Here is a 244,756-nt window from a genome sequence, read left to right on the forward strand (position 1 = left end):
TAAAAATGGGACAATATTTATAAAATAACTGCAATTCCTTAACTGTTTTTTTTTCCTTTGTTTTTGTTTTTGTTTAAAAGAAAAAAAAAGTAACCTCCCCCAAATATGGGCACAACATCCAGTCTTTTTTTTTAATTCAAAATAGCCTAGCATAATCACAGTTATCAAGTAAAATCACATATAATTAAAGCCGCAAGCGGCGATGAGCGGGCCCTCGCACCCGGCGCGCGTCGACCCCTGGCGCGCTCCAGCCAAGCCGCGCGTCGACCCGTGGCACGCTCCAGCCGAACCGCGCTCGGAGGTTCTCGCAGACGAGAGAGTAGCTGGCTCACCCGGCTGCTGACGGCTCAGCAGGCTAGCCGTACTTCGCGTCGATCGTCTCCCGCTCCCACTAGGTGGCGTCGGTGAGTGCCCACTAATTAATATGTCACAATGCTCTATGTAATGCCTGCAGCCATCAATGAAACTGTAATGACCATAGGATGATGAGTATCAGTGTCCTACTGATTTCCTGTTGCCACTAGGTGGCGTTATGAGTGTGAAACAAAGCTGATAGAGGGGTGTGTCCAGTCTCCCTTACCCTCCCATTAAGCCTGTGAAGTTTGAGGCACATCGGACAATGTATGTCAGAGATGTAACAATTTGGTGCACTGTGGTATATGAGTAAAATCCCACATTTAGAGGGTTGCTACGGCAACACCGTTCAATATTCTACAAAACCATGAATATCTTTTGATGGGCTACTTGTGTAGATGATCTGGAGCCATTTTGGTGTGACTGGATGAAAAGCTGTAGTAGAAGATGATTCAAATAGCAGGCCTGAAAATGTGAGAAATGCTGCAAAAATGAAACCTTAATTAGAACATGTCAGGCTTCCTGTTGGATTTCGGCTATCGGTCCAAGAGACTTTTTTGTACGTCTTAGGATGTTACTTCAGCATGCACGATTTCAGGTACACAGACCAAGCACTGCCCTGGGGCTGATGTTTAGAACCTATCTGGGCCTGAAATGGAAAAAAAGTCCAAATTCAGAGGGTTGCTACGGCAACACCGTTCAATATTCTACAAAATCATGAATATCTTTTGATGGGCTACTTGTGTGGATGATCTGGAGCCATTTTGGTCTCACTGGGTCAAATGCCCTAGGAGGAGTTGAGGCAAAAAGGCCTGGAAAAGGCGAAAAATGCTGCAAAAATGACACTTTAAAGTGAACGTGGCTGACTTCCTGTTGTGTTTCGGCTATCGGTCCAAGAGACTTTTTTGTAGATGTTAGCATTTTACATCAGCAGGCACATTTTCAGGTACATAGAGAAAGCACAGCCCAGGGGCTGATGTTTAGAATGTCTGTGAATTTGAAATTGAAAAAAGTCCAAATTCAGAGGGTTGCCATGGCAACACCGTTCAATATTCTACAAAACCCTGAATAACTTTTGATGGGCTACTTGTGTAGATGATCTGGAGCCAATTTGGTGTCACTGGGTAAAATGCCCTAGGACAAGTTCGTTCAAATAGCAGGCGTGGAAATCGCAAAAATTGACACCTTCAATTGAAGATGGCCGACTTCCTGTAGGGTTTGGGGTATGGGTCCAAGAGACTTTTTTGTACGTCTTAGTATGTTACACGAGCATGTACATTTTCATACATGTAGAGAAAACGTAGCTCCGGGGCTACTCAAAAAACTTGCTATTTTAAGATATTCCGAGCTGCCACTAGGCGGCGCTCTAACGTTTATGGACTTTATGCATATGAGTGTGTTCAGGGCAGCATGCTTATCACACCACTGAAGTTTGAGCCAGATTGGGCAAGTTGGCTTTGAGTTACAGCCATTTTTGTGTTCATGGCGAATCATCGAACTTTGCCGTCCCATAAGGGTCACGCCCTTTTGTCAAAAACTCACAGTTTTGAAAATACAGTAAGTCCAACTTCTTAAGGCTTTCCAGGTGAAATTTGAGATGGTTCTGCTAAACCACCTTGGAGCTGGACCTCCAAGTGTAAAATATGACATTTCCTGTTCCCACTAGGTGGCGCTGCGACTGATATTAAATATTGTCATATGTATGTGTTCAGGGGGGCACCCTCATCCTACTGGAGAAGTTTGATGCACATTGGATCATGTAGGTATGAATGAGAGGCAATCAAATTTTCATGGCGAATGATCAAAGGTCAAAGGGGCATAAGGACCCCTCCCCCTTGGCAAAAACTCACCATTTTCGAGATTTAGATTCCCCTGGGGGTGTAGGTTAGACAAACCAAATATGAAGATGATAACGTCTAAAACCTCTGAGTTATTAGAGAAAGTGTGAGGGCTGCAAATCGCCAAATTTGCATAATTAATTCAAAATGGCGGACTTCCTGTTGGGTTTAGGGCATGGCTCCAAGAGGATTTTTTGTGCGCGTGGACATGATATACATGTGTATGAAGTTTCATTCATGTACGTGAAACACAGCGGTGGGGCTCCAGTTTAGGGGGCGCTAGCGAGCCATTTGGGCGCGCCCTTGCCCGAGCCCATTAAAATACTTAAATTTTCACCAGGTGTGACGCATGTGCAAAGTTTCATGAGTTTTTGAATATGATAAAGCCCCCAAAAAGCCAATTCATTTGCCTGAATAATAATAAAAATAATAAAAATTAAAGCCGCAAGCGGCGATGAGCGGGCCCTCGCACCCGGCGCGCGTCGACCCCTGGCACGCTCCAGCCGAACCGCGCTTGGAGGTTCTCGCAGACGAGAGAGTAGCTGGCTCACCCGGCTGCTGACGGCTCAGCAGGCTAGCCGTACTTCGCGTCGATCGTCTCCCGCTTCCACTAGGTGGCGTCGGTGAGTGCCCACTAATTAATATGTCACAATGCTCTATGTAATGCCTGCAGCCATCAATGAAACTGTAATGACCATAGGATGATGAGTATCAGTGTCCTACTGATTTCCTGTTGCCACTAGGTGGCGTTATGAGTGTGAAACAAAGCTGATAGAGGGGTGTGTCCGGTCTCCCTTACCCTCCCATTAAGCCTGTGAAGTTTGAGGCAGATCGGACAATGTATGTCAGAGATGTAACAATTTGGTGCACTGTGGTATATGAGTAAAATCCCACATTTAGAGGGTTGCTACGGCAACACCGTTCAATATTCTACAAAACCATGAATATCTTTTGATGGGCTACTTGTGTAGATGATCTGGAGCCATTTTGGTGTGACTGGATGAAAAGCTGTAGTAGAAGATGATTCAAATAGCAGGCCTGAAAAATGTGAAAAATGCTGCAAAAATGACACCTTAATTAGAACATGTCAGGCTTCCTGTTGGATTTCGGCTATCGGTCCAAGAGACTTTTTTGTACGTGTTAGGATGTTACTTCAGCATGCACGATTTCAGGTACACAGACCAAGCACTGCCCTGGGGCTGATGTTTAGAACCTATCTGGGCCTGAAATGGAAAAAAAGTCCAAATTCAGAGGGTTGCTACGGCAACACCGTTCAATATTCTACAAAACCATGAATATCTTTTGATGGGCTACTTGTGTGGATGATCTGGAGCCATTTTGGTCTCACTGGGTCAAATGCCCTAGGAGGAGTTGAGGCAAAAAGGCCTGAAAAAGGCGAAAAATGCTGCAAAAATGACACTTTAAAGTAAACGTGGCTGACTTCCTGTTGGGTTTGGGCTATCGGTCCAAGAGAGTTTTTTGTAGATGTTAGCATCTTACATCAGCAGGCACATTTTCAGGTACATAGAGAAAGCACAGCCCAGGGGCTGATGTTTAGAATCTCTGTGAATTTGAAATTGAAAAAAGTCCAAATGCAGAGGGTTGCCATGGCAACACCGTTCAATATTCTACAAAACCCTGAATAACTTTTGATGGGCTACTTGTGTAGATGATCTGGAGCCAATTTGGTGTCACTGGGTGAAATGCCCTAGGACAAGTTCGTTCAAATAGCAGGCGTGGAAATCGCAAAAATTGACACCTTCAATTGAAGATGGCCGACTTCCTGTAGGGTTTTGGGTATGGGTCCAAGAGACTTTTTTGTACGTCTTAGTATGTTACATGAGCATGTACATTTTCATACATGTAGATAAAACGTAGCTCCGGGGCTACTCAAAAAACTTGCTATTTTAAGATATTCCGAGCTGCCACTAGGCGGCGCTCTAACGTTTATGGACTTTATGCATATGAGTGTGTTCAGGGCAGCATGCTTATCACACCACTGAAGTTTGAGCCAGATTGGGCAAGTTGGCTTTGAGTTACAGCCATTTTTGTGTTCATGGCGAATCATCGAACTTTGCCGTCCCATAAGGGTCACGCCCTTTTGTCAAAAACTCACAGTTTTGAAAACACAGTAAGTCCAACTTCTTAAGGCTTTCCAGGTGAAATTTGAGATGGTTCTGCTAAACCACCTTGGAGCTGGACCTCCAAGTGTAAAATATGACATTTCCTGTTCCCACTAGGTGGCGCTGCGACTGATATTAAATATTGTCATATGTATGTGTTCAGGGGGGCACCCTCATCCTACTGGAGAAGTTTGATGCACATTGGATCATGTAGGTATGAATGAGAGGCAATCAAAATTTCATGGCGAATGATCAAAGTTCAAAGGGGCATAAGGACCCCTCCCCCTTGGCAAAAACTCACCATTTTCGAGATTTAGATTCCCCTGGGGGTGTAGGTTAGACAAACCAAATATGAAGATGATAACGTCTAAAACCTCTGAGTTATTAGAAAAAGTGTGAGGGCTGCAAATCGCCAAATTTGCATAATTAATTCAAAATGGCGGACTTCCTGTTGGGTTTAGGGCATGGCTCCAAGAGGATTTTTTGTGCGCCTGGACATGATATACATGTGTATGAAGTTTCATTCATGTACGTGAAACACAGCGGTGGGGCTCCAGTTTAGGGGGCGCTAGCGAGCCATTTGGGCGCGCCCTTGCCCGAGCCCATTAAAATACTTAAATTTTCACCAGGTGTGACGCATGTGCAAAGTTTCATGAGTTTTTGAATATGATAAAGCCCCCAAAAAGCCAATTCATTTGCCTGAATAATAATAAAAATAAAAATAATAATAATAAAAATAATAAACGAAGCAATTACAATAGGGCCTTCGCACAGTTCGTGCTCGGGCCCTAATTAAAGCCGCAAGCGGCGATGAGCGGGCCCTCGCACCCGGCGCGCGTCGACCCCTGGCGCGCTCCAGCCAAGCCGCGCGTCGACCCGTGGCACGCTCCAGCCGAACCGCGCTCGGAGGTTCTCGCAGACGAGAGAGTAGCTGGCTCACCCGGCTGCTGACGGCTCAGCAGGCTAGCCGTACTTCGCGTCGATCGTCTCCCGCTTCCACTAGGTGGCGTCGGTGAGTGCCCACTAATTAATATGTCACAATGCTCTATGTAATGCCTGCAGCCATCAATGAAACTGTAATGACCATAGGATGATGAGTATCAGTGTCCTACTGATTTCCTGTTGCCACTAGGTGGCGTTATGAGTGTGAAACAAAGCTGATAGAGGGGTGTGTCCGGTCTCCCTTACCCTCCCATTAAGCCTGTGAAGTTTGAGGCAGATCGGACAATGTATGTCAGAGATGTAACAATTTGGTGCACTGTGGTATATGAGTAAAATCCCACATTTAGAGGGTTGCTACGGCAACACCGTTCAATATTCTACAAAACCATGAATATCTTTTGATGGGCTACTTGTGTAGATGATCTGGAGCCATTTTGGTGTGACTGGATGAAAAGCTGTAGTAGAAGATGATTGAAATAGCAGGCCTGAAAAATGTGAAAAATGCTGCAAAAATGACACCTTAATTAGAACATGTCAGGCTTCCTGTTGGATTTCGGCTATCGGTCCAAGAGACTTTTTTGTACGTGTTAGGATGTTACTTCAGCATGCACGATTTCAGGTACACAGACCAAGCACTGCCCTGGGGCTGATGTTTAGAACCTATGTGGGCCTGAAATGGAAAAAAAGTCCAAATTCAGAGGGTTGCTACAGCAACACCGTTCAATATTCTACAAAACCATGAATATCTTTTGATGGGCTACTTGTGTGGATGATCTGGAGCCATTTTGGTCTCACTGGGTCAAATGCCCTAGGAGGAGTTGAGGCAAAAAGGCCTGAAAAAGGCGAAAAATGCTGCAAAAATGACACTTTAAAGTGAACGTGGCTGACTTCCTGTTGGGTTTCGGCTATCGGTCCAAGAGACTTTTTTGTAGATGTTAGGATTTTACATCAGCAGGCACATTTTCAGGTACATAGAGAAAGCGCAGCCCAGGGGCTGATGTGTAGAATCTCTGTGAATTTGAAATTGAAAAAAGTCCAAATTCAGAGGGTTGCCATGGCAACACCGTTCAATATTCTACAAAACCCTGAATAACTTTTGATGGGCTACTTGTGTAGATGATCTGGAGCCAATTTGGTGTCAGTGGGTGAAATGCCCTAGGACAAGTTCGTTCAAATAGCAGGCGTGGAAATCGCAAAAATTGACACCTTCAATTGAAGATGGCCGACTTCCTGTAGGGTTTGGGGTATGGGTCCAAGAGACTTTTTTGTACGTCTTAGTATGTTACATGAGCATGTACATTTTCATACATGTAGATAAAACGTAGCTCCGGGGCTACTCAAAAAACTTGCTATTTTAAGATATTCCGAGCTGCCACTAGGCGGCGCTCTAACGTTTATGGACTTTATGCATATCAGTGTGTTCAGGACAGGGTGCTTATCACACCACTGAAGTTTGAGCCAGATTGGGCAAGTTGGCTTTGAGTTACAGCCATTTTTGTGTTCATGGCGAATCATCGAACTTTGCCGTCCCATAAGGGTCACGCCCTTTTGTCAAAAAGTCACAGTTTTGAAAACACAGTAAGTCCAACTTCTTAAGGCTTTCCAGGTGAAATTTGAGATGGTTCTGCTAAACCACCTTGGAGCTGGACCTCCAAGTGTAAAATATGACATTTCCTGTTCCCACTAGGTGGCGCTGCGACTGATATTAAATATTGTCATATGTATGTGTTCAGGGGGGCACCCTCATCCTATTGGAGAAGTTTGATGCACATTGGATCATGTAGGTATGAATGAGAGGCAATCAAAATTTCATGGCGAATGATCAAAGTTCAAAGGGGCATAAGGACCCCTCCCCCTTGGCAAAAACTCACCATTTTCGAGATTTAGATTCCCCTGGGGGTGTAGGTTAGACAAACCAAATATGAAGATGATAACGTCTAAAACCTCTGAGTTATTAGAAAAAGTGTGAGGGCTGCAAATCGCCAAATTTGCATAATTAATTCAAAATGGCTGACTTCCTGTTGGGTTTAGGGCATGGCTCCAAGAGGATTTTTTGTGCGCCTGGACATGATATACATGTGTATGAAGTTTCATTCATGTACGTGAAACACAGCGGTGGGGCTCCAGTTTAGGGGGCGCTAGCGAGCCATTTGGGCGCGCCCTTGCCCGAGCCCATTAAAATACTTAAATTTTCACCAGGTGTGACGCATGTGCAAAGTTTCATGAGTTTTTGAATATGATAAAGCCCCCAAAAAGCCAATTCATTTGCCTGAATAATAATAAAAATAAAAATAAAAATAATAATAAACGAAGCAATTACAATAGGGCCTTCGCACAGTTCGTGCTCGGGCCCTAATAATTAAAACCGCAAGCGGTGATATCGGGCCCTCGCACTCCGCGCGCGTCGACCTGTGGCGCTCGTCGACCCGTGCCGCACTCGGAGGTTTTGTGATCGTTATGGGTCTCTAGAAAGTTGAATTCTTTTATAGGAAAAGGTATCTTTTGCTCTCGGCATAGACGCAATGGAATATTTGGGGGTGTGGTCACGGCTCCAGCATGCAAAATAGGGCATGGGTCTGATTGACTTTTTTGATGGGCTGTTTGTCTAGATGATGTGGAGCCAATTTGGTCTCACTGGGTGAAATGCCCTAGGAGGAGTTCATTCAAATAGCAGGCCTGAAAATGGCAAAAATTGACACTTTCAATTGAAGATGCTGGACTTCCTGTAGGGTTTGGAGTATGGCTCCAAGAGACTTTTTTGTATGTCTTAGGATGTTACATGAGTGTGCAAAATTTCAGAGCTGTAGATAAAATGTAACTCAGGGGCTAGCTAAAAAACATGGTATATTATGATATTTAAAGCTGCCAGTAGGGGGCGCTCTAACGTTTATGGACGTTATGCATATCAATGTGTTCAGGGCAGGAGGCTTATCAAATAGATGAGGATTTTGTAAGGAATGGTGAAAGATATTTCATGTATTTCAGAGCAAAACTAATTCTGTGGACGGTCATACAAATTTTCATTTGCTTCTGTAGGGGGCGCTATTGCGCCTACAGTCTTGAATCTGTAGTTATGGATTCAGCCTGGGTGTGTACATGAGTGATTAAATTTTCAGCCTGATCAGACAAAGCATGTGCGAACAAGTGCACAAACAATTTTGGTGGTGAGGGAGAAAAACAAAGGCCAAATTTAATGGCCTGGTGTGACAAGGCCGTTTAATATTTTGTAAAGATTTCCACAATATTTGATGGGCTACTTGTGTAGATGATCTGGAGCCAATTTGGTGTCAGTGGGTGAAATGCCCTAGGACGAGTTCGTTCAAATAGCAGGCGTGGAAATCGCAAAAATTGACACCTTCAATTGAAGATGGCCGACTTCCTGTAGGGTTTGGGGTATGGGTCCAAGAGACTTTTTTGTACGTGTTAGTATGCTACACGAGCCTGTACATTTTCATACATGTAGATAAAACGTAGCTCCGGGGCTACTCAAAAAACTTGCTATTTTAAGATATTCCGAGCTGCCACTAGGCGGCGCTCTAACGTTTATGGACTTTATGCATATCAGTGTGTCCAGGACAGGGTGCTTATCACACCACTGAAGTTTGAGCCAGATTGGGCAAGTTGGCTTTGAGTTACAGCCATTTTTGTGTTCATGGCGAATCATCGAACTTTGCCGTCCCATAAGGGTCACGCCCTTTTGTCAAAAAGTCACAGTTTTGAAAACACAGTAAGTCCAACTTCTTAAGGCTTTCCAGGTGAAATTTGAGATGGTTCTGCTAAACCACCTTGGAGCTGGACCTCCAAGTGTAAAATATGACATTTCCTGTTCCCACTAGGTGGCGCTGCGACTGATATTAAATATTGTCATATGTATGTGTTCAGGGGGGCACCCTCATCCTACTGGAGAAGTTTGATGCACATTGGATCATGTAGGTATGAATGAGAGGCAATCAAAATTTCATGGCGAATGATCAAAGTTCAAAGGGGCATAAGGACCCCTCCCCCTTGGCAAAAACTCACCATTTTCGAGATTTAGATTCCCCTGGGGGTGTAGGTTAGACAAACCAAATATGAAGATGATAACGTCTAAAACCTCTGAGTTATTAGAAAAAGTGTGAGGGCTGCAAATCGCCAAATTTGCATAATTAATTCAAAATGGCGGACTTCCTGTTGGGTTTAGGGCATGGCTCCAAGAGGATTTTTTGTGCGCCTGGACATGATATACATGTGTATGAAGTTTCATTCATGTACGTGAAACACAGCGGTGGGGCTCCAGTTTAGGGGGCGCTAGCGAGCCATTTGGGCGCGCCCTTGCCCGAGCCCATTAAAATACTTAAATTTTCACCAGGTGTGACGCATGTGCAAAGTTTCATGAGTTTTTGAATATGATAAAGCCCCCAAAAAGCCAATTCATTTGCCTGAATAATAAAAATAATAATAATAATAATAAACGAAGCAATTACAATAGGGCCTTCGCACAGTTCGTGCTCGGGCCCTAATAATAAACGAAGCAATTACAATAGGGCCTTCGCACAGTTCGTGCTCGGGCCCTAATTACTGTACAGTATGCATGCATAATCCTCTGTATCATGCACATGCTGCACATAAAAAACTTAGGACTCAAGATTTCTCAAGTCCCAGAACTATATTTTATTTCATTCATCACTGCCTGTTGGCTGGGCACCATGCATTATCTCCATGTGTGTTGATATGTGAAAAGTCAGAAGCTGCCAGGTTCCACTACAATGGCAGAGCTACTATATCACTAATGAATCATCCAAAATACCACAATCTTAGATTTCTCCCCCCAAAAATATCTTGAGTAGCACATGCAGCGATCTCTTCACAAGTGAAAAATTGTTTGCATCACCCATCAGCTTTGCAAAAGTTGTGTAAGGAGGGAAACTGACTCAGCGTGTTTGTTAAATCTCAGTGATACGCATACAATAGATTCAGATCCACTTTAAGTCTGCCAGGAAAAAATTGCAGTGCAACTATGAACATGCTTTGTCAACATCCACTGGCAAACTTATTTTTTTTTTTTTTCTCCTGGTTGCCCTAGATTGTTTTTTTCTTCCTTGTGATCTGTAGAAGAATTCGGGCCATTGGTGTGATTCAGTTATAATACACTTTCATTTAGGATAACGTTCAGCACTAATTACATTTTAGTGCTCATTAATCACACAACAGTGTAAAACCTCTGGTTGGTTGGATTTGTGATTAAATCTAAGCACACACCACAGGAGTTCAGTACTGCAGAGGGTTAAATGCAGCCAGCCAGCACTGTAGACTGTATATAAAAGATGAAAATCCCTTGGACATGATACTGTATTATAATACAGCACGTTCAGAACAGCCATAGGCTTAAGATTGTTAAAGCTTCTTTTGCAGACACATTATGTGGTACTTGTAAACTAAGCACACTTTCTTAAGTTTCAGATACACTATATTGCCAAGTCACTCACCCATCCAAATCATTGAATTCAGGTGTTCCAGTCACTTCCATGGCCACAGGTGTATAAAACCAACGCCTAGGCATGCAGACTACTTCTACAAATATTTGTGAAAGAATGGGTTGCTTCAGAAGCTCAGTGAACCTGGTACCGTGATAGGATGCCACCTGTGCAACAAAGTCCAGTCGTGAAGCTTCCTCACTACTAAATATTCCACAGTCAACTGTTAATGGTATTATAATTAAGTGGAACTGATTGGGAATGGCAGCAACTCAGCCACAAAGTGGTAGGCCATGTAAAATCACAGAAAGGGGTCAACTGAGGCTTACAGTGCACAGAGGTCACCAACATTCTGCAGTCAATCCCTACAGACTTCCAAACTTCATGTGGCCTTCAGATTAGCTCAAGAACAGAGAGAGCTTCATGGAATGAGTTTTCATGGCCAAGCAGCTGCATCCAAGCCTTACGTCACCAATGTAAAGCATTGGATGCAGTGGTGTAAAGCACGCCACTACTGGACTCTAGAACAGTGGAAACGTGTTCGCTGGAACGACGAATCACACTTCTCCATCTGGCAATCCGATGGATGAATCTGGGTTTGGCGGTTGCCAGGGGAACAGTACTTGTCTGACTACATTGTGCCAAGTGTAAAGTTTGGTGGAGGGTGGAATTATGGTGGGTTTTTTTTTGTTTTTGTTTTTTTTTTTTTAGGAGTTGGGCTTGGCTCCTTAGTTCCAGTGAAAGGAACACTTAATTCTTCAGCATACCAAGACATTTTGGACAATATCATGCTCCCAATTTTGTGGGAACAGTTTGGGGATGGCCCCTTCCTGTTCCAACATGACTGAACACCAGTGCACAAAGCAAAGTCCATAAAGACATGGATGAGTGACTTTGGTGTGGAAGAACTTGACTGGCCTGCACAGAGTCCTGACCTCAACCCGATAGAACACCTTTGGGCTGAATTAGAGCGGAGACTGCGAGCCAGGCCTTCTCATCCAACATCAGTGTCTGACCTCACAAATCCACTTCTGGAAGAATGGTCAAAAATTCCCATAAACACACTCCTAAACCTTGTGGAAAGCCTTCCCAGAAGAGTTAAAGAAGTTGGACTGACAGCATATTAAACCCTGTGGATTAAGAATGGGAAGTCACTCAAGTTCATATGCACATGAAGGCAAAGGAGTGAATATTTTGGCAATGTAGTGCATGTTTCTTTAGGCATGTTTGCCTAAATAATTACAGAAAAGACCCAACAGTCAAAACCCCTTATGAGCAGGGACTTGGTGACAGTGGGAAGGAAAAACTCCCTTTTAACAGGAAGAAACCTCAAGCAGAACCAGGCTCAGGGAGGGGCAGTCATCTGCTGTGTGTGACTGGGGCTGAGGGGGGAGAGAGACAGGACAAAAGACACACGGTGGAGGAAAGCCAAATGAGAACAAACAACTGTAGACAACCTGCAGTTTGGAGATATGCTGTGTGTACAGAATCTTAATGACCATTTTCCTGTCTGAATCCCTTCTAAATATAGTTTGGGTACTTATGTTAAATGCTCTATTCCTGATGCTGCCTCACAGTTAAACAAATTTGAATATAATGGTGTATCAGATTATAATAAATCAGTTACATTATGTCCCATGTATGCTCTAACAGTACATGAAGTAACACCAGTCTGGAGCATTATGTTGTTTTAACACAAGTCTGATTTTAGGTTGCATTTCCACTATTACTGAATGCACAAATGTTTGTTTACAAAAGGACTTTGCAGCCCCACACACAGCAACAAAGAAGATAAAGGAAATGGCCGAATGAAAGACCTCACAGACAAGACATAAACTGGAGTAAGTATATATTAGATGTACTCAGAGATACTGCAGTTCATTAGGTGTGTCTACAATGTTTATTAAATTCAGTAGTGTATATCACTGTTTCATAAGATTTTATATATACAGTATAGCTAAAAGTTGTGGCACAGAGCATATTTAAAAATAAAGGCCAGATGTGTAGCACTGCCATGCTATACATACAAGCGATTATGTTACATAATACATTTAGTTACAGTTAGCATTGTCAGCTTATAGAATAAAACATTTAATTTATCATCAAGGACGGCTGCAAAAAACATGTACAAAATATATACAAATGCACAGTAGTTTACAGTATTTACATCATTATATGACATTACGTAGATTTCATTTTTTGCAAAAGGTCCTTTAGTCTGTCCAAGAATATTGTAATATTTTGAAGGGTGTATGTTTCGCATGCTGGACAATGGCCAACCTAAAAGGAGATAAAATTAAAAGAGTTTTAAAAAATAAAATAAAATACAAGCAAAATGAGAGATATGATTTTTATTTTATTTTTTTTAATATTAGCTCCAGCAGTGGTTATGTAAAAATGAAAGGTGCAATCAAAAAGGAATAATTTTTCATATAAGCAGAGACCCTTACCAAACTTACGTTCACTTTCAAGTTATTATTGAAATCCAAGATGCAGTCTCTTTCACCAAGCCCGACTTCTTCCTCCCTGATGACCACAATCAGCTCCAACATATAACATTTCAGCACCATTTTTGTACAGTTGTCCTAGGAAAAAAGGACACATCTTAGCTATCTAGTGCAAATATTACATCCCATGAATTTAATGTTTTGTTTGTTTTTTATTTGTTTGTTTGTTTGTTTTTGGTGGGGGGGGGGGGGGGGGTCATTATTTTACATTTTATTTGAAAATGCTCTACATTCTGCAACCCTGAATTGTATGAAGAACAAAGGAAGGAAAGAAGAGAAGGAATTTTATCATTGAGAGGTTCCTGCATACAAGATCACTTGATCTTAATAAGATGTTTATGTTTTTTATAGTAAATGTAAAAGGCTCCCTTCTTAAGATGATGATACCAGTGAAAGCTGAACAAAACATTCCAAACAACAGCGATGATGCATTGAGCCTTTCTTCTTCACTCACCCCTTTTCACTATGTGTTTATGCACCACTGTGCATTTAATCATTATTATTCATGTCTGGCTCTATTCCACAGCTTGGCCTCCCTGAGCCTGGTTCTACTGGGGGTGTCTTTCTGTTAAAATGGCATTTTTCCCTTTTGATTGTTGTTGTTTTTTTTTTTGCTGTATTATTGTAGGGTCTTTACAATATAAAGCCCCTTGAAGTGACTGGTGTTGTGATTTGGCACTATATAAATTAAACTGACGACTTTAATTCAGTTCAATTGAAGTGAAGTGAACAAGAACCGTGTTGTATTCTACATGCTTTATAGATATGGTGGCTATCTCAATACAGGAAGAAAACACAGGCATGGATTCAATTCTTTTCTATTTATATAGTACCAAATCACAACAAACAGTTGCCTTAAGTCACTTTATATATTATAAGGTAAAGACCCTACAGTAATTACAGAGAAAATGCCAACAGTCAAAACAACCCCCTATGAGCAAGCACTTGGCAGCAGTGGGAAGGAAAAACTCACTTTTAACGGAAGAAACCTCCAGCTGAACCAGGCTCAGGGAGGGGCAGTCATCCTTGTAGGGTCTTTACCTTACAGTATAAAGCGCCTTGAGGTGACTGTTGTGATTTGGCACTATATAAATGAAACTGGATTGAATCTAATCTGCCACAACTGGTTGGGGCTGAGAGGAGAGAGACAGGACAAAAGACTCACTGTGGAAGAGATGCAGACATTAATAACTAGTGACTAAAGTGGAGTGCTATATAAATAAGAATTAAAAAGAGGTGAATGACATGAAATACTATAACTATGGGAACGCCCCAGCAGCCAAGGTCTATAGCAAGGGATGGTTCAGGGTCACCGGTCTGAGAAATCAGACAAACTGTGAGTAAGGGCCAGGTGGACAGATTTTAACAAATAAAACAGGTTTTTAAATTTTCCAATTGAGGTGGACGAGTTTAAGAGTCAGGTTTTCAAATGAGTTAAGTAATAAATTCAAACAGATTTCTAGAAATGAGAGCTGCTCCATCTAAAGTGGGATGAATGCCGTCTCTCCTAAAAAGACCAGCTTTTCCCCAGAAAGTTTCCTAATTATCTATATGTGGGATTGACTCAGGATAATCTATTGTGCCTCTGTTTATCGTGATTAGTAAACAGAGTTACAAAAAAAAATATTCAAGTTTGAACAGCTCTTGGAGAAGAACAGAAATGTATTTGGACACACATGCAACACACATGTTAGAAGAATCTATTCGTTTTGGAGGAGCAGCTGTGGCTCAGAAGGTAAAGCAGATCATCTGCCACAACTGGTTGGTAGTTGAATCCCTGGCTGCTTCAGCCTGCATGCCAAAGATGGCCAATATACTGAACCCCAAGTTGATCCTGATGCACTCAGAGTGGGAATGTTTGACAGAAAGCACTTAGATGTAGAAGTACAGGAAAAACGTGCTTGTATGAAAGTGAGTGTGAACTGGTAAATGAAGACACTCAAGTAGAGTAGAAAGGGGAGAAAAAAAACAAAAAAAACAAAATCGATATACAAGAAAATTTATTTACCATTTAGCCTTTTCATGAGATTTATGTACAATTAGAAGGCAAACTGTACTTTTAAAACTTACTGGAATGTCTTGAACTGCTGGAGCGTAAAGCATAGCATCAGATTTCTGAAAAGGTTTAAAAAAAAAAAAAACAAATTTAAAATTTCATTACTGTTTTACAATAGGAAACAAAAACAAAACTAGTTACCAATAACATTTCTAATCAGCTTTAAATTAATCATATGAGCCTCTATAATTAATAGAGATTGTAATAACAAAAATGCAAAAAAAAAAAAAAAAAACTAGTTGTGTTTTTCAATGACAGCCAGAGAAAAATAAGTGAAATAGTCATCTTCAAAAAGCCTTCATTCTTGACCTTTGGATATTTAAACACACAGACACACACACACACACACACACACACACACACACACACACACACTCGTGAGGTAAGAGGGATGTTCAACCACCAACTTCTAACCAGTTCAAGTGGACATCTGGGCCAAAGTTGAAGAAATTCCTTCTACACTCTGAAGTTGATTTGTTAGTGAGAATGGGTTGGTTGGTTGGTTTTTTGGTTGGTTGGTTTTTTGGTTGGTTGGTTTTTTGGTTGGTTGGTTGGTTGGTTGGTTGACCAAAAAAATGCAAACAGCAGCCACTTCAATAGACACTACTATTAATTAGCACAAATAACAGCCTATCACATGGCAGTAACTCCTTGCACTTACACATGCGGATATGGTCAAGATGACCTGCTAGAAAGTGAGCATCAGAATGGGGAAAGGAAGGCAATTTAAGTGACTTGAATGTGTCATGGTTGTTGGATGATTGACGATTTGGAAAACACAGTCAGTGTAATGTCAAAAGGCTCCAGACTAGAGTTACAATTTGCTGCTGTATGAATACAATTGATTTGGTTGAAAGAACCTTAAGTATCAGTGAACAAAAATATGTAGATCCTACACCATAAACAGAAGTGTTATTCAAACATATAAAAGCTCAGCATACAACAGAACACCACATTCCCAGTTGTTTGGCACCTACGCTCACCTCAACAGCAGGTTTCAGCTGCTTCAAACAAGCCTGCAGCATGTCTTCTTGTTGCACATAATTAGCACATGTAGATGTACTCAAGAGGCTTTAAGAAAAACAAAAAACAGATTATTAGAATGAGGATTTTTATGCATTTTGTTTCATTTCATTGACATTTATGAGCTACTGGGGGTTTCATTGATAAGAAATAACAATACATTAAAAGTAACTGATTAAAATGCAGTTTCAGATCAATATATTTCCAAATTGGCCTCTTTCCCACCAACAGGGTTCCGGTGCCTTAATTTGAACCGTTAGGCGAGTTTTCCACCGCCGAAGCACTCGGTGCTCAGCCGAAAAAACGGGTTCAACCCCGGCCCTGCAAACTAGCTGGTCTCGAACCAAGAACGCGTGACGAAAGCGGCAGAAGGGCGTGACTCTGCCATCTCAACATCAAGTTTTCTACCATATTACATGTGTATTACATGAGAAAAGCAAAGCGATTTTCACGGCTGTGAATTAGGTTCTGCTCTAAGGCTGAACTTGCTGCTTTGTATCAGTTCATATCACAGATAAAAGGACACAAAGTGCGTACTTGTCGTCTTTGCTCTAATCGCTATCTGTGTTTACCTCTGTGCTGCACACAGATGCTGCAGTAGTTTGGTTTGGACCGTAAAACGTATTTGCAGCACGAGAAAGGGGAGCGTGTTCTCCCACGTTTGTGCGCTTCGGCTTCCGTGTCCAGACGAGGACCCGCCCACACTCATACGTAAAGGAGCCGTTCACAGAAACGCGGTGGGAACGCGGGCCCGATCTTTAGCGTTTTCGCCGGTTCATTGGGAACAGCACGAGCACTGGCACGCGAACCGGCTCCTCGGCGGTGGGAAAGTAGCAATTATGTAACTGATGCAATAATGTATTAAAGTTCAGACATTCAAATATAAATGATGCAAAATTAATCTATTTCCACCCATACTGTTACTACATATTCCCTGCTCAGTAAAGGAGTGCATTTTGCAGAGATGTTCAGCACTGCAGTCATGCACTGACAGTAAAAACAAACCTCTGTCAGTCCTAAGGTTTTACATATCAGGACACTTAAAATTAGATTAGGGCTGCAACGATTCATCGATTAACTCGATTAAATCGATTCTAAAAATTTATCGACACAAATTTACTGTGTCGATGCTTCGTTTAAACTCTGCAGCGCTCAGCTGTCTCGGTGTAAGCGGCGCTCCTCACTAGCATTAGCAGCATTAGTGCTGACGTTTTTTTGTGGGTTTATTGGGGGCTGGCAAACCAACATAGAACTGCATTACCGCCACCTACTGGACTGGAGTGTGAATCACTCACGTATACACAAGCACACATTCTAAAAAGCTCTCCGTCGCTGCGATGGATTTCATTTAACACAGAGTGGATCATCTAGAGTTGCCACCTGTCTCGTAAAATACAGAACCCCGTATGTTACGGGACTCCGTGGAATACGGCTCCGTAACATGCCGTGTTCCGTACTTTACGGGACGGGTGGCAACTGTCGCTGACATGCATTTCCACGCCTCCACTGCTCTCTGTGTGTCTGTGTGTGTTGTGTTCGCTGAGAATTTCAGCTGCTATTTTTGTCTTTACTTCAGCTGTAGCTACCAGAACTGGTTTGCTAGCGAGCGCGGGCCATTAGCACTAGCGATGGTTCGGTACCGGAAGGCCCGCCCCCCCAGGACCGAGGGGCTCCTTCAAAATATTTTTTATACTTTAATCCCTTATTAGTGACTAAATATAGACCTGCAGTAGAAACGTATTTTCGAGAATGCTTGTGAATACAAAGCATTACACCATTACTCACACATGCGCCATGGCTCCCGCAGCCGCTAGTTTTTCAAAACACTCATAGCAGGCAGCGGTTTTAACTGCGCAAGCGCAAAGAGGCGAAGCTGTGACGGTGAGCTCAAGTAGTGAAAAAGGAAACGTTTTTCCAGCGTCCAAAACAGCAGCTTTTTCTTTTAGTAACCACCATTAAATCTGTGAAACAGCTGGAGGTCCTTCATCAAGCACCTGATCAGCAAGTGTTAAGGTGAAGAAAAGAGAACTTTGTAGCTGCTCCATTCACCGCTGTTTGTTCACAGGCGAAAAACTGCAGTACGGAAGTTAAAATATGCAGATAAACTGTTAAAAAAAAGTATTTCTTATCCGATTACTCGATTAATCGCTGGAATAATCGATAGAATACTCGATTACTAAAATAATCGTTTTATGCAGCCCTAAATTAGATAAATATAACTTGAGACAACAGATGACATATTACACTGTGTCAAAATTTATTTACCAAAAAAAAATAAAATAAAATAAAATAAAATATATATATATATATATATATATATATATATATATATATATATATATATATATATATATATATATATATATATATATATATATATATATATATATATATATATAAAAATAATACAGAAGCTTTACGTTTAAGTATATCCCATGATTCAGTAGAACCACCTTTAGGAGAAGTAACTAGAAGCGTCCTTTTTCTGTATGATATAATTTGGCACCAGCCAGGAAGCAGGTGTAGCTAGCAACTCTGAGTTTGTTAACCCAGAGATGAGAGAAACTCTGGGTTTTCTTCAACAAACTGAGTTTCTCTCTGACTCCTCCCCTCCTGCTGCACCTGAACCAGCTGAGTGGCATGCCGATTCATTTCCTCATTCATAAAATCTCTGTCAAAGCTCAGACCGGAGCAAATTAATGATACAAGTTTCTGTGCTCACAAGCACTGAAATCACAGATTTGCAACTCCTTATTTAAAAAGGTCTCATCCTTGCAAATCTATACTGAAATATCTCAGATCTATCTAAGATGTGGACAGATTTTTAAAAGTTGGGACATTTCTTATAAAATGTTTGCCTTTACTGATAAAACTTTACATCCAATAAAGACTTGGAAAGCTGCTCTGCATTTGTTCAGTTAAATGTGAAAGTTACTTTTACCATTCATGAGTTATTCCACTCAGAGTTTATTATCAAACTCAGATTGTTCAAGCTGCTTCGTGGGAAAGGCCCCAGAAAACTGAAAACGTTTGCTTTTATAGAGGTGCTCACACTTACTGATGATCAGTGAATCAAGTGCGTTCAACTTGCAGCACCTGCCTACTAATTACCCTCTTTGTATTGTATGTATTATCTCAGGTTATATTTACCCACTTGAAAAGACATAGTAAGGACTAGAATTTTATTATGTCCTGATATGTAAAACCTTAGAATTTAAAAGAGGATGTACTTTCTTTTTACCAGCACTGTAAATTTCTGTTCATTTGTTGGCATTTTAGAAAGTCAACCTTTCAAAAGTTATGGAGCTGTTTTGTTGTTTTCCCACATTAAGAAGCCATTTTTTTTGGTTGCAGTTGTGACACCTTGTTTTTACATTTAATACAACTATAAACATTTTTTTCCCTGGCATGAATTTTATTTTTCTTGTATGTTTAGTTTCTTTTGCAGCTACATGATTTTTTTTTTTTTTTTAGCACCTACAGTGCTAAGCAAATTTATTAAACCACCACCCCAGTGTAAGGTTTATGTCACAGGAGCCCTAAATTAACAGTATTGTAATTACTAATACTATTACTATTAGATTAAGGTGCCAAATTAGTTATTCACTTGCATTCCTGAGCAGAGGTTTTAGTGGTTGAATGTTATGCTTGATTCATTTCTGACTTCCCCGAGTGGTCCAGTGTGTCAGCTCATATTTGGGTATAAAAATGTGGATTCAGCTCATTATTTCCCTAATAAACAAGAACATAATCTTCAGTTTTAAACAAGATTGACAGATTTCTAAAATATTTGTCTGGTTTTATGACAAGTGGTCTAGTAAACTTGTTAAGCACTGTATATTCATTTTTAAACAAATCACACACTGTATGCCTACCTCAGAACTAAGAAACAAAGCCACACCTGAGTTTTGTGGCTCTCTCGGCACAGCTTGCAGGTCGGATGGAACTGGACACCTCTCTAGAAATTGCACAAGAAAATGTTAGTTCATCATCCTGTATGACAGTGTTCATAAATATGCAATGGAAGTCAATGAAATTGAAAAACAAACAAACAAAAAAAAAAAAAAAAAAAAAAACACACGTCCAGCTATTTTTGTGTAAAATTTTGTCTCAGACACTAAAAACATTTTGCATATTCTGGAAACAAACAAACGGAAATGCTGAGCAGCTAAAATGTTTGTGAGGTCCCAAACACACACAGGGCGTTGTGAAAGGAAGAGGTGATGTAACACTGGTAAATTCTTTATTTATTGCTGAATGGCCATAAGAGACACAATTCTGTATTTTCTCTGGAGTAGGCAAAATTTTCTTCCACATTTTTTGCATTCTGCCTTGAGTCAGTCCTTTGTGACTGCTCATCTGCTCGTCTCTGCGCTCCTTATATTTTAAAGCTAACGCTGTTCTCTTTTACCTATTTTCTGTGTCTACTATCCAGCAATAGAATGAGTATGAAATACTGAAACATTTCTCCTCGTATCCGCGTGGGTTTTCTCCCACAGCATGTAGTTAGTGGGGTTAGGTCAGGGGTCGGCAACCTGTAATCCGGAAAGAGGCATTTGAACCCGGTTTCCACGGAAAACAAAACAGTGAGAGTCGCAAATACTAGCGGAAGCCGGTAGCGGCTACCGCGAGTGACGCATATATTGAGAAACGAAAATAAATAAATAGATAAATAAAATAGATAGAATAGAATAGATTGTATTTTAATAAAATGATTGTATTTTAATATTTCAAGATCACAATAATGTTCCAGTTTAAAACTACAACAAAAACCGAACTGACAAAAATAAAATGCACTTCAATTGGATACTTTTAATTTACTTCCGCGAGCCGCACAGAGCCGCAGATTAAGCCTGGATGAGCTGCGGGTTGCCGACCCCTGGGTTAGGTTAATGGTGTTACCCCTGCGACAGACTGGTAACCTGTCCAGGGTGTAAGCTACCTCTTGTCCTTTGACAGATGGGATATGCTCCACCCACCCACCCCACGCGACCCCGAAAAGGATATGTGGAAGAGAATGGATGAATGGTTTCCAAGCTGTTGTTCTGCGGTGCTAAAAATCCTTATTTAAAATTTTAAAACTGACCATAAACACAGTATCAAACAAAGACTGAACTGTAATTTTGTCTATATTTACTTTAAATATCATTCAGAAAGGAAAGTTGTCTCGTTACTAATGAGGTGCAGTCACTCAAAATCAACAACTTGGTTTCACACAGCGGAACTCACAATTATGTTTAGTCCAAAAACAGCTACATTCATCAAGAGGAAAAGCTTTCTGCTAGTCTTCCTCACTGAGATATGATTAACTATTTTTAAAAGGTTTAAGTTACCAAGACCACAGTCTTTTCCTAAACCTAACCCTTTTTATTGCTATTCCCTCTGACGGAAGGTCAAAGTACCCAGGATGTGCCCTGACTCTCACAGCTGAGATAAACTCCAGCATTTACCAGGTCCTCCTGGAGGAAACCGAGACATTCCGAGGCCAAATATAATACAGTGCAATATAATCTCCCCGAGGTCCCAGCTGGGTGTGCCCAGAACAACCACCGATGGAAGGCACCCACCCCAACTAGAATCCCAAATCATTATAGCTGTACTCTGGTTTCATTCTGGATGTGCAAACTGAGGTCCTCATCCTACCTCTAACATGGGATTTATACAGTGCTTAGCAAATTTATTTGACACCACCCAATGTAAGCTGCTCTAAACTAACAGTACTAGTAATCACCAAAATAATTTTTATGTTTCTGTAACAGTTAATCCACCAGCATGCAAAAACTCACAGTTTGTGTGCAGGGAGGAGGTAAATTCTGGAGTTGTTTACAACTTTAACATCTTTGCACAAAAGGACAAGAGCGTGATGGCAGTGTAAACTGCATTCCAGGCAGAAACAACTGCACTGTATTGCTAACACAGCACCCCCTCGCTCTGCAAGCATCTGCAAAGACGGAACGCTCACACAAAGCTAGTGAAGAATCTGGAGTGATGTCAGAGCCGAGTCTATGCCAGTAGCCAGAGGCTCATCTTCCAACAAGTAACAAAGGCAGCGATGAGCAGTCAGGCTTGTAACCTTGTGGCCTTCATTTCTCCCTGTACATGTTTATAAAGTAGACTTGCTGTGGTGATCAATTTGAAGTCTCGCTGGGCTGCTTTGTGTTCAAACCTAAACACTAAAACAAAGATAGTATGTGTGAGCTCATTAGGATAGAGATTTGTGTCACTCTCTGAGCCTGTAGCCTAAGGTTTATATTGTTAAATGGTAATTATGTGACAATGCATAACGCAAATGTAACACTTTTTTTTCCCGGCAAGTAATTAAGTAATGCGCTGCATTACTTTAAGAAAAGTAAAGAGTAATGTGTGAGTTGCTTTTTTCTTTCTGAAACCCTGCGCTGTAACCTGATGTGCACCTCCCTAGAAATATAAACCAAACATGTCATCAGCACAGCCCACAACAAATGCGATTGGCCCTTTTGGTACCTGCGCATTGCCAGCTACTACTTTTTCTACTGCTGCCATACTTCAAACACACTGGAAGAGAACTGATCAACTTGGAGACAGAAATCCCACTCCCAGCTAGTGTAATGCTTGTAAAACTGCAAAGCAACAAAAGCCCACCATGCACAACTTTAAATACTGACAACAGCGTTGAGTAAGTATAAATTAAGCTTTAGGCTGAACCCAAACACCCCACAGGCAGAGCTTCACTTTGACCACTTGTGCCTGTGAATCTACTGAAAAATTGTTTGCGGGGGGAGGAAAAAAATAAAATAAAATAAAAATCAGGGGCATCGTGAAAGTCAAAGCAGAGTATGTCTGGGCATTTTCGCTAACGTGCTGAACTGAAGCGAATGCAACCATAACAATAAAATATAAAAGGAGCAATGAAATGTACATTTAGTTGAGTACAATTAACATGTACATGTACTTGAGTATTTTTATTTTATGCTGTTTTATATCTGTACTCTAGTACAAAGAGAAAAAATGAACTACATTATAGTTTTTGTTGGGTAACCTGGACTGGACCCCCACCCCATGCCTAGTTACTAAAACGATGTAAAGTACCCTGAGAATCTACTAGAAGATGGGATTGCAGCACTGCTGGGCCATCACTGAAACCAACCAGCTGGTGTATACAAGGGCAACAATGATCCATGAGATACTTGGGTATAAGATGAACAGCCACAAGGAGCAGTATCCTCCATGGAAATGAAGACCAGAGGCTCAGATTAAGACAGCACAGAGGGGAGTCAGCCATGTATCAGAGGTGCAGAAAGGTGTGATGAAGAAAGGGGTGCCTAAGAAGTACAACAAGCTGTCAATAGAGGGGGGAAATAAATCACCACTCGTTATTTCCTAGTACCCAAGCTTGAAAGTGAGATTCTGAGTGTTAGCTGTGTAGTAATAATGAGGCATTTCTTCTTTTTTCCTTGTCTCAGCGTCCCCCCCCCCCCCAGCGCACTGACACATACTATTGGAGCGAATCAAAATTTAATCCGTAAGAAAAGCAACTTTTTTTGCGCTATAAGCCTCGATCCTGACGATAAACAAGACCTACACACCCTCTCCCTCCAGTCTAATTGACTAAACAGCTGTGTAGAAGTTTCCCCCCCCCCTCAGCAGCCACTGCACAAACATCCAACCGGAAAGACGGGCTGTAGAACCAGCTCCCGTCTTCTGCATTAAAACGAAAGTGAAAGTAAACTAGTGAAAGCGAGAGCCTTACTTGTTTTTTAACCAAATTACCATGATGGCACATAGTTCACCGACAGCAGCTGAAATGTCTCTCGTGGACCCACGTGGATCACCCAGTTGACACACCTCCCATATTTGCGCATTTTAACCTTCCTAATTGGGGATGCAAGATTTTCCTTCTGCTCTTCCAGGGCCGCCCCGTAATTAGCCGACAGATTGGTAAACCGTGCGCCACTAAAGTCCTGAAATGTGTAACTTACAGCTCGCTGATTTCCGTGACATGTGAGTTGAAAGAGGATCACCAGGAGCGCCGTCATCTGCGCAGTGACTGCGGTTGCCGTTGTCCTAGCCAGCGGAGCACCAAGCAAAGATTACACTTTTGCATCTCATTTGTGATAATAAAGCTGGTTTGTCTCATTGGTCTGCAGCCAGTATTATTAACACTTGTGGTGAGAGTGAGTACGGGTAAGATTTCGCGGACTGATTTGCACACGCCCTGTTCTGGCCGTGTTAAGAAGTTCACTCCTCCTCCGAGTCGTCACTTTGTCGGTTTCTTTTTTCTTTTTGTTTTTTTTTGTTTTTCATAGCAGTGAGTTCAACAATGGTTTTATTTATTTAATTTCTGGAAATTTTTACACAAGCGTGTCAAAGCAATTGCAGTTTGTTCCGATGATCAGTACACCACTGTTGCACGAGGCATGGCAATGAGACACTGCCAAAAGCTCTCCAGCACATCAATACTCATTATACAGCGCAAAGAGGCCAGATACATTTTTTTTATTCATAACGAGTCGCAGAAGAACTGACTTTAATGGCTGCTAATTTGTTATCGATTTAGGGAAGTCATTCCATCTACTGCTTATAATTAGAAGATGTTTATTATTAGTTGCTTAACTTGAAGGAGAAAGACTTGTTTTGGATATACGCATACTGGTCAGTATGCTGAAGAATCTTTCCATAAACAGGAACATAAAACTCATCCAGCTGAAGCTTGAGGCAAATTCTAGTAAACAGCCAATCACTGAGGGCTTTTTTTTTTTTTTTTTTTTTTTAAACAAGCCCATGCTTTTAAACTTTTAACTTCTTGACAATTTACTGTATATTTTGCAATTTTGGATGGATTCACTTTTTCATTTCTGATCAATTCAGGTGGAATTCATCAATCATGGAAGTATATTCTTGTCCTAAATGCAACAATTAGACCCTGATTGTAAAGAAAAATCTGGGCAGATACTTAAGATCTGAATGAGTACTTGTCAGATAAGGATTTATATATTCATTGCCCCTTATGTTCCAAAGAAGTGAAGAAATCTTAAGAATTTAAAAATATGTTTGAGCATTAAGCAAACTGCCATCTTGTTTATGAGCCAGAACAGTTGGATCCACATATTTAGTTTGGCAATAATTTTATAACCGATACCCTTGCTGAAACAACCCTCTCATGTGTAAGAGCTTTGCACTACCAGCAGCAGTATGCCATCATCTTGTGTTTCCATCTTGTGTTTCCATCCAGTTGAAAACCAGTGACCTTTAACATGACAGTGTGACAACCTTTACAGTGTGGAAACACAAACACCAGCCCTTCATCCTGTGTAAAAAAATTAAAAAAAAAAAAAAAAAAAAAAAAATCAATGCAGACTCAGAATCGGTTTCATAACTTAATCCAGCCCTGACTATAAAAACAGGAGAAAGCTGGGTACTTAAATCCATGTATAACAACTGCAAAGTTTTCTTAGCACCAGCAAAAATTCTGTCGTCAGGTTCATCAGCTTAGCAGGTATTTAATTTAACTGGTCAGTTTAAACAAACTGATGATATTTGAGTCTTTTATTTTATTCCTCTAATCTCCACACAGCTCCTGTGGATACTGTTAAAAAAAAAAAAAACATACAGACTAAATTATCTTCTTCAGAGTAAGACATGGAAAGTTAAATACCACATCAGCTTTAGTATTGATATCCACTCTGACTTTTGCATCTAAATTCTCTAAATTCTTGAAGAGTTTTCTTGAGGATTCTTCAGGGTTACAGGACTGCGTGCTCCACCTGCACCAGCTCCGCAATCAGTTATGCAGCAGTCCCATCCAATTTAAGACCAGCCAGCGACTCAGACGCAGTTTCCTGTTCACCATCTTCATCATCTTCCTCCTCCTCCTCCTCTTCCTCGTCATCGTCGTCCTCATACTCATCTTCCTCATAGTCATCATCCTCTCCGTAGTCGTCTTGTTGGTCTCCTCCTCCAGATGCTGCATTCTTCCAGTAGGCATCGTACCCTGACGCTCCATCGTAGTAACCGTCGTCATCATCGGCACCGGCCTGTCGACCAAACTTCAAAGTGCGCGCTGCAGAGAATACACAGGTGTCACATTAGCTCCAGTGTCATTAAGTGGGGTCATGAAGTGACCAGTTAAAAGGTCCTGTAAGATACATTTGGTAAAATTCTCTGCAAGTCATTCTTATTTTAAAGGCATTTCAGACTAACTTCAGGTTGTAATTTCCCTAATTATTTATCACCCTATTACAGTCAGACACTATCTGACTGTGGGTCTATGATCCTTCCACACTTATTGCTTTTCTCTTGTGTTGAAAAAAGTTCATATTGTAAAAGCTCTTAGTGAGGAGTTACAAATATCAGATTCACTGAGCAGGGTTTTTGTTTCAAACCACATCTCACTCTCTGCTGCTTGCAAGTCCATACACATAGGAATCCCAGTGTAGTATCTAGAGAATGGCAACGTGACCAACATGTGTTTGGCACCATTTCCAAGGTCAAAGTTTAATTACATAACATCAGACTATAGTTGCACGACAAAACAGCAGCAAGTGTTGATAAATAAACCTGTAGAAAACAAGTGTCCACAACTGAATAAACTTCTGAGAAAAATATTTTTTTTCTTGGATCTGTTTCATTTTCAGAAAACTCTTTGCAGGGAAGTTGCAGCTGAGGCGACTTCCCCGAAGCAGCAGCATTTACAGGAAGAAAAACAACTTCCAGTCACTTAAAGGTTTGTGTAAGACTTACTTGACATGCTGAGGTCTTTGGTCTCCTGTGTCTCATGGCCACATTTGGGACATGGAGGACTTTTTCCTTTCTCCTGTTTGAACACCTTGCTCTTGGTGTGATCATCACAGTAACAAGCCTGCAAGTTAACAGAACAGTTAACATTTTAACTGTGGCATGGAAATGCTGCTGCACAAACACGACATCGATGCATACTTCTCGCTCGAGTTCAAATAAGAAAGCAATCAAGCAACAGTTCAGGCCTGTTTAGACAAGAGTAGTAAGCCTATTCATCCACATCCATCTATAAAAACTATCATATTCTATTGTTCCCATCTCACTAACCTTCATCAAGAGGTGCTAGCTATATTTTGCCTCTCTGATGCAGACTGTCCTCTTAAACAGGCTGAATGGCAAAAGTCATTGCAGATTTGGTATTCCAAATGCTTTCTGGTCAGATTGCCATGATGGCACAATGCCACGGCAGTAACACTTATGTAAATGTTGTGAGCCACTCAACATGGTTTGATTTTGTTCCCGATGAAGCCTGATAAACCTGAATGTCTGCTGTAGTATTTTCTATCTTCTAACATCCTCAGTAAACCTGACTTCTCTTTGTAAAAACTGGCTGAAATTCTTCAAAATTACCAGATTTTTAGTGCACAATTCCCAAATTAATACCACAAAAGAATACTGTAAAGTTTGTGATGCACAATAATTAGAGCCAGAATGATCCTGTGTTATTGGCAAATCAAAGACATATCATTATTGGTGTTACCAGAGGGACTTGGTTTTTCAGACTAAGGCTGTTGCATTATAATTAGCTCCAGCTAAACAGTACTATGTTGAGAAGGCATTCCTCTCAGCCAGTAGTACCAGCAGGATTGATTACAGGAAGCTGTAACTCCTTCAGTGTACTAATGGGGATGTGAGGGTAGTTTTTAAGTTATAGTTTCAAGTCAAAATGCTACAAAAAGGAGTACTGGCTGTCTATGTATTGTGTCTTTTAATATGCAGCTTTAATTCTATAATATTCTATGTTGCCTGATGTGTGGGTGAAAGGATTGTCAATTTCTTTTAAAAGACTGACAATTTTGATACTGTGGACTTCATAATTAGACTCAATTTGAAGCAATATGATTGAATTTTGCATTTTTATTGAATTTAATAACATCTGTTGTAATATGGGGCCAAAAAAATATAGTGAAACCATGCGGGGTGATTTTGGCCCCAGAGGACAATAGGTGTAAGGCAATCAGGAAGACATGACAAGGTTTAAGGTCAACATGGTTGACTGACCCAACTGAATGACCTCCTGTTGCTATTTTCAATAAGTCCATTGTTATCACACGGCAGCGATCTCTTGCGGTATTTTCATAAAAGGCTCTTTGATCTTTAGTTTCACTTACACGATTCCTGTTTGCGAAGAATATTTCCTGAGCAAGTGGAATAACCAAAAGCAAAACTGCATGAAAATTATCTCTATTTGTCTGTCTTATCAGATTTGCTGTGTTCTTCTTTCTTGTTTTGTAACGTGAGCTAACAACATACATTTATTTTTACAAAAGTGTGTGATCTTTCATATTTTCTCAGACGCTTTCCTCACCTTACAGCGGAGACAAGAATGTTGTCCAAGTTTATTACAGGAAACACCTTCAAATAAATTACATTAGAAAACATTCATTAGATCTCTAGTGCATATATGCCCTCTAGATATTATTCTCTCAAATGGATAAGATACACTTTAACTACCCCATTAAAAAAACCCACTAAACAACAACGTGACTCACATTTGAACGTTTCTGCTTGAAGAACCTGGCAGCTTGCCTGGTGCTCAAACTGATCATCCTCGCACAAGAAGTTTTGACAGAAGGAACAGCGGAAGATTCGCCCTCCTATTTAAGAAGTTAAAATCACCAGTGATACATACATTTTATATATATATATATACACACGCACACATTTTATATATATATACATACATATATATACATATATATATATTATATATATATATTTTATATATATATATATATATGTTATGTAATCTCTCTCTCTCTCTCTCTCTATATATATATATATATATATATATATATATATATATATATATATATATATATATATATATATATATATATATATATATATATATATATAGAGAGAGAGAGAGAGAGAGAGAGAGAGAGAGAGAGAGAGAGAGAGAGAGAGAGAGAGAGAGAGAGAGAGAGAGAGAGAGAGAGAGAGAGAGAGAGAGAGAGAGAGAGAGAGAGCCTCTGAGAGAACAAATGCACTGCAGCTTAAGAATTAAAACACAACAGAAACAGAAAAAACGCTGCAAAAGCTCTCAGTGCGATCCTTCGCATTTTTGGTTTCGGTTTCGTCACATTATTATCTCCCCAGAAACACTTCTGTTGTGTTTTGTGAGATTTTGGTTTTTTATACTTCTGTTTCTATTTCTATTTCCATTGGATTTTTTCCAACATCCATTGCGTTTTGTGCACTTTTGCAGCATTTATTTTTTTTTAATATTTGCTGGTGTCTTCTTAAGTTGCAGTGCATTTGGCCACTCAGGACCACTATAGTTAAATAAATGAACAAGGGTAGTCTCACCATGATCCCAGACACAGCGGTCACACTCAATGCAGTCAGCATCAGTCAAAGGACATGAACAGGCGTGAGTGCTCAGACATTTCCGACCATGGCACACCCAAGCTTCACAGAAGTCGCACACTGCACCCTTGTGATCAAGTCGGGGAATAACAAGAACCAAAATCAGAGTTTGTAACTTTTTTTAGTTTAAATATCCTGTTAATGCATTTGCTACCATGTAACAAAGACAAACACACTGCTCGCTGAACACCAGCTGGACTTTGAAACACCTTACACTATGCTACTTAGATTAATTATTAATTTTGTTCGTACTTGCGCAACACTGCAATACAACTGCAAAGTGTCAGAGTGATGGTGAAAACTAAAACATGGCACAAATTATTACAATTTTACAGCCCTGGTGTCTGCACATTATATTTGTAGCAAACACACAAGATGGCCACCAGTCCTGTTCACTGTTTGTGTGCCTGCCAAACTCACTCATCCATGTCTTTATGTCTTTATGGACTTCGCTTTGTGCACTGATGTGCAGTCATGTTGGAACACTAGGGAGTCATCCCCAAACTGTTCCCACAAGGTCAGGAGCTTGAAATTGTCCAAAATGTCTTGGTATGCTGAAGCATTAAGAGTTCCTTTGACTGGAACTAAGGAGCCTGAGTTCAACTCTTGAAAAACAACCCCACATCATAATCCCCCCCTCCACCAAACTTTAGACTTGGCACAATACAGTCAGACAAGTACCGTTCTCCTGGTAACCACCAAAGCTCTGAATGACATCCTTACTGTGTAAAAGGACTCCTCACTCACTATTGCCAAAGAGGCTGATTACAAAACTAATATACATGGAAATTAAAGTGTGTCAATGCTGCTGCTATTATCATCCAGGAATGTGCAACCAAACCATGGCCCCGCTGTCCCACCAGATGAATTTACTTGTGTGTGTACTTTTGTATTTTTTTTTTTTCCTGAAAAGGACTTGATAAAGCTCTGTGTTGCAACGATTGATATGGATAGAGTCCCAAATTCCTCTGCTGACAAGACTTCTTACAGAGTTTTAAGAAATGAGCTAACGTCTGTCACATGCACAGTTATACACAGTACACTGCACAGTGAAATATTTACATTGTGCAATAATAGTCCAGTTTAGGGCTCAGAGTTGAGCAGACAGATGGCTTGTGGATAAAAACTCTTCAACCTTTCCAACATACGTTGTCAGAGTTGTACATAATAAATATACAACTCTGACTAGAAATTCCAAATCACAGTACAGTGCTGTATTTGCCCCTTTCCTGATTTATGATTTTTTTTTTTTGCGTGTTTGTCACACATTTCAGATCATCAAGCAAATTTTAATATTAGACAAAGATAACCTGAGTAAATACAAAATGTAGTTTTAAAATGATGATTTCATTTATTAAGGAAAAATAATAATCCAAAACTACCTAGTTCTGAAAAAGTAACTGTCCCCTAAACCCAGCAACTGGTGCCACGCTTGGTAGCAACAACTGCAAGCGTTTGCGACATCTGGCAACAAGTCTTTAGCGTCACTGTAGAGGAATTTTGGTCCATTCTTCTGTACAGAATTATTTCTGCAATTAAACAAAATTGTTTGTTTAACTCAGCCACATTGGAGGATTTGAGGATGAACAGCCTGTTTAAGGTCATGCCAAAGGATCTCAATCAGATTTAAGCCCAGACTTTGACTAGGCAACTCCAAAATAAATTTACATTTTTTGAACCATTCAAAGGTGGACTTGCTGGTGTTTTTCAGATCACTATCCTATTGCATAACCCAAATGAGCCTGAGTTTCAGGGCACAAATTGAAGGCCAGACATTCAACTTCAGGATTTTCTGGTAGTAAGCAGAATTCATGGTTCCATCAATTACAGCAAGTTGTTCAGGTCCTGAAACAGCAAAGCAGCCCCAGACCATCACACTACCACCACCATGTTTGACTGTATGGTGTTCTTTTTATGAAATGCTGTGTTAGGCCAGATGAAACAAGACTCAGTTCTTCCAAAAAGTTATACTACTGTCTTGTCAGCACACAGAACACACTGGTCAACAATGATTTTACTACCTGGAGAAAAATACCTGATATAAGGTATTTCAGGTATGCTGATTCCAAATCTGTAATCAGAATTTCTCTAGCAAGTCAGGTTCTTGAGTTACACATGTCATTATTTAGCTAATGTATTGCTGTACTGGCACTTCTCACGCAAATGTAGAGTGTGCTAAGATTTTCTAATTTTGAAACTGAACAGAATTTAGCAATAATTTGGGTGATTTTGGGGTGCTGAATCCAGATATGGTCAGTCAACTAAAGTTTAACTGCCAATATTGAAGATCAACAATGCCAGAAATTTGCAATTTCTTATAGTGACTGCTTTGATCTGTCAATAGATTAAAAACAAAGTTTTAGTGCTACATCAAGTGATGGAATAGTGTTTCTGGGGCAGTCCAAAGTGATGCCAAGCTTAAAGCTGGGATCTTTGATGGACCCCAAGTTCGTGGGCTTATTAGAGACAAAGACTTTCCATCTAAGCTCAGACCCCTTGAACTAAGAGAATAGGAATCATTTGTTCATTTGTTCAGGTGGTACAGAATCTCTTGGGCAACCACAAAGGGCGGCAAATGGCGACAGGCCGGGACTCGAGCCTGCGCCGGCCGCACAGCCAAGCGGGCATGCATTGTTGCCTGCTCACGCCCTGAGCTATCCTGGCGCCCTATCTGTGTTTTTTTTCATCAGTTGTATGTTCATGGTGTACTTTTATAATAAAATCACTGACATCGAGTTTGGCAATTGGCATTTATTGGCATAGTTACGTAACTGAAGATTCTGACGTGCTAGAGAAATTCTGTTTGCATATTTGGAATAAGCATACCGAAATTAGTAAAAATCGGTTGTTTTTCCTCTGGTAGCAGACCAAAAGGTTTTTTTTGTTGTTGACCAGTGATATTTTCCCAAAAGTCTTGAGGATCATCAAGACGTTTTTTTTGACAAATGTGAGACGAGCCTTTGTGTTTGTTTTGGTCAGAAGTGGTTTTCTCCTTTGACCTCTCTCATGGATGCCATTTTTGCCCCGTCTCATTCTTATTGTTGAATCATGAACTCTGACCTGAACTGAGGTAAGTGGCAGTTCTTTAGATGTTGCTCTGGGTTCTTTTGTGACCTCCTGGATGAGACATCAATGCACTCAGAGTAATTTTGGTTTAGTTGGCTACTGGGAAGGTTCACCACTGTTCCAAGTTTTCTCCATTTCTCACTGTGATTTACTAGTCTCAAAGCCTTAGAAATGGCTTTGTAACCCTTTACAGACTGATAGATGTCAGTGTTGTTTCTCAGCTGTTTCTTTAAATTCCGGTATGATGTGTTGCTTTTTTAGATCTTTTAACCTACTTTACTTTATCAGGTTCTGTTTAAGTGATTTCTTGATTCAGGTGGTCTGACAGTAATCAGGCCTGGGTATGGCTTTTAAAATTGAACTCAAGGTTCCAAAAAATGTGATTAATCACAGGTAATTCATTATTTAACATGGGGGGCAATTACTTTTCACATAGAGTCAGATAGTTTGGATAGCTTTTTCCCCTTAATAAACAAAATCATTATTTAACAAGAGCACCGCCTAGCAGGGCATAATACACCTGTCGTACTGTATTAACTCTGTTCATTGTCACATGAAAAACAAAGATTTAATAATGTGACCTTGACCCCCAAGAGTTGATCTCTGCATAATGTCTTGATATGGAGAATAATCATCCAAAGTTTCATCAAAATCCTTCAAACTATTTCTCAGATATGAAGTGGACATGAAAAAACAAAGATTTAACCATATAACCCTGACCTTTGGCCTTGACCCCAACGACCCCATATACAATCCCAAGCATGCTTTGGTCGTAAGCTATCTACCCATGACGTTTGGCAAGTGTAGACCTAATGCTTGTTGAATTATTGAGCGCTTCAAGGGACACTACCCACCCACCATGGGTGTTCACATAAAATGTCCTGTCTTTTTATAGGCATATAAAAACTGCATTTTGTATTTAATCAGGTTACAGCAGGACAGAGGAAGGGCAGGAGTAGCAGCCTTAACCTGACATAACACAATATAAAAAAAAAATTTGTCTGTTTTATTATTTATTCATATGTTTGTTTATTGTGATTTCTGCTGTGTTTGTGTGCCTATTTTTGTTACCTGTAAAAGCTGCTACTGGAACTTTAATTTCCCTGAGAGAATCTTCCTAAAGGGATTAATAAAGTTGTATCTATTTATCTATCTATCTTTGGCTAACATTAAAATTTGTTTGATAATCTGAATCATGTAAGTGTTACAAATATTCCAAAAAAAAAAAAAAAAAGAAAGAAATCAGGAAAGGGTCAAATATTTTTTCATAACACTGTGCTTAAGCTCTCTCACACAACCTCAATAACCCTTCTAAATTCTGGAAACAGATAAAGCCACTGTCAATTCCACTTTAGTCCTGTTTTAACACATTTTAAGTGTTATAAGTCAGTTTCCATGAAGACTTTAAATGGAGTCACCCAAGGCTCAACTTTAGGCCCCATTTTAGTTTCAATTTTTATTAAAAATATAGAAGAATATGCCTACATCTAAAAAGCACCTTTATGCAGATGACACCACACTTTACTCAGTAGGCTCTACTCAGAGTCAGGCTGTTGACAGCAGCTGCAAGCATCATTGTCTGGTATTAAGTTAGTTCTTGATGCTAACAAAACCAAATGCACGCCGTTTTCTGGAAATCACTTCCAGATGTCGGCATTCGTACACTAAGAGGAGACTTTATTGAAAGAGTATCATCATCTGACTAGATGACAGACTTTCCTTTAGAGTACATATCGTGAAAAACCTGAAGGTTAGACTGGGTGGGTTTCTACTATCAATATAAGGCCCGTCTTAACGTATCGGTTAGGAAAAAAACTTGTACAGGCTACATTCTTAAATGTTTTTGAATACAGTGAAATTATTTATATGCATGCTGTCTTCTCTGCACTTCATTGTCTAGACTCTGTATCACAGTTTGCTATGTTTTTCTATGAAATTTGTTGTTCAGTACACATCACTGTGTACTTTATAATCTGGTTTCTTGGCTTTCAGTAAGCCTAAGGAGACATCGGCAATGGCATATTTTTATGTACAAAGCCATACTGGATAAACTTCCTTATTATTTGTGTAAACTCTTAACACCTTCAGACAGCTATGATGATTTGCAGTCCGTTAGTTAGCTCCTCTTTAGCGTATCCAACTTGGTAGAACAGCATTCTTTTATTTTGCACCTTGATCATGGAATACCTTTCAGAGCACACTAAAGCTTAACACTTGTATCTCCCTGGGAGAGTTAAATAAATAAAAATATTTGTTTATCCAACATGTATGTAAACAAACTCTACCAAGCCTTCAGGACTACTGCTACTAACTAATGTAAACTTAATATAATTTTTACAGTTATAAATTACATTGCTGCAGGAAAATAAAGGAAATAGATACGTCTCAGTAAACCCACACACAAGCACACCAATTCTGTATGAATACAAGAATACATCTACTCATATACTGCGAAATGCTCCCAACACAATTTAAAAGTGGGGTTGGATCACAGAACAGAAAACCTGTTGCAAACTTACCACCATGCCCATTCCAGTGCTGTGGATCCCCGGATGTTTGATGACACAATCTGATGACTTCATACATTTTGTTTTACCTAAAAACACGAACACTTTACAGATTACTAAAGTGAACACAAATAATTTCAATAATATTTTCCCAAAATTAACTAGACAACCAACTAATGAGCAATTTTATAGCCATGTATGAGGCATTCCTTTTTACTTTATGATAGATTAAAGAGATAAGCAATATGATTCAAAGTATTGAATTAATGTTGAAAGGTGTCAATGAAGGATGGCCGTAAAAATCTACATCTAAAACAATAGACGTGCATAAATCACCACTTTGGTACAATCATAAAAAGAAGTCGTGTTCCTCCGAGCTCACTGAAAGCACAGAAGACTGACAATGAAATGAATTAGAAAAACTCTCTCAGTGGTATATAAAATACCCTTCACAACATCTAGCCAAGTTAGGCTCACTCTCATGGAGATAGGTGTGTCATTGCCAATCAAGAAATTATTTTTATAAAGGGTACATAAAGGGTTTAACTCAAGATACAAATTACTGGCAACGTTCAAAGACAGAATCATATTGCTTATCTCCTTTGTTAGAAAATATTCAACCAGACTAAAGATTAACTTGTACCAGAATGATGGAGAAGGTAAAAAAAAAACAAACATCACAGAGTTTATGAGTTTAGTAGCGTGTGGGAAACTAAATGTGTTAACACAATGTCACAATATTTCCAAGAGTGGACATCTGAGCAAATTCACCCCAAGAGTAGACCGTGCAATGTTCAGAGAAATTTCAGCCAAGAGCACCACTGAGTAGGTGCCGATGCTTGGCTGTTTTGGATGTGTAATGGGGGAAAGTGGGGGTCAAAGTGCTGTTATTTGTCAGTGAACAAATACGTGAAGTTTGATGGGTCTGGCTTGACCAGTATGCATGTATGGTGTGAATTAGAACATTGTATGTGATATAAGAGCCATGTTCAGCTAATGGTGTTACGGTAGCCGTATGGCGTTGCATGTTTACTCCGGGGATTACGGTAGGCACGCATGTCACGTGAGAGGTGTTTTAATGAATGGTAGGAAATATAATCAACTGGCCACTGGTGTGGCGGCATGGAGAATCGGTGAGTAGGGAGAGTGTATTTTTTTGTTGACCGCTTTCTATGCGCCATTTATGTGCATGGCAATTGCCTTGACTTGTATGGAGTGCCATGGAGTAGCTTGCTTGTACTCGGGCTTGACTGCAGTGTGAATAGATTGAAACATGCAAATAAACAACCAAAAGTGCAATGTGTGGAACTCGGTCGTCTGTTGGTTAGTTCAAGAGCGAGTCAACAGTGCAGTACTCCCTACTTAAATTTCGTAGTGGCAAAATGTGTGGAGTCACTATATGTGACATCGTTCTTGAATTATCATGTTCACAAGATTTTCAGAAAACTTGGCCTCTGACCCTTAACCTTATGTAAGATGGTGGATTTGTGTCACAGGACCTGGGCACCTTGCAGTCATTCAGTCAACATTGAACTCCTCTTTACACCAAAGTATTTTTGACTCAAATGTAATGACATCTGTCCGACAGCTAAAGTTTGGCTCAAACTGACTTCATGCAACAGTACAATGATTCCAAGCAGATCAGCAAATTTACAACAGAATGGCTAAAAAAGAAAAGAATCAAGGTGCTGCAATGGTCCAGACCTGAACCTGACTGAAATGCTGTGGTGGGACCTTAAGAGTGCATAAAAGAATACCCACAAACGTCAATGCACTGAAGCAACATTTTAAAAATGAGTGGGCCAAAATTCCTTCAAAATGATGTGAGAGACTGAAAGTTATACATAAAATAATTTCTCCAATTTATTGCTGCCAACGGTGGTTCTACAAGCTACTGAATCACATGGGGTGTGCTTAGTTTTTCCACACAATGCTTCTGAATTTGGGCTTGGTAAGTTTTTCTAAAATAAATAATGACAGTATAATATGTCATGTGTTATTGTTTATCTCAAGATAAAAATATTTAATTTTAAGACCTTGCAGTCATTGAGTCCACTATGAAGCCTTCTGTATACCAAAGTCTTCTAGATACTTTTTGGCTTTCATAAGAATGAATGGGCTTGGATGAGAAGGCTACAAATAAGCAGGGTGTCTACAAAAAGATTTAAAATGAATGCCATTCCAACATTAATATAATAATATATGCAAGATACTCACCGCACTGTGCGCAGAGAGGCAGCTTCTGCACAGAGTTACAGAAGTAGCAGAAAGCTCTGTTCTTCTGTTTTCTAGCAGGTGGCATTACAAACGTCAAAACATGTTAATTATCTCAGAATTATAGTGAAATCTGCACCTGAGACTGTGAGTCGTTTAAGTCAGTGAAGCTACTTACCTCTGGCATTTGTCACATTCCTGCAAAAATGTAATACAAAAAATAAAACACATGAAGGCTTTGACGTTGCATTATTTGTGTAGCTATCGGCTACAGCAGCTACACACCATGTTGGTGTTGCAGGGGTGTTTGGCCACGTCGACATGTTCCCTGTTGGCTCGTATCTGCTTCTCTCGCTCCTTCCGATTTTCAGCCTTTTTTCGGGCACCAGTTTTCTTTTTGGGCATCTCTGGTTCTCCGCAAAGTTCCGAGACTGACGCGGTCACCTGCAAACGCGGACAAACAGGGTCAACCACGCCGGGAGGAAACGGAGCTACTTCATCTGCGATCAATTCAGCTAACAGCGGGCAACTTTAATTTACTCTAGCTCATTTCTTTGCTTCCTTTAACAAATACACATGCATTACAACCAGCGACACGAGGACAAACCACAACTGAAAAAAAGTTTGACATTTCTGTTACTGTAGGCTAGCAGCTCCAGCGTATGTTGGTGTCTTGTAAGCAAATTAAATTTATATTAAACTGTAACACATCCAAGCCGTCTGTATATGCCTTTTAGACTATGAAGCAACTTCCCCGGTGGTCCTGAATGTTACACGCCAGTGTCGTTAAAAAGAAAATCAAGTATATTTTGTAGTTTCCTTTACCAAAACGATCAGCACAGAGAGCGGTGCTAGGTCCGTCCTAAAAATGTGTTCGCTGAAACACTCGGCCAAAGCATTCGTGCCGTAGACGCAAAAGGATGCGTCTTTGAAGTAAGAAAAACACAGACAAATGAATGACAAAAATAATAAATTAAAAGACTCGTATTACAGATCCCTACGTTAGAGTTGCATAGACCTATGGGAAAAAAAATACAGGTAAGGGACAGCTGGATGGGCTCTGCTTGTAGAAATGATTTACTGGGAACACAAAAGTTGTTTTGGCAGCAAGTGGTGGACCAGTCTTGAAAAGTTTATGGTGTTTTTTGTCGCCCCTTTGTACATTTCAGACGTGGGTTTGGGTACACCTGACTATAATGTTCTCAGTTAAATAATTCACTTTGTAGGTCAGCAGTAATGCATACAAACTACTTTTAATAACACACAAAAAATTGCAACATTAATAATCTGGTAATAATCATCTGGTCCTAAGCATGACATATGCAGACGCAATGTGTGAAAAATGAAATGCACCCTTATTCATTTGATAAGATTTAAGAGGGTAAGTAGCAGCCAGGTGCTGCTAATGAAACAATTAATTAATGCACTTAATTAATTGAGTATCAGAAAGTCCGAGCACCTCTGTAATAGCACAGGGTTTGGCAGTTTGTTGGTCTGGAGCATTCAGGCCATCACTAATTTCCTGTCCCAGCATTAAAAAGAATGCACGCACAAAATACTAAAACATACATTATTTGTATAAATGGCACTTGTCCTGAGACAAAATGGAAACCTAATTGTTGAAAAGGTGATTCCAAAACATTATTTAAAATGCAGAACACCCCCAACGGCACTTTTTTCACTTTCTTGTCCCACGCTCTTGATAACCAAACTACATGTCAAATATAACAATTAAAATAAGTTATAAATCCACTTTTTTCTGTCTCTTATAAGTATTAAGCCGTTTATTTAATATCGAAACATTTTAAAGCGCAATAATTATGCGCTGTGTAAGTTGTGTCCCACAACCCTGTTACCGAAACCTATTAAGCCTGGAAAAGAGAGAGAAAAAACGTGAGGTGACGTGACAAAGAAGAAGTGGCATGATTAAGTCATGTGTCAGCACCGGGTGAACATATTTTTCCAGTCTTATCTGACTAGGTTCATTGTGTCACTCTAGCAAATGAAGCCCTATTATCTGTATTATGGAATTAGGGACTGGTACTTATATAGCACTTTAATATTTCTCACACTCCGACTGGGGCAACTCGGACGGGGAAGGGGGGGGTCAGCGTCTCGCCCCTCTTTATTTATAGAACTACATTTACTCTTGAATTTCACTGTCCATTGCATCTGTTTCTGAGAAAACACACAATACCAGTAGTGATTTAAAACCCTCCTGTTAGCATACATATAAAACAAACATATGTTAAAAAACATATAAAATATTACTAAACAACATTTTTCTGGTCCTGAGCATTTATCTGCCCCATTTAAGTCATAATCTACAAATAAAAACAATATGTCCATTCGGCCACGTTGACTTGTGCAGTCCTGTTACTCTAATTCCTGATATCCCGGCATGATTTCTGACAGCTGTGGTTTCTCAACATGACGTCGGCCTCAGAGGCACCTTGTCCACGCCCAGGGCACGTGCCGATGAGCAGCGAGCCAGTCCTGAGAGAGGAAGGAAAACAGCTGACGGTGAACAACAACACGGAGTCGTCTTCTCCTGCAGGTAGTGTACAGTGGACAAACTCTTTCCACGCTTCGCCTGTTAGGGCTGCTGCCCGGCCTGATGGTCGTTATGTCAGTTTAACGCATTTCTGAAGCGCGTTTACGGTTAAAAGATGAGAGCGGTGCACTGAGGAGGAAGAGGAAGACTACCGGAGCTCGTCATCCATCCCAAAGAAGCAGCCACCGCACAATGGCACCGTCCCTCATCCGAGCTTGCCGCAGTCTGGCTCTCTCGACGTGGCTGGTGTCGTTTTGCTTCGTCCACTTGCTGTGCTTGGACTTCACGGTTGCAGAGAAGGAGGAGTGGTACACAGCTTTTGTCAACATCACCTATCTGGACCCCGTTACATCGCAGGTCAGGACGGAGAAAACCGAGTGCGGTCGGTATGGTGAGCACTCGCCTAAGAAAGAAGCGAGAGGTCAGGTCCTGGTGCCGGCCCTCCTGCAGGACAGACAGGCGTGCGACCCAAACATTAGGTTCCCTCCTGCCCCTCCGAACACCCCGTGGGTGGCGTTGGTAGCTGCGGGGAATTGCACATACCGAGAGAAAATCCGTCATGTCGCTAACCACAACGCCTCTGCAGTTGTCATATACAACGTGGGCTCCAGCAGCGCGAATGACACCATAACAATGTCCCATTCAGGTAAGAGACTGGATGTCAACTCTTTTCCTGACATAGCCCCAGCTCCTTCAAGCAGACAAGTCACTGAGCCCCGAAAGCCCACATCCAACCAATTATTTGCTCATTAAGTGTTCTCCACTCAAGATCAATTTCATCCCTGCTGCTGAAGCCCCAGAGCTCTTCTGCATCACTGTAGTCACGTCACGCGCACCGTGTTATCAGTATATGACAGGCTCCTCAAGCAGATGTCCATATATTTGCCAAATTTGTTGTTAGGACGGTAAGTTGTAGATCTTTGCTGGGGTATGACTTTAAGGACAACTGTATGTAACAATACTATAAGATTGGCATATATAAAGACTATGATTTTTATCAGCTATACTTTTTCTGTATATTTACTTCTTTTTTTTTTTATTAATGCACAAAAGCATAAATAGATGAAGGAACGCTGCTACCTCAAACTGTGTGGCACAGAGCCACTGCAGGTGGAGCAGTTTAGAATCAGGCTAGAAATATGGAGTGAAGCGAAGTTGAATGAGTATGATTTTTGGCAGAGAAACCATAATGCTGAGCTTCACAAAAATTCAATTTGGAACCTTTTCATATTGTTGATGGTGTGGGGAGAGAAGCAGGAACTGTTTTCAGCTTCTAAAGTGTTGCATGCCAGAAAGGCTTTGAGAACCACGGCCACAGATTGTCCATTTGAACTTCTGCTTCTTCCCAGTGTTTGATATTTTGTTCCTTGGATAAATCTTGGTTGATACCTAAAACATACTAGCCCAGCTGGACTATTTAAGTTCCAATTAAGGAATAGAACACAAGCTATAATCAACTTCCAGTGCAGTTTCTCACATTTATTTCATCAAATATTTAAACTGAGAAAATGTAGAAGTTAAAGGAAAAAAAAGGTCATTTTGAACGTGATGGCAGCAAAGCACATAATCATCTGGGAACTGAGGAGACCAGCTGCGGGACTTTTGAGAGAGGAATGTTCTCCTGTTCTTGTCTGATATAAGATTCCAGCTGCTCAACAGTCCTGTGTCTGCTTTGGTATTTTTGGTTTCATGATGTGTTGGATGTTTTCAGTTGGTGAAAAGTTGGTGGGCTGCAGGCAGGCCACTTCAGCTCCCGGGCTCTTCTACTAGGAAGCCATGCTGTTGTAATAGCTGCAGTATGCAGTTTAACATTGTCTTGCTGAAATATGTGAGGCCTGCTCTGACAAAGACACCATCTGGATGGGAGCAGATGTTGCTCTAATACCTGCATAAACTTTTAGTATTGCTGGGGCCTTTCCAGATGTGCAAACTGAAGTTTCCATAGGCACTAATGCACCTGCATACACCTGCGTAGATGCAGGCTTTTGAACTAAGTGCTGATAACACACTGGATGGTGTCCTCTTTAGTCCAGAGGACATGTCGTCCATGTTTTCCCAAAATAATTTTAAAGTTCAGTTCCTCTGACCACAGAACAGTTTCCACTTCCCCTCAGTCCATTTTAAATGAGCTTTGGCTCAGAGAAGCCGGCGGTGTTTCTGGATCATGTTCACATATGGCTTCTTCTTCACATGACAGAGCTTTAACCTGCATTTATGGATGGCACAGTGATCTGTGTTAACAGACAATGATTTCTGGAAGAGTTCCTGAGCCCACACAGTAACCTCCATTACAGAATCATGTGTTTTTAATGCGGTGCTGCCTGAGGGCCCAATGCTCACGGGCATCCAGTATTGATTTTCAGCCTCGTCACTTGTGCACAGAGATTTCTCCAGTTTCTCTGAATCTTTTGATGATATTATGGACTGTAGATGATGAGATATTCAAAGTCTTCACAATTTTACGTTGAGGAACAACTCATAGGTGCAGTTCTGAAGTCCTCTACAGACTGGTGAACCTCTGCCCGGCTTTACTTCTGAGAAACCCCGCCTCTCTAAGATTCAATTCGATTCAATTTCAATTCAATTTTATTTATATAGCGCCAAATCACAACAAACTGTCGCCTCAAGGCGCTTTGTATTGTGGGTAAAGACCCTACAATAATACAGAGAAAACCCAACAGTCAAAACAACCCCCTATGAGCAAGCACTTGGCGACAGTGGAAAGGAAAAACTCCCTTTTAACAGGAAGAAACCTCCAGCAGAACCAGGCTCAGGGAGGGGCAGTCATCTGCCGCGACCGGTTGGGCTGAGGGGAGAGAAAAGACATGCTGTGGAAGAGAGCCAGAGATTAATATCAATTAATGATTAAATGCAGAGTGGAGTATAAACAAAGTAAATAAGGTGAATGAGAAACAGTGCATTATGTGAACCCCCCAGCAGACTAGGCCTATAGCAGCATAACTAAGGGATGGTTCAGGGTCACCTGATCCAGCCCTAACTATAAGCTTTATCATAAAGGAAAGTTTTAAGCCTAATCTTAAAAATAGAGAGGGTGTCTGTCTTCCGAATCCAAGCTGGAAGCTGGTTCCACAGAAGAGGCGCCTGAAAGCTGAAGGCTCTGCCTCCCATTCTACTCTTAAGTATCCGAGGAACCACAAGTAAGCCAGCAGTCTGAGAGCGAAGTGCTCTATTGGGGTGATATGGTACTATGAGGTCTTTGAGATAAGATGGTGCCTGATTATGCAAGACCTTGTATGTGAGGAGAAGAATTTTAAATTCTATTCTAGATTTAACAGGGAGCCAATGAAGAGAAGCCAATATGGGAGAAATATGCTCTCTCTTTCTAGTCCCTGTCAGTACTCTAGCTGCAGCATTTTGGATCAGCTGAAGGCTTTTCAGGGAGCTTTTAGGACAGCCTGATAATAATGAATTACAATAGTCCACCCTAGAAGTAATAAATGCATGAATTAGCTTTTCAGCATCACTCTGAGAAAGGCTGTTTCTAATTTTAGAAATATTGCGCAAATGCAAAAAAGCGGTCCTACATATTTGTTTAATATGTGCATTGAAGGACATATCCTGGTCAAAAATGACTCCAAGATTTCTCACAGTGTTACTGGAGGCCAAAGTAATGCCATCCAGAGTAAGTATCTGGTTAGACACCATGTTTCTAAGATTTGTGGGGCAGAGAACAAGAATTTCAGTTTTATCTGAATTTAGAAGCAGGAAATTAGAGGTCATCCAGGCCTTAATGTCTTTAAGACATTCCTGCAGTTTAACTAATTGATGTGTGTCATCTGGCTTCATTGATAGGTAAAGCTGAGTATCATCTGCATAACAATGAAAATTGATGCAGTGCTTTCTAATAATACTGCCTAAGGGAAGCATGTATAATGTAAATAAAATTGGTCCTAGCACAGAACCCTGCGGAACTCCATAATTAACCTTAGTGTGTGAAGAAGACTCCCCATTTACATGAACAAATTGGAGTCTATGAGATAAATATGATTCAAACCACTGCAGTGCAGTACCTTTAATACCTATAGCAAGCTCTAATCTCTGTAATAAAATGTTATGGTCAACAGTATCAAAAGCTGCACTGAGGTCCAACAGGACAAGAACAGAGATGAATCCACTGTCAGAGGCTCTAAGAAGATCATTTGTAACCTTTACTAATGCTGTTTCTGTACTGTGATGAATTCTGAAACCTGACTGAAACTCTTCAAATAAACCGTTCCTCTGCAGATGATCAGTTAGCTGTTTTACAACTACTCTTTCAAGAATCTTTGAGAGAAAAGGAAGGTTGGAGATTGGCCTATAATTAGCTAAGACAGCTGGGTCAAGTGATGGCTTTTTAAGTAGAGGTTTAATTACAGCCACCTTGAAGGTCTGTGGTACATAGCCAACTAATAAAGACTGAGTGATCATTTTTAAGATTGAAGCATCAATAATTGGAAAGACTTCTTTGAACAGTCTAGTAGGAATGGGATCTAACAAACATGTTGCTGGTTTGGAGGAAGTAACTATTGAAGTTAACTCTGAAAGATCAACTGGAGCAAAAGAATCTAAACAAATACCAGCAGTGCTGAAAGCAGCCGAACATGAAGAATAATCTTTGAGATGGTTATGAATAATTTTTTCTCTAATGTCTAAAATTTTATTTGTAAAGAAATCCATGAAGTCACTACTAGTTAAAGTGAAAGGAATACTCGGCTCTACAGAGCTCTGACTCTTTGTCAGCCTGGCTACAGTGCTGAAAAGAAACCTGGGGTTGTTCTTATTTTCTTCAATTAATGATGAATAGTAAGATGTCCTAGCTTTACGGAGGGCTTTTTTATAGAGCAACAAACTCTTTTTCCAGGCTAAATGAGCATCTTCTAATTTAGTGAGACGCCATTCCCTCTCCAGCTTTCGGGTTATCTGCTTTAAGCTGTGCGTTTGTGAATTATACCACGGAGTCAGGCACTTCTGATTTGAAGCTTTCCTTTTCAGAGGAACCACAGTATCCAAAGTTATACGCAGTGAGGATGTAAAACTATTGACGAGATAATCGACCTCACTGGGAGCAGAGTTTAGGTAGCTGCTCTGCACTGTGTTGGCACATGGCACTGAAGAGCATAACAATGAAGGAATTAGATCCTTAAACTTAGTTACAGCACTTTCAGAAAGACTTCTACTGTAATAAAACTTATTCCCCACTGCTGTGTAATCCATTAAAGTAAATGTAAATGTTACTAAGAAATGATCAGACAGGAGGGGGCTTTCAGGGAATACTGTTAGGTCTTCAGTTTCTATGCCATATGTTAGGACAAGATCCAGAGTATGATTAAAGTGGTGGGTGGGCTCCTTTACATTTTGAGAGAAGCCAATTGAATCTAACAATAGATTAAATGCAGTGTTGAGGCTGTCATTCTCAGCATCTACATGGATGTTAAAATCACCCACTATAATTATTTTATCTGAACTGAGCACTAAATCAGATAAAAAGTCTGAGAAATCAGACAGAAACTCTGAGTAAGGACCAGGTGGACGATAGATAATAACAAATAAAACAGGTTTTTGATTTTCCCAATTAGGATGGACAAGACTAAGAGTCAGGCTTTCAAAAGAATGAAAACTTTGTCTGGGTCTTTGATTAATTAATAAGCTGGAATTGAAGATTGCAGCTAATCCTCCTCCTCGACCTGTGCTTCGAGCATTCTGACAGTTACTGTGACTCGGGGGTGTTGATTCATTTAAACTAACATATTCATCCTGCTGTAACCAGGTTTCTGTAAGGCAGAATAAATCAATACGTTGATCAATTATTAAATCATTTACTAATAGGGACTTGGAAGAGAGAGACCTAATGTTTAACAATCCACATTTAATTGTTTTATTTTTTGGTGCAGTTGATGAAGCTGTATTATTTATTGTTTTTGAATTTTTATGCTTAAATAGCTTTTTGCTGATTTTAGCTTTGGTTTTTGGTGGTCTGGGAGCAGGCACCGACTCTATGGGGATGGGGTTTTGGGGGGATGGCAGGAGGAGAGAAGCTGCAGAGAGGCGTGTAAGACTGCAACTCTGCTTCCTGGTCTCAACCCTGGGTAGTCAGTTTTTAGGAGGGTTAATAAATTTGGCCAGATTTCTAGAACTGAGAGCTGCTCCATCCAAAGTGGGATGGATGCCATCTCTCCTAACAAGACCAGGTTTTCCCCAGAAACTTTGCCAATTATCTATGAAGCCCACGTCATTTTTTAGACACCACTCAGACAGACAGCGATTCAAGGAGAACATGCGGCTAAACATGTCGCTCCTGGTCTGATTGGGGAGGGGCCCAGAGAAAACTACAGAGTCCGACATTGTTTTTGCAAAGTTACACACCGAGTCAATATTAATTTTAGTGACCTCCGATTGGCGTAACCGGGTGTCATTACTGCCGACGTGAATAACGATCTTACCAAATCTACGATTAGCCTTAGCCAGCAGTTTCAAATTTCCATGAATGTCGCCTGCTCTGGCCCCTGGAAGACATTTGACTATGGTCGCCGGTGTCTCTAGCTTCACGTTTCTCAAAACAGAGTCGCCAATAACCAGAGTTTGTTCCTCGGCGGGTGTGTCGCCGAGTGGAGAAAAACGGTTAGAGACGTGAACAGGTTGGTGGTGTACCCGGGGCTTCTGCTTAGGACTACGCTTCCTCCTCACCGTCACCCAGCCGGCCTGTTTTCCCTGCTGCTCGGGATCTGCTGGGGGGGAGCTAACGGCGGCTAAGCTACCATGGTCCGCACCCGCTACAGGGGCCTGGCTAGATACAGGATTTTCCAGGGTGCGGAGCCGAGTCTCCAATTCAGAAAGCCTGGCCTCCAGAGCTACAAACAGACTACATTTATTACAAGTACCGTTACTGCTAAAGGAGGCCGAGGAGTAACTAAACATGTGACACCCAGAGCAGGAAAGTGCAGGAGAGACAGGAGAAGAAGCCATGCTGGTAGTGAGTCGGGCTAAGGGCTAAGCTACTAGCTGCGCTAAGCTAGCGAATTTCTAAAAACAAATAAAATGAGTAATGTGAATACAGGTGATTCAGCAAAGAGTATGCTATTTAAAGTAGGTGAAGATTACACTAAAATATGTTATTATCCAGATAAATCGAGTTATACAGATATAACAGCTAACAGACAGCAAAACACTGTGCTCCGAAACAGGAACAGGAAGTGATACAATACCGCAGTGAGAGCCAACACCATACTCTTTTTGTTCTATCATGTTCTATTGTTAGTAAAATATGAGTTTGTAACATTTGCAAATTGTTGCATTTGGTTTTCATTTACATTTTACACAGTGGCACACAATTTGTCTGGTCCTGGGCAAAGCACTTTATTTTTGCATGGAGAATCACCCCTTCTTAATGTATTTGCAGTTATTCGTTTAATGAAAGAAGAAAAGAGGCACTAGGTGCTCAGAAAATGTAAAGTTTTGAAGACAGTACAGTCTGACAGTTAAATGGCTCCTCAATTTAAAGCTTAAGAACTCCAAACCCATCTTTTGACTGCAGGCAATGCATCCAAAGCAAACACTTAAGGACTCAAATGAGTAAATACAACATTTTTAAATAAATAACACACTTTATTGACACAATCCATGAAAAATGTAATGAGTCAGGTTTTTCCTCACTGTTTTGCCAGAAGCGGCACAGGCTGATGAACAGTTAATTAGACAAACAGGGTTGTTTTAAATAGCACTGCATGTGGAATAATCTGTATGCCAGCTGTTTGTGGCAGCTTTGTAGAACAATTGTAGTGTTTGTTTTCATGTATTTAAATCTACACCACATAGGCACATTGAAAGAGAACCGTAGTTTACCCTCAATCCTTGAAAAGAAAAAAACAATCATGTAAGTCAAAGGGAAGATTCCCACTATCCTCACATTGCAGTTCTCTTCTCCGGTAGTTCTCATTTGGTTGCTGCAGACAACAACACAGTTCCTGAAGGCCGTTTGAGAAAATGATCTGTACAGAAACAGATGTTCAAGCAAAAAAAATGCAAATCACTGTCACGGGCACTGATCAGCCCACACAGACAGGCAACAGAGAAACGACTTGTCAGTAATGTTTGTGTATGAGACGTGCAATGTAAGTTTCATGAGACTTGTATGTCTCATGCTGCCACTTATTCATGAAATTGGTCCCATCCATATTTTTCTTTGTGCAAAGTAACGTTTACTTCTTTCATACTTAATCCTTTTATTTATAAGTTTTGTAATTAAACCTACAAATTACTGCATTACATAACCAAGTTTAACTGAAGCTTTCATACAGAAAGCATGAACATTTGAAACTGGAGAAGGAAAAAAAAAATTCTTGTGATTTTCTCTTTTTTCTCCCTCATATTTTTTTCCTGCTCTGATTCACTCTAACCACCATCATCAGACTTGTTTTCAGTCACTACAAAGTGTTTTTTTCCACCAGCAACAAAGCTTTAAGCTTTTGCTTTTTTTTTTGTTTTTTTGCTTTTTTCTGTCTGTGTGTATGTTGAGGTTATGTTTCGAACACAGACTCTAATGTGCTGGATTACCTGCAGCATCAGATAAAAGGTGCCAAGCTATTTTTAACACTTGCCCCGCTTCCAGCCATGCCATAAATATAAACTGAGACATATTTAAGAAACAAGAAAAGGTAGCCAGGAGCGGTACAGTGATAAAGTTGGTAGAGAATAAGGAAGGTAATGGAGAGGGCTGTGACAAAGAAACAGGTCCTGATGTGTAGAATGGGAGTGAAGCTGCTGCCAGAGAAAGAAGGGACTGCTGCCCTGTCCAGAGCCAACGCAGCTGGGCTGTAAAATCCACAGTTGCTAGAGCCAGAAACCCGGCGTGACACGTTCCAGTTTAACTCTTTCCTCCCGAGCCTGATTTCTCTAAATGAGTTGTTCAACCTTAAAGCCACAAAAGACGATTTGGGTTTATTGATTCCGAACAACCACATTATTTTCTTGATGCAGCGTTTTTTTAAAAAATGAAAAGCCTGTTACCAGATACCCCTCCTTTTTGTGTTTACTAAAACCAGTACTAAAAAAACTGTTAGAATAACTTTTTATAAGGGGGTTAAACTAAAGCCCCTGTCCCTCAGATTTTGTCTGCAACTCCCTAGCAACCCAAAATCCTTGCAACTTCCAGCAACCGCTAAAGAACAAAAACAAAATTTTATCTGCTAGGTAGGCTTGTGTGACTGCAGCTTTATGTTCTGGGGAATCTTCTGTTCCAGTAGCATGTTCAACTTTGTGCTATCTATTTTTTTTTTTCTTTTAGTGTTCTTTCCATATACTGAGACAGACTGGGATTAACTAGAGCTCCTGGTATGAAATAGTGAAACCTTCACAACTTTAAAAAAAAAAAAAAATGACCACACTCCCATAAAAAGGCAAATTTTTCAGTGTTGTCCTCTGTCCAGCTGTTATTCCAGATATCTACAAGCTTGCTTTGGGCCACTTGTTCATGGATGCATCACTTGTGTCAAGCCATAACCATTTACCCCACAGGCATGTAAGGCTTATGGCTTGTTTGTAGCCATTTCTCAAAAAAAAAAAGTACTATCATGTTTTTGATATATATGAAACAAGACACTTAAAAACTGTCGAGAAAGACTTTACTCCAAGGTGATTTACAGTATTTATTTCTGTATTTTTTTTTATGAAGATTTCTCACTTCTGGAAATTGAATGCTGTGGTTTCCAACCATTCAGATCATGGCACATGTTTAAAAAACAGTTAGTTGTTCCAAGGCACCCAATATCCAATATGTCATAGGTTCATATGTGCATAGTTACCTAGGTGTGAGCTTGAACCATGTCTTGATCTGTTGCTGTGTATCAGTCATCCACAAGCAGAATCTGAGTTTTGTTAGCTGGTTCAGATTCAGTCTTCACAGTCTGTGCTCTCATGTCAGCTCTCCCCATCACTGCTCTGGCAGCTTAGCCACTGAAGCACTTCCAAGCTGGCAAATGTGTTGCGTTACTATGACAGCTGGCTACCATATGTTGTCGTGTCAACAACATCATTTTTTTTTGGTCATTTTACACTTTGTGTGTGTGTGTTGAGATGTTTGAAAATTTAGGAAATGTTGTATCTAACACTGTCTACTTTGTGTTACAGTTAGCGTTCCTTCAGTCCACTGTTGTTAATAAAGATGTAATTCTGTGGTAATCAGTGCCTCAGGGATATCAACAGTAGCCCCAGATCCTTCTAAAGATATTAACACGCAGCCTAGACAGGCTGGTGCCAATGAAATTAACCCCATTTTGTATTAATCCCCTCTTTGCTTCCACATTTTGACCAAGTGGGTCTGAAAAGACAGATCTTTTCACTAGTTCAGCCCCAGTCTCTGACATTGCCCTCCTGTTTTTAGAAGCAGCTATTTTTATCTGCTCTGACTGCGTCACTGTGAAGGAGGAGAAGGAGAAGAAGGAGATAAGTGTCGAGGCTTAGAGAAAGCTGGCCATACATGGTGGTTTAAAGGTCTGAAGATTTGAGCAGTTTTATGTTTCAGGTTATTTAACTTTTAACCAGAAGTGCTGTGGTTTTATCTTGTGTTTGCAAAGGCAAGTGTGATATCGCTGTGACTATTCCCTTCTACCATATGGTCATGCTTAATAAAACCATAAATCTGCAGGCTGGGAGAGTGTCTCTAAGGTTACAGATTGGGGGGAAAAAAGAGGTGCACAAAACAGGGAGCATTAGTACACTTTTGCTGTCAGGCAGTCTTGAGAATTAACTTAGGGAATTTGTTTGGTCTGAGGTCCTTTTTAAACACTTTGAAACAACCTTATTAAAAATTTTATGCAAGTGAGAAAACCAATAGGGAAAAAGTCAGATGATGAAGTGGCCTGCAGAGTCTGAATAGAAAGTTGTGTGCAGCAGGCTAGAACCATCTGTTTTCAGTCCAAACAAAAGCTTTTGTTTTCTCATTTCTCTGTACTGTTTGCTTTAGAAGCTCTAACACGAATAAATTCATTATGAGGGAGCTGCCATCTAAGATCTATGTTTGTGTTGATATTGCCTGCCAGCTGGAATGATATTATACCCTGTTCTTTCAATGCACTTTAAACACTAAGTGGTGAATCCCGATAAATCAAAATCTTTTTCTTTTCCTTTTTTTTTTTTTCTTTAAACGTCCTGTCAACAAACTCAGAGTCAGACTCAAACAAACTTAGTCTCTTAGTCTTTGTCATGTAAAATATAGCAGCTGTGCAGGTTTTTGCTATAGGCTGGTTACATAAAAAGAGCATGACAGCAATAATATATCACAGCTACACCCTACAATTTAGCCAGTGTGATGGATTCATATATGAATATGAATCCATAGCCCTTAATGCACCGTCAGAATCGCCCCAGTCTGAGATATTAAAACAGTTTTGTGCAGTACTCTGTGTATTTGACATGCTTGTTAGCAGTTTGAATGAAGCCACTCTCTCGTGATAGAAGGTGTGAACCACCATGGAAAGCCGCTGTGACTCCGTTAGGGTTGCAACGGTATGAGATTTTCACGGTATGATAATCATCTCAGAAAATATCATGGTATCATGGTTATCGCAGTATCACCATATTTCATATATATTATTACAAGTTTACACTGATCATTAAAGAAATAACAAAAGTTTTTTGTTCATCAAATTATTTTATTGTGCTTGGAACCATTTTTAATGACAGTTTTGTTTAAAATGTCTCCTTTAAAAAAAAGCTATGTACCTCCTGCTTTTATTTGCAAATTTATTGATTTAATATTGCAGTATTAGAATGAGGAAAAAGCCAAATCTTTAAATAAAAATGAATCTGTCACTTTAGAAAGAAAAAATTCTCTGTCTTTGTAAACAAATGTGAGAAAAAGTGCAGGAGTTTTCCTGAGATTAGATTTTTATTGCAGCATTTTAATTTTCAAGCCAAGTTATCATGCAGCACACACACACACTTTATATGTAATCTTAGAATTAAACATCCTGCATTTAAAATGTTCAGTAAAATTATGTATCACCATAAAAACATATTTAATATCTGAGAAACTGAGCCTGGGTCAGTGTCTGATCAACTACTGTTGACTGGTTTATACTGCCGTTGTACTGCTAAGTTAGTGGGAAATAACCAGATACTGCAGGGAGAGGGGATTATTTCTGACATGATCCTCATAATACAGATTTCACTCTTAAGGCTTTCATGCTGAGCCTGATTTTAAGGGATGAAAAAAAAGTTTTAAAATGAACGCACGTAAATATGCCGTCTTTCACATTAAGTCCGGAAAGGCCTTTAACACGGACATGCGCATCCAGCACAGCACGCGCTTCACGGCCAGGGGCACCGGCGTGTCTATAGTTCAGATGACTCAGCACTTTTGCTGGTGGTTAACGTGTGGACCGAGCACGAGAAAACATAGACGGGGTCTATAGTCAACATTTCACACATTTGTTAGAGAGACAGGTATTAACGAGATAGCTACTTTAATCTGCACGCAGGGATGGTGTTGTAGTATTCGAAGTATTCCCTCCTTTAGCGGCCACTTTACTTCCACATTGTTTGCATACGGGATACCCATCGTCACGTACGTTTGGTGGGTATCTGAAGTAGTCCCATTGTTGAGTTCTAGTCATTTTGCCCCAGTTGTCATTCCCTCATCTCACAGGGCTGGATTTTCAAGACAGATACAAACGTCACTGTTTCAGAGTCAAAAAAAAACCTTGGTTTTAAGTCTAGAATAAGGTAAATATTTTTATTTAATTATTTAATATTGATCATTCAGAAGGTTTAGGCAGCATGGTAGTGCATTGGTAGCACAGCTGCCTCACAGCAAGTTGTTCCTGGGTTTGAATCCACCGGTCAGCTGGAGTTTTCCTGTGTGGAGTTTGCAGGTTTTCCCTGTGCTTGCATGGGTTCTCTCCAGGTACTCCGGTTTCCTCCCGTAATCCAAACACATGCGTGGGTTAGGTTGATTGGCAGTCCTAAAGTGGCCCAAGGTGTGAATATGAGTATATGACTATACCTTCTTGAGCCTGGCATAAATGGTAAATGTTGTAGAGCAGTATTACAGAATATGAGAGTATTTCCAGTTTGTAAACAAGTTTAAATTACAGTTGTATTAAGAACCATAAATGAAGCACAAAGTCATCCAATGCTAAAGACCATAAAAATCCTACACTGTAAATACAGCCTTTTTCCCAGGGATCTTTCATGATCAGGAGTAGAAATGATGAATCACTGTTTTAAAATACGCTCATATATAAAAAATAATGTGACAGTGTTTTAAAGTAGCAAAATAAAACATAGAAGACAAACCATACAGTCTGTGAAAAAAGATAAAGACAATAAAAGAGGTAGAGGAAATTTGAAAAACAAAACAAAATTTAAATCAAGCAAATCAGGAAAGGCTCTCCCATAACGACAGATCCCCGGAGGTTCTGTAATACAAAATCCTTCGTTGTGCACAGCAAGCAAATCAACAGATGGTTGCTGGCAGGAATCCTCTGATACTGAGAGTGAAGCTTTAGTTCATCTGTCCTGTCTAAGCTCCCAGCAACCTGCTCAAGATTACTCATTACTGTAGCATACAGCAGTCTGAGCCAGCCTGGTTTTAGCACCTTCTCTGCTTTAAAGCACCTTTTTTTTTTTTTTAAATGCTCGGGTTGTGGTTGGATGTGTGGCTATTTTCTCTGTAAAATGCAGATTTCTAAAGTAGCCTTATAATTTGTATTCTATGTATTACAAATTTCTGGTTGTGTGTTGTTTCTTTTATATTAATTTATTGGGCGTCTGTTGTTTTAGCCTGTTTTCTCAGTTGCAGCACTTGTTCATCCCCTGAATGTCTAAACATGCATGTGTTATGTGTTGTGCAGATACAGGTGATGTTGTGGCCATCATGATCCCAGAGCCTAAAGGTCGTGAAATTGTGGCCTTGCTCGAGCAGCGCATTTTAGTCATGTTGCAGATCACTATAGGAACCCGCAACCTGCAGAAGTACGTGAGCAGAACATCGGTAGTGTTTGTCTCCATCTCCTTCATCGTTCTCATGATCATCTCCCTCGCCTGGCTCGTCTTCTACTACATCCAGAGATTCCGCTACGCTAATGCAAGAGATCGCAACCAGGTATGGCCGTGCGCAGCTGATGTATTTCTGTCCAACAGCGTTACTGTTGCAGCAGAGCGGTGCAGTTTCCCATATGGCGCTGTAAGGAAAGTTCCAGAATTAGCCTGACATCTGACTGAACACAAGCATGGCAGCCCAGTGAACCATCAACCAATGCAAATACTTTTTTTTTTTTGGCTTCTCTTTATGAATGGGCTCCACTGACGTTCTAGTGACGTCTGTAATGGGGATCCATCACCATGGCTGTTATGATAGGGGCCGTAGCTGTGACAACCATGCATTTACACTTTGATTTATATTGATTTATGTTGTAAAAACAGTTCAGCCATAATGAACAAATCTGTTTTCAATTTTTTTTTTTTTCCCATGCAGCCCAATAAGGTAAAACAGACTTCAAGAAGTTAAAGAATGACCACCTGTTTGTTGGCTCTTATAATACAATTTACTGATGCTGCTTTGTCTTTGTTTTATGCAAATCCTCGAAATGTGGGTGAGCTGATTTATGTCGGCGTCTTAGAATATCTGCTGAAATACATTCACAAATAACCATTTTATTCACTTATTTGTCTTTTTTATTGCTTATGAGTCTTTTGAAAGCATTTCACATTCAGTTAATGTTTAATTAATGAAATCTTCTGGTTGGTTTGAGATCTTTACTGTAGCTTCTTTCCAGCAGCTTAAATGGTTGAAGATTTTCTGAATCAGCTTTATTGCCATACAACAAAACAAGTCAAGTTGAATCAAGTGTGTTTATACACTCACCCGCCACATTATTAGGTATGCCTTGCTAATATCAGGTTGGACTCCCTTTTGCCTTCAGGGCTGTATTCATCCTTCATGGCACAGATTCAAGAAGGCACTGGAAAAATTCCTCAGAGATTTTGGTCCATATTGACATGATAGCATCACACAGTTGCTGCAGACTTGTCAGCTGCACATCCCAAAGTGTGCCAAGAAAATATCCCCAATGCCATTATGCCACCACCACCAGCCATGAAGTGTTGATACAAGGCAGGATGGATCCATGCTTTCGTGTCATTTACGCCAAATTCTGACCCTCCCGTCTGAATGTTGCAGAAGAAATAGAAACTCATCAAACGACATTTGGTGAATCTTGATGAATGAGAAGGCAGCATTTTTCTAATCTTTCTAAAGTGTAAGCCTCAGTTTCCCATTCTTAGCTGACAGAAGTGGCACCCGGTGTAGTTTTCTGCTGCTGTATCCCATCTGCTTCAAGGTTCGGCGTGTTGTACGTATGTTCAGAGTATATTCTGTATATTTTGGTTGTAATCAATGGTTGTTTGAGTTGCTGTTGCCCTCCTATCAGCTCAAAGCAGTCTGACCATTCTCCTCTGCCATCAACAAGGCATTTTCACCCAGAGAGCTGCAGATCACTGGATATTTTTTCTTTTTCAAACCGTTGTATGTAATCCCTAGAGATTGTCATGCAGGAAAATCCCATTAAATCAACAGTTTGTGAAATAATCAGACCAGCCTATCTGGCACCAACAACCATGCCATGTTCAAAGTCACTGAAGTCACTTTACTTCCCCATTCATTCTGTTGCTCAGTTTTAACTTCAGCAGGTTGTCTAGACCATGTCTGCATGTCTAAATGCATTGCACCGCTGCCATGTGATTGGCTGATTGAACTGGCATACCCAGTGATGTGTGATGTGAGTGTATATTCCTGTATCACAAATGCACAAAGGCATACGATGGTGAGCCGATAATTCTAGTTAGTTTAAAATAAATCAATCTCTCTAAAAAGGAATTGTCTAATGACTGGATTTATAAGTAACAGCTTGGTCTACATTTGTACCTCGGATTTATTTTAGGACTTATACATAGCTGTTGTGCTTTATTGGTGTATGATTCAGTGCAGATGTTTTATTTGTTTAGCTAGTCACTTAAAGGGTCAATTTCATTGTAGCATGGTGGAAATGTCACTTCTGAAGGAGAAACAACACATGATGGTTGATCTTATATAATTTAATCAAGAAAAGATTAAACTTTTTCATCTTTTTATCATTTTAAGCCAACACACACCATTTACCTAGGTTACTGTGTAGTACCAGGCCAGTTTTTTTCTTTCTTTCTTATTTTATAACAATTATTTGTCTGTTATTGTCTAACATTATAAATAATAAAGTAATTTTTTATGTGTTTCTTTTTCATAAAGAGGCGTTTGGGAGATGCTGCCAAAAAGGCCATGAGTAAGCTTCAATTACGGACCATTAAGAGGGGCGACAAGGTAACTGAAGTTCCCAGTAGCGCTCATTATATATTTCACATCAGCATAAAGCATTATTAATTATACAGTGAGTCTAAAAGTACACAAATATTAACAAAAATATTTTTATTCATGTTTTAATGATGTTATATTTTATTTATTTATATAAATACATTTATTGGTCTCATATTTTCTGTCTTGTTTAAGGAAACAGAGTCAGACTCTGACAACTGTGCAGTTTGTATTGAAGGTTATAAGCCTAATGATGTTGTGAGGATATTACCATGCAGGTAATCTTTATTTATACATTACATGTTTTGTATTTTTGTGTGTTTGTGGGGAGAAAAAGCATGCACTGTGTTCATCAACATATACACAATGGCTGTTTGTTTTGAAAATATATATTTGTATGCTGCTGTCTTGTTCGGTCAGACATTTCTTCCATAAGCACTGTGTAGACCCCTGGCTCCAAGACCACCGAACATGTCCCATGTGCAAAATGAACATCCTCAAAGCCCTGGGAATCCCAGTGAGTTCTTTTGATTTATCACACAATGATAATAAAAGTGATAATGTAACGCATTACCTTAAATAAAGCTTAAAAAGTCCTGAAGACACGTGGTACACATTAAGATGTCTTTGATATGTTCCAGTTCAGTGCAGACTGCTCAGATGAGGTTCTGCCAGACTACGACATGTCTGTCGGGGGTCCACCCACCAACCCCATTAGTGGGGCAAGTGAAATCACAGTTAACGAGAGCTCGGTAGTGTTGGATCCAGTGGGAAGAGGAACAAACCTGTCGCCGCTCCATCCTGAGGCAGAGTCAACGCTTCAGGGAGGGGAGAGCCGTATCTTTGCCAGCAGTATGTACAGCCATTTGTTGTGCACTTAATAAACTGATAGCAATCTGACAGTGGTGGACAGTACAAACCCAGAAAAAGTTGGGTCGCCAGGTAAAATGCAATAATTGGCAACTCTCGTAAACCCATATTTTATTCACCAATAGAACACATGAAATGTTTAAACTGAGAAAATGTACAATTTTAAGAAAAATATTAGCTCATTTTGAATTTGACAGCAACATGTCTCAAAAAAGTTGGAGGAGTTAAAGGAACATTTTGCAACTTATTGGTTTATCTGGCAACAGGTTTGTAACATGACTGTTATAAAAAGAACATCTTAGAGAGGCAAAGTTTCTCAGAAGTAAAGCTGAGCAGAGGTTCACCAATCAGCAGAATAATGTTCTTCAACGTTAAAATTGTGACACATACATAGTACTTTTTATTTTAGCTTTGGTCTAATACTAAAGTGTTGATGTCTGAACATGTCATTTTTCCATGCACAGATATTTTAAACTGGAAAGTTGGGAAAATTTATTGCTAATTCACACTTTCTTTGCCACAGTTAAGAAAATCTCAGCTGGTGCTTTGTGACTTTTTTTTCAGCACAGGTTTGACTGTTTTAAAGCGAAGTACAAAGCAGATGAGCAGCCACTTGGTCAGTGGTTTCCAGTTCAGATCCTCCTGCACACAAGAGAAAAACTCAAAAAATTCACAAGCTTTACCTTTCTGCAGCTTATGTAATTTCCTTAGGGCTGTAGTCTTACCTATGTAATAATTGCAAGCAATTAGCACATTGCAGGGTGTGTTTATGGGTGCGAGTTTATGCAAAAGCTCTTATGTGGGTTTCCAAACATCACCTCAGAAGCAAAAGCATTTCACATTTTACAAGCACAGGGAGCGGAGAGTTTAAAGTTGTTTTTTGTTTTGTTTTTTAGCAACATGTTTTTAGCACCTACATTGCAGCTCTCATTTTATTATTGTTTCATTATATGATATTAAATCTATTAGCTTTTCAGAATTTTTGCCTATATGATGCAACATGTAGTATCATAAACCTGTTGATTTAAGTTTATGAGAAAAGACTTGTGTGTACCCGTGCATGACAAGTTATTTGACAGGTGGTAGATCAGTTCGCCAGAGGCACAGAGCTTACTTGAGTGTAAAGAGAATGTAAATTAGACGCGATAAATTGGATGTTACAGCCAGTGCATAAATGAGCAAATAGACGAATCCACTCACAGGCAGTTAGCACGAGATGAACAAGTGGATCTGCCAGGATTTCTGCTGTAGTGGATTTGGCAATGATGAAGTGCCAATTGTGTTGCCCTTTACCCTGAGTAATGAATGCTGTTATAATTAGTACTGTAACTATCACTCTTTCCTATTTTCTGGACTTTAGTACTTCTATCATAATATAATGCTCACATTCTCATATGAAGGCTGAAAGCAGTGTTAGTCGCTGTAATTATTCCTTTTAAAAAGATCCACAGTCTGTTTAAAAATGAAACAAGAGCTTGAGGGAGAGTTTCTAATCTACTTTTTCACATTCATATACCTGACACAGATGCCATTCGACCATCACATAAGCACTGAAGCATACCTTGGAACACAAAATTCCCTGTTTTGTTTTCTGAAACTTTTATATTAAGGTGAAACAGAGATAGACAAAAGGAGTACTAATTAGCTTCGAATTAGCTTTAGCATTTTGTTTAGTAAATGACAACAGTGAACGACAGCATTCCGAGGGAGGCTGAGGACATTGAGTTCAAATGGACCATGTTCCACACGTCCATTGTTGAGGCTGCTGCTCAGAGCTGTGGCTGCAAGGTGGTTGGTGCCTGTCGTGGTGTAACCCCTGAACCAGATGGTGGTCACCGGAGGTGAAGGGAGCCATCAAGCTGAAGAAGGAGTCTTATCGGGCTTGGTTAGCCTGTGGGGCTCCGCAGGCAGCTGACAGGTATCAGCAGACCAAGCAGAATGCAGCTTGGGCAGTGGATGAAGCAAAAACTCAGGTGTGGGAGGAGTTCCGTAAGGCTATGGAAAAAGACTTTCGGATGGCATCGAAACAGTTCTGGCAAACTGTCAGGCGACTCAGGAGGGGAAAGCGGTGCTCCACTCACACGGTTTATAGTGCGGCTGGGGTGCTGCTGACTTCAACTGAGGCTATAGTCGGATGGTGGAAGGAATACTTCGAGGACCTCCTGAATCCCACTGACACGCCTTCTGTAGTGGAAGCAGAGTCTGGGGACGAGGGGGATGACTTGCCCATCACCGGGGCTGAGGTCACCGAGGTGGTTAAACAACTCCTTGGTGGCAGGGCCCCTGGAGTGGACGAGATTCGCCCTGAGTTCCTGGAGGCTCTGGATGTTGTAGGGCTGTCTTGGTTGATACGCCTCTGCAACATCGCATGGAGATCTGGGGCAGTGCCACTGGATTGGCAGACCGGGGTGGTGGTCCCCATCTTTAAGAAGGGAGACCGGAGGGTGTGCTCCAATTTTTGGGGGATCCCACTCCTCAGCCTCCCCGATAATGTCTATGCCAGAGTGCTGGAAAGGAGGGTCCGCCCATTAGTCGAACCTCGGATCCCAGAGGAACAATGTAGTTTTTGTACTGGTCGTGGAACGCTGGACCAGCTCTTTATCCTCTCGAGGATATTCGAGTGTGCGTGGGAGTTTGCCCAACCAATCTACATGTGCTTTGTGGACTTGGAGAAGGCATTCAACTGCGTCCCTCGGGGTATCCTGTGGGAGGTCCTGCGGGAGTATGGGGTGTCTGGCCCGTTGTTGCAGGCCATTCAGTCTCTGTACAACCACAGTGAGAGCTTCGTCCATATAGCCGGCAATAAGTCAGACTCGTTTCCTGTGGGTGTTGGACTCCACCAGGGCTGCCCTTTGTCACCGATTCTGTTCATAATTTTTATGGACAGAATTTCTATGCGTAACCAGGTGGCGAGAGGCTTCTTCCTTGGTGGCCTCAGAATCTCGTCTCTGCTCTTTGCGGATGATGCGGTCCATTGGCTTCATCAGGTGGTGGCCTCCAGCTCACAGTGGAACGGTTCACAGCCGAGTGTGAAGCACCTGGCATGAGAATCAGCACCTCTAAGTCTGAGGCCATGGTCCTCAGCCGGAAAAGGGTGGCGTGCCCTCTCCGGCTCAGGGACGAGTTCCTGCCCCAGGTGGAGGAGTTCAAGTATCTCGGGGTCTTGTTCACGAGTGACGGGAGAAAGGAGCACGAGATTGACAGACAGATGATCCAAAAAAGAGAAAATGTCCCGTGAGCAGCAGTTCTCTGGGTGAAAATGCCAGAGGACAGACATCTGCAGTTATGCAGATGCTGCACTGGTCTGTCATGGTGAAGAGGGAGCTGAGTGTAAAAGCAAAGTTGTCAATTTACCAGTCGATCTACATTCCTACGCTCACCTATGGTCACGAGCTTTGGGTAGTGACCGAAAGAATAAGATCGCGAATACAAGCGGCAGAAATGAGTTTCCTTCGAAGGGTGGCTGGCCTCGCTCTTAGAGATAGGGTGAGGAGCGTGGCCATTCAGGAGGGGCTCAGAGTAGAGCCACTTTTCTTCCACATCTAGAGGAGCCAGTTGAGGTGACTGGGGCCTCACCTTTTGGGTGAGGTGTTCTGGGTATGTCCCACCACGAGTAGACCCAGGTCACGCTGGAGAGATTATATCTCTCGGCTAGCCTGGGAACGCCTTGGGGTCCCTCCGGTTGAGCTGGTGCTGGTGGCTGGGGAGAGGAAAGCCTGGGGTTCTCTGCTTAGGCTGCTGCCCCCGTGACCCGGCCCCAGATAAGTGGGAGAGAATGGATGGATGGATGGTGAAGTTGTAGTTTCATGATTAGAACAGACTGTAGGAAAGACTACAAGAACCAATAGCTCTCTTTCATTAACTCTACACAGCTGAGCGTTGTATCAAAGTGGTTGCATATATTCTGATTTTTCTTTTAAATCAGCTAAATTTTGCTCTTTGATGCAAACGTTTAAAGCACTTAATTGGAAGCCTCCCCACTGTTCAGTAGAAGAAAAGTAATAAAACATTTGCGAGCACCATTTGCCTGTTCTCTTCTGTATGCATGCACACAGTTTTTTAATGTAGGTGTTAGGAAGGCTGATCAGACTTCTTTGGGAACTTGACAAACTTCCTCTGTTCATTTAAGCAAATATCTAATAAGCCAATCATATGGAAGCAACACAATGCATTTAGACATGTAGACATGGTCAAAACAACCTGATGAAGTTCAAACTGAGCATCATAATGAGGAAGAAAGGTGATTTTAGTGACTTAGAATGTGGCGTCATTGTATAGATATTGGTGCCAGAAGACCTGATCTCAGTGTTTCAGAAACTGCTGATCTGCTGGGAGTTTCCCGCGCAACTGTCTCTAGGGTTTACAGAGAATGATCCAAAAAAGAGGAAATGTCCCGTGAGCAGCAGTTCTCTGTGTGAAAATGCCAGAGGTCAAAGAGGAGAATGTCCAGACTGCTTTGAGCTGATAGGAAGTCAACAGCAATTCAAATATAACCACTCAGTATATGCAGTAGAGCATCTCTGAACATACAACATGTCGAACCTTGAAGCAGATGGGCTTCAGCAGCAGAAGACCACACTGGGTACCACGCATGTCAGCTAAGAAAGGTGACTGAGACTATAATACACGCAGGCTCACCAAAATTGGACCGTAGAAGACTGAAAAAACATTGGCTGGTCTGATGTGTCACGATTTCTGCAGCAAAATTTGGATGGTAGGGTCAGAATTTGGTGTAAGCGACAAGAAACCGTGGATCCATTCGGCTTTGTATCGACTTTTCCATATTAATTCAAAAGTTCTATGTTAGTATGTTCACAATATGTTTCTGCTGCCTCCAAATGGTCAAAAAATCAGTTATTACAGGTTCAAGTGACGATAAGACTTGATTTTAACAATATTGCCCCTCTTTAGAAGCAGGGGGTTCAGCTGCATACAAGGTGACCTGTCAAGTAATGTATTTACTGCCTCTCTTGTCCCTCAGGTGAGCACCAGCCTCCACTCAGCAGTGATTCAGACACTTCGATCATCCTGGGCATGGAGGTAGGCATGTCCGAAGCAGACATGTCCACTGAGCAGGAATGCGACATCACCAAGTCCAGAGTCAGTCAGAGCTGAGACAAATAGCACAAAAATCATAGGACAAGGATGGCGGGAACAGGTCTGGGTGATCAGGTGACCCCCAGAGATCATCCAGTGAAGAAGTGGCCTGACTGAAGATGGGAAAATGAGCAATACAACTGATAGCAGCACAAAATACCTAGTTCTTTCTTCACCGACTAAAAAACGGATTCATCCATGCATCTATGGATATTTAGCTTGCTTATTTGATGATGCCAGGACATCTAGACAAACCTCTCACATGTGGTGACCAACTTTTTGTTGGTCACCACACTCCACACCATTTTTCAGCTTTAATTAATAGAAAAAAAATGTGTGTGGATTGTTTGACTTCATGGTACAAGATCACTGCCAACAAATCCAGAAGTTGTACTGATGTGACGTACACCTGTGTAGCGCATATAGAGAGTACCTGAGTGATTTTCTTCTGATTCTCCAGCAGTTGGTGGGAATTCCCCACCGGCAGTTCTTCAGTTTCAAACTTGAACGTTAGTTTTATTGTGGTCACACGACATTAAGAATTTGGATTATGAAAGCGCACGTGCTGTAATTTCAGAATTTCTAAGCGTAACTGTTGTTGTTACTATTTTGTGGATCGTGGTTTTTAAAACTTCAACTTTACCGACTGAATATTCCTGCTGCGGAGAGAAAACAAGCAAACACAGACTAGATGTTTCTGTCCTCACATTTGACAATCAGAGCTTGTCCTAAGCAGTTTGAAGTGATGTCACCCACTGCCCTGCTGAAACTGCTGCTAATTATTCACAACACGTGAAGTAAGGGATCATGTTCCTACCGCTGCTAAACACAGCTGTAGCCACACCAGTTGTCACTACCAATTTCTGGCACTGTGTTCACTTCCCTATACAAACCTACTTAGTTAATATGTCAACAAGTCTTTGTGCCAAGCTTGTCTCTTGCATATTAAACATAGTTATTTTTCATTATTGTTAATTGCTTTGGCTGACAGGCTGGAATTACACTAAATCTTTTCATGATTGCCAACCTGATGAATAACATAAGGGCAATGATTTATGTTAAAAGTACTGTGTTGAGTAATTAAGGAGGTGTGGCTTGGGTTCATTCAAGGATTTTCTGTTTTTTTTTTTGTTTTGTTTTTTTGTCCTGGCATGAACCGTTACCAGCATGGAAACATTTACAGTCTTCGGGTGAGTTTACACTAAACTGGCTAGTTTTGACAGACAGCATCGATGTACCTTTCTCACAGGGATTTAAGCACAGATCTGCAATAAATGCAAAGAAATAAAATGCACCACAGCCGACATTTGGAAAGGAATGTGTTGAGACAGCTCTCCATCTACAGTCTGGAAGCACATATACTGAAAGCTGTAATTTCTGAATTTAATTTAAAAAAAAAATTCTGTTGTCAGAGAACTGAACAAGTACTGACAAAGAGTCATGTGACAACTTAAACATTAATAGACATAAAACTTCAAAGCTTCAAAACCTTTTTAAAACCTATGAACACATTCTTTTATATTAGCAACAAATTTGTTGTTATAATGATAACCATACAGAGAAGAAATATCACCTGAACTGTTACATTCTTCAGTGTTTCAAAGCTTTACAATGAGTTTCAGCCAAAGTCTGTAGATAAAAGATGGACATGACCCCGATTTCTGAAAAGTGCAGATAGTGCCTTAAACCTGCATTCTCTCTGATGGGCAGCAGGGGGCAAAAAAAAAAAAGTCTGAATGTTTAGAAGTCTATGAGAAAATGACCCCTGCTTATTACTTGATCTGTGACTTAATACTTTTGTGATAAGTTTATGGTCTTAATTTCTAGATTTAAGTTTCATTGAATACAACACAATGTTAATTTTGTAAATGATGGCTCGATTAAGGATTAACGTAACCAATAAAGATTTGGGTTAAAGGGTATGTTTTAGGATATGTCTATTTTGTGATGGATGAGAGAGTGTGCAGTGTCCTCAGGTTCTCAGTCAGTTCCTTTCCTTTTCCTCCTTTCCTTCTTTCCTTCTGACTGTGACAGCCAAAATGTTCAGCCTGAGGCTTCAAAACAGGACTATGTCCATCATTTATATACAGTCTGTGGTTTGCTCCCACTGCTCTCAGAGCATCATTTGTTTTCAGAAAATCTCTACCCAGTCTAGACTACCTGCCCAGAGCCAAACAAGCAAGACAAATGATTATTCTATCCGGAGCAAGTAAAGACCAAAAATAGAGTTAAAAGGTGGGTAAAGTTTATTGTGTTGCACTTATTTGATTCTGCTGCCACCAAGTGGCCAAAATTCTCAAATTATTTTTAAATCAGCATTTTTGTCCATAAAGTCTTTTTCCTTACCCCAAATTCAATGCTGCTCTAAAAAGACTGTTTTTGAAAAAAGAATGTAGCTAACTCAGCACGGGCTCCAATGTTTCAGCAGACTGTTATATGCGTGTCACATTTTGTGATAGAAATTAATCTTCTAATTTTTATTGTTTAGTTTTATTTATGGTACTGTCAGTCACCCACTAATTGCTTTTTAAACAAGGTCTCATGTAATAGTACGAATAGCTGAATTTAGAGCTCATTTGGGTCCAGTTCCTCTCACATTCCTGCAGACATGCACACTGATGAAGCACAGACCCACTGATTTAGTCATTGGTGCCACCAGACTTTTACTGGTGGTCCTCTCTTTAGTCATTGTTTCCATTAGGTCCTGCAGTCGACTCTGTTATGCAAGGCATACGATCAAACTCCCTCTTGTTTTGGTCAGTCGTTAAGTGTATGTGCAAACATTTGAGTTTCAGAAATAATTGCTATGAAGAGGTTTACATTGTAATTCTGTATCTGATAGCTATAAACACTGCATTCTATTATTTCTAGTGCACAAAGTAAAAAGTTAAAATATTCAGGTTGTGTCTGCATTTTTTCGCTCTGATAGACTACCTGCAGGTGGACATTTGACAGTTTTTACATTGCCTCACTTAATTGGACAAATTCACAAATGCCCATTTTCATAAAGATTTATATAAAAGAGGTCAATCAGACTATTCAATCACCTGACTGACTGTATTTTTGTGTGTTTTGAGGTAATGAAGATTAACAAATATAGATGTAGATGCTTAAGTCTCAGCCTACCTAACTGGGACCTTTTAAGCCTCTGCGTGTTACATGAGCTCACACTGATATTCAGGCAGCACAATACAAAGGAATACCCAAAAATACCTGTTGTTTTCTTCACATTGCTTGTTCTTACTCTCTTATATTTTAAATTACTGTTTTTTTTTCCTTTCTGTCACCTTGTTTCTAAAATGTCTACATGATCGTTTGCTTGGTTGGTATAGCAGCAAAATAAAGCAAAGTGCATTTATTTCCAGTGCTACACGGCTGGGCTTTGGTTGTGCTGCCAAATTTAAAAACTAAAGTTTTCCACAGTTTAAGGCCTTCTTGTTACAGAGCAGCTTAAACTGTGTCATGAAAATCTCCCAGTTTTGTGTTTACAGTGTTTTAATAACAAGTTTCTCTTAGGAATAAATAGAATTGAAAGAGTTTTGAAGACCCAAGAAATGTGTGTGTACTTCATGTAATGACGATTAGTGTACTGATGAAGAGAACAAAATTGGTGTCCCTAATTGTAACTTCAACATTGTTTAACACAATCTTCAGACTTTTTTGATCATTTCCAACATGCTTTCTGCAAAGAAATATGTAGTTGCAACCAATTTTTGGGAAAAACATAAATGAATGTATTTTTCCTCTTCTTTGATTAGTTTATGTTGATAGGACACTGATCATTGATCAATAGAAATGAGTTATCCTGCCTAAAAGAGACATTTTCTTTGGTTTCCACCAGCCACATGTTAAAAATCAAAAACTAAATATTGTGTAAACTGTACTGACTGACCAGCTTCTATATTTTACATAAACAGTTTCATCAATAATGCATGTAGTATAAGTAGTATTTAGTTTAGTTGTATGCTTGCTTGTAGCCCGTTTCTTTCTGCACTTAACTGCAGTTATTAATTGAAATGAATGTATCATTAAAACTCAATTTTTCCCAATAATTGTTTGCAAAGCAACCCCTTAAAAAAAATAATAAATATTATGAAGTATTTGAATTGTAAAATAAAGCCTTATCCAGCATTGTTTTATTTTTGGTAATTTAATTCTTTTTGATCTGTGTGGCTCTTTCTGATTGTGCTAACCTTTCTATATTCACACCAGTGAATAAGGAAGGCTGAACTGAATAAAAGCCTTATTTTAAGGTACAGCTTTAAAGACAGAGGGCTACAGTAATGAGTATGGAAGATGAGTCAGTTGTTGCTTACTGTATAATGTTGTGATTTTTTTTTTTAATCTGTGCTCTGTGGATGTGAGGTTGAGGGTGCCAGTATATTGTAAACTATTTACCCAGCAGAAATAACAGCAGTGCTATTTTGTAATCTGAAAACATTGTAAGTACGATTACGAGTGTCTCTGTCCTTTTCTTGTTCCATACACGATGCATGTGTAGGAATGTCTTTGACTGTGTGTTATAATAACTTTGAATGAGGTTTTTTTCAACTTTTACAAACCTGTCTGTTTTATGTACAATAAAAAAATAATAAAAACAATCACAAGACATGATATTATAATGGCACAATAAATCAGAAGAACCAGAGTCTTTGAGTTAAGAAGTTAAGAACGCTCTCAGGGAGGTCTACAATCGAGCGATGCCTTCATGAATGTAAATACACAAGAAGGTGCAAACCACTGGTTGCACTATAGAACAAGAAGGCCAGATAACAAAAAAAAACACCTCTGAAACCAAGATTAACTTGTACCAGAATGATGGGAAGAGAAAAGTATGGGGAATGAGAGAAACAGCTCATGATCTCAAGCATGCCACATCATCTATCAAATATAGCAGAAGCAATGTTGAGGCATGGACGTGTATGGCTGCCAGTTAGAGCTGGGTCACTAGTGGTGATTGAGGATGTGACTGCTGACAGATGCAGCAGGAAGAATTTTGACATGCACAGAGCTATACTGTCTGCTAAGATTCAGCCAAATGCTGCAAAACTGATGAGCCAGCACTTCACAGAGCAAACCCAACTGAAGGTGGCTGCTGTAGCTATTAAAACGGAGGAAGAGGATGTGGATGGTGATAGTCCATCAGTTTGGGAGAATCGGATTCTGACGGAGGCATAATGAATAGAAATGTTGTCTTTTTCGTGGAAGAAAAAAATGTACGCACAGTACACAGTGCAGAACAGCTACCTAAACTGCACTCCCACAGAGGTAGCTTATCTCATCGATAGTTTTACATCCTCGCTTCGCACGACTTTGGATACTGTGGCTCCTCTGATGAAGAAAGACTCAAATCAGAAGTGCTTGACTAACCAATATCTCACAAACACGCAGCTTAAAGCTGATAACCTGCAAGCTGGAGAGGAAATGGTGTCTCACTAATTTAGAAGATCTTCATTTAGCCTGGAAACAGAGTTTGTTGCTCTATAAAAAAGCCCTTCGTATAGCTAGGACATCTTACTATTCATCACTGATTGAAGAAAATAAGAGCAACCCCAGGTTTCTTTTCAGCACTGTAGCCAGGCTGACAAAGAGTCAGAGCTCTGTAGAGCTGAGTATTCCTTTCATTTTAACTAGTAATGACTTCATACTTTTCAGGCTTTTAAGGTGGCAGTAATTAAACCATTACTTTTAAAGCCATCACTTGACCCAGCTGTCTTAGCTAATTATAGGCCAATCTCCAACCTTTCTTTTCTCTCAAAAATTCTTGAAAGAGTAGTTGTAAACCAGCTAACTGATTATCTGCAAAGGAGTGGTTTATTTGAAGAGTTTCAGTCAGGTTTCAGAATTCATCACAGTACAGAAACAGCATTAGTGAAGGTTAAAAATGATCTTTTCAGGGCCTCTGACAGTGGACTCATCTCTGTGCTTGACCTGCTAGACCTCAGTGCAGCTTTAGATACTGTTGACTATAGTATTTTATTACAGAGGTTGTTTTTAATCATAGATTACACTATTTTTATTCTTTATCCTGCCACTGTAACACATAATTTTATCCTATGGGATCGATAAAATATCTATCTATTACAAAGAGGTTGCAAGAGATTTTACTGGGCGTTTGTTTGCTTTGTGTTACCACACTTTTACACCATCCATATGAAACAAAATCCAGCTGCTAGTGCCAGTGAACTGCTGTTGTTCATCCTACGGGGGCAGTAATATGCCCGGCAGTGGTCGAGTTAAAATTGGCACTGTGAGCCAACCATAGAAGAAGAAAAGGGACCCGCTCCAAGGAGGAGAAAAAGGAGGAGGAGGAGGTGGGGATCGACGCAAAAGCAGTCTGCGAACATTTGCAACACAATGGGGCGCAGCGAGGAGCTCAGTGAGTTTCAGCGGGGCACTGTGGTAGGATGCTACCTGTGCAACAAATCAGTCCGTGAGATCTCCGCGCTGTTGAGCCTGCCCCGGTCCACTGTCAGCGCCGTGATTTTAAAGTGGAAACGTGGAGGAATAACGACGGCTCTGCCCCGGAGCGGCCGACCGCACAAGCTCAAAGAGGAGGATCGCCAAGTGCTGGAGAGAGTGGCGCTGGAGAAGTGTTTGCCCTCCATAAAAGCTCTCACCGCCGAGTTTCAGACCGCATCCGGAGCCAATGTCAGCTCCACCACTGTCCGCAGGGAGCTTCATGAGATGGGTTTCCGAGGCCGAGTGTCCTCATACGGCAAGCCCAAAGGTGCGTCCAGGAGGCCTGGGAATGAGGAATCCAGCGGTTGCATACACATATGGGTGCAGTGTTAGGGTGTCCTAATACTTTTGGCCTTCCTCTAATTATCCTCCTGCATGTGATGCCTGAACGTTCATGCAATTTATTTGTTTGTTTTATCTGGCTGCTGGATGCAGCGGTTTGCTGCAGAGCAGGAGTGATGATGGTGGTGTTTCAAAACTATATCTGTGTGATTAATAAACTTCCCAAAGTCACAACATTCACGCAGAATAGTTCATTAAAGTTAACTCTGATTCCAGTACGGCTTCGGGTTAATGTTGCTTCACATGGATGGAGTAGGGGACCTGAAGTAAAAGTACTCCCCGACCCCTGACATCCGTTTTCTGGGATCTGGAATAGTACTACATAGCCCAGTTAGTTTGTGGTTGTTGTGATGAAGAGGACTTTACAAATTGGAACTATTCTGGCTTACAATCTGTGTCATCTGCTAAATGGATCACATAGGAGAACGCTGTCAAAGGTGGGGAAGCTGAATGAAACCAAGGATTTTTTTATTTTTTTTTTTTAAATCCTTAATTGGTATTTAAACCTTCTGTTGAGTCTTTTTAGCAAATGAATTGACTTCAGCTCATTACTGTCACATGAACTGATTTTAGCAGCACATATTTTCTTTACTGAAGACCCACATCTGTCACTGTTATATTAGCACACACCACAGAGAAAATTAGTTGCAAAGAAAGTTTGTGTATCCTGCTGACACCGCAGTATTTCTTTCATGCCAGGAGGGCCAAAGGTGGCAAAGAAGCAGGTGGACGTGTCCCGTCTGGACCTGCGCATTGGACGTGTAGTCGCAGCGCAGCAGCTCCCAGACACTGATGGACTGTATGTGGAGCAGATTGATGTTGGAGAGGCTTTTCCCAGGACAGTGGTCAGTGAAGTGGCTCACCACATACCTCTGGAGCAGGTAACAGTGTTAATGCAATGTAATTTATTTGAAAATGAACTGATTACCTGTAGTAAATATTTTGGATTACTGAATAATCTTTATTTTTCTCGGAACTCTACATGACAGATTCAGACTGCTCATTTTATAGACGTAACAGCCCAAAACAAAAAAGATACTGACAGATATTATGTTATAAATTGTTACACCGTATACACTCACTTTGTTAGGTACACCTGCTTAACTGCTTGTTTACAAAAAATGTAATCAGCCAATTACATTACAGCACCTCGGTGCATATAGGCATGCAAACATGGTCAAGACAACCTGCTGAAGTTCAAACTGAGCATCAGAATGGGGATGAAAGGTGATTTCAATGATTTTGAAAGTGGTATGGTTTTTGGTGCCAGATGTGCTGGTCTGAATATTTCAGAAACTGCTGATCTACTGGGAATTGCCCACATAGCCATCTCTGGGGTTTACAGAAAATGGACCAAAAAAGAGAAAATAATCCAGCGAGCGGCATTCTCCTGGTAAAAATGCCAGACGTCAGAGGAGAATGGTCAGATTGCTTCACACTGATAGGAACACAACAGTAACCACTTGACAGTGAGTGCCTAACTTTGCAGCGCCAGTTCTGGGAAGGATGCTCCAGCTTTTCACAGCAGCATCCTCTGCACAAAGTGATGATATTATAATTCTTTAACACTGAGCATTTGTCATATCATGGAGAGTTTTTAATTAAAAACTTGTTTAAAATTGCTCTTGAATGAGAATTTGATTCGAAGAGCACAGACCTATTCCATTTAGGATACCATTCTTTTATTTATTTTCTTTTCAAATTTACCATCATTTGCTTTTTTTGCTTGAACATGTGGAATCTTCTGTCCCTCGTGCAGATGCAGAATCGTATGGTAGTCCTGCTGTGTAACGTGAAGCCAGTGGAGACAAGAGGAATTGTGAACCAAGCCATGCTCATGTGTGCCACCTCGCAAGACAAGCTGGAAATCCTTGATCCTCCGAGCGGAGCAGTACCAGGGGACAGAGTGACTTTCCAGGAATTCCCAGGTACTACAGACATATCTTAAATAAATAATTGGCTTTACTGTTGCAAAACATGACTTTAACTATGCACAAACAAAAGTTTTCTCTGACCCTGCGAGGCAACTTTGGTGTGAATTGGACTGCAGATGGAGAGCAGACCTTGTTCCCAAACCTCACTGCTGGCTTCTCTGAGCTTTTGTGGCTGGATGTGAGCAAATCCCTGCAGCCACTTTCCATAATCTTGTGGAAAAGCCTTTCTAGAAAACAGCAGCTGTGCGGTTTTAATGTTTGAGCAGGCTTGCAACAAATTTCCTGAAATCATAAACCCTGCAAGTGTTGAGGCTTACTAAAGTATGTAGCGGATTCTAATGTATCAAATTGATTTCTTTGTTGCAGGGGAGCCTGATAAAGAGCTGAACCCCAAACAGAAGGTGTGGGAACAGGTTCAGCCAGACCTGCGCACAGACGGCCAGTGCGTTGCAACCTACAAAGGAGCTGCCTTTGAAGTTGCTGGAAAGGGAATGTGCAAAGCTCAAACCATGTCTGACTGTGAAATTAAATAAATGATCAGAGCCCCGTGCAAGTTTCTGCAGCCGGACGAGATCTAATATTATTGTGGAAAGCATTCCCAGAATAGTGGAGACTGTTACAGATGCATTTCAATGCCCACTGTTTGGGAGGGACATATCCCCCAAAAAATCACACGGGTGCTATGCTGGATGGTCGTGCACTTTTGTGCTATAAACCAAGTAAAATCATCGCAAAGTGCCCTATGTTGGATGGACATGAGAATTACTTAAATGTTTTTTTTTTTAATGGAAAAAAAATTGTGTAGTTTTGAATTTGACCAATGGGGGGCACTAGCATTCCCCATGATCACATGCAGTATGTGTCTGCTGGTTAGTTCACATGGTAGCATGCACCACACTGGCCACCTCAGCCTGGTGAAAAGAAAAGGAAAATTCAGAGAGTCCTTTTTTTTTTTTTCCTCCCTTCGGTAAAATGTTGTTTTCCGTGAAGACTATAAAGGTCATTTCTTTTCTGCTAAAGAAGAGATGAAACAGTTCAGAAATTCCTTTGAAAAGGGTGGGGTTTTTGTTTTTTCAATGATGAAAATGAGCTGAAAATCAGTCCAGCATGAAAGAAACTTTCTACTGAGTCCTATGTGTTGTTTAGCAATCCACAAAGTCTGTGATTTTGTTTCTTGGCAAATCTGTTATCTTAAAAACAATTCAGCTTTTTTTTTTTATCAGTGGCTTCCTGAAGTTTAAAAACACTGTGGTACTTCTGAATCTTTGATTTGGACGTAAAAGTGTTTTTACAGTATCGTCAAATTTTGTATGTCACCACTTTGCTGTTGTGTTTCACTGGTGGATGCTCATATTAAAACACAGCCAAAGTTTCAGCTGAGGTCAACAAACATGCCCGTCAGGCTCGAGGCAGTTTCTGTTACTCTATGAAGTGTTTGTGTCCGTGAGAGCGGGTATCTGGGACAAACAGCTCAGGCTGCGAGCACATAAGCTCCACCCGCCCTGCTGTTTAAATGTTTTGTTTGCGAGGGGCAGCCAATCGGAAGAAAACTGGCTTAAAGGGAGGGGAAGGCGCTAAAATGGATTGTTTCACACAAAGGATGAACTCAGGGGCAGCACCAAGGCCCAACATGAGTGTAAGAAAAAGGATTTTGGACTGTGAATAATGCCTCAAATTATGTTTGCTGTCTTAGTTTTAAAACACACAGTATAGTAAGTCCTTAAGAAGGCCAAAAAAAAAAAAAAAGTGAAAGACAAACAAGCGGAGTTTTTCTTCCTTCATTTTAAAGGAAGAACTGAACAACTGTGTGCTAAGAATGGGGATGTGATTGATATGATTCAGGAACCAAGAAGTGGAACAAAATGTCCAAGACACCATGTCACAGGTATTTGTTTGACAGTGCAGAGCAGAAAGGGACTGATGTCATTCTTCAGACATGGAAAAAGTTTATTGCTTGAATGTCATTCAGTACTTTTGGTGACAAAAGAAACACTTTATAATGCGGTCGACAGCTTGGAGTTTGTGTGCTCACATGAAGGGGAGATTGTTCTCATTCTCTGGTGTGTGTTGACTAATACTAGAGAATGATATTAATAAAACCATTTTAATATGAAAAGGTCAGGGAGGGATATAAATGTCATTCTCCCCCACCCCAGCCAACATGCAATCTCTTCATGTCAAACCCACGGGGTAAACCAAAGTGGAGATACTGTACAGGTTCGTGACACAGATGACGCGGTCCTGCAACCATGCGAGCGGTTTGCTGGAGGGGAAAGTTCATAAACACGTACCTGAAACCAGGTCTAACCGAGCTGAGTGAACCTGTGAGTAAAGTGCGGCTCCCCCGCTTTCTGTATCCTGTTTTTGAGGCACTGAGCACAACAAAACTCTACTTAGCGAAAGTACCACAGTCTCATAGTGGTTGAGGGTTATTCCTATATCATCATTGTTGTTCTGTAACATCACTGTATTACATTTTCTGTCATAAAGATTGGGAAATTTGCTGAAGGCTGGATTAAACTTGGCAGCTGTCCCGAGGAGCAAAAGCTGTTTTAAGAAACAGGGCCTTTAATAAGGGCGCTTAGGCAACTCCTGAACTTTGAGTTAATCTTGAGGTCCTGATTTAAAAAAAGAAACCTTGTGATAAATCAAATCAAGTTAATTATTTTAATTAACACTATCTAGAAGCTTAAAGTCTGGAAAGATCTCTTGGGCTTCCTGCCAGAAATCTTTCTTTTCTTTGCAGCTTTAAATCACTAATTCGGTTCAGGAAAAGATCGTAGCTTTAGTTCAAGCGGGTGAACCACATGTTAGAGACTCTGTCAGACAATGAGTGCAAAGCTACACAGACAGAAAAATTTTTAAACCCTGCAGTCAGTGCAGCGTCTGAACCGGTTTATGCTCAATTAAAATGGCATTTTATACAACAACGCCATATTTGTGCTTTTCACATAGTGTTGTGGACGTGTTGTGACTTTTAAGTCAGTTGGCAAACCAAACACCGTGAACCAGATGCACATGTCTGAAGACGCTTCATCACATGGGGGGAAAAAACCTATTAAAGATGTCAAGTTGCCATAAAGGAGGCTTGCTCTCTGAATGGCAGGATTCTGTCGTTTTTTTCTTCTTTTTTTTTTTGCACACTGTTACTCCATGTACTTTTCCTGGAAATGATTTTGATATTACTTTAAATGTGAGTGTTGCCTTTGATCAGCTATCAGCAAACAAAACTCTTTTGCATTTAGGCTACAAAACAAAAGTTACAATAAATTTATATAATCTCAGTTTGTAAATACAATAACACGTTTTCTCGGTATTTCCTCGTGCGTCTCCACCTCCTTCCCGCTGACGTTGCGCGCTCGGTGACGCGCTTTATTTTGCGTGCAGCGGCGGAGCTTCAGCTGACAAGGAGGGGAGGACCGCAGCGTTATTGTCGTTTCATTCGTACGAGTGTCGTTTGGTCTCAGCACACGGACGTACATCGCAGCTGGTGGACCATAAAGACAATTTACTGGTGATTGTGATCGGCCGTTTCGCGGGTTTCTCTGCAAAGCCACGACGCGAACGAGCACTGAATGACTGAATCGCACCTGCCGCGGAGCATGGTCAACAAAGACTGATCCAGCACTGCGCTTGTGCGCCGACAAACCGAGCCAGGCTGCACACGATTCCTCAAAGAAATTAATTTATTTAAAAGCCCTCCGTGCACGTAAGAGGCTCCTGCTGCTGGAGGAGAAGGTTTGCGTGCACGAAATGTGAAGGTTGGACTTGGATGCTGCAGGCCGAACCCAACCGATCCGCGCCTGGCAGGTTTAATTATAGCAGGCTTGCTTGCGCGTCTTTGGCTCGGATATCCAATACTAGATATTGCAACTGCTCGGAGAATATCGGGCCTGAATTGGTGCTTTAGTAATAAAAAAGAAAAAAGCAAAAAACCTTTACAAACACAATCATACGTCCTGGTGAGACCAGTTTGATGGTCACCGTCAGCAGTCCCGTGTGGTCAATGTTCCCATAAAAAAAAAATAGCATTATGTGGGTCATTCCCGAAGATGTGTTACTTGCGGGTGCGTTATGGATCACCGAGAGAGCGAACCCATATTTTATCCTCCAGAAACGGAAGGGCCACGGGGATGGAGGCGGGGGACTGGCGGGTGAGTACCATATTTTGTAAGCGGGTGTCATGACTCTCTAAGAAAAAAAAAAAATCCAGTGTTTCATTTAAATCAGAAAAAAAAATCAGGTGACGGTCAGCTGCTCGGTGACAACTTGTCAGGCAAAGTGCTTGTCGATGCTGGACCTCAAAGACGCACAATGGAGGAGCACGTGACCGGCCAGCTGTCAGTCGGCTTTTCACTTGAACGCGGAGTTTAGGCTCATCTTGGTCATGCTGGTGACAGACTCTGCAGTGTATGATCTACTGTGTTGCTCCCCTATAAGCGAGGTCATAATACGGTATAAAACATTTTCTGAGGATGTTCCTGCCTGCAGTGGAAATTAGATTCCAGCCAAACAGCAGCATCAACAACAACACAAAACAATTGCATCTGTGGTTTCCGTTGTGCAGCTGCTAATGGCTGTGGAGCCTCAACAACAGTGAGTCTATTTGACCAGTCTGTTTGCTTGCTCATGCTGAATCATTCCCCTTCTTCCTTCTCTCACTACTCCTCCTCCCCTCTTGCTTGTTCCATCCAAAATGGGTCAAGCAGCAGCAGCAAGAGGTACAGGAGAGGGACAGGTTATGGGGATGGCAGGATGAGCTTTAATATTTGACAATGTTTGTGCTTTCTTTAATAGTTTAGACACAGTTGAACATAAAGAAGACTTTTACATATTCTGGTACAGGAGAGATATCGTAGATTAAATTGTACATTTACTATGTCTGGAACACACATGGATTAACATCTTGGCTCTTTAGAAATGCTGCCCACATCTGTATTTTGTGTGTTCATTTTGTCATGAAATATTAGATGGCTACAAAGGTAACTTGTTTAAATAGCATTCAAATGAGTTCAGGAATATGCTTCATGTAAAAGCATCTAAAACAAGGGCCCTGACTCTGATCCAGAACAGAAAGTGATGCCTCTGTCAATGAACCGTGTTCATCAGCTCTGTTTCTGTTCCCTGCTGAGAAGTTGTCGCTCTCTGTCAGTCAGTGTCACTGCCCACTGAGCTCTAACACCTTGAAATGTGACAAGACTAAAATCACTGGCGGGGAGGGTTAAAAAAAAAGTCTGTCTCGGCTGTTATACTGTAAAGGGCTGTGAGTTACATCCTGAAATGGTCTGTCCCGAATATACAACACAGATGTCTAACAGAGTGACAGGCAGCCACATCCGTTCACATTCACACCTTCAGCCAGATTAGAGTTGTGTATGGCAGTTAACACAGTAACTGTCCTGCACGAGCAGTTTAGTTCTAATGAGTGCACAGGATATAAATTCATACGTACCTCTAAATGATTTCAGAGGCACACAGTGCTCAGCTAATCACGTTTTATTTTCACCTAGGAGTGCAATACGATGAAATTCTTGCACTCTTTCATGTAGAAATCATTTGCTTCAAATACTGACACAGAGGCTGTGCGGATAATGATTCCTGTTGATGAGGCTCCCACAAAAGTAGTAAAAATGTAATTGTTTTGCTGTCCAAGGTGAAGCTAAAACTTAATTAGCTGAGTTTGTTCTTTCTTTTTTAATATGTTGGCTGCATGCATCTGAAGTTATGAGAACACATTTAGAGTATAATTGTCTTCCCTGGACAAATTATTGTCTTGTGAACTTATCCTCTTACAGGTCTTTAAATCGTTAGAGATTTACACAACAAAGTACAATTTGTGTGTGACATAGATTTTGGTGGAACAATGTTACAATAACTTTTCTGTAAATGTAATATAGACATGACTTACAGGCAGAATAATCAGAGAATTAATGCATTTTTAACCTAATCTAATAAATTAAATGCAAATAAAGTTCTTGCAAATGCTTTGCTAGTATAAAGAGTCATAGCCTAATAGTGCTATATTAAAATCTCTGATTGCAGACAGATTTCTTCCATCTCGACACTGTTTCCCAGCCCTATTCTGACTAATAAAGGAAGCCGGTAAACATTAAGGTTCTTCTTAATTCCAGAAAAAAGGCAAATGATTACAAATTTAGATGATAATATTGGTAATATGACCTGCTGTCTTATTGATAATTAGACCTGCTGCCTCCTCTTCTCAGTCTCTGGTGGGTCCTTGCTGTGGCAACACAAAGTGTGCTAAGTGGTGCTGGGAGATGATGTCATTTTTATGTAAAAAGCTGAGCTTGCTGACTTGCATTGTGTGCCAGTTGGCATACAGTACCCAGTGACACTGGCACTGCCCTCAATCCTTCCGAGGGGAGGAGAAGCCATCAGCTGCACCAGAATTACGCATTTTACAAAGCCGGGCATAAATCAGCATACTTGTCTTGACCGTGCTGCAGCTTCCATGTCTCAGCATGCGTTTGCCTTACAGAAAAACTGCGGGTCATGTAACGCTGTGGATGGCAGCAATGGTAAAGCATGAGTATCACAGCTGCATGAGCAGTTGCATAATTTCTGTACTGCATATAGAGAGACTGATACCTAAGACCTGTACTATTTGACAAGATAAGGATGTATATATCCAAAAGAAGATGTATCTACACAGTGAGAGGGATCACTATGATCCACAGAGTGAGACTCGTCCATAATTCCACATCCTTTTTTTTTTTGTTGTTGTTGTTGTATTCATCAACATTATAAAAGACACTGATAAATCAAAAATAAAATTGTATGAGCAGTATTGGAGCTAACAGTGCTGCAAATATTGCTCTGCAGTCTGGGATGAGTCTGCCCATTTCTGTGTTTTAAGTCCTTTAAGTGTTGAACTGTGTTAATAGTCACTTACTGTGTAATCAGCCTTTACATTAACAGGACAGAATATGTTGTTCAGAAAGGAAGTAAACTGAAGCGGTTCCTATGCCTATTGTGCAACATGTTACACAATTTCTTAATGCATATAAAATGACAGAATACAACACGCCATTTCACAATCTGATAATAAGTAAATGTTTGCCTAGTGTGTGTTGTGTCGAACAGATTTCCTTATCTTGTGCTTTAAGACGAGTCTTTAATGTCAGCAGGCAGAGAGATGTGGTGGGTGGAAAAGCAGAAAAACATATCTAATAAATGGATGCAGTGAAACCTGCATGTGGTGAAGATAAAGATCCAGCCTTGTCTCGGGTTTCTGTTATCTGAAACAGTATTGATTGTAAATCTGGGGAAGATTGTGGTCTTCTGTTTGCTTAATATAAAATCCCACACCCCGACTCTGCTTGCTCAAGCAGAAAGAGGATGTAAACAATGGAAAAATGTATTTTTACCAGTGCTATGAGGTTGGTTTCCTGTTCTTTCACTAACTGAGCTGCACTAATGTTTCAGAGTATGTGATTTGTTTTCCTCTAACAATGGGGATCTCTGATCGTGTCCTTGTTTCTGAGCAGAGGAGCACACAAAACATCACATGATTTTATTGCTTGCTCCATTCAGGGGACGATTGCTCCGTTTTCCAGCTACCGAGAAATTAGTGCAACATGTACCATTACAGCTGCTTTGTTTTTGTGTTGTCTTTATGCTGGCTGTACACCCCCACTCACTGAGTATGTGGAAGGAAATGTCACTGTAAAGGCAGAGGTTTGATTTGGAACAAGTAGTCACATGAACTTTGGCTTGATGAGTTAATTCTGCTGAGATGCGGTTTTTGGGGTTGCCTATCATGCACATGATAAAAGATGTATCGCGATAAAAGAGTGAACTGACTGCTGTCACATATACGTACAGTACTGTGAAAAAGTCTTGAGCCAGCCTTCGTTTCTTCATATTTTGCTTCCAAGGAGTCAGACTTTTGTGTAATTCTCCAGGCTTTCTGAAGGCCTTTCAGTTTTTCTTTGAACATCGGCTGCTTTCTACTTATTTTCAGTCCAGTCCTCGTACCTGAACATTTTCAGAGGAACTCTTTCCACTTGTATCATTCAAGCATTAAATAAAAAGGCACCTAACTCAAGGGATGAAACCAGTTTTGTATCTACATAAAACAGATATAAATATGTATGGAGGAGGCCAGGAGAAGGGAATAACATGGTGGAGCCTCTGTCATGGTTTGGGGCTGCATTTCTGCCAGTGGCGTTGGAGATTTTGTCAAAAGTGATGGAATTACTGTCAGATTTTGAGCCACCATTCAATACCTGGATAGGAAAAACACAAAGAAGAATGGATTGGCCTGCCCAGAGACTGGATGTCAACGTTACTGAAGCAGTGTGGGGATCATCTCGACAGAGAACAGAACAAAAGGCAGCCAACATCCAAAGAAGATCTTTGAATGTCCTTCAAGAAGCCTGGAAAACTTTTCCTGAAGACTGCTGAAAGAAACTAGAAGAAAGCTGCCTAAGAGAGTTCGAGCTGTGTTGAAGAATAAAGGTGATCACACCAAATATTGACCTTTTAAGCTTGTTAGAGTAGTACAAATTGTATCTCCATGTATGTTTGCACAATTCTCTGCTGCATCTGTATCCCATTTTCCTAGCAAAATATAAAAAAATGTGGGGTGGCTAAAGACTTTTGCACAGCACTGCGCAAACATTGACAAAATGTGGCCAAAAATAGCTGAATATGAAAAGACACAGTGAGTTTGTTTCTAGTTTCACTTTAACGGAGTCTGAACAGATCAAGGTGGTCATAGAAGTTCAGTGGTCTCACCTGAGTTTCCTGCGCTAAACCTCAAAGCATGCACGCACACACACACACGCCTCCTTAAGCTAAGCTATTCATACCATGCAGTACAACTGATTCTTTTCTTTTTTTTTTTCTCTCACAGACTGCAGCAGTTCATACTTGGCAACTGGCATTTCCCTCATAGCTATTTTTTTGAGACAAAATACAAAATGCTCATTAAAGGCTTTTGAGGTCAGCATGTGAGGGTTTAGTGTGGACTGTTTTTAATCCTTGTGATTGTTGTTGAGTCAGAGAGGAAGTTGTCTTCACACTCATAACAGTTTTGCTGTTTCTCTCAGAGGGGTAAACCAAAGTGTGGATTAGCTCATTGGTTTTGGTGTTTTTTTTTAGGACTCCAGTCGCCAGTGGGTGATTTACTGTTTTGTTCAGGTATTTCACAAGGTTTAAGGTGTTACAAGTGTGAGTCAGTATTTGTATTCATGAGTTCTCAGGAGTTAGTTATGATGCACGACCAGTAACATTTGGTATAGCGCTCACCACCTAAGTGTAAGTAAATGCAGATCAGTTAGTTTTTGGTGATGTCTGTCAACCAGCTGTTTGAGGCTTCTTGACCTGTTTGAGTGGTGAGAGGAACTGATGAGGACTGTAAAAAGGAAGGCAGAGATGAATTTACATCAGCACAGAGATTAGAAAGCAGAGGGGTCAGCGAGTCTAAGCCATGCAGATGTACTTTTATTTTTTCTCTTTCCACAGACTTCTTTTCCCCCATGAAAATGCACTTCAGCTTCCTTCGTTTGTCTCGTCTCCCTCCTCCCTCTCTCGTTTTCTGCGTGACTCATACTGTGTTTGCCCTGATGAGCCGCAGAACAAAAATAACTCATCTCTAACAGTGCTTGATTTTTTTTTTCTCCCCCATTTTAATATAGTGCAAAACCACAACAAAATACATCTCAAGACACTTTAGATTGGAATATAAAGACCTTAGAACAGATAGAAACCCAAGGATCCCCTATGAGCGAGCACTTTGTGATGCTGTGGGGTACCTCTGGCAGAACCAGGATCAGGGAGGGCAGATATCTCCATCATGGGTTGAGGAGGTGACTGTAGAAGAAAAAAGAGCAGAGAGAGACAACAAATGACAAACATGGGGGAAGGAAAATCACAAACTACAGGGAAGTGTGCAATAATGGCATATAAATGCATGAGTAGGTGAAGGGAGGAGATGACGAGTACTTGGTGCATCATGGGAAGTTCCCCGGCAGCCTGAGCCTACAGCAGCAAAACTAAAAGATGGTTCAGCATCAGTTGATCTAACCTGAAATATACGCTTTATCAAAAGGGAGCCTAATCTTAAAGGTAGAGAGGGTGTCTGTGTCCTGAACTTAAACTGGGAGCTGGTTCCACAGGAGAGGAGCCAGACGGCTGAAGGCTCTGCCTCGTATTGTACTTACAGAAAAGCCTTCAGTCTTGAGAGGCGAAGTGCTCTGATGGGATATCATGGTGCTACGATCTTCAAGATCTAGTGGGGCCTAATCATTCAGGAGTTTGTAATGTGAGGAGAAGAATTTAAAATTATTCTCTGGATCCAAGAGGGAAACAGGGAAGAAAAGCTAACAGTCCCTGTTGGGACTCTAGCTGCATCATTTTGGAACAGCTGAAGGCTTTTCAGACATCCTGATACTAACGAATTACAATAGTCCAACCTAGAAATAAGAACAGTGGATTAGTAGACAACCACCTGGGTGCCAGAAAGCCTGATTAATATAAGAATAGTCAAAAACAAAGCAGCAGGGACTTGAATATCTTACCTTTTTAGTTTTTGGATTGGTCTTCTTCCCGAACTTAAGGTTAAATAAAGCAAGCAGACTTTGGCATCCAGACCCACACAGAGTGGATTCTGATGAAATCACCAGTACTATTTTTCTAAGCTCCTCCAGAAAAAGGCATATGACTGTTTTTACACCCCACATCCTATTCTGTCCTCTCTTTAAAAGGTCTGTCCCTGTGAAGAGCACTCAAAGCTCAGAAAGCTAATTTAGAGGAGGATAAATGGCCTGTTTTGTACAACCTGGTAAACCAGATGGGGGGTCATACTAATGGGCTACAACTAATTTATAAATTATTAACTAATTTATTAACCACCGGTAAGGTCATTTGTTCATGAATATTCTATGTAGAATGACTCATATAGAAAATGTGGCTATATGCTGTCATTTCTCACCAGGCATAATCATAATTGTCAAATCCAGAGAGCCACACACAAAGATCACCGTTGAGTCAAAGGCTGAACAAGTGAAAGCATTTAATGCAGAGCAGAAATGTTTTTAGCCACAGGATGTTTTGAACCACAAGACCTCATGGTTTTCCCCTTTGCTTAAGCATAACAGCATAACAGCATGGTATAACAATTGTAAATGTGTGTAATTTGCGTATAAGTTCATATGTGCCATGAGTCAGGAAGGTTTTTTGTTTTGTTTTTTCTTTACAGTTTGATTAGTAAATTGCCTGATGCCAAAATTTATTTTTTCTTTCTGTAATAAAAGTTTTCTGGGCTCTTGCAGGTTTGCTTGTTGGGACCTTGGACGTTGTTCTGGACTCAAGCGCTCGGATGGCCCCATACAGGATCCTCTACCAGACTCCTGACTCTTTAGTTTACTGGATCATCGCTCATGGTATGTGGAGGAAAAACTATGAGAAAATAAAAGAGGCAGACTTACAGTGAAAATTCTTTGTTGCTCTGCACCAGTTTAGGTGCTACACATGTGGGCCACTCCACTCCACTATAGGCTCCTCTGTAATTCTACCCACAGCTTTCACTCAACTCCTAGGCCCAGTTTCCCGTACAGGGATTATGTCTAATCCTGGACTAAATACTTTTTCCTATTGTGGTCTTCATTGACTTTTTCCTTTTAGTCTAGAACCATGCTTAATCCATGACTGGGAAACAGGCTGATGATGTTCTGTCTTGCTGCCTTCTCCCATGTTAGCTGCTTAATGCCAAGTGTTACATCGTGCCCTGGTGGTTTTAACGGATCACGGGCTAAGGTGCAAGAATTGGTAGTTTTCACCCAATCGCTTGATGCAGTTTCATTATGATTCATATTATCAGCAGGTCCTCACAACTGTGTAATCTGCCTGTTCTCCTGTCTTCAAACTTTGATTTGAACCAAAGCTTTTTAGAAGCAGAACTCTTGTCAATTTTACCAATTTTGTACCATGCCATTAAGTATGTAAATATTCCAGCTTTGTGCTAAGAAATGCATAAAAACATCTTACTAGGGCTGAACAACTGCTGAGACAATTATTTTTAATTTTGGGTTAATTGCTTTAGTGATTGAAATTTCCTAAAAGTCTGGAAAACTGGTCAGTAATCCAAAACACAGAAGTTGGAGCAAAGGTCTGGCCAAGAATACCACAAACAAAAGTGTCTAGGCTAGGGACCTAAACACATACTCAGAACTGGAGTCTTTTCCAAGCAAACCTTATTACTTATTACACTCACCAGCCACTTTGTTAGGCACACCTGTTCAACTGCTTGTTAATGCAAATCTCTAATCAGCCAATCAAATGGCAGCAGCTCTGTGCATTTAGGCATGCATTGAGTTGCTGGTCAAGACGACCTGCTTAAGTTCAAGCTGAGGATCAGAATGGGGAATAAAGGGGATTCAAGTGACCTGAACGTGGCGTGGTTGCTGGTGCCAGACGGTCTGAGTATTTCGCGAAGTATGGTCCAAAAACTAGACAATATCCAGTAAGCAGCAGTTCTCTGACCTCAGAATTCATCCATCCTGCCTTTTGTCAACGATTCAGACTGCTGGTGGTGGTGTAATGGTGTAATGGTGTAGTGGAGATTTACTTGGCACACTTTGGGTCCCCTTGATACCAACTAAACATTGTTTAAATGCCACAGCCCACCTGAGTTGTTGCTGACCATTAAAACATACTAGTAGAAGTCTAGTTTTATCAGTTTTTGGCCTTTTTTGCTGTACTTTACACATAAACAGCTGCCCTACAGTATCTTTTAACAGGCTTTCTGTGTACTAATATTATTAGTCAAATTGTGTGTGTGTGTGTGTGTGTGTGTGTGTGTGTGTGTGTGTGTGTGTGTGTGTGTGTGTGTGTGTGTGTGTGTGTAAAGAGATCAATTATCAAAGCTTCAGGGAATTTATAGAAATTAGTCAAAAAGAAATTTGACAAGTAGGCTGCTGTGATAGCCAAGTTAACATCACACTTAATGAAGATGGGGCATGATTGGAACACTGGCAAACATTAATTTTGTTCTGAACATGTGCAACCATGTATTTAATTAGGTCGTTATCTACCAAATACAAATGTTAAAGTACCATTTGTCTGAAATGGAGGCCTACAGAGGACTAGCTTGGCTCTGAAATGGCATTGGCTCCCCTCGCCTCTCCCTCTCCTCCCCTCCCAGTTCTTAATTCCTCCTCCCAGAGATAGCAGGCGAGTGGAGCAGCCTGGCAGACATGGCTAATGCAGTCAATGTGCACTCACTGAAGGGCTGTTTTGTAGCAGTATCGAGGGATAATGGTCCACAGTAGCAGCCATTACTGCAATCAATTTCTCCCATGTCCAGAAAGATCAGTTTTAATCTCACTGCTCAGTTCTGACTAAGTTGTCATATTATCCTTTGCTGTTTAACAAAGGATGTGCATTTAATTGTCTGTTTTGTTTACTTGCACTGATACCTTTGTCCTCATTTACCTGTCTTACTAACTGAATGGTTGAAAATGTCTGCTGGGATGCCTTTAAGCTGTTTATTTTTCTCTGATAATCTAAATCTGAAATGCAGTTCCATGTTTTGTTTTGTTTTTAACATTTCAATAATTTAATGTTTGCATAAAATGCATGTGTGGCTTTGTAGCAAGGCCCACTATATCACTAGACATTGCACCTTCGTGCTCCTCCTGTGAACTGTGATTGACTCCTGTCTCCTCCCACCTTCACAGGAACCTCCCGTAAAGAGATCACAGAGCACTGGGAATGGCTGGAACATAACCTGCTGCAGACTCTCTCCATTTTTGAGAATGAGAATGACATTACAACCTTTGTCAAAGGAAAGGTCCAGGTAATTACTCTGTGCAATTATGATGTCTGACTTCAAGTTGTCACTAATGGCTAGCAAGGGGCGACTCCCATGGCTGCAAAAAGATGTCCTTCTTATTTTTATTTTATTTTTTGTAGACGTCTATGAGAAAATGAACATACTTCCCTCTTCTTTTATGACCTCAGCAAACACTTTTCTGTTGAGTTTATGGTCTCAATTGCTAGTTTCAAGCCCTATTTTATACACCATGGTGTATATTTTGTAAATTATTTTCACTTTCTTTTTTTACTACTTTTAAGAACAGCAATTTAAATCCTTTGGTTGTCTGCAAAAATCCATAACTGGCCATCAGAGGTTTTGGTTCAATTTGAGGTATCCATTAAAAATGAACTCTAAGCAGTTCACCTCATGCCCGTTGTGATGTCTCTTTATATTGTGCTGCAGGGCATCATTGCGGAGTACAGCAAGAACCACGATGTCAAAGAAGACGATGACACGGACAAGTTCAAGGAGGCTAGCGCTAAGTTTCGCAAACTGTTTGGGATGCCTGATGAAGAGAAGCTGGTCAACTATTATTCCTGCAGCTACTGGAAGGGAAAGGTGCCTCGACAGGGATGGCTCTACCTCAGCATCAACCACCTCTGCTTCTATTCCTACTTACTGGGAAAAGAAGGTTGGATATTATCCAACTATACTATCTTCAACACGTTTTATTTCTTTATCAAAGGGACCTTGATCTGTGGAGCTCTAAATAAGTCATTTCAAGATTATATTGATCTGAGACACTGCTGTGCATCAAACCATTATACCTTTCAGTATCAAACTGCATATTTTCTTGCATTCCTCTAAGATGTAGCCTTCCAGAAGACTTAAACCATATCTTTAGGGCTATTTTAGTCCATAATTTTAAAAATGTATCTTTTTTTTTTTTTTTTTTTTTTCTTACATCAGCCAAACTGGTGGTGCGTTGGGCAGATATCACCCAGCTGGAGAAGAGCGCCACCCTTCTTCTGCCTGATGTGATCAAGGTGAGCACACGCACCAACGAGCACGTCTTCTCCGTCTTCCTCAACATCAACGAGACTTTCAAACTGGCGGAGCAGCTGGCCAACATCGCCATGCGGCAACTGCTCGACAACAAAGGCTTTGAACAGGACCGCTCGCTGCCCAAGCTCAAGAAGAAGTCACCCAAGAAGGTGTCAGCACTCAAGAGGTAGGGACTCGTGCAAAGCGTTGCCGCTTCTCTGCTCAGCTGTAATAAATCTTGTGCATGCATGTTTACAACATTAATATACTATATACTAAATATCTGCATGTATAATCACATTTCTGTTACCTTACATGAGCATATTGCATCTTTTAGAGATCTGGATGCGAGAGCTAAAAGCGAACGCTACCGGGCGCTCTTCCGGCTGCCCAAAGATGAAAAACTAGACGGACACACAGACTGCACCCTGTGGACTCCCTTTAACAAGATGCACATTCTGGGACAGATGTTTGTTTCCACCAACTACATCTGCTTCACCAGCAAGGAAGAGTCTCTGTGTAGCCTCATCATCCCCCTACGCGAGGTGAGGTGGTCTGTTTATTAACAGCTTCATAAAACAAAAAGGAGCAGATTTTGAAAATCGGCCCCTCAAGTAGGAGCTCAAATAAAGCAGCCAGACATGTGAATGTGACTGATATTGGTAAACGGGTGGGGGGGCTGTCACTTCCCATCTGCTCTTTAAACACACTGTGTACAAAATGCAGCTGTCAAGCTGAATCACAATCATCCATTTAGTTTACGCAGAGCTCTAGACTGTGTTGTTCTGTTCATTTCTAAGTAATTTTCTGTATTTGTGTATGAATACATCAATATGTTCTAGCTAGTTTCAAGTGTCAGGACCTGACTGAGAAGCCCTGGCAAAAGGTGAAATGCAGAATGAAGGCCAATACCTGGAAAAACATGACATCAACATCAAACGAACCAAAAAGATTCCCGTGAGGTTGGCATTTGGCATCGTCAGTAGTTTTGGTCTGAGTGGATGGGTGGACATTGTGGTGTTGGTTATGTTGGAACAAATCAGATGCATGACTTCAGTTGAACTGAGGGTATTTGAGGAAACAGTAGACCCAGATTTCTTTCTCCAGTTGTCCTGATGGTCTGCTCCTCACACATACTGCAGTATTGAACTGGACCCTATTCATGTCAGTTCAATTCAATTTTATTTGTATAGCGCCAAATCACAACAGTCGCCTCAAGGCACTTGATATTTTAAGCTAAAGACCCTACAATAATACATAGAAGATGCCAACAATCAAACGACCCCCTATGAGCAAGCACTTGGTGACAGTGGGAAGGAAAAACTCCCTTTTAACAGGAGGAAATCTCCAGGGAGGGGCAGCCCTCTGCTGTGACCAGTTGGGGGTGAGGGGAAGGAGACAGGACAAAAGACACACTGTTGAAGAGAGCCAGAGATTAATATTAACTCATGATTAAATGCAGAGCGGTGTACAAACACAGAGAGAGTGAAAAGAGGTGAGTAAAGAAGAAGCACTCAGTGCATCATGGGAGCCCCCCAGCAGCCTAGGCCTATTGTAGCACAAATAACTAAGACGGTTTACAGTCACCCGATCCAGCCCTAACTATAAGCTTGATTAAAAAGGAAAGTTTTAAGCCTAATCTTAAAAATAGAGAGGGTGTCTGTCTCCTGAGTCCAAACTGGGAGCTGGAGTATAAGATGGGCAACTCTTGAGTTTTCAGTTCCAGAACAGCTGATCAGCGTAAGTTCAGTCAGTTAAGTGTATATGTATGTATGAGCAGACAAGAGTTGAGCTCTGATACCAGGATTCACCATGGCAACAGGTAAATAAAGAGCAGCACCTCCATTTTAAAGAATATGAATGCATGTGAGTGTGGATCATGACATTTACTAAAAACACAGAGTCATTTCACCCACTGGGGTCTCTCTATCAACATAGACAGAATAAAGTATTGAATATTTTTATCCTTTCTATGATCATCATTTGCCCAAATTGAATTTTGAAGCTGGAATCCTAATTTTATATTTGATATTTAAATCTAATTATCCAGCTGTAACCTGACAGGTGACAGAAACAGAAGATAAAAATACGGAGAAACAGATCAGACACAGTTTACTTATGGACCTGTGATATCAGTTACCCTCCAGGCAGATCTGCTCTCAAGTCAGTTTTCTGTTAAACTAGTTTTGCAACAGCTTTTTTTTTTTTTTTCCCAATTAATTATTCTGTGTACATTTAATCTGGTGAAGGGCTGTAACACTGTACTTTAATGTTCCCCTGTGTAAGAAGTTCTAATTGTATCAGATATCAGCTTTCACTGACAGATGATGGCTCTCTTACAGCCATAGCAGAGACGTTTTACTGTTAATACTAAGAGTTAAGTAACAGATTCACATTCAACTGAAAAAATGCAAAAAGTCTGTAAAGTTTTTTTTTTTTGTTTTTGTTTTTTTTTTTAATCAGTAAATACAAACATGTTGCAAGAAATGCTTCAGCGTTCATAGAGCTGCCTACATGTTAGTCAGCTAGATTTTAGATTTCGGAGCAGTTTTGGATGGATTTTAAAGCCCATGTCAAGAAAAAAATAAGCCGCTATGAACCGATCCATAATGGATCTGGATGGGATAAGATGGGAATGAACTGGATCCAGGCCTTATCCTTTTCGTGACCCTTTTCCATTCTGGATCCGTCTCATCATGCAAGTGGACTTTGATTCAGACCTGGTTTACTACAAAAGCTTTGATACCTTTGGGTGGATCTAATTCAGACTCACTTGCTATCCTGGTAGACCCACTGAAAATCACCTAAAGTGGAGGTTCAGACTTCAAATTTCAGACTTTTAAAATGTTGTTCAACATCATTTAATGACTGAAACTCAATCTGTAAACAATCTGCAAACTGTTGCATTTAAAAAGTCACTTTAAACTACATTTAATCCTGTTTTTTAGTTTGTCATTTCAGCCTCATCTTCACGCAGATATTCACAACACGATGACAAATGATTGATCAAAGCTCAGTGTGTTATGTGTCTAAAGCTTTATGCAGATTCTTTTATTTAAGTGGTAATGTACAGTAAATGTTTCAGAGAGCTGAGAGCTGCCTGACTGCACAGAATCACAGTTAGAAAAATATAGACTATAGATTTTATTCTGAGCTGATAATAAATCTGCAATGTAAACAATATCTGTGTCCTTACGTTAACAACAGTCAGCTGGTTCAGGTGCAGCAGTATCTAAGTATCTTAAATGCTAATCCCCTGTGAGTCTGGGTATGACTTCTTGTTATACATGCTTGCGTACTGCATACATAAAGAAATATGTTACTTAATAATAAAAATATTAATAACTTATATAGCACCTTTCAAGAAACCCAAGGATGCTGAACAAAGAGTGTAAATAAAAACAAATACCGAGGGGCCAGGACATTGAGGGATTTGTAAGTGAGAAAAAAGATCTTGCAGGTAATGCGTGACTTTACCAGGAGCCAGTTGGTCATTTAGTTCAGTTAGGTTTGCCCAGCAGAAATTAAAATGGATTTTCAGGACATTCATTCAAATTTCAAACCCGTTTTGCTTACTCTTGGTCTTTACAGCTCTCAAACAATTTTTCCTGGTGTCCTGCAGGTGACCATCGTGGAGAAGGCAGATAGCTCCAGTGTGCTGCCCAGCCCACTCTCCATCAGTACCAAGAATCGCATGACTTTCCTGTTTGCCAACCTCAAAGACCGAGACTTCCTAGTGCAGAGGCTGTCCGACTTCCTGCAGCAAACCACCTCCAAGATTTACCTGGAAAAGGAACTCACTGGCAGCCTAAACAGCTCAGATGACGAGGTAGGTATTTTCATTAGGAGACTTTGCTCCTGGTGCCTTGTTTACTCTGACTTTACACAAAAACAGTGGCATTGCCCAAGTAAAAGCTCCGAAACCTGAATCTGATTTATTTCCAGGTTTACTCCCAGCATGGATCCCTGCTCTCCAGCAGTCCTCAGCACAGTTTGAGTTCAGAAGGCGAGCGTAAATTTAACCTGAATGACAGCAGCGTGCCCACAGCCACACAAGCCCTCATGACCATGTATCGCCGCAATTCCCCCGAAGAGTTTAATCCTAAACTGGTGAGATGAACTGCATTTGCACTAAGACAGAGAAAGCTTTATCTTGTCAAATAACTCATACTACACTTAAGAGAAGTGTTTCCAGTTTTTAAAAAAGTATTTGCAAATTTTTGAGTAGTTGCTTTTTACTTTTTTTTTTTTTTCCCCCATAATTGGCATTTCCACACTATTGCACTGCATGGAAATTAAACCGCATGTAAATATCTGATGCTTTCCCAACCAGGCGAAGGAGTTCCTGAAGGAGCAGGCATGGAAGAACCACTTCACTGAGTATGGACAGGGAGTGTGTATGTACCGCACAGAGAAGACGAAGGAGCTCGTTCTCAAGGGGATTCCTGAGTGCATGAGAGGAGAGCTCTGGCTGCTTTTCTCTGGTGAGGAAATGTTCAGACTGGCTCAAATTAGACCCCAACCAATACTGGTATTTGGTGTTTTGCAAATCTGATATATCGGACAATACTTTTTATTTTTTCTTTCTTTTAGACACACAAAAGATAAACAAATACATATAACAAATGTTATATAAGTGCTCGTGTTGTTATATAAGATAAAATGACAATGCTGTTTAAGACAATCTTGCTTTATAGTCAAAAGTCATTGTGTGACTTTCCAAATGCGTGTTACCAAGAAGGAAGTTGAAGAGTGCCCTCTGGTGGAAAAACTATGCAAAATCAACACTTATAACATGCTTGAGGGGTGTTTCTTCCATCTGTTCTTTTGACTTTGTAATTTTGAATTTATAGGCCATCATGACTATTGGTAGAATATATCAGCAAATGGCTGATATCAGTCGGGCTTTAGGACAAACAACAAATGATTAAATTGTGCACTAGACCAGAGAGGCTACGCCCTGCTTACTAAGTTCTCACTTGAGCATAACATCACAAGATGCATGATGTCATGCAGGTGTGATTAATACTGTTGACAAATAGCCAAGATAAGAGCATCAAAGATTGTGACACAGTTTTCCTACCAACTCAGATTTTCAGTGTCTCACTTGGACTTCAAACATATGGTCATCGTCATTTTGACAGTTTTTCCACTGAACCTCAGGTATGAATGTACCACATGCCAAACATGCATTCATGGGCTGATGGCAGTGATTTAAATTTACGAATGAAACTTCTGTTAATGTTTATACAGTTATTTTCAGAAAATCACTTATTACAAATTACAGTTATATGTGTGCATTCCTGAACACAAAAATTAGTTTTAGTAGTTGAATGTTGTGCTTGAAGGCAACACTATATGTGACTGTTACAACATGTTACCCGGTCAGGTATGCACTTGCTCCAGACTTTCCTGTTTACAAGTACAGCTGCGTGTTTGTGCTCATCCTCACCTGCTCCGAGCCAGGTCACGAGCACCAGCTCCTCCTCCTCCTCCTCCTCCTCCTCCTCTCCCCGTGACCTACTTGTTACTCCTGAAAGGAGTTTTCCCTACAGCGATCTACCCCAAGACAGTAATTTAACATGCTCTACTGAATGATTCAGCTGCTGCCAAAGTGTGTCGCCTTTTAGAACAAATGGTTAAAAACCAGTTTAGCGAGCTTCTGTTTCTGGGGCAAATTCCAATAAGCACGTTTAATGAAGTATGTGCACAGGCACATTACGGGCCCTTGAGGACTTTGATGTGTGTAATTGTGCTGCAAATTTATTCAGATGACTTGGAGACCAATTGTAAACCTACAAATGGGTCTCTAAGCTACAGTATGTGCAAGCCAAATAAGAATAATTTGTGTTAGACATTTCTTTTTTTTAATTAATTTACTCAAATCAAGTTTAATATCAGGGCTGCCCTGGTTTACAGAGAGATGCTAAATTTGGAGGATGCTGGTGTAACAGTATGGTTTGTAAAGCAACTGTTAGAGAGGGCGTCTGCTGACAGTCGTGTACACTGATGCACACAATGTGCCATAATAGTATTTTAGCTTTATAGTGTTAGGTTACACAAATTTGAAACAGCTTAAAGTGAGTGCAGACAAACAAATTTGCTGAGGCATCTCAAAATTTACTGGCTGTATCTAGACAAGCAATAATGCAGAGTTATGGCAGCCTGAGAAAACTGGGAGTCAGAGAAACAAATATTGATTTGTGGTCTTTCTTTGTGTGTGTTTGTTAATCTTGCCTGCACATTTTTCCATCAACATATGTTCATTTTTGTTAAATAATGACTAAAGACGAGGGGTTCAAAATACCAAAATACAAAAAAAAAAAAAAATGCAGAAATATAGATATCTTCACATACTTAAATATAATAGATTATTTAAGTATGTGAAACCTTTCTGTGAGTGATCAATGAATCATAATAAATGCTGGCACAGATTTTATTGTTTTGCTTTTGCTTCCGATCTTTAAGTCTCACATTTATCATTCACAGGGGCGATCAACGAGATGACCACTCACCCTGGATATTATGAAGACCTGGTGGAGAAATCGATGGGCAAATACAACCTGGCAACAGAGGAGATTGAGAGGGACCTGCACCGCTCTTTGCCCGAGCACCCAGCCTTCCAGAACGAGATGGGCATCGCTGCCCTGCGCAGGGTCCTCACTGCCTACGCGTTCAGAAATCCCAACATCGGATACTGTCAGGTGCTCGCATGCGTGTTTTTATTTCCACGTTGAGTGGCAGAAAAATCAGCAGCCCTTGACAATACGTGATGTTTTTCTTCCTCTCTGCCTCAATTCCACAGGCCATGAATATTGTGACATCAGTGTTGCTGCTTTATGCCAAAGAAGAGGAGGCTTTTTGGCTGCTTGTGGCACTCTGTGAGAGGATGCTGCCTGACTACTACAATACCAGGGTTGTAGGTCAGTATGTGCATGTGGTGTTGTATCTATTTAACTTGTGTTTTCTGTTTATTTAACATTATCTTCTTGCACAGGAGCCCTCGTCGATCAGGGTGTGTTTGAGGAGCTGGCCCGTGAGTACATTCCTCAGCTGTATGACTGCATGCAGGACCTTGGCGTCATCTCCACTATTTCGCTCTCCTGGTTCCTCACCCTTTTCCTGTCCGTCATGCCATTCGAGAGCGCGGTGGTGGTGGTGGACTGTTTCTTCTATGACGGGATCAAAGTCATCTTTCAGTTGGCGCTCTCTGTGCTGCACGCCAACATCCATCAGTTGCTGGGCTGCAAGGATGACGGGGAGGCCATGACCGTACTGGGGAGGTAAGAAAAGACAAAACTCTTGGTGGTCATCACTGCTGTTTCCTTATCAGCCTTCAATCTTAGTTGTATTCTCTGTTAATCATGGCTGATTGACCTGTTGATCATTTTGGCACCATTTTTTTTTTTTAATTAATTAATTTTTTATTTGTCTATTGCAGGTATCTGGACAGTGTGACCAATAAGGACAGCACCCTCCCTCCCATCCCTCACTTGCACTCTTTACTCACAGATAATGGAGAACCACATCCAGAGGTGGACATCTTCAAACTGGTCCGCAGCTCCTATGAGGTATTGAACCTGGACTATGGAGCATGTTTCTAAACCCGTGTCCCTCTGAGTTTGGCTTGTTTTTTTAAATGTACTCTGAATATATGAAATTAGAATTTTTATGTGATTTGTTTGAACTTTTACCTGCTAATATATCATCCATTTGCCATTTGTTGTAATTATATTTTTTGTTTTGTTTTTTTTTAAGAATAGGGCTGAGTACTGTTTTTCAATTTTTATTTTTTTAACTTTAATTTACTTAAATGTCACTGTAATGCCCATCTGTCTACTCCCCAGTTAGCTGCGGTCATCCTAACTGTGTCCACTTTGATAACGTAGTTTTCCCACAGCCAAGCTGACCTACACTTGTTACTTTTTTCTTATCTATCAGAAATTTGGTTCTATTCGCGCCGACGTGATTGAACAGATGCGTTTCAAACAGAGACTGAGGGTCATCCAAACTATTGAGGATACAACTAAACGCAATGTGGTAAGGGCATAATCTTAGAGGATCTGGAATTAAGTACAGTAGATGTATTGAGAGGTTTTTAATTGTATCTGCCTGGCAGAATGCCAGTCTAGTAATTTGATCGTCTGCCCTACATTTACACTGAACTTTATTTTCGCTCTTCTATTTTTAATTTGATTATATAACGTTTCAGGTCAGAACTATTGTAACAGAGACTGACTTCAGTATCGATGAGTTGGAGGAGCTCTATGTGCTCTTCAAGGTGAGTTAAAGATGCAGCGAATGCAGATAATAGCCTATGAGCCTCGGCTTTAAGCTGAGCTTACAGTTTGCTTATGCCACAGGCCTGTGTACTTTATCAGTGGCACACTCTTCATAAAAATCCAGATTTCCACAAATTTCCAGACACAATGCCAAAGTCGCATTTAAATTTTTTTTTTTTTTTCCTCTTCATTTCTTTAGGCAGAGCACCTAACCAGCTGTTACTGGGGCGGCAGCAGCAACCCCACGGAGCGCCACGACCCCAGCCTGCCGTACCTGGAGCAGTACCGCATCGACGTGGAACAGTTCAAGGGTCTCTTCAACCTGCTGTTCCCTTGGGCTAATGGAGCCCATTCGGATCCCCTCGCTGTACGCTTTTTTCGTCTTCTTGACCAAAACGCAGATGCCCTCATCAACTTTCGGGAGTTCATCACCGGCTTGGGTAGGTAGAGGATGTTTTTAATTATTTTTGTTAACAGCTTGTAACATAACGGATGATGCTCAGTTGGCAAATGGATTTTTTTAGGCTGTCTTTGAAATTTGAAGGCAGTTGGTGTACTGTGTCAGATCTCTAAAGCTTTTGGTTGTTTTGTAGGTGTTCTGTGTCACAGGGACCTCACTGAGAAGCTAAAGCTGCTCTACAAGATGCATGTCCTGCCTGGTGAGTGTGTTTGGATTCAGTGCAGTGAGCGTGCAAAGTTAGAAAGAGAGAAAGAGAAATTGCCGTGCTTCTTGCGTTTTGTTTCACTTCACTGTGGAAATCATGTTTTGAGTACTCCCTTTAAGGAACCCCCTGCTGTTATAAATTATACCCTGAAAGTTTTCAATTTAATGCACACCTACGTCTGGATTTTCATAACATTTTGACATAGAAACCAAGAGTCCATTGTTAATATATTTAACTAGTCTGGAAAAGTTGTTTTTAACCTTTTATTGTCTGACGTTAAGAGAGTGCAATTGTTTTCCCCAGAAATGACTCATGAACAAGAAGAACCTGACTCTGCATTTGAAGCCACTCAGTACTTCTTTGAAGACATCACTCCAGAAACATCCATCGGTGAGGTTATTTATCGGGATTAGATTTGTTTTGCTTTTGCCTGAGGAATTACAGCGGAGAAATGTTAGTAATTATAGTGGAGATGACTTGGCACGGTTCTCATGATATTTGCACAAGTGAAACCTCTGTTGTGGTTGTGCTTAATCACATGATGTTCACTTCATGTGACTTACAGGTGACAGTGTGGCTGTATTAACTCAGAGGGCAGCCAGGTGCTGTTGATCAAATGCACTTGATTAACTGCTCATCAGCAAGTGTGAGCACCCCCTATAAAAGCAGAAGTTTTGGCAGTTTGCTGGCCTGGTGTTAATGCCACAATCATCCCTGGATGCTGGCTGTCCCAGCAAATTCTACACAATGCTCAGAGAAACGTCAGAAAACCCCAGAGCTACATCTCAGACTCTACAGGCCTCAGTTAGTATGTTAAAGTTCATAACAGCTCATTTAGAAAAAACACTGAACAAGTACGGCTTGTTTGGAAGAGTTGCCACGAGAAATCATCTTCTCTTTAAAAGGAACATGGCAGCACGGCTTAGGTTTGCAAAGTTGCATCTGAACAAACCACAAGACTCTTGGAACAAAGTCCTTCGGTGCTGTTTGGCCGTAGTGCGCAGCACCATGTTTGGTGAAAACCAAATGCCACAAACACCTCAGACCAAGCACGTGATGGTGGAGGGGTGATGATTTGGGTGTGTTTTGCAACCATCGGGGCCTGGGCCCTGATGGTTGCAAAACACACCCTGATTCTAGAGTCAGGTGTGAGGCCATCTCTCTGACCGCTAAAGCTTAGCTGAAATTACAACAGCACAGTGATCCCAAGCACAGCAGGACAGAATGGCTGAAAAAGAAAAGAATCAAGGTTGCAGTGGTGTAGTTAAAGTCCAGACTTTGAATGCTACTGTGCTTTTTTTTTTTTTTTTTTTTTCCCCTGTAGAATTAGAATTTCTAACCAAACATTTGACCTCAACCTCCCTGTCTTCTCAGGCCATGACTCGAAGTGCAGAAATGAGAAGGATGACGGCTTTGTCAGAGTGACATTCAAAACAGAAAAAGGTAAAGAGCAAAGTCACGTTGATTCAAAAACTCTGTCAGAGCCTAGATGTAGTTCTGAAATACTCCTTACTTCCATCACCACATTGAAAGGACTCATAATTCATGATTTTTAAAGAGTATGGTTTAAGTTTGTGACAAAAACACTCACATTCTTTTGCCCATTTTGCAGTCAAGAAACTGAACACTCCTGATTACCGCCATTACCTGAAGCTGTGGAGCCAGGAGACGAAACCTAAACGAGAAAACACAAAAGACCTCCCAAAGCTGAACCAGGTGAGACTTTATTTCCACAAATTACTCAGTGTAAAAATGCAGCCAAAGTGACCTTTTTTGTGTTCCTGTCCCGCAGAGCCAGTTCATCGAGCTTTGCAAGACCCTCTACAGCATGTTCAGTGAAGATGTTGCAGAGCAAGAGCTCTATCACGCTACAGCAACAGTCACCAGTCTGCTGCTGGAAATGGGAGAGGTGGGAAAGCTCTTCTCCTCCTCTTCCAGGAAGGACCACAATCAGGAGGGGACGTCCGAGTTGAGCATGTGCACGAGAGATGTGTCAGATCCTAAAAGCACACACGAGGTTCAGGATCTGGAGGACATTTTTGTCCCTCCAGGTCTTGAGAATAAGCCGAGCCCCTGTGAAGAGGGAAAAGGGGATGAAGGGAGCGAGCAGCTGCCCCCTATGCAAGACATCAAGCTTGAGGACTCGTCTCCTAAAGACACGGGAACTTCCTCTGCTATGCTCATTTCGGATGATGAAACCAAAGATGACACTTCAATGTCATCTTACTCGGTGCTCAGCGCGGGTTCCCACGAGATGGACGAGAAGCTGCAGTGTGAGGACATCGCGGACGACACAGTGCTGGTGCGCAGTGACAGCGGCTCCAATGGGGAGAGAAGTAACCGGCCTCTTGGTGGGGGGCTGCACGACAGAGGCCTGCCTCACAGCACGAGCATCGACAAAGACTGGGCCATCACGTTCGAGCAGTTCCTGGCTTCTGTCCTCACCGAGCAGGCCCTCGTACGTTACTTTGAGAAGCCAGTGGACGTGGCAGCTCGCATAACCAACGCCAAGAATGCCAAGAAAGTTGGGCGTCCCCTACTGTCAACAAGTGACTATGAGATCTCGCTGTCTGGGTGAGGCGTTATCACTAAAAGACTGTTCTAAAAGATTATAAGTCGTGTTTGTAAGAAGACTGAAGGTAAACGTGTGTGTGTGTGTGTGTGTGTGTGTGTGTGTGTGTGTGTGTGTGTGTGTGTGAGAGAGAGAGCGAGAGATAGCTGAATGAATGAGACCAAAACTTCTCTTAGCAATGTATTTTAAAATAAATTAAAGACTTTTACAACAATCACTAGTTTCTGTCCAGTGGAGAAGGAACAGAAAATGAATATTATGGTTTGCTCAGATGAAATCAATGTGTACGTCGTAGCTGTACTTTATAAAATATTATGCATAGGTGTTAATACTGTAATCTCTAGTACTCTTAGGCTATGTAGATGTAAATGTTAGTACAGTTCCAAACTGGGATATTGATAGTCTACAGTGCATACGATCACCTAACATTATATCAAACTGTTGCTTCCTTACTTTACAGTTCCACTGGCTGCTAATCATGACATTTGTTTATCAGTGGGTGAAACTATGGGGGGGGCATTGAAAATTCAATTTTCATGTTTTCATGTAAACTCTTCAGTACCTCATAAATTTAACTGTCACCGGCAAATTTCATATGCACATTTGTATCTTCCTTGATGTTCACTTTCAAAAAATAAGGTCCCCTTTAAACTTCCCAGTTCACTTTATCCAGTTATAATAACTAGTAGCAAAATCTGTATAATAATAGTAGTAATCATCCTAATGATATGAGGGGAAGAAAGGAAAAAAAAAAATAACCCACATCCAGTTTTTCTTTTTGATTAAGAAGAAAATCAGTCCTGCCTCTACAGTTACTACAGACACAAAAGTTGGTTGATGTTTCAGGAACTTGAAGGTGTGTTTAAAAAATGAGTACACTAAAATACCGTTAAGAGCCTGCACTCTTTGTTTACAGCAAAATCCACTAAGATTTGCTTGCCTTCAGCCTAGCTGTTGTCTGCACTCCAAACTTTTTTTTTTTTTTTTAACATTTTGATCTTTTATGCGCTGTACATTTTTACTTTGCTTTTTTTTTTTTTTTTTTTTTTAAATGAAGTCGTTTTTAATGTGAATACTTTCAATTATAAATGCCCATTGTTTGGTTTATTACTCTGGGTTCTGATGCATTGTATATCACTTCATCTTATTAAAATTACAGTTTGAATGGTTTAATGCTGCACAGTAAAATGCCTCCAGTCTTTATTTCACCGATTTCATCATACGGAGTTCAAAAAACAAGGAGTGATACTGCCATCTGGTGGAAGACTGAGCTCACACCCACCAATCTCCATTTCCTAGAGAGGTTTCCAAAAGTTTTTTAAAAAGTAAGTAAATTTGTTGTGATTCACAACACAAGCAAATTGCAGCTTCAGTTTCCTGTTCTTAGCTGACAGGAGAAGCATCCGGTGTGGTCTTCTGCTGCTCATCTTCTTCAAGGTTCTGTGTTCAGAGATGCTTCTTCTTACCTTGGTTGGAACTAGTAGTTATTTGTGTTACTGCTGCCTTTTCATCTGCTTAAAGCAGTCTGGCCATCCTCCTCCTGGCATTAGCAAAGCATTCTTGGCCAGAGAACTGCACTCAGTGGATATTTTCTCTTTTTTCAATCATAGAGATGGTTGTGTGGGAAAATTCCAGTACCTTAGCAGTTTCTGAAATACTCACAACATGCCTGGCACCAGAGTCACTTAAACCACCTTTCTTCCCCTCAGTTTGAACTTCAGCAGTTCAGTTGATAAAGTGGCTGGTGAGTGTATGTTAATAAGTATACACTTGTACAATGTGACACTTTTTCTCAAGTATCTGCATGCTATGCTGTTAGTACTAACATGATCACTATGAGAAAACCACACACATCTGTCAGAAATCACTAAACTCATTTCAGGGTCAGATAGTTGGTCAGGCACAGATTTTTATTTATTTCCGACTTACTACTTCTATATAGCCAGATTTTTTTTTTTTTTTTTTTAACTCTCCTTGGTTAAAGAGTACATGAATGTGTACCTTGTTAGTGTAACCATATTAAACCTCAGTTTGTTACACGGCCATTCTCTTTTTCACCCCTGGACCCCACACACTAGGGCTGTGGCCGAGGTTAACCAATCACAGCTTAGTGAGCTCATTTATAACAAGACTTTCAGATGATTGTGAGGACCGTCCCCTCTCAGACATACGATAGAGCTATAGATAATCTAGAAGCTGTGGACACTTTCCTTAGGGTCCACAGCTTCTCAGAAAGCACAGATTTAAAAAAAAAAGTCACAGTCAGCATCATATACAGCATAAGCATATACATACACATACAGTGATTTGTAAATGGTTATCCTTTTGATACTAGGCACAAAAAGTAAGAAAATTTGTGTTTGGTGGATTATTACTTTGTGCTTCTTGGCAACAAATCTCATATCATTGGAAAGCCTGTTTATTTCCCCTTAAGTGGAGCCACATTTGTAAGGAAAATGCATTTGTGGGTTGAGCAGCAGAGTTGATTATGTGAGTTGTGCCCATGAAAAATTTGCCAAATCTTCTCTGCAAATGCCAAACAGCTTATTCTATTGATTCTTTTTGGTTTCATTTACTGGATTGGATGATTGAAGTTTGAAGAAACTGGACATGCTGGCAATTCAACAACAGGGGCCTCAGCAGCATGTAGAAGAACCACACACAGCCACAACAGCCTGGCACCACCTCCTCATGCTGGTCACACACTGCTGTGGGATGGCATCCTATTCTCCAACCGGCATTTGTCGCAAGTCAGCCAATGTGGTTGTGTTGCTTACTCTGGCATGAACAGCATCCCCAAGCTGATACAACAAGTGTTCAGTGGTGCTGAGGTCAAGGCTGCAGGGAGGCCACAGCATCCTCTCTGCTCCCAAATTCTGGAGGTAGTCTCTGATAAACCCCACTCTGTGGTGGTGAGCATTTTCTTCTTGGAGTATACAATAGTGGGCTGAAAAGTTCGTAGGCTCACTAAGAAGGATTTATCATACAGTAATTAAATTTGGCATGCCTTAAATTCAACCTTTTCTGATTCTAACTGCATGTTTTCTTTGCAGATAAATCCATAGTGGATACAGAATTGAGGACTTGGAAAAGCAGTACTAGAGACAGTTTGTGAAAATGGATCAAATTTGGCACGGTGGTGTTATCAAATATCTGCAGAAAAAGGCATCAGCCCCCAAAGACATTCACGCTGACATGGTTGCTACATTAGAGGACGATGCTCCAGCTTTATCAACTGTGCAGAAGTGGGCAGCTGAATTCAAGAGGGGTGGGGAGAGCTTTGAAGATGACCCAACTTTTGACGCCTGATCAAAAGTGCACCAGACTGGTCATGTCACAAGTGAACTTGGCACTTTTTAAAGCAAATCCAGACAGTATTCTTGAACAGTTCCTCACCCATGATGAATGTTGGGTTCCCCACTTTGAGCCAGAGACCAAATGGCAGTCCATGCAATGGAAACACCCGTCTTCTCTCCCACCAAAGAAGGCCAGGGTGGTGTCATCGGCAGAGAAGGTGGTGGTCTCAGTCTTCTGGGATGCAATGAGCATCGTGTTCATTGACTACCTTCAAAAAGGCCATACTATCAGTGGAGAATACTACGCCAACTTGCTGAGGCAGCTGCAAAAGGCAATCAAATCAAAACAGCCTGGAAAACTGAAAAAAAAAAAAAAACTTAATATGAACATAATTAACTCAGGGCTGTTGAACTGGACTCGATTAGTTTTGTTTAAGTGAACTTTGTGCAGGAATAATTTTGTGTTTATTTGCTCTTTTTCTTAGAATCTACTTTTCCCACAAGGTGCATACACTGCATATGATGTTATGAATCTGGAACAACTGCTGAGGGGTCAGACATGGTGTGATGTCAAGTTCTTATCTGCGTCACTGTGAACTTCAGTCGCCAGCTGACGTCACCACACTCCCACCTGTGCCCCCCCCCAAAGCACTTCTTTAACATTAAATTAAAAGTTGTCTGACTGTGACATAATAGAAATCATAAATGAGGGGCTACAGAGGAAAAACAGCATGACACAATAATGCTGCTGATAACACAGAAGGGTAATTTGCAGTGAGGCTCGGCCATAAAGTCTATGGAACAGATCGTGATTTAGCCGGTCGGCTCCAACCACTGTTATTCACAAGCTTTTTGCTGTCATTGGCTGAGAGAGAGAGGACGAGCCTCCTGCGAACCCTGATACTGCTCTGTTATCACTGCTGTTTGTGGCACACGGTTCATCTGATCAATTAAATAATTCAGTATTAAGTCAGATCCAGAATAGAAATAAAATCGGTTGATATGCAAATTCTACCAACTGAAATGAATGAGAATACAAACTGTGCAGATTATATTTGAAGACAATAAGATAATGTTTAGAAATAACACCAATTAGTGACACTTTTGAAAAACTTGGTGAAAATAATTTTGAGTTTCAGTCACACAATGACGCAGTTATGCAGTTTGTTTTTCTGAAAAGTGCCCCCTGTGTGAGGCAACTTGAACATTGACTTTCTGACAGTCAGTGGACTTTGAGGTGTACTGGAGTACACAGTAACGCCTCTCTAAGGATGTCATAAAAAAAAAAAAAAAAAAGCTTGAAAATATATAAATCCAGCGCAAATGACGCGTCTTTCCTTTGTGCTGAACGGGGCCTTCTGTGGATTATAATCTGACCTATCGCAATTCTGCTTGATCCCAAAAAAAAGCCTGAAGAACAAAGGAAAATTTTAATTTTAGACCACAAACGTAAGTGTGTTTTTTATATCTTGAGCATCAGTCCACTTTGATTACTGATTAACCTGTCATTTAAAAAGACAAATGATTTGTGCATGAGGTTAATGTTTATGTAGTTGCAAAAAGTCTATATTGAATTTTATTTAAAATACGGTATGTCTGTGCCTGTGTGTGGACGCTTACCTGTCACCCCAGCAATAGGAAACATGGTCGGACTTAAACCTTCAGAAGTTCCTCCTCCTTTGGGGGTGAAGATGGCGAGTGCTGGAGCAGCAGCCTGTATAGCCGACATCGTCACATTTCCTCTGGACACAGCCAAAGTCAGACTACAGGTACTAACTGTATTGTGAATATGATCTTCAGCCACTCTTGTTTTGCTGTAGACCACTTAAGGTGATGTTTGTATTATTGACAGAGCAGTCACGTTTTTCCACTTCAGCACCTCTGAATCAACTGAACTTTACCTTTCTGCTGCCACAGGCTCTATAAAGTTTAATTTTGAGTACAATGTGTGACCCCAGATTCAAGGAGAGAAGAAGGCAGTGGGAGGCATCCGCTACAAAGGGGTGTTTGGGACCATCAGCACCATGATCCGAACAGAGGGGCCCAAGTCTCTGTATAATGGTCTGGTTGCTGGGCTGCAGAGACAGATGTGCTTCGCCTCTGTCAGAATCGGCCTCTATGACAATGTTAAACATTTCTACACTGGTGGTAAAGACAGTAAGTGGCTACTTTTCAAAAATTAATTCAACTTTCATAATTTGTCTAACTAGTGACAATCATGACTTCTAGTTCAATACCCAGCTGTCAAAATCAAAAAGATGTCTATCAGAGGGTTACAATCAGTCTCACACATCACACCCTGAGCTCTCAGATAATGAATTCAGATGAGGGAACTTTAAATTTTTTTTTTTTTTTTTTTTTAAAGAACAAAGGAGGGCTCCATCCTGCAGGACAGACAAACATAATTTAAGCAGAAAACAGAGAAAAAAAGACTATTAAAGTGTGATAAGAGATTTAGGGAAAGTGTTTGAACATTATCTCCCTTAAATCCGCTCTCTCGAAACTGATAAAGGATTCTTGCAGTCTGGGTAGCTGAATCTGTTTCTTATCTTCCTGTTAAAGGTGATGCTAAATTAGAAGTTCTCAAATCTGTAATTAAATGCAACAACTGAGTCTCTCCTCCTCTTTAGACCCTGGCGTAGTGGTACGTATCCTGGCTGGCTGCACTACAGGTGCTATGGCAGTGTCGTTTGCACAACCCACCGACGTGGTCAAGGTTCGATTCCAAGCCCAGATGAATCTGGATGGAGTGGCTCGTCGCTACAGCGGCACCATGCAGGCTTACAGACAAATTTTCCAACACGAGGGCCTGCGTGGACTCTGGAAAGGTACCCTTTTTGATTCTTGCACATTATAAAAAGACGACAGGAAATCCTTTATCAATAATGATCAAAGTATCTGTTTCCTTCAGGAACGTTACCTAACATCACAAGAAACGCACTGGTAAATTGCACAGAGTTGGTTACATACGACCTGATAAAGGAGGCCATCCTCAGACACAAGCTGATGTCAGGTAAGGTCAGCTCATGTGTGTTTGCCTGAGCTATGCAATTTCACAACACACATGATGGAGTCCCTGAGAGACAGCTGATTGGCAGAAATCCACACACCCTCTCATCTCTTTAACTGATAACACAACAGGCTACTACAGTACAGGACACAATGTATTTTCTCTTCACAGTGCAGTGAGTACAACAGTAATAAATTAGTACATATGTCAATCCTTTATATTGCCCCATTCACAGGATTACACAATCTACGGACACGCTTTTCTATACTGCACAACTAAGAGCAAAGATCCTCTTATTATTGCCATTCACCCAGATCTTTTCCGACTCTGTCCGCAGACAATCTGCCGTGCCACTTTGTGTCTGCGTTTGGCGCCGGCTTCGTTACTACAGTGATCGCCTCCCCGGTAGACGTGGTAAAAACGAGATACATGAACTCACCACCTGGCCAGTATAAGAGTGCCATCAACTGTGCATGGACCATGTTAACTAAAGAGGGGCCAACAGCATTCTACAAAGGGTAAGCCTCTTCATCTGTGCCTCCAGCAACAAACTCTTAAGAGATTTAAGCTTTCGCTCTTCACTTTTCCCTTTTTTTTTTTTTGATTTGTAGATTTGTGCCGTCATTCCTGAGGCTGGGATCGTGGAATATTGTGATGTTCGTCTCCTTCGAACAAATCAAAAGGGCCATGATGGTCACAAAGCGGAGGACTGAAGTGATAAATTGAGATTCCTCAGTCAAAGTTTGACTGTAAAGCCTGAACCACCACTGGATTGGAACCTGAATGAGGAAACCCTAGTATCAATTTCTTGTTTTAGCCTTATTCAACAGATCCCCGATCCTGTGGTGACAAAGGAGAAAATCCTTTGTTGAAAAAGGATTGCCTTCTGAAAAAGTATTGACTTTATGTGCATGAAGACACGCACACTTAACCTTTTATATTTATAATTTGCCACAATGAGCCCATTCCACGTGTTGTGGAAGGGAATATTACACAAACATGCCAAGTCTGCACTGAGCCCTGTATATCTAAATCTGCCAATTTTATATGCCAGCCAGCTTAAACCAGTGAGCCTTTACACAAAATGAATGGTACTCATAATAAAGTCTAAAAAAAATATTATATATTATATATATATATATATAAAAAAGACTTGCTTTACAGACTCAGATTTGCTTGTTTTTCCTGCCTGTTAACACAAGGACACAAAGCACTTTTCAAAACAATTTACTACCTTGGGAGTCAGACGTGAGTCCTTACATCCATTCCTCAAATGTAAACCACAGAATTAAAAGATTAGGTCATAAAAATTCAGTATCAGTCTGACAACATACAACATTATGAAAACAGGGGCTTATTAACATTTAGAGTTCCACATCACTAACATATTTTACAATACATATGAAATTAATGACATCAGCGGGGACATGTTAAACCATGCAAGACTTAAGATGACAGCACCACAAGGGAAAAATAAAGTGGAAATCATTCCTCACATTAATTTTTTGCCATTTTCTCTTAACGTAAACGTCAAATTCCTGAGCAGGACTACTGTCCTTTCTGTCTGTAAATGTAACAATTTGGCTGCATGCTCGTTCAAAGTGCTTAAAGCCTCACAAAACGACAGATCCATTACTTTCACTACAGTCGTCTTTATGAATGAAAACCTTATGGAATGGTCATTTTTGAGGTAACGGGTGTTGGATTTGTGCTCAGTTTGCCAAACATTAAATATCATTATAAGAATGATAAGTGCATTACGAATGAACCAGAAAACCAAACAAAAGAGAATTTATTTGTTTGGATCTTGTTTGGAGGGGCTGACCAGCTGCAGTCTGCTTTTAGAGTTTTAATACTCAGCTATGCTCATGAGAAACTTTCCTGCTTCCTTCTACCCAACCATACAGAGAATGCTCTTGAAATTATTTGGGTTTTTTTTAGTTTTTGGAGTTGACAGTCAGTGTGAGACACACACCGGGGTCCTGTAGATGTGTCCTGACTATGTTATGGAATTTCTCTCTGTATTGGTTGAACTGCATGATGCTCTCTGGTTCTTCTGCAATCCAGAACTTATCAAATTCATACGCCAGATAACCTGGAAGAAGGAAACACACATTTTTGAAAATTTTATTTAAAAAAAAAAAAAAAAAAAAAGAAAAAAAAAGAAGATGTTTTTGTGTGTATACATTCACCAACCACTGCCTTAGATACACGTGTTCAACTGCTCTTTAATGCAAACAGTTAATCACACAGCAGCAACTCAGTGCATTTAGTATGCAGAGGAGAATCTCTCAACACACAACACAATGAACCTTGAAGCAGCTGGGCTACAGTAGCTGAAGAGCACACTAAGTGCCACTCCTGTCAGCTAAGAACAGGAAATCGATGCTACAATTCACACAGGTTCACCAATATTGGGCAACAGAAGATTGGAAAAAATGTTGCCTGGTCTGATGAGTCTCGATTTCTGATGCAACATTTGGATAATAGGGTCAGAATTTTGGCCTAATCAACATGAAAGCCTGCCTTGTATCAATAATTTAGGCTGGTGGTGGTGTATTGGTGTGGGGAATAAGTTTCTCAGCACACTTTGGGCCACTTAGTGCCAACTGAGCATTGTTTAAATGCCACAACCTACCAGACTACTGTTGCTGACCACGTCCATCCCTTTATGACCACAGTGTACCCATCATCTGATGGCTGCTTCCAGCAGGATAACACACCATGTCACAAAGCTCAAATCATCTGAAACTGGTTTCTTGAACAGGATAATGAGTTCACTGTAGTCAAATGACCTCCACAGTCACCAGATCTCGATCCAATAGAGCACTTTTGAGATGCGGCAGAATGGGAGATTTGTATCATGGATCAACTGTGCAGCAACTCCAAGATGATATCATGACAAATATGGGCCAAAATCTCTGAGAAAGGTTTTCAGCACCTTGTGGAATCTAGGCCACAAAGAATTAAGGCAATTCTGACTGTAAACGAGGGTCCAACCCAGGACTAGCAACATGTACCTAACAAAGTCACTGGTGAGTGTATAATCAGAGGGATAGAAGAAAAAAAAAGTGATTTGACTACTCACAGTACAGCTGATGAAAGTGCTGGAGCACAGGCGTGCCCTGGACTGTATTGTAGAAATGTGGCTTCAAAGCACCACTCTTTAACAGGCTGTAGGCCATCTCTGTCAAGTTAATCCCAACTATAGCATATGAATACCTAAAAAAATAATCACAGCCCACAATGAGTACAGAATGAACCCTAGAAATGAGAGGTCATACTGTGCATATGGTTATAACATGCTGTACAACAAGAGCACTGCCTATCAGGGCAAAATATGCCTGTCGCACTGTATTAACCCTGTTTGTTGTCACCCAGCTTTTGATTGGACACCGTTTTTCTATTTTAAGTAACGGTGACCTTGATCTAGATCCAGTGACCCCATATACAAGCCCAACCTTGCTTTGGTCATAAGTTATCTACCCATGAAGTTCGGTAAGCATAGGCCAAACACTTCTCGAGTTATTGAGCGGACACTTCAATGGACTCCGCCCAACATGGATGTTGACATAATATGTCCCATCTTTCGACAGCTTATAAAAAATTAACAAAGTCTACATCATATGACACAAACACCAGAGGAAAATATATTAACTGAAAGTCTCTTACCCTAGTTTAGGATGGTTTGCATGAGACAACACCTGACGAGCCTCTGTTGTGTAGTTTTCACTGAAAAATCTGCAAACACATCAGTTTGATTATTGCCTCTCTTTAACTTAAAAAAAAAAAAAAAAAAAAAATTAAACATTTTAAGTCTTCATTAGTAAAAATGTTGAGATCACATCTTGTAAAGTGCAACTTGATTAAATAAAATTATTCATTTGTGTGAGTGGTACTGCTTTGATAAAATCTGACATATCATTTGTTATTTTGTGAACTCTTGTCAATCGAAGAGACTGATGTCAAACCAGAGCCTGAGGTGTTGGACGTTGTTTTTATATTCCTTCAACCTCAAAGTCAAGCACGTCTGACACACTGTCACGCTCTCTTTGAGGTGTTGAATATTGGTTATGCTTGCACATTATTCAACACTTAGAGGTGGAGGTGTTATGAGCACCTCGGTGCACTGACACATTTGCCTTCTGACAGTTTCTTTTTATAATCCTGATTAACTTTCGCTCTCTTTCTTGGAAATCTTCCTACAGACGATGTTTGTCTTTAGTTGCTTCCTGTAACGTTTAATTATTAGTTGAGTTGGGAGTTACCGACAGTCCCGTTTTCAGTCTTGGTTTCATTGTTTTTTTTTTGTTTTTTTTTTAACATTAGTTTATTGGAAAACCCTTTTAGTAATACATGTCTATTGAGAGTATAATTAAAAATATTCCATATCAAAACTTGAGTGGAATATGATATTAGTGGTTGTTGTTGCTCCTTGTACATGAGTCTGGCTTAATTTTTAGACAGAGAGCACATGCAATATAAAAATTCTGCAAATTCAGCCCAAAGAGCAAACTGATGCAAAAACAAGTTTCCAAGAATCCCCAAATTTCATTACAGGACCTGCAAGTAACTCTTGTGAGTTAGTGTGTGTCAAAGTTCATGCATCTACAATCAGTCAGAGATTGTACAAATATGACCTGCATAGCAGACGTTCCAGGAAAAACCCTTTGGTGTCCAATTAAAAAAAAAAAAAAAAAAAAAAAAAAACCATCACAGCATCATTACAGTTTGCCAATTAATACAGAGGCAAAGACAAGACCTTTTAGTGTGCTATGGACGCACGGATCGGGTGGCTTTGCAGTCTCAGGAAGTGGGCAGGTTGCAGCTTTTGATCTATGACAGAGATCTTAAAAGATACTGTGAGGCTAAAAGATGAAGTTGAACCAGAAGGGAGCCTTTCAAAATTATCATGAATCTAATTAAATGAGCAAATCCACCAAATAATGGCTCAAAAAGAAATGGAGCATTATGGGATGGCCTAGACAAAACCCAGATTTAATTCCCCTAAAATGTTGTGGGAGGAGGGCCTTTGAAACTAGCAGAACATGCAAGAAAACCCTAAAGCATTTAAACACTGAATGAAAGGAATTTTCCATGGAAGAGTGATCAAAAAAAATCTCAGCAAGCCGATTACTCTCGGAAGTCATTTCTGTTTAACAGAGCAATATAAGCTCCTAATGACAAAAGGAGTTCTTACTTTTTTCACAAAAGTATAACATATATTGATATTTGTGTTCATTTTCTTTGCAGCTGCAATCAAGTGAATCACCTTTAGGCATAGGCACTCCATCAAACAGGAGGCCTGCAGATGACTCTTCACACAATGGCACTAGTACTCACACGAGGTTGATCAGGCCCAGCAGGCCCATTCCTCTGAAGTCAGTCTTGGGGTCATCCCCTTGGAATCCGATGTCTCCCCACTGTTTGGTTATCCTGGACTCCAGTTTGACTGTTGGCATCAAAAGGTCCCACAGCTAAAAAAATACAAAAAAAAAAAAACATGCAGGAACAAACCTGTTCATTGCAATGACTTGCAAATACAACTATGCCCAATATGACCTTGTGCCAACATTACGGATTCATATTCAATACTTAATCTGTTAAACAGATTACAATTGACCTACCAATGCAAACAATATGTTGAACTGTGGTATATTCACAATGTTAATCAGTGTTTTAAAAATCCAAAGATTAATGCAAAATGCTACGTTTAGTAGAGTGCAGAAATAATAATAATAATAATAATAATAATAAGTATTTTGGCAGCTCACAAATCATGGCTCAAGTCTCATCTTAACAAAAAGCCTGGACATATGTGAACAACAACAGCTTCACTGCTTTGATCCAGAAGCAAAAATCCACACCTTCAAAAGCATGGCCTCGTGTTCAGGGTTGTCTGAGTTGAAGACTTCCTTTCTCAAGTCTTCTACAGATATATACAAGCTGCTGTACCCTGTTATCTGTAGCAGGCAGATGTGGAGGCTCTCTCTGAACCTGAAAAATAAGATAAATTCCATTTGTAGTTCATCTTTAAATCAATATCACTCTTAAATCAAAGAACTGCAGGTAACAAGAGAAATAACCTTACTTGGGATCTTTTGCAGGTTTGATGTTCTTCACTTTCATAATTTGATCCACACATTGCTCTAGGCTATCCTTACTGGTTTCTAGAGCTGCTCTTAAAACCTGGAGAGGAAGAGCGCACACTGAAGTTATAATACAAAGAGCCACCGGACAGAAATCTGGCACAAATGCTGCTGGACAATCTTCAACCACTGTGGAAATGAGCGTTTTTCAAAGTCAACCTCAGAAAAAGATGACACAGCAAATCTCTTTTTACACCAGACAGACTATCAATCAGAAGATGCTTACTAAGCTACATATGCAGACATGACATCTTGAGTTAGTTCATTCAAACTTGGCAAGTGCGGTGAAAGATAAACATTGATTAATCTGAGAGGATATGTTGCGCAATGAAAGATAAAGAGGTCAAAAGTGAATGAAAGGGTGATTCCTTTCCATATCTGTGGACTTACAAAGTTTTCAGATAACCTGAAAATCCACAATACACCCGCCCTGATGACTTTATACTGGCTCCCTACACATTCTTAGTCTTCACATATTCAACATTTTTTCACATTTTTGACACCGAACATCTTTTATGGGCCTCAGACTCCACCGTATTACAATTTAAACTGCAACAGGAAATCACAGAAGATCAACAGATTATCATAATCATCGCCAATTAATTTGTTTTTCAGCAGCTTTATAAAGAGGCTTGAACAATATATCACAATTAGTTCGCAACTACAGCAGGTAAGCCTGAAACAAAAACTAACAGTGATAATATGTCCTTACCTCATTCTTTGATGACTGAAGAGCATACTCTGCAAGAGAACATAACAAGCATATTAATACCACAAAGAAAATGTACACTTTGATCCAGAAGTCGAGCCGATTTGGGATGGTTTAACTCACCTGCTTTTGTAGTCCTTGCTGCCCCTGGCTTGTATCCAGAGCATATTCGCTGTAGCTCACATGTCGCTGTTGCTTGTCTGATGAGCCATTTCAGCCAGTATCTCAAGAAGGATGTGTAAATATACTCCCAGATATACCCAAACATCTTCTAGGACACAAGCAGGGAAAAAGAAAAAAGAAAAAAAAAAAAAAAAAAAAATCACAAATCACTAGGAGGAAAATTATATTTCATCTGAAATATCACAAAACTACTCTGGCGTTTAAGTTATGTGATCAAAGCTGCTGAATGATCTTCATGAAGACTTGCAGAGAGGAGAGATAGTGGATATATTGAAAAAAGGTTGAGGAAAAGAGGAAGACCACAGCAAAGATTCATGGATGCAGTGAAGGAGGACATGCAGAAGGAAGCTGAGGATAGCGAGAGATGGAGGCAGATGATCCGCTGTGGCGACCCCTAAAGGGAGCCGCTGAAAAGAGTCATGCCCATATTCATGTTTACCTACGGTTTAAAAAAAATAAACCAATTAGATAAATTATTAGTGTGGTTGCAGCTGGTTTAGCTCAAGCTATTCTAATTCAGTTTATATGCAAAAGGACACTTTTTTTTTTTTACCAATTACAATACAATCTATGCTAATTCTAATGCAGTAAACTACATGAAACCAAGAAGAGTTTCTTATTGTTGTCCTCCATTTTGCAAACATGACCAGATTATTAATTCAATTCAGGTTTATTTGTGTACTACCAATTCACAACATTTGCCTCAAGGTGCTGGATACTATAAGGTAAAGCCCCTACAGTATTGAAGAAAACCCCAGCAATCAAGGGACTATGAACAAGCACTTAGTGCCAGTGGGAAAGAAGAACTCCCTTTTGACAGGAAGAAACCTCCAGCAGACCCACGGTCAGGGACGGGCAGCCATCTGTGACTACCTGCTGGAGGGGTGGTTGAGGGAAAGGAGAAGAGAGCAGAGGGAGACAGGACAAATGGCCCACTATGGGAGAGGCAAGACAAAAACTTAGTGACATGCATTAGTGGTTTATAGACACGTGGGGAATTAAAAGAGGTGAGGGTGAATAAGTGGTGATGATGGTGGTGAAGAAGTGCTCAGTGGATCATGGAGTCCTACAACAATCTGAGCCTACGACAGTACAACTAAGGGATAGTTCAGGTTCACCTGATTTGATTTTTATCAAAAAAGGAAGTTTTGAATAATTTTTTTCAGTTCTAAAGTACATAATATAACCAACACTTATAACAATGTAAATAAATGCACATGAACATTACAGGTACCCATAAGTTAGTCCAACACCTCTAACTTGTATATAACTGTGGATTTGATTGTTGAGTTGAGCTTGCATGTTACAGACACACTTCGCTAATGTCCGTCACAGTAACAATGGCCACGTTTTGGAGCCACTGAAGGAATACTCTGCAACTAGAAGAGCAATACATTACTCGGTATAAGAGATTAGTTCATCGTGGGTCACCACTAGATGCAAATTCCCAACTTAGAATTAAAAGCCTTGCGCAAATATGAGAGAGGAGCCCACGCTTCTACAGCCAAAACAATGGCTGGCATTGATGCTAATGCTAACTTCGGACATACGTGGTCATTCCGTTCATTTACAGAGACTTTGTAAGTTTAACGAGGATTTCAAAAGCAGTGCATGTTAATACTAGCAAACTGCTAGAGAGCTACTTTTGATACTAATTCAGTAACTGAACATACTGGCTCCCCAAAATGACCGTTAGGACAACAGGTTGTCATTGTAACGTCTGGCTGGTAGCTAGCCACACTACGTTAACCTATATTAAGTTTCGTCGCAGTAGTTGATGTGTTGGATACCGTGAGCGAGTAGTGATGATATTCTTACCCTCTCGTCGCAGGGAAAGTGTTGCCAGACCCGGGTTACAGCCTAACTTATCCGCAGACGTTAGGTCAGGTTAGCGACGTTTCTCCTGACAGGCTGGCTGCGATGCCTTCACGGTCTCTACGCGGTATTCAGTATATGCCACGCACACAGCCACACAAGCCTACCAGATGAAACCAAGCAGGCTTCGCTTTTTAACCACGACTTAGAGATTTTTCTAAATATTTAATTATGGAGTTAAAACAGGCATGCCAGTGTACGACACGGACCTCAAAACTCGAGTTGGATTTATCGTTAGGCCTGAATGACATGATGTCTTTGAACGTAGCACTTCATATTTTGAACCACGTTTTGAGCGCTGCTGCAGCGCCATCTACTGTCCGCAGTGGTCATGACTGTGCCGAGCTTGTTATAAAAAAGGTTATTTCACGAGCATTTTACTAAAAATGGACTAAAACTTAAACTAGGCACCAAAATAATATTTTAGTTAACTACAGTAAGGATAAAAACTAGACTAGAAGGGAATTTGTGTACCGAAAATACAAAAATAAAATATATAGAAAAGGTCTTTTTTTGAAACTGTCAATTCAATCAAATTTCATTCTAAACAAAAACAGAACTGAAAAAAACACAGAAAATAATGTCAACTAAAGTAAAGCTAATCGTTAAACATTAAATATTGAAACAAGTATACCTTCACTGAAAACTAACTGGAACTAAACTGAAAACATAAAATTGAAATCAAAGCTAATTAAAAAAAAAAATTACTCTGATAACTAATTATAGTTTTTGCATTACAAGAAAATTCAGACCGCAGCTATAGTTGCTGGGTGCTTTTATCCGCAAATCAAATAATCAGATATTAACCACAAGATGATGCCAAATTCACAAAATGAGACTGTGTGCTACACAGTGTAGTAGTCTATCAAAGGGCTAAAAAATAGTCATATTATGTTGCTGATAATGGTCAATAAGGTTGCATTATTCCATTCTCTGTTCAATTTGTTTTTAAATGGTGGCAACAGACGGCACATAACAACCCACCGCTGTGTCCAAAGGGGTTGCACAAAAGCCCTCTCCCTTAAGCTGTAATCTGATTTATCGACAATGTATGCAACCTATTCTGAGATGCTTACCAATGGTGCTCTCAGCTGTAATTAAGTCACAGTCTGCTTTCTCACCTAATCAGTCCCTCTGGGCTTTTAAAAGCAGGACGTCTATCACATACGATTACTGCAATCCAAGCCCTGCCGCAGAACCAGGCTATATTTAAAAAAGGAATTTAGATTGTATCAACAGTGTGATAGATCAGCCGAGGATGAAACAGAGAGCAGACTATAATGCTACAATTTAGTTTTAGCAACCCTGATAGGATTGCACAAAAATCTTTCAAAAGCACTTGATGTTATAGATGAAGTGCTACTAAAGGTTGGTGCTCTCTCTCTCTCTCTCAGCAGGTTCACCCACAGTACCATTATCCAGGATGAGATGTAGAAGGGGTGTCACATTTTCTGTTCTGAGAAAACTAAAGCAAAGATCCCATAATATCAGCAGTACAAAAACTTCTATAAGACAAAATGAATCAATATTATCACCTAAACTGATCCATATGAACATGTTTGATTGGTGTCTCTGTGGGAAGGATAGCATTGTTTAAGTGCCTTCCAAAAGCTTTCTGCCACTAAATGAGCCATACTACCTTTGCTGCAGTTAGAGGTTTTCCACTTCAACGTAAAAAAACAGTGTGGTTGTTGTCTTCCTTGATTCATTCATTCTGATTCTTTTAATCTGCTAGTAATTACAACAATCGTCTGTAAAGGACACTGAAAATGGGGAAATGCTTGTTATCTTTCCCACAGCCCGAGGAGAGTAATCAAGACATCCTTGTTTAAATGTGTACCCCCGTTCCACCTCATCCAGCACAGTGGTTCCCAAATTTGGGGGTTTATGGCTCCTTAAACTCCTGTTTGTAGACTCATTACATTCCTGTGAGCTCTGCTTATTATTGTTCCTCTATGTTTCTCCCCTCTGTCATCTGTTATTCCTCCCCTCAGCGAGTTCTGGCAGATGGCTGCCCCTCCCTGAGTCTGGTTCTGCTTGACGTCATTTTCATATTAAAAGGGAGTTCTTATTCCCCACTGTTGCCAAGATACTTGCTCATAATGGACTGTCATATCTTTGAGGTTCTCTCTAATATTATATGATCTTTACATTAGACTATAACATAATGGCATAAACTGTTACCGTGAACTGGCTCAATGTGGGATTTATAACTACAGCAAAATAAATGCACACTTTTTTGTAAAGTCAAAGTCAACTTTATTGTCAGTTCTACAGTATGTAGAAGATACACAGTATAGAAACTTGCCCCCACCCCCCAACCCATGGTGTGCAAAATATAAGAAAAATAAAAATAAATATGAGGTATCAAAGAATAAATATGAATGACACAATTTGTGTGTGTGTGTGTGTGTGTGTGTGTGTGTGTGTGTGTGTGTGTGTGTGTGTGTGTGTGTGTGTGTAGAAAGCAGAAAGTGTATTTTGTCATTCTTCTCATTTACAATATTGATCAACAGTACGTGTTTATGTAACCACGTGAGCCAAATTCCTCTTTGTGTTATCAAAAAAGTTTATTATCTCATGCTATCGCAGACTCAGTTTTAAAACACGTGATTATCATTTGATCATTTATACTGAATGTTCAGCCACAGTAATAGTTAATAAAACAATTCTAACCAGGATGCTCTTATCTTAAAGGTTCTTTATTCACCAGACCTCCTGAAAGCACAGAGAAATGTTTCTTCATTTTGAAAATGATGTAATTGTAAAGTAAATGTACGTGATCCCATCCAGAGACATAACCTGATCTCGCTTAATGCACGCTTCCAAAGAACCACATAAAAGTCCAGCGACGATCCATTTCTGAATGACACAAATGGGAGCAGCAAAAATAAAGCCTCTCCTCTCGGAATATTATAGGCTGCCTTATGAGGCAGAAAGCGCAGAGAAGTAAAAGTAATGAATTTCAGGAGCAAGTGACCCTCCTGTGAAAGCCTGCGGCTGTTACAATGCTGCCTGCATTGCCCCCCCGCACCCCCATTCATCCATTCATCTGGTTAACTCTGGATTGCCCTGTCAGGACCAGTTCAGTCTGGGATAGCACAAACCATGTGCGACCCATTTCATGAACGTTCCCCTCCTTTTTTTTTTTTTTTTTTTTTAAGCACAAGCCAACGGCGATGAAGACCTCGGAGGCAGCGGTGACTCATTGCGCACGGTCGGTCAGTCAGGGTGCTTAAATTTTGTGCCTGATTGTGGAGGATCGATACCTCTGAAACCCATATTCTGCTGGAAGGCGTGGCTTGGTGTCATAGACACACGGTTGACTTTCTTTCCATAATCATTTCTAGTTTTTTTTTTTTTTTTGGTTTTTTTTTGTCTCGTCTCACTGACGCGGACGCGCACTCGGCACCCCACGGCACGGGACATAAATCGCCTCTCAAGGTAAGCCGCCTTCATCTTTTAAGCAAGGCTGCTCTCTTAGTCTGAGATGTTAAATTCGCCCGCAAGGTCAAATCAAACCAGCAAACATCAGTGGCTTCTGATATGTTGAACTGGGGCAAGAGGCTACAGTGCGTGACATAGATCTTAATTGGCCTGAATAGATCGTGTGCATCACTTGCATGTAGGATATTTTATCTGCGCCGTTTTGCATGAATTCATAGTCTGCATACAGACTGTTCACTCTTTCGGTTATTTCTTAACTGCTGCAGGCAAGGAAGAAAAAAAAAGAAAAAAAGAAGCGCAGACACCGAGGCGTTTAATTGTCGAATATCTAATTACAGCCAGGATATGCTTTCCATAAATATTTGCGCTTTGACAACAGACAGGCAGATGCATAGTGTCAGAGCACAAACAAATGGGCTCCACCTGTCCATGACCCAAACCGGTAACCTACTATTCTGTGTTTTTCAAGTCACGCGTAGAAAAATATGCTCTATAGGTGCGTCAGATTATCATCGTTAAATGAGTGTGACAGGAATGATTATTCTTCTTGGCTTATGAGACATACGTATGACCCGGAGAAGCTGTCATGTTTCTTGTTGTTGCACCTAAAGAAGAGGATACTGTTGTGAGGAAAGAGAATGCCTCAAAAGATTAGAATGATATTAAGATTACTTTTACTAAAACAGTTATTCTGCACAGAATAGATGGTCATCAGTAAATGCCACTGAAATGGAAAAGGCCAATTAATCCTCTCTTAAGTGGCACCTATTGAATTATCATTCAATGTGTTCATTTTCTTTATGCATAGCCTGAAGGCTGTTTTCCATGATTAAATCCTTGACCACAGCACAGTTCATTTGTCTGACTCCAAAGGGTCACACATTTCAGATGTCTGCTCAGTGCTGGGACATTACTTGCAGAACTGGCCCAATACTTTTGCACAGTCAGGAGAGGGAGACTGAGTTGAAACCATTCATCAGGTCTTGGATGAAGAAACTGTTGGTCACTGCACAGAATTTGAAACTGATAAAGGACACGAGGGTGTTGCTGACTTGGAAACCGCTTGTGTTTGTCACAAAAAGGGCTCAGTGACAAAAAAAACCAAATAGTTCAACTTTAAATGAGCGATTGTGAGTGTTTTTCAGTCGCTCAGGTATTTATTTGAAATCTATGCAATTATGTTAGACACAGAGATTAAAGGATAATTGAAATATATTATTACTAAGTGGTTAGCTTGCCATTGGCAATATCTCACAGGATCCCAACACAGTGAGGAGCATTTAATTAAACCGAGTCAATAGGCTAGCATGGTTTGACTCAGTTCATCTCATTCATTAATCATTCTCTCTTTCTATGCTGTAATATTCACTTATGATCATTTCAGCTGATTTGGGAATGATGCGCTGTGGGAATATTTATTTACATTAGGATTTGCAGAACAAGAAAAAATAGTGGTTAGATCAAACACCACTGAATGTGAAGTATCCACAGTTTCAATCAAACATCTATTTTATCTGTAAGCACTTTCAGTCTACATATGTCACAGTCTGCCATCAGTCAAGCAGTTTGATGTAAATAATGCCATGGATGCTTATAAAACACATTGCATTTGGAGGTTTCCACAGTTTGGAAACAAGTCCAGTTTAGAGGAGAATGTTGAGTTGAGTGAACCCCGCCATTAATATTATTATTATTATTATGATTATACATTACAACTTATAAATTAATTTGATTGTTAAGTTTAGAATCAAATATTTTACTTTTTATTAAACCAGTGGTGAATGTAGGCAGGTACAGGTCACTGACTGTTCTGGTTCTTGGTTCTTTATTCTGCCAAATTTAATTGCATGTTAATGATTGTTGAGGGAAACTGTGGAAAATCATTTTACATGAATTCATCTTAAACTGGAGTGCTATAAGAGTTTGGTCTGGTTATACTGATTTAAATAAAGGTGTAATTTTTGTTATAAGCTTAATGAGTATTAAAAAAAAAAACTAAGTCTACTTCTATTTTCCTCCTTCAGGAACTTTTAAACAGTTACTGATTGCACACCGTGCATCTGTTTCCATCTTTGGATATACGGCAATATTTGAAGACTAAAGCAGTGACTCCACCATGGGAACTAACCCAAAAAGGACAGTGACAGTCCAGATGGTGCCTCAGCTGGCTGGGGTGGACACACTGGGCAACAAGGAGTCTAATGCCAACTGGGCTAAAGAACCCAACCTCAAAGTCTCTCAGGTTTGTCCAAAACCCACCGTCAGATCTCCCGACAAGCAGGATAACCTATCTCTGACGCCTGCTAACGCCATCCCACACACACAAAAAACAGCCTGCAAGGGAGTGGAAGCAGTTTCCACTGTGTCAGACATATCAGTACAAGGCAATGGAAACCAAATAAAATCTGAGTATGTCACAGGTGGAGACCACCACACACCAAACCTGTCTGTAACAGGCCGAGATGTGGGTGAGGCAGGAGCTGACCAGCGGGATTCTAATGCTAACGTGAAAACATCAAGCCCAACTAATGAAAAGGGTGCGTGTAAGGCCAGTTCACTGTCTGCTGTCACAGCATCGGGAGTCGACATGCACAGCAGCGACTGCAAGATAAAAAGCCCAGTTGCACCAGAGGAGAAGCGCCCAAGGTTGACACCCTCGGCCGAAACCACAACACAAGAGAAAGGTCATAAACGTGTTTCTCCGAATGACAAAAAAAGTAATGACAGTGACTTCAGGAAAACAGCATCTGAAGTACAACAAGATAATAAAGGAATCATTTCTGACCCCAAAAACAAGGATACTGCTATAGCACAAAAAACTAAAGAGACTGATCACATGCAAAGTTGCTCATCAAGCTCTGTTTCTTTGCAAGATGCATCAAAACCTAAACAAAGCATGGAAACTCCACTAAGCTCAGCTAAACCTCCATCTAAGAGTAAGGATGCAGGAGCTGGGTCGACAAAGAAAAACTCATGTTCCCCAGACCCAGAGAAGGATTTCATGCCAGTAAAGAGATCACAAGTCTCCACAGATAAACATCAGCCAGTGTCCTCACAGAAAGACTCCTCCTCTCTGCCCCAGGCTACAAAAACCATGCAGGCATCCGGGCAGGTGGCTGAAGGCAGCAGCCAGATGGACACAGCTGTCCTTGAAGGGCAGCAGCACTGCAAGCTCTACACAGAGGCTTCGACAATGACCTCATCGCTATCACCAGCCCCACTCAAGAAGTGTCATGATATGGAGGTTCAGGCAGTTGCTAAAATGTGCAGTAAGGCTGTGGCCACAAGTCCAAGTCTGTTGCCCTTCCCTGTGACTCGCAGGCAGAGCAGCGGTGCAGTCTCTGGGGAGGAGAACCTGGCTGTACTCTACCAGGTGAAAGATGGTGCCTCGACTGATCCGAGGTCAGAGAGACTCACTGTTGAGGCACAGGTGTGCCCCAGCCAAAACACTGGTGTGGTTTTCCACTCAGAAACTTTGTCACAGCAGCATGACTCCAGGCTAGGAGCCAAGCCTAAAGAACCGGGCGCGGCTCCGTGCAACATCCAGCCAGTTTATCAAATCAACATTGAACACAGCAACCACAAGAAGCAAGGCGAGCTCCACAATCAAACCACTCTCCAGACATCTGCAGCAAAAACAGCCACTGCTGAAACTCCTTCTCTCAAATCAGGGATGCCCTTGGAGACAGCCGTTGTTTCTGTGTCTGGATCTGCTGACAGCAACAGTGCTGTGCTGTCCCTGCCAAAAACAACAACAACAACAACAGCAAACACCACATCCAAGTCAGATCTCACTAAAAATAGAGATGTGAGTGCAAAAGAAAAAATTGAAAAAGCAGGAAGCAAAGCGCAGCCTAAAGAGAGAAATTCTGGCAAGCAGAAGATAGAACCGGACAGAAATGATGAAGAGGATGATCAGTCACAGAAGCAGAAAGGAAAGAGCGTCCATGATGTTGTCTGGGATGAGCAGGGCATGACTTGGGAGGTCTACGGGGCTTCTGTTGACCCTGAATCCCTTGGCTTTGCAATTCAGAGCCATTTACAGAGCAAAATAAAGGAGCAGGAGAGGAAACTGATGGCCCAGACCTCCCTCCGAAAGTCAATCTCTGGTGTTGATTCGCCGCGATGTGGCAGTAAGAACAAAAGGAGGCAGCAGAACATTTTCAGGTCAATGCTGCAAAATGTCAGACGGCCCAACTGCTGTGTGCGCCCCCCTCCCTCCTCCGTCCTCGAGTAGCACAGGACAGAGGTAGCCATTGTCAGACTCCACCCTTTTCCTAGAGGTCAAAATGTTTGTCCTCCCCTCATCAAGATTTCAATGCCAAGTGAAACATTAATGGGACGCCGATCCCTGTAAGTAAGTATACTGGAATGTTGTAGCATAAAAGAGTCAAATACTTGTGATGTTTGTGATCCAACAAGGTAGGAAATAGAAATATAAAAAGGAAAAAAAAAAAAAAAAGATGTTTTCTAGAAATAGATATGAGAAAACAGTTTTTAAAAAACAAAGGCAATAACAGTGAAACGCATGTATTTACGTTGCAGTGACAGTTGTATGACCTAAAATGAAGTCCAGACCTTCACAGTAACAGGCGCTGATCATGGGATCGACATACTTACTGTCAGAATATTTGTGCAAATATATTCAGTCAACAACTCATTACATCTGGTGCATTTGGTATCTGTTTTTGAAGTGTTTTTTTGCAGGGCCCTATATTTATAAGATTGCTGTGTTTTCTTTTTAGTGAGTAATTAAAGAGGGGACTGTATGCATACATGTACGCTGTTCAATCTCTGTCCTTTGGTTTTCTATTAAAATAAGCAAAAACTATGCTGACTTTTACACCTTCATTTCCCACTGTTAATAAGTTAATGAGCATCCCTGTTTGGGGGATTTTTTTTTTTTTTTTTTTAAAGATTTCATGTGTAATTTTAAAGCAAAAAAGACTGGGACTCACGTACGCCAGCTTTGGCTTCTCCCACCATCAGAAACATGCATTTCTACTTTCACTGTGCTTTTACCAAGTTTATATCTGGAGTTTTACATCTGGTGGCGCTGCAGCCTGTCCAGTGTAATTCATGGAAAAATTGCATACAGTGAAATAAACAATTTAATTCTGAGGACAACATCAGATGCTGCACAACAAACCCACTAAAATCAACGGCACAAAGACTGGGAGGTTACACAGCACTGAGTGGTTCCTTTATGCAAAGAGAAAAGAAATAAAGAGGCTGAAAGCAGAAGGTGCATTAAAAGTGTGCTTGCTGAGAATGAACAAATTTACCAAAAAATACAAAGTCTGGGAAGTGCCTAGCTCTTTACATATCTTTTGTTCTTTGAATGGAAACAAGCATGCAGCATTAACATTTCTGCAGCATTAAGGTGGCAGCCGTAATGCTGCAGAAGATAAAACATGCTGCTTTAGGTCTTTGGCTTGTTATGATATAGATTTAGAAGAAATAGCTTTGAGTAGAAATCTTTACAGTGAAAATTGGTTTTATTTGCATTTACCAGAAGAAACTGCTTTATAATAAGCAGCAGAAATGTCAGCGTTACCCAGCGGTGAGGTATTATTACTAATATTTGGATAAAAGCGGATATGACTGTTAGTGTTGGTTTTTAAACAAAGCGAGCAATTTCTGGAAAGTACAATATTTGAGTGGTTTTGAACTGCCCAAGGCCAGGCTTTGGGCATTGGAAGTTGCTTTGTGTACTTTTAGTTGTTTTCTAGACTAAACAAATCTTTAACTCCTTAGTATTTGGATCATCTGATGATTTCTGAGCTGCAGACAAGACAGCAATTCGGATTCGGTTTAAGAAATTAGAACCGCAAAAAGCAGTCACAGTTTTAATCATTTAGGCTGCTATTCAAGAAAACATGGCAAACATTGGGTATTTCCAGCTTCTTAAATGTAAGAATTCATCCACCCATTTTTTTTTTCCCCGCCATTTATCCAATTCAGGGTCACGGGAAGCTGGAACCGATCCCAGCCGTCATAGAGTGAAATCTTTTTTTTTTTTTTAATTTGGACAAAATTAGGCAGCCCTTCAAGTTCTGAAAACAAATCAAATTCAATTCAAGATTGAAGTGGAGGGCTTTCTGTATCATGACCAGCTCTGTCCTTCGTGTGTTTTTCCAGCCTTTTTTTTCCAAAACACTTTCTAAAACACTTCAGAGTGAATTTACTGTCCTGAGTAGCATAACACTGATTTCAGGCGACCGCTGTTACTTTCTTAACAAGCACGTCGCTACATATTAATGTCAGGGTGTGATAACAAGGACAAAAAAGTCCCCTATACCCATTGTGCTGTGAAATGTCACAACCTGTAAAGAACAGCACAGATGGACTCGTCTAATCTTAACGTCTTTTTTGGTTTCATCTACTTGAGGACACAGTCGGTGTGTATCTGTCCCACCCTACCTCCACGGATTTGTGTAAGCCTGTGGATGTTTATGGAGGTAGCAGTGACCCCCAAAGCTCTTTCTGCATAAAAAAAAGAGAGAAAAAAATAGAATTGGATCTCTTATTATGCCACAGCACTGACTGAAAGGTGTCAAACTGGCATCACTTGACTGTAGAGCCATATTAGATACTAAATTCAGCCTCAGGCAGACAGTTAATGCATTCTCTCTCCTTTCCATCAAGGTCAGTTTCACACTTTCACATTTCTGTAGGCCTGGTCACCAGCCTTAATTCGTATTCTTTCACCCCAGCTTTAATTAGCTGTGTTTCAATTTTTAATAACCCCCTACTCACTGTGTCGTTATGACTGGGTCCTATTTGAAAGTGCAGATTAGACTTGGCCACGGGCGGTGGGTAGCACAGGGGAAGATTCTTTTTTCAGTGACAAGGAGCATGGGGAGAGATTTCAAAGTGATACCACCCACTGCTACAACTAAAAGAGGACAGAGTTTAGCTTGCCTTCAATGTTCACCTGTATGGCTGCACTTGTCACAGCCACCATGGGTATTTTAATAAATGCATGTTCGGCTCCATCTTTTATATATTAAAATAAAAAAGGATAACCAGCAGGGGGTCATTTGGCTCACCCAGTGGCTAAAGGCACATATCATAACATCATCAGTTCAAATGTGGCCTGGGAATTTTGCTGCAAGTCATTACCTGGTTTAAAAAAAAAAAAAAAAGTTAATTTAGTTAATAAATGCCAAATAATAAATATAATCAACACTCAAGCTCTGTTTACTGCTGGGAAATTAGGACTCCTGACAGCTTCGATGTCTGAAAAAAAGGACCTAAAGCTAGAGCACCAGATGCCTCACATCGGCCAGGACTGTTATATATATAAATTTAACTGTGTGCTTCCTAATGAACTAAGTTTTTAAAAAAGGTCAGAAATTTACTGTTTCATTCAGTGCTAATTAATACACATTTCATATACTTGTGACTGTGGCAACAAGATGCTGTGTCCCTCAGTATAATAAAAAAAAAAAGATCTATAGTTTTTCATCAACAGCTGATGACTCAACCCAAAGGAATAGGTTGCTTATACTGGCAATATCTGTCACTTACATTCAGTGGCATCTCATCTTTTCTAGACCTGTGTTGCTATGTACACTCACCAGCCACTTTATTAGGTACACCTTGCCAGTACTGGGTTGGACCCCCTTTTGTCTTCAGAGCTGCCTTAATTCTTCATGGCACAGATTCAACAATATGATGGAAACATTCATCAGGGATTTTGATCCATATTGACATGACAGCATCACACAGTGGCTGCAGATATTGCTTGTGTTCCATCACATACCAAAGGTGCTCTAGTGGCAAGGCTGGATCCATGCTTTTATTTTGTCCATCCATCCATTCTCTTCCGCTTATCCTGTTCAGGGTCACGGGGGGGCTGGAGCCTATCCCAGCCAATGTAGGGCGAGAGGCAGCCTGTCACAGGGCCAACACAAAGGGACAAACAACCATCCACACTCTTACTCACACCTATGGGCAATTTAGAGTTGCCAATTAACCTAACCCCAGTAACTGCATGTCTTTGGACTGTGGGAGGAAACTAGAGTACCCAGAGGAATCCCACACAGATACGAAGAGAACATGCAAACTCCACACAGCGACAAAGAGACCTGGGCCAAGGTGGAATCGAACCCAGGCCTTCTAGATGTTATTCCAACTGTGAGGCAGCAGTGCTAACCACCGCTCCACCATGCTGCCCGCTTTCATTTCGTCAAATTCTGACCCTACCATCCGAATGTTACAGCAGAAATCTTCTATTGTCCAATTTTGGTGAGCCTGTGTGAATTGTAGCTTCTGTTTCCTGGAGAGTGGCATCGGGTGTGGTCTTCTGCTGCTGCAGCCCATGTGCTTCAAGGTTCGACGTGTTCAGAGATGCTCTTCTGCATACCTTGGTTGTAATGAGTGGTTATTTGAGTTATGTTGCCTTCCTGTCAACTCAAAGCAGTCTGGCCATTCTCCTTAAATCACCTTTCATCCCCATTCTGATGCTCGGTTTGAACTTCAGCAGGTTGTCTTGAAATGTCTGCATGCCTAAATGCATCGAGCTTCCACCGTGTGATCGGCTGATTAGATATTTGTGTGAACAGGTGTAATAATGTAGCTGGTGAGTGTGTATCTGCCATAATGTGTATCATGATGTGCAAAGTCAGTTAATATTTTACAAATTGCACAACCTCTAATAAGGTACTGGTAAAAACAATGATGATTAAGGTGACAGCACAGCTTGAGAGCAAAAAATTAATCTCTCAAGTGTTACCACTTAACAAGGAGACTCCCAAGCTGTGTCATAAACTAAAATTAAAGCCTGGTAGTCCATGAGAAGAAGGAGTCCCTCTGTTACAGCCCTAGGGTCTAGCCTGATTCATGCTGAGATGCTGAAACTAATGGTGCCACTACTGTGGCTGAGCTGAAGAGCTGAGACTGCTTAAAGAAAAAAAAAGGCATTTCAGTGTGCAGTGAAATATTTGTCAGTTTGTTAGTTATAAAAAAGCAAATCATTTTTTGTTTGATGCCAAAGAGAATGTACACATTTATAGAAATTAGTTGTGCATAAAGTAATTAACTTTCAGCTGCTCTGTTTTGCTACACTTGGATAATTAATAGCAGTCTAGAAATCTTAATGTTTGAAGGCACTTTGAAATACCAAATTAGATGTTCTCGAGTAGAGAAGATTAGACACTATCGTGCCCGACTTAGTCCTATTTGGATGCCACTGAAGACGTGTGTGTTTTTTAATCATTTCAAAGTGTAAACACCGCCATGTGCAACAGCATCCTCGGATTCTGGGAGAAATTGAGGGCAGCAGCAGTAGCAGCAGCAGCAGCATCATCATTTTGGAGCTATAATTGAAGTCCAAGATAAGTTGCAGTGGTATTGGGATTTGAGATCTGCTTGCAGTGACCCAGTTTGCTTCATAAACACACAAGCTTCTCCATTTCATATAGAAACTCTTATAGGATGCAACAGCGCCTTGAAAGAAGCCATTACAATTATCCAGACCATCACAGGGATAAAATATATCCTCTCACAGATCATTTGTGGGACATTAGATGCACTTTTATCTTGGGGATGAGTGTTAATAATATTTACAGATCATATTTAGAGATTGTGGAGTGGGTAATTAGTGGTGGTTGTTGATCACAGAGAATTTATGACAAATGAATCTCTTTTCCTTTGTATGGAGACAATATCCTTGCAATGATGTCAGAAATACTCCAACTGTGAAGTACCATTAGTGAGTGTGTGTAGTCTCTCAAATATCTGTGGGTGAAAAGAAGTAAGTGTGAACCTCAGGTTCACAGCTACAAAGTAAACCTGCAAGTACGGCTCAAGTGTACTTATTTGCATTTATACTTGTACTTAGTTTTACTTGCAACTGTAAACTTGAGATTGATTTTTTCCATACACAAATGTAAAGGCAACAAAAGTCAATGTGCAACTGTAATTCTTTGCGACCACAAACCCTTGTGCAAATCTTCTTTATGTACTCACACACATCAGAAATTATTCATGCAAATCTTTTTCATTAGTTCACAAAATATCATGCACCGTTACAGATCCACGCAGAGATTTCAAAATGATCTATTCTGTTGCTTGATTATTCACACATTTAAGTGTATTTATATTTTTTTACACTCTGGTTTGATTATATACACCTACAGTCCTTATGACCCTATTTTGCTTCAATTCTTCCTAGAAAGTGTCTTTGAATATTTCAGTTTTCAGCCGTTTCCATTCAGTTTTTCACCATTGACTTTCATCTTTGTGCCTTCCTTTCTCATTGTGCCCACCCCTTCAACTCCAGCTCCTCATTTCTCTCACTCCCTTTCTCACTGCGGCGATGATATCATAATGAAGCATATAAGCCAGTAACAGTGTGGTAATTAAAGCTTCTGCTGGCTTCCTCTCCTCAGAATGTTTTCTATAAAATGGTCTTCCCCTCCCTTATTTATCCTCATATTGTATTAGCCAGATAACTGGAAGTGAGGCTTGTCCTCCCGATGGCAGACCAGTTCCCAGTGGAATATGTGGCCTACATTTATCTGCGGGTGCAGTGTTGGCCTGCATGTGTTATCGAACAATTCGTGTTTTTGTAGCAGTATGCTCCTCCTTTAAACTTCGCTGTTCTTTGGCTGCACCCTGTCCTTCAGCTGTCAGCTTGTTCCTGTCTTCTCTGCAACACACACATATATTTGGATGCATTTTAGACCTCATCATTGATTGCTTGCTATTCAGCTCACAAGCTCACGCGCTGCTAACCTTTCTGACAGTGCATATACTGTATGTGCAGAAAGAAAAAGAAAATGCATCCACACACACTAAATCATATACACAAAGGTCACCTTTCCTGGCTTCATTATTGGCTGACAGATGCGCCCATAAATCATTGGTCCCTTGGTGGAACAAGAAGATCCAAAACAAATACAGATAAAGCTTAAACACAGAGAGTGGGGGGTACAGGGGGTGGGGGGTGTTAGAGATAGCGATAGATCGAGAGACAGGCAGGTTGACACTCCTGCAGGAATCATACATGCACAATATCATTATTTACTGACTGTTTCATCACTAATAAGTTTCTGACACCGCAGCAAAATCATCATTCTGCCTAAAGAATGATTTTTTTTTCCATTTTCTTCTGCATCCCCAGAAACAGCAGCTTTTGTCACATCGTCGCCTTTTGTAAAATAGAAGGAAAGTCCTTATCTTGAGAGAAAATGAAGTGTTAAAGGGGCCCAATGGACAGATTGCCGCTTCAGATTCAAATATGGTCAGAGTGAATTTAGGAGATGATTCTGATAAAAAACCCAATCAAGTGTCTTTGTATGGAGATTCAGCTCAAAATGAAGATCCCCATTGTGAAACTCATTACCTCTAACCTCGGTGCTTTTGTTACTGCATGGAGCGTGTCACTGTGCGCTGTCTGCAGCTCTACAAAGGACGTTAATCCCCTTGTCTGCGTTACCTCGAGCAGTTCAGGTCCGTGAAAGCAAGGCTGGACAGACAAAACAGTTGCGATTTAGAAGAATTTCAATTTTTGCCTGGATCAAGCAAAAATTCAATCGTTTCCCCGACACTCAGTGTTGTAAGCCCAATTCATCTCATGCATTTATCAGGCCTCTAGCTGTGGCATTACTTCTACCAGAACTGTGATAATATCAATTTTATTTAATGGACAAATGTTTTAAATTTTGATGAATTCCTGACTTTTTTAGTGCCACCATGGGTGAAATATCTTAACAACTATTAAGTGGATTAAAATGGAAGTTTAAAATAAAAATGATAGATCCATTTATGATACTTTTTAATAGCTTCCTGTAGAAAAAAACATTGACTATGACTCCAATTCTTTCCTGAAATCTGTCACCGATCATGAGAGACAAGAAATAAGAGACAACTGTGGATTTGAACACTGTTTGGATGGCACTGTTCAGGTCCTTAGAGAATAAATTATCTAAATTTTGATGTGTTCCCCAAATTAAAACTAACATTCAGAACAAAGGACATTTCTATCACCCTCAGTTGTGCTTTGTTTACTGTTAATTGGCACATGCATGCTAACGCCAAACCAAGAGAGCGAACATGGTGCATGTTACCGCAAAATGCGCTAATGTGGTGAGGTGAGCATTTAGCAAATGTGCAGCAAACGGAGTCCAGCACAGCCTCAGCAGTATCCAACATGGTAGCTATACAGCTCTGCTATCCTCTGCTTCAAGGTTTATTGCTGATTAAAATCTGTTGACCATCAGTGAATTACATGCTGAGTGATGTTCATGAAAGAGCTATAAATAAAATATGCAAGATAATGAATTTGCTGCGTGAGAGGACCCTAGTTTTTGCTAGATTGAAGTGAGCAGCTGAAATAAAATAACACTCGCACGCACGTGAATATGTTTGTTTTTGTCAGATGTTTTGCCTTTTATCAATTATATCGGTTCTTTTTTAAAAAAATATCCCAATCCCCTGTTGATTGGGGCTGCAGCTGCCTTTACTCATTAACTTTCTGTTAAGATCATATATTATATGATACAGATTTATGGCTCTACCATATCTACAGAGCTCAGGATGGCATGCTGCAATGCCATATCTGAGTGATCTGAGTGAGCTCAAGGTCCACCTGTGCTGTTAAAGTTTAGATATGGTCCTCCATGTGTGGGTAATAAGGGGGTGAATTGTTGGATGAGGCACCGTCTGCTGCACTGTGAGGAAAATGGATGTGGAGAAGGGACGTGGTCGTTCCAGGGGTCTGAGCACCCTGGAAATGTATCTGATATTTGTCTTTGTAGCGATGACCGGCACCTGCATCGGCCTTGTGGTCATCTACTTCATTGACAAAGGTGGCTCTTCCACTAATACAGAAGGTGAGTTTTTATTCCTGGGAAGCACATTGAGTTCTGTTTTAATACCAGCATTTCTCTGAGGTACTTTAAAACTTGATGTGATATTGTGCTTGAGGCTTTTCTCAAAACTCTTATATACTTGATTATGTTTATTGTTGTAATTTTTCTCAAATAAAATAATCCTTTGTTGAAAACATATTCTTTACATATGATGAATTCTGAATTAGCCAGGCCTCCATTGCTCTCCTACAGCTGGTGCAAAATGCTGCTGCTCGATTTTTATCTGGTGCAAGCAAGTGAGAGAAGATCACTCCAATTTTAGCTTCCAGTTCATTTATGAATCCTTTTTAAAAATCCTTTTATTTATTTATTTTTTAAGTCTCTTAATGGTCGCGCCCCATTTTATCTGTCTGAAGTGCTGCAACTATGTCCCATCTCGTTCCCTCTGGTCAGCAGACCAGATGCTTTTACTTGTTCCAAAGATGTGATGCAAACTTAGAGGTGACTCAGAGCTTTTGCAGTTATGGTTCCAAAATTATGGAATGATTTGCTGTTATACATCCGGCAAGTTCCCTTTAAATCTCGTTTAAAAACATACTTTTACTCCCTACTCCCTAAATAAAATGGTATGGTATGGTATGGTATGGTATGGTATGGTATGGTATGGTATGGTATGGTATGGTATGGTATGGTATGGTATCCAGCATTCCTTTCATTGTCACAAGTTTAGTGTGCTGACCATGAGTTAGGAACCATATCTTATAGTTGTTCCTAGAAAACCTCCTGGAAATTTTGCAGATGTTGCTGATGCATAAAAAGATATTTTTATTACCGGTAAAGCACTGGCCGGTAATTGTTCACCTAGCAGTGATTTGAATAAAAACAACATACAGATGCATGACAGAATGAATGAAAGACAGTGTGTGATCCTTACTGAGCTAAAATACCCAAAGAGTCTAAAATATCTATAGTATGTATTGAAATAAATGAATCAATATGCATTGTTATGGCACCTGATTTTTGTAGCCATTCAAGTGTTTGTCTATTCTTTTTAAACAAATACCTTAAGAACTAATTTTCCCCCCATTAGCCTCACCTGTACTAAAATGCGAACACTGGAATATATGTGGTGAACATTAACCATCAGCGTTTCAGAATTACCATTGAGAGCATGTTAGCATTGCTGAGATCAGCATTTAGTGCAAAGTACAGTGCACTCTTAGACTCATAGACTGGTTGAAAGATTTAGGAACAGGGCATACAGAGTCAAGGAAAGAGAAGTCAAGAAAGGACGAAGGTTCTCATTCAAGATTTTCTGGTACATGGCCCCTTCCATTGGCCCCTCGATGTGGTGAAGCTCCAAAGCATAATGTTTCTACCTCCATGTTTGTCTGTGGGGACGGTGCTCTTTGGGTCATACTCAGCATTTCTCTTCCTCCAAACACAGCAGGTGGAGCTGATGCCAAAGAGCTTGATTTTGGTTTCATCTGACTGCAGCACTTTCTCCAAGCCTTCTCTGAATCATCTAGATGTTCACTGGCAAACATAAAACAGACCTGTCCATGTGCCTCCTTGAGCAGTGGGACCTTGCGGGTGCTGCAAGATTTCAGTCCATTACAGTGTAGTGTGTTGTCAGTGGTGTTCTTGGTGACTGTGGTGCCTTCAGATCATTAACAAGCTCCACCTGTGTAGGTTTGGGATGATCCTTCACCATTCTCATGATCATCCTCATCCCATGAGGAAAGATCTTGTATGCAGCTCCAGACTGAAAATTTTATATTTCATCCATTTCTGATATAATCGCACGAACAGTTGTTACCTTCTCACCAACATGCAAATAACTTAAAACTTTTATGTAATGAGGTTTTTCTGGATTTTTGGTTGATATTAGGTTTCTCGCCATTAAAATGAAACTACCATAAAAATTAGAGACTTTTCTTTTCTTTTCTTTGTATGTGAGCAAACTTACAAATTCAGCAGGGATCAAATACATTATTCCCCCCACTGTATCTCCTGATCCGTAAGAAATTAAGACACACACACACACACACACACACACACACACACACACACACACACACACACACACACACACACACACACACACACACACACACACACAAGAAAAGGTGCACAATCAGGAGTATTGTCAAATGACTGTGGGTTTTATGTCTAACTCCTGTACTGTACCAGTACATTTCATAATCTTATTGTCTGTATCATTACCACTTCAGCAGTCCTTACCATAATAACATACACAGATACCATCTCTATTTTTTTAGTGCTCCACTTTAGCAAACTCATTATGTATTCTGGCCTTAAGCATAAAAACCAAAACATATTTCTACAGATGGAAATAGCTGCTTCGTGAAAGCAGACACATTTCAGCTGACTTGTTTTGTCTTTGGAAAATTAACTCTGAATTGTTTGTTGCATGAGAGGGATAAAGTGGTGATAATTATAGGAAACAAACTGATTCCTATATTACCACCCATCAGTCTTTGCTACCCTTCTGAAAAATAACTTTCAAAAAAAGTGTGTTGCATATTTGACAGGTTATCAGGAATTATTATAGGACTTGTTTATTACTTGGTCTTCATCACGTAAACAAATGAGATGTAATCAAAGAATCAATTTTCCACATTTGTGGGTTTTTTTATTGTTGTTTTTTGTTTTGTTTTGTTTTGTTTTGTTTTGCACACTATCCACACAGACACGGTGACAGAAGCTTTTCCAGCAACATGCAAGCACGCTGCACCATGGATGACACACTGTGTAATCAATGCTGTTACCAAGGCATCAATTTTCAAAGCACATACCCTTACGGTGCTTTTTAACAATATGAAATTCATGGTAGATGCCATCTGACTTCATGTTGTGTTGTTTTTGCAATCATAAATCAACATGGTAATGTTTAAAAAAGTCAACACACTTCAGTCAGTGTTGGAAAATGAATGACAAGCTCAAAATCCAGCCCAATACCCTGTATACTGTACCACAGTATATATGGGATAAAATGAAATCTTTATGGGAGAATAACTGAAGATTGCTGTAACAGGTTTTGCACATTAATTAACTGTCAAAGTCAGCTCAGAGGCTCAGAATGCTCCAAATGAATGCAGGAGCTACAGATTGCACAGGAAGTGGTCATTTTTGTTTAAACATCAGTGTTTTGTTAGTCAATAAAGGGTGGCTGTTCTTCAAGCGGGGATCATGTTGCTGTGATTTTCAAAAGGATAGCTCAGTATAAACATTTGATTTATTTCCAGGACCCAGCTCAGGGTGTGATGGTCCTCAGGAGCTGTCTGGAGAGTCCGGCACCTTCACCAGCGCGAACTACCCCAGCAGCTATGACAATGGCCAAAGCTGCACTTGGCAGATCACTGTGAACCCAGACAAGGTGACAAGAATCATCCTTAGAGCTCTTCCAAGCTTCAGCCAGGCTTTAAATATTAAATATTTAAATATCCACAAGAATGTAACATTAGACTTATGTATTAGATTTCAATACAACTCCAAACTGCAGTCAGATACAATGTGATCATTTCAATATGGAGTACACAAGAGCACATCTGAGTACATGAAAGAAGAGCATGAGTCCCGTACAGGTCCTGATAATTAGCAAGATTAAAATCAAGAATTCATAATTCTTTAAAAATCTGTATTTATATGATATTCATACACAAATGCAGTTAAGCCAGTTACAAAATTAAGAGAAGCTGACAATTCAGATTTCAGTATTAAACTAGATTTAAAAGGCACACACTGAAAAAATGAAACAATAAGAGAGCTGTAATGTAAACTCTGACAACATAAATTATCATTGCCCTAAAGTGTTTTGCATGATCTTAATAGTGGTAATCCTTTCAATTTGACATCTGGTGTACATAATCAAGAAGATTATTATTACTATCCTTTTTGGGGTAACAGCAGCTTACAAGACTCCAAAAGCTTCACTTGTGATGATTTCTGTCCGTTTTGTAACGCGATCTATAAAGAGGGTTTATCAGTTTTTTTAATAATAGTTATTATGGTATAAAGAAAATGTGTTTCAGGTCTATAAATGTCAGAAATTATTTTCCTCTGAACATCAGTTTCAACACAGTCACATCATCACTCTTGCTCCTTTTTTTTTTCCAATTTTTTTGAAGATCTGTTCAGATCAAAACCATTTACTCATGCCTCTGTTTCACATTCTTTAACAGTGCTTCTGTCTGCTGTCTGATCTGTAGAGTTTGTCAAATAATTGTTGTGGAAACTGTCTTATGTGACGCCAAGCACTGGAGGACAGCTGGGATGAGTGCAGTGGCAGCGGTGTGGACAGATGGCTGCCTTGTCTCCTTCATTCTCCTCAGCTTTCCTTCTCAGACCCACAGGATCAAATAAATCCTTGATCCTTCTTTCTCCGGCAGCATGGCTGCCCTCCTGCATGCCCGACACAGTGGCTGCTTATCTGTCCGTGTCTGCATTTTTCTATATTTGAACACATAAGCAAACATTAAAAGACAAAAGCATAAATACTCTCACACATGTGCGCACGCACACACACACACACACACACAGTCAGATTTCACACTGAGCTCTCACTCTTGCCGATCCCTTCAGCAGCACCTTCTCAGATTCAAAAAGGAAAGATGAAACACCTCTGCATGTTTGTGTTGCAGGTGATCCATTTGTGGTTTGAGGAGTTTGCTTTGGAGGACACACAGCTCTGCACAGCAGACTTTATCACACTGCAAGACTCACTGGGAATCATTGGTAAATATCTCCCATAAATTCCAGCCTTCTGGGGAGGAAAATAAATTATTTTTAAAAGATGGTGTTGATGTTTTTGGACAGATGGGTATCTGCCCTTTCAAGGCTAAGGGGGTTTCATCTCTACACAGGCAGACTCAGCTAGTGAGCCACTCACAGTCCTGCTGGTCCACTGCACATTACTCTGCACTGACTCCAACACTTTTTTTCAGCCACACAGCAGAGTTTAAAGCATTGTCCCTGCTTCACAAGCATCTTGAGCTTGTTTAGAAAGAAGAATATCATGAATCACCCAGTTACTGAGAGGCAAATAAACCAGGGTTGGATTTGATGGTGTCAGACTAGAGCACAGATTTAAAGAATGAGCTTATATTTGGGAAATCAGGTAGACAGGTTGACAGATGAGGTCAGACAGGAGTCTTCGTGGACCGTGATGGTTGTAGACAATACTGTGATCTGCAGTGAAAGTAGGGAGCAGGTAGAAGAGAGTCTGGAGAGGTGGAGGTATGCTCTAGAGAGAAGAGGAATGAAGGTCAGTAGAAGCAAGACAAAATATGTGTGAATAAGAGGGAGAGGGGTGTAACAGTGAAGCTGCAAGGAGCAGAGATAGTGAAGGTAGATGAGTTTAAATACCTGGGGTCAACCATTCGAAGTAATAAGCAATCATATCAAAAGAAAGCCCTCAGTGATAAGTACGAGCACTGATTATCGAATAATTTGATCCAGTAATCAAAAGCTGTCACTTTTAACCTTGCACTGAAATAGACACTACCTCAAAATGCCACTACCCTTTCTCATGTGAGGAGAACTATTTTAAATTCAATTCTGGATTTAACAGAGATCCAGAATCCCTGTTAAGAGAAGCCAATATGGGAGAAATATGTTCTGAATTTAGAAGCAGTAAATTAGAGCTAATTCAGGTCTTTATGTCTTTAAGACATTCCTGCAGTTTAGCTTTTGGTATGTGTCATCTGGCTTCATGGACAGATAAAGCTGGGTATCATCTGCATAGCAATGAAAATGTATGCTACGCCTTCTAATAATACTGTCTAAGGGAAGCATGTATGAAGTAAATAGAACTGGTCTTAGAACTCATGTGAAGATAGTAGTAATAGTTAATAGGTGTTTGCAACTCCCCGACATGTAAAAAGGCTTTCCATCACTTATACACAGCACACAAAAGAGACACACACACATTTTGTCTCTTGACTTACTTGTATGTCATTTTGTAGTCATGTAGCTTTTTCCTCTTTTTATTCACAATGTGGTCTTTTTGTGCTTGTTTGTAATCATTGTAGTTGTAGAGCTTTTTATTACCAGTTGGACAATAGCTATAATAAATCAGTTGTACATTTTTTTTTTCTTTTGCGGTATTTGTAGGTAAATACTGTGGCTATGAGAAACCAGAGCCACTGGTGTCACTGACAAACCACCTGACGGTCTACTTTGACACCAATGACAGACAAACAGGCAGAGGATTCAAGGCTCATTACAAAGCTGTGGCTCCAGAGCTCACATCGGGTAAGATTATAAGTCACTTCATCAAAGGAAATAAGCTCAACATAATGTTGAATTTCTGTCTCACACAGTTGACCTAGAAAGTGAATGTTGTAGGGATGGGTGCAGGGTGAGACAAGGGGTAATAGATGGATGATCAAAATGGAGGTGGGTAGGTGGAGGGGTGCACTGTGTATATCCTTGAGGTATCTGTGGAAATGAAGTGCCCTTCATCCCCACTGCCAGAAATAGCCGGAGCCGGTGGCTTTCTCCAAGGTGATGAGGGGAATCTGACAACTCCCGGCTTCCCAGAGCAGAACTACCCGAACAGAGCACTATACCAGGTACTGCCACACATATAAACAGAAACACACAAAAACCAGTTCAGATGTGACAGCTTTATGGTAACATTTATTCAAGAGTAGGAATTTACATCTGAATAATAATAACTTTATTTACATAGCACCTTTCAGAACAAAGTTAGAAAGTGCTTCACAGGACAAGCTAGGAAAAAAACCAACAAATAAACATTTAAGACGAGATAAAAATGAAACAACATAAGATACAGAAATACTGACAACACAAGGAGATAAAATGGAGAAATGAGGGCAACTAAAAATGAAAAACAGGTAAATTATAAGCAAATATAAAAAAATAATGGAATAAATTAAACATCTGAAGAGGCACTAATGACCCTGATATGACTACATCATATTGCACTGTGAAATATATCCTAAAGCTGTTATAATTTACATATTTATATCAGATTTTATTCTGCATGCATACATTTATACGCATGTTATATGAGGGAGGTCAGCCATAATAAACCCACTTAGATAATTAGCTCGATTAGCATAAAGAAAAACAAACCACCTTGCCTCTCTCCAAGGTTCAAAAACACAAATCTAAAGCTCACTCATTAACAGTTTGCTGGTTTTGTTTGATCTCTACACAAAAAGGAATCTGAAAATGACAGTTTACATCATTAGTGAGATACTGGAACACTTACTTGATAAGTAAGCAGCCAAGCACCAGTGATTTCCTAAAGGACTGTATCTGACTTTCAAATGCAGCTACAGTGAATTCAGATCCAATAGCAGCACAAACACTAATTCAGGTAATTTAAATAAAAACTTTATGCATCATTGTTTGGACAGAGCTTTAGTTGTTTATACAAGGTTACAAAAGTAGCTCATTTAGGCCATTAAAGTGATGTGACCAGATAAGCAATAGACCAGAACAACTCAAAAATGAAAAAAAAAAAAGTCAGACTAATAGGAGGCTTCAAATGTCACATTTAACAAGGCAAGCGGTTCCAACTGATTCCAGTCTCAGTGTTAAGTTAAGCTAATTCTCCCCTGCAATAAGTATAGAAAGTATACTGTAACATTGCTAATAGTAAGAATGCCCTCTCACTGCCTCCTACAGCGTATTATTTAGAGATGTTCGTAGATTCATTTGTTCCTTTAGTTTAAAAAAGAAGTCTGTCAAGCTTACCTTAGACATAGGTTACATTACCTAATTTTAAATATCATTTAGGGGCTTTTTTTGTTTAAAATCAAATCTAAATTAAATCTGTTCACCAAAAGTGTATTGGTTAAGATTAAAAAAAGATCATATGAGGGGGATGAGGGGGTGACTAATGCATCTAAATAAACCAGAGTGTATTCTGATGTGTGTGTTTACACGCTGGGTTTGGATGTGGAGTCATATGGCATCATTTGGCTGTCATCATGATTTCATCTGGCTGTGCTTGAACTCGACAGATCACCGTCTGTCCAAACAGGAGCAGAGTCAGTGACAGAATTATTTATGAGTTACAGTAGCTTATGTCAAAACCATGAGTAGAAGGAGAACATGAAAACTGATGCAGATGGCCGTGCACTGCATTAATGCAAGTACATCAGACTGATTTTAAAGGGTAAATATCATATTTGTCAAGGATCAGCTGTGTGGCAGGCAGGAAGGGGACCCCAATGCAGACGAGGTTGGTGAATAAACAGTCTTTATTTGGGTGAATGCAGAATGGAACCAGGAACATAACCAGAACTGAAAACCAAGACTAAAGGGAACCATAGAGAAACACAGAAGGGACATAGCAGGGGAGCGAACGACGACGACGCGACAACAGGCAGCGAAAACACGGGATTTAGATACACAGGATAACGAGGGGAGTGGGAACAGCTGGGAGACACAGGAAACAGTAATCATACCGACAAAACAGAACATGACAGACAGGCCAAATGACAATCAAAATAAAACTGGAAGTCAAACGTGGAAACAAAGACGCAGACCTGACACATGGAAACACAAGGAACTAGAAATAACAAACTGAGGACAAATACAAAAGATAACAAAAAACACTGGGCCACCGGCCCAGGACCATGACAATATTTCCATCATATTTGCACAATTACAATGATCGATGTTCATATTAAATATGGCCAGTGAAGCTCATGCTTCAGACTCCTCTGAAAACTCTGTTTCAGACTGTTTTTTTCTACTCTTGGGTCTACATAATGTCAGTGAAAGTGAATGTCCTTTAACATGGCCCTTTCAGGCTAACACATTTAGCCTGAAAGGGCTAAACTTTTAGCCCTTTCAGCTAAAAGTTTTCACCAAAAACTTTTGTTTGCAAGGGGCAGCCAATCAGAAGACAGTTGGCCTAAATGGGGAGAGGATAAAACTTTCTGTTACATTTGTAACAGAGGAGGTCAACTGTGAATCAGGAAAAGCTAGTGTTCAGGAGTCCAAGATAAAAAAATATGGAGCTGGAAATGAACATAACAGGCCCTCTTTGAAGAAACACTTGTAAATCCATAGCCGGTGCAGTCACTCACACTCTTTGTGTGTGTTTGCTTGTTGAATCAGTGGAGAATCACAGTACCTGAAGGTGAAAGGGTCCAACTGACGTTCACCTCTTTTGACTTGGTCCCTGAAGTCTGTGGAGACTTTGTTCAGGTCTATGATTACAACAGCGCCAGCCCTCAGCTAGCAGGTAAGCATGGCACAAACTCAAAACAGATCCACAGTTCTTATATACATACCAAAATATTTTCACTCATCAGTGCCGTTCATAACAAAGCTGAATATGTGATTTAGAGGGAAAAGGATGTGCTAAAACATCAGAATAGGCTGTGGGCTTTGTTCAGTATTAACAATGTCAACTTCGTAGGGCCATGAATAAAAGATGAGCTCAATTAAAAGTTTGAGAAGCTGTACAATAGACTGAGTTTCTAGAGTCTATTTTAAGCTTAATGAATTTAAATCTGTCGCCATCTGACTTCATTTCTCAAGCAACATGTAGGAGCTACCAGTGTCAAAACTGGAAATGCTGTTGTTGTTGTAAATGTTTATCACTTTTTCACATACATATAATGCATCACAGGTAAATTATGTGGGGGAAGTGTGCCGGCGCCGCTGGAAATCGGCAGCAACGTGATGGCTGTCCGCTTCAAATCTGACAACAGTTTGACTTCAAAAGGATTCAGTGCAACGTACAAGTCCATCCCTCCTCCTGTTAGCACCACCACCACCACCACCACCACAACCACGACCACCACCACAACCATGACCATGACCACCACCACAACCACACCCACCACACAAACCCGTCCACCTCCCACAGTTCTGAGTAAGCATTCTTTCCTGTTTAATGTCCCTCTTCTTTAGACTGGCAAATAACAGCATGAATCTGCTTCCAGCAACAACAACAACAACAAAACATTCTGCACAGCCCTGATTTTTTATTTTATTTTATTTTTTTACTTTACTCTTCTTACTCTATAAACTTAATGCAGATGCACACTGACTATGACATCATTATCTGCAGTAGTTTGTTTCCCGGCCAATGAGAGTTCGACGATAAGACTTGCATAATTGTGCATGCAGTTTTGTTGTGCATGGACACAGCTCAGATCAAGTTACATACACCAAACAGGGAAGAATGCAGTAGCTCTGTGTGTGGGAATGAGATCCCCCCCACTTGAACTTTATGTGTTTATGTGCTGTATTAAAGCTTTTGGCAGACAGAGCAAATTTCTCCAGTTGCCAATTAAGGTACTACATGATGAATATGTTCCTGGGGCAATTATGTCACAAATCAAGCATAACAAGAAGTGAGCATTACCAAACATTGTTTTCCAACAGGAATTGATGATCCAGTAATCCTTAATGGACGTAAAGGAGTTATTCAGTCCTCAGGTTTCCCAAATCCATATCCTGCTCATTTATATAGTTCCTGGAAGATATCTGTGTCCAAAGGATTCCTGGTTAAGCTCCAGATCACTGACATGGCCATCACAGGAGAGACTGGAATGTGTAAGGAGGACAAACTGATCATCTCAGATCAATACAGCACTCTCGGTGAGCCATAACTTCTGTTTTGCTCCTGCTCATTAATTATATTGTCTTGTATCATTTTTCCACAGACTCACAATATAAAGTCTGGATATAGACTGTATGCACTTTGCCTAATTTTGTGCTTTTTAGCTTGTTTGACCTACGACAGAAGCACAAGAAGCACACATGCATCTGCCAATTTGCACGCTGTGTTTGAATATGGGATCTTTGACTTCTGTTTATTGCAGCCCTTCTGCTGTGTCTGCAGTAAATCTGTTGATTAGGAGCTGGGTTGCAAAGAGCACAGCAAACTATAAATTATCTCTCATTATTCACTTCAGGGGCTGCAGTGTGGCTGATATAGTTTTATCTATTGCTCAGTTCTCAAGGACTAAAGCACTGAGATGCAGGCATGCTCGTCTCATGAAACGCTCACTGATAGGTGATGAGTGTTTTCGGGGAGCATACTTTAAGCTAAAGGCATACATTTCTGTGCATAAAGACACAAAGGAAAATAAGAAATATGACAAAACAGCTAAAACTGTGTTTTTTATGCCCCAACAAGGAAGCTGTGAAGCCTTCTATAATCAGTTTGAATTTAAGGTGTTCAGGACATACAGCACTTTTAATAGAAACTTTGCACATTTACAAGGTAAGGTGCTCCACATTCTGATCAGCACATCTAGTCCATATGGATTACCTTTGGTTTAAGTATGAAGTGTCTATCGTGTGTCTGTATTGTTCATTTCTTATGTTCAAAATACGTTGTCTACAGAGTGACGAACGGCATCATGTTGACATGATATCCTGCACACCATGCACCATGGTAGCTGGACATCATGCAGTCGGATCCACTGGGATTTTCACACACAGCCATCTGTGGGGTTGTTAGAGAATGATCTGAAAAAGAAAAAAATATCTACTGAGCAGTGGTTCTCTGTGTGGAAAATGCCTTATTGCTGGCAGAGGTCAAAGAAGAATAGCCAGACAGATATGAAGTGATAGAAAGACAACAGTCGCTAAAATAACCAGTTGTTAGAATCAAGTTAAGCAGAAGAGCATATCTGAAAGCTCATCAATGGGCTACAGAAGCGTAAGACAACTGTTGCCGGGCCTGATTAGTTCATTCCTGCTGTGATATTCACATGGTGGCACCAGATTTACATCCTCAATTGTAGTTCAGGGCGGTGGTGTGCTGCTGCTGTGGGGAATATTCTCTTGGCACACTTTTTCCCTCAGTACCAGCTGAGCATCACTTAAGTATCATTGCTGACAAGCCTCTTTATGACCACTGTATATGTATCTCCTAATAATGTCTTTATGCAGTATAACATGGCGTGTCACAAAGCTCATATCATCTCAGACTGGTTTCATCACAAGTTCACTTTACTCAAATGGCCTCCACAGTCACCAGCTGAGCACATTTGTGGTGAAACAGATCCGCATCATGATGGTGGAGCCCACAAATCTACAGTAACTGCATGGTTCTAGCATGTCAATACTGCACTTCTGGTACTAGGAAGGTGTTCCTATAATGTGACACATGTATCTGACAATGACGGATGCTGATTTTACTGGTTTGTGCTTCTTCTTTTTCTTAAACTCAGGACAGAGACAGTCTTAATTTGAAACATGTTATGTTTTCATTCATTAGTAGTAGATGAGGTAACACATTAACAGACTAGTCATTCCTTGTAAGTGATTTAGCATCTTTAACTACACACATATTTACACTTCATTGTGCTTCCAGTGTCTCTGTCTTCTCTTCTTCTCTGTGCCCCTAAATGTGTTGTTTCTTGCTCTCATTCCTCCTTTTTTCCCCTCTGTCCTTCTTCATCCAGGTACACTCTGTGGCTACATCCTTCCCCCAGTAATGGTCAGCGCCAGTGACACAATATCTGTGACCTTCCAGTCTGACAGTCGCCTCACAGACCGAGGATTCTCTGCCAAGTGGGAGGCTGTGTATCCAGAGGATATCACAGGTACTGAGAACTGATGAGCACACTCACAGGAGTGCAAAATGCACACATACAGGAGCACCTCCACACCTGAGGCACATAATGCTGGAGAAGTACAGCACCTCATTTAGACAAACCATAAAACCCCTCCCTCCTCTGCCACATATTAAAATGTCAGGGTTTTGTGATGTAAAACACCAAGATAAATCATTTCAGAACTTTTTACACTCTTAATGTGACCTATAACCTGTGTAATCCACTTGAAAAACTAAATTCTTTTAATCTTTTTTTAAAATTACAATAGCCTGGTTGCATAAAATATGAGTGTCACCATGATACATCTATGAGTGTCTCCTGTGCAAAGTTGTCCTCAGGTCATCCCACAGATTTTCACCTGAGTTCAGGTCTGGGCTCTAGCTTTGCTTTTAAAAAACTTTATTCTGGTAAATCCATTCTTTTTCTGCATGCTTTTGGTCATTGCTGTGGTGAAGGGTGAAACTCCTCTTCATCTTCAGCTTTCTAACAGATGGCTGAAGGCTTTGGCAAGTACTGGGAGCTGTTCATAATTCCCTTCACCTTGACTAAAGCTCCAGCTGAAGAAAAACAGCTCCAAAGCACGACGCTTCGCTGATGTACAATGCTGTCTTTGTGCCTTTTGAAATTAGTGGAGTAAAGTCTGCTCTATCAAAGCTCTGTTATCTCCTTTAATCACAATTTTGAGGCCAGAGAAAAATTAGTGACCCCCCAAAAAGTACTTTACTAAAGTAAAAGCAGCAATCACACAATGTAAAAATACAACACTAAAACTCCTGCTGTTTACTTAAAATACATAAAGGTTATCAGCAAGCTTCAGTGCTGTGTCAAAAGTGATACTGAATTTGTCATGATCCTGGGCGGTTTTCCCGGCGTTTTGTGTTTTTTGTTCTTTGATAAAGGTATTATGTTGTGTTTCCTAGTTTGGTGCTTAGTTTGGATTCCTGAGGTATTTTTGGCTGTGGATTATTTTTGTGTTTCAGGTTGTGCTGGTGTTTGTTACGTGACAGAATTAACATGTTTTAATGGATGTTTAAGCCATTATCATATAAGCTGTGCACTGAAGGTGCAGCTAATATTTTTACATATTAGTTTGACAGACCAAAATTTTTACAGTATTTATCGATGAAAATTTCAAAGTAAAAAAATAAAATAAAATAAAATAAAAGTAAAAAGGATGATTAAATACTAATTCAACATTAGTCAATCCCAGCTATCATAGGGCGAGAGGCAGGGTATACCTCGGACAGGTCACCAACCTGTCGCAGGGCTAACACAGAGAGACAGACAACCATCCACACTCACATTCACTCCTATGAGCAATTTAGAATCTCCAGTTAACCTAAACCCACTAACTAATCTAAATCATGTCCCTCATGCAGTTTCTTTCATTTCCTCTGCCTGTTTCAGAAATCCAGGGTTGTGGCTTTTCTTCGAAGGAGGAAACCGGGGTTATCAAGTCCCAGAACTGGCCTATGAATTACAAGGCCAACGCTGAGTGCATGTGGAACATCGTTGTGCCTTTGGGGGAAAAAATCACGCTGACATTCACCCACTTTGACCTCGAAGCCAAAGATTTTCTAACGTCCAAATGCTATGACAACATAATGATCTATGACATCAATGATCTGACTACTGCACTGATTCAAAACTACGGTAAGCGGGTTTTTGGAACTGTCACATCACCGGCTGATCCCCAAACCATTTGTATTCTTTGTGATGATTAATCACTTATTCACTTAACTTTGCCTAATGTAAATGAATGAAACTGTGTATCTACAGCAATAACGTAACTGTAGAGTATTTGTGTTGCTCGATCCATGGACAAACTTTTTTAAATCAATGCTTTCAGGTCCATTTTGTGGGACTACGCTGCCTGATTCCATCCAGACAACAGGCAACAGGCTGGTGATTCGTTTCCATACAGACTTGTTAACTGAAGCTAAAGGCTTCAGGGCCTACTGGACAACAAACCCCAGTCTGCCTGCTCCAACTGAGCCACCTGTTCAGCCCAACCCCTGGGATAGCATCCCCATAGGTAGAGAATTGACTGCATAGTTAAAGCTGCATCAATCTATGGTTTCTATGAAAAATGAATCAACTGAACTGCTAAGCCTGTTGTAGCACATTGTTTTAGATTTCCAGTCCACCAGCTTGACTCTCATATGTGTTGCTCCTGTTCCCTGTAACATTAGGTGGCTCAAAAAAAAAGGTCTTTCCAAAGAATACAGTGTCGACTGTGTGTTCAAATAAGCATTTCTTTCCTAATAAATTAGCAATGACAACCTTAAAAGGCTATAATATATCAGATGTCATGTTGTCAGCTTGTCACACTAAACCCAAGTGGCAAAACAATAAATTAGCACATTGCATTTAACGTTGCTGTTCAACGTTGCTGCAAGCACTGAAACAGTCAATCAGCATTTGCCATTATAAGGGACGGTGCAGCACTGCCAGGATTCAAACCAGGGAGCTGCAGTTTATTGTAGCATGTTTATAATAACTATAAGTATTTTATAAATGTATCATTTTTAAAAAAAATCTTAATTAACACACTGTCAGCTGGGCAGTAGCTCCCAATAACCAATCAAACTGACCACCAAATAAGTTTTACAAAGCTCCTGTACAGGCAGCTTCCCCATATTCATCCCATTCATGCTTTCTCCTTATCCCTTCTTCACACTCCCTTTACCATCTCCAGCAACGTGATTTGATGTGCTGACTTTCCTTCCTTACTTGCCGGTTGTCACCTAATTTTATTCTTCAGCTGATGACGAGCCCCAGGTGGCACAGAGCCCTGCCAAACCAAAAGCTGAAAACAGTTTTACAGATGGGCGCTACCGCAGGGTCGCCCTGCGTATGGGTTTACGCAATTAAATGAGTACAGAGGAAGGAAATGTGCGATAAGAGTTAGAGGAACAGTTTGGTGAAAAGCCTTTAGATTAAGAAATGTGAATCTTCATGCATGCTCCTGTTGTGACATCAATTCGTTGAATTTCCACTGCAGGAGCGTGGTATTTTAATTGAATGAAGATGAAGACATTACAGTATATTAGTGTATTAGTGATAGCCAGAAACGGAAGGACATACTTTACCATAGCCCACTAGTGTTAGCAGTTTTACCCTGATATGACTGGAAAATTAGTTTAAAAAATAAAAATCTGTTAGCTGCTGATATATCCTGTCCATTCAGGCTTTATTTACACAAATACAGATTTGTTTGTGTACAGCGTACTGTGCACAAACAAATCACTTCTCAAGAGACTCTGTACATGTGGGTGTTTGCCTTTCCAGACTGGCCCGGCTCATGTGGGAAACCAGCCATTCCTCCTGCTGTTGTGTCACGTATTGTGAATGGAGAGCCAGCCACACCACACTCCTGGCCCTGGCAAGTGTCCATGCAGGTGAGAATCTCCATCAGTCAATGAGGAAAATTCCTATAAAAATGAAACAAATAGCATCAAAAACCTCACGAGAACGTGAGCAGTACAGTTTCAGTCCTTTTCCTATATTAAGTCACTGACTGACTATATGGCTCTGAGAGTAAACTGAGTCATAAGCCAATTTTGTTCATCGCATTTAATCGATGATGATGATGATGATGATATGTTTAGTGAGTTTCATTTCTGCTTGTTTCAGGTCTGGCCGGCCAGTCAGCCTGAACCCAGATTCGCCCATATCTGTGGTGGTACTCTTATTCATAAGAACTGGGTACTTACAGCAGCCCACTGCTTTATAAGGTAAATGCTCAGTTTCCTCACAATACATTTATGTAATAAAAGTATTTCTAGAAATGTTCCAAAGAAAGCTTTTTAAGGCTTTCATTTACAAAGAAATGACATTTGAGTAGGACTTGTAATGGAACTTTTTTCCTGCAAAAGTTTTCTTAAACTTCTTAGAAGCCCATTTGTGTAATCTCAGGAGGCAGTTATTGGTGTGTGTGTGTGTGTGTGTGTGCGTGTGCTTTTACCTCAGGCTTATTACAGTGTGAGACCAATGTCTTGTTAGACATGCCTTGATGCCTTGACTAATGGTCTCCAGTGTTCTTTAGAGAGAAAGCCGCTGGTGCACAGTGGAGCCCTTGGAGGATATATGTGATAGATACATATTTGTAAAACTAGAATTCCCACAGTCCAAACAGATGCAGCTTCACTTCATACAATGCACTGGTAGAGCATTATCATTAATTCATTTGCTCATTTCCCACCTAGATATGCAGATGAGCTAGAGCGTTGGCGCATGTGCCTCGGCAAACACAACCTGACCTACACAGAGCCGAGTGAGCGATGCTTCAGTGTATCTGGTATCTATCGCCATGAGGGCTTCAAGTACCCCACAGTGCCCTCGGTGGAGTTTGACATTGCCCTGGTCAGACTGGACGGGGAGGTGATACCCACTGATGAGATATCATATGCTTGCCTTCCCTCCAAGGAGGAAGTCCTACCTGGGGAGAAGAAGTGCTACGCCACCGGCTGGGGAGATGAAACTGGTACTGCTTTTGTTGTTGTGTTCATTAGCAGCCTCACTTTTGCATGTTTATTCTTATATAAAAACTGTAGCCTCATGTTTCAGAGCTGCTTTGAAGTAACACACCACCTTAGAATTGCATAGTTAGCATGCCCTCTGCTGGACTTAATGTGTAAATACCTTTTTTTGTAATGTTCTTGTGTTAAATTGGAAGCTTCTGTGACAATCTACATGGTTTTGTGCGTTTATCAGGTAATTCCCTAAATGCTAAAGCTGCAGAAGCTCTCAACCAGGTCGCCTTACCTGTGGTGCCTTATGACACCTGTAAGAGGATGGATTACTGGTGGTTCCAGGTCAAGACTTCCATGATTTGCTGTGGTTATGCCCTGCCTGATGAGCTCAAGGCTGTTTGTCAGGTAAAAGATCAACAAGACTAGCTATATTGTTGTGGCCATAATTTAAAAAAAAAAAAAAAATTGTTCATACATTTGTGTTTTCTGTTGTGACTTTGACAGGGAGATTCAGGTGGTCCCCTGGTTTGCCAGGACAAAGTCGGTGATCCTTGGGAAGTTCATGGTATAACCAGCTTTGGCCCTATTGGCTGCATTATGAATAAGAAGCCCTCTGTGTTCACCCGCTCCTCTGCCTACATCCCCTGGATAACAAATGTCATCCGCAGAGACCTCTACAATGAGCACAGTATGAATCCAGCTCTCTAAACTGACTCAGCTTCCTCACAGTGTCAATATGTGACAAAGTCTAAGTGTAATGCTGGTTTTCATCCTCTGTCCTCCCTATGTAGCATCTGGCTGTGGAGGGCCAAAGGACTTGACTGGAACAGGTGGCACTGTGTCCTCTATGGGTTACCCTGACAGCTACAACAACAGAGCCCGCTGCCAGTGGAACATCCAGGTGCCTGAAGGCAAACTGATCCATCTCCATTTCCACAATTTCTCTCTGGAGGAGAGTGATTTGTGCCTAAATGACAAAGTCAGACTCTCAGACAAAACAGGAAGTCTAGGTATGTGAATATCTGCTTGCTAGATCTGGCTCAAACACTTCAGTATAGGTACTGCAATCTATTGTTACTGTATCTGTGACATTATGCCACAATTATATAACAAATCATTACATTTTCTAAAGTTTGATGATTTGTGATATCAAGATGAAACCTAAAATTTGTCAGACTGAAAAAAATATCTGCACAGCAACCAAAAGCTCAAACTAGAAAAATAAAAAGCCTCAAAAGTAAAAATACCTACAGGCAGGTGATAAATCTCTGATAATCTCTGATAAAAAAAATCTCTGGTGTCTCAGCCCTAAATATCTCACACATAAGTGCAGAAAGACGCAATGAATAAGCAGCAGAGATGTTGATTTGGTTGATAACAAATGCAAGCTGTTAGGACAGAGATTTTACCACATTTTCATGTTTACCTCAGGAACCTACTGCAGTTACATCCCTCCTGCAGACATGGTGAGTGATGGGAATACACTTCACATCAGCTTCTCATCTAATGACAAGGTGGTGGACACAGGCTTCACTGCCACCTGGAGGGCAGTGGACCCTACAGAGGGTAAGAAAGGAGAAAGATCTTCCTGGACAAGGGAATATCATCAGGGGAAAAATATTAAGTGTCTCATTTCTATATCCTTTTTAATTCTTCTCCTTGCCTCTTTTCACTCTTCTTGCTGCACTTCAGCTCCATGTGGAGGGAGTTTCAGCAGTGATCAGGGTGAAATTACTTCTCCTAACTGGCCTAATGACTACCAAGCCCAGACTGTGTGCACATGGCGCATCAACATTCCTTCATCAAAAAGTATTCACGTAGCCTTCACTCACTTTGAGCTGCAAGCTGTAAACCTGTTAGGAAATTGTCTGGACTATGTGGAGATCTTCAATGGTGAAACAATGGCATCACTCGGTAGGTCTCTGAGCTTAAAATCTCTGTATAGTGTGTATAATTTATATGTCTGAAGTCAATTGAAGCACAATAGCGAAAAGCTGTAATATATTATTGTCTATTCTGCAGGTCAATTCTGCGGCTTTACCCCTCCACCGCTCATCAACATCCCTAGCAACACAGTCGTCATCCGCTTCCTTAGTAACGGAGCCAGTCAAGAGAAGGGTTTCCGTGGTTACTGGACCACTGACACCAGCATTATTCCAACTTTACCTCCTCTGCCTAGTAATCCATGGGACAACATCACTATCAGTGAGTGTAGTGCTAAAGTGTAAAAAGAAAAAACTGCTGTAAATATACTTTAAAGGTTCAGTCGGTCATGTTTTTAGGTTACTTAAGAGAAAAAAAGAGTGTTGTACTCATAAACATTCACATTCACGGTGTGTAATTATGTCTTCCAACAAATTGATGCACTATCATAAACTTAGAATGAATCCATTGAAAATACATAAGAGTGGGCACAGGTGTTGTGCGAAATTTTGTTCCCCCGTTAAAATCTGTTCCCCCTGTGTCTGGAGCGCGAACTGCAGCCAGAGAGGCGGATCCAACTGTCTTCATGGCGCTTCTGATCGATTTCTCGGTAAAAATGACACTGTAAAAGACTTGCTGGTAAATTAATTTGTTCCCATGTCATAGAGGGGGAACACAATATTTTGGATGGCAGAAATATTTGGTTCCCCCCGTGTAACTTTGGCAAATAAAGAGCAAATGTTTTCATATTCACAGGAGCTGTTGTTCTTGATGAGAGGAATAAACACTGTAAAAGACTTTTTACCGAGAAATTGATCAGGAGCGATCAAGACTGTCGGATCCGCCTCTCTGGCTGCGCGCTCCCGACACAGGGGGAACAGATTTTCACGGGGGAACAGAATTTCGCACAACAGCTTGTCCTACAGCAGCCACCTTAGCTAGCATTACGCACTTGAGTTGGGAGAGGTTAGAAAACAGAACTCAGTTGACTGCAATCTACTGGTGAGATTTTACACACAGTAACTTTAAATTTGTCCTGTTCTTTGCAAGTACAGGTAAATAGTTTAAATGCTGTAAATACTGATGCAAATATTAGCAGCAAGCTACTGCAAATTTTTGTACATTTATTCATGTCTTTGGTGAAAACATAAATGAACTCAAATGTTCAGGTTCAAATCGTTAATTTACATGTTGTAATTTCAGTTTAGACATTGAACATTGTGGATGTGTGAGTGTTAAGCTTTAATGTGCAATGGACCACCGTGACAGAGACTCCTGTAGCTGTTGCTCACGTCCACCCAGCGTTCACCTTCAGAGTGGTTGTTGAACCAGTGTTCAAAACAGCAGCAGTCCTATGCCTGTCTGGCACAAGGAGTAGGTAGTGTGAGTAAGTGTGAAACAACTGATATCATAGTTCACAGAAGACTGACACAGGTGTCTGAGTGTTGGGACATGGAGTTACATTTCACAGTTTAAAACAATATAATAGCAACCAAGCTGAAAGTATTACACTGTAAAGCTTAATATTCACAGTACCATAAATATTATTACTGTAAAAATAACTGCTGCTGTAGTTTAAAGACGCTATGCTGCTTGTTAATTGAGCTCCCTGTACTACTGTGCCTCCTTTCTTACTGCATCCTTTTGATTTTTATTTATAAAAAGTATAGTTCATATATTAGTACACATCAAAGTATTACCTTTTTACTTTCCTTGCATATATTTACTGTATTATTGTTACAGATATTAGCTCAAATGGTACAATTTCTTTACCCAGACTGGCCAGAAAATTGTGGCAAACCAGCAGTGAAACCTAATACAGCCACCACGAGAGTTGTAAATGGTGAAGAGGCGATCCCTCACTCCTGGCCCTGGCAAGTCTCTATGCAGGTACTGCCACCTGTTGTGTCTACCTGACAGTCAGTGACAGAGCAGATCTTCTCTTCTAAAAATATTCACATCTCTCTTTTTCAGGCTTCACCAATGTTACCCATACCGTACATGCACGGCTGTGGAGGCTCTTGGATTCATGAAGAATGGATCCTCACTGCTGCTCACTGCTTCATGTTGTAAGATATAACTATAACTATCTGAATTATTGGAATTTAAGCAACACACAGTTCTTGAATGTGGTTATTACTGATAAACTGGAAATTACAATGCATCAAATGAAAGTGTGAAAACAATGTGACTCTGTGCTCCTGTCTGAGCTATCATCTATATCTGCAGCTCCCCTCAGTTTAAAGCTCTCATTATAATAAGTTTAACCCTTTTGATGTTTAACAGCAATAAAAACACTTTCAATGTCACTCTTTTAGCCTGAAATTTGATGGGGAATCTTCAAAGGTATATAGTGCAAAAAAGGAACAGAGGTCATATAGAGGTGAGAGGGAGCTTTAAACCAAGATCTATAATAGGGTGGTATGGTGGTTCATATACAATAGGGTATGGTAGTGCAGTGGTTAGCACTCTTGCCAGACAGCAAGAAGGTTCCAGGTTAAAATCCCAGCTGGGGCCTTTTTGTGTTAAGCTTGCATGTAGTCCCTGTGCCTACATGGTTTTCCTCTTGGTATTCTAGCCTCATTCCACAGTCCAAAGACATGCATGTTAAGTTAAGTGGTGATGCTAAACTGGCTGTGGATATGAGATATCTGAATATCTTAAGTGTACAGGATAAACTGGTGTATGAATGTATGGTTAAAATCTGACTTGCAGTTAAAAGGGTTTTGAGTGGTAGGAAGACTGCAAAAGTGCTCCATAAATGCGCGTTTATTACATTAAGGTTGCACCTAAAAGCACAAGCAGCTGCAGTGTAACAAAATAATCTAAAAATAAACAAATTAGAGTGAATTTTTCCTGAGATAACTAACTGTGAGCTAACTGAGATTAGAATAGAGCTAGGTTTGGGGGTCATAACATTATAAAGGCACCTGAGCTGCCATTTCAGAGTGTGGGAAACACATGTGCACGCCCCACATGCTTAATTAATGTTGAATTATTATTGATAATTATAGATGGTAGTTATAAGGATTTTTATAGCAGTGTGGATAGTGTTTAACGGTTGTAACAGTTATATAAAATCAAAATTGACTGAAACCATACTGTGAAGGCATGAAATCTGAACAGTATTTAAGGATTAAGTTTGTGGTTTATCTGTCCAGCATGCATTTTGGCCGCTTTGGTTCATTCTCACTGCTCCCATGGAGTTTTGTTCAGAGAAAGCCACAGTTAACAACTAGCTAGGTGAACATCATGGACTAATCAGTAGGGACCAAAAAGCTGAAAGAGCCAAAAGGCTGCAAAACAGCTGTAGGGAAAATTAAAACCTGTCCTGTCTCCTTCACATTTATCTTCTACTTGATTTCCAGCCCACTGAATATACCCTCCTTCTGGCGCATGTGCCTGGGGAAGCACCACATGAACTCCTCCATGGACATTCCCTCAACAGAGGAATGCTACAAGGTGGATGCCATTATCCGCCACAAAGGATTTGTCTATGAGCAGGATCGCACTGACATCACCAACGACATAGCCCTTGTGCATCTGGCCAAACCTGTCAGTATGACAAGAGAGATCAGCCCCATCTGCCTCCCGAAGCCCGGTATTGTGATACCTGCTGGGATACCGTGCTTTGTCACTGGCTGGGGAGATGAGAAAGGTAGAAGCAGTCACACATTTCAGTTTCCTGCTAAAAAAAAAACAAACCCAAAAACATTCTAGTTGTAATGATATACCAGGAACTGTCAGTGACCTTACTGAATCTCATGTCTGTGATGATATGATAGTAATGTAATAAATCATGAGTCCAGCTCTCCTTCAGTCTGTACTTGTACCAAAATTAGGAACATCCTGTCTGAGTGACAACGAAAAACTAGTCACAAAAGACACACGAGTGCAAACAGTAGGCACATTTGTCATGAAATAACAAGAGAACAGGCCTCACCTGGACATGAAACTGCCTGCCAATTACCTTTGAGCCTGTGAAAATGTATAAAAATGGTTGCAAAAAACAACTAATGCAATACTTTTGTTAAACCCCTTGAATTAAAGCTGAAAGTTTGCACATTAATCACATTTAGATTGTTTTATTAAAAGTCACTGTGGTGTTATACACAGGCAAAACTACAAAAATTGAATCTCTGTCCAAAATCTTGGGGACATACTGTAGTTAGGGCTGGATCAGTGACCCTGAACCATTCTTAGTTACAATGCTGTGATGCTATAGGCTCAGGCTGCTGGGACCTCCCATTTAATCTCCATTCCTCGCTACTATTGCAACTTTTGTCCGCTTTCTTCCATGGTTTGTAATTTTTTTTTATAATGTTTGTGGTTCCTGGTCGCTCTGTGATGTGTTACCTGCCCTCTCTAAGTCTGGAAATTGGAAATCTCCTCCTCACAACAAAAAAGATGCCTACTTTCTGGCATCCAGCAGCAGCAGCGATGACTTTAGATTTGAGGTTCCACTGCAAATATTACTAGGTGGTTTTCAGGTGTGGACTGATTATTGAGAGAGATAAGGAGAGCTGGAAATGTATTCATCAGTATGTCAGTGTTAACATCTGCACATTCTACAACATGCACTTTTTTGATTTTAACTTTTTCATTTAGGTAACCTGTTCCCCAAAGTGGCTGAGAAGCTTAATCAGGCAGCTCTGCCTATTATTGACTTCCAAACCTGCAGTAAGCCTGTTTACTGGTGGGACACCCTCAGGCCCTCCATGATCTGTGCTGGCTACGAGTCCCCAGATGAGCTCAAGTCAGCCTGCCAGGTTCGATGACACGTATAGAAAAGAATATCTGTCTGTATTAGGGATGCACTGAGGTAAACTGATATTTGGATACTTTGTTGGAGCATCAATCATCTAAATAGACACGCCGGAAGTTTTTAAGAGACAATGAGACTGTTGCTCACTGCCACAATTCTTTTCAAGCTATTTTGAAACATTATATAAGCATGCTGGCCTCTCATCATCTTTTATGCAACTCCCTGAAAACACTTTTGTTTCCAGTCATTCAGCCTTGATCTCAAATGGCTGCTGCCCACTTTGCGGGCATAATTAGACAAAAGACCACAGGAACATTATTTGTCTGCCTTAATGAGCAGCTAGCCAGAAATCTAGTGACATAAAAACACTGGGAAGATTTATATCGTAGGAACTTCATAAAGCATGACTCTGACATTTGCCTCATGAAGACTTTGTCAGGTTGTTAATAAAGACTGACTTTTACTAATTCAAGGGCACGGAGAGGATTTACAGTGGCTGCCAAAACCTAATGTTCTGCCATGCATCATAAGTAGATCTTTGCTGATTTCTTTGTCCCGCCTTCCTGTAGGGTGACTCCGGGGGTCCTTTGGTCTGTGCCACTGCTGCTGGAGCAAACACAGCCTGGGAGGTACACGGCATTGTCAGCTTTGGACCTCAGGGCTGCATCAGAGACAAGAAGCCATCAGTGTTCACCCGCGTCTCCGCCTTCAGTGACTGGATAGACAGCAACATCAAGAAGTATATTTATGAAAGTGGAAAATCTATCTAGAGATAGAGATTATGGTATGTTTGGTTCACCACATTTTTTCTTTTTCCTTTAAAACCCCCCTGAATGTAACAAATGCTGACTGATACCACCAAGCTTTGAAGCATCTTGGTTTGCTTCCCAGTGAAAACATAAAAATATTTAGTAAACACTATATTAAATATTGCCTGTATTTTTCTACCCAATAAAACCACCCAACATTATAAGGAAAAAAATAAGTATATTTGTAAAATAATGTATAAATAAAAAATACAAGCCTTCCAGTTACTGTTTCTTTTTTTTTTCATAATGTTGTGTTTTCATTCAGATGTTTAAATGAATTTTAATGTATATAGTAAAAAAAATAAATAAATCAAGGTAAATCTCAATTACAGTTCTTTTCAATATAATTTAATTTGCCAGTTACTTTAAAACTGGAACCAGAAAAATGCTTATTTAAATCTCAGATACTGCAAATAAAGCTTTAAAAAAAATTAATCACTGTCAATGTGATGCCTCTATATGAAGCTTTAAAGCTGATTCCATTTTCTAGGTGTAGTTTAATACAGCATCGAGTAAAACATTACTTTGTTTCTCTTCCAGTCACTGATTAGCTCTATCCTCCGGTAGATGAATGTTGCAGCACATATTTAAAGTTTTTTAGCCCCCCCTTAATCACATGACCAGCCAACTGAGCCAATGGGAGAACTCAGCTCAGATTTCAGCCTAGGAGGAGAGGAGGGGGGGGTGGAAAGAGGGAGGAAGAGAGAAAGAGACAAGCACTAATCTGTGCTCAGGGTCTAGACAGCGTATAGTCTGCCGGTTGTGACAGCACTTCCTTAAACTCTTTCTGTGGCTGGATTATTTGTGTTTTTGGAGTATCTGAATGGCTCGGTGTGCGGTGAAAGAGATTCCCAACCCTGGGAAAAGTCCAAGAGTGTATCCTAGAACAGAGTGAGGAGAGGCAGGAGGGAAGACAGCAGCACTTTTTCTCCTCATCTTTGCCTGCAGTGCCGGCATTTCTTCTGTGCGAGAATGGGGGCAGGAGCTATGACCATCTGTGTGAGTAGAAACTACAAAGCTAAGAGTTGAGTTCTCATTCAACCTGTGATTAAGGGCTTAAGACTGTGTAACGGGGCTGTTCTGCTCAGCGTCAGTCCACAGACTCTTTTATGATGGAGTGTGTTGTCTCTTTAAAATGTCCAGGAGGGACAAATGTTCCTTCCCTCAAGTAAATAACTTTCCCTTGCTCAGCTAACTTTTATTACCCAAAGCATGACTCACAGGGTTACAATGACCACTTTCCTTGCTTGTAATAAAAAAAAAAAAATCTTTCTCTTAAGTCAACACTAACCTCACTCTAACATCTTTAAACAACAACTGCAGAACACACACACACACACACACACACACACACACACACACACACACACACACACACACACACACACACACACAAAAAGCCCCACTGTATGTTTCATACAAACACTGGTCATTTTCTCCAAGCATGTGGTCATTTCCAGAATTTTTTTGTATTAGGAAATGGAAATAGTGTCATTATAAGCACCACACCAACATGCCTTATTTTATTTCTTTTTTTTAAATGTTTTTCTTCTTGCAGTAGTTACTTTGAGCTCTGCAGCTGTTGCTTGGGGGTTCCTGTGGTGCTTTTCCTGCCAGTTGCTTCAATGGCCACCCACACAGGGAGGGAGGGAAGAAGGGAGACTGAGACAAGGGAGGTGGGGGTGGAGGGTGGAAGAAAAGGAGGGCACATGCTTGGACTTGCTATCCCCTTCATGAGCAAGTAGAAGACATGCTAGATGGCCTGTACTGATAGTAGTCTACTTAGAGTCAAATGTTTTTAAGACTTGTTCGCTCACCCAAAGAGTCGGGACCCAAGTATTCCCACAGAAGGGAGGGGAAACAGACCTTCCCTCATGTCCCTGTCAGTAAGTTTCCTTTTCACTGTCAGATGCTGAAGGATGGGGGAGGGGACGAGCATCATTAGGTGAATCACAGTCAACAATAGAGGCTATGCAAATTGATAAGGGGAAAATTAACAAACCCCCAAAACCTGCTGTAAAATCGTTCGTTTCACTGTTCCCCTGTTGCGTGAATGCAGAATGGGCAGTGCAATTCAGTTATATCTGTCATGTGTACGATAGTTAAGGCAGATTTAGGGGATATGTGCTCCATAAGGCCCTTTACAATCAGACTTGGCTCAGACCAGCTTAATTTCTTTAAAACCAGCAGCAGGAGTAGTACAGGAAACCAGACTGTAACTCTGAAAGGTCCAACTGTGGCCACATAAACTGTGATGCTGACATTATTACCAACGGACTGCTGCGCATATACAATGCAGCATTATTTAAAAAATATATTGCCTTCTACCATGCAGTTAAAAAAAACATCCTGACCTTCATGTGTATAACTCAGTGCGGTACTATTGTAGCTTTCTTGTCTTCTCTAGCCAAACCTTTCTAACTTATTTACACCTAAAATCTTCACATGTTTGAAAGCACAGCACTTCCATGCAAGCATAAAGCATTTTGATTCAAAATGCAAGTGAACTAAAGCTCCATTTTTGTCCTCAACAAGAAGGTCCAGCTGCATTCGTTTGTGAATCTTATGTTCATTCTAGTAACCATTAGGACATATGTATCCAGCTTCATAAATGCTGGTTTAAGTGGTATTGTATGGTGTATTAACACTGTCAGAGCATCTGCCGTGCCTAAGATTTTGTCTCCGTACCCATCTTTGCACCATCTGTGAGGTGGGTTTAAATCAGCACGACTGTAGTGTCTTAGCAAGCGGAGTCAAAGGAAATAAATTCAGTATTAGTTCTACATTCCTGACACATTACACACACTGTGCCACCATGGACCTTACTGTAGCCACATTTTAACCCAGGTCTCTTGTATGAGTCAGTTTTGAGCTCTGTGTTACTCAGAATTGGTGGAAGTAATCCCTCCACCTCACCCCCTGGTCTCCTAAACCTACAGCAGAACTTCATTACATTGAATTTACATTACTGTGCAAAAGTCTTGAAGCACCCCTTATCTTTATATTTTGCTAAGAAAATGGGAATTAGGTGCAATGATTTATTGAAAAATGTACAGTCATACAGTACCAGTCAAACATTTGGACACTCACTCATGCATATAAGGCAAAAACTGAGTTTGAACAATTCTAACAGTCTGTCACTGATTTTCAGTCCAGTTCTTGTGTAATCTGGCATACCTCAGCCTTTTCTCTCTGTTTCCCTTCCATAAGAACGGCTTCTTAACAGCCACCCTTCCACTGAGCCCATTTCTGATGAGGCTTCAGTGAACAGTAGATGGATCAACTGAAGGATCAGACTTTCAGATACTGTTCATCTGCTGTAAATAGTTTTTTTAGGTCTGCCGCTTTTTCAGCTAACAGCTCTTTGGGAATCACCTTGCTGGTGCAAACATGCCATTTGTGATCTTTGGCATTTTTCACAGATTCAATGAAAGTAATGGGAACAAATAATGTGTTTTTGCGGCAGGCTGCTATTAACAAATTGCCTAAAGATACGATTTAAAATTGCCTCTTTGCTAAGTTGTCTGTACTGATTCATCCCTTGGGTTAGGTGTTTTTTTTAAGCTTGAGTGACGAGTGAAAAAGCAGCCAATGGCCAAAGAAAAACTTTGAAAGACCTCCAGAAAGCTCTCGACCACTTAAAAAAATGACAAGAATGTCTGGATCCTTGGAAGCAAAATATAAAGAAATGAGGGGTGATTCAAGACTTTTGCACAGTACTGTAAAGAGAAAGACAACAAATGAGTCATAAAGTCTCTGTATGCAGAGGCAGAGACCATGGGTCGCTGTTTGCCTCGATACGTTATCAGGTAAACATTATGTTCCGGCTTTGAATTGGCTGAGCTTGGCTAAGAGCGCACACGTTGTAAAAGATAAGTACATCACCACAACTACTGTACTTAAGTTCAATTATGAGTTACTTCGAGTATTTTTTGGTACTTGTCTACACCTAAGAGCAAAATGTTGCACTATTTATTCTTTTACATTCAATGTGACATATGGATTTATATCTACTGTATATGTATTCAACAGTATATGAAGTAAACAATCATACATCAATAGCATTAGAAAATTAAACATTTTTTTCTATATTACATTTTGTATTCCTCAATAAAATAAATTTCATTATACTTGTAGTACAATGAGCCTCTGCTTTTAGGTGGAAATCTTATATCTGCCAGTCTTGGACGGTACCCACTGTTCTGATATCCTTACTATCATTCAGATTCCTCATGGCTGGGTATATACCATATGTGCTTCGCTAAATGTGTGCTCACGTGTGTGTGTGTGTGTGTGTGTAACCCTGGCAATGCCTTAAACCAAAAGTGTTGCGCGGTAACCTGATATTTGTCGTAGCAACTCATGCGCAGCCAGCCCACCTCTTTATCTTCCTTCCAGCTCTCAGCACCCTGTAAGGGCATGGCAGTGTGTCTGGAGGAGCTGTGCATGCAGTCAGCCACTTCATGAGCAGCATACACACCTTTTAGTCACCTTTAGGGTGAAATGCACTTTCCTCCATAACAGGTGTCTAAAAAGATGCCGCCTGCAGGACTGCAGTCTGTCTCCGTAGTGTCGGTGTTTGACTGCTGCTTTCTGCTCTCCCTGCAGCACAACAAGGCAGCTGTGCAGGTCAGAGAGGACATGAAGAAGATGGTCCAGATGCCCATCCTGAGACCCAGGGCAGTGGCAGCCAAGGACACCAAGCTGTTTGGAGTGACTCTGTTTGAGCTGCGAGAGCAGGGGCTGGTGGAGGATGGAGTGCCTCTGGTGGTGCGGAGGATGGTGGAGTATCTCCGCAAGGACGGTGAGGCAATAAGAACACACTGAAGCAGAAGCGCAGTCATTGATTATCTTTTGTGAAAGTTCTTTTTTTCTCTTTGAGCTCTAGCTGAATACATTTAGGGTCTCATGTTCAGAAGATGGTGCACATACATTTTTAAACTTCCATTGTCACTGATATTTTTTTTCTTTTGTTTACTTGTTGGTTGTTGTTTTGTTTTTTTTTTGTATTGCATAATTTGCTCTGAATAAATTATACAGTTATAGGATAATCAGAAACTTTATCATGACAATCTATGCTGAGCATCTCTTGAATCTGCTTAATATCAGATGCATAAGAAATAAAGCAGAGGAGTGATTTAGCTGGGTTAAAGAAACTTAATGCAATTCAAAAATAATTTGCAGTGAAGCAAACTATGTTTGTTTGTTTTAATTTTCTTTGCTGCTGGTTTTATTCATTTATAACATTCACAGCAAATGCACTTTAATAGACTAACAAAATAACTTAAGTGATTTCTTGTCATTGCATGCATTATTAATACATATCACTTCACTCTTCACTTAGTTACACTAAGTGGATACACAGGTACAATGATTATTTCAATACTTTGCCATTTGGTTTTCCTGCAGATAAGAACAATGCAAAGTTGAATGGATTTCCAGAGTTTTAAAATCCCCAATTTTCCATCATCATCCGAAAAGCAAACACAGAAACTAGAGGAGCCTAAATACAAAATGTTTTTCACTGAGAACAATTCAGAAAACCAGGTTGTTACTAAATAAATGAATTTTATCATAGGAATTCATCAGTGCTATTTTACCTCAGATAATAATCTTACATTGACAAAACATCAGTGCAGTCTTTAAAGTAAGCCAACCGATTAATCAAAAAAAAAAAATGGCACAGCATGTATTAAAAATGAATCAACCATCACATGTAGTTAAGAATCAAAATTTTAAAATAAACATTGCGCTGTGTTGACCTACTTTATTTTCTGTAGTTCTTATGGTTGACCACTAGATGTCCCTACTAGAAAATGATATCGTTACTCTGGTCCAATATATATTTGACTTAAGCTCCATGTGCAAATATTTGAGCATGTATTTACACTTCAGACTATCTCATAACAATTTAAGGTAAGCATCGAAAGAAAATTTTTAATTCCTTCTGTGTAAAAAAAAAAAAAAAAAAAAAAGACATGGATACATTATAATGCTGAGGACTCCATCTTTGAGGTTTCTTCCTCCAATAAAATGCCCTAGAGGTGAAATTAAATTTTTGTAAATAGTACTTAGAGCAATTCAATTCTTTTTTTTTTTTTGATTAATTCATTTATTTTTATGTTTTATTGTATTGTATTTTTAAAGGCTCTTGATAATCTAAATAAAGACAGCGACACTTGTTTCTGGATAGTAGTTATTGGGCAGAAAGTAGTTCCATATAACTGCTCCTATAAATATATGTATATTAATCCACTATTTTGTCACCTTTTGTGTAACAGTTTTAGTTATTATACATTAAAAACAAAATCTCAACAAATGTATGATATGACATATTAATCTCTTATAATATATATATTTATTTTTAATTTGTGCAATAAAATAATAAGTGTAGCAAAACATGGTTAGTAACAGAGACAGAACCGCTACTTTGAACACTTAGCGACGCTAACTAGCAATTAAATCAAAACAGGTATTAACTGAAATTTGAGTTGCTTATTTCATGTTTACAGCCCCCAGTGCTGCAAGCGTAAGGTGCTCGACACACGGGGAGCGACGTCGCTCGCTCTCCATTCATTTCCTATGGAGCTTGTGCGATGAGGCGACAATCGCTTGCCCTCCTCCAGCTAAGCGACCGGCGACATTCGTGCATGTGAAATTTCGAGCTCGTACACGTAGACGTGCACACGCGACCAGGCGACGCGACACAACAAAGTTGGAAAATGTTCTACTTTTGTCGCTGTCGCGTGGCACTAAACCAATCAGCAAGAGTTTCATTGACTGACCAATGAGCGAAGAGTATGCTACACGCTGCAGTCTGCAACCACTTTCAGCACGAAGGAAAGCATCGTTTTAGCTGTGTTTGACTTTCCTATATTATATGACACTTCACACAGTGATTATCGAGTTACACATAAAAGGCAGCCGTATGGGAACGTGTTGGTGCAAGACTAACGTTAAACAGACCGATAGAGAGGACTTTTCTGCTAATATAGGATGAAACCGAGGTTGTCTTTTTCTTTTGTAGAGGAGACTTAACAGCAAGATTTCTGTCAGTTCCAATAAAATCTTCAGACTCATCTTTATTGCCGTGTCTGACACGGACTGCTTTGAAAATGTCTAAATCCCTCCAGTTTCATAACCAATCACATTTCTTGGAGACGAGTGACGTAAGAGCGCGATTCGCAAAGCTGCCGTCGCTATCGCGTCCCGTGTGTTCGGTTTCACCCCAGTGGCGATGCGACCCATTCGTCGCTGTCGTTTGTCGCTCCCCGTGTGTCGAGCCCATTTGCGGAGTTGTTCGTTCATGTGCTGGAAAATAACCAGTAAGTCAATAAGCCATAATATAGTCTCAATGCAACAATTAGACTAATCAAAACAGCTGTTATGCTAACACGGATAAATATCTTCGCTGCAAACATTTAACTATTTAACACTAAAACGGGTCCACTACTACATCGTTTAAACAACCAGCTAACAGTGAGGTTAGCAAGAAAGCGCAAATACAAAGGTAAATATGAAATAGTCCCTGAAGTGTAACTGGTAAGTTACACTTACCAGTTACACTGACTCATAGCAAGGTTAAAACTCACTTCGTTGCAGTGACTCAGCATGTTTTTGTTCTGCTTATTATGAAAGAATAAATGGCAGTTAACAGTTATATTTTTATATTTTTGATGGTGCCCTTTTTTATGGACCAAATGAAAATCCAGACTTGATAGTAGTACTACAGGACATAACAGTGAGTCAGAAAAATACCTGCAAGTCACAGTTACAATGCAGAACTTACAAATGCTTTGTTTTCCTCTGAGGATGGACTGACTTTACCAATATAAAGAAAGTCTGCTACCAAGGAAAAGATAAATAGAAAGATTTAGTAAAAAATATGTATATGTTTTGCAGCTTTCATTAAAAACATAATTATTAAGACGATCCAGTTAAGGGCCTAACTTATTACTAACTTAGAGCCTATCTCTTAGGCTCACCACATGTCTTAACACTTAACTAAAACATATTTCTGTATCTTTCCCTTTTCTCCAGCACTGCATCGGGAAGGTCTGTTCAGGGTAAATGGGAACGTCCGTGCTGTGGAGACCCTGAAGCAGCGTCTAGAGCGCGGTGAGGATGTGGACCTGCTCTCTGAGTCCGATTCCTTGACTATAGCCAGCTTGCTCAAACAGTACCTCAGAGATCTGCCCGGGGGTCTAGTAGACTTGACAGTCCAGCAGGCACTGATACAGCACTATCAAGGTAAAATACCAACATGTGGTCCTACCTTATGTGCTTATTTTTCCAGTGGCTATGTACTAAAATTATCCTACCACATGTAGTAGATCGGGTTTCTTTTTTTTTGACTGCCATCATGTGATCAACTAGATATTATTGGATTTCTAATGTGATGTAGATCTGGGTCATGACTGACTGGGATGATAAGCAAGACCATCTTTAGGCGATGAATTTTGCATTAGCTACGCAGTCATCTACAGCAGGTGGTGCATTTATAGATGCTCTGTGTGTGTGTGTGTGTGTGTGTGTGTGTGTGTGTGCGCGCGCACGCGTGTGTATGTGCGCACACGTGTGTGCGTGCATGTGTGTGTTTGTGTGTGCGTGCATGTTTGTGCTTGTGAGTAAGAGAGTGTGTGATATGAAGGTTGACAGACCTCAGAGGTCATAAAAGGTAAAGTGAGTCATTTGCAGGAAAAGCATCTGTGATCATTCCCAGCTTCGTTGCTGGGTTTAAACTCTTTGATGGGAGTGTGTACTGTAGCTGTTGCACTGGCTTTGCTTTCCTCATGAACATCGGCCCGCATTGTGAAGCTGCTCCCGGCAATAATTACTGAATAAAATTATTTTGCTGGCATTTGTTAACTTGTTTTGGTTTCCGCCAGGCATTTTTAATTCATTTATCTGGCCAAAATCCCAAACAGTTGGTGGTTAAATCTTTCTGAATGCGAGGATTTTCTGCATTTTACATTTTAACATCATTACAAATTGAATAGCTTTCAGGCTTCTTGGGTGTTTTAAAAATAACTTGCTACTGATTTCAGATTTAATTCAAAGAAATTAAGAGTAGTATTTGCCTTTTATTCTAATTTTTAAAAAAGTATCATTTATAATTCTGTAAGCAAAACATTATATCTGAGAATTGAATAATAATTCATTGCAGTCCTAAACTTTCCCCTACAGTTGCTAGGAAAACAATGTTTTTGCAGTACGAAATGATACTCTTATCTGGACAGTTTAGGATTTGCAATGTTGAATGGCAGTTTAAGGGCATGTAAATGTATAACACTTTACCAGAACAAACGTCACAAAGTGATTAGCAGTATAAAATAAGGAAAAGGCACAGACACAAGAACTAAAACATAAAAAATTGGATAAAAATAAATAAAAGTATAGTTGGGTCTCAGACTTCTTCTTAAGTTTAATGGAAGTGAGTTCCACACCTTCATAAACAGTTTCTTTTGGTTCTTAGCCTGGATCAAGGCCTCACCGGCAAGCAGTGGTCAGTAGATCTGAGGGACCTGCTAGTTACATACAGTATGGATGTAGAAGCTTACTAATACAGGCAGGCATCTGACCTTGAAGAGCTCTGAAAGTGATCACCTAAATCATGACTTGAACTCTAAAATTTATGGGGAGCCAGTGTAGAGAGGACCTAGTGAGAAGCCTCACAGCAGCATTCCAGAGTGTTGGTAGGCGATCCACGGATCATTTGCTCAGGCGAAGGAATGTTGAACTGCAGTAATCGAGCTGTGATGAAATAAAAGCAAGTGTAATCATTTCCATTTGAGATTGAGACACACACATTGACATGGGCTATGCTCCGGAGATGATAAAAAAACAGAATCATTCGAGACAGTCAGCGTGTTTCGACATCAAAACTGAACACCAGATCAAATGTAACATCCAGATTTCTGACAGCTGAGAGAACTGAAAATGAGATGGGTCCCAGATTCTCAATCACCACGGGCACAAAAACTGATGTGCAATCTTTGTATTGATGACTGGCCTCATGCAGCTAAAATAAGTTTAATTATATATTTTTCTATATAATTTTTGTTATTTCTTTACTTTATTATATTTTCTGTACAGTTGTTGCAAATATTTTGACATTTACATGTTCATTTTTCCTCCTGTTAATTGCCTATTTTTGCAGCCACTTAAAGTTTTTCTAATTCTACAGAAGCAGCAATTTAGACATCATGGAAAAGTATATGATAACGTACTGTACACAGTTACATTTTTTATGTACACATGAATGCAGTAACATATGTATCCTCAATCAGCTCTTTGTTTATAAAACCCAGACCCTAACTTGGTTAAGTCAAGATCTTAAACACTATATAAATACAGACAAACAATACATTTTCTATAAACCATGAAATACACTTATAATGTACATATAGGTGGACACATGCATACAGAATCTGAACTTTACCCAGCTGTAAAAGGAGCAGCTGTGAGAGCTCTAGGCGATTATTCCCCCTCTCCAAACTGAGACAGATGTACCCACATACCCACTTTCACACGCATGCATGCACATTCACATAGACCTACAGTACACACTCACAATGTTTGCGTCACTAAGTCATTTGGGATCAGCGGTCATATCCGTTTATCCAACTCTGACCCAATTATGTATCCCAAGTAAGAGCATCAACATATTTTCAGGCAGTAATGCTCAGGTATTACTAGTCACCATAACCCAAGTTTAGATATTATTGCAGAATGGTGGATGGAGCTATTACTGCCTCCTGGAGATGTTCTGTAATAGTATTTATTATACTTGGAATTTTACTTTGGAGTTGTTAATTAATTATGTGCAAACAGACCTAAGCAGAATACCTGTTAATGAAAAACTTAAAGCACAAGTGCATTATTAACTGCTCTGCTAAAGTTTGTTAGCCAGACATTTCAGAAACTACACAGGTTAAAGTTAAGAAAATATATTCTGACATCTTGTGTATCTGTAGAGTATGGTGATGATTGCACCTCAGATGTGAGACACCTTCTCCTGCAGCTTCCCGACATCCACCACAGTCTCCTGCGCTACCTCTGCCACTTCCTCACCCTCGTGGAGAGCAACCACAAGGACAACCGCATGACTGCCCTCAACCTCGCCACTGTGTTTGGGCCCAGCGTTTTCCAGTGAGTCAGACATTTCTTTAGGCTAGATGTGGTTAAACAGTCAAAATACACTCCTGTGCACCAATCCCAGCATCACTGCAGGTACTTCTTGTTGCCTTTTGATTTTTAAGCAAACGCTGTGCAATAAAAACAGTTTATTGCAGGGCTAACACAGATAATTATTTATGCTCACATTAACACCTACTGCTAATTTAAAATTGCCACTTAACCTAACGTGCATATCTTCAAACTATGGGAGGAATGTGGAGTATCCGGAGAGAAAACAGCCTGAGAATGTGCAGACTTCACACAGAAAGGCCCTCCTTGCTGTGAGGCAGCACAGTGCTGCCTGCCATACCTGGTGCCTCATTTATAAAAATGTATTTATATTTATGCTTTAAATTAGACAATTTTATATTTCAAGATCTATTTCCAATAGTGTCCCTAGTGTGGGCCGTAAAAAATGTTGAGAGTGAAAATGCTTGTTTGACACATGCAATACACCTACACAAACAACAGGAACATCGCTTATGTCCTGTCTGAGGCAGCATTGCTTAGAGCAGTGGTTCTCAAATAGTGGGGCGCGCCCCCTTTGGGGGGCGCGGTGCGATACCTGGGGGGGCGCGTGTGACCCTGGGGAACAGGCTTTTTTTTGGGGGGCCGTACTAGTATAAAGTGTAATTGCGCATCCACTACAGTAGGCGGCAGTGGCGCTGTCATTGTTACTTCTGTCACGTTTGCGACAGTGCAACATTTTACGACTTACAAGACAACAGGTTTGCCTTGGTTAGCAGTGTTGAGTCAACAGAAAGCTCCGACTGCGTTCTGCCTATAGCCTCCGTTATTCAACATAACAACCCCCAACATGAAAAAGTTTTTAACAGGGATGAAAAGAAAAGCGGAGAGAGACAAAGATAATGAGACAAAAGAAAGTCACCCGAAAGCTAAGACGAGGAAATACGACGAAGCGTATTTAGCGCTTGGCTTCACTGTCACTACAGTTGGAGAAGAGGAAAGACCGGTGTGTTTGCTGTGTCTAGTTGGTCAAACATGTTTACAGTTTAAACAAGGATTTATTTATTTTTAATTTCAGGCAATGATGCACTTAAAATCTTTTCTGTTGCAGACTTAAAACACGATTTAATAAAGTTATTCTTTGTAAGTTTGACCATATGTCTTTCTTTTTTTTCTTTAATTTTAATAAGGATAAAATGTTATGCAGAGATGGATAGTCACAGTGGGGAGTGGGGGGCGCGAATAGTTTTCTTCTTGCTAGGGGGGGCGTAACAGAAAATAATTGAGAAGCACTGGCTTAGAGCGAGATGATGATGTCAAAATGATTTTTTGTTTTTTTTATAAATACTTTGTTTTACAAAGTTTTCTGCTTTGTAGTCTGATTTATAAACAGAGCTTCTGGCTCTGTCACATTTGCCTTACAAGTAAAAGATCCCTGGTTCAAGACCCAGACCCAGCTTCATGGGGTCACAAGCTAGTTTGTTCCTAGTCACACCCTCAGGCCTTTATAAATGGTAATGTTGCATCAGAAAGGACATCCAGTATGAAATCCAGTGCTTGGCCAACAGGTGGTGCTGTAGCTTATAGAGTGAGAAGAGAAGCAGATTGTCAGGAGAGCAAAAAAAAGTCATAGATAAAACTTGAATCTAGTGAATGATTATAAATTAATCTCATTTTACATACAGTACCAAAAGTGTTTGACACTGAGAGGACAACAAGCATTCTTTAAAAGATAATGCAGACAGTAGTATTTTTTTTAATTTAATTAATTGACTTCAGAAAACCAGTCACTTTGACTTACTTGTGCGTTTAAAACACAGTGCACACACAATGGTTCTCTGGCCCTTCTTGGTTGTGTTGCATGATGGATGATGGATCTAAATATTTAGGCTTCATAAAAGTTTCACACATCCCAACCTTTATCTGTTTGCGGATGTGAAAATGTTTAGAAATAAATTATGCAGTATGCGGTCTCATATGCTTCTCTCAGGCTTCTGAGCTCAGTAGCTCTGTTCTCAAGTTTTGAATTTTCTGTTGGGCTTACCAGGCAGCCAGTTTTAAATCATACTTATTTCTCAACATGTAACTCCACTGATCTCCAGGCTGGTAACAAATGGAAATCTTCAGTAATAAATTGGTTTGTTAAGGCTGGGAATACCATGGAAACTGAGATCAGGGAAACTGGTAGTGTTTCATATTGTACAGCCTGTTCTCTTCAACAAAGGCTGTGCCTGTCTGTGTTGAGGTTATATTGTTAGACTTACAGATAGGCTGTGTGAGATGTAGCCCAGCATACAGCTCACAAAGCTGTGCAGTAGTATCATACAAACTTGTTATAGAAGCTGGATTCAGCCTGACAAACTGGTGACTGGCTTTCCATTTCAGCAGCACAATTACAGCTCAGTCATGTTTGTTCAGTACAAATTCTCATTTTTATTGCTGCTGCTACAATCATGTTCAAAGGGACAGTCCACCCATGAATTCAAGTTATCCATTTTGATTGTTTTTATGTGAGCTGCCCAGTTTTGGAAATACTGGCTCTACAGATGTCTGCTTTGCACTTAAATTTAATGAAAGTGAATGTCAGCTGCCACAAATATCTCAGTCTTGAAAACCTCTGCTGCACTGTCTCTTTCTATAAATCCTAACCCAGTTACTCAAAAAAAAAACTTGTCATTTGTGAGCAGTTTTATACAGAAACAATTTTTTTCTACCAAACTACACATCCATCTGTATCACTTTACAGAAACCGGTGAACATGGCATAATGTAAACATTAATAGCTTCCCCTCAACTGAACTGTAATGTTAGCTAGCTGCATTTTTTGGCTGGTGAATGTAGACAGTAAGCAGAAAATACACTCACCGGACACTTTATTAGGTATGCCTTGCTAGTACTGGGTTGGACCCCCCTTTTGCTATCAGAGCTGCATATCCATGGTGTGAATCTCCCATTCCATCATCACATCTCAAAGGTGCTCTATTGGATCTGGTGACTGTGGAGGCCATTTGAGCAGAGTGAACTCATTGAACTCACAGGTTTAGAAAAACAGTTTGAGATGAATTGCGCTTTGTGACTGTGCATGTTATCCTGCTGGAAGCAGCCATCAGAAGATCGGTAGACTGTGATCATAAAGGGATGGATGCTAATGAGGGGCCCAAAGTATGCCAAGTAAATAGCCCCCACACCATTACACCACCACCACCAGCCTGAACCACTGATACGAGACAGGATGCTTGTTTGTTGTCATGTTGTTTAAGCCAAGTTCTGACCCTGCCATCTGAATGTTACAGCATAAATTGAGATTCATTTGACCGTGAAACGTTTATCCAATTTTCCATTGTCTAATTTTGGTTAGCCTGTGCGAATTGTAGCCTCGATTTCCCATTCTTAGGTAACAGGTGTAACACCTGGTGTGGTCTTCTGCTGCTGCAGCCCATTTGCTTCAAAGTTTAAGACATTTTCTTCTGCATACCTTGGTTGCAACAAGTGGTTAATTGAGTTACTATTGCCTCACTATCAAGTCAAAGCAGTCTTTCCATTCTCCTCTGAGCTCTGGCATCAATAAGGCATTTTCACCCAGAGGACTGCAAAAGGTTTGTGGATTTTTGGAGGAAGCTTCTATGGGTGACCTTTAAAGAATTTTTTTTCTTCTTTTTTTTTTTTTTTCCTCCAGCGTGGCTCCTGGTTTTGAAGCACTGAAAGACCAAAACATCTGTAACAAGATCATGGCCAAACTCATTCAGAACTACAGCAATATCTTTGAGGTTAACACAGACAAAGAGGACTGCACAAAGGAAGAGTCATCGCTTATCACTGCCAAGGTGTGGTATACTCACTGAAGAGCCAAAGACTAATGTTTATGTGAAATAGCTCACTGTGTACATGAAATAAATCAGTGTTGATGGTCAGGCCAATGTTTTGCAGTTTGGTAAGAGAACTTAGTGAATCACATGTACCCATGCACTTTAAACAGTATGAGATCATATATGACATCATCTTCTGTCCAGCCACCTTGGATGATTGATGGCTTTGAAAAGCAGGCTTAGATAATGTCAAGGCAAAAAAAAAAAAAATATTTAAATATTGATCTTATGTCACAGCCTTCTCAACAGGTGGCTGTTTTCAGTCCTAGGTTGTTGTTATCTGTTTTCTGCTTTGATGACTGATGTCTATTGATTGCCTGGGTCTGCTGGTTTTAACCTTGGTTTGCATCATGTTGCTGCATTTGTTAATACCTCAAGTACGGCTGTTCTTAAGGCATCCATTATGAATTTATTGAAGACTGGCAATATATTTAGGTAATGGTTTCAGATTTACTTTCATTATCATTTCATTTGTTTTTGAGACACACGTACAGAGCTTAACAAATTTATTAGACCATTGAACGTAGCAACTCATGTAAGATTTATGCCACAGCTGCCCTAAATTTAAAAAAAAAATAGTCTTAGTAGTTGAATATTGTCCTTGATTAATTTCTGACTTCTCAGACAATTCCAGTGTGTCTTTTCAAATTTGGGTATAAAAGAATGAATTCAGCTTCTTATTTGCCTAATAAGCAACTACAAAAGTCCAAAAGTCAGTGTCTCTGTCATCATGAATCAATTTCATGAGCTAAGGAGAAAAAGTCTCTATTTTAAGCTATGTTTCAAATTCTCAGCAACAATGGAGTTTTCCAAAAATCCAGACTTTAGATGCTTCACATTATGTAAGAACATTATGTTAATCATATGTTTGTTACCATGAATTTTCACCCAGAGACTGCATATGAATGCAGTAAAAAACAGACTCTATCCACCTTAATTAGCATGCTATATTATTTATTTATTTAAAGCTGCAATTACCATTTGAGTCGAGTAAAGATGGCAACAGAATATTTAGTGCAGATCAGCTTTCTCTATCTCATAATTAGCAGAATTCACAAACCAGGCATTTGTTTTCTCAGTGTGCAGACATCAACAGTGTCTCGACGGTTGATTAATGCCTGTGACAGGGAATGACAGCAAGATCTCTCTCTCTCTCGGTTTGACCTCTAGCCTCTCCTTTCATTGTACTCTCCTATAATTTTTAACACCATTAAACCCGGGATCTGTTACCCATGTGACGTAATGCTTACAATGAGAAAAGCAAATTTTATAAACTACCATCAAATGCAATTAAATGAATTCTAAAGGTAAAATGCAGACCAACAGGACAGGTGCATGGCACCGTTTTTGTGACTGCATGTTTGACGAGGCAGACTGTCATCTTGTTTAAATCTCTTCAAATCTATATCAAGGCATATATATATGTGAGATTCTTGTTTAGTATAAGAACTGGAGAGCAAAACTTCTTGGCCACTATTAAATATGATATGTTACCTCTTTTGTTAATCTGCTATATGCAAGATGTGTATTACAAATGCGGCTCTCCTTTGTCCTCTTTCTTGTGCCAGGACACTCATGTGACACAAGCAGACACAAAGAATCCATCCAGCCATCTTGATGCAAAGACACTAACCCCACTTCCCAGGATGAAAGTATGTGCTTTTTAGTAGCATGCCTGCATGTTTGTGTCTTTGTTTATGTATTAATTCATACCTGTTATGAAAGCTTTTCCCGTCAAGTTCATTCAATGTGAAGTGTGTGTGTGTGTGTGTTTTTGTTTATGCCTAGTGTTCCCAGGTCAGCCTTGTAAGATCCCTTTAAATTCCCTTACACCGTCCTTTTTGGAACAACAGTATAATCTGTGAGACGCAGTTAACATAACATGGGCATGTTTTGGAAAAGCTGTTTTCTAATGCTATTTTTGTGTGTGTCTGTGTGGGTTTCTGTCAGCTGATTTGTGTATACCACCACTTGTGTATTATTTCCTGCCACTCAGTAAAGTGAATGATGACCTTTTTAATAGTTTAAGCTAATAACTTATCATTTATTCATAGGATAATTTTAAAAAAGCAGCTATCAGATTACCTTTATTCACTTACTCTTGTTGAAATTGTGACCTGGATAAACCTAAATTTAAAGATTTTACATTTTAAACATTTTTAAACATTTTTCCATAGTGCAGCAAAACAATGACACGTGTAGAAATGTGCTCATGCTATTATAACACATTTTACAGTTTTACAGTTTTATGATGCACCCTTAAATGATTTTAGTCTCTCAAATTTCTTTTATTTAACAACATTATAACATTTGTGTTGATTGTGCCTCTTGATAAATGCAATGTTAGTCCTGTGGTATATGTTCAAATGTTTATCTGAAGTTATTCAGGTAATTTTACTGTGTGCTGTAAATCTCACTGCCTGCCATTATCTGTCTCTACATTTTTCAAGACTGGCCGCCTAAACCAACCAGGAAATGCAGAACTTCAGAAGAAATCTTGCACCAATGCTCCAAAGGCAAAAACAAGGAAAAAGAAGGTACAGAAAATAACAACATGTCAGTATGATTATTGCACTGTTCTTCCGGCTTGCTAGTTTATTACATTTTATTTCTCACCCTTTGCCAATAAATACTTTGTGGTTTCTTATCTTGCTTCAGTGACGATTAGCCTGAAGTAATCTCAGACTGCCTGTGATGACTAAGGCCCTCTGCTTGGTCACATGACGTGATTTGATAAAGGCAATTTGCTACAGGAAACCACAGCATGCTTATTTGCAGAGAGAGAAAAACAGTGGCTATGGTATGCTCTTATGACTGTGCTGTTACTACAGATGAGCCCTGTCACTGAAAAAGGCATTTGGCTATTGACTGTAGGTCAATTAAAGCCTGGAAAATTCCTGTCTGTGCACATGTTTTAGAAACTGTGCTCAGGAATAATTTATATAAGCCGAAAACTAGATTGGAAAGATGCACTTGTAAAGTAAATATCAAGCTTGAAACTCCTCCTTTAATACCTTAAATTGCGAAATGAGCTGTATATAAATTTGTATTATTTAGTATTTTGTGATATACTGTATACAGTTCATTGATTAATAGTTTCCTGAAGGTTGGTTTCAGCTTTCAGACACACCAAAATTATCTCTCTGTGGTTTGTTTTGAAGGCTCTGATGCCAGAAATGGGTTATTCATATCAAGGCCTGTGTCACTGTGGAGATAAAAGAAATGCTGACAATAGCAAATTAAGCTCAGAAGGGTACAAACATCTGCTGATGAAGGATCTTTGCTTCCGTCAATAGTCTGTGAAGGATATTTTGCTTTTTAGCAGAACTTGTGTATAAACTTCAGAATATTTTTAAATGTTTCGGTTTAACCTTCATCTCTGGCCTCAAACTGTACGTGTGTAAGCGCACAGCTATGCAGCAAGTTAAACACACTTCCAGTGAAGGTTAATGCCAGCTCATTGCCTTCAAGGTTTCCACTGCATGTGAAAATAGAGCATGTGAAAATAAAAGACAATAAATTCAATGATTTGGATAAAGGTTTTATAAACATTAGTTAGAAATTGGCTTCATAAAGTTTCAACTAACCACCCAGTGTGTATCTTTCTGGCATTAAGCGTAATATATGTAAACTAATCATGGCTATTTTGAAGTGTTTTTGTCTGGGGGTTGGGTAGACCTAAAAGACGTAAACCTTGATTACATCAAGTAAAATAATGACATCAACCAATGCACATACGTGCCTACGTGCTAAAGCGATCTCTGGTGTCCTCCTCGTTTGAACTTTGGGCTTACTGTGGTCTTGTTTTGAGTGGTAATTGGTTTTGGCACACAGACCTGGCAACCCTGATTGTCATTAAAAGATCTGGTACTTCTGTCAAACGCAGCACACTAATAATGTAGTAAACAGCTGTGTGGTGTCCACAAGATTAACTAAAGATAAAAAGAATAAACATTATGATACCACTAAACTTTATACCTGCAGTTAAATAGTTATTTTATCTGTTGTGTCAGCAACAAGTTGCCTCAGGATAGCTAGCATAATTGCTAGTTTGGTTAAATTCTTAAAACAGAACTGGATTTCATACAGCTGTGTTTTCTTGGACACAAAACAAGATGGAGGATGGAGCAATGTCAGCGCTGGAGGAAGTATTCAAATCCTTTACATGAGTGAAAGTATTCTGTTGCACGTTGCATTGAAAACACTGAGTAATGGCGCAAAAGTATAATGAGGAAAATGTACTCAGGTCAGAAAAATCACTCCATCCATCCATCACTCATGAGTTAATCAGGAGTTTACTGTTTCTGTTGTCTGAAATCTGAGTATTCTGTATAAGAATGCAGCTAGTGATTTTTACTGAAAAGGAAGGTCAGCAGGTAGAACTGTCAAATGTTTCACATCTTTGAACGAAAGATTAATTAAGCAATATCAAAATACAGTTTTCTGTAAACAAAGTAATCGCTCCAGCTGCACTTGTATGCACTGTTGCCTTGTTTGATTTTTTTTATTTTATTTGGTATTTATTGTATCTAGGAGAATTTTTTTAAATGCCAAGTAATGGAGAATGGAGTAAAAAGTGCAGTATTTTCCTTGGAGATCTAATGGAATAGAAGTAGAATTTCTTGAAGATAGTTCTCAAGTAGAGTACATGCCTCTCAAATTTGCACTTAAATAAATGCACTTAGATACTTTCCACCACTTGAAACAGCTGTATAGCTTTCCCAGTGGTGGTTGCTACTAGCAACAGCATGTTCGACAGAAATGTTCGACCATCAGCGGCCATCTAGTGACGTCTTTTGCTTAGGAGCTTTTGAAACAGTGCCACAGCAAGAACTCATAGTCTCATATTCGTAGAAATCCTAACGTCCTCCTGAAGTAAAATTGTGTTCACAGAGAAAGGACTGACCTTAAGAATTTATTGAGTGCTTCATGGTCACTTTAAATATTAACTTTTATTGCTACAGTTTCCAGAGACTTTATAATACGCCTGTCATTAAACTGAAAGGACCTTGTGTTTTGTTTGAACTACACATTTATGCCCATGCATGATCTTTGGACTGTAAAACAAACAGTTGTTTCAGGCAGAGTATTACTTATTTCCTGTTGCTGAGTAAATATCACACTACAAAATTTTTAAAAAGGACTACTGCTGCTTAAAATCACAGAAACATTTGAGTACTTTTTTTTTTTTTTTTCAAATTCTAGCTCTTCTTTCTTTGGGAGCCCAAATGCTTAGATAAAGAGCCACTATTTACAAATGAATATGAAATGATTGTGCAGGCAAGAACAGGTATGGATCAGGTTGCACCAGTAAGTGAATGGAGTTCATTGTGGTCATCCACAGCTTCCTTTTTATTGTAGCAGGTTAACTGAGAGAAACCAGAGTAACCAGAGTGAAACATTAAGTTCTAAATATTTCATTTGGATTTATTTGTGGTCTTTTGAGGTTTTACTAACAAATTATAAGTTAATCCATGATTTAGAAACCAGGTCATATCCTCATTTGGGTTTGTCACAATTTTTGCCATCTGGCCTATTTAGCTCCTGACTGTTGTTCTCAGTGCATAGGTGGAAACCAGCACCAGGAGTGGAGTAGGCCAGGTTTTTAGCTCTCTGTTTGAGTTTGCATGGCTGTATCTGACACCTGCGTGTATCGAGAAGTATGATGTGATTTCATATTATCTTCTCGCTAAAACCTTAGTCACATAGGCCTAGAGGCTGACCGGTGACCTCCCCGGCCACCTTGGGTCATTAGAAAAAAATGTATATTTTCTGACCACTTGGTGAGTGGTTGCTGGTGTGCCCCAAAAACCTCCTGACAAGATTCACTAGCAGATTGCAGCAGACACCTGGAGTTTGCATGGAAGATGCCAAGTTGGCTACAAACTACTCACTGAATAACAGTGAAACTTGAAAAGTGTGACGCACACCGCAAACAAACTGTTCACTTTTACAGTAAATGTTGTACCTTACCACTGCAACCAGCATGTTTCAAAGGACACAACTTTTACTTTGCAGAAGAGTCAGTGTCTTCCGTGCAAACTACAGGCTACTGCTGCAATCCTCTAGCAACCAGAACGAGGAGGTTTTTGATGCAGCACCGTATACCTCTACCACCTAGTGACAGCCAGCAACCTCCAGCAGCCGCTTGCCAACCAGTAGGAGAACACACATTTTTCTCTAGCAACCCAGGGTTGCCAGGTAGTCAGTGACTGGTCTTTTGGCCTCTGTGACTGGGGCTTTGGCAGTCAATTTCACAGCAACAGCCAGCAACTTATCACTATGGACATTGTTTAGTACTGATGAAAACATTAAACAGAAACATTAATGGCATCGTTTTATTCAAAGAAAGTCTATTATCACAACACCCATTTCTACCATCTCTCACTACGACATCTCCCCAGAGTGTGATGAAACATCCTTCAACCCTTTGCTAAAAATAAGTTGTTGTCCACATTTATTTTCCCTGTTTCCTCCCCTGCGGTTTTCTGTGAACAACTGATTTAGCTGAATCAATCACAAAACTCCGAGGGGCAAAATCCATACCAGGTCTAGCTAAAGAAGTTTGTGCAACTAATAATGTTCCCAATGATCCACCCATTAAGTGCATCAGCAACTAAATGTCTAAATGGGGGCTGCATCCATAGATTATTGTAGAGCCCATTACGTTAAACCCCGAAATGGAAATGTTCCATTGATAATTGGTGTAAAGACTAAAAAGCCTTTTAATTCAGCTGACAGATGTTTATCTACAGACGAGCCCATTTTAGCGTTGGATATTTCTGGCCATTATTGATAGTTAAGCAGCTAGTGTCAGACCCATTTCATACTCTGCTCACCACAGCCACCCAGCTATTCAGCTTCAGTGTACATGAGCAGTGAGTTCTCTCACATAAACAAGAAGAAAGCTCTTTGACACATTTCTCTTAGGTTTACTTGGTTGTGAGTCAGAAATGAAAAAGGGTAGTTTTCAGAATGTGGCTGTAATTAGGTTAAGGTTCTTTTCCTATACAACAGTTGGTGGCTCACGCTGTTTGTACCCTCTCAGAGTCAGTACGGTAAGATGAATATTACAGATTTATAAGCTAGCCATTTTCCCTCCTAACCTCTTTCAGCAGATCCTCGAGTGCATGCTTTATAGTATCGTGAGCAAAGGTTGCATGTGTTTCTGTGTGTTTGATTGCACAGAAATGTTACCAGCAGCCTCAGTATCAGTTACCTCCCGTTCTGTCTCATATTTCCTCTCGTGGGACTGACCTTTCTCTGTCTCTTCCAAACAGGTGAGGAAAGGGAAGAGCGACGGCATGACTCAAGTGGTCCAGCCCAGCCTTTCCTCTGGGGTGCCCCACCATCCAAGACCTTTCTCCATACCGATAGTTTTGCCCCTGACCTCAGAGCTAAGGAGCCCCAGCGCAGAGGCAATGGAAACTATACCAGTGTCATGCCAAGACACCTCAGACACTGCCTCACATGTCGACCCCCGAGACATCAGTCCCTTTGATAGTATGGAGGGCCTCAGCAGGTGAGTGTGTCTGATGCATCCTCTTCATTTAAAAAAATTATATATAGGCTTGATACCTGCGTGCATTTTATTTTTAAAGTGTTATTAGTGAATCAGGATTTTCAAATAAATATTTTAAGTGTATCAGCATAAAAAAAAGGTCCATTGCTCTGAGAAATGTGGTTAGCCACTCCAGTTCACTGCAGTTTTATGATTTTTTTTAGCATCACAGTATTATCTGCATGATGGTGTGAAATCATTACATGCCTACATAACATTGAAAGCTACTTAAGGGAGTGGAATATGAAAGAGGGGCTCTATTAATGGTAATTAGTTTATGACCACTATATACATATGTGATATGCTGTTAACCAAATGACCTGTAGCCTGAGCCCAGTGATAATGTTCATTTGGTATGCAGACTAGCCTATTACAAGAAGCTGAAATTGGAAACCCATTGGTGTTAAGTGCCCTCAGTCCTGGAATAGCAAGGCTGCAGCTGTGTCTGTTGTTGAGGTACCTGCCGCTTCAGCTGGAAGCTTAGAGTAACCCCACCCTTTACTGAACTGCACTCTTTGACTGAAAATCACTATTATACTGATTAAAACCTTTTTTAAGTATGCTCTTGTATATCCTCCCAGTTTTTCACTTTATTTAGTGGCAAATAAAAACTGCAGATTATAATGTGAAATAAAGCATGTCGCATATGATGCTTAAGTATTTGGATACAAAAAGGTGACACTGTTTTGGCTTCTGCGCCATGACATTTACTGTAACATTAATTAGCATCTAAAACTTGTCATCACAAGATCCATTTACACGTTACATAAAAGTTTAGTATGAAACACAAACATAGACAGCCATGCATCCTATCAATGTACAGTGCTGTGAAAAAGTATTTGCCCCCTTCCTGGTTTCTGTTCTTTTTGTCACACTTGACATGTTTCAGACCAAACAAATTTTAATATTAGACAAAGACAACCCAAGTAAATGTGTAATAGAGAGAGAGAGAGAGAGAGAGTAGTACTGCACAAGTTTCCATAAGCCAAGATATTTCACTGTAACCCAATTACTGGTACACAAATCTCCTGAATACATTAAAATTATTCTGTACTTCCAAGGTGGCAAGAGCTTCTTGCCACCTTGGGAGGGAGTAAATCTTCAGGTGGAAATCCCCCACACCCTAAAATTCTCCTGGTCTAGTTGCATCTGGTGGTGGCTGGTTTACAGAGAGCATGTGTGTAATGTGCATCAGCAATCTGAACTCAGTGGTATTTAGTAGTAGGCTCATGCGATGTGCCAAAGACTTAAATTACTTTACCATCTAGTACTTTCTAGTAGTACTAACTGCACTGTGGTGTTTTTAAGTGTTTAAAGACAATGAATTTCATCTGATTGTGTGAACAAATATTCACAGCTAACAAAATTATAATTTTCCACAAGTAGAAATCTGTATTTTCATGTCCATTTTCACTTTCTGTAGGTATGTGTCAGAGAAGTCTACATTGACATAGTGCAACATATATTGCAACTGGACCAAAACGGTTTTGAAAATATTTGCACGCACGCGCACACACACGCGCGCGCGTGCACCCTTAGTTTCAGGTACTACCTCCATCTCAGGTCACGTTCAGCACACACTAATAATTAAAATAACCCTTCTTAAGATTTCCTGGAACTAGCTCCACTTCTTGTCCACCTCAACTTTTTGTCTTTTGCATGTATCCGAGTCCTCTGTCCAGTAATTTTGTTCATCTTAGGCCCTCACTTGTACCTGAAATGTATGACAACAACCTGATTCACTGAATAAGCCATTCTAGCCAGCATTGCATAGTCATGTAAAATTATGCTCCTAGCATTGCATAGTTGCACATTGGGGATGCATACTGGCTTTTTGTGTGGAGTTGCCATGGTTCACTGAATATCATGATGTAACTGCTGAGATTCTTAGAAGCGTGTTGGAAAAAGGTGGGAGAGAGGAACATTGCAGTGTGCTGTGAAAGCAGGTTCCCTGTGGCTTAGCAGTATTATTGGCTGCCTGTCAGGAGGTCCCATCCATCAGCCTGAACATCAGACAGCACTGGCTGTATTTGTAGTGAGAAGCTGCTGGCTAGATCAAACTGGTTTTCCAACAAACTGAATACTGATATGGGACTGTGGCCTTTAACTGTGCTTAGATTTTATATGGGTGAAGATTGCCAGTCAGATTGCCACAATATCTACGAGTCAAAGATAGCCAGATTTGTTAGAAAGTATTAATTCATCCAGTATTTTAGGTATAAATGCCAAAGATTTGCTCATTGTAGATTATCAGGCATGAAGATTTGCTGACTTCATCTGAGTATGTTTGGATATTGAATTGTAATTGAAATGTAAAGATATCGCTTGGAGCGCTGATCTATTTTGTGCTTGTCAAACTTTTTGTTTTAATGTGTCATCTAACTGTGTAATGGTCATCAAAAATAACACAGAACAAGGGGCATGTAATAACTAACGACTGTCATATTTCATTTATAAACTTTCCATCTGTATTCAGGCTTTATGTTGTCTTCATACTGTATTAAATATGTACTGAATGTAAAGCAAAACATGGTCAACATAAAGTTTGTACATTCAGGGGGAGTGGTGCTGGATTTCATTTTATGTTTGCAGTACCCACTCAAATAATAGGTTTACGTAACTTACTTGTAAGATTAGCAATGCAAAACACAGTGACAGCACTTCCCAAATAATGTTATTGAAAATGTTCACATCTGACATTTTTAATTGTACCTCTCCCAGCACTGTTGCTGTGTGTAACAGAGAGCCTTTGGAAAAGGTAAAGCAGGTGAAAGGTAAAAAAAAAAAATATATTGTAAGATTGTTTAAGTGAACAGCATCTACTAATCTGGCAACGTTTTTCTACACATTTTGAAAAATGTTGAAAAAGTGGAGCTTGTCCAGATTAGTTGTTTTCCGCTCACCCCAAAGGGATCAGGCCTTGTCGGAGTATGCCTACAAAAGCTTCTTGTTATCCCCTCAGTAAGGTAGTGGGTAAGCAGGATTTCCGCTTTTTTCTTTTGCAATTCACAGCGGCAGTGACGGCACGCACTATTTTAATACGCTTGCCAGACTGTGTAACACTCGTTAAGAACATGGGGATGTAGGGGAGGAAAAAAATTCACCCTTAAAGCTGCGAAAGAATTTGGAAGAGTTATGTAGTGAAGTGCTCCTCCACTAAAACTAGGAGTATATACACATTTTCTGTACATTGTGCAATTTGAGAAGACCTTTGAAGTTCAATAAACTTTGGCTCAATTGAATCCTGCCTGACTTGAAACCTAAATCCTTTGTTTTGAACTTGTTGATGTGCTGCCCGGATGGCCAAAGTGGTCCGCCCTCATGTCAACATGCCGGCCGCTTACAGTAAAGCCACATGCAGGAACATCACGTAGACAAGCAGCGGAGTACTAAATATTCAGTGAATCTGATCCACCATAACACGTGGAAGCCACTGACTACCTGCTTGTTTCAGTTTCATGTCACATAGTTCTTGTTCCTTCTATATCTAACAACATCAGTGAAACAATATTTAGACACAGAAACATTTAATTATGTTTGCTCAGTTTGGCTGCTTCAGGGCTTTAAATATTTCAACCTAAGGGTAGGCAACTTCTGCTGGAGAAATTAGTGTTTTGGAATCATCACTCCAAAAAACTAATGTTTTACACAGTACTAGTTAATAATATATACTAATTACTGCATTATTTCATGTTATTTTGCAACATCACCTGCGATGCATTGACAGGTAACTGCAAGTTAAGTTGCGTCCACAAAGGAAGCGATTCACTTATTTCACATCACTTTGAAGCTGCCAGTCCTACAGTCTCTGGTCATCACATCACTGCAAATTGATTCCTGTGTGGGTGCAGCTCTAAAAATGTAACATTAAACTTATCTGCACAAGGAGGACACATACACAGGATCTTTCATTTGACTGTCACACTATCATTCCTTTGTATAATAAATTCAAAATAATAATGTAAACCACTCTGTACACTGTAGAGTGCTCCGCCATGTTTGTTTTCCTTCCTGTTTTTTTTTTTTTTTAATTATTGTTATTGGTTTGGTTTTTGGTTGTTGGTTGTTGTTGTTTTTTTTTGTTTTTTGACTTTTTCATGCACATTTCTGCACCTGATTTATTTATTTTTTTTATTTATTTCTGCCTGTTCATTATATACACAATTGAAGAACTTAAGTATCACATATGGCATTATTGTTTAGGTAGTAATTGTAACAGCACTGAACTATAAAGCATTCCCATACACATAATGCATTACTTTGAAATTCTATATCCCAAACAATATAAAACCACTCAGCAAAACTAGTGGGTCTTTTTGTACCCACTAGTTGTTTTTATAGTAGTTAGTTCAGCAGTTATTCTTTCCTGTAGAATGTCAGATGACCAGATTAGATTATTGCAATATTTTATAAGAGTCTGATAAAGATTATTAGAACAGAGACAACAAAATACAGCTTGACTTCTAATCAGCAGCAAAAAGTGCTTTATTTATTACAGGTTCAGGTAACTACAATATAAATATACTATACATAGTGTAGAGTACACATAATATGTGCTTTATTTTAGAGAATACCATTATTTTTAGGGTTTTTTTTTGTCAGATTGTTTGTTTGTAGTGGCTGTGACTAAGATGGCAGAGCAGGTTAGAAGTTGGATATTCAGCCCCTTTAAATGCCCGAGCATGCTTGGGGCAAGATGGTGAACTCTGAGTTTAACCCCGGGGCCTAACTCAGAGACTGTGTGTGTGTGTGAATGGCTGGATGAGAAACATTGTACACACTGCTACGCTCAAAGGTCCTGTATTTGTTCAGACTAAACAAATTACTGTAGTTCATCACTTATCAAAAGTAGCTGCTCATTTTTCTCCCTGATGTCTATGCAATTATTCACCTAATTGTTTTGAAGTGTCACGGAAACATTAAGTAAAACAGGTTTGGAGATCAAAGTAAACGCCTGCCCTTGTTTTCAGCTACTGGATAACAAATATTTTATGAAGCAGTTGTGGTGTCAAAGCTCCTACTATTACTCTGCTGTACCTGGTTTGTCAGCATTTTCAAACCAAACCTTTTGTCCAAATGTTGTGTAGATTTAAATAGAAAACACTACAAGAGTTGCTTGGACAGCTGCTCCCTTCTCACAGAAACATCCAAATAAAGTCTTAAAAGTGTTGTAAAAAGTAATGATATGTCACCCAATATTTTATTGTGAAAATATTACTCTTTGTCTCTCTAATTTTCTGAAAATTGCAGATTCATTTGCAAAGTTAATGAATCACGTCAGTCTCAAGAGCTTGAAAAAAAAGGCGACCGGACTTCTTTAAGTTTTTGAAGACATTTCACCTCTCGTACAAAAGGCTTGTATGAATTCTAAAACCAAAAGCTGGAGGGTCCCAGGTATTTTAACCCCAGTGGGGGATTTCCCCTTTGAAGGTGGTTGTTGACCCACTATTAATCATGTGCATCATCACGAGTCAAGGTGTGGAAAAAAAAAAGTGTGGGTCATTACCATCAGGGGTTTAAGGGTGAAACCACTGTGAGACCTAGCCTAACACTATCATGTGACCTATTGAGGTCACAGTGGACATAAATGGTCCAAAATGTGAAGTTTGGCATTCTCCTTTAAGATAAGATAAGATAAGATAAAACTTTAATGATCCCACGATGGGGAAATTTGTGCATTACAGCAGCTCAATACAGAGAAAAAATGAAAAGGATGAGTAAGAATAAATAACTAAACTAAAAACTAAAATAGAATAGAATAAAATAAAATAGCAAAAAACTATACACATATACATAACCACTATATACATAAATATATATATCAGTGTCAATACCCACATTTACATATACAAACATATACACACACGTCAAAACACTATATACAGATATCAAAATATTATATACATTTGTAGCCGGTAAGGTACACAGCATACACAGTATGCATTATATGGGTGAGTGTAATAAATAAAATAAAATGTATCTGACTGTATGGATAAAGTGATGGCAGAGGAGGTAAAGTGAATTTATCCTTTAGGTGCAGAAGTTGAGTCTGGTCCTGTCGAGGTGGCTCTTCTATGTTGTGTCATGCATTTGTGGACTGGTTGTTTGGTTTCTCCAGTGTAGAGGTCCGAGCCCTCCTTCATGCACTGCACAGCATATACTATGTTGCTTAGCTTGTGTTTGGGAGTTTTGCCCTTACAATGAACCGCTTTTTGTCTTAGGGTGTGACTTGGTCTGAAGTATACAGTACTGGGATATCATGCTTGGAGAAAATTCTCCTGAGTTTCTCTGACAAATCTCCTACATGAGGGATGACAGCGTTGTTCCGTTTGTTATTCTCTTTCTCGCTAGTTGGTGTCTGACCTTCTTTCCTGTGCATTTTGCAGATTTGGTAAAAGCCCAGTTGGGATAACCAGATGTTTTAATAGCTTTCTTTACACTTTTATTTCCCTTCTTCCTCAGAGGGAATGTTTTCTGCCTAGTGTTGCAGGGTCCTGAATCCCCCCAAGTTTATGTTCTAGTGAGTGGTAGGTACTGGTCTGTGTGTGTGGGCTTCTGATAAACTTCAGTGTTCAGACTTTTACTGAGGAATATTCCTCAGTGAGCACCAAAAAGAGGATGAAAGGGGAATGTCTTCAAAAAATTGAAGTCCACTTGCCTTTTTTTTTTTTCAAGCTCTTGAGATTATCATGACCTGGATGTCTGAGAAGCTACACAGAAAATCACATCATCAGTTTTATTTATTTAAAAGGTCTTATGTTAAATGTAATGAACATACAGTATGTAAAAGATAGCACATCAGCACTTTGATTTATTAAAGTTCTAACATGACAACAATTTACATTTTTGTAGCAATGTTTTTTTTTCTTTCCTTGTTTCAGATAAAAAAGAATTGAGCTCTGCTTAGGCAAACAAAACTAGGCGATTGTGAAATTTTCAACCAGGATATAAAAAAAGTTAAGCAATCCCAATATTAGAGCCAAGACTGAGTTCCTCTCATTGTTGCATAATTTCATCATGTGTTTCTGGCATACATGAGAAGGCAGCAGCAGCACAGCGTATATTCCAGAGCAGCTCGTAGTTCTTTTGGTTCATAATAATTACCCAAGACATGCTTCACAAAGGCACTGATCTGTAGCACTGCATGGCTATTATTCTGCAGACAAAAGCCGGTCTTGTGCATGTACTTTTTTTTTAGCTGCAGAAAAATCTACTGTTGTGGGTGAAATGTAATGTTTTGATCCCATAGGACTTTGTACATCCTGCATGCTAATTAAGGCTACTTGTTTTCATATTTCAGCTCCCAAGATGGAGGCAGACCAATATCTCCTTTCTACATGAGGTAGGCCTCCTGTTTTGTATTAGAAAGCAGGCAGAATAGGAATGGAGTATATTGTTTTTGATTGGAGGTGTGGGGGAAGTGGCTGCGTGCTGCCCCAGTGCATTATCATCAGAGACAATGGAGCTGCCAGTTAGAGGGACAGCAGGGCAGCATGCACATCCAACGGTTTGCTCAGCACTGTTTGGGTATAGTGTGCAGAGACACAACGGCCAAGTAGAGGACACGGCAAAAGACACTGTGTTCATAAATGATGTGCTTATTGCAGATATTGGACAGAGTGGAAGCTTTTCAGTTCAGTAAAATTTACAGGTAGATGGGAGTGCATACATACGAAGACTCTTTTTTTTAAAGTGCACTATGTTACCAAAAGTATTCACTCACCCATCCAAATAATTGAATTCAGGTGTTCCACTCACGTCCATGACCACAGGTGTATAAAACCAAGCACCTAGGCATGCAGACTGCTTCTGCAACCATTTGTGAAAGAATAGGTCGCTCTCAGTACCATGATAGGATGCCACCTGTGCAACAAGTCCAATTGTGAAATTTCCTCACTACTATATATTCCACAGTCAACTGTTAGTGTTATTATAACAAAGTGGGAGTGATTGGGAACAACAGCAACTCAGCCACGAAGCAGTAAGCCACGTAAAACCACAGAGCGGGTTTAGCGGATGCTGAGGGGCATACTGTACAGAGGTCGCCAACTTTCTGCAGAGTCGATCGCTACAGGCCTCCAAACTTCATGTGGCCTTCAAATTACCTCAAGAACAGTTCTTCATAGAATGGGTTTCCATGGCTGAGCAGCTGCATACAAGCCTTGAATCATCAAAAGTCCCATAAACACACCCTTAAACCTTGTGGAAGGCCATCCCAGGAGAGTTGAAGTTGAAATAGCTGCTAACTAAGTGTGGACTGACATCATATTAAACCCCATGGATTAAGAATGGGATGTCACTCAAGATCATATACAGTACCAGTCAAAAGTTTGGACACGTTTAAGTGTGTCCAAACTTTTGACGGGTACTCTAAGTGTGAAGGCAGACGAGCAAATACTTTCGGCAAAACAGAGTATGTAAAAGGTTTTTGTACATAAATCTATTTTGTACTAACTTTTTCATATTAATTCATGCCAGTCAAAAATCTTGAATAGTTTTACCTTCTTAAATGTGAGGATTTTCCTTTCTCAGCATTGTATATTTTAGAAGTCAACATAATGATTTAGAGATAAATGAAAATGACAATAATCTTTATTTGCAGCAGTCTGTTTCTCTGTATCTAAACACTTCCAGTCCCCCCCCCCCCCCCCCCCTTACTTGTCACGAGCAACCTCTTATTTACTTTTCATGCTCACGTTCGTAGTGATTAACTCCATTTCCTACTTGTACACTGTCACATACACACATTTGATCTGTCTGCTGACGCCTGCATGCAGTCTGTCACATACAGAGATTCTTAGTCAAAGTGAATCATTCTTTGTTTTGTTTTTTTCTGTGTGCATTGACCAAAGACTCTGAAGTTCCTGGCTAACATCTGACGGTGGTGTAATACTGGATTACCTGAGCAAACACCCCTGGTTACACAGTGCTGGGGATTTAACTGGCATAAGCTTCTGCTGGGAAAGCTTTTGAGTTGTTCCGTTCCCACTTTTTATGCCTTAAAGACCTGTTGACTTTAAAACACCAAAACAGCCACTCACTACAGAAACACATTATTTTGGTCTTAAAGCCATTTTCTTAGTTAGGGGGTCCAGGGTGAAACAATAAAATTGAGCAGCCATTAAAGGTTTTTTAAAACAAAGAGTTGCCCTGTTGGCTATTTAAACACAAACAGAGCAGCGCAAAAAACAAAACAAAAAAAATGCACAACTGGAGAATTAAAATGACAGATCTGTCCTGTCATCCCAGACCAGACTTAAAAGTTCAGCAAATGGAAACAAAGAAAAGTTGACTTGTCAGTGGTTATTCCCATGGAAGTCCAAAATAATGTTTTGAGTCTGCCTGGCACTATATTTGTTAAAGGAATTGTTCAAGATTTTAAGAAGTAATGTTTGTTTTTACCAAGATAAAGAAGATTGGTACTGTTCTTGTCTATTAAATAGAAAGCTAAAGAACATTTCTTGAATGATAAAACCCCAGAGCTTACAGCAGTTGGCCAAGAAATATTAGCACATAACACATGATGAAATGACAACTTTGTATTGTGTCACCTTTGGAAAGGGCCAGCAAGGGCCCATCTTCATGCAGGACAAAGTCAGGTGTGAATTTGTATTTGCTACACAGGCGTGAGAGTGGTCAGTCAGTCAGTATCACCAGCCAACATATATAAGCACATTTCATAATGCCTGCTTTTTTTTACTTTTTTAAGGGTATTTGTTCTTCAGCAGCTGTGCAGAAATGATTGTATCAAAGGTAATTGTCTTGCATTCTGTTAGATATTGTAAAAACAAGTAGAGTGCCTGTATGGTGATATCATCATTATTGTGGGCACAGTATTCAGTTACCCAGGAAATCCCAGCCCCAGTCATATAATGCCAGACTAATTTTAGGATCAAAAACTGGTAACCACTTGGGCACACGTTAAAGTGTAACATATATTGGTGCTGCATAAACCTTGAAGGTCATGTTTTTTTTCTCTTAAGTAAATGGAACAGACCTCAGCAAAACAACTGTTGGTGACATGCAACTTGTTCCCTGTTATTCTTCAGATGTGAAACAAAAAATACTTAAACTAAAACAAACAGTAGCAAGTTTGTTTTAAGATAAAACACTCATGCCATAGTTATACAGTAACAACAAAAATGACTCCTGATGTAAGTTTTTTTTACAACTGGGCAGTGAAGCTTCACACTCACTTTGTTAATCTGGTTAACATTAACCTGGGCTTTTTGGTGTAATTTTACATTTTAGAGTAAATTCTAGAAAGGATTGTTGACTTTGCTTATTAATATTCTCCTGGTGATGTTCCTGTTACGTTTGTGATGTAATGACTCATCGCTGTTGCCCTTGAGGTCTCTTTTCCCAGACTTCATGACTAAGACTGCCTTTGTCACTCACCAGGAAGTCATCCCTTGGTTTTACAGTTACATCTTTAGCTGAAACTAAGCCAGTGGAGCAGTGCTCTCTGTGGGAAGTGGTGCCACCTTCTTCACAAAACTGCTGCACTTCTTGTATTTTGTGCCAACCTAAAAACTATTTGACTAAAATATCATTTATACAGTTATGAAAAGCTTCTACAGGCAGTGATGATCAGCTTAAATTTGGCACAAGAAGCCGCATATGAAAGCCAATTTAAGTCCGGATGACCTTGGCATTTCATTTCTGATACATATTTTGTTTTGTTTTGTTTTTTTAAGTTAAAGGAAATCATATAAACAAGTCAGTAGAACTCATTGTGTGTAGACAAATAATCATGTGTTACCCCATTTGCTCATAGGGTGGTTGCCTCTATTGCAGCATCCCAAGATGAATCTGAGAGTCACAAGATCATTTAGATATAAATACATTTTTCCCAGCTGTCTATAGTTCTAATTCTGGACCTTTTCTCATGAGAGAGGACATAGAAACAGTTCAAACTGAAGTCATAACCCAGGATGAGCAGACTCAAGTACACAACTTTCTATTGTAAGCAGTCACAAGCTAAAAAAAAAAAGTGAGGCTCTACTGCCACAGTGCTATATTTGCAACATAGAGCATGGGCTTAGTTTGTTAGTCGGGATGCCATAAATGTTTCTCGAATTATGACACAAAGTTATAGACAGCTCTAAAAACTTCTATCATATTTGAATGAACACGTCTGAAAAGTTGATGAATTTATGCTTTTAATGTTTGTGGCCATTAACATTAAGTCAGTATTAGTCAGCCACTGAATCAACCATCCGTTTAACATATCACAGATTTGTTATATGGTGGTGATTTTCTTAGTGTGATATAACCAAGGCTTCTGCATCTGAATCAGCTTCCCCTTTTGTTTTGTTTTTTTTCTGTTTTTTGTTGGGTTTTTTTTTCCGCACTTTTAAAAATGAAACTGTCCTGAATAGAAATGTGATTTTGTTTTTCAGGAAATTTTATTTGTGAGTAGAGAAACTGACAATCAAAAAGTCCCATGAGTACACTGATTTTCTTATCAGTACTTTACTACTTAGTTATTACACAGTGCAACGCTCTTGCTTTTATACCAGTTCAACACCCTGCTTCATAGCTTTGGTAATATCAGTGCTTCCGTGTTACACAGCTTCACCACAGTCACCTTCACAGTACGCAATCATGCCATTATTATCTCCTCTTTCATCAGTGATCCATATATGGCCCTTTACCAGTTGTATTGTTATTACTGACAACACTGCTGTTTATGGGAGATTTTGTTTGAGGTCACCCTTTAGGAAGCTGTATTCCAGGAACAGCAGACATGATATCAATCAGCTGGTCAAGGCTATAGGAACATCCAAAGGAGCTTGGATTTTTCTTTTGTTATGCCAGCTTAATCACGATGGTGATGTGTTAATGTAATTAAGCAATTTAACATTTAGCCAAAATTAAACCATCAAAATTCATAAATATTTTGTGTTTTTAACTGAGTACCTGCTTGAGCACTAAACTGATTCATCATGTAACCTAGAAAATGGTAAAAATGGGCCCATTGCTGTTGCCATCTATGTACTAGTTGCTTGTTATATCCTAGCAAAAGTAAATTATTTATTACAGACTCTATAGAAAAACACTGAAACAGCTCAAAGCTTTTAGAAAGTCTGCTATAATATTACATATAATATATGATAAAACCTTCTAGAGAAAAAATAAAGAGAATAAACAGATGGTGACCTGACAGTGGTGCTTTATGTAGGTTTCTATGTTGATTAAAAATTTAATCAAGGTACTGAAGTGGGTTATAGACACATTTAATGCTTCAAATGGTATACAGATCTGTTGCTGTATCCTGAATGTATTTAACAAGGAGAGGGGATTAAAAATGAAATACAAATGAAGTCATAGATACGTATAAAGATCCATGACCGTGTTCTCTGCTGCTCGACTTACTGGTAGCCATGGAAGCCAGCCACTTTGCCCTCCAAGGATCCATTTAATGCTTTGAACGCAGCTGAGGTTAGCACTCAGCCGTGCACATGGATGTCTTGATCACCTAAGGCCACAGCCTGAGCCCGAGGGAATTTTTAGTGTTGCTCGGTGACATGTGTGACCGCTTGTTTCTGTAGCATTAAGCTTCTCCTCTCGTTCTTCTTTCAGTAACCACCTTTCCCCTGTCCACTGCAGACCTGATGTGGTAAAGTAAGTGGGCTTTTATACTGCTGTTGTAATTTATAAATATATTACGTCCTAAAGAAAAGCAAAACAGTGGAGCATAAAATGGTGCATTTTATCTTATCATTTTGTTGCCCCCTGAAGTTTTCTGGACAGGACCATAAGCTCAGCAGTGGAGCAGCACCTCTTTGATGTAAACCCTTTAGAGGCTCAGCAGTCAGACAGCTGTGAATTGACCACATGCTCCTCAAGGGTGACACCAACGGCGAGACAGAGACGTAGGGCCCAAAGAGAGCAGCAGCAGGAGGAGGGCCAGAAGCACAGAGAAAAAAACAGGTACTGTGGGCATGGCATAATCATCATAATAATCATTAATGCTACCAGCATAAAGTCAGCCTCAACTACAGATTCATTTTACTTTTTTAATGTTTTTTTTCTTATTCAGTTTAACATCTTACAGCAAAATAATTGTAATGTAGTTGCATTTATATAATGGTTTTCTAGTCTTACTGACCGCTCAAAGCACTTTAACTATAAGTCACATTTAACTACACATCCATACAGCACATTATAGCCCATTTAGAATCCCCCATTGCTTGTCGGAGTACCCGTACAGCACCCACGCAGGTACAGGAAGAACATGCTAACTCCCAGGAAGGCCCCAGCCAGGGTTGAAACAGGGGCATTCCTGCTGTGAGGTGACGATCCTAACCACTACATTACTGTAGTGCCCACCTTCATTACTGAAGCCTGACCTCAGAGAGTCACTGCAGTGATACTACAATGATACTTTCAGTTGGTGTTTTGGTTCCAGTAAATGCTGGTGCAGTTTCATTCTGTGTGGCGAGCTTGACTGTGCAGTCATAACAACTGGTTGACATTCCAGAAAGAAGCTAATCCGTGTTGATGAAGACCCAGTGGAGTCAGAGAGATCAGCAACACGTGGATTTAAGGAGTGTCTCAGCAGCAGAAAAGTTAATAAGAGCATGGACAGTAAATAGACTTAGCACAAACACTAAACAGCACATTAGCTGCTTGAGAACATATAAGAAAGGCATCGGGATGAACTTGGCATTTGGTTTCCAGAAGCATTTCATCCAGTGTTAATCTGATTAAAAACAGACCAAAGAGAGCAGAGAGTCGGATGGAAGGCAGATGTTTCATTTCCTCACCCTTTTTCTTTTCATCCGAGAACAGAGGTCTGTCCGTCAGAGAAGACACCAACAAGGAAAACGTCCCGTCGAGCAGTGGCAGTACATCAGCCAGTGTGGGGGAAGATATGGGCAGTCGTGTGGAATCACAGGCAGGCCAGAGTAGTCATGCTGAGCGAACCCCCAAACCCAGGAAGCCAAAAAACAACCCAACTTTCATGCAGCTAACTGAGAACAAGGCTGCCCAGGCAGTAAGTCAACACCCTTTAATCCTCATGTCTTTCTATCTTTAAGAATATGATAGGATTCGTGATATTTTCTCTCCTTTTTTTCCTTACTGTGTTTCTGCTGTTCCTGTAGATTCATGTGTATCAGTTTCAATGTGTCTTTAGATGGTGGTAAATTCTGAAATGACCAGAAACTGTATCCAGGGCGCATGGCTACACACAGTACCAGTCAAAAGTTTGGACACAGTGTGTCCAAACTTCTGACTGGTACTGTATATTAACTGTATTATGAAATGGCTAAGGCCTGGTTTTTCAGGGTTAGGTACTAAATTAAATGTGTGATTACTTCTTCTTTAGTAGCTGAAACCTGTAGTAACACGATCTGTGTAGACTCTTCTTATTGTATGAGTGGAAATTAACATTCACAGTTGGTTCTTCAGTGATTTTTTTTTTTTCCTAACGTAAAGTTGAGCTACACGTTGTGTTGTTCCACCGTCTGATGGAAGTAGCTTTGTTGAGTTTACACACATACACGCATAATTCAAGACCAGCAGACTGTTTTATTTTTTAACCCTCCGTGCCCCCTCCTTACATAACAGTACAGATGACACAGAGTCCCTTGACACACATGTGAATACATGATAGCTGGCACCAATGCGATTGGATGCTGAGTGTTTGTGCTGAGTGGCTGAGAGAAGAGGTTAGATGACTGTAAGGATCTGTGTGTCTGCTGGTGGGAGCAGCTGTCTCAGTGACCGTGAGCTCAGGTCAGGAGCCACTGAACTGCATGCTGGGTGCCAGCTTCCAAATATTTTTAAGGTGCTATAAAGCAGTATGTTATGGACTATTTTCAGAGGTGACCAAAGTACTGACATTCTGTACTTAAGTAGAAGTACAAGTACTTGTGTTAAAAACTACTCTGGTAAAAGTTGGAAGTACTGGTTCAACTTCTGTACTCAAGTAAAAGTAAAAAATTACAGGCTCTGAAATCTACTCAAAGTAAGAAAGTAAAAGTAGCTCCTTGGAGGACGTTTCTACCTCTTTCTTACATCTTTCTCCATCTGAGTGAAGTTATCGCTCATTCTTTGCTCTCCCTTAAAATACAGCAGCTGTTCTTTTAGCTAGCAGACACACTGTGTGACAAAAGCGAGCATTGTAGGAGCCTCTCCCTCTACCGTGTGGGGTGTCTGCCCCCCCCCGGAAATGCAAACGTTTCTTAGACGCATTAACCTAAAGTAACGAGCTTGTTTTGAAAATGTAAGAAGTAGAAAGTACAGATACTTGTGTAAAAATGTAGTGAGTAAAAGTAAAAAGTTGTCAGAAAAATAAATACTCAAGTAAAGTACAGATACCTGAAAAATCTACTTAATTACAGTAACGAAGTATTTGTACTTCGTTACTGTCCAACTCTGACTATTTTTTCACCAGACTCTTCGTGTCACTGTCACTGCTTTTGGTCCTGACATAACTCAGTAATATATTGGTGTTTCCAGAGGGTAAATGTTCATGATTTGGGTGATCCCCTGACTTGTTAGGAAGTTCAGATTTGTGGTTTAAGTGAAATTTCTCAGCAACCTTTAAATTCAATAAAGACTTTGTTTCCCGCCATAAACCATTGTAGCTTTAGAAGTCTTGTTCCTGTGGCCTGAAATACACCATCATCAGGTCAACACTTTTCATGGCCTCTACTGGACTTTGTGGTTAAGTGCTAATCAGAATGTGATAGCATGTTAAGCTAAGATGATGAGCTGGTAAACACTGCACTGCTGAAAGCAGCATTCAGTGGCTGCTAATCTTGGCACATCTTTACCGACAAGTGTCGGTGATGAGTATCAAAAATAGGTTTCCGCACACTGCCGACCCACAATATGCCCGAGTCAGGTATCATATTCAGCAAATGGCCTTGATCACATATTTAGGTTTGTTGAACATGATGTAAGCAGTCCAAAGAAATAGAAAGAAAAAACAAGGGAAGGAGTTGAACAGAGCAAAGCCCATTAAAATTTTAAAGGTGACACACGCATAACTTTTTTTCTCATTGATTTAAAAAAAATAGTCCCTTCACCAATTAAAGTTTAGATGTGTCTGTCTTTTAACAGTTAAAGGAATGTGCTGGTGAAAACCACATGGAGATGGTTCACAAACGGTAATGTCTTATATGATATGTACATGTTAATGCTATGAGGGGGTTCTGAGCCTTCTGACTATAAACTACGAGATAAACTGCACTGGACTGATTAGTCACAGGCTGCTGTTAAAGCTTCTTTTGCTGAGATGATTTCTCTGTTGGACCTTCAAGGAATGATACTTCAAAAAATTATGGCAGGTTGGTTCAGCTTCTTCACTTGTTAGAGTCACGGTTGAGAAACCCTGGACACAATGTTCAGGCACCCAGAGGCCCTACCAGTTCACCTTAACTGAAAGCAGTTCTGTTGAGCAGGTTGTTGTTGGACAAGGGGAAAAGTAAGCTGGCTGGCAAAAAAAAACAGTGGGCAAACTAAAGGCAGAGTCCAAAAAACAGAGCAGGTCAAAGAAAAGACTGGAAAGTTACAGAACGATGAGCAGGCTGGGAAAGGGCATGTAAAAGTGGAGTGATATGTATGCATCAATCTGCCTCTATATTAAAACCACTGGCATGAGGTGAATAAACATTGATCATCTCGTGATAATTCAGGGGTTTGCCTTGGGGCCTAGCATACATGTAGATGCTGCTTTAACACATACCACCCACCCAAACATTCCCGCATAATGTTACCAGCATTACAGCCACCTCCCCCAACAGGAAAATCCCTCCAACACAAAGCCTAAGGCATTGACCCGGTCTCTAAACTCACCCCACAACCCACATGACCTAAAAGATCAGCTCCCCAGCGGTGCATAAACACTAAAGGACACCCCAAAGGCCCTGTTTCCCTACCTCAATGGGTCAGAGCTGATTTGGCAGCATAAGGGGGCCCTACATAATATTAGACAGGTGGTTTTAATAATGGAGGTGGAGGTAATGTGGAATTAGGGACGAGGTGAGCAGACTTAAGGTTAAACATTTGAAAAAAGCCCTTCAGATTTGCTTTTAATAGTCAAGATAATGAAATGTGGACTGTTCTCTTAGAAGATTTACCACATTGATTCTAACTGAATCAATAGATTCAGCTTTATTTAATAAACATCTAACATGACTGCTATTGCATTTTTCGCTTTAGAGCAACATTTGTTTTGTTTTGTAAGCTGCAAGAAAAGTGGGCGTTCTAAGGAGGGGCTTAGCAAAGCGTCATCCATTCATTAGTTTTCTTAACTGCTTATCCAGCTTAGTGTCACGAGGTGACAGGGTACACATTAAACAGGTTGCCAGTCTGTCAAAGAACTAATACAGAGCAAAACATAACTACAAACTTGCACATCCACACCTACGGCCCAAATCAGGAAAAAAAATTTTTTAAAAACAGTGAAAAGAACTGTCTTTTGTTTTGACCGCTCTGATCACTCATCAGAGTTTTTTGGCTACAGCACTTTTTGCATTGCTAAACTGAAACTCCTAAAATGTCACTTTAAATGAAAGGAGGTTTTCAGCCTTCCTGTGAAAAGGGATTTTTTTCCATTATTATTCTTACACAAACAAATCATTATTCTTTCTGCTCTTTGAAACACTGCAAAAAGACTTTTGATGTGAAGTTTTGTGTCGCCGTGGGTGTGCGCAAAAGGAAACACGCCACCTTTTCCATCTGCTCGTCTCCGATTCTAATCTGGACCAGCACGCTCATGACATGATCAGCATGACTCACAGAGTACTGAACCAATATGCTGGATCTTCTTCTAAGCAGCACAGATGGATCTTAGTCGCAGTTCGGGCTGCGGCTCTGCCATCACCAACGCGCTGTGCCACAGAGCAGCCATCTGGAGCCGGCATGTCACTGAACTCTGGAGGCTGGTGCGGCACCCTCTCAGCTGGTGGTTAATGCTCGAGTTGCCATATGAGCACCACACAAACACTGTTGTTGATGTCTAGCCTGCTCTGTCTTCATCTGTCAGAATAATTATTAGATCCTGTTTATATGGTGACCTCAAAAGTTGCACAGTTATAACTGCATGTTTTGGTGACCTGGAAGAAATCATAAGGAACCAGTCAGTTCTTTGCATCTTTTAAAATGCTAGAATTGGTTTTTATTATAGTGGTATACATGCTGCATTTACACTTTTACTAACTTTTAAACTGATCAGTAGATTATTCCATATTGAAACAGTTGTTGTTGTAGAAAAAGAATTTCAGGACAAACACTTCTATGTTCTATGTATGACACTTCGCTCTATTTCACACCTCCTGCTTGTTCATTTTTCAAATTCCTAACTACTCCACCGGTAACCTTAGTGTGCTGGTGTTTTGTTTGTGGTATGTCTAGGTGTAGTTCAAGTCCCTGTAAACTGATACTTCTCCTTCAAAACATTTTGTACCAGTAGCGAAAGAAAGCTGATAGCGGGAAGTGATAGTGGCAGTGTTTTTCACCAGCTCATGTGCATGTGTGACGTTAGCTATCTTTAAAGATGACTGCAGCAAAGCCATTTTACTTATGAACCAGTAAATATTGTAGTATATACTGTACTGTGTGCTGTACATATTAGCCTGTATACATTGAGCAGATTTAGCCTTTTAATTGTCAAGGAGATTCTCTTGATGCCACTCGGCGATGCAAAGGAAACATACGCAGAGGATGAATAGAAAGTAGTGTGTATTTCTACCATTAAATCAGCTGTTCACAAAAACTTTAATTTCCCGCTGGTGGTGGGATGCAGAGTGCCGACATTCAGATGATACAAAAACTGTCAGCCATGGAGCCTCAAGTTTTTGCCTCCTGAAGTGAGGTATTCTGAGATCCACTGCATTAAGTGTGTGTGTGTGTGTGTGTGTGTGTGTGTGTGTGTGTGTGTGTGTGTGTGTGTGTGTGTGTGTGTGTGTGTGTGTGTGTGTGTGTGTGTGTGTGTGTGTGTGTGTGCGTGTGTGTGTGTGTGTGTTAACCGTTGAAGCACAGTTTAATCATCATCTAAAACATCCCTCTCATCAATTAAACCCACTAAACGTACCCACAGGCACACAGTAGCGTTGTCACGCTCACCCCTCTTAGCACCAGCTGTACCTCTCATGGTGCTATAATCATGAAAGTGAACACAAGTGTGGCTGTTCTGTCCAACAGTATACTTTGTGTGTGTGTGTGTGTGTGTGTGTGTGTGTGTGTGTGTGTGTGTGTGTGTGTGTGTGTGTGTGTGTGCAGATGTGCTGACAAATGTCAATTTATTTTAACACAGCAGGACGACACTAAGCTTTAACATCTGTAATCAAGTTGATGTACAATTTTCTCATCTTAAGATGATTGCATTCACTTCATTGATAGTGATCACTGTGAACAAATCAGTGAGCAGATAGCTGTCTCTCTCTCTTATCACTTTGATTAGTTGTTTGCATGTAAAATGATCTGAGAAAACAGATCTGTTGTTGCTGTTGCTCACCTTGGAAACTTGGAAACAGCCATCTGCCACACTGGTAACACTTTACAAGAAAGAACATAAAGTACAGTAATTAACAAGGAACAAGTATAGAACTAGTCAATACTCACTGCTACTAAAAAATGATTAACAGGTTTTCTTGGTTTGAACAGTGTTATTCTCTAAATGAGACAGTAGGTAATAAACAGCCTGTAGATGTCACTGAATTTGCATATTTCGCAAGCATTCAATTAATTGCTCTTGATTAACTCTGAAGGGTTCATCATGAGTAATCAGGCTCACGATGAACCAGTTAGAAAAACGTTGAACAAGTTGACCTGCCTGATGTTTTCTGGTTCAGGCCAGTTTTGCTCACGTCACTGTGATGAGTCAGTTCATCTGTAAACTTGCTCAAGGAAACCCTCATTTCCCTCACAAGTTTTTTTTTTTTTTTCTTGCAGTCTGATAAAAGTTCCATTTCAAAATGAATGTTTGGGGCTACTTAAAGAAAAAGGCTTTCTAGTATCAAGGAAATGATAATGAGTGATATTGGTGACATGTAACGCTCAATTTGCCACCAATTGTATACAGTACATAAACTTGAACAGAACTTTCCACAAGCACTGGCTGCCAGCCAAACAGCTGATTAGTATTTTAAGTTCTGCCAGCTAAAATTAATTCTTGGTAGTAATAAAGTAGTTTGAATGAACAAATTGCAATATGCTTTGCCTACAGCAGTGTTTCTGTGAGTAATTACTGTCGGCATACTGACTAAACAAGTCTGCCGAAACAAGTAGGATAAACTAATCAGGCAGTGGAAGTGAGCAGAAAGTTTATGAGTATGTCGAGTCATTTGCATATAAAAGGGTGAAGACTTTCTGGCTCCTTGAGAGTCTAAAAGGAATTCAGAGAGTCAGATAATGGTTGTGCCAGTTGGAATTCATTAAATGTATATATAGTTGTGTTTCAGTCTCACCTTCACAGGGCTCAATATGACAGAACAACACAGCCCTGAAATGGCTGCAAGCAAGACACAGACAGACCAGTGGATGTTCTTCCCAGCCAGGTTAGCAGGACAGGCAGGCTGGAGACAAATGTGCTGCAAGTTAGCAGCTTACTCTTAAAGTTGGAGAGAAGAACTCCAAAGTTTAAAGTAACTAATTGTGAGTCTTCTTCAATTTAGTTTACTTAGGAAAATAGTTGAATAATAACTAATATATCCATATTCAGACGACTCACCATCTAAAGAAAAGAGACAGTATTGGCTTCACGCAAGCTAAAGAGGTTCTTGGAAAGCAAACATCCCTTTGGCGAGAAGCTTGATCTACTCAAAGACCATGCTGGAGCTGAGTGTTTGTAGGACTGTGTGAAAGTGTCTAATAAGATCCTGGAGGCAGCATATATGCACAAATACTTGTGCATGTCGTGCATGTTCCAGATGCCACAAATGGCCTGTCAAAAGTGCCTTCGTCTGACAGTCTAAAGAAATAGTGAGGACATGTCAGATGCTGCGCTGTAATATAGTGTACTGTTGGCTAGCCTGCTTTAAAAGATAGTATGCATGGGTGGTGGATGTGGAGGCATTCTGTGATAAGGTGGTCCTGAATGGTGTGTGAGTGTGTATTTGTACATTGATCTGAGAACAGCAATGGTCAGCGCATCTCAGGGGAAGTTTCTTCTGTTCGCCTGTCACAGTCTGCACGTTCTCTCGGGGCAGCATTATTATCTTTGTTATATCCTCTGTAGGTCACATGACATCAGAGCTGTTTCCCATAAAAGAGCTGAGGCGTTTTTGGCCTTGTTCCCTCCACTAAACCACAAGGACACATGTGCCACACACCTAAGACTAATTATTCTTTTCTTTTCTTTTAACCAGTCAACAAAAACTAAATATCATTAACCAGAAATAAACCCCAAAACAAAACAAGGTCTGTTGTAACCAAAGTCAAGTGGACCCCTTTCTTAAGGCCACCTGTGGCATTTATGAAGTCTAGTAGCTGTGAGTCCTGATTTGTTTTCCCTAAAAATAGCTTGGTCCCACGTCTAGACAGCGGAAACTGGACCTCATGGGTTTAGATTTAAGTGATACATGGGCATGTTGAAAATGCATGACATGCTGAGTGTGTCCTTTCACCTAAATTATTTACAGTACACCCAAAGTTGATGAAACAGCTTTGATCTTGGATAAGCAAAGTGGAATTCTGGATAGTCTGAAATCCAAAAATAGGAAAAGAGGAGGGGCTGATAGGGAAATTTGTGGAGTAAGAAAAATGCCGGATGCAGGAAGTGGTTTACGTGTAGTTCTTCTGCTTCATCTGGGTGTCTGCAGAGACAGAGATGGAGGGGGACAAAAAAATCACACAGTCAGTCTACGTGTGCTGGCTCACGATTTGTTCTTTTCCTTGTTCTCACTTCATGCCCCTCCTCCCTCTCTCGCTCTCTGTTCTTCTCTATCTCTGCCTCCAGCACACCCCTCCCTTCTGCTCTTTGCTGCTGTTAAACAAACAAGTCCAGAGCTGGGCGGGTGGGGAATATATGCATGTCAGGCAAGAGAAAAAGCAAGAAAAACTACGGTAGAGAAAGAGAGCGAGAGAGAGGGAAAATAGGAGCAGGAGGGGCGAGGGAATCCTGTGGATGAAGGAGAAGGCGGAGCGAAGCCACTCCTGCTCTCTAGTACTCAGCTAAAGACAGATGGGCGGATGTTTTGACCAGCCAGGGCAGCGAATCACAGTGAGGGAGCAGCCCCCTACATTAAGGCAGGGCTAGTCTGAGGGAGTGTGTGGCTCAACTTAAAGAGTGTGTTCACAGGCTGCCTGTTGTTGTTGAGCGCTCGTTTCTTTTCTCTCATGGTTGTGCAGACGTTGAAGATGAAGATCCAGGAGTCGCCCGTCACTTGTGACATGGGTAGGGTCGGCGGAGAGGTGCGAGGCCCGGACTCAGACTGCGAGAAGACAAACTGCGAGGACGTGCCCCGGTTGGATCTGACAGCATTGACGGAGGACAACAACTGGGGAGGTGAGCCTGGAGACCATCTGGCTGTTGCTTAGATATTTGCTTTCTTTTAGTCCATTTATAATTTTTCTGGACAAAAACGCAGACATGTCCAGACAACAGGCTCAGGATCCTCCACCCTGGTTGGGTGTCTGGGTAGCAGCTGCACACCTTCTGCTGCCTCATCTGTTCCTTCTCCTTCTCCTGAAGCAGCTCCTTCTGCCTTTCCTGCAGAATTTAATTGTTAAATATCCTCTTAAGTTCTCTAGCCACCTATTTCTGGACAAGAGACACCAGAGATGTGCTTGTTTGCTTGGTTGGAAGGACAAGTTAGCACTGCAGTCCTGTCTTCATCTCACACGAGGAAAATATGACTATGTAGCAAAAACTCTATCTGTGGTTTTATTTAAAGTGTAGAAAGTGACGTTTTAGCAGAATCACTTATGTGATAAAACTGTTTGCAGGCTTAGCAACAGATGACTAGTGCTACAATTTTCACTCAAAAATCAATCATTAAAGGGCAGCATGGATGGTGATAACAGTGTAGCAGTCAGCTGGCCATACAAACTTGGTGTTTGCATTTGGAGAGTTTATTGATCACGGCTGAAATGTTAAGGCTCGTGCTCTATTTAGAAAGCCATGCCTGTGCATGTGCCTGATGTGTCAGCTGTGCACAGGATCTTAATTTATTGATCCTGGCTTATCAAGTGGCGTTACTGTTAGAGTGTTTGCAGAAAGAGCTAAAGCATTGCATCATTCATAGGTTTCTTTCACCTTCTTTAGGTTGTCAGACCACTTTTGAGCTCGTTATGAATGTGTTTGTTTTTGCCATGCTTGCGCGTGTGCACTTCCATTCTGATCGTGTTGTTAGGCTATTGCAACACTGTCGAGCTGAGTGGAGGTTTCTGTATTGAACATTTTGCTGAACTGTACTCTGGCATGATGACCAGCATGTTCATTCATACACTTAGATAAACAGTTGAAGGACATGTTGCTGCATGTTGTGTTGACGTTTTTTCAATGCAGTGATTTGACTTTACTCCCGCTGTCACTGCTGCCACTTCCTGTTTAATGCAAGAATCAGAACAAAACTGTTCTATGCAATAAGCCTGTCACTTTCAGCAGCCTCGTGTTTGGGGCATTAGTGGGCGATTGCGTGTTTGGTGGAGCTCTCTAGTGGCCAGACCTCATACAAGGAAAACACTGGGGAGCTATGAGATGTTGTTGTCTCATACTGACGTGTTGTGTCTGAACTGGTAAGCTGTTACATCAGCTTGTTTGAAGCCATGGTTTGAACAGTTTTGATGCCTAGCCTAGTAGATGGCATGTGGTACATACTTGCAGTTAAAATGTAATTTGTGTTTTAGTGAGGCACAATGCAGTGAATTGTAGCTCTTTGTTCAGTCCAAATAATTATGTTGCTCTGACATAAAGACATTTTTTATCTGATCCTTTGCATCTTGTCATTTTTTTCATATCTTTCTGCCTCTTGGTAAACCCCACCCCCGCCCCCTTCTGTACATTGTGTCCTGAATACAAAATAAGCTCGTGGTAACAGGCACGCAGCAGGGCGCCTGCATGACTGGCTGTGACAGGCTGCTCCATAGAGAACAAGCAGAGCTGGTCATGATGTGCAAGTGCTGTGCAAAGTTTAACTTTATTTCCGTGTAGCTGGCACGATTGTTCTTCAGCAAAGAGAGCCAAAGAGGGATTGCTGCATACTGTAAAGAAGGTATAATGCAGGCCAAATGGCCATGTGGGTGAATGAGGGCTTTAGGCAGTGGTTTGAGACCTTTGGCCCAGTACAGTTCCAGTCACTGCCTGTTCTGGTGACCTGATATTTGCTGCTGCTGCTGTGCTCCTGCCTGTCTGCCAGCGATGGTGGAAAAACAGTAGCAGGCTTTTCAAAAGCAGGAGACACACTTATAGAGCTCACGTGGCTCATCTGTTAATTAAAGTTTATGTGGCTGTGAGCTAGTTTAATTTCCAATAACTGATTCAGCAGGAAGGATGCTCGCTGGTTCTTTGGTTTACTCCTCTTTCTTTGTTTTCCTTCCTTCATCTTGTCTTTTCCTTCTTCTCCCCCATTTCCCTCTTTTGTTCCTGTAGATTCTCCGTTTTGTAACACCCCTTTCCTTGATTTTAAAAGCTTTTTCCATCTGAGCTGTTGTGATGGTAAGTCTCCCACTAACATCACTGTCAGTGCTGACTGGCTTTTCTGTAAGTAGCATGTCAGAGTGAAAGAAAGGAAAGGCTGTCTGTTTGACGTTTACCACTGCATGGCAACATGCTTGAATGATTGGGAACATTGTGGCAATGGGTCACACACATAGACACGCACACGACCTTTAGTGAAATGGCACACTGGTGTATTTTTTGTTTCATTAGTCTAGTTAATCCTGAGCCATCAGCAAGCAGTTGATTTAAAGGATTAATTTCAAATGCCATGAAGCCTTGCTGGCCGGCTACACTGCACTAAGCTTGATAATAGGCCACAAAGGAAGACATTCAGTCTGACTGAGAGCTCATTTGCTGTGAGCGAGTGAGAGTTCTGCTGCTTGATAAACTGCACGTACCTGGAAGTGAAGGAGGACCCCCGGGACTCCCAAGCTGGAATTTGAGCTAAATCGCTTCTCATACACCTTAACTCACCCCAGCTAAGAAAAATATGCATGTGTGGTGTTAGACTGGGCGTGCATATTTTCATGGTTACATACTGACACCTTGAATGTTTACACTGACAGTTGGTTTCCTTCAGGGCTTGTTTTTACTCCCTTCAGCTATTTTCTCGGTGTAATGTCTCCTCTGTGCATTTCTCATTTCCCGACACCTGAGTTTATGGGTCTGTCCTTTTCCATGAAATCTACATCAGAATTCCTGCTGAGTTTTGTGTTTTGAGACATTTTGTAGAGTGTTTTTAGTCTAAATTTTAAACTGTTAACTCTCTCAAACAAGAAGATCATCCTCTGTCTGCTCTGTCGTTCTCTCTAATGCACGTCCTCGAACAGATGCACCGTTTATCTCTCATCGTGCAGAGTGGAAACTAAAACACAAACTCATCACTGTACCTCTCATCAGGGGTCACACCCTGACATTATCCCACAGAGTACCAGCCTTTATTAATAGCCCGGCGATTGTCAGGGGTATCTGCATGGCTATTTTCACATACAATAATTATTGCCAGAGTGGAGACCGTAACCAGGGGATGAACGGAGAGAGAGGCAGGGTGGGTGTGTCTTACCCACAGTTTCAGAGCAACATCTGTGACTGTTGAGCCCCAGAGGATTTTTTTTTTTTTCCCCACAGAAGCACATCCAGAACCTTCCACAGAGCCAGAGAGGAGCCGAGATTATGTTAGCAGGGAGAAAAGTAGCTTTCTGGCGTCTTAAAGATGAGAACTGGGACTGATTTTTAGAAAACAAGCATGCTGTTTGACTTTCCCAGGACATTTTCACATTTTGACCTCGTATATTTGCTCTTTGACTTCACAAGTAAAATATAACCCAACAGGAAAATATGTGAAATGTGAAATTCAGAAGCATGCTGGCCAAACAGCACAGCCACCAAAGAGCATGCTGAATTAGCTCTGCAATGATAAATCAACAAGACTGAAAGGAAATGAAGTGTTCTGATAACAGCCCAGTAACTTTAAATTCCCCATGAGCTCGCACTTTCTGTTTTAGTTCATTTTTGTTAATTATCTTGCACTAGCTCACATAAAAAGGCTTTTTGTGATGTATTTTCCTGGAAAATTAGAAAAAAAAATATTGCTTATTCTTCATTATTTGGCACATTTTGCATCCAGTTAAATGCTTCCTTGAATTTCAAATTGGAGAGAAGTTGCTGGTACCTGCTCTGCTCTGGATGGTGAAGTTAAAGAATCAGAGCAGGCTGGGCTTTTTCTATGTGACTGGTCTTCCAACATCAACTTCAAGGACTTTTCATGCATATAATGTGCAGATTAACTATTAATAGAAAAAATCTTGTGGTTTTATTTATATATCCAAACCTTAGACTAACGTGTGTGTTATTTTGTTATGCTCTAGCTACAAAGCTTTTTTGACTGATTGGCTGTTAGTGCTGTAAGGGGAGCTTCCAAGCAAGATCCCCGACTAACCTGACATTACTTTCTCTCATGTCTTGTGTGTGCAGAACAATGAAAATGTGGTGAAAATCTTTACGTTTTTGTTTGTGTCACTCAGAACCAGTCCCGGCGTACTCACTGCAAAGGGAGAGCATGGACCGCGAGGAAGCCAGGCTGTCCCCTCATGGTGGGGGACGTGTTATCCGCCAGCTCCTGGAGGAGGCCAGCGACCCGATGGTTTCCCCTCGCTTTTATGCCTACGGACAGTCCCAGCAGTACCTGGATGACACAGAAGTGCCTCCATCACCGCCTAACGCTCATTCATTCATCAGGTAAGCTGACATGGTTTTGCAGAGCTGTGTGTGGTAGGAAGGAGCTGCGAGTCGTAACACCATTATTTATTTCTTCAGCCGCAGGCGGAGTTCATCTCTTGGCTCCTGTGATGATGAAAGAGAGGAGCTGACCTCCGCCCAGCTCACAAAGAGGATTCATGTACTGAAGAAGAAGATCCACAGGTTTGAGGAGAAGTTTGAAGAGGAGCGAAAATACAGGGTAGGTAGTAAGAACCTGTTCATTCATCATGTTAATAATGCCCTACACTATAAAGTCAGACTATAATGATGTTTCTGTGAACCATAAACAAGGTTAATGAAAGTCAGAGGAGACTCATTACAGCTGTTTAGCAAGGCAGAGCCCTACTTCAGATTTGCACAGTTATGGTCATGTGAACGGTAATTGTAGATGCTTTATTTTGAAAGAGCAGTTGATCTTCATGTATTTTTATTGCCTTTTTTTCCATGTAGCCCTCCCACAGCGACAAAGCTGCAAACCCAGAAGTGCTGCGGTGGATGAACGAACTGGCCCGGCTTCGTAAAGAGCTGAAAGGTAAGATGCACACCACAAAAACCTGTCAAAACAACTGACAAATAAAAAAGGTCATATATATATTTATATATATATATATATTTCCCTGGTTCCCGTCTCCTTCACCAGAACACAAACTGATGAAGTCTGAAGAGGACTTGCCGCCTCTGACCCGTCAGCGCAGCAACACGCTGCCCAAAAGCTTTGGTTCTCAGCTGGAAAAGAAACCTCAGCAGGAGAAGGTGTCGAAGCCGCCGGTAGAAAGCACCTTGGAGGGGATTTTGAAGAAGCTGCAGGAGAAGAGGGACGAGGTGAACCGGCCCGAGGACATCAAGGTAAATCTGCAGCTATGTCCCACACTCGCAAGGATGAATGAATAAAACATCTCGAGGAGAAACAGTTCACATGTTAAGACAAACATAAATTTTAAAGCAGGCTGCAGGCTTTTAATTTATTATTACACAGAACCAAACATGAGGAATGATTTGTGCTGCAGCACCCACTGAACTCAGGTCACTTCTGAAACGTGAGTCACTCACTTCCTGTTTCCTGCTAACAGGATATGACACGGGAGCAGATTGCTGCAGAGAAAGTCGCCCTGCAGAAAGCCCTTCTCTACTATGAGAGCATACATGGCCGACCGGTAAGTCTTCCTCCATCCTGATTGTGAGCTATATCAGAAATCAGCAGTGTGTGTGTGTGTGTGTGTGTCTGTGTGTCTGTGTGTCTGTGTGTCTGTGTGTGTGTACACTGCAGAGATTTTATAGCAAGGAAAACTGGGTTAGCTGTCATTTTGTTTTATGGTAGCTTGTTAATGTGCAGGAACAGAGGATGACAGGACTAACAGTTTATCCTTTTTCTCCCCTCCTGCTCCAGATGACCAAGAGCGAGAGGCAAGTCATGAAGCCGTTGTACGACAGATATCGCCTGGTGAAGCAGATCCTGTGCAGAGCCTCCACCATTCCTGTCATAGTAAGTATCACATCTTAACTTCCTTGTAGTTGCCTGATTTACAGGCGAGCACCACAGATCACCACACTCTCAAAACATCTAGAGACACTTAATCCCTGCTGGTGCTGGCTTTAGCACCTGCTGTTGGGAACGGACAGCAGCCGTGCTGTCTGACTGTTCAGTGCACCCGTAAAGGAAGGTCAGCGTTGATGGGTTGAGTTCACAGGAAATGACAACGGAGTGTTGAAGAGGCTCAGGAACTGAGAAAATAACTAACAGAAAGTAAACACAGCTTATTCATAAAATGTAACTTTAAAAATCGTTTTCATTCCAGTTTTGTAGGTAAATAAATCTGCTTATAGACAGAGTGTATTACTCTGTTATTTAATGAATATCTTTATTATGTAAGACATGATCTGCATTATGTACACTCATTATATAATGCAGTGTATCTAATCCTCAACATGTAGACTGAGCCTGCTGCCGTATTATTTCTTACAGAGGTACAGGGTGCAGCATTCTGCAGAGAATGAGATGAAGGAGCTCAAATTAGAACAAAAAGCATATAAATATATCTAAATCTGACAGAAACATGGGAAAAAAAGTTGTGATATGTGGGTGCAAAAATGCTTTGTTTAGGTTTTCATTTTTTGGGCAGCTGTTTTGTTAAAAAATGAAAAGAATGACTCAAAATTCTTTTCATCTGGAGTGAAAAGGTGGAGCCAGTGTTGGCCCCAGTCAGTGTTTAGTGCAAACAGAATGGCAGTCTCATGCTCTTGCTCTAAAAAGTGAGCATCTCAGCGTGGTTAACGCCTCCTTCTTGACCGTCACCACAGGGCTCTCCCTCCAGCAAGCGCAGAGGCCCCCTCCTACAGCCCATTATCGAGGGTGAAACCGCACTCTTCTTCGACGATATCAAGGTGAAGAGCCACTGCTGCTGCTTCAAATAATCAGTGAATCAGCTCCCTCTTCCTCACCTGCTAAACTCCCACTCCTCCTCCCCTTTATACATACTACCATTTACCCTCTAATGAGCCTGATTGCTGCCTGTTGATTGGGCAGTTCCCCCCCTGCTGTACAAGTGTTGAATCAGTAGCTGCTGATCTATGATTCACTCTGTTATTGTAATGATGTGTATGTTAAACAGGCTGGAACTTGTCATGATTTAAATGCCTTAAAAAAGGCTGAAATACCTTTTTATTTTTCTTAACTTTTAACTTAACTTTTCTTAACATCCAGTATAATAAAATTATTGCCTTCAGTGTAGATTTCAGGGTGTAAAACAGACAATATCTGTACATACAGTGCGTAAACAGACGGTGTTTTAGTTTATATTAAAAAGGGGTCATTGTTTATTAGTATTTTTCCAGCGGTTTCCAGCAGGCACACTGCTGGAAACCCTTTTTTTTTTTTTTCCTGTTTTAATTGCGTAAAGGTGTCCCGATTAACTCCATTCATAAATACTAATAATTCCAGATGTGATTCACAAATGAAGACCATCCTCTGTCCACTAACACTGCACGATCCTCCCGCCCTGCAGTATTTGAGCCCAGGAGGCCATCTGCTGCAGCAGCACTCACTGAGAGACACCCCCCATCAGCCGCTGTGTCTAACGTCTCCTCTGTCTCTTTGTAGGAGGAAGAGGACGGCTCGGAGGACGACGGAGACTCCAAGACTCAGTTCACCGTGACCGTCCGACCCGACATCAACGTGTTCAGCTTCCTGGAGCACGTGGATGATGAAGTGGACGGTTTCATTTCACCCGTGGATGAACTTTCACCTTCCAAAAACACCACAGACACAAGGCTGTCCAACCTGCACTCTGCTACTATGTAAGTACTGAAAAAAGAGACAGTAACCAGGACTGTAGAGGAAACTACTCTTTAAATACAATGCTTCTATACTTCTCCTTTACTACATTTCAGAGGCAAATATACATTTTAGTTAGGTCGCTGTCTTCAAAGCGACTTTGGTGCTTCAAGAAGGCAATAAAACCTGTGTGAATTGTTGCCTCAGCAATTATTTACAAACCTTCGCCCATGTGTCTGAGAGTGATTGCAGTCAGTCCAAGTCAGATCGCATTTGTTTGGAGACAGGTTGCCTCCCACCAGGTTGCCTCCCACCAGGTTGCCTGTGCAAATTCCAAAAGTAGTAAAGCAGAGGTTGAGGGCGTTGGACGCTGAACCTCTGTGCAAGGCAATCACCGGGCCACCACCAAGTTTTCCTAGTTACAAGTAGGTCGCCATCATATTACTGTGACTGAACCATTAATTGGCTGGTGGTTCCATCAGATCTAGAAAAAAAAGCTGCTTTCAGCTGCTCCCTTATTCATAGGTGTACAACAGTACAGCAGGTAGCTCCACATGTTTGATTTGGGATCAGAATGGGATCCAAAATGGGATCAGATCAATAATAAAACCTTAAAAAAACACAAGCTTACCTCAGCGGACTTAACAAGCTGTATACAAAGATGACCAACAAATAATTTCCTTGAGAATATTTGAGTCACAGGTGATTGTACTTGCGTTAATGCATTATCTACATAAGCATTTTGCTTACATAGGTTAATATCATTATACTTTTGATACTTTGTTTTCTGGGATTTTTACTTAAGCAGAGGATCTGAGCACTTAATTCACCACTGTGTTGTTTAAGCATTTAAATGTTTTAATGTGAGACATTTAAATAATTTTTTTGTTTTTTTTTCGTCCCGCAGGCAGGAACTCGTGGAGCAGCTCCAAGAGGCAAGAGAGGAGAAGAAGAGGATTCGAAAGAACTTGAAAGAGTTTGAGGACCAGTTTTTTAGACAGAACGGAAGGTAAGAAAAAAAACTGTCCCTTCAAATTTTGATATGGAGGATTTTCCCTCGCTGCATCTTAAATGTTCGCTGCCTCATTCCCACAGGAACGTGCAGAAGGAGGACCGGTCCCCGCTGGCTGTGGAGTACAACGAATACAAGCACGTCAAAGCCAAACTGCGGCTGCTCGAAGTCCTCATCAGCAAAAGAGACCCGACTAAGTTCATCTGAATAAAAAGACTCTAAGTGAACTGGTGCTCAGTCTCCAGTGTTACAGTCAAACACATCTCACCCTGCTGGAAATAAACATCATATTTTCCTGGCCTCGGATGCCGTTGATGCACTCTGTCGAGCACGGCAGGGTTTCCCTCCGGCGCTCGCAGAAAGCCGTCGATCCAGCGAGCTGCTGCACCTGAAAAACATTGCTTTTGCCGGACCTCACCTTAAAATAAACATTACTCCAGACAAAGCGACACGCACAAACAGACCTGAATCACACTTGTATTGCTGATAATTTATTTTAAATGTTTTTATCAACAGATGTTTGTCTCACTCACAGCCATAGAAGTCTTAAAAACACACGATAAGTTGCTAGCTAAAAAATTATCGCTATTTTTAAGCAGTCTGTGTATTTTTCTAAAGTAGATGTTACTCTATCATGCTCACAATACTGAAGTTTCACTTCTGACCACTGTGTTAAATCACCTTCTGTTGTCTCTGTAGATGTTCAATCATTCAAAGAAGTTGTTTCTTCTTTCACTGCAACCCAAAGACAGCAGCTCAGAGAGAGCACACACAGTGAACCAAAATCTGTCATCTCCTTCAGTAAAACATCCAGTTTTGTTCTGACCACTGATCCTTGCTGTGTATTGTACGCATTAACCTGCTTTCCCCTCATTTACTTGATGTTAAATAAGCTATTCTCCCCTTTAAATCACTGCTGTGTGTGTTTGTTCACACTGATTAACACTAGACCAGTTCTGAGGCGGACGCGGTCGCCAAAGGCTCGTCCTCGCCACAGCGGGTTGGTTCGTTTGTTTGTAAATAAGGATCATCGTGTATGTTTACATTTCTGTGAGCGAGTACTTTTCCCCTTTTTCTCTCCAATTTTCTGGATGGTAATCAGTGTGAATTTTGTTTTCACTGAATGTAAACACTGGGCAGGCTTAATGAATTGAGTGTGTACATTTTAGTACATAAATTGTATTTTGTATATAATGTTAATGAAATCGTATTTTTACTGAAGGTTTTTGGGCTCTGTGTTTTTCTTATGTTAATAACGTGAGGTTGGTAATGTTCACTCATCCACTCAAAGGACTTTAAAGACTTTACACCAACAACCATGCCATGTTTAGAGTCAGTTAAATCTCCTTTCTTCCCCCATTCTGATGCTCAGTTAGGACTTCATCAGGTCGTCTTGACCAAAGTCTGCATGCCTAAAGGCACTGAGTCACTGTCATGTGATTGGCTGATTAGATATTCGCGTTGCTACTTCAGCCTAAAGGTGGCACTAACTTATTCATAAGAGTAGGTGCTCAGATACAGTGGTATGCAAAAGTTTGGACACCCCTGTGAAATGAAAGTGAAATGAAGTTTATAGGATTTACAGAAAGTCTGCAATAATTATTTAAACAAAATTAGGCAGGTGCGTAAGTTTGGGCACCCCAACAGAAAAATGACATCAATATTCAGTAGATCCTCCTCTTGCAGAAATAACAGCCTCTAAATGCTTCCTATAGCTTCCAATGAGAGTCTGGATTCTGGTTGAAGGTATTTTGGACCATTCTTCTTTCCAAAACACCTCCAGTCAGGTTTGATGGTTTCCATGCATGGACAGCCCGCTTTAAATCACACCACAGATTTTCAATAATATTCAGGTCTGGGGACTGAGATGGCCGTTCCAGAACGTTGTACTTGTTCCTCTGCATGAATGCCTCAGTAGATTTTGAGCAGTGTTTAGGGTCGTCTTGTTGAAGTATCCAGCCCCGGGGCAACTGGAATCCATGCAACCCTCAACTTTAACAAGATTCCCAGTACCTGTACTGGCCACACAGCCCCACAGCATGATGGAACTACCACCAAATTTTACTGTGGGTAGCAAGTGTTTGTCTTGGGATGCTGTGTTCTTTTTCTGCCATGCATACCGCCCCTTGTTATGTCCAAATAACTCAGTTTTAGTTTCATCAGTCCACAGCACCTTATTCCAGAAATGAAGCTGGCTTGTTAAAATGTGCTTCAGCATACCTCAAGCTGTTTGTGGCGTGTGCGCAGAAAAGGCTTCTTCTGTATTACTCTCCCACACAGCCGCTCCTTGTGCAAAGTGCGCTGAATAGTTGAACGATGCACAGTGACACCATCTGCAGCAAGATGATGTTGTAGGTCTTTGGAGCTGCTCTGTAGGTTGAGTAGGACTGTTCTCACCATCCTTCACTTCTGCCTATCTGAGATTTTTCTTGGCCTGCCACTTCAGGCCTTATCTAGAACTGTGTCTGTGGTCTTCCATGTCTTCACTATGTTCCTCACAGTGGAAACTGACAGCTGAAATCTCAGAGCTTTTTGGATCTTTCCCCTAAACCATGATGTTGAACAATCTTTGTTTTCAGCTCATTTGAGAGTTGTTTTGAGGCTCCCATGTTGCCACTCTTCAGAGAAGATGCAAAGAGGAGAAACACTTGCAGTTGGCCACCTCAACCCTTTCTCATAACTGGATTCACCTGTGTATGTAGGTCAAGGGTCAGTGAGCTTACAAAACAAATTTTGTGTTCCAATAATTAGAGCTAAAGGTATTCAAATCAATAAAACGACAAGGGTGCCCAAACTTATGCACCTGCCTAATTTTGTTTAAATAATTATTGCACATTTTCTGTAAATCCTACAAACTTCATTTCACTTCTCAAATATCACTGTGTTCATCTGCTATACGATATATTTAACTGAACTTGCTGATCTGAAAAACCAATGATTTATAATGGAAAATCATGAAAATTATCAGGGGTGCCCAAACGTTTGCATACCACTGTAGCTTTCTGAATCAGAGACAATTCAAACACATGGAATATTTGGTATGATGACATAACCCTCCCCAGCATACGAACATGCCGTTCGTGAATTCAAATAAATAACTCCACCAACTGAGGAAGCTCGTGTGGAACAGTCAAAAGCTCCAGAAGATCTTCTTTGGATACTTCAGCAGGAGAAATGAAGCCTTCATCATTCCTACACATCTTGGAAACATGCTACAAATCACTGAACATGACTAAGCTGAAATGGAATCATAAGCCACACAAAAATCTTGCTTTTATACTTTATTTTATTTAAAACCATGGCAGGAACAGAGGGCTTTGAGTAGATTTTAGACAAATATGCAAAAAAACCCCAAAACAAATCACATTTTCTCTAGCACATTAAAAGGTGCAAAAAAGTCAAGGGCTGCACAAACCTTTGCATAGGACTAAACTCTGCAGGAGCCTTAATCAGACAAATATTGATTGAACATGTAGAACGTGTGCATACATGCAGTATGGAGCTAAGCAATAAGGTGAACTGCCCCAAGAAACATCTCATTAGAGTCCAGCGTTTAAGACCTTTAAATGTTTGGCCCAGAGCTGCCAGCACAGAACTGGGATGCTTCAGGTTGTTATTGCTGAGAGGATGTGCTAGTCAGAACACATCGAGTCATTTTACTGTCTGAAGTCACTTTAACACCACTATCAGGTATGAAATATATAAAAAATAGATATATATGCGAGACCAATCCACGCACTTCACACTAATGCACAACCTAATTAAACATCATCTTGTATTAAGAGGTGACACTGCAGGAATATTTATACATTATCAGGGCAAGTTTTGGAATAATATGACAGGTACAGTTTATCATCAAATGGCTATTATATGCAAACTGTTTACTAAGTCATCTGTCCACACTCTTAAAATACTTATGTATTCAAATATCACAATTTAATTCATCTTAACTTGGAAAACCAGACTAATTACAATTATTCATTCTAAGGTTTACATATTTAGTTTTATGCAACATTTTAGGACATATTTTTATTCGCTTCTTAGCAGATCGGTACAAATGTCATTACAGAGCAACTGGTTTGTTTAGCCTAGAAAAAGATGAATTTGGTTAGTTTGGCTCCTTCACACAGTAAATAAATCCAGCTAAGAACCACGCTTATGCTCAAAAATGACTGCATTATGTCCAGTTTGTTTAACCCTCTGAGGTCTAAGTCGTCACAGGTGGTAACCCTAACCATATAACCCTAACTTTACATATTCTGATTGTCTAGGGTTGGAGTTAGTCATTAGTCGTGACTACGAATCTTTTTGAAACCCTTTGCTGCAGCCTCAAATGTAACCTGATGTGCACCTCTATAGGAATATATGCACCACATCGGCGCAGCCTGCGATGGCTGTGATTGGACCATTCAGTCGTATCCTCCAAAACATTTCCACCTACTACTTCTTTTACCGCCATTTTTCAAATCGACTGGAAGAGAATGGATCTAGTTGAAGAGAGAACTCAAACCACCAGCGGAACAAAGACAGTAGGAATGCCTAAGCCTACTGCTTTAAAGCCAAGTAGTTGAATGAGAGGCGGTCTCACTTTCTGGGTGTTTTTTCCTTTTGCTAGGTGTCTTTGCTAGCAATAGGGGAGCTATTGCTAGCAAAGACAGTATTAAAAGATAGACACAGCTTCCAGGTCTGAAAAATGCCACCATGAAGGTGCCTTAACATTGCATTCTTTATAATGGCTAGCAGGAGAACTCTTGTGGAAGTCTATAAGAAAACGGCCCTCGGCTCCCTGTCTCTGTGACCTCAGTCGGCGTGTCTGTGTAGGTTCTCAGTCATCCAGGTCATGGCAGTCTCTGGAGCTTTAAAAAAAAAAGGCGACTGGACTTAAATTTTTGAGGACATTTCACACCTCATCCAAGAGGCTTTCCTCAGTTTTAAAACCAAATGGTGGAGAGTCCCAGATATTTTCTGCACCTAAAGGATAAAGGACACTCTTTTGAGGGTGCCAATGTTCACATTGTGGACTGGGAAGACAGATGGTTTGAAAGGGAAGTAAAAGAGGCCCTCTATGTTCACTGTGAACAACCATCACTGAACAGAGGAGGTGGCTTAAGACAACAGCTGTCAGCTACCTGCAATGAATTTTTCAGAGGGCAAGGTCTCAAAGTGGTTTCACCTGAAACCCCTAATGGTAATGACCCACGCCATTTTTCACGCCTTGGCTCATGTGATGATGCACGTGAATAATAGTGGGTCAACAAGAACCTCCAAGGGGACAACCCCTACTAGGCTTTAAATACCTGAGACTCTCCACCTTTTAGTTTTAGAACTGAAGAAGCTTCCTGGATGAGAGGTGAAACACCTTCAAAAACTCAAAGAAGTCCACTCGCCTTTTTTCCAAGCTTCACAGACCTCAGTAGAAACTTTCCTGATGAATTTATGGGTTCAGTCATTAATTTTGTAAATTATGGTGATTTCAGAGCCAGAAAGAAGGATTATCCAGGGTAAGCTCATTGGCTAACAACTTAAACATGCTGCGTCATCACATCCAGTTCCAGGCAAAAATGCTTAGCTTAAGTCATTACTACCCAGTGGGTGGTGTCATGTTCACTACCTCCACCTTTCATAGTGTGGCTATGTTGTTGCTAGGTACTGTCACTGAGGACAAAGGTATGATGATAACATCACATTTTAGATATTATAAGCCAACCTGGAAGTGCCAAAAACTGCAGTTCCTCTAGTGGCCACTGGAGGCTGACTAAGACTGAGTTAAACCCCACTGACTCCAATGTTTAAACACCCAACTTTACATGAGTACAGAGCATGTTTACAGCCTGGTATCTAGAGTCCCTCCTTCATAAAAACCATGCAGGGGCAAAGCGACTGATAGCAAACTCAACATTTTAACACATCAATCCAGAAACAACAAGTGGGGGTAACATCACTGCCACTACATTCATCTCATGGGGTCTTGCTTGATTGTGACCTCACAGATGATGCCACTATTTTCAGTTACAATATCTATCAATAAACTGCCTGAAAGTGTGACATGTACATACTTGTGAATGCAGGAACTGCATCGGTTTTTGTTTTGTTTTTTTTGTGAAGATGAAACACACAATGGGCAGGTGTATTTCTGTCACCATCTGAAGGAGCCAAACACCTGTTTGCATCCCACTTCCCGTCTGGGTGAGGCAAAGCTAATCGGCTGCTGACTGAAGCTTCATATTTGTGGAGGCTGATGGCTGTCCCTCCCTGAGCCTGGTTCTGCTGGAGGTTTCTTCCTGTCAAAAGGGAGTTTTTCCTTTCTACTGTCACCAAGTACTTGCTCATAGGGGGTCGTTTTGACTGTTGGGTTTTCTCTGTAATTATTGTAGGGTCTTTACACCTTGAAGCAACTGCTGTGATTTGGGGCTATACAAATAAATTTGTAATTAAAATTGAATTAAATTCACATTTAACTGACAGGGGAAAGAAAATTAATTTCCTACCTTTCTGCAAGAAAGCGAATAATTACATGTCACCTGTTAAACAACAATCTGGTTTTTGCTTTCACTCGGGAACATGCACACAGACAACATCCACTAAAAATCCACTTTGTGTCCGTACAGTAGGTTTTGCTGTAGAAGGCAACACTGTTGAATGCAGGTTCAAGAACAAAATCAGCTGCTCTGTGATCCACAGCTAAAACAGAACGAAGGATTGCAAACAATATTCAGCACGTTTCACTCTGCACCCTTCTATCTGCCAGACTCGTTTGTCCTCTTTCCAAATCAGGCAGAGAGGACATGCTGGTGCCAGATTTAAAAGGATCAGCGGGACTAACACTCCTCCCAATCTCACGGGTGAAGATTATATTCAAAGTGCTATTTACATACATATATACATGTTAATTTTGTCAAAAATAACCACTCTATTTAATAAATTAAAAGTAACAAAAAGCAATATATTGTCTCAAGGTAATAACATAACTCTTTAATGGTGAAAAATAGAATTTAAGGAATATAAAATACACAGCTTTGCAAACAAAAAAAAATAAATTAAAACAATGCCAACATCCAAAAGCCTGAGTTTCTCAACCTTCTCCGGCCCTGGTTTTAGGTCCCAAAGTTTTCATAATCCCGGGGTCATTTTGCACATTTTAGTCCATGTGCTATTTTTGGTTAATTTCCGTGTTGGTTTTTGTGTATCAGCCATTCAAATCTCCTCCAAATGGTCCTGGAAGGCTGAGGAACTTTGCCCAAAGCAATAAAAGCAATAATACTCTGCATATGCATACATAGACCTTTAAGATTCAAGATGCTAAACAATCTTGTTTGACCATATATAAACAGAGTGACCCTCCCATGCCCCAAAATTGCCCATTTACACTCACATGGGGGTGTATTGCTGTTAAAGTGCGTTAAGTCTCCTCAGGGGTCACCTCAGACCAGGCTGAAGCCCTCGTACTGCTCCACGGCCTGAGTGAGGCGGCGGCGCAGGATCTCTTTGGTCTGGTAGCGGGGCATGTCCAGCAGGTTGTAGCAGGTGTGGGCCACTGGCAGGTAGTGCTCCTCTGCTGTGGTAGACTGGATGATGATACGCAGGCTCTCCATGCCGTGGATGGGAATGCGGTCGCTACCAGTCAGGAACACTGCAGGCAGGAGACACAAAGAACAGAGGTAAAATAACCCAGTGAAGCACACTTCACTGGGCTGTGTCAAATGTTCAGACACAAGGATGGTGTTTCTGGAGCTTATTAATAAATCTGCTCTTTGTCCTTCTAGACAACTGTTAATCTGATCCACCTCAAACTTGGAGAGGATATTGCTACGGTTCTCATGTTATCGCTAAAAGCTGTTCTTGGCTACCTGTTCCACTCTGTGTGTGTAGAGAGGGAGACAAAGGTGTATTTGTATGTTCATCATATCAGAAAATGCAGTTTACTATCAGACACTTCCACTGTTGGTCAAAAAAGATGAGTTAAATCGTATTAGATTTCAAATGATTAACATCTAGTTCCAGAAGTGTGAAACTCACTTTACATCAACTTTAACCTTAAGTGGGCTGAACCCTTAAAACTATACCCATTGTTTTTTTTTTTCCCCCCACATTACAAAGAAATGCTTTTATAATAAAGAAACCTGCCGGCAGAACTCTTATACTTTAAGAAATATAGGTGTGAAATTCCCAATCACTTCCACTTTGTTATAGTACCACTAACAGTTGACTGTGGAATATTTACTAGCGAGGAAATTGTACAACTAGACTTGTTGCACAGGTGGCATCCTTTCATGCTACCATACTGGAATTTACTGAGCTCCTGAGAGCGACCCATTCATTCACAAATGTTTGTAGAAACAGTCTGCATGCCTAGATGCTTGGTTTTATACACATGTGGCCATGGAAGTGATTGGAACACCTGAATTCATTGATTTGGATGGTTGAGTGAATAATTTTGGCAACATAATGTAGTTAATGTCAGTGTCTGTTTAACATGAATCTCTGTGTACATAGACAGCAACAGAGTTGTGACTTTCGCCGATTTATCACAATTAATTGATGTATCATCACACACAGATTGCTTATAATTGCCAACTTGACCCCATTCAATTGCTAAATGATAGCAGACTGACTGCATTTTTTGCTGCTTTATCACCACCTTGATGCAACAAAGTTGCTTTGAAGACAGCAAGTCATCACAGTCTTGTTCCCTGTCTTCAAAGCAACCATTTCAACTCCTAAACACTTGATTGCAGTTCTTGCAGCCAAGGGTGGCACAACCAGTTATTAGGTTTAGGGGGCCATTATTTTTTCACATGGGGCCAGGTAGGTTTGGATAGCTTTTTTCCATTAACAAATGAAATCATCATATGAAAACTGCATTTTGTATTTACTCTGTTTATCTCTGTCTAATATTAAATGTTAAAATGTTAAATTGTTTGATGATCTGAAACATGTAAGCCTAACAAATATTAAAAAAACTAAGAAATCAGGAAGGGGTCAAATACTTTTTCACAGCACTGGATTCTCATGACCTGCAAATTGTCGCACTGCAAAATGTGAGAGAATTAAACTGCCACACAGAAAAAGTAAGGAGGCAATTAAAGGCTTACACAAGAACTGCTTCTTCTTTTCCAGAGGGAACTCATGGAAAACCTCCCAGAACAATCTGACTGTTGGATGAGTGGGGGTGTACTCCCCTTTATAAACAGCATTCTGCAGAAAGAGAAAAGAGATTTTGAGATTAAAAGCCTTTACTCGTTTCACCATCAGTAAACAATTTGTGTATTTGTGGAAAACAAATTAGTTCATTATCAGTCAGGAAATAAAGTCCTCAGAGACGTGTGATTTCTGTGTGATTTCTACAACTACTGCCCTAAAAAAAGAAAATCAGTTTCCCATTTTTGACATCTGACAATCTGTTGTGCAGATGTTGTAATCTGTACAACAGGGACCTCTGAACAAGAGTCAAGAGTTAAAGTCATCAGCAAAATATGTGAAACTGTTCCAACAGCCTACCATTTACGATCAGAGCTAGAGCTGCAAAGTAAGCCAAATGTCATAATAACTCACATGAGCGGAGTTTCTAAAACAGTTGTTTGGTTGGATATTTAGAAGACACGGACGTGCATCTTTGCAACATCTGGCAAGAATTACACGCAATGCATGAAAACGAGCCTTTCAGAAAACCTCTGATTCATCCACAGTTTTCTCCGCTTTAGCTCCAGCAGGTTCAGAATCAAGTCCAAAGTTGAATTTATGCTGATTTATGACTATTTATGTCTACTAATGACTATTTAACATAATACATGTTTAATTATTTTGCCACTAAAAGGTGCAATACATAAAATTCTTCGGTTGAAAACAGTTGAAACATTCAAAAAATGAACAAAATCTATCAATGTGATGTGAAGAAACAACAGCTATGACATAATAATAATAATAATAATAATAATAATAGGACAAACAACCTATTACAAGAGATTCTGTACCTGTTTTGCTTAAATGTGGTTAGCCAGTATGGCTTCATACACAAACCTGTGATTTACACCAGTGAAAAGAGCTTTCTCTTCTTACTAAAGGGTTAAACACCTATAATGAAACTTTTCGGTACCATGCAGCACCCCTGAGGTGACAGTTTCAGGTAATGTCTGAGGACGACTCACACATAAAGTAGGAAAGTCAGCATGCTACCATGCCAATCTAAAATGAGACAATACGTACCAAACATTAGCTACCATTCGCTGAGGTTGGTACTTAGCTTGAAGCACCAATGTGCCACAGCACAGCCTCACAGAGCCACAGGCATGTTTGCTGTGGTTAATCTGAGTAAGGCAGTTCCCTGCTTATATAAACACCACGCAAAAAACTACATAACTGTTTGCTGTGCTCAAGGGGAGGGACTTTAATTTAAAAAATAAATAAAGCAACTGCTGAACAAATCTTTCCAGTGAAAGTAAGCATAACGTGACTTGTGTTTCTGTTCTCCACTGTGTCATTGAGGTGGCTACTGTGGCTGACTTTCCAGATGTAGAATATGCAAACATTAACTTTCCATTCACATATACAGCTACAAGTTTGCAAACATTTGCGCTGCAGGGGATTAAAGATTTCCACTTACAGTGATTTTAATCCAGCTATGAGATTTACACATACTTGTAAAACTATAAATAATTAAAAACACACACAGTGAAGAGAAGCTTTGCTGACCCCGAGCAGGAAAGTCAGTCAGAACCGTCGGCGTGCAGATGTTTAAACCGCACACTGACCTTCTCCATCTCCTCCCAGTTGTAGTTGTTGTTGCCGACCACCATGGCCATCAGCTCGGAGGGCTGGAACAGAGACAGAATCTCACCACCACACACCTTCAGGAAGCCGGAGGAGAAAGCAGAGTACTGCTCGCCCACAGAGTCTGAGAACACGTAGCGCAGGTAGGCCTCCACAAACTCCTTCCTGAAACACACGCACACATATGCTCACACACACGTGCACAAACAGGTTCAGTAAACATGCAGATAATCGATTCTGAACAGCAGAAAAGGAGCACATTCATTCAGATGTCAAAGTGGGAGTATAAACACTCTCTTCCTGCCTCATTGTGTCTGAAACTGAGTGTGTTCACATTATTTCAGCGGTTGGTTCAAAGCTTCTTCTTTTTTTTTTTTTTTGCAGACTAACTGGAGTTCATCAACATCCTCTTCATCCAGCCTGCTCTGATTTTGTTTACATCTCAGTGAGGTCTTACCGCAGAAGTTGCTTAGGTAGATTAAATCTCTAATCTCTTCAGCTGTGCTGGATCCACCTGTGAGCGCGTCAATATATGTGTAAATACTAAAAACAGTTTTGTTTTCACTGTGCCAAGCTGAACTACAGAAGGAGGACACAAACTGCTGAATAAATCATCTGAAAGACTTAAAATTGAAACAGCGTTCCTACCATTTATCTATTTTAGTAAAACTAAAACTTCTACAGCTTGGTTTAGATGCTGGAATGAACGCATAAAAGTAAAATTACTGTACTGTGGGAGAGAAATGTGCAGCTTCAACATTATTTTTAAATTTGAGCAACCACTGGAAAGCTCCTTTGGTTTGGGCTGAGCAACTACTGCACTACAGTAAATGACAGACATCCATGAGTTTATTGAACAGGAAGAAATATGAAGGCAGGAGATATTCATGACTTCTGCACATGGTATATTTTTCTAAGTAAATGCAGGAGCATGTTAAGCTTTATCCCATGTGCAAAAAGTTTAAAATTATGAATTAGAATGAAAAAATACGCATATAGCTGCAGTCACTCAAAGTTAAACATGGCATATTTTTGCAGACTTTGGATTTCAGTGCATAACAATACAATTTTCCCTAAAATTTCCAAGTAAATCAGACAACAATGGTTCAAAGGTCAATTTAACGCAAACATTCTGGAAAGCACAATCCTCTACCAATCACTCAGAATAAAATAAAATTAAAAAAGAGACTCTTTCCCTGATCACACACACAGAAAGTAAAGCTGTCATTTTATTTAGAAGGCGAGGACTCGGTGCAGCAGCTGCTGCCGCAAAACCCTGTTCAAACAGGGAAAGTACCAACAAAAGGTGCAAGATACACCTGAAATATTGTTCTATTGAGAGAAATAAACAAGGTCTGCTCATATAGGAAACCAGCACACACACATGCACACACACAAGTGCTTCACATCAAAAAGCTAATAAATACAGGGCTCAGACAGCCTTCTCAACAAAGCAAGTCACACCCACAGAGGTCACAAAGCCCTGCAAACACAAACACTCTGTCTAGCACAAAAAAAAATAAAAAATACAAAAAACAAAGCCGGGAATCATCTGTCTGATAAAATAACCTTCAGTATCAAGTGGTATGAAATGCAGTTTGTACACCACACCGGTTTTCATCTATTATTCCTCATTATAGTTCTATATCTGAGTGTCGAGGAGATTTTGGAGAAACAATTTGTGTTACTGCTGCTCTCGCCATCTGTTCAGCACCAGCAGCTAGACATGCTGACACCGCCCACCCCAAAACACTCTCTCTGAGGACTCATCACAAAATGCTGTAATCAGTGCCACTGGCACGAGGACAGCAGTTAGAAATGAAGAGCAAAAACACAGTGTGAGTGACAAAAAAAAAAAAATGTGTCTGTGTTCAACAGAGATCGTGGCCTTCAGTTCCAACAATGGGACACAAGCTGCCAGCTCTATGAGCGCATTTTAATCTCAGTGTTGGAAAAAAGAAATAAATCTCACGGTCATCTCTTCTCCCTTCAGAGAGGACAGGATGCAGAGCATTAAAACACTGAAAACTTGATCAACTTTAATCTAATCTGCTGAAAAGTCGGCTTAAATTCTCAGTGTGCATCTATTTGATTTGTTGAGCTGTCAAACCTGTTGGTTGTGTCCACAGTGACGCTCTCTCCTCCAGGAATCAGCTCCTTCACTTCTGTCATCCCATAGTTCTCCCTGGTGATCTTAATATGTGAAAAACAACAAATAGACTCAATGTGGAGGTTTTTTTTCACATTGTAGAAGTGCACAAGCTTATTCAGCATGTTTTAGTTAAAGAATAAATCTGGTGACACTCCAGTTTTTTTCCTGTGCAAAGACCAAAACCAGCCCTCACCTAAATCTCCCAGAACAATCTGACTGTTCAGCCAAGGACTGTTTTGGGCTCTTCTTCTGTATCACAGACCTTCACAACCAACCTTCACTGAACATGCGCGCTTTACTTCATTTTCAGTCAATCAAAGGTTGACTTAATGGACACATTAAATAGGAGTGAATGGTCATGGGTTACTCTGTCACATTTTGAGAAATCTGTTCTATGTTAGCATGTTAACAATAAATAAAATGAAGAATATTACCAGATCTCTTCATTTACGTGACATAAAATCAACAGATGAAAAGTTACACTCACAGCAAAGTTGAGAAGAAATGTCTCCTCCACATCACTTCCTTCATAGTCTAAAAGTTGTTGTAAACTTCTGCAGAAACACAGACATCAGTTAATAAAAACCAACAGTCTCAACAGGTGATCGTGAAAGCAGGGAAAACACAAACTGATCAGCAGACAGAAACAAAACAAACAAAAGCAGACACCGACGCCAACGCCAAGGCGTTGATTTTTTCTTAGAGAAACTGGGATTTGTGAAAAACGTATTTGAAACTTTCAAAGAATAAATAGCTCCTGTATTACACATGCAGCGTTAGAGACACTGCTGACACCTGCAGTTCTGTGGTGTTATACACTATGTTGTCAAAAGTATTCACTCACCCATCCAAATAACTAAATTTAGGTGCTCCAATCACTTCCTTGGCCACAGGTGTATAAAACCAATTATAACAAAGTGGAAGCGATTGGGAACAACAGCAACTCAGCCATGAAGTAGTAGGCCACATAAAATCACAGAGCGGGTCAGTGGATGTTGAGGCTCATAGTAAACAGAGATTGCCAACTTTCTCCAAACTTCATGTGGCCTTCAGATTAGCTCAAGAACAGTGTGTAGAGAATGGGTTCCCATGGCTGAGCAGCTGCATCCAAGCCTTATATCACCAAGTGCAATGCAAAGTGTCAGAAGCAGTGGTGTAAAACGTGCCACCACTGGACTCAAGAGTGGTGGAGACGTGTTCTCTGGAGTGACTTCTGGAAGAATGGTCCAAAATTCCCATACACAGACTCCTAAACCTTGTGGAAAGCCTTCCCAGAAGAGTTGAAGCTGTTATTGCTGCAAAAGGTGGACCGACATCCTATTAAACCCTATGGATTAAGAATGGGATGTCACTCAAATTCAGATACACGTGAAGGCAGACAAGCAAATACTTTTGGCAATATAGAGTACTTATGTTTAATTCAATTTGTATGTTTTGTTAAATTCTGTCCATGTTTGACTTTCACACTGAAAACCAGGGATCAGCTGTGCTGGTCTTGTAGCTCCACAGATCAAACTGGGAATACAGCCTCTGTCAGATTAGAGGTGAATTATTAATAATAGGAAATGACTCACAGGGAGTGTTGTGTTAGTTTTCCTGCAAAGAAAATGCTAGATGTTTAACCAGCAATAACAGGAAGGACAAATGGGCTGCCAAAGGAAATACTAATTAGTCAATGGGGATATATTATTATTGTTTTGCAATTTGACCCGAGCTACTCGGCTGAGGTCACAGTACAAAGAAAACGTCAAACAATCTTAATGAGAAAGTAGAGCTGGTGTCTGTTTCTTATCTGTGTGATGTCGCCACTGGGCTGCTTTTAGTCTATTGAAGCTGAACTGCTCAAAAAGACAAGTCAAAATAATAACAACAATAAGTGTTTTAAGATATAGTGTCCTTTAACATAGTTTCGTCTCAACAACAACAGGCTGTGCAGCCCTCACTTATGGGGATTTGTAATCACATTCAGAGGATAATCACAAAATCAATAGGCGGCTGGAGCCAATCAGGCTCAACTGAAATGCTGACCCTTCCTGCTCTAAATTCAATGAAGTGGCAAACAATTTCAATGCTACACTGAAAAGAAAAATGCTGGTTATGTAAACAAGTGGCACACAGGATGTCTGCAGATTTGACATCTTAATCCTAAATTGACAAAGGCAAACATCTGTCTAAAGGAATAATATTCAAGGTCACTGTCAGAGTGGTGGGATACAATGTTTACCTGGCTTCAGTGGGTGAGAGCTCTTTGAAGTCCTCCAGTGTGGGTGATACCTCAAGCAGCTTCTTGTAAAGAGCCAGGGGGAAGTGGAGGTCCACCACTGTAGCATTATAGATGGCCAGACCGCAGATGATCCCGATCAGGTGAAACCAGTTCTGCTCTACAAAACACTGGAGATGCATGCAAGGTAATTATTTTGCTGTTGCCTTTCTTAACACTTGGCTGAAATCTGAGCAGATTCTTTAGTGGCACGGTGTCAGCTGGCTCAACATAATTCGATAATTTCTCACATCCCACGAGCTGATAAACATTATATGGTATGGCAGCAGTAAATTCACATTTGCAGCACTATTTAAATATAAAAAAAGGTACTTTGCTTCTTAATTATGAGGTATCAGAGCTTAGGGGTAACTATGCTATTATTAGTGAGTTCCGTATGTTGGCCTATTCCAACTCTGACTAAATGCTACTCGGGGGGGGGTCAACCTTAACTTGAATGATGGAGAGGAGACTGACTGAAACAGAGCTGATAATATTTTGTTTCCCAGCTCAGTCGGTATGACAGTCAAGTCTGAGGGACATGCTCTCTTATAGAGGTGAGTGTTTAGTAAACCTGAATGTTCCCACTGACCTACAGTGTCTATGTATAACTTCAGAAAAAACTGCTCTTCCTGGAGAACACAGCAACAGAGCTGCTGCCAGCTCATATTGTGATAATCTATTATAGGCAGACTGCTACTTAGTACAAAAAAAACAAAACAAAACAAAGCTAAAATGCTTCGAACCAAAAGGAAAAGGTCAGTGGATTTATTAAAGCATTGACTGTTCCTTTTGAGCAATACATGGAATACAGCATGTCCATTCTACATATGCCAAAAAGGGACAATATCTGCAAAGTGTAAATTAGGCTGGAGCCCAATCTCATTTTCTCTGACTTTACTGAACAGCAGACAAATGCACAAGAGGCTTCAAACCTAAAGAGGGGGCTGAGTACAATTTACACACAGCACAGCAACAGTAGGTTCACTAATTACTCAAATCTTCTTTCTTTTCTGACGTCACTGAGATCTCACAATATCATTATTAGCCTAAACGCTTTTATTCCCAGAGAACAGCTGAGCTGCTGCGCACAGATTCAGAGAGAAAACCAGCAACACAGGCCACTTATTGTCAGCAAGTCCAAATATGTTTTAGTGTGGAGACAGCATTTTTCTTTTTTTTGTTCCAGAAGTAGAAAAGAAAGCAGACTACTAAATGGAGTTTTCAGCTTTGTGACTGAAATGCAGTAATACCTGCAAGCATGGATTTAGGGAGCTCACACTGTTGTGCTTTAGGAACTAACAGATTTTTTTTTTTCCACCTTCAAAATAATTTAAAACAGTGACGTGTTCATCCAAGTTACCCAAAAACTAAAAATAAATAATCTGTCTCTGATTTTTAACAGTCTTGAATGTCAGTCTCACCTCCAGATTCAGTATCATTGCTCTTCTGGACAATCATCTCCATAGATGAAGTCTCCAATTTGCATCAGACAAAACAGCATCTAGAGCAACGTGTTTATCGTGTTTAACTGTCTGCAGTAGTGTGACTCTCCTTTATGTAATATGTTAAGGTAATATGCTAAAAACAGACTTAATTATATTAAAAAAAAAAATACTCAATAAATAGTATAACATACTAATTCCACTGTCCTCTCATGATCAACTGAGGAAACTCACTTTATCTGAAAACCAGAGCAGGTTGGACTCTTTGTAATGAGTGAACATCCCATACACAGGATCCATCAGCTCCTTCAACAGCAGCAGGAAGAACTCTTTAGTTACGCCGCCTGCGTCTATGGCCTCCTCTCCATCAAAGATCACCTGGAAGGAGGAAGAAGCAGATGAGAAGAGTGACAAAGTTTAGAGAAAAGCAAAAACATATTTTTGCTTAACTGAAGTTACACCTCTGTTGAAGGTAGCCTCTTACTTTGAGTGGTTTCTTGAGGTCCACATCAGAGTACATGGTGAGCTCACGTAGTGTGTCGCTTACTAAATGGCTCCTGCGCACATGGAGCACCAAGTAAGGGTTCCTAGCGAGATGGGGTTCCAGTGTGAGCAGCATAAAGACATTGTGTAGATTTGCACCGCTTACTGCCATCTTGGTAATGATCACAGGTTGAGGAGGGAGAGAAACGGATGAAAACAACTCACATTAACTGAGAACAATTAAAAAAACGTGCTGTTTTAACAGATTAAATGCCATCAATATTAGTGTCACTGCATGGAACACAAATACGTCCGTCAGCAGCAGGTACCTGCATTTGCAGTTCAGCATCGGTTTGCAGCATGGTTGTCTTGGCTTTTGCGTTCAGTATGAACGGGTAGGCACATAGGTTCACTGAGGGAAAGTCACTCTGCAGGGAAGACAGGACTAATGCTTATTAAACCATTAAAATGAATCACATTTATCTATTATGCTTAACACTTGACTCTTTAATTCAATTACCTGTGAAGGGGATGATCCCATTTTCTAAAAATCAGAAAGAAAGAAAAGTCATCTGACCAGACTTGGAAAAAAAATCTTTTGAAAGCAGCACTGTAGTAAAATTTATAAACGTCCAGTGTCCAAGGCTTGTGTGTGAAACGAAGGGTTAACTAGAACGAACAAACAGAGCCGGCAAACACACACATGCCTTGCACGGGTGTTCAGAAACAACTCCACACTGAGCCTACCTATCCCTAATGAAAAGTGTGTGTAAAATCAGGAGCTGTCATACAAAAACAAACTCAGTACTCACAATCTCAGCTTTATTCAGAAACCATTTGAGGTAGTCTTCCTGGATGTCCACAAGGCTGGTGATGTCAGGGATATAAAAGCGGTTGTACTCCACATGTTGTGCCTTTAAGTTTACCTGGTAACATGGAACAAACACCTGGCTGAAGTCCAGGAAATGTCACAGTACACAGCAGACAACAGATTACAAAGAACCATCTGAGCAGGACACAAACATTTTCTCCTCAGATTGTATTGTCGAACAAGCACAACTGAGAATAACAAGTGTCATTTGTGGATACCTTGTGGAGCTTCTCCAGCAGTCTAAGAGTGGCAAGAAAATAGTTCTCATAGAACATGGGTACGAGCAGCGTCTTGCCTCCTGTTAGCATAAAGACAACAATGCTCTTGTACATGTCGACCATTCTGGTGAACACACTGCCGTCCACAAAACACCACCAGTTGTCTGCGGAGACAGAAAAGGCGATGAAAATAAATTACCTCAACCGAACAAAACATGGTATTTTACTGTGAACACAAATGGCACTGTGGTTGGCAGTTTCTTCCATGATGTATCAGTATTTCAGCAACCACACAATAACAATGTTGTTGTTGTTGGGTTTAAATAGACTCACAGCCACTTCATTACACCTGTTCAACCATGGAAATGTTTAATAATGGTAAATAACAGAAATATTTTACTAGCCAGTCACAGTCCAAGGAGTGAAGTGGCAGGTGAGTGTAGGTTTGTGTTGTAGAAGTGTCACACATGAATAATTCGCATTTGGTTTCTGCACATGTGAAAAAACAAAACAAAACAAAACAAAAAAAAAAAAAAAAAAAAAACACAAGCTCCACACTCTTTGTATTGTATTAGATTTTGAAACTGCAAACGAATCCCTCCTCCCTGATAAACCTTTACAAAATTAGTGGAAAGTGCAAATTTTTCCAAAAATATAAATCTGGGATTCACTTCATGTAGCGATCAACCAGCTGTGCAGAGGTAATAAACTTCTATTTCTGCAACACCATGGATGTCTTTGAAATGTTATCAAAATGGGTTTGGCTTGTTGCAGGGTGAAGACTGAACTTCTGGACAAGCTGCTAACTGACCTTTACTGATGTTTTCTCAAACATCAATAGTGACTGCAAAAATCCAGAACAGTCAGACTCTACTGTTTGAAGATGCTGTGAAACACTAGTGTGGTTTTTTTTTAATCTCTAGCTGACAAAGCATATGGAGCACAGATACGGACAAGGATACTGACATATTCTAAAGAGTAACATGGTGTGACATAGCAAAGAATTGCTGAGCTTGATGGCTGTGCCTTAGCTATCTTCCGAAGTCAATGACTCAAATGGGGGGGGGGGGGGGGGGGGGGGGGGTTCAGTGCGTGCATGCAAATATGATACCCAATACTTTGCTGGGGTTGGCATCTAGCCGGAGAATAGCCATAGCTAGGGGTATCGTGAGGCGGACGTAGTTTTGGGAGTCCTGCAGGGCCGGATACTCTGACAAGATGAGGTAGATCCTCATGGCCTCGACATCAGGAGGGGAGCGCGGCAGCTGAGGGATCAGCAGGCTCTCAAAACTCTTGGTGGCCTAAACAAGAGAGAACACACACATCAGACAGTGTGTTTATACTTTTAGTTACACAGCTCAGAGAAACAACATTTGTTGTTAGAAACACAATACAGGGAGGGAGTTATTTGGATCTACTGTTCATTCTTTTTTTTTTTACTGCACATTTAAAAGCTAAATGTGATGGGATATTTTTTATGGCTGCATGAGGCAGCAGGGGCGAAAATGTCAGCCGCTAAATTTTGCAAGAGGCTTTTAGTGGCTGGGGAAAGTGGCCTCAGTCTGCATCAATCACACTGAGGCCACTTCAGTCCTAAACATAACATTAGTGAGCCAATGTTAGAGGCATGATTCACTTCTGCATTTTGTACCATGGATCTGTGGCAGAACTTCATGTACTTTCAAAACAAACCCATCTTTCACCCCCCCCCCCCCCCCCCCCCCCCCTCCCAAACGAATGGCTACAGGAATTGTTGCATTTCATGCAAATGTTTTTTTTGACATTTTGGCTTCAAAGAACAGATCAAAAATCACTTTCTATCACATTCAGCGATATCACTTTCTCTCAAAAGGACAGAATTTAGTCTCCCAAATACGTATCGAGAGGTTTTAAATTTGGAGTGAGCGACTGATTTTCAACAGCAACATTGAGATCTAGAAGCACAGTGATTCATGTAGAACTTTGTTTGCGCCCACTCAATGAACTAACTCCAATATTCACTCTCCTCTTAGCCCTGCTTTCTGCTTCTTCAGCTCCTGAGATAAAACTGTCTGCCACTTTAGCTGCTAAACGTTTCACAGCTCTCATCAGCTTTGTCTGTTGGCCTCTGTCCCGCCCTCCCAAATGCAGGACTGTGAGATACGTGAGACATTCACTACCAGCAAGTGGCATCTTTCACATTACACACTGACCAATCATTAATACAAAAATAGCGATTACCGTGGCTTAAACATGCCAACATCATATGATCTGACTGACTGAAGTGTGACTGCGAAAAGGGAAAAAAGCCCACATGTGTGCTGAACTAAATAAAGGTGCGTTTCATTACTTGTGAAACCACTTTACTTTTCATTTGTAAAAGTTTAAACAGTAGTTGATTATTAGGTAATCCAAGTATAAACCAAAACTTGTATATTGTTTTCTTTTTTTCGTGCTTTTGGTCAGATAAAGAAAGTCCTTGCAGGGATACAGCAAACTGGGTTTGAAGGTTAGAAGAGAAAATAAAAATGTTACTCAATTATCCCGTACCTGCTCCATAAGCTCAGAGAAGGCCGGTTTGCTGAGAGTCTCAAACAGCATTCTGACAGAGTTGAGATCGATGCCTGGGATCTTTGGGTTGGTTTTGAAATGAATATCATCACTGAGAGAAAGCAGACAAGGATATGACTGACATCTCAGTGAACACTGAAAGGATAAAAACAGAGCTCATATTCAGGAAATTTGTGGTAAAGCTTTGATGTAAAGGCACATGTTGCTTTGGATTAAACACAGGTCTGTTCCAGCCTGTTATGCAGCAGGTCAGCTGTAAGTCACCTGTAAGTAGGTGGAATAATACTCATTGCAATATAAGAAATGGTTAAGTATACACACGTCCTAAATGTATTTAAGTCAATCCCTAAGCAGATCTCTTCTTCTGCCTGGGAGCTGAGGAGAGTAAGCACTAGCTGATAAACACACCCACGCCTTAAACAACCTTCAACATATGAACACTGAACATTAAAGATTTAGCCATCTGTAAATGCCATTTTATTTGTCTATAGGCACAACGTGGAAAATATTGACTGATAACAACAGTGCATCCCTAATGGGAACTATTTACAGCACTCAGTCATGACACAAACACAGATCAGATGTGATCCTGTGGAGATTGTTTGCCAAACAGAAAACACTGCTGCAGATGGTACAGCGGTTGTGCTGAGTCACAGCAATGACCCATTAAATTATGAGAACTCAGCTTAAAGCACCCTCTGAGCAGTTTTGGCTCCCAAATATGATGCTAATACAATGAAAAAAGGCTGCATATCCTGTGCATGCATGCGCTCTGAACAAGTGCAGCAAATCCCACAGCTGTACCTAATAAAGGGAGATACAAATACAGATTCCATTACTATATTTTTGTAGGTGCAATTGTCATATTATTGATTAAGGCAGCAACTAACAGTTATTTCCATTTATTCAATCAATTAGTAAGAGTCCCATCCTGTATTACACATGCACTACTTTCTTTATAGTGGAGATACTTTTATTGCCTCCTGGGGCATTTCAGTTTTTTAAGCATTCATTTTTCTGCATGTTTATGCAGAGGCTGTTTTTTTTTTCACCCGGTTGACCTCCACAGCTCATTCCGAAGATGTGATAAGCATCTGCTCATGAGTTTGTCCTACATATGTCATGACGTCAACACACAGGTTGATGGACTCACTAACCAAACAGATAGCATCTTTCCCAGGCCTGACAATCAGCCCATTCTACTTGGTATGATGACGTGTATTGACTTGCAGGTATTTGATAAAGGAAGTACATCGTGTGAGGTTGCCAATCAGTTTACAGTTGTTTCATTATGCATTTCTTTACTTTATTTCATTTCATGGTACACACCTGAACAGCTAGGGAGTTACTCTGTGATGAATCTGCACTAATAAAACGCCTACTGATTTTTTTTTTGTTTGTTTGTGTGTTTGTTTGTTTTAAAAATGCAAAAAAAGATTTTTTTTTTTTTTTTGCCCTTGTTAAGGACTGTATCGACCTTCTTTGTGCTAAAATACTGGAAGAGTTTCAGTAGCAAAATCCAGCAGAAAACTGCAATTTTGATGTCCAGCGCTACTGCAGTTTGTGCCATCTGTCACCTGCCTGAACCAAGGCCAAAGATCCTGAGCATGTGCTATGCTATTTTTGGCTCAGCACAGTAGAGATCCAGACGTGGCACACGTACAGCACATAATTCTACTAACCATCTTAAATAGGCTCTGTTTGTCTAGTTTAGTTCAGGATTACATTTTCAATCTGTAGAAATCAAACACTTTTTCTAATAATAATACAGCCAGTGACGGAGAGTAAAGAACAAAATATCTGCTCATAACAGACAACTTGAAGGTTCATCTGGAGAACCTTGATTAATTCTTACATTACTGACATAGGAATTTGAGCATGTTTAATTACTTAATAATACTGATTCTTTATAGTTCATAATTTGGGGTATATCTTTTTAACATTTTTTTCCCAAGGTCACCACTGTCTTCTATTTCTTTGTCAAAATAAAGGTGAAAATTCTCAATTACAAGTCCCACTTAAAATCCTGCTTAAGTAAAAGTAGCAAAATATATATAATACTTGAGAAAAAAAGTGTTTTTTCTGAAGAAAAAATATACTGTTTATGTAGATTCACTAATACTCTCAATCTAGCAGCATTTTACGATGGTAGCTGGGCAACATGAAGACCATGGGGTGTTGTTACAGGTGAAGTCTGTGTACCTTTGGTCCAAGAAACTGGCATTCCAGCACGCCGTCGAAGACAGCTGAACTATGACGTCACTGTAAACAAAACACACATTACAATGAAAATGTAATACAGGGAGACTTTTCACTGATTAAAGTGAATTAAGCTCATGTAAACCACTCATATTGGATTATACAGTATCTCTTATAATCTAATATATTTGCCGCGATACATTTTTATCGTTGACTTACTTTGTGGCGCTAGAGTCTGTGCTGTACATCAGTTTCAACCTCCACGAATTTAAACTTTCATAATTGATTGGTGAGAGGCTTTTGCTAATATTAATCACTCTGAAGTCTTCTGGAGGGACAGAGCTCTGCAGAGGGGAAGACAGAGGACACATAACAGCACTGTAACAAACGTGGAAGAGTGTTTGCTTTGGCCCTTTGCAGAGACTGTGGCACAGTTCAGTCTGGGCTGTGTCACTTTCCTCTGCAAAGACAAAGTAAAGAGGCCACGCCTGAGGTTAAAATGTTTTGCCTGGGTTTGTGGCTGAGGCTGAATGCTTTACATCTTTATCAGGGTACATACCTGACAGTCTGTTTGAAATTTTAATTTTTTCCCAGATAAATGCTCCACATACATAACGTTCCTTTAACTGAACTGTTAATGCTTAGACATTAATGCCACCTTGTGGTGAAACACTGAGCCTATATAACGCAGTCATAAAACTCCTACTGCTCCTAAGGAAAACTCCTAAGTTGCAATTTTTGGATGTGATTGTTTAGAATTATACAGCACCTAGTTTACAGACAACCTTCATTTATACCTTAAATTTGATCATTTTCAGTCTCTGATGACTGTGACAGTATACCCTATCTCTGACTTAGTCAGAAACTTTACTTTTAGTTGTTGCATTGCATTTTTCACCATATTTTTAAGATGAAGAAATGACAAAGCATATAGCAATTCATGCAAATTCACACAATAAAATGGTAAAATTACAGGTATATATTTTTAAAATGTGGTATTTTGGTCATAATCATTAAGAAATCACATACCTGCTCATTGGAATACAATAAGAAACTATGGTCTCCGCCGCAGATGATTTTCATCACCGTATACTGTTTTGATTCTATTTGAAAACAAAGAAGAAGGAAAAAAAAAGACACACTGGACATTTAATAACAGAGAAATATATATATATATATATATATATAAATAATCACATCTGCCTGAAATGATTCCTGACCTTGACAATACAGATAAATGATAAAAATATAACAATGGCTCAAAAATTCAATTTGATGTGCTTCATAGAAGCGTTCTTCCAGTAATAAAAAAATCCCTCCTGTGACTCACACCCACAAGACTACAATATAATCAGATTGCAGGGTGATTTTTGGTAAGTCCAACAGATGAAACTGCTGTGGAAATAAGGACTGCTTTGGATGAACTATCCTTGTGATTGTTTTGCCAACAGTGAGTACAGCCTACTTCCTGTCTGTATTTCCACTGCAGCTACCAGTAAAGGTAACAATGCAAACAGGGAACATGTCTAACAAAAAGGGAACAACTGAGCAGTGGGAATGAGGCATTTTTAAAAAGCCTCCAGTTACAAGAATATAGGGACTAATCGGCAAGTCCTCCGTTTACCTCTTCTATGGAAATTTCCAGTCAGGAAACTGGCCTTGACAGGAAATGGGCTTCTGGCATCTCCCAGTATTCCTGTGCCCAGCTGGCCATGGCTGTTACAACCAAACGCATATACCATGCCAGAGGAAGGCACGAACGCCAACGTGTGGTGCCTGGCAAAAGGACAAAACAAGCTATGAAGAAACTCAAAAATAAATTCACCAGTTTCTTAGTTACATGTTTACAGCATAACATAACCATTACAGTTATGAAACGTACCTTATATCTCTGTGATCTTACATTTTCAGCTGTTTTTGCAGCAGCAATTTTTTTTTAAATCACTATTTTACTGCAATGCAATGCTGATTTCCACACACTGTTTCTACTATTTTACATTACTTTTTTAAATTCAGATTTTCTGGGGAATTTTTATTCTAATAGTTAAGTGGACAGGAAATAAATGAGTAAATGATCCAACAAATGTCTGTGGCTGGAGGCAAAACAGTCACAGCTGAATCATTAACATTTAAAGGACAAGGTGATTTCTAGAAGTGTTTTCAATATTCCTTTCCCATCAGGTGTGGAGAAAATGCTAAAAAAAAATTCAGCGTACAACAGGGCTAAAACTGCAGATTTCTGACAGAGTCACAACAAAGTTTAAGCTTCATAAACACAGACTTTACAGCAGAGCTGTTGTATTGGTTTGCATGAGATTGTACAGGTATAATCAACAAAAATCCTGTGTGGGTTTAGCAGGGACAGTACCTGCCACAGGTGATTTGGGACACCTCAGTACCCATGAGCTCCAGCACTCGCCTAGGTAAAAGTTCACTATTGGTGGAGCCATGACCCAGCTGACCCCACGAGCCATCACCAAACGTAAACAAGCCACCATCCTTCCAGAGACAGCAAAAACACCGAATGACTTTTTCCATGTTATTTTAGAGGAAGACTTTCTTCATAGCTTCACAGTAAAATATACTTTTTAAGGACCACATTTATGGCACAGATGTGAGGCGGTACATTAGGATTTGAAAGGGTTAGGCACTGTGGCTGGAATAAGACTTAGTTTTTATCTGTAATAACAGGGTGTTGGGTTAATAATACAACACTGTCGCACCAGATTCCTGGTGGCTGATCAAGTACACTCTACCAATACACGCCTATTTAATATCTGGTTATATGTTACTAGAAATGGGAACTTTTATAGATGCATTTGTAAAGCATGTGTAAATCTCTAAGCGGTGAAACTCAACAGTTTTAAAAAAAAAAAAAATACCTTTGTCAGGGCTGCTGTATGTTCATCTCCACAGCTGATGTAAACAACTTTTTGAGATCTCAAAAATTTGATGTGGCATGGGACGGCACGATCTGAGGAAGGCAACAACACACAAATTACACAAATTACCAAGATTCTGGGAAACACATGAACTTCTGCATTCTAATTTAGCATCGTAGTGGCAACTCAACAGGTTAGTAAATATCATTAACTGAATTATTTAATATTGAGGATCATTTCCATGAAATGTTACAAACAGATCTCTTATCCAAAATAGCCACCTCTAACTGCCTAAAATATTTTTACTGTGGCCAAGTAAGCTACCATTGTTCGACAGACTCTCATAACATCCTGTCAGTAAACTAAGGCCAGTCTCTTTACTTCTGTGAATACGAAAGTGAAAATGAAAGTTTTCACATGACTCTTTGCAGTCATGTGCAAAACTGAATAAAACCCATGATTCAATTTCTTGTAGCATCACATTTATCAGCAATAACTTGAAGTAATCATTTTCTGTATGACTTTATCACTCGGGTTGAGGTCTGGATCTTGACTGAGCCATTGCAACCTTTTTTCTTTTCTTTTTCAGCCATTCTGTTGCAGGTTTTCTGCTGTGCTTGGTAACACTGTCCTCTCACATGACCCAATTCGGGCCAAACTTTAGCTGTCAGACAGATGGCCTCACATTGGACTCTAGAATGTGTTTGTATATGTGATCGCCTCGGTGAGGAGTTCACGGTCAACTCAATGACTGCAAGACAAGCCCAAATCATAACCCCTCCACCACCGTGCTTGACAGCTGGTATGAGGTGTTTGTGCTGCTGTGCCTGTTTTTTTCCAAACATGTGGGTGTGCATTATAACCAAACATCTCCAATTTGGTCTCATCTGTCCAAAGGAAATTGTTCCAGAAATCTTGTGATCTGCTCAGATGTAACTTAGAAAACCCAAACTGTGCTGCCATGTTCATGCTAAGTCTGTAGAGTCTCACAGGTAGCTCCTGGCTCCTGCAGCTGTGTTAACACACATCTGAATACTCCAAAGCAGCAAATTGCCAAAACTTCTGTTTTGATAGAGGTGCTCACACTTTCTGATGATCAATTAATCAACTGCATTTGATTAACAGAACCTGGCTGCTACTTACCCTCTTAAATATTATCAAAAAGTAAAGGTGTACTTAGTTTTTTCCCAGTACTATATGGAGTCCTGTGAAAAATACTTTTACAAAAATGTGGCATGCAACTTTACATAAAGATAGATAGAATTTGCATGAAGCTTTACATGCTCTATTATATCATAAAACAGTCTGGGCGTTCTTTCCAATCAGCTGATTATTACCTTGTTTATCATTAAGGCCGAGTTGTCCAGCTCTGTTTTTGCCCCAGCCAAATACAGCTCCAGACAATGAGAGGGCAAAACTGTGGTCTCCTCCTGCAGTTATCTGTGCCAAAGGAATTCCTGCTAGAGACTTTAAAGGATGAGGGAACAGCTTGCTGGGCTCTCCTTTCCCCAACCCCAGTTGCCCGCTGGTGTTCTGGCCCCATGTGAACAGCTGGCCATCTGAGAGGAAAAATGCACATCTATTCCTGCTTACATCAACACCAATAATAAACAAAAAATACAGGCCAAATATTTCTTTTGCCATGTGTCTGTATTTAGATCTGTTGCAGGGTGTGGGCATCATTACAGCGCATATGGATATACTGCCAAAACATCAATGACACCAAACCTTTTCATTTTATACCTCAACTTAAATCAACTCAAAGCTTACACCAAAACATATTTGGAAAAAAAAAAAATTACCTTCCAGACTGACAGATCAACCACAGACTTGACTATGCTGTTAGAATCCATAATTTTACAAAAAATAAGTAATAATAACTGTTACAAAATACAAAGCTGTGGGTGTTTTTCCCCCAAGAAGATGTGGTTCAATATTTGATCCAATTTTCTTCAGATAAAAACACTCACTTCAATAACCCATAATGCAACAGCATCTTTCTTTAGGCTCTCCTCCCCTCCAAACATTTCCCCTCACCCGGGCTTCTGATGAAAATATTATGCCTCAAGTCTGAGCAGGGCTAACCCTGACGGTGAAAGCTGACACTTCGTTGTTCCAATGTTAAAGACACACCCTCACTTCTTCACCACCCATCTATAGTCTTAAAGTAACACAGAACTATGTCAGAAAAAACAAACTAACAAAAAACTCATCAACACAAGCTACCTACCTGGAGAACTTGTTTCACCAGTGCATTCTGACATAAGGCTTTTGTCAGGGTGAATTAGCCTAATTTCTTATTATCTATCAAACAAGAAGCTCATGGGCCACAACAACTGCCCGTTACTGCCAGGTGATTTCCTGTAAAATGACAAATGTGATCCTGAGCTTGTGCACAATTTGGCTGAAGACCCATCAGGTGATCAAATCTGTGCAAGTTTCACTAAAATCTGACCAATACTGTATGCCGGATGAGCTAAAAATTTACATGGTAAGACGCAGTCTATCTGAGGTGAATTTAAGAGGTTTCTTATGCCATGCATTTTAGCTGGACATGAACACAGTTGGGATCCAAGATTCAGATCATGAACAGTGCTGGGATGCTATGAAGAGACTGTTTTTCACACCTCTAGAAAGTGCGATGCAGTGCTGATTCCCGCACATTACTTGGGAGATGTGATGGTCACACAGTCGTTTGAGCAATCTAGGATAAACAGGAAAAAAAAACATTAAGCCAAAAATAAACATTCAAAATGTTTCTCATTAAGTGAATGATGCATCAAAAGCTTGGGATGACCTCCATTTAGGATTTATTTGGTAGTCACAGAATAATTCCAAATAATTTCTAAATAAATGTAAAGACTTCAAACCTGATGTCTATGAAAGGCAGCTGCATAAAAATCTCAGAACTTAAAGAAATTTACTAAGTAATGACTATTAAACAACCTCCCTCAATATATGTTTACATGGGGCTGTTTCACTTCCAGTATCTATAAAGGTCAGTCAGTCTGACTTATCAATAGACTGTTGCCCTTAACAATGACGGTGTCTTTTTCAAGCTCCAGAGACTACTATGACCTGGATGACTGAGAATCTACACAGACACAATGAAGGTGTCTGCATATTTTTCCCTTTTTCCCCATGATTTTGTGCGTATATAGCTATAAATATATTTCTGATACCCATCTTATTATATAATCTTTTTTTTTATCTGCTTTCTTAACTTTCAGTAAAATGTACATTACAAATGAAACTGTTTGTCAGGGTACTAAGTGCTTATTCCAGAAAACTGTTTCCAAACCAGTTAATACTGTAAAACCTATTTTCTATTTTGCATTTTCCCAGTATTTGCATGAGAAAGAGTTACGGGAAGTCTATGACCAAGTGTTTTCAAATGGACTCTGATAAACCTCTCCATGCCTGGAGCCTTAATGGACATGCTTAGCAGGGGTAACTGCCAGAAATACAAGCAGGTGCTAGATTGCTTTGTAAGTACTGTAAGTTTGGCTACTGTTATGTGTATTCCTGTGCTGCCAGATTGAAAGCTTCTTCCTGTAAACTCCGCAGTCACCTTGGGATTCGAACAGCCGCCTCTGCGGTCCCCAGGCCAAGCTGTCCCCCATCACCAGCTCCCCAGGCAAACACTTGACCCTGCTCATTCACTGCCATCGAATGAGCCCAACCGCACGACACCATCATAATCTTCTGGGTATCCAGAGCAGCAACAAGATCTGTGAAGAGATGAGATCTCTATAGCAGAAGTCCTTTCATTATTATTCTCAATATATGACACTTAAACCCATTTGTTGATCAATTATAAGGCTAAATAATTGAAACTGCATGCTATTTATTATCTGATCAGTTCAAGTAGAGGGCATTTATAGATCCAAGCCAGGTAATCTTTGCCAATATTTTCACAGCCTAATCCTAAAAAAGAAAACAGGTATAAATTGTATGTAATAGCACATTAGATCCAAGAAATGTATAATATACACATTTCTTTTGAAAATAGTTTTTGGCTGCACTGCGAAATGTATTGAAGCACATGTAAAGAGGATGTGTGTGGGAGAGACTGTGCAGTTGGTGCACTATTTTCTTGTGTGGCTTTCTGCTAAGGACCAGGTTAAATGAAGGCTACTGGCTGCTGGCTTAGACAAATTGAAAACACACAATATAGTTGATAATGTGGTTTCAAGTGAGCGATGACTACAGGATGATTGCAAAGCATTTAATCAACAGCCAACATTTTCTTAGGCTTGTTAAAAAGATAAAAATCACGTAAACATAAAATGATGAAGGCTTTCTACCCAAAATATAATTATGCCAAGCAAGTCCAGATGCTAATGCAATGTGCGAGATAGCATCTCAGCATCTATGCAGTATTTCTCCAATTAAAGGTGTGGATGGACATGCTTCAAATAGGCCTGTGTATTTTTTCAAGATCCAGTAATTCATGTTTTTGTTTAGTACTGTTATGGGTTCACCCACATGCCAAAACAAAGAACATGCAGAACAAACTTCAACCCACATGATACTAACACAGACCCATCATGCCTGCTACGCTTCTGGGAAAAATGTCTAAAACGTGGAAACAGGAATCCTCTTGGTTTCATGTCAAACTCACTTTACGACGCCCGATAGCAGCTATATAAAATACACTTATGTCGTGAAATAAAACATGCTACTGTTATATGAATGTGTGTGTATTTCAGATCCTCTGTCACCCTGCTTCCACAGCAGATCTAAAAACACAGCAGCCACTGGACCTGCTAAGACTTGCAAAAGATATTTCACTGCATGTTCAAAAAGCTGCTTCAGTTTTATCTAAAGGTGGAGTTACCTGGAATTTCAGATGGTATACTGAACATTTCTTTTATAAGATTCTCTCACTACTATTACTAACTACCACAATTACTGGTAGTTGCAATGTCTTTGTGATTAAAGGGGTGATTATCAGGGGTTCTCCTTCATATTTCCTCCAGTTATTGTTCGTGTCCACTAAAGAGCATTTGGCCTCACACCAAAGAAGAATAACCAGGACTGTGATTTTGTCTTTTTTTTTTTTAAGTGGAGTTTAATTTACTCCAGCTTAAAATACATTATGGTTTATTACTTTAAATGGCTGGAAAAAAAAAACTGGAAATGCACAGACTTTGAATTAAGTAACTATGTGCAGACCAATCTTGTTTATGTACCTAATCACCCATTAAAGACCTATTTTGACCCTGGTTATGTGCAAATATCAGTCAAACATCAGTAACAGCCTAGAATTCCACCATCAATGCATCCCTAACTATTTTAATTTATTAACACTTATATTTAAATGTCAAAAATGTAAAATAATAACCATATATTTCTCATGCATAACCCCATTATAGTAGCCAAGCAGAATAAAAGGCAACATTGTTATTAGACCATTAACCCACCTCTTGCCACTGCAGCCAAACATGGACATAAACAAATCAGGCCGAATTTAGGCACATGCTCAAACATATTTGCTAACTTTCCACACCAAATAAGAAATTCATCAGGGTGGTGCAATCCGTTACCAACCCTGAGGCTGGTGAATCTGGTGTTTCCAATTTAGAGCTTACCTGGGGAAGCGCCTGCTTTGTCATGGCCCAGCTGTCCACAGCTGTTAGAGCCACATGTGTACACACTGCCATCATGCATAAGAAACACAGAGTGCCGGCCTCCACAGGCGACCTCTTTCAGTCCCCTGCCACTGAACAAATGACAGTTCCTCGGCTCAAACACAGGGTTCTTCTCCACACCAATACCCAACTGCCCGTCCTTGGCATTCCCCCAGCACAGCATGTTGGTGAAGGGAGAGGAAATGAGCACCAATGTGAAGAGGCAAAGAGAGTGACGGCCAGATGGAGGAAGACAATAATGATCAAGCTCGAGAGGAGCCCCGCTTTCGCCTCTTCATGTAAATTCCAACCCTAGAAGAAACAAAACCAGTGCGATTAAGTCATCTTTCTTCATTGGTAGTGAATTACTGTGGTCCATATGTGAATCTTGACAGTATTTCAATTAGGAAGTAATGAAGAGTTAGGAGGTTGGTGTGGATGTGTGTAAGGATGATGTAAGCACGATGACAGAGGAACAGGCAGTGTATTTAAATAAACCCTGCCAGTGTAATCCTGGCTTAAGCAGCTTCAAGCAGCCCCACCCTAATGTCCATCCTCTCGCAGTACATGCATGTTGCCAACTGAATTAGCCACAAGATAAACAAAAGAGAAAGGCAGGGTATAAACAAACAGGGCATAAAGAGAGTACAGATGACGGAAAACTTTAAGAATAATTGTTGTGCAATTACCTGCACTTAAATTTTATTTTAAACTTAGCTAAAAACTAATGACATGTAATACAACAATCATCTAGGGTTGTTGTATTAGATATTAGATAATATTTATTTATCTGTTTATTTAATATAAAACATCCAACCATCTTCTTCTACTTATCCTTTTCGGAGTCACTGTGGGAGCTGGAGCCTATGCCAGCTGTACATAGGGCGTGAGCCGGGTCACCAGCCTGTCACAGGGCTAACACAGAGAGACAGACAACCATTCACGCTCACAACTACTGGCAATGTAGAATCACCAATTGACCTAACACCAGGAAGTGTATGTCTTTTGGCTTTGGGAGGAAACCAGAGTACCCACACAAACAGGGGGAGAACATAAAACACACAAAGGGCCCGGCCAAAGTGGATTCGAACCTAGGACCTTCTTGCTGTGAGGCAACAGTGCTTAGTCAATCTGAAACTTGCTGAAACGCCTTTAAAATAACAAGAGCAGACTAACAATTCTAATTTATTTGTTTTTATTGGTTCTTTACCTTACCGTGTACACAAATATAAGATTTTTAAATGTGATATTTTTCCACTGTTTACATTGTAATTCGTGACTGTGATAGGTGCTATATAAATACCTGTTATTAGTAATATCAGTAATACTATTACAATTATAACTCATAAGCTGTATTACAACTCTCCAAAAACAATATGCTGAATCACCTCTTTACTTAAAAAAAAAACAAAAAAAACCCAGCACTATAGCCATGGTGAAAACAGGTGGGCACTTGTATTACACAGCACTATATTCCCTGAGGGTACAGCAAAATATAGGAAATGGACAAAAAGACCAAGTTGAGCATCCTTATCGCAGTTAGTATACACTAAATAGAATATTAGTGATAATTATAACTTCGATTAGGCAGCTATAACGTACCAGTGCTGGTTTTAATGAGGCTCCCGTTTGTTACCCGTGGGCTATCAATATTATCTAACACTGGTAGCTCAGTGTGAATGACGTTTAGCTGTATGTTTAGCTGTATTTGAAGTGTCAGCGGCAGCTTTATCATTTATAAGGACACGTTCGTTAAGTTAGGTTAGCTTTCTGACCCGTGTGGTGTATACATTATAAACACAGGCTGCAGCAGTAGCTATATGACCCCCCTGACGTTACCTGAGTAAGTTTGTTAGCGAGTCTGATGACCCACACAAACCGTGTGAGCCGTTAACAGCTAACTAACCTTCGCAGGCTAAAGCAGCGCTGGCTGTCAGTCCTGTAGCTAAAAACAGAGCCCCGCTGGTGATGCGACGAATGCAGCGTAAGCACAGCAGCGCTGTAATGAAGCCGGGGAGTGCAAAATTCAAAAAGGGTGTTTACCTGGACAGATGCATTCTGAATTTGGGCGTCTGGTTTCGGTTCATCAGCCCAGAAAACAAACGAGGAAGTGCCACAGCTGCCTACGTCAGCCGACGTTCCAGGAAGGAAACAATACGATTGGTCCGCCGAGCGCAGAGCTCTGCCAATGGTTGCGTCCGAACCGGTGGGTGCCGACCGGCGTAACAACAAAGTCCGTTAACCATCACGTTTAGTGTGCCTAATTTAGACTAGGATATATTTCCCAAATGTTTAATACTCTTTCACACGCTTTGTTTTAAATGATGGGGTCTCTAATTTTAACATCTGAATCTGAGGTCTTGCATGTCAACATACGGACAAACCGGAAATATTCAGAAAGTGGACTCCCTGAAGTCCCCTAAGGTGATATTTTTTGTCTTGTGCACAAGATCACATTTTAGGTACAAGTTAAATATCTTGTACCCATAAAATTATAATTTGTCCACAGTGTACAATGCTTTGAAAAAGCATTTGCCCCCTTCCTGATTTAGCATACTTGTCACACTTAAAAGTTTCAGATCATCAAACAAATTTCAGTATTAGACAAAGATAACCCGGGTAAATACAAAATGTAGTTTTTAAATGATGATTTCATTTATTAAGGGCGAAAAAAGTATTCAAACCAACCTGGCCCTGTGTGGAAGTAATTTCCCACCCTGTTAAACCATGAATTATCTGATTAACCACATTTGTTTTAGAAAGCCAAGTTAAATTTCACTAGCCGCACCCAGGCCTGATTACTGCCAGACCTGTTGAAACAAAAAATTACTTAAACAGAACCTGTCTGACAAAGTCAAGTAGGCTAAAAGATCTAAAAAAGCAACACATCATGCCATTATCTAAAGAATCTCGAGAACAGGTGAGAACCAAAGTCAGTGACATCTATCGCTCTGAAAAGAGTTACAAAGCCTTTGGGCACCAGCAAACCACGGTGAGAGACATTATCCACAAATAGAGAAAACTTGGAACATTGCAGAGTTATGACCTCAGGACTGCATTTAACATAATGTAAACAACCTAAACAAATAGGTTATCTTTTTCAAGAACAAAAGTTTTTTTGTTTTTTTTAATTTATTTTTTAAAGTATCTGATACGGTCAGCATCCTAGCAAAGAAAATGTACTTCCGCATATTTCAGAAAAGGTCACCAAACAATGTTAAAGTTTTTTCCCCCAATATGTTACTTTTACTTTTTGATGGAGCTACATGAGGTTCTGGATCTGAAGAAAGTGCGCTGGCTATAAAGAAAGTAGAAGTTAAGTGAACAAAATATATGTCGGGGATGAGGACATTGTGCCACAAACTGTATTTATTTTCTATCCCTATGTATTCCTTCTGTACGTCCTTCGGTGTCTGGTGCAGTTTGGCGCTTAGAGGTGCCGCTTTGTGATTGGTGCACATAGCAGAGTTTGTCGACCAATCATAATCGCTGTAAACTGGGCGTTAAAGTCTTACAGCGTCGTAATTGGTGCGGTCACATCATAGGCCTTACTGTTTGATAACGAGAGGAGGCGGGCGGACGTTTCCATTCAGTTTGTTGTCCCTCCACAAGAAGCCAGCTGAGGATTTTAAAGCTGACAAATACGTCTGAAACGCCCGAGGTATGGTTCTTAATCAACATGAAGCTGAAAGGTCAAGGGCAAAGTCTTGGTAATAATAGACAAAAAAGGCAATTTCCAGCTGAGGCTAACCGCCTTGTTAGCTTTTCTGCTACAGAGCCGTCGTTTGCAGCTAGCTAGTTAATGCTAATATGAAAAAACGGATAACGTTGCCGTGTGTCTAGCGGTTATTTTCTTAAGTGCATTGACTAAACTGTATGTTATTAAGGACAGTGTCTTATTCAGTCTCTTTGGGAAACACATTAATGGTATCAGGATTGATACCGCTGCAGCTACCTTTACGGCTGTTGCATCATTCGCTATTGTTGACGTACATCAGTACAGTATTTCCCTGTTTTTCTTACAAAATATGGATGATGTAGTAGCATGGGGAAATGCCTGGATTCTCCCTAATCGGTGCTTATTTACTAATAAAGTAAAATACAGATATTTTAAAGTAATTCATAAATGCTATCCGGGTAAATGCTGATTATTATGCTGCTTACTAAAGTTAAAGGGTGCATTGGTGTGAACTGAAGTTGCTGCAGCAGATATCCAAAATCGGTTGTGTATTTATTTGAGCTTACCTTGGTTTTCTGATGGAGTACAAGCCAAACGCATGTGCTCTCATTACTGGAAGTATTTCTATTTAGCTTCTATTTAATTAACTCGATTAATCTTGTTTAGCGTTTATAGATGCTGTGTTTGGCTACTAGAAATTAGCAGATAAGAAAGTCTGCATTATCGTCCGTAGCAAAGAGCAAAATTATAAACAGTTTGTAATGTTAAATTTTATAATCGTTATTTCCAGTGGCATTTTATTCCCCCTGATTGGGAGGAAGGATGAGAAAGAGAGGCCAAAGTCATATCCTTAAAAAGCATGTTGAAAACTTATTTTTATTGCAAGTGCCCTGAGAAGAATATTATCTTTGTTACTTGAAGCATATATTTACTGATCTGCATCTTCTTGAAGGATAAAGAGTGGAGGTTTTATCACCTGGAATAACCTTGGGCAGCCATCCCTCGGCATTTTTCATATATTCAACTTAAGAAATAGTAACACGTGTTTTTGCAGCAGGCTGCTAGTAACAAAGTACCTAAAGATACAATTTAAAATTGGTTCTTTGCTAAGTTGCATGTAGTTACATGTAGACACAACACTGTGTCATCCCTGGAATTACATGCCTTTTTTAATGATTTTAACGATTCAAAATGATTTTTTTAATGATTCCTCTGTAAATGGTCTGGTTCAAGGACTGGACCAAAAATGAGTGAAAAAGCAGCCATGTCCAAAGAAAAACTTTGAAAGACCTTCAGAAAGTCAGAATGTAAAGAAATGAGTGGCTCAAGACTTTTGCACAGTACTGAAGATCATATGGCAGTGCATCATTTCATTATGTTGTTAAAATGTTTTGCAGTATTTGCTAGCAGTGTTTACAAGCACACAAAAAATAAAACTTTTGAATTGTGACCATTTAGCAGTCACAAAATTCACAACTGTAAATATGTAATGTATCAATGAGTTTAGAATTGAGGATAAGTCTTGTTTTTAATTGAGTAAATTTTGATTTGAACTGGGTGAGTTGGGGTCAGCTTTGGAATATGAACCAAAGACCTATTAAGCTGCAGCTACCTGTTATCTTTATTTGTCAAATATTAAGAGACTAGTGAAAACGTCAGCCAGTTTACTGGGGTCGAAGGAGATGTATTTGACCAACAATCTTATATTCAAAGATAACCTTAACTACTAGATCACTTATGTTTCAAATGTTTCAAAAACGTGAAATGAGTAAACTGCTTTCTTAATGATTTCTAGTTTGAAGAGATCTTTAGTCCTTGTCATACAAGCTCCTCCCAAACAAAAAAGAGATTTTTGTCACGTTCTGTAACAATTTTGCTTCCAGTCTGGCTGATATTTTTTTTCTTTTTTTTTTTTTTTTTTTTTTGGACAGTATACTGATCTGACTCTGCATCCAGTTGCTTTCCCAGTGTTGGTGCTGTCAGAGTGATGTCAGCAACCTGTCTCACACGCTTGGCAAGATGCAGTGGTCTTCATGTGGGTCGCAGTGGTCTTGTACACATGGCCTTTTTCCCACTTCCATTCCAGCATGACAACCACTTCCAGTTCATCTTCCGCAGGCACCTCTACACCCCATCAGAAAATCGGCACAGTAATACACGCTTTGATCCAGACAGCAGTGGCCGCCCCACTACCTGGGATTCATTTGGCATCTGGGACAATCGTATTGATGAACCCATCCTGCTGCCTCCTAGCATTCGTTATGGCAAGCCCATTCCCAAAGTTAGCCTATCTAAGGTGGGCTGTGCTTCGCTTATTGGTCAACGCAAGGACAATGAAGACCGCTACCAGATCTCCCAGTTGACTGACACTGTGCTCTACTTTGCTGTGTTTGATGGGCACGGTGGATCGGAAGCAGCTGATTTCTGTGAAAAATACA

At 40.3% G+C, this 244,756-nt stretch overlaps 11 protein-coding genes across 18 annotated transcripts; 8 read left to right on the forward strand and 3 right to left on the reverse strand.

Annotated features, from left to right (window-relative positions):
* Positions 1 to 24,623: 24,623 nt before the first annotated feature.
* On the reverse strand, positions 24,624 to 38,399 carry znf330 (zinc finger protein 330). 2 transcript variants are annotated; one of them, XM_030734337.1, is made up of 10 exons: positions 38,277 to 38,399; positions 37,737 to 37,895; positions 37,630 to 37,649; positions 37,455 to 37,525; positions 35,250 to 35,326; positions 29,605 to 29,731; positions 28,785 to 28,889; positions 28,601 to 28,647; positions 27,016 to 27,133; positions 24,624 to 26,335 (listed from the first exon to the last, which is right to left on the reverse strand). In XM_030734337.1, the coding sequence occupies exons 2-10, from the start codon at positions 37,854 to 37,856 to the stop codon at positions 26,061 to 26,063; spliced, it is 960 nt and encodes a 319-aa protein (XP_030590197.1). In that variant the 5' UTR covers positions 37,857 to 37,895; positions 38,277 to 38,399; the 3' UTR covers positions 24,624 to 26,060. The 2 variants fall into 2 exon arrangements, with proteins under 2 accessions (XP_030590197.1, XP_030590206.1); XM_030734346.1 differs by lacking the exon at positions 38,277 to 38,399 and adding an exon at positions 38,092 to 38,234.
* Positions 38,400 to 39,964: 1,565 nt separating this feature from the next.
* On the forward strand, positions 39,965 to 66,873 carry rnf150a (ring finger protein 150a). Its single transcript, XM_030740015.1, has 7 exons — positions 39,965 to 40,651; positions 53,853 to 54,103; positions 56,285 to 56,356; positions 56,543 to 56,625; positions 56,768 to 56,864; positions 56,989 to 57,199; positions 62,199 to 66,873. Exons 1-7 carry the CDS (start codon positions 40,198 to 40,200, stop codon positions 62,330 to 62,332), a joined length of 1,302 nt encoding a protein of 433 aa, XP_030595875.1. The 5' UTR covers positions 39,965 to 40,197; the 3' UTR covers positions 62,333 to 66,873.
* Positions 66,874 to 68,602: 1,729 nt separating this feature from the next.
* Positions 68,603 to 72,404, forward strand: LOC115786365 (aminoacyl tRNA synthase complex-interacting multifunctional protein 1-like). Its single transcript, XM_030738498.1, has 4 exons — positions 68,603 to 69,044; positions 69,818 to 69,999; positions 70,878 to 71,046; positions 71,419 to 72,404. The coding sequence occupies exons 1-4, from the start codon at positions 68,672 to 68,674 to the stop codon at positions 71,583 to 71,585; spliced, it is 891 nt and encodes a 296-aa protein (XP_030594358.1). The 5' UTR covers positions 68,603 to 68,671; the 3' UTR covers positions 71,586 to 72,404.
* A 2,075-nt stretch (positions 72,405 to 74,479) lies between these two features.
* Positions 74,480 to 98,463, forward strand: tbc1d9 (TBC1 domain family, member 9 (with GRAM domain)). The gene is made up of 21 exons (XM_030751918.1): positions 74,480 to 75,206; positions 82,350 to 82,460; positions 84,756 to 84,874; positions 85,298 to 85,526; positions 85,805 to 86,066; positions 86,217 to 86,424; positions 89,502 to 89,708; positions 89,825 to 89,989; positions 90,213 to 90,363; positions 92,369 to 92,583; positions 92,685 to 92,802; positions 92,877 to 93,162; positions 93,321 to 93,450; positions 93,821 to 93,919; positions 94,092 to 94,160; positions 94,361 to 94,601; positions 94,755 to 94,820; positions 95,130 to 95,216; positions 96,201 to 96,269; positions 96,439 to 96,542; positions 96,619 to 98,463. The coding sequence occupies exons 1-21, from the start codon at positions 75,086 to 75,088 to the stop codon at positions 97,402 to 97,404; spliced, it is 3,843 nt and encodes a 1,280-aa protein (XP_030607778.1). The 5' UTR covers positions 74,480 to 75,085; the 3' UTR covers positions 97,405 to 98,463.
* Positions 98,464 to 102,029: 3,566 nt separating this feature from the next.
* Positions 102,030 to 104,776, forward strand: ucp1 (uncoupling protein 1). The gene is made up of 7 exons (XM_030752036.1): positions 102,030 to 102,143; positions 102,327 to 102,463; positions 102,653 to 102,851; positions 103,325 to 103,522; positions 103,606 to 103,707; positions 104,042 to 104,222; positions 104,316 to 104,776. The coding sequence occupies exons 2-7, from the start codon at positions 102,338 to 102,340 to the stop codon at positions 104,428 to 104,430; spliced, it is 921 nt and encodes a 306-aa protein (XP_030607896.1). The 5' UTR covers positions 102,030 to 102,143; positions 102,327 to 102,337; the 3' UTR covers positions 104,431 to 104,776.
* A 139-nt stretch (positions 104,777 to 104,915) lies between these two features.
* On the reverse strand, positions 104,916 to 112,761 carry elmod2 (ELMO/CED-12 domain containing 2). Its single transcript, XM_030752152.1, has 9 exons — positions 112,564 to 112,761; positions 110,686 to 110,830; positions 110,566 to 110,594; positions 109,796 to 109,893; positions 109,572 to 109,701; positions 109,048 to 109,181; positions 107,377 to 107,445; positions 106,793 to 106,926; positions 104,916 to 105,799 (listed from the first exon to the last, which is right to left on the reverse strand). Exons 2-9 carry the CDS (start codon positions 110,828 to 110,830, stop codon positions 105,642 to 105,644), a joined length of 897 nt encoding a protein of 298 aa, XP_030608012.1. The 5' UTR covers positions 112,564 to 112,761; the 3' UTR covers positions 104,916 to 105,641.
* Positions 112,762 to 116,003: 3,242 nt separating this feature from the next.
* gprin3b (GPRIN family member 3b) lies at positions 116,004 to 120,544 on the forward strand. The gene is made up of 2 exons (XM_030738250.1): positions 116,004 to 116,064; positions 118,092 to 120,544. Exon 2 carries the CDS (start codon positions 118,184 to 118,186, stop codon positions 120,302 to 120,304), a length of 2,121 nt encoding a protein of 706 aa, XP_030594110.1. The 5' UTR covers positions 116,004 to 116,064; positions 118,092 to 118,183; the 3' UTR covers positions 120,305 to 120,544.
* Positions 120,545 to 128,758: 8,214 nt separating this feature from the next.
* LOC115789956 (cubilin) lies at positions 128,759 to 148,178 on the forward strand. Its single transcript, XM_030743597.1, has 20 exons — positions 128,759 to 128,909; positions 132,158 to 132,288; positions 133,553 to 133,646; positions 135,024 to 135,164; positions 135,387 to 135,484; positions 138,012 to 138,138; positions 138,529 to 138,753; positions 139,305 to 139,505; positions 141,323 to 141,463; positions 142,883 to 143,128; positions 143,325 to 143,510; positions 144,767 to 144,876; positions 145,112 to 145,212; positions 145,684 to 145,961; positions 146,192 to 146,355; positions 146,455 to 146,638; positions 146,742 to 146,960; positions 147,382 to 147,516; positions 147,643 to 147,864; positions 147,973 to 148,178. The coding sequence occupies exons 1-20, from the start codon at positions 128,759 to 128,761 to the stop codon at positions 148,176 to 148,178; spliced, it is 3,360 nt and encodes a 1,119-aa protein (XP_030599457.1).
* Positions 148,179 to 149,188: 1,010 nt separating this feature from the next.
* Positions 149,189 to 153,480, forward strand: LOC115780251 (chymotrypsin-like elastase family member 2A). Its single transcript, XM_030729348.1, has 6 exons — positions 149,189 to 149,260; positions 149,651 to 149,763; positions 149,848 to 149,942; positions 151,242 to 151,531; positions 152,482 to 152,642; positions 153,208 to 153,480. The coding sequence occupies exons 2-6, from the start codon at positions 149,758 to 149,760 to the stop codon at positions 153,406 to 153,408; spliced, it is 753 nt and encodes a 250-aa protein (XP_030585208.1). The 5' UTR covers positions 149,189 to 149,260; positions 149,651 to 149,757; the 3' UTR covers positions 153,409 to 153,480.
* A 697-nt stretch (positions 153,481 to 154,177) lies between these two features.
* On the forward strand, positions 154,178 to 208,400 carry fam13a (family with sequence similarity 13 member A). 6 transcript variants are annotated; one of them, XM_030729307.1, is made up of 25 exons: positions 154,178 to 154,446; positions 158,056 to 158,251; positions 161,488 to 161,697; positions 164,424 to 164,598; positions 168,268 to 168,415; positions 170,026 to 170,109; positions 170,246 to 170,254; positions 170,908 to 170,994; positions 175,738 to 175,979; positions 183,319 to 183,360; positions 188,604 to 188,645; positions 188,763 to 188,954; positions 189,816 to 190,020; positions 198,327 to 198,483; positions 200,569 to 200,634; positions 202,662 to 202,875; positions 202,954 to 203,095; positions 203,347 to 203,428; positions 203,537 to 203,742; positions 203,967 to 204,050; positions 204,284 to 204,379; positions 205,195 to 205,278; positions 205,994 to 206,190; positions 207,075 to 207,176; positions 207,263 to 208,400. In XM_030729307.1, the coding sequence occupies exons 1-25, from the start codon at positions 154,420 to 154,422 to the stop codon at positions 207,384 to 207,386; spliced, it is 3,213 nt and encodes a 1,070-aa protein (XP_030585167.1). In that variant the 5' UTR covers positions 154,178 to 154,419; the 3' UTR covers positions 207,387 to 208,400. The 6 variants fall into 6 exon arrangements, with proteins under 6 accessions (XP_030585167.1, XP_030585174.1, XP_030585196.1 ...); XM_030729314.1 differs by lacking the exon at positions 170,246 to 170,254; XM_030729336.1 differs by lacking the exon at positions 200,569 to 200,634 and having other exon boundaries at positions 154,179 to 154,446.
* Positions 208,401 to 213,734: 5,334 nt separating this feature from the next.
* Positions 213,735 to 240,767, reverse strand: herc3 (HECT and RLD domain containing E3 ubiquitin protein ligase 3). Of its 2 annotated transcripts, XM_030727445.1 has the most exons (25): positions 240,683 to 240,767; positions 238,601 to 238,951; positions 236,578 to 236,737; positions 235,634 to 235,710; positions 234,344 to 234,565; positions 233,007 to 233,098; positions 232,493 to 232,623; positions 231,749 to 231,900; positions 231,154 to 231,227; positions 230,344 to 230,468; positions 230,128 to 230,187; positions 227,905 to 228,016; positions 226,487 to 226,676; positions 225,376 to 225,539; positions 225,099 to 225,212; positions 224,807 to 224,830; positions 224,616 to 224,714; positions 224,288 to 224,458; positions 224,038 to 224,181; positions 222,323 to 222,489; positions 220,586 to 220,652; positions 220,057 to 220,139; positions 217,928 to 218,111; positions 216,272 to 216,374; positions 214,601 to 214,809 (listed from the first exon to the last, which is right to left on the reverse strand). In XM_030727445.1, exons 2-25 carry the CDS (start codon positions 238,821 to 238,823, stop codon positions 214,601 to 214,603), a joined length of 3,147 nt encoding a protein of 1,048 aa, XP_030583305.1. In that variant the 5' UTR covers positions 238,824 to 238,951; positions 240,683 to 240,767. The 2 variants fall into 2 exon arrangements, with proteins under 2 accessions (XP_030583313.1, XP_030583305.1); XM_030727453.1 differs by lacking the exon at positions 240,683 to 240,767 and having other exon boundaries at positions 213,735 to 214,809; positions 238,601 to 238,823.
* Between the last annotated feature and the right edge of the window lie 3,989 nt (positions 240,768 to 244,756).

The sequence above is a fragment of the Archocentrus centrarchus genome, chromosome 1 (assembly GCF_007364275.1).
Source record: "Archocentrus centrarchus isolate MPI-CPG fArcCen1 chromosome 1, fArcCen1, whole genome shotgun sequence".
In the NCBI taxonomy this organism is placed as follows: Eukaryota; Metazoa; Chordata; class Actinopteri; order Cichliformes; family Cichlidae; genus Archocentrus; species Archocentrus centrarchus.

What these genes read in the sequence shown, in the direction of transcription:
- znf330 (XM_030734337.1), bottom strand. Translation starts at nt 37,856, where the DNA reads ATGCCCAAAAAGAAAACTGGTGCCCGAAAAAAGGCTGAAAATCGGAAG. An exon ending in TCAAGCAGAAACGTTCAAAT is followed by an intron (nt 28,648 to 28,784) that starts GTGAGTCACGTT and finishes ATTTATTTGAAG; the next exon opens with GTGTTTCCTGTAATAAACTT. An exon ending in CAAAGACCTCAGCATGTCAA is followed by an intron (nt 26,336 to 27,015) that starts GTAAGTCTTACA and finishes TATTCTCTGCAG; the next exon opens with CGCGCACTTTGAAGTTTGGT.
- rnf150a (XM_030740015.1), top strand. Translation starts at nt 40,198, where the DNA reads ATGGCACCGTCCCTCATCCGAGCTTGCCGCAGTCTGGCTCTCTCGACG. An exon ending in ATGCAAGAGATCGCAACCAG is followed by an intron (nt 54,104 to 56,284) that starts GTATGGCCGTGC and finishes TTTTTCATAAAG; the next exon opens with AGGCGTTTGGGAGATGCTGC. An exon ending in GAGCCGTATCTTTGCCAGCA is followed by an intron (nt 57,200 to 62,198) that starts GTATGTACAGCC and finishes CTTGTCCCTCAG; the next exon opens with GTGAGCACCAGCCTCCACTC.
- LOC115786365 (XM_030738498.1), top strand. Translation starts at nt 68,672, where the DNA reads ATGGGGCGCAGCGAGGAGCTCAGTGAGTTTCAGCGGGGCACTGTGGTA. An exon ending in ACCACATACCTCTGGAGCAG is followed by an intron (nt 70,000 to 70,877) that starts GTAACAGTGTTA and finishes TCCCTCGTGCAG; the next exon opens with ATGCAGAATCGTATGGTAGT. An exon ending in GACTTTCCAGGAATTCCCAG is followed by an intron (nt 71,047 to 71,418) that starts GTACTACAGACA and finishes TCTTTGTTGCAG; the next exon opens with GGGAGCCTGATAAAGAGCTG.
- tbc1d9 (XM_030751918.1), top strand. Translation starts at nt 75,086, where the DNA reads ATGTGGGTCATTCCCGAAGATGTGTTACTTGCGGGTGCGTTATGGATC. An exon ending in AAGAGTTTAATCCTAAACTG is followed by an intron (nt 89,990 to 90,212) that starts GTGAGATGAACT and finishes TTTCCCAACCAG; the next exon opens with GCGAAGGAGTTCCTGAAGGA. An exon ending in CCAACATCGGATACTGTCAG is followed by an intron (nt 92,584 to 92,684) that starts GTGCTCGCATGC and finishes TCAATTCCACAG; the next exon opens with GCCATGAATATTGTGACATC.
- ucp1 (XM_030752036.1), top strand. Translation starts at nt 102,338, where the DNA reads ATGGTCGGACTTAAACCTTCAGAAGTTCCTCCTCCTTTGGGGGTGAAG. An exon ending in CCTGCGTGGACTCTGGAAAG is followed by an intron (nt 103,523 to 103,605) that starts GTACCCTTTTTG and finishes TGTTTCCTTCAG; the next exon opens with GAACGTTACCTAACATCACA. An exon ending in CAGACACAAGCTGATGTCAG is followed by an intron (nt 103,708 to 104,041) that starts GTAAGGTCAGCT and finishes CTCTGTCCGCAG; the next exon opens with ACAATCTGCCGTGCCACTTT.
- elmod2 (XM_030752152.1), bottom strand. Translation starts at nt 110,830, where the DNA reads ATGTTTGGGTATATCTGGGAGTATATTTACACATCCTTCTTGAGATAC. An exon ending in AGCAAGGACTACAAAAGCAG is followed by an intron (nt 110,595 to 110,685) that starts GTGAGTTAAACC and finishes GTTCTCTTGCAG; the next exon opens with AGTATGCTCTTCAGTCATCA. An exon ending in ACGAGGCCATGCTTTTGAAG is followed by an intron (nt 109,182 to 109,571) that starts GTGTGGATTTTT and finishes GTATTTTTTTAG; the next exon opens with CTGTGGGACCTTTTGATGCC.
- gprin3b (XM_030738250.1), top strand. Translation starts at nt 118,184, where the DNA reads ATGGGAACTAACCCAAAAAGGACAGTGACAGTCCAGATGGTGCCTCAG.
- LOC115789956 (XM_030743597.1), top strand. Translation starts at nt 128,759, where the DNA reads ATGGATGTGGAGAAGGGACGTGGTCGTTCCAGGGGTCTGAGCACCCTG. An exon ending in GGCTCCAGAGCTCACATCGG is followed by an intron (nt 135,165 to 135,386) that starts GTAAGATTATAA and finishes CCCCACTGCCAG; the next exon opens with AAATAGCCGGAGCCGGTGGC. An exon ending in CGAACAGAGCACTATACCAG is followed by an intron (nt 135,485 to 138,011) that starts GTACTGCCACAC and finishes TTGTTGAATCAG; the next exon opens with TGGAGAATCACAGTACCTGA.
- LOC115780251 (XM_030729348.1), top strand. An exon ending in TGGCTGGGGAGATGAGAAAG is followed by an intron (nt 151,532 to 152,481) that starts GTAGAAGCAGTC and finishes TTTTTCATTTAG; the next exon opens with GTAACCTGTTCCCCAAAGTG. An exon ending in AGCTCAAGTCAGCCTGCCAG is followed by an intron (nt 152,643 to 153,207) that starts GTTCGATGACAC and finishes GCCTTCCTGTAG; the next exon opens with GGTGACTCCGGGGGTCCTTT.
- fam13a (XM_030729298.1), top strand. Translation starts at nt 157,984, where the DNA reads ATGCCGCCTGCAGGACTGCAGTCTGTCTCCGTAGTGTCGGTGTTTGAC. An exon ending in ACTGATACAGCACTATCAAG is followed by an intron (nt 161,698 to 164,423) that starts GTAAAATACCAA and finishes GTGTATCTGTAG; the next exon opens with AGTATGGTGATGATTGCACC. An exon ending in ATATCTCCTTTCTACATGAG is followed by an intron (nt 183,361 to 188,603) that starts GTAGGCCTCCTG and finishes TTCTTCTTTCAG; the next exon opens with TAACCACCTTTCCCCTGTCC.
- herc3 (XM_030727453.1), bottom strand. Translation starts at nt 238,823, where the DNA reads ATGCTGTGCTGGGGGAATGCCAAGGACGGGCAGTTGGGTATTGGTGTG. An exon ending in CAAAGCAGGCGCTTCCCCAG is followed by an intron (nt 236,738 to 238,600) that starts GTAAGCTCTAAA and finishes ATCTCTTCACAG; the next exon opens with ATCTTGTTGCTGCTCTGGAT. An exon ending in TGGAAATTTCCATAGAAGAG is followed by an intron (nt 231,228 to 231,748) that starts GTAAACGGAGGA and finishes GTTTTCAAATAG; the next exon opens with AATCAAAACAGTATACGGTG.